This window comes from Sciurus carolinensis, chromosome 13 (genome assembly GCF_902686445.1).
Source record: "Sciurus carolinensis chromosome 13, mSciCar1.2, whole genome shotgun sequence".
NCBI lineage: Eukaryota > Metazoa > Chordata > Mammalia > Rodentia > Sciuridae > Sciurus > Sciurus carolinensis.
This window is the reverse complement of record NC_062225.1, coordinates 6,031,934-6,309,854: the sequence shown is the minus strand read 5'-3', so window position 1 is coordinate 6,309,854 and position 277,921 is coordinate 6,031,934. Positions and strand designations below refer to the sequence as shown.

Genomic DNA, 277,921 nt, shown 5'->3' with positions numbered 1-277,921 from the left:
AAGAAGGGGACGGCGCGCCCCTCAGAGCAGCCAGGGTCCAGAGAGGCTGAGGATGCAGGTACAACCTCTTGAGAGCTCACAGGAGGCTGGTACTTATGGTGTGCCTGCTGTATGCCCAACACCTGGCGACCTCTTCTCATTCCCAGCTCAGAACACCAGCACCCGCTTTCCATGCTGTCCCCAGCACCCAGCCTAGTAGAGCATCTGGCGCACAGCAGGTGCTCAATTAATGTCTGCTGCTGCTGAAACAGCACTGTAAAGGGGGTGGATTGCTTATACCCACAGAAAGGTCGGATGCTGGCAACCCAAAAGGAGTCGGACCAACAGCGGTTGAACGAAGCCTCATTGGGGTTGACTCTCAGGGAGGTTCACCAGTCCTCCAGGGTGAAGGCCAGGGAAGTCACGTCGCAGCCCGATGGGGTGGCTTTTGTAGTCAAGATAGTGGGGGAAGGCTGGAGGGTTTAGCATCCCCTGGGATTGGCTGGGGACTCCGTTGATTGGCGTGTGGTTGCAAGCCGCCATAGGGTTTATCTGTTGGCGTCTGATTGGTTGTTCTTTGGCGCTCCTGATGCCCCGCCCCCATCCAGCTGCCTCACACCTCCCTAACATTCCGGCATTTTTGATAATATAGGGCACCGGAGTCCCTCTGGCTACTTCCTGCTTATTAGGGGGCATTGTGGGGAGAAGGCTCGGATGTGGGTTCCGTAGGGAGGTGGCTGTAGGGGTGCAAGAGCATTTGGTTGCATGTCACTCTGGCGACCTCGCTCCTGCGGTTCCGGAGGAACCTGAGAAGATAGGGAGCAATCATTAGTAGGAATCCTATCACTACTATGGGAGTAAGGATAGGGGTCAACCAGGTGACAAGAGTGGAGGTCAGCCAGCCTGACCAAGGGTCATTTGGCTGTTGTTGCTTCAGCCTTTCACTCCTTTCACTCAGGTGTCTGAGAGTTTTGACATTTTTTCCATCAGACCCGTTTCATTGATGTGGTAACAACATCCTTCTTTTAGGAACAGACACGTTCTCCCTTTGTCCACTGTCAGGAGATCCAGTGCCCCGCAGTTCTGCAAGGAAACTCGGGCAGTAGATGTTATCTGTCTTTGTCGGGAGGCCAGGGCAGCAGCAGATGCCTCTACTGCCTTCTGGAGTTGCTGTTCTAGCTTTTGGGTGGCAGTGACTGCATCACCAAGTCCTCCCAGCCCGGAGGCTGTGAGAGAGGAGGCCAGGGAGAGTCCGACCACCATTGGTAGGAAAATGGCACCTTGTGAATCATCTGGGAGTGGGTGCTTCTGAGAGAGAAACAAAAAGACATGAGTACTGAAATGAGATTAACACAGAATAAATGTTGCAGCATCTGGAACATGTCAATGAATATCATGAGGATCACAGAAGTCAATCTCTCACCAGGAGGTGGAAGAACTGAGTTGTTCCCATAACAAGGCCCAACAAAGGCTGGAGAGGACAAGGCCTTTATTTGGGAACTTTGACATTGTCAGAGTTATCAGGAATGTAAACATAACATTTAATTTTTAATGTCATTGATGTTCCCAGAAAATATAGTTAAGCTACTTAATGTCATCTGAGTTCTGTAAAATATCCTTTTATTGGTATGACCTGTGTTTAGTAGAGATCTCTGTATTTCTGTGACAGGGCTAGATAATCACACTAGCAAACATACATTAAGCCTACCTGTGTAGCTTAGGAAGATCTATAGGCCTTAAACTGACTAAAAATTTCTGACCCTGGCAGTTCCTCTTGACAGTTATCAGGCACTCCTGCCAAAGAACCTCTCTTTTGTAGCCTCCAGTCTTTACTTATTCTAGGGGGTTAACACAAGAGTACATCTTAAGTTACATTGAACTATTGTTTCTTTTTTAAATGCCCAGGAATGGCTATGTTTTGGTTTTAACTGTTTTGCTAATTGTTTAAGATCAAGCTGATTAAATTGACCTGTTCCTGTCTGTTAAGCGTCAGCTGAGTTCCCACAGGGGTCACTCGTGGGGAACTTGAAAGCAGGTTCTTGGCTCTTTTAGTGCCATTCACTAGGTAGGGTCTCCTTGATGAGGTGGCTTCCCTTGGAAGCATCAGGGATGTCTCCCTTTTCCAATGACCCTACTTTGCAGCAGGTGCACTGATTGGATTTTCATCCTCTAGTGGTCTCATCAATCTCCCTGATTGGGAGGTCGTGTGGTCCAGAGTCGCAAAGCTCCTTAGAGAAGTTCTCTTGTTCCCTCGGTTCAGGCTGACTCTGAGGGCAAGAGCTAAATACTGGTTTTTCTTGGCCCCTTTGTTTTAATCTCAATCTCTAAGTTTGATCTTAAACATCCAGCAAGTCAGTCTCACCAGTCATAAGGTAAGAGTACTGGACTTTAACTTTTATGTTTATGACTTTACAATTATTTACCACCTTTTATTTAATTGGGGTCTATATTATCTGCCCTATAGGTGAGAGCTTACTATTTCAAATTTATTTATGTTGTTTGTTCTTGAACTAGTACTTATGCAAAACATTAATCAGGCAACAGTTATAGAGTTTACAAGGAAAATACAAAATGGAATCAAAAAAGTAAAACATTTAGTTTGTATAATAGCTATCTTGAATTTTGGCTGAGATATTCATTGTATCCCCTGTTTGAGATCACAGCAATTTTACAACAAAGACCAATCTTTTGAAAGTAACTTTAAATAAGCTGAAGTCTGGCTTATTTTGGAGTCATTCTGACATGCAGCAGGGTGGGAGGCAGAGCCTTATCTCAGGTAAGGCAGGGCTCTTTACAAATCTTAGGTAAATGTTCTAATTCTGAAGCTGATTTTTGCCTCTTTTGCCATCACCAGCATGACCAAACTCTCAGGTCCAGTGAGGGGCAAAGGAGGATTGGAAATAAAGATTTATAAACACACATTTTGAAGATTAAGCTGGGATCAGATGGAGCTCTGTTCTCTGATGGAGGTGCAGATCTAAAGAGTTGCACCAGCAATCTTTATTTATATGTGTCTTATTATCAGGTCAAAGACTATGTAAGCATTATTCTTTGTATTCAGGAAAGTTACAGAGACTAGGACATCTATGTAACTTTTTCGCAGCTGTAAAGTGCAATGTTAGGAACTCTGTGTAGCTCTCAAGAAAGTCCACTGTCCAAAGTTATTGTAAGGCAGCAGGAACCAGAGCAGAGAGCTGGTGAAACATTGTGGTTGTCTAGCAAAAGAATTCCTTCCAGCCCAGAAGCTGTGTGCCTGAGATCAATGTCAAAGCTGATAGGACTCCTGCACAGAGCCTCTGCAGACAGGGCACCGCCCAGCAGCCAGGCGTCTTGTGCCCCTGCACAGAAACACTCCCAGGCACCGGGCATGCCACAGCCATGAGGTCACCAGAGACCCCCAGTCTCAGTCACTGCTGTCCCATCCTCCACTACTGCACTTCAAACTCTTTCTTAAATATCATTTTACTAAGTTTGCATATTTTGCATTCAGAGTCTATATCAACATTAGTTAACATAACATTATATCTAAAATATAAATTAAAGGAAGACTGAGAGAACTTTCAACTTTCCTTTTGTGTGGAAAAGCAGCAAAATGTTTTTATGTTTTACAATATTTATATATTTATATATTATATATATAATATTTATATATTATATATTATATATATATATATTTTTTGGGGGGTGCTGGGGATTGAACCCAGGGCTTTGTGCTTACAAGGCAAGCACTCTACCGACTGAGCTATCTCCCCAGCCCCATATTATATATATTTAACCTTTAAATAGATCTCATCTTTCTTTAAAAATACATTTTAAAATTTTACCTCAGTGTAAAAAGACACTATATACCTTATTGATAACAGGTCCTATTATAGAACATTAAATGATATAAGTAAGTCCCCAATAAAATTTGCTATTCTTATAAGTTTAAAATTGCCATTACAGGGCTGGGGATTTAGCTCAGTTGGTAGAGTGCTTACCTTGCAAACAGGAGGCCCTGGGTTCAATCCTCAGTACCACAAAAAAAAAAAAAATTGCCATTACAGACAAATTTAGTTTGGAGAACAGCAACTTGATAAATTTGCTGCTTTAAAGATTTGTGTACCTGGAAATTATGAACATATTTAATATAACCCTGCAAATTAATCAGATGTCTCCAAGAAACACACTTGAGTAATCCCACATGTGTCAAATTCAATTTACATATTTTACTGTAAAAACCAAGATATCAGATAAGTATATTGAACAGTATCTGCCATCTCTTTTCTGTTGAAAAAAAAGTCCTAGAAACAATTGATTAATATCAAATAATATTTTATTAATTTGATCATCTGGAGACTTGTGAGGTAAGTAATTTTAAAGACATCTTTCATATGTTTACCTAATTTAAATTGAACCTTTTTGAATCACATGAATTAAAGGTATCTGGATCCATTTTTTAAATTTTAATTTCTTGAGCGCTCATTATTTATGTCAATTATGATATTGTGTACAGGAATTTTGAACACACAATAGACAGACAACAGGATATACACATAACACAAAAGCAAAGGCCTTGTAGCTTTTTATAGGTGAATCTCCATTGCAATGAAACAGATGTTCAAAAACTTGAGTTGAATAAAAATAGGACTGATCAACAAAAATTAATGTTATGAGCTCAAAAATTATAGAATTTAAGGAAAAAATGAGAGTCCTGGAAAAAATGTATGGCCACTAATTATTTTAGTAAAGCACCATACAATTTACTTTTGCTGGAGCTCAGGTAAAAGACTCTTTTACCTGTGAGGAGAGTTACGTCTGTTAAGTGGACCTGGCTGGCATGATCCTGTGGGGCCTGCTGGATGCGGGCTTGTTGGCTGGGGTGAGAGTGGAAGAGAGAACCACATGAACCTAATGCCAGGTGAGATCGGAAGCCTGAGAGAAATGTCTAAATTCCTTAATGTACGTAGAGGAGTCAGCAGAGAAGGACCCTGGGTGCTTTTCCATCTGGGGAAGATCCTGAAGTGAGCATGGGATGTGGACTCGCACGAGGCCCTCTGTACCTGCCACTTCCCAGAGAGGACAAAGGGGCTCCGAGTTGGGTGGGGGAGGGGCGATGAGCTCGGTGTGAGCCTGACAGGAGGGGAGTGAGGTGGGGGGAGGAGGGACCTGCTGGGGAAGGAGGAGGAGCTGGAGCTGTAGGAGGAAGAGGAAGACGGACCTGAGCAAGGACAGGGAGGACGGGAGGGTCCATCTGGTGGATCTGAAAACGAGGAAGAAGATATAGGAGAATGATGGGGGGAGGTTTGGGATCCTTTGGGTGTGACGAACGTGCCTGAGTGTGTAAATGTGTGTCTGGGCGTGTTTGGGGCGGGTTCACGAGCGTCTGCTGTGTGAGCATCAGTGGGAGGCAGAGGTCATGTCTCTGCATTGTGTGTCCATGTCGGGAAATGGAGGGGTGTGGCCTGAGTCTCCGAGTGACTGTAATCGCCTGGGGTGGAGTTCTGGTGTGTGGAGGCCCTGGCGGGAGGCTGCACTGCTGGGGCAGGGGCTGAGGGGACTGGGAACCGCCCACAGGCACCACCTAGGCAGTGGCCGAGGCAGGGAGGCCCTGAGCCCTCCTGGGCAGCAGCGCTGGGGGCTGGGGGGCCACAAGTTGTCAGGGACCAAGAAGTTCTCATTTGGAGAACATTCTGACCTTTACAATAAGCAGCAGCGCCCCTCCTCCCCCCCTCCTGGCTGATAATTCTGACAGTATGGCGCCTATGGCGCCCACGGCTTCTCTTCCGGGACTACACTTTCCTGCCGGCGCGAACTTCACCTTCCCGCCAGCGCGAATTTGCACCCTATCAGGAACCCAGCAGAAGAACACAACCAACCAGGCTGCACCTCGTCATACCCCTCATTCCCTCAGCATAAATACCCGTGAGAACAATAAAAATTTGCAGCTTGATCAGAATTCCTGTCTTGCTGTCTCTCCCTGCATCTCTTGTCCCTTCATTCCTTCTCTCTTAGGTTTGCCGTCCGCGTTGATGTCCCGCGGGTCGGGACAACAAGTGTCCTAAGCAGTTAGGGAACAAGACAGAGTCTGGACTAGTCCTCCAGGGCCCTGAGGAACTGGTGGGGTCACCCTCTGTCCAATACCTGAGGCCACATGTAGCCCCAGCAGGACCAAAATCCAAGCCACTAACTGGTCAGTTTTTAACTCAGCAACCAGATGTTGTGGGAAGTTTTTTTCTGGGGATGGACTGACTTTCCTGCTGGACAAAGAGCCGGGCAGAGCCTTCTGAGGCTGCCTCGTCTTCACCCCCTCGCGGCTGGTCCTCAGCCCTCCAGGATCCTGCTGGACCACCTGGAGCCTGCCTCTCTTCCCGAGGCATCCGCCAAGCTCCCAAAGTCCCATCCGTGCACAGAGAACTAGCCAGGGACCCTCATCAGCGGCCCCCAGGGAACTGCAGACCTGCTGACCACGACCTCCAGGGGCCATGGCCAGCCAGGGTCGCCCCATCTCTGCCCACCCATCTTGATTCCCTAAACATACCCCACTTCCTCTCAGTGGCCTGGACCCACCTAATCCTGAAGCCAGAATCGAGGACAGGCAATTAGTGTAGAAATAGGGAATCGGGTCAAATCGAGAAAATGGAGGCCATGAAAGCATCTGCCTCAGGGAGGCTGGAGACCGCCCCGGGGGAATGGGGTGTGGAAGAGCCCAGAGCCCCTTGATCCCCAAACCTGCCTGCTTACCATCCCTTTTCAGAAGACTGCAGGCAAGGAGTTGCTGATTCAGGCCCCTGGGCTCCATTGTCCCCTCCCCACCATCTGCTCCTCACCTTTTTGCCATCTCACCAGCATCTCCTGGGCCTGGTCACTAGGCAGGAAGGAGAGAGAAGGGGAGAGAGCAGGAGAACAAGGAGACCCTAAGCCATAAAAGACGCAGGCGCGCTCACTTCTTGGGACGCCAGAACACCAGCCATGGCCCCCTTCTCCCTCCCGGGAGAAGTCTGCGTTACTACCTTTAAGTAAAACCTGCTTCATCTGCTCCCCCTGAGGAAGCAGAACTCGTCTGATAAATGGCCCTATCAATCCTAGCGCCTCGAGGTGGGAGAGTCAGGAAAGGGCTTCCTGCCTTCGCGCCACCTCACCACCCCGTGCCAACTCGCCACCCCGCGCCGCCTCGCCACCCCGCGCCGCCTCGCCACCCCGCGCCGACTCACCACCCCGCAGCGCAAACCTGCCAGCTCTGGCCAGGCCCTTGGCCCACAGGTCCTGCCCAGTGTCCCTGCCGGCAGGCCACAATCCAGGTTGCCTCCTGGAAACTGCTCTAGCCACGCCCCTGTGGTGGGACCCTCAGGCCACGCCTCTCCTGTGGGTTTCGGGCCAGGCCAGGCGCCCCCTTGATTGTGCCTCTTTGCTAAGGCCACCTGCTTACATTACCACCACCTGCTCCTTGGACTCCAATCGTGTCCCATCCCTGCTCTTCCACCCCATCCCAGAGGGGCCGAGACCTCCAACTGGGCCTGGCGTGCACAGCAGTGAGCCCCAGTAGGTGGCTTCATCCCGTCCCCACTGATGCCATGAGAGGTTGCAGCCAGGCCTGGACGTGGCCCTGAGTGTGTGGACCCAGGAGCAACTGCGGCTGGACACCCTCCCCCAGCCTCTACTGTGAAGGCCCTGGCAGCGTCCTTAGGGCCTCCTGCCACCGAGGCAGGTGGCTGGGACTCTGCTTCTGGAGCTCACTCCAAGACGGAAGAGAGTTGCTTTCCCTTCCTTCAAACTCCGGAGCTCATGCCAGTGCCTCCTACTGGCAGAACCTGGGCAGAAGTCAGCTGGCAGGGAGTGTGGGAGTCTGGGAGGCCCTGCAGGGATTGGAGAGAGAGGTCAGTGGGTGAGCCCCAGCAGGACCGCAGAGGGGCAGGACATCACCATCCCTAATGCTCTCTGCAGAGGTGGGGGACTGAGGAGAATCTCCAGAGTTCATGGCTCGAATCCATCTCATGATGAACATCCATCTTCTGTGTTTTAACTCTAGGATGCACAGTGTGTGTGTGTGTGTGTGTGTGTGTGTGTGCGCGTGTGTGTGCGTGTGTGCACACATATGCTGGGGTCAAACCCAGGGCCTTGCTCATGCCAAGCACCTGCTCTACCGCTGAGCTACCCCGGCTCCTAGTGAGACATTCTTCGTAGGAAAGAGTGCAAAACCCTCCCGTTGATCTTCTGACCCATGGGCCAGATGGAAGTCCCTGGATCTGCCCCCCAGCCAAGAGTAAACCGAAGGCCATATGACACCTGGGAGGAGCCGCAGAGCTTAAGGCCACTTTAAGAGCCCAAGGTCGAGAGACACAGGGTGGCAATTCCTACCACTCCGTTTCACGTTCCTCTTTGGCTGGTGCGAAAGCTGGTCTCAGAAGATGGGGACCATCACGAGCTGGATCAGGTGACGTGCCACCCCAGCTGGAGCTGTAAACAAATCTGGACCCTGGCGTGGAGTCTCTGGCTCTGCTTTACCATCTCATGCCCTCCCCTACCAGCTGGGGCCACTGAGGGGGACAATTTGCTTTCTAGTGACAAGGACAAGAGTACGCCTTCCCTGCCTGCTTCCCGGTGAGGTCAACCCCCCTGCCATCCACAGAGAGCTCAAGAACCCCCTGCTTTACAGAGCACCCAGCTGGTTCATGGCATTGATGCCATCTTGCCAACCGGTCTCGAGAGAGGAACTAGCATCACACAACCCTGAGTCCAAGTGACTCCAGAGGGTGGAAGCTGCAGCCAGCGAAGGCAGAGGAGCCAGCCACGTGGTTGAAACTGCCAGGTGTCTGTCCTGGAGCTTACAGGACACCCACGAAGGGACATCACTGCGAGGTGGGCGTGGCAGCACACGCCTGTGATCCAAGTGCCACAGGAGGCTGAGGCAGGAGGATTGCAAGTTTGAGGCCAGTCCAGGCAACTGAGTGAGACTCTGTCTCAAAATAAATTTTAAGAAGGGATGGGAGTGTAGCTCAGGGGCACAAAGCCCCTGGGTTCTATCCCCAGTACCTCGAAAGGAATGAATGAATGAACAAATGAAGGAACAAACATCACTGGTAAAAAGCAGCCCAGGGCTTGGTGGGTAAGGCAGTATATTCCACATTGGAGTTGCTCTTCCAATTCTCTTCCCAATAAGAACCAAGAAGACCATCCATTCTGAAGAAACCCCACAGCAAGAACAGCCTAAGCAAACCAGATCCAGGCTGCAAGGATGCTTCCTTCCTCTTGAGTCATCTGACCCCGTGGACCCAAAATACTAGAAGAATCTGTGGGAGAGAGAAGCCATAGACCCTCGAGCCCCAGGAGGAGAATCACAATCCGGTCCTGTGGGTCGGAGGCGGCCAGGCCGTCTCCTGTAGACACCTCTTCTCCATTTGAAAAGCTCCTGGCTATGACTGAGGCCTGGCAGAGACTGGACACCAAGTGGCCGGCCACCCTCACAACCCTAACCTCCCACCTTGGGTGTTATCTGACCCTCTAAATCATGGGCACTCCATGTATAGTCACTGCACAGTGACGCTTCAGGCAAGGACTGCGGGCTGGGACGGCACTCCCGAGATGACACTGTCCCGTGAAGTCGGGTCCAGCCTAGCCTGTGGAGAGACAGGACAATGGCATCACCCGGCGCGGCACTTCTCAGACCGCAGCTGTCAATCGGCAGGTGACCGTGCATAAGCACAGGCTGAGGACCAACCCCGATGGGCGGCTCAGCCTCGCATCCCACACGCTCTCATGTCCCACCGCCCGGTCCTCGGACCACGTCACGACTTCATGCAGAAGTCCTCCTGGGCTTTCGCAGAGGAGGAACAGGGCTGGGTCTGGGTGACGAGAGGCTCCACCCAGAAGTGGACAGCAGTCACACTACTGGCTCACTCAGGAGAGCCTGGAGTGACGTGAGGGAGGACACCTCGGCAGGGCTGTGCAGGTCCAGATCCACACCAGGCTCTGCGCTCAGCTGCGGGGAGCCATCCACGACTAGCAGAATCGGGCTCGGCTGAGCCGCGGGACAGGGAGGTCTGACTCCCAGGAACCGGCTGGTGAGAGACTGCTGGACAGCAGGGTACATGGCTCTGTGCACGGCTCACCGCCTGGGAAATGCTGAGTCCGCTGCTCCCCTCCTCCACCCTCCCGTTCCCCACAGAAACAGTCCTTACTGTACCACTAAAATACAGGCAAAGTGGGCTCCTCCGTTGCTGTTACAGCCTGATCTCTGCATGGCTCAATCCATCGCACCCCCTTCAATTTAAAAAGATCACTGGCTCCTGTGTTTATTTAATTAAATAAGTTTCTTAGTGATCGATCTACAGCCAGCAGCTTCTCTGACAGAAACCCTTCCCTGACCCACGCTGGGCATGGCAGGAACCCCCCCACTCAGCATTACTGGCATTTTGAGCTGGAAGATTCCTTGCTGGGTGAGCTGCATCCTGGGCTCTCCCTGCTGGATGCCAGAGCACCCCTCCCCCGCAGCATGACAAATGTCTCCAGATGTCACCAGCTGCCCCGGATTGAGAAACACTGCTCCTCAGGAATTTATGGACAGTGGCTCTTGTCCAGCTAGCAGATGGGGACTTGGAAAGAACAGAATTGGAAGAATGGGGACAGATGGTCTGGGTACAAAAATGTGCAAAGCATGAGACTATTTGGGTCCCACCTAAGTGCTCACCCAAGGGCTTAGTATGTGTAAGGAAGCCAGAATCATAAAGAAGCAGCACCTCGAGCCCCTCCCAACCACCATCTCTGCTGAGGTTGCCACTCAAGCTTGAGCATCCCAAAGGTTCACATGTTGGAAGTGTGGTCCCCAGTGTGGCAGTGTTGGAGGAGGTGAGGCTTTGTTGAAGGTGATTAGGTCATGGGAGCTCCACAAAGTCTTGGTTCCATCAACAGATGAATGAATGAAGAAAATGAGGTACACAGACACAATGGAATATTACCCAGCCATGAAGAAGAATGAAATTATGGCATCTGACAGTAAATGGATAGAACTGGAGACTATCATGCTAAGTGAAATAAGCCAGAACCAAAAAAACCAAAGGCTGAATGTTTTCTCTGATATATGGATGCACAATAAAGTGGGTGGGGAATAGAAGTTCATTGAATTAGACAACTGGGAATGAAGTGAGGGGAGGGGAGATGGAAACAGGAAAGACAGTGGAATGAATGGGACAGAACTTTCCTGTGTTCATATATGAATACACGACCAGTGAAACTCCACACCATGTGCAACCACAAAGCAAAATAAGGCAAACCCCAAAAACCAAAGGCTGAACATCTTCTCTGCTATGTGAATGCTGATTCACCATAGTGGGGGCTAGGGAAGAATAGAGGTACTGTATATTGGGTAGAGGGGAGTGAAGGGAGGGGAAGGGGTACAGGTAGGAAGGACAGTAGGTGAGACAGACATTATTACCTCATGTGCAGGTTTGACTGCATGACCAATGGGATCCTGCGACATGTACAACCAGAAGAACCGGGGATTACACTCTGCTGATGTCTGAGCTACAAAATGATAAGTGCATCCTACTGACATGTGCGACTGATGAGAACAAATTTTAAAAAAAGAAGGGGGAGTTGTACTCTGCATAATATGTCAACACTCGTTACCGTCATGCGTATCTAAAAAGAACAAATTCTAAAAATTAAATAATAAATTGCTTAGGTACTAGATTTTAATGCTAAAATAAAGTGTTCCTTCTACTTTGCCACAGGGAAGAAAAGTCGTTTCCATTCAATGACAAGATGCAACTGTCCCTGTCACAGTGGAGCTCCTCGTCCCACTGCCATCAGGCCCAGCAGGAGCTGAGTGTCGGCCGGAGTGACTGACCCGCTCACCAGGAGAAAGCGGGTTGTTCTGTGGACAGAACCAGGAGGGCTACTCCATCCAGAACCACAGGTCACTTGGGAACAGTCAGGAGTTCCATGTCCAGTGCAAAACTGCCACCCGAGAAGACAGATCCACTGAGGATCTACAGACATGGATGGCTGGAACATTCCGCCAGGAAATGAGCCCCATGTGGCCAAGATGCAAGAGACGGAGTAAGTGGGGTGGGCAGAAGAAGGGGAGGCTGTGGTCGTGAACTTGACTTTCACGGCAGTTACCCTCTCTCTTCACTTACCCCTTTTTCTCCCTGTTCCTTGTATCAAGAACACTGTGATGGCTAATGTTTTAAATTTCAGTGGGACCGTGGCTGGACTGACACCATGCTTCAATGGCATACGACTCTTGAGACTTTGTGTCACCCACGTGGCGGGGCGGGGGTGTGCATGGAGTTTGGAATAGTCATTCATTAAAAAGGACAAAAATGGATGCTGAGCTGGGTGCGGTGCACACCTGTAATCCCAGCATCTCAGGAGGCTGAAGCAGGAGGATCGCAAGTTCAAAGCCAGCCTCAGCAACTTAGCTAGGCCCTAAGCAACTCAGCGAGAGCCTATCCCTAAATAAAATATAAAATAAGGGTTGGGAAAGTGACTCAGGGGTTAAGCGCCCCTGGGTTCAATCCCTGGTACCCAAAGTGGGGAAAAATGGATGCTGATGGACCAAAGCAATGGACAGTTCTGAATATTTGTGGTTCACCTTCCTTCCAACACTGCTGTGCCCTGTGAGGCTGCGGAATTGCACAGTGACCTCCCCAACGGCTTGCTTCATGGTGGGCGTGGCCAGTGAAAGACACCTGGAGGTGGTCGGGAGGAGCAGCGCCACTTTGTGCTGAGTCCCGAGTCTCCTCCTGTTAGGTGGTTACAGTTTGCCCTGCTCCTCCACCCAAGACGACAGCCTGACGGGGGCTCTCCGACGTCCCTGGGTGTTTCCTTACTGCTCCTGTCCTGATGCAGAGCTTCCCTCTCTCGCTTGCTCCAGGCTGCTTCCCAAGTCTCTGTCGCTTTTCCCTAACTCTGTTCGGACACTTACAAATAAATCCCCCTCATTCCACTTTCAATGTCCCCATGTCCTTTTCCTGACCACGCAAGCAGGAACTCTCACCCCCGGGGAGTTCCCACAATCTTACCCGGTTCTTGGCATCATGCTTTTATATTTCTATTTGAAAGTGTAAAAGAGATGTGGGGTGGTCGGGTTCTCACGGGCGACTGTGAAAGCCCCGACCTGGCTTCTCTGTGCGCACCGCATCATATTTGGATTTTGTCTACCTATCAGGCGTTCAATGAATACCTCTGCAATGAAGGACGGGACAAATCAATCGGCGCTTTATGAAAGGAAGAAATCTCTCGTCATTTGTCATTTCTGTCTCTGGGTAAACGTGCCAAGTCCGCGGCACGTGTCACTAGTGCTATATCACCACTGTGGGAAGCAGGCACGTTTTCTTGGTACGTCCAAGGTCGGGAAGACAAGGCGAGCGTTTTTGTAGCACACACCTCGCAGGCAGAAATGCAGCTGCCTCTCCGTGGTGTCTGGATCCAGAGTGGCCTCGCGGCACGGTTCCGAGTCCTGGTTTGGCTGGCCCTGGACCTGGCTTAGACACAGGAATCGCACTTCAACGGTTTCTGCTTTTCTGCGATTTTCCTGAGATTCGTGTCTTGAGACTTTTGCCACCAAGTCTTCCCATTCATTATGAAGATGTTGTACGTCATGTTTGCTGGAGGATATCTAAAACAAAAGAGCAAAGACACGCCTGCTGCTCGCAAGATAGGGAGGGACGCCCACCCTCTGTCATTTGGACGGTGACAGAAGCCAACGCTCCTGGGGGCCGTCAGGATTCTGCGTCCCCTCGTGCCTGGGATCCCCACCTCGCTCCTCATGTTGTCGACTGACACGGGCCATCCACAGCCCGGGCTCCTTTCTGCAGGCTGGGTCACCACCCTGACCGGCATCTCAAGGAACATGGAGGGAAAAGGGCGGGTCTGGTGGATGAGCCCTGCTCAGGACTGTGAAGTGGGGCAGGCTGTGTTCAGGAGCTCTCAAGTCCTCTACCTCTACCTCTGCCACATCTGAGGTTCCCGCTTGGCTTGAGGGGACCCGTTCGTTCCAGCCTCAGAGGGGGAAGTGGGATGTGAGGTGGTAGTGACCGTCCTGGATAGGTTACCATGTCCAGGGCCTTGGCACTTAGGGAAAGCAATGCCCCCTTGTGGGGAAATTTAAGTACAGTCGCCTCAGAGCGCGGGGGACATGTCCCTCATCACACATCCCCCTTCTCTCAGGAGGAAGCTGAACACCCCAGAGTGAGGGGCCTGTGAGCAGCTGCTTGTCCCCTGGTGCCCAGGAAAGCATCTCTCCCAAGATGCAGAAAGAGGCGATCATGCTCATCCACTTATGCGTATCCTGCAAGCGATCTGCTTCCGTGTCTGCGCAAGTCTCCATGCCTGAGCCGTCCCCTGGGACGATAATCGAGACACGTAACAACGGGGACGGTCAAAATGACCACTGCTGGAATCTTGCCTCCCGAGCCCTCTGCTCTGCTGGTCACTAAGCCTTCACTTAGAGGGTCACAGGAAGCCTGCGGGAGGTTCCGGGAAGGGACTGTTTAGCAATGTTCTAACCACCTGCGGCTGCTCCCGCCCTCCTCTCTCCTCCAAGGCTTCATCCCTCCCTGTCCCCCAAGCTGGGCTTTTTCTTGTCTGCATCCATATTCCTAGCTTCCCATCTTCCGGTCTGAGGCGACCGCCTCCTCTCTCAGTAGCCCTCCATATGCAGGAGAAGCCCTGCAAGCACAGCCCCAGAGCCTGGTGCACGTCGGAATGGCCAGGCGCAGCCCAAGCGGCCGGGGTCCCGCCTTCCTCCCCACCGAGTTCTGGGGCACTCACAGTGGCTGCTTCCTCCTCATGTACGTGGCCAACATGAGCAGCAGCAGCACGGTGACCGCAAGGATGGCCGCCGCGGCCAGGGTGGCCACCACGATGTTCCTCTGCAGGAAGTGCAGGAGCGACCCACAGGGCAGATTCTTGCTGCGCATGTCTGCGGAAGGAGACGGCAGAGGTGAGCCGGCGGGCAGTCCGAGGTCAGTCGGAGGGCAGCCCGAGGGCAGCCCGAGGGCAGCCCTGCGCAGGCAGCGACCCACAGCAGGGACCTGACCTGCAGCCAGGCCTTCGCCCCGGCAGAAGCAAGAACACCACAATCCTGCCGGGAGGGAACTGGCTTCGTTTAGGAAAGACACTCTAAGTGGTCTGGCGACCGACGAGATGCAGAGGGTACTAGTGGGCAAACAACAGAGCAGCCGGAAATACGGAGGTGAGAACAGAGGCAAGTGCCAAGGAGAGGGCAGGGGCCTGCGGGGGGCCAAGCGGCCCTACTGAAGGGCTTTTTGGGTTTTATCTGGGTACCAGGGATTGAACTCAGGGGCACTCGACCACTGAGCCAGGCTCCTAGCCCTATCTTTGTATTTTATTTAGAGACAAGTTCTCACTGAGTTACTTAGGGCCTCACTAAGTTGCTGAGGCTGGCTCTGAACTCGCGATCCTCCTGCCTCAGCCTCCTGAGCCGCTGGGATCACAGGCGTGCACCATCACGACCTGAAAGGCTTTTAAGAGCGACTGAGGTTAGGGCTGGCAGGTAGCAGGGGTAGAGTACTGGCCTAGCATGTGCCAGGGCTTGGGTTCCATCCCCATAATGAAATTTTAAAATAATTTTAAAATGGAGACAAATATTGGGTTTGAAGCTTTTCCCAGGGCAGTGCTGAAACCTGCTGTTGCCCTCTCCTCCCTGGGCTGCCGGCTTCTGGAAAGTGCTCTGTACACAGCCCGCCTCGCCAGTGCAGAACTGGGAGGTCTGCTCCGCATTGACCTGAGGCAGACAGAATGCCAGAGAGGGTGGTGGCCCAGCTCCCTGGACTCCTCGGGGCTGAGAGAATTCCCTCCGGGCGGGGCTCAGGGGTGACAAGGCCATCTTAGCCAGCTCTCCAGGGACTGAGGTCCAGCTGGCAGCTGGGACTTCTGGAGCCCTGGCACCCTGTTTGTAACATGGCTGGAAAAGAAGGCCGATTCAGGGAAATGGACCAGGACAGGAGCCTGCGTCGTATGGACAGTGCTGGGTACCAGGGGGTGTGGGCAGGTCGTGCTGGCCTGGGGCCTTCCTGGGTCACGTGGAGGAAACTGGACACACAAACCCTGCACCTCTGCTCTGTCAGGAGGCAGCCCATGGGCCACTCCATGGGCCCTCTGGGAATCACTCAGCTCTCCATTTCTGGGAGGAAGAGACACTGAGCACAGTTCTGATCGCCAATGGCTGTACAGAGGGACGTGCTGGCGAGTCTCTCCCCAGCCTGACCAGGTCCGAGCTCCATGCCCCAAGAGGGGGAAGGAGCCAGGCACCTGAGGGACGAGGCCCACCTGTGCCCCCCATCCCTCCTGCTCCTCGGCCTGGAGCTCAGCAGGGGCGGGACTCAGAAGACAATGTCCACGCTCTGAATGGCCCTCGCCTCATAGAAACAAAAGTGACCTCTTTATAAAAGGGTGGCCAAATCCTTAAGAGTTCATACGTTTAATTCATACTTGCATTGGGTTTTAATTTTCTTTCTTTCTCCTGCGGTGATGGGGATGGAACCCAGGGTCTCAGACGCCCCAGGCAAGCACTCTATCGGGGACCAACTGCCCCAGCCCTAATTTATAGTTTTAACTGCAAGACCCTCGGCTTTTGCAGGTGAATTAAACATGGCTGATACCTATTCAGGTAAAACACCATGCAGGGCAAAAGACACACCGCAGAGCCGTCTGCACTCGAGGTCGTACTCAGCTCGTGCTGCATGGATCACTACCTTGACTAACTGTTCCTTGAGGAGTCTCTTTATCTACAGTCTTCATCTTCTCAGTGACATCTCTGTTGAATAGAAAAGACTGCTTATCCCTCCTCTCTCCTGCAATGTGATCTACAAAAGACAAAGGATGACAAGTTGCTGGATCTGGCATGTCCCCCCAAAGGCCATGTGGTCCAGGCCTGGTTCCCAGGGTGGTGCTCTTGGGAGATGTTGGAACTAGAGGCAGGGCCTGCTGGGAGGGTTTTCGGTCACTGGGGTGTGTTCTTGAAGGGGACTGTGGGACCCCAGTCCCCTCCCATGCTCTCTCTTGCTTTCCAGACAGGAGGTGAGCAGCTGGGTCCACCAGGCACCCCTGCCATAATGTGCTACCTTGCTACGGGCCCCCCAAACAGGGCCAATCAATCATAGACTGGAATCTCCCTCTGAGCCAAAATGAACCTTTTTTTCTTTATAAGTTGATTAACTCAGGCATTTCATTATACTGACAGAAAGCTGAAAACACTTGTGTTCAGCTACAACCAACTATTGGCCAGGAATTCATTGTTTTGATGATGAAAGTAGCTTCTGCGAAGAGTCAAAGTGAGGAGTTAGGATTTTGGAGGAATCTAATTAGTTTTTTAATCTAACGAACTCCCAGATGACTTTCCCTCGACTGAGGCCATGGTTCTCATAGAGGATGGTGCATCAGAATCACTGGGAGGGCTTGACTTGAGTTTCCGACTCAGCAGGTCTGGAGGGGACCTGAGCCGTGCACATCTCACTTATCCTGAGAGGCGCCTCTGCTGGTGGGGGCAGCAGGACCCTCGTGACGACCTTCCAGCCAGTCCCTGAGCCTGTCTCCATCTCCATGCACATAGACTAGAAATAATAAGACCTGCCTCACAGAGAGCATAAGGTTTGTGAAAATAGTTAAACCACAAAGTACCGTACAAAATGTTTTTCAAATTGCAAGGAGAAAATAGGAAAGTGAAGCCCACTGAGATATTTTTGGTAGAGGGACCACAGAATGGTCGAGCAGCAAGAGAGGCTGAAAGTGAGAAATACGTGCACCCCAGCTCTGCCACCGGCCACCTCTGACTCAGCTGTGTGAGACCCAGGAGTGACATGAGCTTGGACAATTGGGAGGCCAGGAGAGCTGGCTTTGCCAGATGCAGGAGTGGCCAGGGCGAGGCTGAGAGGGCTCCTGAGAAGCTCCACAGAACACACCAGAACCCACGGGTAGGAGCTCTGGGGAAATCTGTTTGGACTACAGCATTTGAGAAGCAGACCTACCAAAAAAGGAATGGAAGAGGCTGAGAAGCAACGACTCAGATCCTACAGAGACTTCAGCCACCAGCCCAGGTGGGAGACTCTGAGAGAGAGGGAGCAGCAGTTGTGGGTAGGTTTAGTAAATCTTCCTCGGCCTGGGTCTCCCAGGAATGAAGAATTTTTACTGAGTGACTAAGACTACTATGTGTGTGTGTGACAACGGCCTCATGAAGTTCTGATTTGTCCTGGGAAAAGACAGGAATTTGTTCCTTATTCAACTTGGCTTAGAAAAGAGGAAACTCCCGATTTAACATGATTCATAATTACCTGGCATTGAAAAGGCCAACTTGTCAAATCAGAGTCAAGCAAAGAGCCACAGACAGAACACTCAGGGTATCATGGAGTCGGTCCACAAGAGGTTGTGCTTTCCTTGCTCCCTCACAGGGCGAAATAAAAAATAGATTTAGCTGGGTGTGGTGGTGCACCTTGTGACTTGGGAGGCTGAGGCAGGAGGATCACAAGTTCAAGGCCAGCCTGGTCAACTTAGAGACCTCTGTCTTAAAATTTTTAAAAATTAAAAGGGCTGGGGATGTAGCTCAGAGGTACAGCTTGACTAACATGTGTGAGGCCCTGGCTTTAATCTCCAACAGAGAAAAAAGAATTATCAAGGAGACCTGCCTGGCTTTTAGTCTCCCAAAATTTTATGCAGATACAACCAAATCACTTTTTAAATACTTTCAATTTTAACTTATTTATATCTAGTCCTTATTTATTATTTGGCTCTATTAGCTGGGAGCTCCTGGAGGACAAGAACACCTGATTTAGCTTTCTGGCTTCGGCATAGTACCTATGACCACATTGGAAAAACCAGGAGCTAGGCCTTGAGGGAGAGAGCGAATCTTTAGAATCTCTACTACAACTCATGAAAGACTCTGAGCCAGAACCACCCAGACAACCCTGTCTTGTGGGCTAAGACTGCAGTCATTTGAAGGCTGACCAGCAGGAAAATCTACTTCTAAGATGGCTTGATCATACAGCAGTTAGCACAGGCCTTGCCTCCTCACTGGCTGGAGGCAAGAGGACTTTGCTCCTCACAAGAGTCTCTCTCCTCAGACTGCTTGAGCGTCCTCCCAGCATGGCAGCTGACTTCCATCAGAGTCAGTCTCCTCAGATTGCTTGAGCGTCCTCCCAGCATGGCAGCTGACTTCCACCAGAGCAAGTGATCCAAGAGACCGCAAGGCGGGAACCACAATGTCTTTTATGACCTAATCTATGAAGTAGCATACCATCGCTTCTGCCATGTTCTACTCCTAAGAAGCAAGGCACAAAGTCTAGCCCACACTCATAGGCAGCTCCATTTTTAGAAGGGACAGGTAGCAAAGGCACTACGTATTTTCAAACCACACTAGAAATGGAATTCTGAGGAACGCAGCTGAGTAAAGGAAACAATCATATCTGTTCATATGAATGAACACAAGGCTTTGAACCTGCTAGCTCAGGCATTCTATAAGAATTGTTAATAAAAAGAAGTGTCTCCCTGTCTGAGGGATTTACACTCTACAGGAAGCCTGGACATGGAATGTGACCTGTACACAAATCAGGATGGTTTCCAAGATATTAGATTGTGCCACATGAAATTATAGATATTTGACTATTTTTGACCCACAAAAATAATAAGTTCAAATGATTCAACCTAACATTATAGTCCCAAGAGAAGCTTTCTAATTGACATATTTCTTTGACATTATTCACAAGAGCTGAAATATGGAAGCAAGCAAAGTGACCATCAACAATGACTAGATAAGCAATACATAGCATATACATAAAATGAAATATTATTCGACCTTAAAAAGGAAAAGATTTTTCTGACATATGCCCCGATATTAATAGACATCAAGGACATTATGGTAGGTAAAATAAGACAGTCATAAAAAGACTAATAGTGTATTATTCCACTTATAAGATACTTAAAGTAGTCAAGATCATGCAGGCATCAAATGAAGTGCTGGCTGTCAAAGGACAGAGGGAAGAGGGAAGGGGGAATTATTTTTTTAATCAATACAGAGTTTCAGTTTTATAAGATGAAAGAGGTCATGGAGATAGATTGTGGTGATGGTGGCATACACTTATGAATGCATTTAATAACACTAGAATGTACACTTATATATGGTTAAGATGATAAATTTTGTTCTAAGTATTTCAATCACAATAAAAAATTTTTTAAAATACAAATGGAGAAATACATCATATATATTGATACTTAAAAGTTATAAATCATGCCTTATTCCATATAGCCACACAGAGACCAGTAGCCTACTGTTTCCTGGGTGATTTGAGGAGACCCACCATCCAGGCCCCCACACCCTTGAGTGATGGCACAGATATGCTGAAGCAGGCAAAGCTGGAACTTGACCCACAACTCCTGATCAGTAACTGCTATCACCAAACATCACTATGACCAAGTGGGATTTATTCCAGGAATGCAAGGTTGGCTCAACATTAGGAAATCCATTAATATCACACACAATATTAATGGACTTAAGGGGAGAAAATCATGATTAGTTCCACAGACACTAAAAGAACCTTTGACAAAATTCAACATCCATTCCTGGTTTTAAAAATGTTGAGCAAATAGAAATTGAAAGATACATTCACAGTAGGAATTTATTTATCCGTGTGGATGGACGGATGGATGGACAGATAATCTTTCTCATATCAGTCTTGTAACCATTCTCCTGATCAAGAAACCTTTCCTGTAAGAGACAGACAGTATAGGATACGACTACTATCTCTACATTACTCAAGATTGTCCTGGAAATACTACCGATACAATTAAACATGACACAGAAATCAATTAGAAGCATAAAAATTTGGAAAGAAGTAAAATTATTTCTATTTTCAGATGACATGATAGCATATCTAGAATTGAGTATCAATCCTCAGATATTGTCCTAAGTCAATGGCTCCAAATGTCAGGGTCTGATATTTGGTCCCTACAGAAGAGTCACTGGGGGAATATGTAAAAATGTGCAGATTCCTGGATGTCACTTTTAGAGACTCTTAGCAGGTTCCAGGAATAAGGATTTGGATATACTCTTCCCTTCCTTGCCCTCCAACACAACGGCTGAGGCGTTCAGACGTCTGGGCCCAGGAAAGACCACACATTTGCCAGCTCTGATGATGATATACTTGGCTGTTCTTTTCTTTTCTTTTGTTTCCTTTGTAGATTTTTCAAAGGAGGAAGTGCTTCCTGGGATTCTAGCTGCTCATCCTGTCTTTGGAGCCAATCTGACTTTAATTAGAACAATCAAGTGAGCCTTTGGCCATTGGCTGGCAGGAGCAGGGGATGGAGAGAATTCCTCTGGGCGGCACATCAGGAATGTGCTCAGCCCTCAAGACCCCACCACCCAGAACAAAGGGACTTGCTGGAACATTTGGGAGAGGGAACCCAGAACTGTGGCCAGCTCTTTACCTCCCCTCCTTTAGGTCCATCTGGCAGAGACGAGGCACGAATCTCTGCTCTTCTCCACGGCACATTTTACAGAAGGAGGTTCCCACAGGTTCCCGTAGTAATTGGGTTTTTTGCTGTTGGGCCCACAATACCTGATCAGAACAACTTAGAGGAGGAAAGGTTTATTTTGGCTCACGATTTTAAAGGTGTATCTTATGGTCAGTCAACTTCCTGGTTCTGGGCCTGAAGTGAGGCAGAACATCATGGCGGAAGGATGTGTGGGAGAAAAACTGCTGTGATTCATGGTGGCCAGAAAACAGGAGGGTGCCAAGGAGTCTCAGAGTCTTCTAGTCGCACGCCCTGGCCTACAGTTCTACTCAGGACAGTAGTTCTTTCAAATTGTTAATCCAATCCACTGATTAGGTTACAGCTCTCATAATCTAATCATCTCGACTTTGAACCTTCCCACATCAACACAGAAGTTTTTGGGAGACACCTCATATCCAGACCATAACAAGTACCCACGGTATCCTCAACCTGACAGGGACTGCACACTCTTCCCAATTCAACATGAAACGCCCGTAGCATCCAGACAGCTTTTCTCTATAGGATAGTTTGCGACTCTTTGAACATTTATTTGATCACACATTTGGTTCTGAGCTTTGGCAAGAGGAAAAAAAAAAAACTATGACTTATCTCCCAACTCCAATTTCACCCATTTTCATTTACCAGTATCTGAAGTTTGGTACACAGTGCCAGGAAAATATTCTGGTTTGGGAGAATTCCAGACATCCCTGGCTCCTTTGATGGAACATTTGGAAAAGAGAGAGAAAAAAGATATTCTTCAGGACACATTTATGAGCATTTGGACCTATATATTGTTTTACATTTTTTTAAGTTAAAAGCTAACACAGAATCCAACTTGTGGGCAGGAGTGTGTGTTTGGGAGGTAATGTGTCAATGCACAGATACAACACCTGAGTTCTGCTGTGAAAAGACCATGCAGGGGCCATGGAAAGTCACCCTCAGAAATGACAATGTCCATCTGTGTGCACAACAGCAAGAGGGCTGTTTCCCATGCCAGCCAGGAAGCTTTTATTGCAGCTGGCAATTTCTGATAAACAATTCCATCCTGATTACCTTTGCATATCTTAATTCTCAAACTGCGACTTCTTTTCAATAGTATGAAGCTGCTTTGGATAAGGGTATGTTCTTCATGTCTGTCATTTCTATGGCTATGCCAGGGAACAGTCATTTTAGGGCTTATTATTCACTGAATGAGATGTTAATGAGCAAACTGGCTCAAACCAATTCATGGGCATTTCAGCCACAAAGTGTGTTGAGTGGGAAATAACCACTCAGGGGTCATGGGACCAGGAAGAGTGAACACACGTACAAACGGGGGTCCCGTCCTCTGAGCAGCATCCCTAGTGACAGAACCCGCCTGACACTGCACATCAGGGATCACCACCGCATATGGGACAGTCACGCTTCAGAACGTTGTAGGCGCCCACACTTGATGGACAGCATGAAAGGATGCCACAGGACTCTGTCCTACACATCTCCACTTGGCTTTGCCACCAGGACTGGGTTCCACATGCTACCATGAAACCAGGGTCCCACCACACACAGGCCGTGGCAATGCGACACTCACAGTCAACCACAGATACTTGCTTTCATTCAAGTGGCTCCCGGTGACTGCAGTTCCTCCTTCCACAAGAGATGCGTAGTGTGGATCCTTGGAAAGCACCTGCAGTAGAATCTCATCTCCAGTGAGAGACAAAGGCAAGTTAGCACAGGGTGCAGACGGAGGGTCTCGCTCCAGAGAGAGGTGTGCAGTGACCGAGGCGTCTGCAGACGCTGGACTCGCCACCAGACTCCAGGGACGTGGGACCCAAGTCATTCTGGAGCATCATGACTGTCTAGATCCAGGCAGTTGGCATTGCCCACTGGGGACACAGGCTTAGAAGCTCTGCCCCCACCTCACTTTGAGACATCCTGTCCTGCTCTTGCTCCTGTTGTATCTGACCCACCAAAGACTTTCCCCATGACGACCTGCAATGATGGGTGATGATATGCGGGTAGAAATAAAGCAAATCCTTTCCTAAAAGGCTAGAAAGGTCTTTGTTTTATAAAAGGGTTCCTAATATCTCAAGGTCACAGTTTTTGAAATGCATTATGGTCTCCCTCCCCCTTAAAGTTCCAGGACTCCACTTCCACCTGGGAAATGGCTCTTCTACCTGACCTTCCAGGCGTTCCTTGCTGGGTCAGAGAAGAAAGTCATTGCAATTCCCCTTCCCTCTGTATGAGGCCACCGAGGCCGTTGCTAGGAGCTGCTGGCACTTGGTGGTTTGAAGGATAGGAGCTCACCAGAGACTCACTAGGAAAATGGGGGTCCTCCCCCGCCCTCTCTCTTGCTGAACGTGCTGAGCTGCAAGTCCTGAGAAGCTTGCTCAGAGAGCAGCTGGCCAGGCGGTGGAGCCCTGCATTGCCAAGGCCAATCTGCCCGGCGCCGACCCCGACATCGGGCCCTTGGCAGGTGATGGCATCCTCCACACCACGAGGCCACCTCTCTCCAGCAGAGGCACGAGCTCCCTCCTGCACAGGTGGGGCTGGGTGCAGCACCCCGGGTCCTCCCAGGGAGAGGACAAGTCTTCTGCTGCCTAGGCAGCAACCCTGGAGCACAGCGAGCAGATGTGCAGGAGCCAGCTGCGTGTCCTCATTCAGTCCTGGTGCCCTGCCGCCCCGCCGGCCAGCCAGGGATGGACTCAGAGCAGTCTGGGCCTCTCTGACAGCCGACACGTCTGGCCCAGGGCTCCTTGCCCCAGGGAAGCCTCGGTGCTCCGCTCCCGGGAGCGCTGCTTCCCACAGAGGACACCTGGCTCTCCACTCCGGACCCACAGCACAGGCCCCAGGCCTGACTTCACTGCATCCGGACACCTCCTCCTGGGCGTGGCTCGGCTCAGGTCTCTGCTAGAGCACTTCCCAGCTTAGCGGGGCTTCTGAGTTTTGAGGGTTTCAGTAACCTTTTATTTGCATTTCTGGGGACTCAGGCTAGGATCCTGTGCTGCTGGGCCGGTGGCTCCACCACCAGTTACAGCCCTGGCCTCACTGGCCTCACGTTTGCTGTTGCTTTTGAAATTCCTTAATTCTTCTCTTTTTCCTGGTAAAACCCAGGTAAGGGAACATCTCCATGACCTATGTTCAGATGTGCCACTCAGAGGCGGCCAGAACATTCAGTCTGTGTGCACATCAGCAGCATGTGTGTCCCCAACTTCCTTATCAGCCCCACAGAAGCTGTGCATCCACTGCTTTCATTTAAATGTGTCCTCACATCTTGACCCCCAGCGTGGTGTTGGGGGCAGGGCCCCAAGGGCGGGGTTGGGTCATGGGGGCTCCATCCTCAGGAATGGGCTCGTGCTGTCCCCTCAGGGGGCCTTCTTTATGAAAAGACAATGTGCTTCCCAGCCTCAGCCGCTCATGTCCTCCCCCCCCCCCCCCCCCCCCCCCCCCCGCCCCGTCCCTTCCTCTCCTGCCCTTCAGCTTCTGCTGCAGGACCAACTCAGCAAGATGCCCTCTCCAGGGGCCAGACCCTCAACCTTGGACTTGCAGCTCCACAAAGGTGAGCCCAGGAACTCTGCTCACTGTCAGTCACCCAGCGTGTGGAGTCTGTGACAGCAGCACAAGGCAGACACCCACCCACAAGCCTCAGTGCCCTTCTCCCCTCCCCATCCCTGTCCCTCCATTCTACCTCATGTGCCTATGAATCTGCTGCTTTAGATGGAAGCAGCATCGTATGATACTTGTGCTTTTGTGTCTTGTTACCTTAGCACAACGCCTTTGAGGTTCCTCTATGTTGCAGCATGATCAGCAAGTCACCCCTTTTTATGAGCAAATAATATTCCACATTTTCTTCTGCCTTCATCTGCTGATGGACACCTGCATCGCTGCCACTCTTTCCTGTGTGAATAACACCGCTGCGGACACTGGTGTACAAGTGTTTGAGCTCCTGCCGTCACTTCCTGGGAGGCCTACCTACAAGTGGGGATGCTGGGTCATGTGATGGTCTTAGGTTTGAGGTTCTGAGCAGCTGTCAAAATATCTTCTCCAGCAAATGCTTGAGGGTTCCATTTCCTTCATCCTCGCCAGCACCTGGGAAGCAGTGGTGTCTAATGTTCCCCTCGTGATGCTGACATTTTCTCATGTGCTTCTTGGTGCTTTGTGCCTTGTCTTTGGATAGTGACTATTCAAGTTCTTTTTGAAATTATTGTTTGTTCTGTTTTCATGGTCAGTGTTCAGTCAGAGTTCACAGATACGCTGGATATCAGTTGCATATCAGATACGTGATTTGCAAATGTATTTTCTCATCTGTGGAAGGAATGCCTTTGATGTAAAGAAGTTTTAAATTTTGATGCCATCTGATGTATCTGTTTTCTCCTGTTTCTTTGGCTTTTGGTGTCAAATTTAAGACATCACTGTCTAATCCAAGGTCATGAAGTTCTCTGTGTGCACTGCTAGGAGTTTAATAGTTTTTTTTTTTTTTTTTTTTTTGGTTGGTTGGTTGGTTGGTTTGGTTGGTTTCCTTTAACCTTAATACTTTTAATTCATAATATTTAGACCTTCAAATATTTTGAGTATTACTTTTTTATTTTTTTAATTTGTTCTAATTAGCTATTCATGATAGTAGAATATAGTTGTACAATTTGATAAATCATACATAAATGGAATATAATTTCTTTTTTCTGACTATATATTGTAGCATTAGATCAATCATGCAGTCATATATGTACATGAGGTAATGTTTCATTCTACTATCCTTCCTACCCCCAGAGTTTTAATTTTTGATTATAAGTCCTTTATTCTTAAAGAGTCACTTTTTTAGACATACAATTCTGTGTTGATGGTGCTTTCATTCAGGATTTTAAATGAGTCATCCTATTGTGCTCAGGCTGCCACACTGTCTGAGGACAAATGAGCTGTAATTTTACTGAGGATCCCCTGTATGTGATGAGTCAATTCCCACTCTGTCTATTTCTCCAGATCATCTCTATGTCTCTGGGTTTTGACAATCTGACTACAACGTGCTTCAACAGGCATCTCTTTCAGGTGACCTGCTTGCAGTTTGTGGAGCTTCTTGGATATGTCTACTCAACTCTTTCATCATACTGGAGAGTTTGGGGCCATTATTACTTCAAACATACTCTCTCCTCCTTTCTCTGAGATTCCCGGCTTGTGTATCCTGGTGTGCTAATTTCAATGCCTGTATGTGTTTACTGATCCTTTCTCCTGCCTGCCCAAACCTGTAGTTGAACCCCTCTGGTGAGTTGCCTATTTCAGATATTGTTCTTTTCAGCTCCAGAAGTTCTCTATGGCTGCTTATTATAATTTCTATCCCTATGTTGATATTCTGGTCACATGTTGTTTTTCTGATTTCCTTAATGTTCTTCTGCATGGCTCCCTTAGTTCACTGAACACAGTGAAGACAGGTGATTTAACATCTTTGACTAATAGTTCCATTGCCCAGGCTTCCTCAGGGCTGGGTTCTGTCAAGTTCCTTTGACCTGTGAATGAGCCATGCCTCCTGTTCCTTTACCCTTTGGGATTTTTATGCTTCAAGTGGACATTCTGAGTACTATGTTTTGGTAACTGATGAAACATTCTAAAGAATTGCTAAGGAGTGGAAGCATCCATTTTTGATAATTTCAAACTATTGTTGCAAAGTGTGTATTGTTTATTGTGCAGGTGTTGTTCCTGTTTTGTTATCTCTGAGGTCCACTAATGGCCTATAAAGGTTTCCTCAAGTGTTATCTCCCAACAGAAGAAAAGTGAAAAAGTATTATCTTGATAAATCTCCTCAACAGAGTTGTATGGGTCCCTCTTCAGCCTGTGAAGCTCTAAGCAATGGCCAGTCTAGGTGCCAGCTCTTCTGTGGCCTGAAGCAGCAATCAGCAACCAAAACACACACCCTGAGCTTTAGAGGACAGTGTCCCTTTTGTCCCAGGCTCCAGGACTGGGGATGCTGTCCTCACAGCTGAAGGCCACAGGGCTTGAGGACGGAGAATGGTAGCTGCTACATGAAATGCTGAAATTCACCAACACCTATCAGCCTGAAGATAGTTTTTCCTAAGAGAGTTGTTGCTTTGGTGAATGGATAAAGTCCTGGGGTGTCCCACCCACCAGTTCCATCTGAACCATAGATGGGGTTTTTTTTCTCACGTATATTAAACAAGAGTCTTTGGCAGAACAAGGAGGCACAGCTGAGAATCACTGGGGGACTTTAAAACCACTGCCCACACAGAATTGGCTTGCTGAGGTCAGGGCAGGATCTCTCTCTTCTAAATTCCCCCAGAGAATCTGCGTGCTCCACGATGGTGGTCCTGCTGCCACCACCTGGATCCCTCTCAGGGGAGTAGGGGCCTTTCCAAGTGTTACTTTTTCATATTTTGCTTAATTGCTTGAGACTTTGACACTAAGAGGAACTAATTATAGCCACGAGACAGAGAGTTTGCCTTCCCCTCAAAGCAGCAGGAACAGGTTACCTGGGAGACAACCAAGGACAAGCACGTGACTTTGAAGTCAGCCGAAAGGTTTCACATGAGGAGGTCACTTACCAAATAATTTAGCCAAATGGTCGTCTCTCTTATTTGTACTTGATGAAAATTCAGGAGTTTTCAAGCTGTTGCGCTGGAGATCATCTGTGGGAAAAGAAACCTTAGCTAAGACTCACTCCTTCACTGAGTCTGCATGCCACCTTTAAAGTCAGACTCTTCTGCAAGTATTTTGAAAGAGCGTCATGCAGTTAGCCTGTGACGCCTACGCTGAGCCTCACAGAGCAGGCAGGAAGTGTCTAGCAGCATCTCAAGTTCCAACAAAAAAACAGCACAAAGCCCACCTTCACGTGGTTTCCCAACAGTGGACATGGATGGTAACTATGCAGCCTGTGCACAGGCAGCCTTCAACCCACAGGAAGCCGGCAGGAGGGCCTGGATGGTGCACGCCAGGGACATCAGGTGTGACCACTCGGGTCCAGGCAATGACAAATGCACAGGACCCTGTCCAGGAGACACAGGGGAATCACTGGGAGTAGACACACGTGATCCTCCGGCACTGGATGACACCGTGGGCCTCTTTCCTGTCACCCAGGAGCATGATAAAACATGGCGCCAGGCAACCCCCTCAAGAGGATGGAGTGAGACGCACACTCTCTCCCCACCAGGAGGCTTAGGAAAAGCATCGGCAGGACCAGCAGTCTCCAAAAGACTTAAAATTTCAATGTGGCACACGGGCAGGGCTTCTCCTCCTAAGTCGTTGCCCATTGTCAATTTCCTTCTTAGAGCAAAGGCCTTCCCTGTCACCTGTGTGATGTGGCCAATGTGCACGCTGCTCTGCATGGGTGGCCAGCTGACTCCTCTTAGCTTGGGCATTGGAGGGTTGGTGCTGAGGAGAAATAAGCTCTGCTGCTCCGGCCAGTATTTTACAAGAGCTGAGACAGGAGTGGGTCTGGGGAGAGCTGTGGGAGGCTCTGGTCACCCAGGCCAGGGACAGGAGCCCTAATGGGCAGCACCGGAAAGCATCAATGACAAGGAAGTTCTCAACCACGCACAGCCTATGTCACCAGGAGAGTGAACCCCACTTACAAACAGGGGTCCCGTCCTCTGAGCAGTATCCCTAGTGACAGAACCCGCCTGACACTGCACATCAGGGATCACCACCGCATATGAGACAGTCATGCTTCAGAACGTTGTAGGCGCCCACACTTGATGGACAGCGTGAAAGGATGCCACAGGACTCTGTCCTACACATCTCCACTTGGCTTTGCCACCAGGACTGGGTTCCACATGCTACCATGAAACCCGGGTCCCACCACACACAGGCCTGTGGCAATGCGACACTCACAGTCAACCACAGATACTTGCTTTTATTCAAGTGGCTCCCGGTGACTGCAGTTCCTCCTTCCACAAGAGATGCGTAGTGTGGATCCTTGGAAAGCACCTGCAGTAGAATCTCATCTCCAGTGAGAAACAAAGGCAAGTTAGCACAGGGTGCAGACGGAGGGTCTCGCTCCAGAGAGAGGTGTGCAGTGACCGAGGCGTCTGCAGACGCTGGACTCGCCACCAGACTCCAGGGACGTGGGACCCAAGTCATTCTGGAGCATCATGACTGTCTAGATCCAGGCAGTTGGCATTGCCCACTGGGGACACAGGCTTAGAAGCTCTGCCCCCACCTCACTTTGAGACATCCTGTCCTGCTCTTGCTCCTGTTGTATCTGACCCACCAAAGACTTTCCCCATGACGACCTGCAATGATGGGTGATGATATGCGGGTAGAAATAAAGCAAATCCTTTCCTAAAAGGCTAGAAAGGTCTTTGTTTTATAAAAGGGTTCCTAATATCTCAAGGTCACAGTTTTTGAAATGCATTATGGTCTCCCTCCCCCTTAAAGTTCCAGGACTCCACTTCCACCTGGGAAATGGCTCTTCTACCTGACCTTCCAGGCGTTCCTTGCTGGGTCAGAGAAGAAAGTCATTGCAATTCCCCTTCCCTCTGTATGAGGCCACCGAGGCCGTTGCTAGGAGCTGCTGGCACTTGGTGGTTTGGAGGATAGGAGCTCACCAGAGACTCACTAGGAAAATGGGGGTCCTCCCCCGCCCTCTCTCTTGCTGAACGTGCTGAGCTGCAAGTCCTGAGAAGCTTGCTCAGAGAGCAGCTGGCCAGGCGGTGGAGCCCTGCATTGCCAAGGCCAATCTGCCCGGCGCCGACCCCGACATCGGGCCCTTGGCAGGTGATGGCATCCTCCACACCACGAGGCCACCTCTCTCCAGCAGAGGCACGAGCTCCCTCCTGCACAGGTGGGGCTGGGTGCAGCACCCCGGGTCCTCCCAGGAAGAGGACAAGTCTTCTGCTGCCTAGGCAGCAACCCTGGAGCACAGCGAGCAGATGTGCAGGAGCCAGCTGCGTGTCCTCATTCAGTCCTGGTGCCCTGCCGCCCCGCCGGCCAGCCAGGGATGGACTCAGAGCAGTCTGGGCCTCTCTGACAGCCGACACGTCTGGCCCAGGGCTCCTTGCCCCAGGGAAGCCTCGGTGCTCCGCTCCCGGGAGCGCTGCTTCCCACAGAGGACACCTGGCTCTCCACTCCGGACCCACAGCACAGGCCCCAGGCCTGACTTCACTGCATCCGGACACCTCCTCCTGGGCGTGGCTCGGCTCAGGTCTCTGCTAGAGCACTTCCCAGCTTAGCGGGGCTTCTGAGTTTTGAGGGTTTCAGTAACCTTTTATTTGCATTTCTGGGGACTCAGGCTAGGATCCTGTGCTGCTGGGCCGGTGGCTCCACCACCAGTTACAGCCCTGGCCTCACTGGCCTCACGTTTGCTGTTGCTTTTGAAATTCCTTAATTCTTCTCTTTTTCCTGGTAAAACCCAGGTAAGGGAACATCTCCATGACCTATGTTCAGATGTGCCACTCAGAGGCGGCCAGAACATTCAGTCTGTGTGCACATCAGCAGCATGTGTGTCCCCAACTTCCTTATCAGCCCCACAGAAGCTGTGCATCCACTGCTTTCATTTAAATGTGTCCTCACATCTTGACCCCCAGCGTGGTGTTGGGGGCAGGGCCCCAAGGGCGGGGTTGGGTCATGGGGCTCCATCCTCAGGAATGGGCTCGTGCTGTCCCCTCAGGGGGGCTTCTTTATGAAAAGACAATGTGCTTCCCAGCCTCAGCCGCTCACGTCCTCCCCCCCCCCCACCCCCCCGTCCCTTCCTCTCCTGCCCTTCAGCTTCTGCTGCAGGACCAACTCAGCAAGATGCCCTCTCCAGGGGCCAGACCCTCAACCTTGGACTTGCAGCTCCACAAAGGTGAGCCCAGGAACTCTGCTCACTGTCAGTCACCCAGCGTGTGGAGTCTGTGACAGCAGCACAAGGCAGACACCCACCCACAAGCCTCAGTGCCCTTCTCCCCTCCCCATCCCTGTCCCTCCATTCTACCTCATGTGCCTATGAATCTGCTGCTTTAGATGGAAGCAGCATCGTATGATACTTGTGCTTTTGTGTCTTGTTACCTTAGCACAACGCCTTTGAGGTTCCTCTATGTTGCAGCATGATCAGCAAGTCACCCCTTTTTATGAGCAAATAATATTCCACATTTTCTTCTGCCTTCATCTGCTGATGGACACCTGCATCGCTGCCACTCTTTCCTGTGTGAATAACACCGCTGCGGACACTGGTGTACAAGTGTTTGAGCTCCTGCCGTCACTTCCTGGGAGGCCTACCTACAAGTGGGGATGCTGGGTCATGTGATGGTCTTAGGTTTGAGGTTCTGAGCAGCTGTCAAAATATCTTCTCCAGCAAATGCTTGAGGGTTCCATTTCCTTCATCCTCGCCAGCACCTGGGAAGCAGTGGTGTCTAATGTTCCCCTCGTGATGCTGACATTTTCTCATGTGCTTCTTGGTGCTTTGTGCCTTGTCTTTGGATAGTGACTATTCAAGTTCTTTTTGAAATTATTGTTTGTTCTGTTTTCATGGTCAGTGTTCAGTCAGAGTTCACAGATACGCTGGATATCAGTTGCATATCAGATACGTGATTTGCAAATGTATTTTCTCATCTGTGGAAGGAATGCCCTTGATGTAAAGAAGTTTTAAATTTTGATGCCATCAGACGTATCTGTTTTCTCCTGTTCCTGTGCTTTTTTGTCAAATTTAAGACATCACTGTCTAATCCAAGGTCATGAAGTTTTCTGCTAGGAGTTTAATAGTTTTTTTGTTTGTTTGGTTGGTTGGTTGGTTTCCTTTGAGTTTAATACTTTTAATTCATGTATTTAGATCTCCAAAATATTTTGAGTTTTACTTATTCATTTTAATTTTTTTAATTTGTTCTAATTAGTTATTCATGATAGTAGAATGCAGTTATACATTTTGATAAATCATATATAAATGGAGTATAATTTCTCATTTTTCTGACTATATATTATAGCATTTGATCAATCATGCAGTCATATATGTACATGAGGCAATAATATGTTTCATTCTACTATCCTTCCTACCCCTAGAGTTTTAATTTTTGTAAATAAGTTAAGAGTCCTTTATTCTTAAAGAGTCACTTTCCAAGACATTCAATTGTTTGTTGATGGTGGTTTCATTCAGTATTTTAAGTGAGCCATCCTATTATGCTCAGGTTGCCACACTGTCTGAGGACAAATGAGCTGTAATTTTACTGAGGATTCCCTGTATGTGATGAGTCAATTCCCACCTCATCTATTTCTCCAGATCATCTCTATGTCTCTGGGTTTTGACAACCTGACTACAATGTGCTTCAACAGGCATCTCTTTCAGGTGACCTGTTTGCAGTTTGCTGAGATTCTTGGATATGTCCATTCAACTCTTTCATCATATTGGAGAGTTTGGGGCCATTATTACTTCAAACATACTCTCTCCTCCTTTCTCTGAGATTCCCACACTGTGACTCCTGATATGTTCATGGGGTCCCATAAATCCCTCCTGTTCTCTTCCTTTTCATTGTTTTCTATCTACAACTCGAGCAGATAATTTCAGTGTCTTCAAGTGTGCTGATTCCTTCTCCTGCCTGCTCAAATCTGCTATTGAACCCACCTAGTGAGTTGTCTGTTTCAGATACAGTTCTTTTCAGCTCCAGAAGTTCTCTATGGCTGCTATTATAATTTCCATCCCTATGTCGATATTCTCATTTTGGTCACATGTTGTTTTTTTGATTTCCTTTACATCCTTTGCATGGCTCCCTTAGTTCACTGAACACAGTGAAGACAGGTGATTCAAAATCTTTCAATAATAGTTCCATTGCCCAGGCTTCCTCAGGGCTGGGTTCTGTCAAGTTTCTTTGTCCTGTAAATGAGCCATGCCTCCTGTTCCTTTACCCTTTGTGATTTTTATGCTTCAAGTAGATATTCTAAGTTCTATGTTTTGGTAACTGATTAAACAATCCTCCCACTTCTAAAGAATTGCTGACTCTGCTTGTTAAGGAACGGAAGCATCCATTTGTGATAGTTTCAAACTATTGTTGTAATGTATTATTTATTATGGAAGTGTTGTTCCTGTTTTGTTATCTCTGAGGTCCACTAATGGCCTATAAAGGTTTCCTCAAGTGTTATCTCCCAACAGAAGAAAAGTGAAAAAGTATTATCTTGATAAATCTCCTCAACAGAGTTGTATGGGACCCTCTTCAGCCTGTGAAGCTCTAAGCAATGGCCAGTCTAGGTGCCAGCTCTTCTGTGGCCTGAAGCAGCAATCAGCAACCAAAACACACACCCTGAGCTTTAGAGGACAGTGTCCCTTTTGTCCCAGGCTCCAGGACTGGGGATGCTGTCCTCACAGCTGAAGGCCACAGGGCTTGAGGACGGAGAATGGTAGCTGCTACATGAAATGCTGAAATTCACCAACACCTATCAGCCTGAAGATAGTTTTTCCTAAGAGAGTTGTTGCTTTGGTGAATGGATAAAGTCCTGGGGTGTCCCACCCACCAGTTCCATCTGAACCATAGATGGGGTTTTTTTTCTCACGTATATTAAACAAGAGTCTTTGGCAGAACAAGGAGGCACAGCTGAGAATCACTGGGGAACTTTAAAACCACTGCCCACACAGAATTGGCTTGCTGAGGACAGGGCAGGATCTCTCTCTTCTAAATTCCCCCAGAGAATCTGCGTGCTCCACGATGGTGGTCCTGCTGCCACCACCTGGATCCCTCTCAGGGGAGTAGGGGCCTTTCCAAGTGTTACTTTTTCATATTTTGCTTAATTGCTTGAGACTTTGACACTAAGAGGAACTAATTATAGCCACGAGACAGAGAGTTTGCCTTCCCCTCAAAGCAGCAGGAACAGGTTACCTGGGAGACAACCAAGGACAAGCACGTGACTTTGAAGTCAGCCGAAAGGTTTCACATGAGGAGGTCACTTACCAAATAATTTAGCCAAATGGTCGTCTCTCTTATTTGTACTTGATGAAAATTCAGGAGTTTTCAAGCTGTTGCGCTGGAGATCATCTGTGGGAAAAGAAACCTTAGCTAAGACTCACTCCTTCACTGAGTCTGCATGCCACCTTTAAAGTCAGACTCTTCTGCAAGTATTTTGAAAGAGCGTCATGCAGTTAGCCTGTGACGCCTACGCTGAGCCTCACAGAGCAGGCAGGAAGTGTCTAGCAGCATCTCAAGTTCCAACAAAAAAACAGCACAAAGCCCACCTTCACGTGGTTTCCCAACAGTGGACATGGATGGTAACTATGCAGCCTGTGCACAGGCAGCCTTCAACCCACAGGAAGCCGGCAGGAGGGCCTGGATGGTGCACGCCAGGGACATCAGGTGTGACCACTCGGGTCCAGGCAATGACAAATGCACAGGACCCTGTCCAGGAGACACAGGGGAATCACTGGGAGTAGACACACGTGATCCTCCGGCACTGGATGACACCGTGGGCCTCTTTTCTGTCACCCAGGAGCATGATAAAACATGGCGCCGGGCAACCCCTCAAGAGGATGGAGTGAGACGCACACTCTCTCCCCACCAGGGGGCTTAGGAAAAGCATCGGCAGGACCAGCAGTCTCCAAAAGACTTAAAATTTCAATGTGGCACACGGGCAGGGCTTCTCCTCCTAAGTCGTTGCCCATTGTCAATTTCCTTCTTAGAGCAAAGGCCTTCCCTGTCACCTGTGTGATGTGGCCAATGTGCACGCTGCTCTGCATGGGTGGCCAGCTGACTCCTCTTAGCTTGGGCATTGGAGGGTTGGTGCTGAGGAGCAATCAGCTCTGCTGCTCGGGCCAGTATTTTACAAGAGCTGAGACAGGAGCGGGTCTGGGGAGAGCTGTGGGAGGCTCTGGTCACCCGGGCCAGGGACAGGAGCCCTAATGGGCAGCACCGGAAAGCATCAATGGCAAGGAAGTTCTCAACCACGCACAGCCTGTGTCACCAGGAGAGTGAACCCCACTTACAAACAGGGGTCCCGTCCTCTGAGCAGCATCCCTAGTGACAGAACCCGCCTGACACTGCACATCAGGGATCACCCCCACATATGGGGACAGTCACACTTCAGAACGTTGTAGGCGCCCGACTTGACGGACAGCATGACAGGATGCCACACAGTTCTGCCCTCCACATCTCCACTTGGCTTTGCCACCAGGACTGGGCTCCACAATGCTACCATGAAACCAGGGTCCCACCACACACAGGCCTGTGGCAATGCGACACTCACAGTCAACCACAGATACTTGCTTTTATTCAAGTGGCTCCCAGTGACTGCAGTTCCTCCTTCCACAAGAGATGCGTAGTGTGGATCCTTGGAAAGCACCTGCAGTAGAATCTCATCTCCAGTGAGAGACAAAGGCAAGTTAGCACAGGGTGCAGACGGAGGGTCTCGCTCCAGAGAGAGGTGTGCAGTGACCGAGGCGTCTGCAGACGCTGGACTCGCCACCAGACTCCAGGGACGTGGGACCCAAGTCATTCTGGAGCATCATGACTGTCTAGATCCAGGCAGTTGGCATTGCCCACTGGGGACACAGGCTTAGAAACTCTGCCCCAAATCTTTTTTTGTTTCATACCAGGGACTGAATCTAGGGGTGCTTAACTACTGAGCCACATCCCCAGCCCTGGTTTGTATTTATTTAGAGACAAGGTCTCACTGAATTGCTTAGGGCCTTAGTTACTTAAGTTGCTGAGGCTGCTTCTGAATTGCGATCCTCCCACCTCAGCCTCCTGAGCTGCTGGGATTACAGGCCTGCACCTCCGTGCCTGGCCCAAATCTCTTGATACCTAGTGCCACCCTCTTCCTTCTTGCTCCCATAGTCATTCTGACCTCCTCTGCAGTCATCCGCAGTCTGGCACCTGCATAAAGAAACCTTTTCTTGTTTCCTCAAGAGCCCCATCATCTCTTCCTTTAACGGCCTGAATAGCTGTCCTAGGAAGGTTTCCACAATCAGAATCCCGACAGGGGTACATGCAGACCTAGGCCCAAATCCCAACTGGGCTGTTGGTGAAATGTGATCTCCAGAATGCAACTTCCCCTTCTGAATCTTTGGCTTCCTGCCCCATAGGATGGGGATGCTATTATTTAACTCGTAAGACTCTTGCAAAGAATTGACTATGACAATATCTGTAAAGCATTTAGCAGAGTGCCAAAGTGAGGACACACTGAAGGCAGAGCTCGTCAACATCTCTTTGGTGACAATTAACCCCAGATCAGAGCATGAATGCTGCTAATTTCCGGCTCACTGGAACCCTGAATAAGTGGAATACGTAGATAAGGGAGGAAAAAAAGATGGACAAGTCAAAGGAATCAAAGATGTCACTCTCATCTCACAGAAAAGGAGGTATCAGCCACAGCTCTGTGTGTTTCCACCGCAAGGCAACCTCACCTCCTTCCGTGCCTAAATGTGGTTGGAGCTTTGAGAGCCAGGCCCTCAGACAGCGCCTCCTCCTTTCCCGCCCTCCCTGGCAGCCAGGACAGGGCCCTGGGACACTCAAAGTCCTCAGAAGACTCCTGGGACTCAGGAAAAGTGCTGCTTCTCTGGATAGAAGAGAAGGAAGTGCATTCCCTTTCCCTCTTGCCTTGAAAGCAAGCTGTCTGGAGCTGCAGAAGACGTCCTGTGACCAGGAGACACAAGCACCAGGGAAGTCCCCGATGGCCTCAGAGAAACTGGCCCTAACCTCAGCTACTGCACAAAAGCCAGAGGTGCCTCCTCCTCCTGCCTGTGACAGAAGGAAAACAGATCCGTCCTTGTTCAAGCCACTCCAAGTAGGCTTCCGGGAACTACAGTCAAACTGCATTCTTACCTGGCACAGCACCATGGCTTCTTGTGGACAATCCTGAGACAACCCTGGCCACTTCACAGAGAACAAACTTATGTTCCTAAAGACCATAACACCCGAGGAGATTGGGAGAGAGAAGACTGTGCTGTCCCTATACCACACTTTTACTAAGCCCCAGCTCAGCACAGGAGCTGAACGAGCTGCTGGGAGTTCAGCAGAGGAGAACCGGCACCTGGTCTGAGTTACCCAGACATGAAACGAGACACACGTGGCCAGACACAGACATAGACACATTCAGCAGTGAAGCTACCTGCGGGCAGAGAGGAGAGCAAGAAAACCAGCCCGGCCCACAGCGGCAAGAGACAAACCCCTGGCTGAGCAGACTTGAGCAAAAGAAAATGAATCTGCTGGGGAAGACTGATGTTTTAGTCCTTTTCTCATTGCTGTGACCGAAAGGCCTGACAAGAACAACCGGGAGCAGGAAAAGTTTATTTTGGCTCACAGTTTCAGAGGTTCAGTCCGTGGTCAGCTGACTCCAGAGCTCTGGACCCTAGGTGTGGCAGAACATCACGGCGGAAGATCGTGGCAGAGGCAAGCAGCTCAGCATATGGCAACAGAACGTAGAGAGAGCTCTGCTCACCAGAGACAAAATACAAACCCCAAAGGTACACCCCACTCACCATCCAGTTTAACCCACAGCGGTGGATTAATCCACTGATCAGGTTATACCTCTCGTGATCACCTCTGAACACTCTTGCATTGCCTCATACTGAGTTTTTGGGGACCCCTCATCTAAACCATACCAGCTGAGATCCGGATCCTCTTGGCCATTGAATCGACTGAGACCTCAAGGTCTTCCTGTCCACAGATGCTACACCCCCTGAAAACTCCCTTCACCAGAAATCTGGTGTTCATGGTCCCACTGCTGCCCTGGTGGGCTTGTATTCGACACACAGGACCCTAGAGATGGCCTTCTGAGAACAGAATTCCTCAAGCTACAATCATGGCCTTGGAGAAGTCACTGAGGGCTGCTGCAGACTGACACCCAGCCCACGCCCACAGAGAAGGACCTGGAGCAAGAGTGGACCTGACCTTGACCGTTCCACAGAATCAGGACTGCACAGGACCTGACACACCCGAACAGAAAGGCTGTCCTCAGAGAGCTTCAGCAGATTCTACAAGTTCAGAAAGTGCTCTGCTTACTAAACTGTCTTTTTTCAATTATATTTATTGAAATATATTCACATGCCACTCAACAGTGGGGATGCATTCTGAGAAACACATCATTAGGCAATTTCTTCATGTGACCCCAATATCAAAGAGGGTGCTCACACAAACCGAGATGGTATATCTTTTACACACCTCGGCCACCACCTTCAAAGACACAGGCCACCATGGACCAGAGTATCATTATGCAGCCAGGACTGTACTTTAAGGTCTCCCTCCCTTTTCAAGCTTCCAGCTTCTACTCTGACCTGGGAAATGCCGTTTTACTTACCCTTCTGGGCTTTCTTTGCTAACAAAGCAATCACCACAGACCCCATTCACTTTGGTTTTTGTTTGTTTGGGGTATTGGGAATGACACTCAAGGGCTCTTTCCCACTGAGCTACATCCCCCATCCTTTTTATTTTTTGAAACAGGTTCTTGCTAAGTTGCTGAGGCTAGACTTGAACTTGCGATTCTCCTGCCTCCATCTCCCTAGTGGCTGGGATACATGCTTGCACCACTGTGCGGGGCATAAATCCCATTCACTTTGCATACATTCTGAGTCCTTCCAGGGGCTGCTGGCACTTAGGCAGGGGTCCACTTGCTTGTTGGACTAGAAACATACAGAGGACTCACCAGAAAACAAACCATAAACTCACCAGAAAAATGTGGGGGTCCCCACCACCACCCTCTCTTTGCTGAACATGCTGACCTACAAGTCCCCAAAAAGCTTGCTCAGAGAGAAGCTGGCAAGTCAGTGGTGCCCTGCATTGCTAAGACCAGCAATGGCACAGCGCTGGCCAGGTCCACAGGCTCTTGGCAGGTGACGACAACCTCCTAAACCCTGAAGCCCACTCTCCCCTGCAGAGGCACGAGCTCCCTCCTGCACAGGTGGGGCTCGATGCAGGACCCCGGGTCCTCCACAGTGAGAGGACAAGTCTTCCGGTTCCTGGAAAGCAATCCTGGAGCACAGTGAGCGGGTGTGCAAGAGCCAGCTGTGTGTCCTCATTTAGTCCTGGTCCCCTGCTGGCCAGGCAGCCAGCCAGCCAGGGATTGGCTCACTGCAGGTTCCCGGGGCCTCTCTGACAGCACATGCAGAAGAAGACAAATCCAGAGTTCCCGACCTAAGACAGACCTGGAGCAAAGGGTCCACCACGTGTTGGGATGGCCTCTGCTCTCTGGCTCCCTGAGTCCTTTCCAAGAGTTCACCTCCCTGTTTTGCTTAATTTCTCAGGACTTCAACACTTGGAGGAACTGATTCTAGCCACAAGGCAAAGTACCTCTCTTGCCCTCAAAATAGGAGGAGCAAGTGACACAGGAGACAGGGCAGACAAGATGCAACTCTGAACACGGCCTTAAGTGACACGTGAGGTGGTTACTTACCAAATATACTAGCAAAATCTTTGTCTAGATTTTTTGAACTTGAGGAGAACGTATTATTCAAACCTGTGGGGAAAATAAAATTAGAGGTGATTAACTTTCACTGGGTTGGGGGAGGGAGACATGGCTCACTGATAGAGCAGGTGTTCAGCATGTATGAGGCTGTTTCTGTGGTGACTGAACCCAGGGGCGCCTTACCACCCTGAGCTATATCCCCAGTCCTTTTTCTTTTTTATCTTTTTTTTTTTTTTTTTTGAGACAGGGTCTTGCCAAGTTGCTGGGGGGTTGGCCTCAAACTTGAGATCCTCCTGCCGCAGCCTTCCCAGTGGCTGGGATCACAGGCATGTACAACCCTGGCGAACCCTGGGTTTAATGCCCAGTCCCCCTGCTCCCAAAAACAATCTTTCACTGACTTATGTATACAGTCATCCCCCTTATCTGTGGGGGATATATTCCAGGACCGCCAGTGGATGCCTGAAACCATGGATCATACTGAATCAATGTGTGTTTTCTTCTATACACACATAAAAAGCATAAAATAATGCCTTTTCCATCCAGTGTTTACCTACACTGCTGTCATAACTTGAGATGCAAGAGCAAAAGCAGTGCTAATTTCTTTTTCCTTATTTATAATTTCACAGATAGAAGAGTTATTCTGGGGCTGGAGTTGTGGCTCAGTGGCACAGCGCTTGCCTGGCATGTGTGAGGCCCAGGGTCCAATCCTCAACACTACATATAAGATAAATAAAAGATTCATTGACAACTGAAAAAAAGAAGAAGATTCATTCTGGAGCTGAGGGGTAGGGTAGCTCAGTGGTAGTGTGTATGCTGAGCATTCACAAGGCCCTAGGCTCAATCCACAGCACCAAAGAAAAGAAGAATCATTTTTACTGCAGGACTGAGCAATCTCCACATACGATTCTGCTCTTATTAGGAACTTCACCTTTTCACTTAAAGGCAGCACTCATGTCTTCTCTTTGGCACATCTGAATTCCCAGTATCACTCCTCTTGTGCTTTGGGGCCATTATGAAGTAGAGTAAGGAGCATAGCACGGTGATACCATGGCAGCGGACCTGATTCCCCAGATGGCGGCTATGTGACTGTTAGTCAGCTGTTAGTCTATGGCTGCAACTTAAAGGAGAAAAGGTTTGTTTGGGCTGTTTCCCCTGGTGACCTGTCCACTAGGTGCCAAGGAGCTCCTGATGTTTTCACGGATGAATGAAAAGACAAAGAAGCCCGTGGAAGTGGTCCGCGACAGTATCCCCAGGACCTCATGGACGGTCAGATCTCAACACGCCCTGATACTCACGTGGCCACCTTGTGGACAACGACGACTGATGCTAACAGACTGAACTGACCTGTAGAGACTGTGAGCTGTAATTTCATGCTTGTGTATGTGTGTGGGTGCCAGGCATAGAGCCCAGGGCCTCACGTGCTCTACCACTGAGCCACGCCCCCAGACAGCAGGCCTTCCCCAAGGAGGCTGAGATGGCTCAGCTCTGGGACACAGTTTCTTGATTCGAGGTCAAGGCGAACTTTTTTTTTTTTTTTCCTGCAAGTATGCAAACCCACCAGGAAGGAAAAACCTATATCCCTTCAAAGGGGTTGGCAGGCTCAAAGTGCCCACCTATTCTGAGTGTCACAGAGCATTCACGAAGTGTCTCCAAGCATCTGCAGTTCCTAACCCAGTAACAAAGCTCATTTTTCACAGGGTTTTCTGAAAATCTGAATCTATGGACTGAGCAACTGAGTAATTTGTGCACCCAGACGCTTTCACCTCTGTAGGAAAACTGGTTGTCAGGCCTTTTTTTTTTTTTTTTTTTTTTCAGTACCAGGGATTAAACCCAGGGGTACTTAACCACCAAGCCACATCCCTAGTCCTTTTTATTTTTAATTTTGAGACAGGGTCTCACTAAGTTGCTTAGGGTCTTGCTAAGCAGCTGAGGTTGACTTTGAATAAGCAATCCTCCTGCCTCAGCCTCCCAAGCTATTGGGATTATGGGTGTGTGCACTGCACCCAGCTGGCCTTTCTTTTAAAGAGACAGGGTCTCACTATGTTGCCCAGGATGATCCCAAACTGCTGCCTCAAGCAGTCCTCCTGCCCCTCAGCACCTGAGTAGCTGGACTACAGGTGCATGCCACCAAGCCTGGCTGACCACCAGGTCTTTAATGGTACACATGGATATTGCTTCCAGGTGTAATGACTTTCTGGCAAATGAAAAAACAAGTTTTCTTTTTCTGAGATGTTTGTGAATCACTAAGAATCAACAATAAAGGAAGTGTAAGTGTAAACACATGAAATATTATGTCACAGAAACTCTGTAGGTCCTGACAAGAGAAGATCTTTTCTACCCTTTTCCTGCTGTCACCCTGACTATGTCACTTATGGAGACAGAATTCACATACTATAAAATTCACCTTTGGTGTGTTGGGTGTGGGTGAGGGGGTGCTGGTGATGGACCCCCGGGACCCTCTGCCACTGAGCTTCTTTCCCAGCCTTTTTTATTTAAAATGATGGAGCTCCTAAGCGGTAGGACGCCTACTGGCCACCTTTGATCGTTTGCATGATGGATCTACTGTGCTGCATGGCAGGATGAACAAAACAAGATCCACAGACTACAGTGTAACTTGGCCACAGGAAGGAATGAGGTGGTGACATGCTACCAGATGGATGAAACTGGAAAACATGTTCAGTGACAGAAGCCAGTCCAAAGACCATGTGTTGTATGGCTCCATTTACACGAACAATCTAGAACAATCAGGAGAACAGTGAAAATGTTCCAAAAAATTAGATGGGGGCTGAGGATGTAACTCAGTGACAGAGCACTTGCCCAGCCCATGTGAAGCCCCGGGTTCCATCCTCAGCACTGGAGGGAAAAAAAAAATAGATAAGTGATTCACAAATGTGAATTTACTAAACTCTGCAAAATTAAACAATCTTACTTACTTATATACTTGGGTACTGGGATTCAACCCAGGTGTTTTGCCACTGAGTGACATGCATATGTTGAGATGGGGTCTCACTAAGTTGCTAAGGCCTCCTGCCTCAGCTTCCCGAGTCACAGGATTACAGTTGTGCCCTACCACACACAGCAATTACACACTTTTAAAAGGGTGAATTTTTCTTTCTTTCTCTTTTTCTTTTTTTGAGACAGGTTCTCACCACATTGCCCAGGCTTGTCTAGAACTCATGGGATCAAGCGAATGTTAGCTTGATGCTGTGGCACCCACCGATCACCCCAGTGACTGAGGAGGCTAAGACAGGAGGATTGCAAACGTGAGGCCAGTGAGACCCTTCTCAAAATAAAAAATAAAAAGGACCGTGGGTGTAGCTCAGTGGCAGAGTTTCCCTGGGATCACTCCCCAATACCTGCCCACCTGAAAAGAGAAAGGTGAATTTTACAGTTATGTGAATTCTATCTCCATAAAGTCATTATTATTATTTTTTTTGGGGGTGCTGGGGATCGAACCCAGGGCCTTGTGCTTGCAAAGCAAGCACTCTTCCGACTGAGCTATCTTCCCAGCCCCTAAAGTCATTATTTTAAAAATCATTTCTGGGGCGTACAGGATGATTGGCAGGTGGCAGTTCTGAATGCCAACCTCTCTACTTTCGTATAATGAAAAGCCAGAGAGCACCTGTGTGCTCTCCTCCCGCAGAGCTCAGCATCTGGTAAGGCCTCAAAGCCGGGGAGACGGTGAAAGCTCCTCCTTTCTGCCCAGCTGTGTCCCTCTGTGTCTGAGAAGGGGAGGCAGGAGGGAGGAGACCTGCGTCCCGCAGCCTGCAGAGGGGGCCCCTACCTGCAGCGGGCTCCCGGTGAGTCTCAGCCTCACACCCCTCCAGCAGCCACAGCAGCACGGTACCTCCCAGCAGCGGGCAAGGATGGGGCTCCCCACCCGGCAGGCGGTCCAGGAGAACAGAAAAGAGAATCGCAACTGCGCTCATCTTTGCCATCTGCACACCATCAGGGAGAAACCAGTCTCCTAAGGATCCTTCAGACTCCAGGATACGGCGGAACCCACAGCCTGTGAGGTAACACTCCAGAAGTGAGGGGGAGGGGGCCCAAGTCTGTGATTGGGGGGTGCTGGCGACCTCAGTGGCCTCTCTGCTCACAGCTTGGTTCTCTGACGTCCTCCGATCCTGCGCGTCCTGCAGTCCGAAGGCAGCTGGATATCAACAGAACTCTCAAGGTGCAAGGGACAAAAATCCAACCCAAGCAGCCAGAGTGGCCACAAAAATCACAGGATTAATCAAGAAATCACACTAAGGGGCTGGGGATGTGGCTCAGTGGCTGAGCCGTTGCCAAGCACGCATGAGGTCCTGTGTTCCATCCCCGGCACTGTAAAAAAATAAAGATAAAAAGTCATCACTAACAAAGTGTCGTTACTTACGGTTGCTATAGTTTGGATCTGCAATGTCCCTCAGAGGTCCATGTGTTAAGGGATTGGTCACCAGTCTGTAGCAATATTGGAGGTAGAGAAATATCGGGGAGATAGGGATAAAGGAAGCAATATTCAGACCACAGCCCCTTCCTTCTTTCCTTCTATTTGCTTTCCAGTCACCACGGGCTGAGCAGCCTCCTCTGCCACCTACTCCTGACATGATGTACTGTGTCACCACAGTCCCAAAAGCAACAGGGCCAAGTGACCAAGGACTGAAAGCTTTGAAACAATGAACTGAAAAAAACCTTTCCTCCTATTAACATGATTATCTCTGGTATTTTGTCACAGTGAGGGAAAGCTGACTATTGCAATGCTATAAAATTATAACACTGAAACCTGCATTGACTCATTGATATATTTACTCATAAATACTATTTCCCCTATTACATTTTGTAAGTAGTAGACTATTTTTTGAAGGAAAAAACTTTGTATTTTGGAATCTTTAATTGCAATTTTTTCCTGTTTTTTTCTGCATTTTGTGGCAGGTCCCATAAATTATGTAGCCATGATTGGGATGGAGGAGATCTTATAGGAGCAAAAAGTTACACAAAAATTATGTAATAGAATGCCAGATAATTCAGGTATATTAATTTTCTAGGGCTGCCATAACAAAATGCCAGAAAATGGATAACTTAAAACAGAAATTTATCGTCTCACAGTCCTTGAGGTTGAAGGTCTGAGATCACTGTGTTGGCAGGGTTGGTTCCTTCTGAGTGCTGTGAAGGAAGGGTCCCTTCCAGGACCTTGACCTGCAGATGGCTGTCTCCTCCCTGTTTTCACTTCTCCTTCCCTCTACACACCTGTGTCTTAATTTCCTACTACAAGGACACCAGTCATGTTAAATTAGGGGCCCCCTTAGTGACCTCGGTATAACAAAATTACCTCTATAGAGACTCTATCTCCAAATATGCTCACATTCTGAGGTTCCAAGGATTAGAACTTCAACTTCTGAACTTGGGGGAACACAGTGTAATTTATAACTTGGCAGTAGTGTAAGTCTTATTTCTCTAAAATACCTTCGAAAAACAAAAACTAGAACAAAAAGGTATAAAAAGAACACATAAAACAACACAAAACCCACAGCCTCAGAATAATCATAAGTTAGAAAATGTCCAACCACAAATGACCAGTCAATAGAAAAATAACTACTCACCTAGGCTACAGCTCTTTCACTTCTGATTGCTGGTCTCTACAAAAAGAAAACACAGAAACCCGAGATGGCCTAAAATCAGCCAGGCACTGTGCACATGCCTCCCAGAGACTTAGGAGGCTGAGGCAAGAGGATGGAGAGTTTGAGGTCAACTTGGGTGACTTGGAGAGAGACTGTCTCAAAATAAAAAAATTTAAAGTTCAAGCTCATGTCAAATGGGAAAGGTATATATTGAGGCAAATAATTACGGATCCGCCTGGTAAATGAGTTTAGGACTCTACTATCTTGTAAGGTTGCAGCAGCTGACCCCAAAGCAGCTGCATAACCTTGGACAAATTATACAAGTGAAGCCAGAATTGAGGATGGGCAGTTAGTGTAGAATAGGAAATCTGGTCTAATTGAGGAATGGAGGCCATTGGAGTCTGGGAAGTTGGAGACCACCCCTGGGAGACTGGAATGTCAGTGTCTCCAGAGCTTTTCTTTGATCACCCAGATGACCTGCCTAACTGCCCCTCCCAAAAAACTACAGGCAGGGAATTGCTAATTAATGCCCCCTGGACCCCTACCTGCCTGAGTCCTCCCGCCGCCCTGACCCCTGCCATCTGCTTCTCACCTTTTTTGCCTTTTCACCTAGGTAGGAAGAAGAAAGATAAGGGGGAGAGAACAGAACAAAGAAGACCCTAATCTACAAAAGATGCAGGGTGTACTCACTTCTTGGGATTCTAGAACAGCCACGGCCCCTTTCTCCCTCTTCTCCGGAGAAGTCTGTGTTACTACTTTTAAATAAAACCTGTTTGCTACATGCTTGCCTCTGCGTGCTTCTCCAACACCTGAGGACGCAGGACTCCTCACCGGTAAACGGCGGTATCACAAGTAGAACCCTCCTCGGTTACCTCGCCTGTCGAATGGGAGTAACATTACAACTGCGTGATGGAATGGTTACAAGGATTTAATATATAACCTATATATAGTCGATAGAAGCGCGCTGCAGACGCACAGCAAGCGCTCAATACACGCCAGGGAAGTATATTTTTCCAAGGAATGGGATCCCTCTCCGTGTTTAATACATTCTTTGGATGAAACATCCAGAGCTGACCGCCTTGGGAAGGTGCGCACACGAAGAGGGTGGTCAAGGTGCTGGGGCACCGGAAAAGCGTCTTTTGGGACAGAGGAACCCGCCGACCGACTCCGGTAGCACCTGCAGACCCGCCCGGGTGCCCTTTAAGAACGGAGCCATGACGTCACCCCGACGCAGCGCAGCCTACCTTGGCAACGCCCCGCCGTTCTTCCGGACGGCCTCGATTGGCCGACCGGCTCCGGAGGCCCCGCCCCCGTCGCCCGCGACCGGCCCCGGCGCCCGACGTCAATCGGGTCAGGTGGGAGCTGTGATTGGCCACCGGCCACCCTGAAAGCCCCGCCGGGCTTGCGTAGGCTGCGCGTTCAGGGGGGAGGGGTGCAGCATCGCGTCGGGAGTCGCAGCCGTCAGTGTCCGCACGCTCGCCGGTCCCTCCTGCAGCCCGCCTGCTGGGCAGGGCCTGCCCTGCCCGGCCATGGAGTACTACGACATCATCGCCAACCAGCCCGTGGTCATCGACAACGTGAGGCTCGGCAGCGGGGGGAGGCTGGGTGTCCCGCCCCCGGGGGTGCACGCGGCGGCGCGGGAAGGGACCCCAGCCGATCCCGGTTCATCCCCAGGTCACTGCGCGTTCGCCGCCCTGCAGGGCCGCTCGGTTCCAAGGCCAGGGCGAAAAGGCCACCTGGCCCTTTTACCTTGTCCTTGGACCAGCATCCCGCCCGCGCAGTAGAGCCCCTGTCCCGAACCCGGGAAGTCAGACAGCTGGAGCGACCGCCAGGCGTCCGTCCGGTGCACCTGTGCATCAGACCCGTGGACGCAACCCGGACCCTGCTCGGTTGAGAATAGAATCATTGGGCAAGTTTCAGCCCCAGCCCCTTTTGCTCATCCTTCTTCCCTGGCTCTGGCCACCTGGGGGAGGTGGGCTGGCATTTGCCGTTTTGCACACCCCTGGCCTCATCTTTTGGAGCGGGTTGACCCGGTGATATTTAAAACACTTACCGAGGGGTCTGTGCCCCGTAGCAGAAAATGCAGGTTACTCTCCACCAGACACATAAACACCATCACCTGGTTGGCCTCTTGGCGATTTTGTCCCTCTCTCCTTAACTACTCTTCTGTAGAGCAGAAATTCCACAGCCTGTGGGACAGTGGAGAGTTCAGGGCCACACTTTCTAGCAACGAGATGCAAGTTGGGGTCATTGGAAGCCTCAGGAAAGATGGTGTCTGGCTTCCCATGGCCTTGTCCTTCAGCACTGGGGCTCAGGCTTGCTTTCAGCTGCTGTAGGAAGATTTCTGGCCTCAGAGCCCTGACATAGGGAGAAGGGAAGGGTTCAGGTCTGTGAATCTGCCCCTAGCTGATGCTTCTGGTGTGCAGGCCTTGGAGTTTTTAATAATGACTCACTTCTGCTCTTTCTGGGGTCTGGCTCCCATCCGCATGACCCAGATGGGGGTCCCTGAATGGCCGTCTTTTTTGGAGTACCCATGTGGGCTGCCTGAGTCAGCAGGCAATGAACACTGAGGCTAGAACTGGAATTGGGGACATGCTGTCAGACAAGCCACTTCCCTTCTTGGTGGGCAAATGATTCACATAGGCTAATCAATAAGCCCATGAGTTCAGAGGGTGACCACTTGGCCCCTCTTGTCATCTGGCCCCTCTGTTATAACTAGGAGATGTCTATTTCTGTCCTTCAGACCCAGAGGGCTGTGGTGGAGATGGGTGGGAAGAGGTGTCCAGAAGCTGGTTCCCTCATAGTTTCTAGATGTAGGTTCGGTTTGAGTCCTAAGTCCAGCTTCCAGCCTGGAGCAGTGGCCGGACCAAGTTCTCTTGGGAGTCTCTGGGGAAGCCACTTGAGAAGTGCCAGTCCCTTTGTGTACCCTGTCATCTTCCCTGGCAGGCCCTGTATGTGACCCATGTCTGCTGAGGAAGGAAAAGGGGGGCAATTGGGGGAAATTGCCCTGAGGGTTTGCTTCTAGCTCTCTTTGGGGGGAACCAGCCTTAGAGCTTGCAGAGGAGGATGCACTGCATAGTTTCCCATTCTTTGTTCAGTTGACCTTCTGGTCTGGGTCATTGCTATTCATGAAGGTGGACTGTGCACTGTAGGATGTTTAGCAGTACCCCTGGCCTGTATCCACTAGATGCCACCAGAACCCCTCTTTTGTGTACCTTCTTCAGAAACTATACACTGCCAAATGTTCCCACACAGGGACACAGAATCACACCCAGTTTTACAAGTACTTGTAAATACTGGTCCTCTGGGCAGGGTCTGTGGCCTCCTCCCTGGCCCACTGCCTGGAGGTGAATGTCAGGAGCTAAACATTGTTTTTCTTTGCAGGGTTCAGGGGTGATCAAGGCTGGCTTTGCGGGAGACCAGATTCCCAAATACTGTTTCCCCAACTAGTAAGTGTGACTGGGGCCGCAGCCCTTCCTCTTCTGTTTGCTTCCTGGGAGACCGCCAGCCCTGTGTCACGGCTCTCTTCTTTGAGGACAACTCTTGTCCCTCTCTGCAAGGGAAACACCAGATATGTGAGGTTAACCCCACCAAGAGGCTCTGAAGAGACCAGGGCCTTGGGTTCCCCTTCCTTTGGGGTCTCTCATCTTTGTCTCCCTGAGCCAGCGTGGAGGAGAAGCAGCCAGCATTGCCCTGGGGACAGGGTGTGGCGGCAGCAGCGAGAATAAAAGGGCGCTCTCTCCCAGGGGACAGCTGAACAACGTAGAAAGAGTTGGCAAGCCTTCTTCCCTGGAAGTGTTTTGTGGATTTTAATCTTGGTGTTGGCATTGAACCCAGGTCCTCGGCAAGGCTCAGCTCTTCCCTGATCACTACCTGTGTGTGTTCCCCTGGAAATGGTTTCTTCAGGGCTTGTTTGTTTTCAGATTCCAGGAAATGTTTGTTTTTGTTTTTGAGACAGGGTCTTGCTGAGTTGCTTAGGGCCTCGCTAAGTTGCTGAGGCTGGCCTTGAATTTGCGATCCCCCTGCCTCAGTCTCCTGAGCTGCTGGGATTACAGGCGCTACCATACCTAGCCTAGGAAATGTTCTGTTTAGTCAAGAAGGAGCTTTTCCTGTGTGCGTCCATTGGACACAGCGGTCTTTCCCTGTGTGGTGCTGGACCATCCCTAGAGCGATGCCATCCCAGAGGGCACCTGGAGTGCTCCACCCCTCCAGCCCATGAGGGCAGTTTCCCTCCTCAGCGCCTCTTCTCCAATCCTGGAGGCTCTGGAACTAGTGACCTAAGGCTGGGCAGAGCAGGATCCTAAAGCCCCCAGCGTAACTGGCTACACCGAGAACCCCAGCCCGGTGTGGGGATTGAGCCAGTGGGGCACCGGCACGGCTTCAGCTTGCCTCCGGCCCTCGTGGGTGTGATGAAGGGTTCCTGTTGATGTGGGGGAACCTGGGTCATGTTTTGGAGTGGTAGCTCATCTAGCAGTAGCTCTTAGTTTCCAAAAGCCGCATCTCTGTTCCAGAAGCCCTGGCAGTAGGACGAGGCCACACTGAGTGAGAGAGGGGTGCCCAAGGGAGCCACCGCCAACTTTGTGGGACCATCTCCCCTCAGTCTGTAGAAGGTGGCGACAGCCCCCTGAAGTCAACAGTGCAGGCTAAGTCATTGCCCTGCAGAAGGCTGACCCTCTGCCAGGCTGGGCCATACAGGGATCCTGGCGTTCAGGCTCTCTGGAAGGGAGACCCGTCCTCGGGTCCTGGGCACCCCTGCTGTCCAGGCCCACTCCAGTCCCGCAGCCCATAGACCCCATGTGAGTCTGTGCCCTGTGGCCACACCCGGGTCCTCTGGAGACCGCCGTCGCCCCCCACTCACTCATCTTGCGTCCTTGCAGCGTCGGGCGGCCCAAGCACATGCGGGTGATGGCTGGAGCCCTGGAGGGAGACCTCTTCATCGGACCAAAAGCAGAGGTGACCGTGGGGCCTGGCTTTCCCTGGGCCTGGGGTCCAGTCAGAGTGCTGGCCCTTTTGCCAGTGCACTTGTGGCCCCAGCTGAGAGGCGGGGTGGTGGTCTGTCTGGGGGCACGTCTTCAGACCTCTTCATGTCCTGTCTTTTAGAAGCTCTTTGGAGACTACAGAGGAAATAAGTGATTATTAAAAGTGACTTCAGAGTCAGCATGACCCCGACACGGGCGGGGAGCCACCGCTGGCACTCGCTCCTGGGAGAGCCCCCAAGTTACTGCACAGCCCCTCATCATGCCCAGACAGGCCCTCGGGGAGCCCGCTAGGGTGGGGGAACCGGCCCAGCTTGGGCAGGTGCCACGTAGGCACCAGGGGTGCCGGGTGGGACTTGGGGGAGTGTGGGCATGGATCTGGGCCCCAAGGGAGGAGGCCTGTGCTGGAGGAGCAGACCTGGGGCTGCAGGATGCGGGTCAGTAGGAGCCACAGTTGTGGGTGCGAGAAGCTGAGTGGCGCAGTGAGGGGGTGTCCCCGAGAGGATGTCACAGCAGGTGGAGGCGGCCTCTCTGGGGGAGAGCCAAGGGCTGGGGCAGGCAGGTCAGGATCCCGGAGCAGCAGTGGGCACTGGCCTCCACAGGAGGGCTCTGTGCTGACAGGAGCGGGGGCTGAAGCAGGTCAGGGAGTGGGGAGCGCGTGGCCAGCGGGCGGGAGGAAGGGGCGGCACGGCTGAGGGGCAGGTTGCGGTTTCCTCTGGTCCGCAGCCAGCTGAAGCTCACCGAACGCTGAGAGCCAAGACACTGTTGGGCACATGCGCCCGTTCCTCATCCAGCTCCTGCCAGGAGCAGGGGACAGCCAGTGGGCAGGGCAGCTCTACTGAAGGCAGAGGAAGGGGGCAGCTTCCAGGAAGGCCGGAAGCAGCTGCTGGGGAAGAGCCTGGTGCCACATCCTGCCTTTCCCGCTTCCTCCAGGAGCACCGGGGGCTGCTGGCCATCCGCTACCCCATGGAGCATGGCGTGGTGCGGGACTGGAACGACATGGAGCGCATCTGGCAGTATGTCTACTCCAAGGACCAGCTGCAGACCTTCTCTGAGGAGGTGTGACGGCCGGCCCCTCGCCCCAGGCCCCAGCGTTCCCGGCTGAGCCCTGTCCCTCTGCGTCCCCCCGGCCGGGCTTCCCCTGCCTGCCTGCCTTTGGTGGTGCTGCTGGCGCTTCCCTGTGTGTCTGTGTGCCCACACAGCCAGGGGCAGCCAGGCAGAACTTTCCAGAGCCAGATCTTTGGAAGAGTACCTGCCACAGATAACAGGATGGAGCCCTCAAAATGAGCAGGAGGCGGCAGCCGCCTGTGCAGGAAGCAGGGCTGCAGACTGCCTGGCGGGGCCCCTGCGGCCTGGCCCGTGGTCCTCCGCATGCCCCACTCCCGTCTCTCGCAGCACCCTGTTCTTCTGACGGAGGCCCCGCTCAACCCCAGTAAGAATCGCGAGAAGGCGGCCGAGGTGTTCTTTGAGACCTTCAATGTGCCGGCCCTGTTCATCTCCATGCAGGCCGTGCTCAGCCTGTGAGTGCCCCCGGGCCCCCGGTCCCCCTCCGTCCCTGCTGTCCTCCTGCTTGCAGTGGCCAGGGGTCTGACTTCCCCGGAGGAACAACCCCTTGCTGCCTCTACTGACTGCTCCTTTAGGAAGTCCTTCGTACCACTTTTCCAGCACAGATAATGCAGATGTCCCAAGGTCCCTCCCAGGGGTGAGGAGGTCCCCAGGCCTCAGTGGCTGAGGTGAGGGGATGCTGACCTGGTAACAGGTATGCAACAGGACGCACGACAGGAGTGGTTTTGGACTCTGGGGACGGGGTCACTCATGCTGTGCCCATCTATGAGGGCTTTGCCATGCCTCACTCCATCATGCGGGTGGACATTGCTGGCCGTGACGTCTCCCGCTACCTCCGGCTGCTTCTGCGCAAGGAAGGAACTGACTTTCATACCTCAGCTGAGTTTGAGGTCGTCCGGACTATCAAAGAGGTGAGGGGTCAGGGGACATGAGGACAGCCTGGGGAAGGGGCCTGGGACTGAGGTGCAAGGTCAAGCCCTGGCTGCAAGTGTCCCGTTCAGCCTTCCGAGGGTTGTGTCCCTGCCCCCCCAGCGCGCCTGCTACCTGTCCATCAACCCCCAGAAGGATGAGGCTCTGGAGACGGAGAAGGTGCAGTACACCTTGCCGGACGGCAGCACGCTGGATGTAAGTGACCAAGGGTGGCACTGGGTGGCCGCCAAGGCTGGCCTGGAGGAACGGGAAGGCCGGCTTCTCTGGGGCCTGTCTGCCCAACCCTCTGCTCCAAAGGTGGGGCCCGCACGCTTCCGGGCCCCCGAGCTGCTGTTCCAGCCGGACCTGGTGGGGGATGAGAGCGAGGGGCTCCACGAGGTGCTGGCCTTCGCCATCCACAAGTCGGACATGGACCTTCGCCGGACGCTGTTCGCCAACATCGTGCTCTCGGGAGGCTCGACGCTCTTCAAAGGTGCTGTGGCATGTGGCAGGGCACTGGTGGTGACAAGACCAGAGACCAAGGCAGCTGGGCCCTCTCACCCGGGAGCCAGGGATGTGGTGGTGCTCTGTGGGCCCATTTTTTTTTAGACACTAAGATTTCAAAGTAAATATTTACCTGGTGACTAGATGACACCTTTACGAGGTCTGAAATGTACTGGTGGGGCGTCAATGAGGAGGAGGCTCTCTTTTTACCCTGAATCCTGAAAAGAACTGCAGAAAGAGGCCCGGGGCGTGGAGGTTGGACTGGACCCCAGGCCCAGCATCCTTGTGTCCACAGGTTTCGGTGACCGATTACTGAGTGAAGTGAAGAAGCTTGCCCCGAAGGACGTAAAAATCAAGGTGAGGCTGTGGAGACCCCGTGGGGCACAGGGTGCACGACCAGCTGACCCGGGGAGGAGGGGTACAGGCGCAGCCTGCGTGCCTCCCTGCTCGACCCCCCATCCTCCACCTCAGGCCCTCGTGGCCCGGCCTGCGCTCTGGGAGGAAGGCTGGCTGCTGGTGGGGCTGGGCGGTGACACAGCTTCTGCTCCCACTAGATCTCGGCCCCTCAGGAACGGCTGTACTCCACGTGGATCGGGTGAGGCGGGGCTCGGGGAGGCTCTGGGAGGGGACCGCTTTGCTCTGGCCCAGGCAGGTGGAGGTGGGGGGTCGGAGCTCTGAGTGCCAGAGGGTGACTGGCCCAGGCTGCAGATCACAAGAACATTGTCTCTGCGTCCTCACAGGGGCTCCATCCTGGCCTCACTGGACACTTTCAAGAAGATGTGGGTGTCCAAAAAGGAGTATGAAGAGGACGGCTCCCGTGCTATTCATCGCAAAACCTTCTAGTGCCCACGGAGGCAGAGCACGCTGGGAGAGCGGGAGGAGAGGAGGAGAGGGGGGCCAGAGCCCTGAGCCCTTCTGGTCTGGACTCACACTCCAGACTTAGGGTCCCCTGCATGCCCTGAACCCCCGGGCATGGGGTTAGCAACACCCCCTGCAGCCCTTGCCTGCACACAGTAACGTTTAGCTGCATGGTGGGCGCCTCAGGCTGGAGCGGAGCCCCCGGGGAGCCCGCGCTGGTGGTTCTGGGCGTCCCCTTGCTAGGGCAAGCTGGGCCCAGGGTTTCTTGCTCTGACTTTTGGAGCTGCTTCCCCTAGCTGCAGGGCCAGACACCCAGATACCGCATGTCCTCTGACAGGCTCCCAGGCAGGGCCAGAATGCCTGGCTGCCTGGGAAGCAGGCCAAAGGAGGGACAGCCAGCAGCCCCTCGGTGCAGTGAGGCACCACAGTGTCTCTTGCCACCTCCTTTCCCCGACTCGACGGGGCAGTCCAGACCCTCGCACGCTTTGCCCTCTGGCCTCCTGGACAGTGTGCCCTGGCGTAGGGCTGAGAACCAGGTAGTCTTCCATCCCCAGCAGGCAGCTGTGGCCCAGGGTGGGAGTGGCAGAGCCACGGGCAGCCAGGGCTCGTGTGTGTCACTCTCCCCATCTAAGCACCTCACTGACTGCTGCTCCCTCTCCTTGGCCCCATACCCTGGACGGGAAAGGGTTAATGGCCTCACTTGTCAAGGGGAAGCCACTTAATCAGGAGTCGGACCCAGAGGTGGTGGGGGACATTTCCTCCTCCTACCTCCCTCTAGAAAGGTCTTTAGGTGGCCAGGGCCCCATCTCCCTCTCCCAGATCTGTACAATAACTTAACACAGTTGCCTGGAAAAAAAAAAAAAACTTTTGTAAATCATTATAGTAATAATTATGACTAAGGCCCAGAGTGTGGCTGTGTTCTTGTGGCTCTGAGTGCCGTTGTTTGCTCACCATCCTGGGGACTTGCAGAGAGACCAGCGGGACTGCACAGGCACTGCTGTGGCCCAGAAGCCTGAGGGTTTCGGTGGTTGGCAGGGCAGCGTGGCAGGGAGGCCCCAGCAGGCTGGGCTCATTGCCTCCTTGCTGTGGCCCACCAGGAAAGGCAGAGAAGGTGGCTCTGGGTCCTGGACAGGTCCTAGGCATCACATCCTCACCTACTCTGCGCACCTGTGCATGCCGCCTCAGTGGGGCCACACTGGCCAAGCAGCCAGCCAGCAGTCATCAGCTCAGGCAGTTTGGGACTGGCAGGGAGTGCCGCACTGGGCTGCGCAGGAGGTGCGGGAGGCAGCGGGGCCCGACAGGCGGAGGTTTGCGCCTCGGGTAAGTACGTGAACACCCACAGTAGCTCTGAGGGTGCTGAATGCTTGAGGCCACCGTAAACGACATCTGTCCTCACCCCAACGAACGTACAGGCTTTGGGGGCCACAAGACAGGTACGCAACCCAACAGGTGGGTCAGACTGATTTGTGAGGGCTCGGGGTGAGCCAGGTAACGGGAACGTTCTAGGCAGAGGTAAGAGCTGAGAGGTGGGGCAGTGGGGCCGGAGAGGACAACTCAGGAATGGGCAAGTGGTCTCTGGCTCTAGTGTGATTGAACTGAGGACTAGGTTGGACTGGCATGAGCAGGGCCTGGAGAGGGTCACTGGCCATGTCACGGGTGCTGGGCAGCCAGCCATGGCGAATGTTGACCAGAGCAGTTGGCGTTGTTCGGGGCTGAGGGCCACCGAACTGAGATCAGGTGGGAGGGGAGGACTGGGTGTCTGCTGCACATTTTGTGGGACCTTCAGGTCACAGCAGTGTCACAGTTTATACCACGAGCCCTTCCTGGTAGCCCTGCAGGCCAGCTCTTACCGTAGGGTCCTGTTCATGGGTCTGCTGATGAAACCACCCGGGTCTGAGCCTGATCGCTTGGCTCCTCGCCCCTCCAGCCTCCCCCACCCTGTCAGTTGGCAAGCGGTGGTCTTCTGCCATCCTTTTCCCACCTGTCCTTTCTTTTCCATTAGGGCCACTACCACCTAGCTTACGACCACCGCTCCATCCTGCCCTCAGACCGAATGCGGCGTAACTTCACACTCCACGTCAAGCAGTCCTCTACTGCCTGCTGAAATCAAGCCCAATTGGAGTGGGAGCACGGTGTTTGATTCCAGTCCCGTGGGACTATTCCTTCTCTGTCTTAGACCTACCCATCACTGTGCCCTGCTTTGCCTGCCAGCTTCCACTCATGCCAGTCTCCACCAGAATGACCTTGCCGCATATCTCAGCCCGATGCCATATCTTCCCTGCACCCTCTTCCAGCAGGGATGGGCTAGAGTTCAGGCTCTGCCAGGCTGCTCTGTGGCAAAGCTGCAGGTGTTGGGGCAGAATGGCTGAAATGAGCCTTGTGTTGGACCTGGTGATGGAACACACACGCTGAGGCAAATGCATGTGTGAGCACACCAGGGTTACAATGTGTACATGCAGTTCTTAACTGTTTGCTGGCAGGGCCTAGAAGCAGTGAGCATATCAAGTGTTGGGTCTTGGTCTCCAAATGCCATTCTAAAATTCCCTGGGACAGGGCAAAAATAACTGAATAAATACATCCATGGGGAAGAAGAGAACCCTCCCTGCTCCCCTCCAATAAATGTAAAAGGAATAATGGAGAAAGAAAATCACTGCTGGGCAAACAGTAATAATTGTTGCAGGCAAGAAAAGATGCAAAAATTAGTGGGCAAAAATAGGATATTTGCATTGTGTTGGTGTGTGCACATGAGGTTAATTACAAAAGGAAAAATGTTTATTTATGGTGGAGAAACCTAGTAGACATTACCTTTACCAAATGATCAAACTTTATAGCTCCAGTGACAAGTCATTGTCTCTTGATGAGGAACTGAGAGAGGCCCAGCTTCACCTGTGGTATTCTTGCAAAATGTCAGTTGAACCAGGCGCCAGCAACAGGCAAACCCAAACTGAAACCAACAGACCAATCCTCTTGTTCAAAAGTAACAGGTCATGAGGACAAAGGACCAAGTGAAACATGAGACCCTGGGTTGGAAAAAGGATTTTCCAAAAAGCCAGCAAAATCCCTATGAGAACTCTCAGCAGCTTGGGAGGCTTGAGGCAGGAGGATCCCAAGTTCACAGTCAGCCTCAGCAATTTAGCAAGGCCCTAAGCAACTCAATGAGACCCTGTCTCTAAATAAAATACAAAAAAGGGCTAGGATGTGGGATGTGGGGATGTGGCTCAGTGGTTAAGTACCCCTGGGTTCAATCCCTGGTACCAAAAAAGAAAAAAAAAAGGTCTATTGGTGAATGAACAGTAAGGACTCTATCAGTGATAATTTTCTAGGTTCAGTGACTATACTGTGCTTCACAAGGGAAAACCTGGGGGACAAAAGGAGTTGGGCTCTACAGCCAAGTGGCCTGGGTTCACAATCTTGACTCCATGGATTGCTAGCTGCATGATCCTGAGCATTCCCAGGCTTGCCATCTCTAATCTGGGAGTGATAATAATGGCACCTACCTCATGGGCTTATTAACAGCCTGGAAGATGAACCTAGAACATTTTGTACCAGAAAATAAAATAAGCTCTGAAAGAATGAGAGGGACATATCAAAAGGCCACAGGAGCCAGTTTGAAGAGGTTCCCACTGACCAAATTTGGAACAAGTGAAACATCAAAAAATAAATGAGGGCTGGGGGAGTAGCTCAGTGGTAGAGCACTTGCCTAGCACATGTGAGGCACTGGGGTTCGATCCACCACATAAAAACAAAGGCATTGTGTCCATATACAACTAAAAAAAATTTTTTTTAAATAAATGAGTTGCGGATGACAATCCACTGAATAAGAAAACACGAAACCATACTGGTAAAAATAAATTGAAAGTGTAATGGAGAACAAAGTGGTAACACCTCCAAGTACTGGCCTACAAGGTATTTATTAAAAAGCAACTTCACAGTGGAGAAGCCTGGCAGACATTAGAGCTTAACTAGGTGACCAAAGCAAACCTCATGAGCAATGGAGTAAGTCAGCACCATGTGCCTCCAGGCAGGACACCAACCTCAGTGGCACTCCTGCCCAAGATGAGTAACCCGAAGCCAACCGTGAGGAAACATCCAAACCCAAGTTGTCATTCACAGCCGTGCCAAGGTCAGGAGGCTCAAGAAAACTGTCCTAGACCCGATAACCAGAGACAACATTTGACTCTGACTCAGCCCTTTTGCTAAAAAAGATTGGAACTTTTAGCAAAACTTTAATAGGGCATAAGGATTACGTGATCAAAATATATGAACCATACTTTCCTGATTTTGACAGTTATGTTGTAAATATCAAGAGAATGTCTTTGTTGGTGTGGTGGCTTATGCCTGTAATCCTAGCAACTCAGGAGGCTGAGATGGGATTTCAAGTTTGAGGCTGTCAGCAACTTAAGGCCCTTTCTCAAGATTTCAAAAAAGGGCTGGGGATGTAACTCAGTAGTGGTATCTACCTTCCATATCTGAGGCTCTGGGTTCAATCCCCAGCACTAAAAAAAAAAAAGACAAAAGACAAAAGACACCCTGGAATGTGAAGAGGCATAAGATTAGCATCTTTCAAGTGGTCCAGGAAGAAAGTTCCTCATTCTGTATTTGCAGACAATTTATCGAATACCATTGAAGTGAAGCCTGTACTTATCCTTGGCAATGGAAGATGGGATTCAATTTTTACACAGCTAAAAAGCCATAGGTTCAGATGGAGCCCACCTCTACCTAGGAGCAGAGGTTTGATCCTCCTAGTGGGGGACTTTAGTTTCTTTCTCATGTGCTCCTAATACTGCCATATGTATCTCTAAAGCATAAGAAAAAAAAACTCTAAAAACACACCTAAAAGTTTAATAAATGCCTAAATATCAAATACCCAGAGTTTAAATTATTCCAGATCTTTTCTTTCACAATGTTGAGAAAGGGTCTCGCATGTTGCCAGGCTGGTCTAACTCCTGGACACAAGTGGTCCTCCCACCTGAGTCACTCAAGTGATGGTACTGTGGACTTTATTCAAAAAGAACACTGGAGATAAGTACAGGGACCACTACAGTGAGGTCCTGCAGCGGGGTAAGAGACCGAGCCCAACTCCCACAACTGTTTTTTCTCAAAATTAAGACCCAAGCAACGTTCCCACACTGTTGATTGGTTTCACTCCATAGGTTCTCCCTACTTTTTCCCCCTCTACACCTCACAACTTAACCTGGTCTTTGGTTTCTGAAATTATCCCACATTCTGAATTTTGCTACTGTCATCCCAATAAACTTGTTTTGAAGTCAATCCCTCAAGATTTAAAAGTCACCAAAGCTTTTCTGAAAAGGTCACCCTGCCAGTACTACCTGCCAGGCTCTGTACATATATTACTTCTAACACCTGGCAAGGTACCTTTTTGCAAATGTAACCATCTTGAGAACATGCTCATGGTGACACGGCCCAATGATAAAGCTAAGGTCATCAGCCTGCAGTCAGCCTGACTCCATAGGCCATCCTTTCCCCTGTATGAGGTGATCCCAATCACAATATGGGGACTGAACTATGGCACGCTAAGCACCACTCCACCACAGAGCTACACAACCAGCCCCAATCTATTTTTATTTCTATTTACTGAGCACTGATGGTATACTTTAAGTGGATGACAAGTAGTATTAACAGTTAGCTATTCCCAAAATACAAGCTATCCGCGCCTACCCAAAAGTACAGAAAAGAAAATAAGACTAGCCATCTGTGGGAGGAGCCACTGCAGTGGCTGGACTTTATTGGAAAGAAGAAAGTTTACAGCACATCCTGAGTAAGTGAGCGCAGAGGCTCAGTGGGCAAACTGGTGGGGAACCAGCTTGTAGTGGGTTCCACAGTTTGGGCATCGCTGAGTCTCGCCTTTGTGCACCCAGAACCAGATGACAGCACTGTTGTCCTCTTCACCTGAAAGGGAAAAGGATGCTGAAGATCACCTAGCCTAGAGAGACTTCTAACATCAATCTCTTTCCCTCAACCGCATCTAAGACAACTATGGTTGACATCTTAAGAAATCAGTTCAAGCTCTTCTCCTGCCTTTTAGATGAAGAAACTGAAGCCCCCAGTTTACCCATGAGTGAACTAACATCAAGTTCTAATAATTTCTTTGCCTACATGGAATCCCAAAGCAGGGTCTATACTGGAATATATACCTAGTCCCTAAAACAGTGCCTGGCCCAGAAATAGTATCATCTGGATGAATAAGTATCATCTGAATGAATACTACTCTGTGACGCACTTCCAGTGAGCCAGTCTTACTGCTGTTCTGTATCTTTCCAGTAAGTACAATTTATTCATGCATGAGGCTTGAGAGAGTCAGAGCTCCAGAACAACTAATCTGCACACCTATCCTCTTTACACACATACAGTCCCACAAAAAGGTCTGAAGCAGCTAACAGACATCCTGTACAGTAGAACATACTTTTTAAATGGACAAGAAAATATAGAGATGAGATACTTACAGATGCAACCCACAATTCGCTTGTTGGTGATAGATGGGACTAAGTTAGGGTCTTCCTTGGTGCCTGAAGCTGCCTTTGGGGGAAGTATATTATATGGGTCCTGAAAAAAGCAAGAGCGGAGCCATTATGTCAAACGAGTCCCATCCCTCCAGAAGCACAGGATTCCCCCAGTCACCCTTCTAGAACCAAATATCAGGAAAGGAGTCTGATCCCATCCAAGACCATGCGCCCCACAGAGGACGCAAAAAAGAGTTTCTTACCAGTCCCTTCCTTGCAGCCATCATGACCTCCCTCTCCAGTCCAGTGGCCTGCTCATCATCAGTAGGAATACCACCTAAACAAAGATGCAAGGTTTATGATTTTCACTGACATGAAATCAAGATTCAAAAAAAAAATACACACTAAATGATCAGGATGGAAAAGGCCACACATAAACTTATGCATAAGTTATAACGGGCTCACAAGTTCTTAGCTATCCATATCCATGGTTACCAAAGGACCACAGGGTTACCATCCCAATATGGCAGCACTAACGGAAGCATTTCTTCAGAGAGATCAATGGTGGAACACTTTTCTAATAGGATATCGATCAGTTCGTTCGGTTAGGGGAGGCAAAGCTTTGAAGGGCGGCCCAGGCCCTCCCCATCCCGGCTGCAGCCCCCGCCTCCACAAGGTCACCCGACACTCTAGTTAGGACCCTTTCCCACCAAGTCAGTTTAGTGCGCGGTGGCGGCGACCGCCCGAAATGACTGGGAGATGCCCGCGGAGCCTAGGACGCTCTGGGCCCTGAAGCGGTCAGTGGCGCCCCGAGGAGCTACGCCGCCAGCACCGCTTTGCTGCCCCAGCACCGACCACCCCGGGAGAATAACGACTAGGGTCCTTGGCGCGCCCGCCGTGCCGAGTACCTCCAGAAGCCATGGAGCGCACGGCAGCCACGCCATTGGGACCGCGGGCCCTCAGGGCCTGCGCAGCCAGCGCTCCTGCTCCGCGAAGTAACCTTGAAGCCATCACGCCAGCTTCAAGCAGCTGCACTTCCGGGAACAGAGGCGAAATGGGCGGGACTTCCGGGGGGCGGGATTTCTCCTCTCAGTTTTCCGCTTCCTCTGCCTGCCCCCGCAGTCACGTGGGAGAGGCGGTGCTGCGCTTGCGCAGTCCTGCCTGTCCCTTCGCTGCGTGGCCCCGGCGGTATGGAGGATTTCAGGGTCTCCACAGTGAGCCTCTCGAAGTCCGGGGAGATCATTTTGGGTCGCTGGGACTCAGTGTGCCTACCACATTGAAGTTCCTGATTGGCGCAGGAGCCGTGCTCCTGTAGCAGAGGCGGCTGATGCGGGTCTCAAGTCCGCGCCTGTCAAGACTTGCTGGAGCGCCCATGATATAAATTTGGGAGTGGCTCTGTGTGCTTTGTTATGCTCGTGAATCGCGATGCGTCTCGCCTGGCCCCCACTCCCAGAACTTGGACGGGCCCACCCGCAGGCGTAGCTTCAGTTTTCTGTTACATCTGTACCGTGGGAGGAGCGGAGCAGGGCAGATGTGGACTCCTCCCGGGAGTAAAGTCCTTCATGACGTGCAGTGAGCGGAGGCCACTCCGCTGTTAGCCCAGGCGGAGGTTAGGAGGAGGAGCAGCAAGGGAAGTTGACAGTGGGTACTGGAGTCAGAACGTGCTGTGGCCAGTTATTTATTTAAAACGGGTAACATCTTCCGTAGCTCCCCATTGCCCACAGGGAAAGTGCACAAGTCTCCTCTAGCATGATGAACCCTTGAGAACCTTAGCGAACGCCGTGCCCTCCATCCCACTGTCCTAACATCTCTGAAACAGTCTGGTTGCATGCCAAGTCTGTCTCCCGACTGGATTGAAAATCCCTTCGATTATGCTCTAACTTTGAAGTCTCATTGCCTTGCAGAGACACGGCATATAATAAGATCTGTTAATTCTTAGTATATTTTACTACTTAAAACAATGTACACAATCAATTTATAGGGCTCCTCTTGGCCCACTGAGGTCACTTTGAGGCAAACTGGACAGTACTGAAGTCCCAGGTGTTCCCATCTGTTCCATGCAGTTTACATTTCTTTGCAGGAATACATCTGGTATTCCAGGGTGTTCCCTCCACCAAGAAAATAAAATGATTTCTATTCTGAGACCAAAAATTTCTTGATCCTCTTTGAAAGTGGGTTTTGCTGTGCATGGTTCCACTGTTAACTTTCTTCCGTCACACTGCAGCCTCTCCAAATTAAGTCCTCCCCCACAAAAAAAATGAGGAATGTTCCTCAAGGATTTATAGTTGATTTATACCTGTGGTTAGGTGTTTGGTGAGGGAAAAAAGCATTGATGTAGAAAACACCTAGCTCCACCAGGTAGCTCAACCCGTCATATTTTCCTTGTTTGGGTAACCATCTTCTCATCAGTAAAACTAATATTAGACTAGGTTAGTGTTTCATAAAGTGGGTTCCATAGAATGCAAGTCTGAAGATACACTGTTTGGAAAAAGGACTTGATCAAAACGGGGAAGTCCTGCACCCAATGACCACCCTCTTAGATATACACACTATCATGTTAAAGGCTCTGATTAGGCCTGCACCAAAGACTCGTGTTTAATTAAGCTGTGGTTTAAACCAGACTTTTTTCTGTTTTAACTATCTACCACCTTCTGTTTTGAGTATCTACCACCTGCCCCTCAGTAGACTAGTGAGATAGGCAAACTGATATGTTAGGATTCCCTGCTGCCTCACCATAAGACCATATACTCCAGACTATAAACTGAAAATCAAGTTTAGGCTTGTTCCTTGCCTTCACAGTCAGCTTTCCTAATAATAGGAAATTTTTGCGGGCCCATGTCCAGCTCAGGAAAACCCCAGACTCACTCAGATTATTCAGATTGTGTGGGAGAGCACCAATATCAGGACCAGGCTGCAGGGGGTCCCCACTCATCCCCTGCTGCCTCCAGCTGCCACCACCCTCCACTCACACCCTTGCCCCTAAGGTCTCCTTGGGAAACGGTTTAGCTTGGGGAACAGTCTGCCATTCCTGTTCAGTCATTGTCTTTGCCAAAACAATAATAAACTTTTATTGAATTTTTTTTTACTTTATAGCATAATTCTTAGTTGTCAAAATAAATACACATGGCATTAAGTCAACACAGATGTGTAAGGAAAAAACAGTTTGATGTTTGTTCTTTTTTTCCTTTCTTCATGCCAGGGTTTCTCAACCTCAGCACAATTAACATTTGGGGGTTGGAAACTTTGCAGGGGGCAGGGGAGGGGCTGTCCTGTGTGGGTCTGTAGGATTTAGCCTCTGTGCCATTCATGAACACTCCCCAGTGTGACAACTAGAAATGTCTTCAGTCATAGTCATGTGTCCCTGAAGGACAAAAATCACTCCTGATTAAGGTTCCCTGCTCTTAAGAAATACATATATGGGAAGTTTCTTGAAAACTTGAAAGCGTTTCTTGAAAGCGTGGTGGCGCGCTCCTGTAGTCCCAGCGACTCCAGAGACTGAGGCAGGAGGATCCTGAGTTGAAGCCAGCCAGAGCAATTTAATAAGACCCTGAGAAACTTAGTCTCAAAATTTAAAAAAATTTCAAAAAAGAACGAACGAGGGGCTGGGGTTGTGGCTCAGTGGTAGAGTGCTCACCTAGCAGGTATGAGGCACTGGGTTCAATCCCCAGCCCCACATAAAAATAAGTGAATAAAATAGAGGCATTGTGTTCATCTACAACTAAAAATATTTTTTAAAAAAGACGAGGGATTTAGCTCAACACTTTAAGTGTGATATCCAGTACCAACACAAAAACAAAGCCCAAATATGTGCATATGTATATGTATACACATATGTATATGTGCACATATATATGTATATATGCGTGTATATATATATGCATATATAAGCAGATGTCAAAATGTATTTGTATGCAAAATAAAAATGCAACCTATTATTAGTAAATTACCTTTTTCATTTAACAAAACATTTTGTGAACATCCCTCCAGATCAGGACGCAGATCTAGCATTTTATATCGTCCATGTGCAGTATTCCGTACTATGAATATACTACGATGTACCCAACCTACCCCCTCGGTGAATGTTCAGGTTTCTAGTGTCTTGTCTTGCAAACAATGCTGCAGTGCACGTCTGTCTGTGTGCCTTGGCCTTATATTCTGGAGCCTTTGCTTCTGAGGATTTGGTGAAAGGCTGTTGCGTCCAACGTTTTCGTGCACTGCCGGATTGTTCTCCCTGAAGTCTGGAGCGATTCGTGCTCCCTCCAGGAGGGTGCACATCTGCTCCCGCCTTCAAGGAGAGTTACTGGGCCTTTGGCCAAGTTTACACTGGATGCGTGAAAAAAATGAGATGCTGTTTTGATGTGAGTGCTCAATTCCCTGACTCCTAAGGCAACCGCGCATCTTTCAAATATTTATGGATTATTTGCATTTCCTCTGGGCTGTGAACTGCTGGGCTCAGCCACTCAGGCAAACTTCTTAACCTCTTTTGCCTTAATTTCATTTTCTTTTTGTTATTATTATCATGTAACAAGTATACACACTAGTGGAGTTTGGTGTGATATTTCCACACATGCATCCAGCATGCACTGATCAAATCCAACTTCCTTCTATTCCCTCACCTCTCCACCACACCCTTCTCAAACTCTAGTAATCATTAGTCCTTCAGTTCCACCCAAGTGCCTATCAATTGTAAGTTCTCAGTAAATGTATTACCTTAAAAATCATCCGTTCAGCTGGGCGCAGTGGCGCATGCCTGTAATCCCAGCGGCTGGGGAGGCTGAGGCAGGAGGATTGCAAGTTCAAAGCCAGCCTCAGCAACTTGACAGGCCCTGAACAACTTAGCAAGACTCTCAAAATCAAATCAAATCAAAGAGGGCTGGGGATGTAGTTCAGTGGTTAAGTACTCCTGGGTATCAAAATAAATTCTCATTCATTGTATTTATAGTTGCTTATATTTATCTAAAGGAGATCTGGAAGGATTCACCAGGAACTAAAGCTGTTCTGTCCGTGAGAATGGAGAGGTGGGGGTGGGGGAAGGAAACTAGGCAGAAGGGAGACTTTTCACTTCCTACCTCTTAGGTTATTGTTATTAATATTAGTAGTTATTATTATTTTGTACCAGGAATTGAACCCAGGGGCATTTAACCACTAAGCCACGTCCCAATACCATTTTGTTTTTTATTTATAGATAAGGTCTCACAAATTGCTTAGGTCCTCACTAAGTTACTAAGGCTGGCTTTGAACTTGTGATCCTCCTGCCTCAGCCTCCACAGCCGCTGGGATTAGAGGTGCACAACACCGCACCTAGCACACTCTTCTAATTATTTGATAAATAATATGATCATTTTCAAAATTGGCTATTGATGCTCATCTTTAGGGGAGTTGTTTATCTTATTGATTCTTCTTGAACATTAGGGAAAGTATATTGAGTCCTTTTCACCAGCCAAGGTTGGTCACTTTTCAAGAGTAAAACCCAGTTTCTGCCATGAATCAATGGCAAGAAAGAGGCCCTGTGTGTGGCAGAGGGGTGGGGGAGTTGTTCCTGGTTTGAGCAAACTCCATAAAGTTGAAGTAATGGGGTCAAAAAAGGATCCGCCCCACACACCTATAATCCCAGCTGCTGGGGAGGCTGAGGCAGGAGGATCACAAGTTCAAAGCCATCCTCAGCAAGAGTGAGGCGCTAAGCAACTCAGTGAGACCCTGTCTCTAAATAAAATATAAAATAGGGCTGCGGATGTGGCTCAGTGGCTGAGTGCCCCTGAGTTCAATCCCTGGTACTCACCCAACCCCCGCACTCCCCCCCCCCCAAAAAAAAACGGTCTTCATCTTTGTTTCTGCTGCCTGAGGAGCAGCTCCAAGCCCTCGTGGGCCTGAGCACTGGGGAATGAGCGGGGCCCATTTGTCATCATGGCCAGGGAGAGGGGCCGCTGCCCACAGGCCTGCTGTGCTCCGCCATCAACCCAGGACAGCTTGGATGCCAAGGACCCCTCTGGAGGCCTGAGGAAGACAGGACAGAGCGCCCAGACCTCCTGTGAGCTTCAGGTCAGAGTGAAGAGCAGAGCGTTTCACATGCAGACAACACGAATCCAAAAATGGGTCACCTGGAATTGCTCTCAGCACGGGGCCTGGCTATAGCAGGGCTCAGAGGGCTCAGAGGAGGCTTTTTATGTAAATTTTTTTTTTTTTTTTTTTTAATTTTAAGAAACAAAAGAACCCGGTGGAAGAGCAGAGCATCTCAGGACACCTTCCAAGACCCAGGACTCTCCTCCTCCCTGCTGACTCCCAGCCCTATTCCCGGAGTGCCACTGATCCCCCCATGAGTCCCCCTGGGAAACCAGCAGCCCTCTCTCCCTCACCTGCTCTTTCTCCCCCTTCTTCTCCTTCCTCCCCGTGGAAGACCCCCTCCTTCAACCTTCCACAGCCTCCTGCTGTTTACGGAGGCCCAGGAAGGCCTGAGGGAGCTGCGGGGGATGGCCACTGGTGAGGCTGACCACCCTAGGCATGGTGGCATCTGCCACTGGTGAGGCTGGCCCAGGCAGCAAAGGGAGAGTGCAGACACCAGTCAAGGCCAGCCTCTCCCCTCCCACCTGCGAGCTGCAGCAGCCAGCCCAGTCGACGACCAGAGGGTGAGGGTTGCAGCTGTGGAGGACAGCTGTGGAGGACAGCTGTGGAGGACAGCCCCAGGCACAGCAGCAGCGAGAAGGGCAGAGAACGGCTGCAAAGGCACAAGCTGGGTTAACAGTGCTGTGCGCTCTCAGGACAGACCTGGGCATGTGATCCGGTCACACTGCCACTGGCAGGCTCAGTTCCTTGGCCCTTGCCCCACTGGTACCCAACACCGAATGTGCCCAACCATCTATTCTCTTGGGTTTTGCTTCCAAAGGACTTAGCACTGCTGGCAGCACTATAGGCTCACGATCAGATCGATCGTCACCCCTGGTGAGACCTGGAGGTTGGGAGCCCGGAGCTTCTTTCATCCACTGAGCCTAATCCCCAGCCCTGCCTACCTTGTAGGCACTGCAACAGCCTCCATCCCTCCTCTTCCTCTTCCTTCATCTCTCCCCTTGGGTCTTTGAAAAAAAAACCAAAAAACAAAAACCCCTTCAGGCCTCTCCTCACCAAGACTGCCCTTTACCTGCCAGCTATTTACTTTCTCCCTGCATCAGGCACCTTCCCTCTGCCTTCAAGGATGCTGAGTGTCTTAGTCCATTTCTGTTGCTACAGCAAAACACCTGAGGCTCAGTAATTTGTAAAGAAAAGAGGTTTATTTGGCTCGCAGTTCTAGAGATCCAAGTTGCTGAGGGTGGCTTTGAAATTGCCACCCTTTGAATTGTGTCATCCTCCCAAGTCACTAGGATTACAGGTGTGTGCCTCTGTGCCCAGCTCTGTGATTCCATTTAAACAAAATATCCAGAAAAAACTGAAGCAGTAGTGCATGCCTACAATCCCAGTTACTCAGGAGGCTGAGGCAGGAGGATCTCAAGTTTGAGAGCAGTCAGGGTGCAAGACGTTGTCACCAAGTAATATTAAAAGGACTAGGGAGGGCTGGAGTTGTGGCTCAGTGGTAGAGCACTTGCCTGGCATGTGTGGGGCTCCTGTTTCAAACCTTTCCAACTGGCGCAGCTTCAGTTCTTTGGACACTGAGCTTAAACTGGGTTCTGCCACCCCCGAGAGGTGCTCCGTGGAGTCCTGCACTCACCTGTTGGTGAGTGACGTCGCTGTCCTACTCGGGCCATCTGCATTCCTGTCTTTGCACACTCTGTTCCCTCTTCATTGGTGCGTTCCCTACTTTCACAGAGGACTTGCCGATCCCCACTCAGATGCCAAGACTCTGCATGATAGCCGACATGAGAAATTACTTTTGGAATTTAAATTCAGGAAAAGAAAAGTCTATTTGTTTCTCTGAATGCTCCTTGTGTTCCCACTCCTTTTCTTTTTTTGAGCCTTCATTAAAGTTCAGGGTCAGACTCACTGCTTGTTCACAACAATCACATCAGACTTCCTGAACAAAATCGGGCTCTTCCTTCTCTTTGCAGTTTCTGTTTTCTATCGTTTCTCTAATAACTGTTTTTGTTGTTGTTGTTGTTGTTGTTGTTGTTGTAGATGAACAAAATACCTTTATTTTTATGTGGTGCTGAGGATCAGGTGCCTCACGCTGGCTAGGCAAGCGTGCTACCCCTGAGCTACAACCCCAGCCTCTCTAATAGCCGTTTTGGAATCAGGCAGTAGAATATGGGGGAAAGGCCTGGGCTCCGGAGTAAAAGACACACAACTTCAAACAGCCCTGGCCTCACGCCTGCAGAACAACTGCTTAACCCCTGCGAATCTCCAATTTCCCTTTTTTGGTGTCAAAAGACAAAATTACAACAAATCTAGTTCAAAGATCTTAATTGGCTCTTATTTGTGATTCCCGAATGAGGGCAGCATCTGAGTCCATAAAAAGAATGTGTGTTCCAATATGCTGAGCAGAGAAGTTTGGTTTTATAGAAGAAAAGGGCTGAGGAAAGCAGAAACCGAACAAAAAGTGGATTGCTTGCTTCAGTTACTTTCCTTATAGATTTAAAACTGAGGGGACGCCCTCAGCATGCCAGCTCAGGTAAACTGTCCCCTTTTAATGAGTTGCTGTGAAGCTCCTATTGTTGTTGTCTTAAGGACTGGTTTCCAAGTTCAGAGTTCAGTTTGATTAGTGGTACCTCGCATGAGTGTCTCGATTCTGGTTTGTTCTGGTCTGCTGGGACCTCTGCACAGGAGGCTGTTCCGAAACAAAGGCCTCCTATGAACTGTATTTCGCAGTAGGAGTGTCCTAAAGGTTAAATCACAATGTATATGGTACACGTAGCACATAGTAGATGACCAATAAATGGTACTCACATGAAAAGGAGACTATAAGTGAATAAAATAATTCAAAGCATCACTCTACCAGTCGAGTTTTTTGGAAGGATAAGCCTTCACTCACATAGGGTGACTTGGAAGGAGCAGGGTCACCTTGCCTACTATCTTCCTCTGGGAAAGATGATTTTTTTTCCTTTGAGATGGGGGTCTCAAAGTGAGGACAAGCCAGGCATATTGGCACACACCTGTTATCCCAGTGGCTTGGGAGGCTGAGGCAGGAGGATCTCAAATTCAAAAGCAGCCTCAGCAACTCTGTGAGACTCAGCAAGGCCCTCAGCAACTTAGTGAAACTGTGTCTCTAAATAAAAAATAAAAAGGGCTGGAATGTGGCTCGAAGGTTAAGCACCCCTGGTTTCAAGTCCCACTACCAAAAAAAAAAAAAAAAATGAGGACCAAACCCTGAGACCAAACGTGGAAACACAGGCCAACACCAACAAGACCCTTGGGCTTGATTCCAGTTCTCATTATCCAGCTTATGGCTATATGCAGGGCAGGTGATTTCAAGCCTTAGCTCCTACATCTGAAAAATATTTCTAGTAATAGCGGTGTCCAGGCTGCTGTGAGGATCAAATGAGGTGATGTTTCTGGAAGCAATTTGTACAATGAAAAAGGATTATTCTTGTATAGGTTATTATTCTCAATTTTGCCTGGGGTCTACTGTCTCTTTATATTAAACTTTCAAAGGGTGCTCATTAAATGGATTCACCTAAACATTTAAAATGGTAGCAGTTCTCCAAAGAACAGGAAGGAGTTTTGAGGGGATGCTGTCAACCTCTTCAAGATTTCTTGTGACAGCTGTAAGTTAGATGAATTAACGGGCCCAAACTCCTGGAGGAATCCATCAAAAGAAGTAAAGGTCAAGTAGTAATTGGGAAGACGTGCAAACACACCAAGCAGCTGCCTTCTGGCGCATGCTAGCCTGGCCTCAGAAGTGGGGCTCCCTCTGGGGACAGACCTTGCCAGATTGCTAGCCACACTGTGGCAACTCAGCCCTAGGGTCCTGGAGGAGCATTCGTTAGTTATCCATGATGCTTACTTAAAAATCAGTTTCCCAGAGTTTAGGGTGGGAATTTTCACTGATGACAGAGTTGGTTGAGGCTAAGGCAAAAAACAAAACAAAACAAAAACAAAACAAAAAACACGTGTAAATGGCTTAGCTCAATGCCAGATACAGTGCCAGGGTTCAACCAATATTTGCAGTGTGACTCTGGGGGCCAACATGCCCCGAAGCTCATGCACACACTCGTACTCACACAGGTACACGCCCAAGAGATCAAAACGTGGCACAAGTGAACCCGTAGTTATGAGCCGAGTGCACTGCACACTCACGACTGTGGTATCTCAACTCTGGAAAGATCTGGACGGTCTAGTGGTCTATGGTCTGTTCCAGATTCAAGTCTTGATGCCACCTCTAGTGTCCTCCGCAAACGTGCCTCACTGTCCTCAACCGTAAGACGCAAGTCAGGGTCCCGAGGCTGCCTGACTTCACAGGCAGACCCCACCACAGTCTGGGATGACGTCACACATCGGCGCGTGGCCTGCAGGGGCGTGGCGCACGCGGGGCGTGGCGCACGTACGTCCTGCGCGGGCACGTGGCTGCCCACGTGGCTGCGCACGTGACTGCGTGGGTTCCCAACTGCACATGCGCTGCACGGCGCCTGTTGCCCGGCCAGGTGCAACGTCTCGGCGCACAGGCCTGGCGTCCTGTCCCCGCTGCCTGCCGTGCTCCCTGGTGTTGGCCTCCTGCCCGTGCACTTCACGCCCTGCCTTGAAGGCTCGGTGTCCATCGCAGCCCAGACGGAGGGATCTGAGGCTCCACTTGACAGGTGAGAAACCGAGGCCGAGGATCCGGGGCCTGTGGGGCCAGTGGTGGGCGCACGGCCCGTCCGTGACCCAACCGGCCATTTAACGCCTGTGTTTCCTCGGAGCCGGTCCCGTGCTGGGTGCAGGGGTGGCCCACACCACAATGGCCTGGCCTGACCCACTCCCTGAGCCCTGATGACAGGCCTCGTCCCCTGTGCCAAGGCCTGGCTTGTTGAGATGAACCCCCTTCAAACTCACTTGAAAAATGGCTTATGATTTGGTTGACTGGGCCTGTTGTATTTTCTTTTCTTTTAAAGTTTGAACTTAATTTTAATTTATTTCGGTGGTAGAGCTATATCTTCCTCCCTTTTTATTTTTTATTTTGAGACACAGTCTCGTTAAGTTGCCCAGGTGGCCTCAAACTCTCTGTTCCTCCTGCCTCAGCCTCCCCAGTTGCTGGAATTACAGGCATCTACCTCTACTTCAGTGTATTTTCTTTCTTAATTATCTCCAGGGCACAGACGGTATGCTCTTTCCATAAAGATTTTCCATTCCCAGTCGCTGCCCACTTTGATAGATGTGGAGTTTATGGCACTGAAGACTGTTTTATTTTCTCTGTGGATAAAACTCATCTCATTTCATCTTTCAGATTGTGAGCTGAGTGCTTGCTGACCAAACCACTGGCCTTACTAGCATCCCTAGGCTACTAAGTATTTGTTTTAAAAGGACAGATATAAAACATGGTGTTAGAAATAAGGCATCTTTAGAAAGCAATATCACAGAAATAGGGCAACTGTAATATTCTGAATTAATCTTGGCTCCTTTGACATCAAAGCTTACAGCACTTTGGATTTCATAATTGTTTGGCCTCATGGCTATACTTTGAGATAGATTATTTCATTTTACTTATAGAACAAAGAACTGAGGTGATGTGTTGAAACCACACTGTGAGACCACAGTGGAGACTGGGGGAGGTTGGGAGGGAGGTTGAACAGCACAGGCTCAGGGTTTGGGTTTGCAGGATTTGGAGAGGAAGCCACAGTCCCTGGGCTGTATTTGAGAGGGACATATATGGCTGAACCAGCCAGGGGCACTGAGCTTTAAGAGAGTTGCTGGGGTTGTAGCTCCATGGTATAGTGTTTGCCTAACATACCTGAGGCACTGGGTTCTATCCCCAGCATGTGCACGTGTGTGCACACACACTTATATATGTACACACGCATCATAATACACATATTTACATGCATGCATGTATATGCATATATGTGCACACATACATGCGTTTACATGTATACACATGTATGTGCAGATATTACACAGACGTTTATATGTATACACATACACATGTACACACATTTGCACATATACTCACATAATGTGTACACTTATTTGCATGTATGCATACATATGTACACATCACTCATGCAACATTTGTATGTATACACATGTACACACATCACACGTACACATTTGCGTATATACACATACAGGTACATACACATAACATCTCTGCATATATACACGTGTACACATTACATATACACACGTTTATATGTATATACACATTATACATACATGTACATATATGTGTATGTGTGCACATCACACACATTTGCATATGTGTGCACGTGTACACAACATGCACACATTTGCATGCACATTTATACACACATGTACACATTGCAATACACACCTTTACATATATGCACACATATACACATGTATGTACACACATCACACACATTTGCATATACGCACATGCACATATTACACACATACACGTGCATGTACGTGCATTCCACATGTACACATGCGCTTGTATACACATCACACATTTGCATGTATACACGTGCATATGTACACACATCACATGCACACATTTGCACATATACATACACGTACATGTACACACACATCACACATACACACAGTTTGTATATATACATGCACAAATAATTGCAGTCCTTTGGAAAGAATCCAAGTGAGACTGAGGAAGATCTGGTCCTGGGTGTCTGGTTGGGCCTTAGGGCCTTGAGGAGAAGGGAAGTAAATGTTCCTGTGTCCCCAGTTGATGGTGCAGCACCTCTGTCCACTGCTGTGTTTGAGTCCTGACACCTGGCGTGCAGGCCTCGAGAGTGGTGGGCTAACCCAAGGGATTGTCTCGCACTGACTCCAAGACGCATGGTGTTCACGCGACAGCTCTGAAGTTGGGTTGGGTCCCATTATCAGTGGTGTCTTTCCTTGTGTCACCTTTCACTTGGTGACCTTTTGTCTGTCTCAGTGGCTCAGTACGTCACAGAGCCCTGAAAATCACTGGCAGTTTCCTCCAGGGAAGGAGGTTGGTCAGCTGTCATGGCAGTTGATTGCAGATGTCAGAGATGGAGACTTAGGCCAGAAAGATGGCCTCTTATGCAATTGTGTTACTCTTTCTTCCTCTTTGAAAATGTTTGTTTTCAAGAAAGGTGAAAGAAGGGCTTGGTGAAGCCTGACAACAACAGGTACTTGTTGGAGAGGGAAGAAAGAGCTGGTGTGCATCTCCCTTCCAGGTGAAATAGGAAATCCATGTGACTACAGGCAGTTCAGAACCTTTGAGTGAAATGTGCTTCAAGGCAGCCAGGCTTATCTGTCCACCGAGCAGGAACCCTGGTCCTTGAGCCTTAGGACCAGCCAGCCTGAACACACTGAGTCTGTGAGCAGTGATCTTGGGACTGTCCATGACAGAGACTTCCCCTCTGCTGTTAGTTCCTCCAGGACAGAGACCTTGTCTTCCTCCTCCTCGGCTTCCCAGGGTCTGACACATAACAGATGCTGAACTGGGCCTTGCAGAGTGGAACTGTATTGAACAGGCTGGCATAAGCTGCCTTCCTGGCACCCAAGCGCAAGCCCTGCATCTCGGAGGACTCACGTTGTGAGCGGGCTGCCTACTGCTGCTTGGGGTTCCTGGCTTTGTGAGCCAGTCGGGAGACTGCCTTCCTCCCCAGACACTCTTTTCTAACACGTGGCTTGTCAAGTGAGATTTGGGATTTAGTCCATTCATGAATCAGAACCTGCCTGCATGTCACCTCACTAGGTGACTTTGTCCCCAGAGAGCTGCACTAATTAAGCTTCAGAGTATTCAAATCCCAGGTTGCACAGCAGGTTACCTGTGCCAGGTGTGGTGTTTAACAGGTGAGCAGTTTCCCAGCCTGGGAAAGGTTAGACAGCTGCGTGAAAATCTCCTGGAAACACAAGGCCAGTTCACCATCTGCCCTCTCTCCAGGGACCTGGGCTGGACCCACAGGACACTCAGGAGCAACTGGACTTGACCCCTGTGCCCTACCACCCCTCTCTGACTGACTTGTGATCCTTCTAGAAATAGACACATGGAGCATGCAAGACATAGCTCAGCCTGCTGCGGAGGTGGTGCGGGGCTGTCTGTGTGGAAAGGCAGCTTTGAGGAGGTACTACTCTCTTCTTTTGGACGTGGGCCCTGGGGGGGACACACTTCATTTGAGGATGCTGCCACAGCCACCTCCGGTCAGCTAGTTTTTATTTTTTTAATCTTGGAGGAGGTCTTTGGGGCTGTTTGTATGATAAGTGCCCCGTGGTCTTTCCGATCACAGTTGGATCTTTTGGAAGTACTGATGACCACCGCAGGGTTTGTGGGGAAACTGAAGCCGTGAAAAATAGACAGAAGATCATCAGTGGGTAGTAACCAGGGCTGAGAGTGACGTGAGAAACAGCATTTGACCTGAACACATCTCCTAGATCCTCATCAATTACAAGGGAAAGACAGCGAGATGACAGCAGAGAAACCTGCAGGTACACCTTCGCCACGTGACCCACAGATGTGTCGCCGCCTGCAGCAACAATCCCGCAGATATTTGTTACCACCTGCAGCAACAATTGTGCGGGTATTTATCGGAGGTGGACTGGAAATAAACTACTTCTATTTCTGTGCTGCTTCCTTGCTTGCTTGCTTTTTTAGAGGAAGAGAGGCTTTGCTTAGAGGAAGAGAGACTTTGCTTTTAGAGGAAGTTTTTAGAGAAAGACAGGCTTCTACGCTTATCAGAGATCTACTACTTCTTAAATGTGGGTCGTTTCTTGGAGGTGCGGTGTGTGGCCTACGTCCTACAACCTGCGACCCCATGTTCTGCAATCTATCAGAGGTGCTGCTTATCTGAGGTGCTTCCTATAGGTGCGTGTCTTATATACCTAAGGCAGCCAATCAGCTTAGGATTAGCACAATTGAAGCACGCCCCTCGGTACCAATCAAGAAAGAATGAGGAATATCTGTTGACCACTAGCGCAGAGGAGACATTAACTAATCAGGCAAAAGTAGATCACGCCATGTTAACACTAATTATGTGCCACCTCTTGGTTCAACGCCAGCCGCCATCCTAGGGCTACCCAAACATGTCTTCTGCACAGATGTCAATAGCCGTGTGTGCCTTCTGATATAGTGCACTGAGAAGGACACAGTGTCACATTCATGTATGCCGGCCCAAAACATGTGACCTTAATCTAGTCACAAGGAAGCAACAGAAAAGCTCCAACTGACGGACTATGGAATGACTGGTCAGTGCACAACAGTGGCAGAATCCTGTGTTGACATCATAAAGGCACACACACTGGAGAAGAGTGATGGTAAAACATACCTCACTTGTTTATCCTTAGAAAGTAGCCCCAGGCTAGTTATGAAAAACTGACTAATATGGAGGATAAATTCATTCTATCTCTTTGAAACTATCTGGCTTTATCTACATAAATGAAAATATCTATTTCCCATGATTCATCAGTTTGACAGGTACATTCCCAAAAGAAATGAGAGGAAGGGGAAGAGAGGGGGAGAGAGAGGTGTGTGTAACAGTGTTCATTATTCATTATAGTAAAATATGAAAAGAAACGTCTATCATTAGCAGAACAATTCAGTTGTTGTTTGTATGATGGAATACTATACAGCAATAAAGGTAAACACTGACATACGTAGCAGTGGACAAAAGAAGGCAGACACAAAGAATCCATACTGTCTGATTCCATATTTTAAAACAGGCAAAATGAGCCTACGGTGTTATGGTTCACCTTTGGGGCAGCAGATGGGAGTGCTGACTGGGAGGGAGACAGGGCGGACTCTGGATGCTGCTAACATGCTATTGTTTTTGCCTGGATAATGTCATCTAGGTGGGTCTATTTGTGCACATTTGCTGAGCTGCATTCTTGGTTTGGTCGGCATGCATGTGTCTCATACTGTTAGCTCCAGTCGGCCCATCTGGCCCAGCTGCAGGGTTTGGTGTATTGCATCTTGATGTACAGTGGCCCCAACCATCTTACTGTCTGAGAATCCGTTCTGAGCCAGGCCCGGGCTGCATGCTGGGGTGCAGAGACACACAGCTTCCTCACGAGGATGAAGTGGGCCTGAGAAATGTGTCATTCTTGCAGTCAGCAGTGACACATTTGCTCCTCTGATCCACTTTAAAGAATGCCCCCACCCTGCATGGACTGCTGAACTTGCAAAACCAGAGCCTTCTGGGCTTGGGGATCTTGAGGGGCAGCCAAAACGGGAACAGCAAACCGTCCACTCCAGAGTGGAACAAAGGCTGGTATTATGTGGCCTGAACTTGTGGGCTGTGCATTGTTGGGATGACAGAGAGCCCTTGTGCTCAGAAAAGAAACTGATCTAAGGAGGAGAAGCGTCCTCACCCGTGCCCTCCTCCGCCCGGGCAGCCCTCTGCGTGGAACTGTTTCCTGGGTGCACCGGCAGTTTCTTTTTATATTCCATTTTAGCATCTCTAGGGACTTGGGACACTGGAACGTTCGCCGGCTTCGTTGGTAGAAGTTTCTCGTCTGTGGCAGATGTTGCAGATTCGCTTGGTGCTTCTTTTAAGGTCCTCGGATGAAAGTGTTTTGAAGAGCAGTTGCTAATTCTTTGCCACCCGCAGATCCTCGGAAGGCATTACTGCTCACATGGAACTTGTCTAGAAGCTTGAGCATTGCTTTCTACTCCTTGCTTTGTTTTTCCTTCTTCTCTTGATCATCAGGTAGAAAGTGGCCCACCTTTTCCTGGTTTTGTTTGACTGTTCCTTTGTCCTTTTGGAAGCTTCAGCTTCATCCACGGTGGTCATCTTTGATTTTTCTTTACATATATTGACTTTTTTTTTTTTTTTTTGAGGCAGGGTCGTGCTATGTTGCCCAGCTGGCCTCAACTCATGGGCTCAAGCCGTCTTCCTGCCTCAGTCTCCCAAGAAACTGGGACTCCAGGTACATGCCATTGCACCTGGCTGTGTTATTTAACTTTTTTGGAGTGGGGAGAGGGATACCGGGAAATGAACTCAGGGGCACTCGACCACTGAGCCGCATCCCCAGCCCCATTTTGTATTTTATGTAGAGACACGGTCTCACTGAGTTGCTTAGTGCCTCGACTTCACTGAGGCTGGCTTTGAATTCACCATCCTCCTGCCTCAGCTTCCCGAGCCACTTGGATTACAGGCATGTGCCACCATGCCCGGCTGTTATTACTTTTTTATTTAATTTTTTAAAAATTTTTTAAATTTATTTTTATGTGGTGCTGAGGATCGAACCCAGTGCCTCCCACATGGGAGGCAAGTGCTCTACCACTGAGCCACAACCCCAGCCCCACTTTTTATTTTTTTAATTTTAATTTTTTTTTGTAGTTGTAGATGGACAGCATGCCTTTATCTTATTTATTTTTATATGGTACTAGTGTTGGAACCCAGTACCTCACACGTGCTAGGCAAGTGCTCAGCCACTGAACCCCAGCCCATTACTTACTTTTCAAAAACCAGTTTTATTGAGACATAATTCATGTATCATACAGTTCACTCACTTAAAGTATGTAATCCATAGGATCACTACCTTTGCCAGGGTTTTAGGACACTTCCTCACCCCTTGGAGGGACACCACGTCCCTGAGCCCCCATGTCCAACTTCTCTCCTCTTTCCCAGGCCTAGACAGCAGGGTGCGCCGTCTCCCCGGAGCTATCTCCTCACGCCCTGGGTGCAGGCATGCAGTCTATAGTTGGTGGCTGGGTTCCTTCCCGGCTTCACCAGGGCTACGGCGTGTGGGAACTGCACTCCTTCTGCGGCTGACCAGCATCTCGCTCTGTCATAAGGCCACGTCTTGTTTGGTGGGCATTTGGTCGTTAGCACTTTGGAGCTATTATGAATAATGCTGGTTAGATCTTTCCATCCGAGATCTTATGTGGACATCTCAAGTCCCTCCAATGTAAACCTAGGAGCTTCTACTGCAGGCAGAAGATACTCTGATGATTTCAGTCTTTTTAAACTTTCTGAGACTCCTTTGTGACCTAAGGTGATCTCTTCTGAAGAGTATTCCACGTGTACTTGAGAAGAACGTGCATTCTGCTGTTGTAGGGTGAAGTGTTCTGAGTATCTGTTAGGTCTAGTTGGTTTATATTGTTTTTCGAGTCCTGTTTTCTCTTGTTATGACTTTATTTATTTATTTATATTTTATGTGGTGCTGAGGATCAAACCCAGTGCCTCACGTGTGCTCGGCAAGAGCTGCACCACAGCCCAGACCCTCTGTTTTCTTTCGATCTTCTAATTGTTTCTTTCTTTCTTTTTAGCTGTCTTTTCCTTTCTTTGAGGTGCTGAAATTGAGCGCGTGCTAGGCAAGCCCTGGACCACCGGGCACACCCCAGCCCTGGTCATTTCATTGTTGAAGTATGCACTGGGCGCACCTAAATCCCAGTGGCTCAGGAGGCTGAGGCAGGAGGATTGCAACTTCAAGGCCAGCCTCAGCAACTTAGTGAGGCCCTGTTTCTAAATAAAAATTGAAAAGGGTTAGGGGTATGGCTCAATAGTAAAACAACCCTGGATTCAATCCCCAGTGCCAAAAACAAAACAAAAAAAGGTAGATATTAAAGCCTCCAACAGTTATTTTTCAACAGCCTTTTCCTTCCTTCAGTTCTCTTAACTAGCTTCATATATTTGGAGGCTATTTTTAGGTATGTATATATTTATAATTATTATAACTTCTTTTTTTTATTATTATAACTTCTTTAAGTTAATTAATTAAATTTGGGCTAGGGATGTAGCTCATTGGTATAATGGTTGCCAAGCATGTCCAAGGTCCTGGGTCCAAGCCCCAGTACTACAAAAAGTAAAAAAAAAAAAAATAATAATAATAATAATAATAATAATAATAATAAATTGATTTTAATTGACAAATAAAAATTATTTGTATTTATCATACAAAATATTGTATTTGAAATATGTCTACATCGTAGAATGGCTAAATCAAGCTAATTAACGTAGGCATTGTTTCTTATAATTTCAAATTTGTCCTGCTGAGAATATTTAAAATCTACTCAGCAGTTTTCAAGAATGCTATACATCATCATTAATTGTACTGTGTTGTAAACATATCTCTTGATATGTTTATCTCTTGAATTGATATCTCTTGAATTTATTCCTGCTTTCTACCTGAACGTTTGTAACATGCCCCACCCCATAACACACACACACACACACACACACACACACAGGTATTAGGTATTGAATCAGGCCTTGCCCGAGCTAGGTAAACACACGGTACCACTGAGCTACATCTCCAACCACCCCCCTTTTTTTGTTCTATACAGAATTATGAAAAATCTAAACACAAACGTTTCACAACAAGACAAACTTTGTTTTGTCTTTGAACAAAACATTTCATAGCATTCTCATTTTTTTCCTTTTTTTTATTAAAATATTTTTTATTTTTACAGACTGCATTTTGATTGATTGTACACAAATGGGGCATAACTCTTCATTTCTATGGTTGTGCACAATGTAGATTCACACCATTCATGTAATCATACATATACTTAGGGTAATACTGTTTCAATCTACTATCTTTCTGTCCCCCACTTCCTCCCACCCTATTTTCCTCTACACCATCCAAAGTTCCTTTATTCTTCTCTTACCCCTGCCACCCCTCCTTGTTATATGTTGTCATGCACGAGAAAATATTCGACCTTTGGTTTTTTGGGCTTGGCCTATTTCACTTAGCATGGTTTTTTCCAGCTTCATCCATTTATGACATTCCAGCAAATGTCATAATTTTATTCTTCTTTATGGCTGAGTAATATTCCATTGTGTATATATACCACAGTTTCTTTATCCATTTGTCAATTGAAGGGCATCTAGGTTGGTTCCACAATCTAGTTATTGTGAATTGAGTTGCTATAAACATTGATGTGGCTGCATCACTGTAGTATGCTGATTTTAAATCCTTTAGTTATAAATGGAGGAGTGGGATAGCTGGGTCAAATGGTGGGTCCATTCCAAGCTTTCTGAGGAATCTCCACACTGCTTTCCAGAGTGACTGCACCAATTTGCAACTCTACCAGTGATGTATGAGTGTGCCTTTTCCCCCACATCCACGCCAACACTTATTATTGCTTGTGTTCTTGATAACAGCCATTTTAATTGGAGTTAGATGAAATCTTAGGGTGGTTTTAACTTGCATTTCTCTAATTATTAGGGATGATGGGCACTTTTCTTATGTTTGTTGATAACCTGTATATCTTCTTCTGTGAAATGTCTGCCCAGTTCCTTAGCCCATTTATTGATTGGGTTCTCGTATATTGGGTGTAAAGTTTTTTAAGTTCTTTATAAACTTTGGAGATGAGTGCTTTGTCTGAAGTGTGTGTGGAAAAGATTTTCTCCCACTCTGTAGACTCTCTTTTCACATTATTGATTGTTTCCTGTGCTGAGAAAAAACTTTTTAGTTTGAATCTATTCCACTTATTGATTCTTGCTCTTATTTCTTGTTAAGGAAGTCTGGTCCTAAGCCAGCGTGATGGAGATTCGGGCCTACTCTTTCTTCTGTTTGGTGAAGGGTCTCAGGTCTAATTCCTAGATCCTTGATCCATTTCGAGTTGAGTTTTGTACAGGGTGAGAGATAGGGGTTTAGTTTCATTTTACTGCATATGGATTTCCAGATTTCCCAGCACCATTTGTTGAACAGGCTATCTTTTCTCCATTGTAAGTTTTTGGCACCTTTGTCTAGTATGAGATAACTGTACTTATTTGGGTTATGTCTCTGTGTCTTCTATTCTGTACCATTGGTCTACCTGTCTATTTTGGTGCCAATACCCTGCCGTTTTTGTTACTATTGTTCTATAGTTGAGTTTAAGTTCCGGTATTATGATACCTCCTGCATCTCTCTTCCTGCCCAGGATTGCTTTGGCTATTCTGGGACTTTGGTTCTGCCAGATGAATTTCATGATTGCTTTTTCTGTTTCTATGAGAAATGTCATAGGGATTTTAATTGGAATTGCATTAAATCTGTATAGCACCTTTGGAAGTATGGCCATTTTGATAATATTAATTCTGCTTATCGAAGAACATGGGAGATCTTTCCATCTTCTACGGTCTTCTTCAATTTCTTTCTTCAATGTTCTGTAGTTTTCATTGTAGAGATCTTTTACCTTTTTGGTTAGATCGATTCCCTTTTTTTTTTTTTTTTTTTTTTTTTTTTTTGATGCTGTTGTGAACGGAGTTGTTTTGTTTTCCTCATTTCCCTTTCGGACGTTTCATCGCTTATGTATAAAAATGCTTTAGATTTATGCATGTTGATTTTATATCCTGCTATTTTGCTGAATTCAGACAAAGACACATCAAGGAAAGAAAATTTTAGACCAATATCTTTGAAGAATATAGATGCAAAAATTCTTAACAAAATCCTGGCAAACTGCATCCAAAACATATTAAGAAGATAGTGCACCACAATTAAGTGGGGTTCGTCCTGGGAATGCAAGTTTGGTTCAACATCCAGAAATCAATATATGTAATTCATCGCATCAATAGACTTAAGGTTAAGAATCATATATGGTTATTTCAATTGATGCAGAGAAAGCATTTGACAAAATACAACACCCCTTCATGCTCAAAACACTAGAAAAATAGGGATAGTAGGAACATACCTCAACATTGTAAAGCCTATTTATGCTAAGCCCATGGCCAGCATCATTCTTAATGGAGAAAAACTGAAAGCATTCCCTTTAAAAACTGGAACAAGACCGGGATGCCCTATTTCACCACTTCTATTCAACATCGTCCTTGAAATACTAGCCAGAACAATTAGACAGACTAAAAAAATTAAAGGGATACGAATAGGAAAAGAGGAACTCAAGCTGTCACCATTTGCTGATGACTTGATTCTATATTTAGAGGATCCAAAAAACTCCACCAAAAAACTTCTAGACCTCACAAGTGAATTCATCTCCAACCCTTTCTATTTTATTTTATCTTATTTTATTTTGAGACATAGTCTTACTAAGTTACTAATGCTGACCTTGAACTTGTGATCCTCCTGTCTCAGCCTCCCAAATTGCTGGAATTACTCAGGTGAACCTCTACACCTGGCTGAAATTTTGGATCCTTTGACCAACATCTGTGTTATGGCTGCTGCTTTTTGTACTGGGGATTGAGCCCAGGAATGCTTTACACTTTACCACTGAGTTCAATTCCCAGTTTTTATTTTATTTTTTAATTTTGAGACAGGGTCTTGCTGAATTGTGATCCTTCTGTCTCAGCCTCCCAAGGTGCTGGGATTATAGGGATGCACCCCGCTACCGGCCTGTTCCACCTTCTTGATGAGTGACTCTTACTTACATTAGCATATACTGCCTTTCTTTGTCTCTGGTAGTAATTTGTGACTTCAAGTCTGTTTTGTCTGATGTTAGTAGAACTACTCCAGCTCTCTCTTGGTTGCTATTTGCATGCAATATTTTTTTCCAACCTCATATTTTCAGTCTGTTTTTCTCTTGCATATAAAGTCATCATAGAGTTGGATCATGTTTTTTTTATTCCATTCTGCCAATCTCTACCTCTTTATTGAAGAATTTATTCCATTTACTTTTTAAAAAATTTTTTTTTAGATGTTAATAGACCTTTATTTATAGCAATGCTGAGAATCGAACCCAGTGCCTCACACATGCTAGGCAAGCGCTCTACCACAAAGCCACAGCCCCAGTCCCAAGTTCATTTACTTTTAAGCTAATTACTGATAATGCAAAGCCTCAGCTATTGTGCTCTTTGTTTTCTGTGTGTCTTGGTTCTTTCTGTTCTTCTATGCCTTCTTTTGTGTTTTTTGATTGTTGTAGTGTGTTATTTTGATTGCTTCTTCATTTCCTTTGCTGTGAATGCTTAAGTTATTGTCATTACCCCAGAGAGTATAATTTAGATCTGAAATTTATAACAAGTTCATTTGAATCAATACCAACTTAACTTCAGTAATATTCGGGAACCCTGACTCCTTTACAACTAAGCACCTCATATACTCGTCATAGATCATGTTGCATAGTTCGTAGTTCATGTGTGTCTTTATTTATTTACTTGCATTACTGGGCATTGAATCCAGTGTTGCTCTACCACTGAGCTACATTCCCAGAGTCTCACTAAGTTGCCTGGACTGGCCTCAAATTTGCAACCCTCCTGCCTTAGCTTCCTGAGTAACCAGGATTATGTTTGTCTTTTAAGTCATGCAGGAAAAAAAAAGAGGAGTTACAAATCAAAATGCAGTGATACTTGTGGACTTGCTTATGTGTAACTGTCACAAGGTTCCCAGTCTGGTCAGAGGAACGCCCACAGAGGCACTTACGCCCGACCTCTGCCCCACTGTACATGCACTTGCTGTGGTGGTCCCTGTGCTCATTGTCCTGCCCCCAGCTTCTTGGCGGTGCTGAGGATGGAACCCAGAGCCTCGCGCACGCTGGACCAGCACTGTACCGCAGAGCCACGGCCCAGCCCGCACACGCCCACTAAGGCTGCCTTACCACCTTTCAGAAAAATTGTGAATTTCATTAGTATAAAAACTTAGCTCCTAGGCAGCTCTGCCTCCTCTTCCCTCCTTTGTGCTGTTTTTCTCATTTGGGATTTTTGGGAGAGGGGGCAGTGCTCCTGGGGATCGGACCCAGGGCTCTGCGCATGCACTTGCGGGGGAAGTGTCTGCCACCAGTTACCTCCCCGCCCTGGTGTTTAAGTTATGGCTTCATATGCTCTGTGACCATCAAGCAGATTCCTAAGTACTACTTTGCACGATCATCCTTTACGTCAGGCAGGAGAAAAGGAGTGACCTTTCAGAAGAAAACTGTGCGTGGCCTCGGGCTGTGCTGCAGGTCTCTTCTTAGGTACTCTGCCTTTTTCCCTGCTGGCCTTTCACTTCAGTCTCAAGGACTGACTTTATTATGTCTGGCAAGACGGGTTTGCTGGCAGCACTTTTTCTTGTCTTTGTTTGCATGAGAATGTCTCGATTTCCCCTCCTTTTGGGAAGCCACTCTTGTTGGGCCCAGGGGTCTCTGCGGACAGACTTATTTCTTAGCACTCTGGCTGTTTAGGAGGGCCTTCCCCCCTCCTGCGTCTCCGGGAGATGAGCAGTTAGCAGGCAGTTAATCTTGTCACCGGTCCCTCCTGTGGGATGAGTCACTTCTCCCTTCCTGCTCTGAAGATTCTTTGTCCGTCTTTGGCGGTTTGACATGACGTGTCTGGTTGTGGATCTCCTTGCGTTTGTCCTGCTTAGAGTTCATTGAGCTTCCTGGCAGTGTAAATTAGTTTTCATCAAATATGGGAACAGCGTGGCTATCCTTTCTCTCTCTCTCTTTTTACACAAGGCCTTTATTTTATTTATTTATTTTGTCGTGGCGCTGAGGACTGAACCTGAGCCTCACACGTGCTCGGCGCACACTCTGCCTCTGAGCCCAGCCCAGCCCAGCACGGCTCCTTCTGCCTCCTCGCTCTCCTCTCCGAGGACTCTCGTGCTTCTGGTAACACACTGGCCTCCCAGCACTGCACATTTTCTTCTTTCTTTTTTCATTTTATTGCTCTGACTGGATAATCTCAACTGACCTACCTAAAAGTTCACAGATTCTGGACATGGTGGCACATACCCATAGTCCCCACTGCTTAGGAGGCTGCGGCAGGGGCATCACAGGTCCAAGCACAGCCTGGGCAACTTAGTGAGACCCAGTCTCAAAACAAAACATTTTAAAAGAGGCCTGGGGATGTAGCTCAGTCGTCGAGCGTCTACGGGTTCAATTCCCAGTACTGCCAAAAAATAAAACTACAGGTTTCCCATTCTGTGCTCTGCCCACCAGATCTAGTATTGCAGCCTCTACCAAGTTTTTAATTTCAGTGGGACTTTTCTACTCCAGGATTTGGTTCTCTTCACAATTTAATATCCTCTACTTGGTAAAACATCATTCTCCTGGTTTCTTTGTCAGGGTTTCCATTAACTCTTTGAGCATATTTAAGACAGTTTATTTAAAGTCTGTATAATGGATCCAAAGTCTGAGTTTCCTCAGAATAGTTTCCGGCAACTATTCCTTCCCCTTTTTTCTTTCCTTTTTTTCCCCCCTGTGAGAATCACTCCTCTTGGTTCTTTGCATGCTTTGTGATTTTATCTTCAAAACCATGACATTTTGAATATTATTATGCAGTAACTGGAAATCAGATTCTTTTGCCACCCTAGACATTGTTGCTACTTATTGTTGAGGTTGTAGTTTGTTCAATGCCTTTTCGAAAAATTTTTTACAAAGACTATATTTTTATTATTATTATTTTATTATTATTATTTTATTTTGGTGCTGGGGATTGAACCCAGGAGGCACTTAGCCACTGAGCTACATCCCCAGCTCTTTTTTATATTTTATTTTGAGACAGGGTCTTGCTAAGTTGCTGAGGCTGGCTTTGAACTTGCAGTCCTCCTGCCTCAGCCTCCTGAGTCACCAGGATTACCTGCGTGCGCCATCACACCTGGCAAGACTATATTATTTTATTTTGTGTAGTTATCAGGTCGAGTGAAGTGATGATTTGATAGAGATTTCTTTTAGTCAAAAAGAAAAACCGAGAAGGGAATACCCGGGGCCTTGCAGAGGGGCTGTGCAGGGGCGCTCCTGCGACACTCAGCCAGGCCTTTGCCCCAGCTTTACTTGCTGATTATGGGGAGCCAAAAGATCAACCAGAAAGCGTAGGGTCTCTCAGGCTTCCCCAGCATGTGACTGGCCTGTGCATGCGTGTGGCTTCTTGATTCTCTGGTCTACGTGGGAGCTCTTCCTGGCCCTTTCCTCCCACATCTCCTTCCCTGGCCTCTTTCTCTTCAAGCTCTGCAGTGACTTGCTGCTTGCTGCATCTGTCACCCCTTGCCCTAGGTGGTGGTGGCTAGCATATTTGTCTTTAAGTGCTTTTGACAACAACTGACCATGAGGTCACTGTAGCCCTGAGGAAATTCTGAGTGGAGCAAAACAAAGTTAAGGCCTGAGCAAATGTCTCTGGAAGCCACCAAACCGGTCAAATGCATGACCAGGGCAGGGAATGTTGCTCAGTGGTAGATCACATGAGCATGAGGTCCTGGGTTCTGTCCTCAGCACAAACAAACAAACATCAGCAAAACGACCACAGTCCTTCCCCTCCCGGCCTCCAGCGCTGCCTCTGAGCTGGGAGCGGGCTGACAGCACCAAGTTAAAGCCCCGCATGGGACCTCACTGAAGTTGAGCAGCATTTTCTTCATTAAGCCTGCACCTGATTCCCAGTAGTTTTGCTGCTGTTTTGTTTTGTTTGTACTTGTGGCTTTTGTTTTTATTTTCGACCTGGGATCTTGCCGAGTTGCCTAGCCTGGCCCCAGACACCTGGGCTGGAGCAACCCTCCTGCCTCAGCCTCCGAGTTACTGGCACCACAAGCATGTGCCACTGTGTCCAGCTGTTGTTGGTTATTTATTAGACTCCAGAGCTCTCAAAGTGTTGGTTCTGATGGTTTTGCCAGCTTCATTCTTGCATCTGCAGAGGGACAGATTTGGGGGGTTCCTTGATACCACTGCTGGGTATGGGCATTTTTTGTAGTTATTTTCACATTGATGGGTTGTCCTCTAAAAGGAATTAATCACTCTGTGTGTGCTTATAATCCCAGTGTCTCAGGAGGCTAAGGCAGGAGGATTTTAGATTCAAAGCAAGTCTGAACCTGTCTCAAAAAATGAAAAGGGCTGGGAACGTGGCTGAGTGGTGGAGCACCCTGGGTCCAATCCCAGCACCGAAAATAAAGACAAATGAAAGGAATAGACCATTTCAAGCACTTGCAGCAGCGCGTTTCCTCATAACCGTATACCATTCATTGTAGTAAATTTTTAATTTGGGGGTTATTTAGTTATTATTGAGTAATACATTGTGGCCATGTTCATTTTAAATTCTTTCACTGTTGTTGCGTTTGGACCCTTGTTGTTTTTGTCAATTGTCACTTCCTTTGATCAAGAGACTAGCTCTCATCTGTGCCTCCACCTGTCTGAGCCTGGGCCTGATCTGGTGGCAAGGACTGTGTGTGTGGCTTGGTCCATCGTGGCTGGGCGTGGCTAGCCCCTCACCCTGACAGAGGCTTGCTGGGCCAGTCCCATTCATCAGAAACACACAGGTGTGACAGGTCTGTCCCGGTGCTTGGGAAACAGTGGGGACCAGCTAGCCGTGCCCCCTCCTTTGTCCACAGACATCTCTACAGGGAGGTGACACCAAACAAGCAAGATGTGTAGGGTACTGAAAGGAGCAGACTTGGATGTCTGACAAATAAATAGCAAGCCCCTAGTGGATGGCAAGCCAAAAAGACATAAGTGTCACTAGAACGCTGCACCAAGGAGATAAGACACCATCTGGACCGGAGTTGGAAACAAGCCAAGAAGAAGGGTATATAAACTCGCCCCTCAGACAGCTCCTCGGCTCACCCCAGATCTCCTGACGAATCCACATCAGCCAGGTTCGCGAGCCCCATCGATCCGATCATCCGTCAAGACTGCCGAGACTCCACTGGTCTGACGGCTTCACGACCGGTGGAGCCTGCCTGTCCTCGATTCCTGGACCATCGGCCGGAGGAAGTTCCGAGACCAGCCGTCGTCTTCTCTCTGACTAAGATACCCTCAGAACTGACAAAGCAGAGAGGACTTTGGACTATTTGATTGAGGTGTGTTTATTTGCCATACGATTTGATTGATGTATGATATTAGGAATATTAAGGCTTGTGTTATCCCGAGTGTATCAAATAAAGCCACCTTGTTTGGAACCAAATTGTAATCACTTGCCTCTTTGCCACTTGCAACAGGTACCATCCCAGAACCCAGCTTTCTGCTGTGTGGTGCTGGCTTTAGTTCTGTACAGGTTTTACGGATGTGAATGTCTTCCACTTGCCCTCACGTCCTCAGGTTACCCACCTCCCCAGTCACCTGGCCTTGGTGGTGTCCCAGTGCACGGTTTGTAGGGGGAGTTGGAGGACAGTCCCTGCTGGGCCCCCTCGGCCAGGCCTCCTCTGAGCAGTGCAGGGTGCAGAGCCTTAGCTCTCTCCTGGACGTTTGCCTCACCCGACAGTTCCTTCCAGGACGGAGAGTCCCACGGCTGGAAGATGGCCAGGCACCAGAAGACCATGCTAGCACTTCCTTGGAGAGAAGGTAGGTGTCCCTCTCCTGCATGGTGACACCCCCAGGGTGGCACCGTCGGGGTGGGAAGCCCTGGTTAGGGGATTTTCCTTGCCTTCTACCTGTGGCAATCCCAGGTTGCCCCTCCCCTTGCCCAGCATGGCTTGGCGTCTGGGCTGATGGCAGGCAGACTGGACATTGCAGTCTTCTGTCCCTTCCGCAGGGGTCCAGGCAGCCACCGTCATGCCCATCTTCTTGCCTAATCTGCACCAGGGGCTCCTCCGCCCCTCCCGACGGCTCTGCAGCCCCACCTTGGCTCCAGCTCCCAAGTCATCCAAGAAGCCCAAGATACAGACCAGTGGGGACACGTTCCCCACTGACTGGAGCCCACCACCAGTGGAGTTCCTAAACCCGCAGCTGTTGCAGACCCACAGGGACATCCCGGGCCCAAGGTGGGTGGGTGCATCGGACCCTCAGGCCCTGAGAAGACTGCCCAAGGAGTTGGCACAGGAACCCCTGGGCTTAGACCCAAAGGAGGGCCTGGACTCACTGGAGGAGCTGTTCTGGAACATGGCAGGCCCAAGCCAGCAGACTTCAGCAACTCCAGAGATGGACGTCCACGCTTCAGTAAGCTGCAGCTGCTCTTTGGCCCCTGTCCGTGCTGTCCCTCTTCAGCCCCCTGGTTCAGTTCCCTACTCCAGGCCGTCCTCTGCCTACCCCTTCCTTAACTGTACCCATCACCTTCTTCAGCCACCTCCCCTTGACATCCCTGCCCAGCCACACACCCCACCCTGGGCCCAAGGGCCAGGCTACACCTCTTTCCTTTGTTCTGCTTCTAGTTCCTACTAACAAATGTTGGGATTGGCACCAGATTCAGTGCCATTTCTGCACAGGCCCCTAAAGACTTTCATGGCTAAGGTTGAGATTATGGCCCTGGAGCAAGCAGGGGCCTCAGTGCAGGGGCCTGGGGTTGGCTGAGGCCAAAGAGTCAGGCCGACCCTGCAGTGAATGGGATTCCTAATGAAAACTTCAGCAATGAATTCCAGGAAGGGAATAAACTCCTGGTATAAAGTGTGTGGGGACATTTAAGAGCACGTGGATCCAGAGATTGTGTTCTAACAATAGGGCTGTTTGCCATAGCCCAAGATTGTCAGTAACCTCAATTTCCACCTCTAGGGAACTAATAAGATACATTCTAGTTATACATCAGAATACCCCAAAAGTATCACACACACACCCTGAATCTCCTTGGTATTGATATGGATGTATTTTGGGGGGGAGGGTTCTGGGGATTGAACCCAGGGCTGCTTAATCACTGAGCCACATCCCCAGCCTGTTATTGTTTTATTTTGTGACAGGGTCTCACTGAGTTGCTTAGCACCTCACTTTTGCTGAGACTGGCTTTGAACTCAAGATCCTCCTGCCTCAGCCTCCCAAGCTGCTGGGATTACAGGCGTGTGCCAGCTCAAGATCTGTTTTTAATTGAAAAGAACAAAGCGCAAGATGGGGTGTATAGCATGCACCATTGTGTCAGACCTGTTGCTGTGTAAAATATCTCTAAAAGCATTCAAGAAATCCCACCTGTGGGGAGGGGCCTGGAAGACTGGGGGAAGAGGTGACTGGGAGGCATTTTGTTAGAGGCCCTTATGCTTTTTGATTTTTTAACCATGTGAGTGTTCTATCTATAAGAAAAGTAAGCAACGTGAATTAAGAGCTTAACGTTTCCCCTGTATCTTTGTCGTTTCTTCTCCCCATCCCACTTCCTGTCTCTCCAGTTTGCCTCTGGGGGCTCAGAGCACTATGTCAACAGTCTAGACTACTTACTGCAGGAGAAGAGGTGAGTGGAGGGGCCCACTTCTGTGAGGACTCAGCACATTCCATCTGAATGAAGCAGCCTTCCCCGAACAGGCACAGCACGACGAGGGGCGGACCCCATCCCGAGGGTGGCGTCTCTGAGGCAGAGCGCCTCACCCCCCACCATGGACAGCACCCTGGTTCCAGGCGCTCCTTGGCTTCCTTGTGCCCAAGTCATGCCAATTTGGAGGTGCTGTTAGGAGGAGTGGAGAACGGACAGCTGTCGCTGAGGTCGCAGCCTGACTGTGGCCTCAGGAATCAGGCCTGCTGCGCTTCCCCTGCCCTGTCCTGTGGCAGCATGGCCACCTGCTTTCCCCTGGCAGGCTGGCCGCTCACACCTGCCCTCTTGGCAGAGCCACTTCTTGTCTCAGTGGGTTCTGAACCCACCTCTCGCTAGCTTTCCCACCCTGTCTTCCGCAGCTCCTGGAGGCCGAAGCCCAATCTAAGGAGAGTTGGAAATGCATCGGGGAGGTCAGGTGTTGGGACCAGCCCCTTGCTGTTGGGCTGAACACCTGCTGGGGCGGTAGGCTGGCATTGGTGGGCCCTTCCGGTGGAAAGGCTGGACCCTGCTGGCTCAGTAGGCCCCCCTGCTGGGAGAGGGCCCAGCAGCTGCTCCTCGCTGGGCTGCTCTTTGATGGCATCTAAGCAGGTTGTCCCCTCTCCTGCCTGCTGGGTCATGTGTCCTCAGTTGTGTGGGTTGCGTCTGCAGAAGCCAAGTGCAGGAGGGGCAGCTGGACTGTTGACGCTGGGCTCTTGCCTTGGCTCTGCCAGGAGCACTCAGACCTCAGGTCTCCTGAGCTCCTCGCTCCGCCTCCTTGTCCACAGGTGGGCGTTGAACACACATGCGAGACTGATTACTGCTCTCTGCCTTTGTCCTTTCCTGGCCCTCTGCGCCCACTCCCAGAGTCCCTCCCTCCTCCACCCAGCTCCCTGACTTTTGTTAACTTCTCGAACCTGAGTATTTTCTCCCACCCAGATTGCAGGTCAGGGAAGGAGCCATGTCGATGGGTTTCCATGGTGCCGAGCAGTGGGCCATGAAAATATTTGAAAACCTCGGCAGGAAAGAAATGCCTGGCCATCAGTATGCCTGGCGGCGTGCGATTCTTGCTCTTTCTTCACCTCTTCAGGCTGTAATGACAAAGTAGCTCACCTGGGGGCTTCCACAGCAGGCACTTACTTCAGGCTGGAAGGTGGAGGTCAAAGTTCTGGCCAGTTGGGTTACTGATACGGGTTGTCCCTGCCTTACAGCAACCTTCCTGCCATGTCCTCGTGTTGTAGAGGAAGGGAGCTCTCTGATATCTCTTCTAATGAGGACACTGATTCTATTGGGTCAGGGTCCCACCCTGTGACCTCATTTAACTTTAATGACTTTCTTACTCCAAATACGGCCACCCTGGGGGTTAGGCCTTTGACATGAATGGCGGGCCCAGGTGGCACAGATACTCAGTCAGAGGCACACTGGATGCTGGCCCTGGCCAGGCCCTGGATGCCCCGTTCACCTGGGAATTTAATAGAATGAATGTAGTGTTTTCCAGGCTGAGACACTGTTGTGGAGGGGCCTAGAGGAGGGCACCTTACCTAAACTGGAGGCAGAAAAGGCTTCCTAGAGGGGCTGGGGAGATAGCTCAGTTGGTAGAGTGCTTGCCTTGCAAGCACAAGGCCCTGGGTTCAATCCCCAGCACCACCAAAAAAAAAAAGCATGGACTTCCTAGAGGTGTCTTCGTCCTTGACCCTTGCAGGATAAGAAGTTTTCTTTGGAAGGAGAAGGGTGAGTGTTGTGTGAAGGCAGACAGAACAGGCGAGCTGCTCCTGAGCAGCTAGGACAGGAATCCCCGCAGTGAGGGGTGGGAGGGAGGTGGCACAAATGCAGCTGAGGTGGCACTGGCCGATGACCAGGGGCCTCAGAGCACAGGCTGAATGGCGGGGGAGTTTTAAGCAGGTAGGGATGTGTTTTAAGAAAGATCACGCTGGTGGCCTTTGGAGAATGGGTGGCACCTGCTCACACCCCAGCAGGGCGCCCGGCAAGATAGTGATGTGCCCGGGGGCGGTTGAAAGGGAACCACTCAGGCTGCTGAGAGTAACCGGGGGCTCCAGGGCAAAGGGGGGAGAGAAAGGAAATGAGTGAGGCTGGAGGCTCCTGCCATCTGTGGCGGAGAGTCAGACCGTGAATCAGGGACACCAAGAGCCAGGTCCAGGCTGTGCAGCTGGACCAGCAGGAGCAGAAGGACCTCCGGTGAGTGAACTCCAGAACAAGGTGCAGGAAGACGCACGTGAGGTCGAGAGGCCGCCTCTCCCTCCAGCCTGTCGACTCACCTCTGCTCACTGAAGGCAGCAGTCGGGGTGCTGTGTGGCCCTCACACTCCCCCAGAAACCCAGGCCCGAGCCTTCCTGCAGGAAGACCGGGCAACTCGGCCCTGCATCCTGGGCCTTGTGGGACTGTGGGGTCCTTCCAGCCCAGTGACCAGGCCCTGGCTTCTTCCTCACAGGGAACAGGCCCTGGAGCAGGAGCGGGAGAAGCTGCTGCTGCAGCGTAGTGCTGCCTTCAGCCCCGCAGACCTCGACGGAGAGGACGCTCCACTCTCGCCGGAACACAGGTGCGGGCTGGGCCTCCGGCAGGTGTGGTCAGACTCTGGGCTGGCAGTTTGTAGGCCCTGGGTGAGCTCTCAGCGCGCTCCTCTACAGACATTCTTTCATTGATTCAAGGAATATCCGGTCCCCTGCTGGGCATCAGGGTCCAGTCTGGCCTTGGAGGAAAGAGACCATAAAGCACTGCCCAATTAGCTGCCCAAGTTCATAGAACCAGATCTCTTTGGAAAATGGCAACACAAAACCACAGCCTCACTGAAAACTGCCTTTCAAGGGGGGATTACAGCCACGTGGCCTTTTTTATCTTCCTGTCTGGGGGAAGACGGTGGCTTTGTCAGTGCTGTCATCTGGGTCGAGGATGCGGTGGCCCTGATTTAACTGGGCCGTTGGCTGGAGGGAGATCTGCATTCATGTGTATAGCAGGGTTGCCTACAATTGAATCCTTTTTTTTTTTTTTTTTTTTTTTTTTGGTACCAGGGACTGAGCCCAAGGCCACTTAACCACTGAGCCACATCCCTATCACTTTTTATATTTTATTTAGTGACAGGGTCCCACCAAGCTGCTTAGGGCCTCGCTAAGTTGCTGAGGCTGGTTTTGAACTTGAGATCCTTCTGCCTCAGTCTCCCCAGCTGCTGGGGTCGCAGGTGTGTGCCACCGGGCCCAGCTTGAATCCATCCTCAGGGTCTACTGATTTCCATCTGCCTTGTTCTTTTGGGCTGTTGAAGCAGAGCACCGTGGACTAGGTGACTGGTGAACAACAGAAGTGCGTCTCTCACGGCTCCGGAGGCTAGGAGTGCAAGACCCGGAAGCTGTCTTCCAGGCTGCAGAGAGCCGATGTCTTGAGTTCTCACGTGGCAGAGAGGGCTAGAGAGCTCTCTGGGGTCTCTTTCATAATGACTGTAGTCCTGTCACAGTGGCCCCAAACTCATGACCTGCTCACCTCCCAAAGGTCTGTCTCCCAGTGCCGTTTTCTTGGGGATTGGATTCCAACATCTGAATTTTATGGAGACACGGTCTGTCACCCCATCCATCCATCCATTTGTCCATCTGTCCATTCGTATTCATCCAACAGATGTTTATGGAGTGCCAACCTTTGCTAGGCTGGTAGATGCCAAGGATGTAGCAGGAATGAAAGAGCCCACCTCTCCCTCTGATGCTCCATTCAGGTCGGGGACAAATGAACCCCGGGGCTCTGGGCGGGGGTGTGAGGAGGCAGCACGGGAGTCCTCCTGAGAAGGCGGCTCTCAGGCAGGTGCCTGAGGGAGGAAGAGCAGCTCGGGCCTGGCGTGCGTGCCCCTGGTGTTGGGAGTGGGGGCCAGGAGGTCGGGAGGCAGCTTCACGGCTCTTCTCCTGAGCAAGCTGCCACAGCTGATCTGAGCGCGTCCAGGGCCATCTTCTGGCTGCTCTGTTGGGGTATGCGGTGAGGAGGGGAGGGCGGCAGGGAGACGGCAGAGAGAGGCTGAGGAAGAAAACTCCTTTCCCCTCTGCCGTCACCACAACCAGCACGGGAGACTTCTGTGACCCCCGCAGCAGGGGTTGGGGATCTCCCCAGAGCAAGCACTTCCACGTAGACCCTGCAGGGCACCCTGAGGCCACCTCAGCTCTGACCCCACCAACCTGGAGACAGTGGCTGACCCCACAGGTGGAGGACTCAGCCCCAAGACTGCCCCCGCCTCCATGCCAGTCCAACCTGACGGCAGGCGTCAACCCGGGCTCCCCCAGCCCTCCTCAGGTTGGACTTTGTTTGCTGGTGGCTCACAGAACTCAGGAACATGCGCGTTGACCAGTTTATTGTGAGGGTATCACAGAGGATGCAGAGGAAGAGGTGCAGAGTGCGGTCTGGGGGAGGCGCAGTGTCCAGCCCGCTCTGGGCAGCCACCCCTGGGGACCTCCATACAATTAGCCCTCCGGAAGCTCTCGGACCCTGTCCTTCTGGGTGTTCTGGAAGCTTCCTGGCACAGGTCGGGTGGCTGATAGACCATGTGGGGAAACCCAGAAAGGTCTGTCTGGTCAGGTTCTGCTTGGCCCCTCCTGACTCCAGAGGGTCTTATGACCTAAGATCAGACAAGAGAGGTCACAATATCTCTGTGGCCACCTGGAGGCAGGGCAAGATCAGAGTGTCTTTGACCCTTGGGGAATACCTCGAGGAAGAGAAATTCTAGTTTCCATGCCCTGGCTCAGGGGAAGAGTTATGAACTAGGAAACATGGAGGAAAACCAAGATATATGTGTGTGTAGATATATTGATATCACAGGGGGCCTTGGCAGCAATCTAGGAAAGATCATGGTGCCTGGGACTGAGGGTGGGTGGGGAGGACCAGGAAAATTTTGGAAATATTTTCAAGGTAGAACTGAGTCTTCTGACAAGCTGGGTGGAGGACACGGGAAAAGAAGGGAACCCCTGGTACTTGGCCCATCAGCTCCACGGTTGGGAGTCTCTTTACATGCGGGGAGATGAAGTGGCCACAGGACAGGTTGGTGGTGGGAAGGTCAAGAATTCACTTGGGAATTCCAGGAGATCAGCAGGCCACTTGGAACGCGAGCCTGGAAGTGCTGTGTGGCATGGTGTTGCCCCCGGCAGCTGGGGACCACACGTCACGAGGGGCTGTGCACAAGAGCAGGAAGCCCAGCAAGCGTCTGGAGGAGAGCCAGATGCTGAGCCCTGGCAGCCAGTGGTCAGGACAGGACAGTGGAGAAATAACCATTGTGTTTAGCAATTGACGGTCACGGTGACCTCGACGAGAGCAGCCTGGTGGGCTGCGGGGACAGGCCTGACTGGAAAACAGGAGGAGAGCACAGGAGAGAGAGATGGGCAGTGGCTGGAGGATGTGGGGTCAGGACGGGTTGTCTGGGTAGCTGGTTGGCTTCTTTCTCCTGCAGGGACAGTGACAGCAAGCTCCTGTGCCAGCGGGAGTGCTGGGGCTGTTGATGTGGGGTGGAGGGGAGTCTTCAGGATCCCTGTGCCCTAGCAGGGCTCTGGGGGGAGGCGGTAACCCCAGCCACTGGCCTTGCTAGTGCTTTTCCTGAGCCTGAGTGAGATTCAGCCCTGGTCCAGGCCGTGGTGGGTGGAGCTTTGGTAAATGCTCAAGGTCAGCTGCATTCTGTGTCCATTTACCAAGGGGTTGTTGAGGGATCATATGCACATGTCCTCAGGATCCTGCTTTTAGGATCCCCGAAGAATTCACACCATTCTGGTTGCTCAAAGATGATCGTGAGGCTATGCGCACACCCATAATCCCAGCAGTTTAGGGAGGCTGAGGCAGGAGGATCACAAGTTCAAGGCCAGCCTCAGCAACTCAGTGAGACCCTGTCTCTAAATAAAAATAAAGTGGGCTGGGGATGTGGCTCAGTGGTTAAGCACCCCTGGGTTCAATCCCTGGTACAAAAAAAAAAAAAAAAGAGTTGCTGATGAGCAACACCACAGCTGGTCATTTTTGTCTTTCCTTTGATGTTTTCTGATAATTGCCTCTGCACAGGATCGAGGATCAGCCAACTTCTGTGGAGTTTATAGAGAGTAGACCTGACTCTAAGCCTGTCATCCTCTGTAGCAGTAGCTGGACTCTGCTGCTCATTGGGATTGGAACGGTCATCCCAGATAAGCAGCAGAGCTCCCTGCACAGTGTGGGAGACCCACAGCAGGGCTGCTGAGATGTCCCCCTTGGATCCCAGGAGGGTGGGTGCTGGTGCTGCCGATGTCAGCATGTACAGGGCCTCCCTCTCAAGAAGTCCTTGATGGCATCCCATGTGACAGATGCCATCTTCTCTCCAGGGTGTGGATTGGGCTCTAGTCCTCCACTCGCTGCATAGATGCCCTTGGAAAGAAGCCTTTGAAAACCTTTGTAAAATCTCTGCAGCAAGACTAACTTGCCACTCTTCCCTTCCTGCCAGCCACATCCCGGATGCTGTAGTCAGGGCTTGGAGCTTTTGCAGTCCTCCCTTGAGAAACTGAATCTGCACAGCGGGCTTAAAGCAGGAGATAGTCCTGGCTCTGAAATCACTTCTGATTTTCTGGGCTCGTGACGTTTTCCACTGGTGCTTTCAGAATGCCTCTTTGACAGCAGTCACTTTGAGGTGGTTGTTTTGATGTGGGATCATTCTGATGGGACTATTCAACCTTATGCTTAAAAAAGAAGGCGACTCAGTACAAAGCCAGTGGCCTATTCCATCTCTGAACAAGGCCAGGAAGTGGCAGGGCCAGGGAGCAGGCTGTGAGTCTGGAAGGGGTGCAGCTGAGGTGGAGCCAGGCCCCAGGCTAGACAGGATGACTAGGGTTGCCACAGCTGCCTGTCCTAGAAAGGACACCAAGATCCTGAGTGTGTCTGCTTGCAGCCCTAGGCATCGGCCTATGTCTTGAAGGGTGACATCCTAAATTATTTCTTCAAGTTAAAAGACTTTATGTGTATGTTGGGGTGGGAGTGGGGGTGAACATTTAAAACACAACGTCATCCTTTATTCCAGCTCTAGGCTGCACAGGAAATCCTCAATTAGATGTGTAATTGTCGTCTCAGAACGGCTAATAATGTGCATACATTATAGTTAACATCACAAAAGTCCCTTTGGTTTTGGGGACAGGGCTAGGCCCCCTTCACAGATGAGTCCAGTTCTTACAGGCTTTTAATAATTTGCGAATTTTTCCTGACGATAAAAGCAGTGTAAGCTCTAACATACCCAAACTCCAGTGGCAAAGGCACAAGCAAGAGATCATTTTACTACTTGCCTGGCAGTTTGCTGAGACGGTTTCCAAAAGCCTGCAGACCCAATCTTCTGGTTCCCATCATCGGTCCCATTCGCTGTGCCATGTCATTCTCAGTAGGACCCTGGAGTGTGGGTGGGGCCTTACCTGGGGTCACTTGGGTGGAGAGGGAGACAGGTGCGCATGGCTGGCCAGCAGGCCACAGGTGCCACCACCCCACTTCCAGCACCTGCGAGAGTCCCAGATCCTAAGGGCTCCTGAGCTCTTCCTCCCTTGGGTTTGCTGTCTCAGACAACAGGCCTGACTGGAAACATAGGCCTAGGAGAGGGGAAGCAATGTCTGTTGCTTATTTAGTTTTGTTGTTGTTAAATGTACATGGTGTTGCTACAACATTAAGCAGGACAGCCATGTGAAGGAAACAGAACATGTCCCCTCTTCTCTCTCCTCCCCTAACTCTGTCCCCTAGGGATGACTGTCATGCATGTGGACTGTCAATGTGTCAAGTAGGTTTGCGTGCATGCCTGCAAATGTGTAAAACATTCCCCCCTTACCTATGGTCTCACTTTCCACAGTGTAAGTTACCCATAGGCAGCTGCTCTCTGAAAATATTAAATGGAAAATTCCAAAACTAAACAATCCATAAGTTTTAAGTTGCTCGTTCTAAGCAGGGTGATGAAATCTCATGGTGTCTATTTCATCTTGCCCAGGAAAGGAAACATCCCCTTGTTCTGTGTATCCACATGGTATACACTACCTGCTACTTAGTCATTTAGAGGATTACCTGATCAGCTGTCACAGTATCATAGTGCTTGTGTTCAAGTAACCCCAGTTTTACTTAACAATGGCCCTAAACTTCAGAGTAGTGACACCAGCAATTCAGATATGCCAAGGAGACACCGTAAAGTGATTTCTTTAAGTGAAAGGATGAACATTCTCAATAAGGAAAGAAAAAATTATTTCCTGTGTTGCCAAGATCTAGAATGGAAGAATGAATCTATCTATGCAATTGCTAGTTTTGCCTTCACACCTCAAACTCATAAGTCATGGCGGTGTGTGATAAGTGCTTATTTATGGAGAAAACATATTATAGGGTTCAACGCTATCTAAGGTTCCAGACATCCACTGGGGGTCTTGGACCCTACCCCCAGGGGTGAGGGATGCTACGCACACATGCAGCCTGCTATTTTTGCCCACCAATGTACAGTAGTCAGATGTCCATGCCCATCATCCCGTGGAGATTGCGCTCACTCCTGGGATCATTTAAAAACCTTTCTTTCCCCGTCCCTGTTCCGGTGGGTGCCCTTCTCCCTTTTCCTTCCCTGTTCATGGGCCAAGCCCAGACCTGCTCAGTCAGACGCCTGGCAGGGATAGGAAGGCTCTGCATTTCAGCAGACCCCTGGGTGGCCCTCACGAGCCCTGGAGCATGAGGTCTGCTGGCTCTGGGGAGAACCCAGCCCCGGCAGCTGGCGTTGAGGCCCTCCTGCTGCCCTGTGCTTCTGCCCACGTCCCTGCTGTTCCTGGGCTGGTGCTTCCTTGGCCCTCCCAGGACACCCTCCCTGGCCCTGGCTGCACCCAGCCATTCTCGCTGCTCTCCCTCACACCGTGTGGGCTGCGCTGTTGGTGGGTCACCTCACTGGCCAGAGGATGTTACTTTTTTTTTTTTTTCGGGTGCTGGGGATCGAACCCAGGGCCTTGTGCTTACAAGGCAAGCACTCTACCAACTGAGCTATCTCCCCAGCCCCCAGAGGATGTTGAGGTGCATTTACACTTTTCGAAGTTGACCCGTGCTGACTCTTCCTTTAACTCCTGGCCTTGAAACCTACAGTGGAAGTTTGAGCTCCTGGGTGGGACTGGTGCTGGGTCCCTGTCCCCTGGCCCTGAAGTGGTATCCCGATTGAGAGTAGGCCAGTGAGGGCTCCACCGCTGTGGCTCCTGGGCCTTCCCCTGTCAGCAGGGGGCGCTGCAGGGCAGGGTACACCTGAGCCCCAGCCTACCCTCCGCGCTTCAAGCCCAGGTGTGCCCCTGACCCCTGCTCCCCTGCTCCTTGCCTCCCCAGGATGCTGGTGGAGAGGTTTTCCGTGTCCCTGCAAGTCATCCCACCTGTGCATCCAGGTGAGACTGTGTTTCTGCCCAGGCGTCACCCCCTGCCCTGCAACCTGGACTCCTCACGTCTAAAGCCACACAACCACCTGGAAGAGCTGTTTCTCAGGTAAGTGTGTTGGTGGGGGTGTGGCCAGACTTGGACCCCAAAGCATAGGGCCCACCCCAAAAGAGGTTACCTAGAGCAGTGTTTTGACCAATGACTGTTGCTCTTCTAGGGATACGGGTGACGTAGTCACCACTTATAACATTTACTAATTTAGCACAAACTAAAAAATCCTATGGGATAGCAAATGTCAGGGTGCTGTGTTTATTTACTCCTATTGGCTTTTCCTCCCCCACATCCCAGTTTCACAACGTCCGAGTGGGATGCGCCACACATGGCCTGGCCTGGGGTTTGTGTTCAGTCAGCACTAGGGCCAGTGTCCAGGCCACCAGGGGCCTGTCATGGTTGCTTCTGTCCCCAGCAGGCCCCTTGTGAACAGTTTCACTTTCTGCAGTTTCAGTTACTCTTGGTCAGCTGTGTTCTGAAAATATTACATGGAAAATTCGAGAAATAAAAAATTTATTTGTTTTTAAGTTATGCCCCATTGTGAGCAGCCTGACGAGTCTCAGGCTGTCCTGCTCCACCCCAGCTGCAGTGCAATCCCCCTTTGTTCTGTGAGTCCACACCACGTGCCCCCTGTCCATGAGTGTCCTCATAACCGTCCCCGCCATCAGAGCTGCTGTTGCAAAGTTCCAGTGTGTTCAGGTGACCGCTGCTTCACAAGAGCAGGGATGCTGGGAGTTCAGACATGCCCAGAAACAGTGAAGTGCTTCCTTTAAGTGAAAACATGGAAGTGCTTGACTTAACAAGGGAAGGAAAGTGATGTGCCATGGGAGCCGAGAGCAGAGGCCAAGGCCGACTCCCGCCCAAGAACTCTGCTCATTTGCCATCACAGCTCAGCCTGCAGAAGTGTGCACCGTGGTGTGTGCTAAGTGCTCTGTGAAGTCGGAAAAGGTGCTGAGTTGTAGGGTGCAGTACTAGCCACCATTTTGGGCTTCCACTGGGGGGCTAGAACATGCCCCCAGATGAGGAGGGATCACTGGATTTGTTGGCGACATGTAACTCTCTTCAGTCTGTGGGATGCCAAAGTGGAAGTTTCTCTACAAGCACACCTGATAACAGTAGGAAGCTGCCTTGTTTCTCACCTTTTGGGAAGAGAATTTATGACCATTACACATAATCACGGACTAGGTTGCTTTTTAAGAGGATTTTTAAAATGATTTACCACACTAACATCCAACACTTGGAGTTATGAGAAAGAAGTCCCCAAGATTCAGTGCATTTGCAGTCTTCTGGGTACCCTGCTGGGTTGGAGGCCAAGAGAATGTAGAAAGGGCCACCATTGACCACTAAGGAGTGCAGAATTTGGACCATTTCTGAGGTCTCTTAGGCCACAGTAAGACCTGAACACAGGAGGAGTCTTACTCTCTTTTCCAGCTATGCAGGGCTTTCTTATGAGCATTAGTCCATTTTTCATGACTGTAACTAAATACCTGAGGCTGTGTACTTACAAAGAAAAAAGCTCATAGTGGAGGCTGAACGTCCAAACAGCATAGCACTAGTTGTGGTGAGAGCCCATAGTTGTATCGCCTCACGGCAGATGGCAGTTCATGGTGGGAGCGTTTGCAAGAGGGGGGGATCACAGGGCCAGACCGGAAACCAAAGGGCAGTTCAGGGAAGGGGCCACTAATGACCTCCCTTGAGGTGCCACCTCTGAAAGGTCCCAGTACCTCCCAGCATCTCCACACTGGGGACCAAGCTTCTAACACATGATCCTCTAGGAAGCACACTAACTGTGCCAATCAAGCATTAGGTTTATTTTATTAATTCTAAGTTCATCATATTTCATAGTATAAAGGTTATTCTTAACATTTTGATGTTTCCTTTAAAAGTTGTGGCCTTGGAAAGTTGTAAGCTTATATAAAATTAGAGTGAAGCACACCTGTAATCCTGGCCACTTGGGGAGCTGAGCAGGAGCATCGCAGCGTGAGGCCAGCCCGGGCAACTTAGATCTGTCCAGAGATGTTTTAAAAGGGCGAGGATATAACTCCATGGTAGAGCACGTGCTGGTACACGAGGCCCTGGGTCCCTCCCTCATTCGGGGATGTCATAGAGCAGCGAAGAGCCCAGCCTGCCTCTGCGTATCGTCTCTCGGGTTAGCAGGGATCAGCTCGAAGCCAGTCCTGCTCCTTTCTGCGCCTATCCAGCAGCACCATCCCCCAGGATTACCTGTCAAGCAAGTCTCAGGCACATAATTTAATCTGTAAATACTTCAGGTTACATCTCTAAAATAGATCACTCTATTTTTAGATGTAATTTTAATACTACTATTGCACCTAAAAATAGTAATTTCTCATCATTCATATAAGTCAGTATTGAGACTTCAGTTGTCTTGCCAGGCACGGTGGTGCTAGTCTGCAATTCTAGCTGCTGGGAGGTGAGGCAGGCAGATCACAAGTTCAGAGCCAGCCTCAGCAAATCAGCAAGGCTCTAAACAACTCAGTGAGACCCTGTCTCAAAATAAAAAATAAGTAAGGACTGGGGATATGGCTCAGTGGTTAAGTGCCCTGGGTTCAATCCCTGGTACAAAAAATAAAATAATGTAAAACAAAATAAAATAAAATAAAAATTTGAGTCGCCTTATAAATCATTGCCACGATTGTTCCCTGTGGCGTCTGCACAGGCTCAGGCGCTGCCGTCAGGCGTGTAATGCTGTTGGTTAAACAACTCCAGGTCACCCTGTGGCCCCGAGAGCCTTAACTGTGTGCCTGGCTCGTGGACATACACATTATGAACAGTGTGGTGGGCAGGTTCTTCCGTGGAGGCACCAGAGCGTTCTGGAAGCAGTGTGAGATTACTGGGTGTGTATGAGCGTCAGTCAGGGCTCGCATTACCACGAGGGAAAGGACCTCACAGAGCCCATGAAGAAAAACCCAAGGAAGAGGAAGAGGGCAGTGGAGCTGGAGGAAGAGACACGCTGGGGCAGCCCAGGGAGGACGGCGCCCCGCCTGCCTCGGCCCGCCTGTGCCCACAGCAGGTCTCCTGTCGTGTTTGACAGATGAGACACCTGCAGAGTGGCAACCCGGGATCAGCCAGCACTGCCAAACAGGGCCAGGTGGCCGCCCGGCTTCCCTCCTCCCTCACATATGCTAATGAGCACAGCGAGCTGCTGTCGCCAGCCCTCAGCCCCCAACCCCGTGGCTTTGGAAATGTGCACGGGGCTTTCTGGAGGAATGCCCGCTGTGTGACACTGAGATGTGACACTGTCGGGGGCTCCTGCGGGGCAGTGGGCAATGGCCATTTCCTGGAGGTCACCATTTAGCCTTGGGTCATCTTTCATTTCCTGTTTATGCCAAAGACTTCAAGTTCAGACACAGGAGTGGGGAAAGTTCTTGTGACCCATCAGGACTCTGCCATGTCCAGCCAGAGGGTGCCGGTCTCTCCTGCAGAGTGCACACTTGGTGAGCTGGCAGCAGATTTTGTTTTCCTAGTTCTACATCTCTGCATTCCCACGCTTTGTACAATGGCCATGTACAGCTTTTATCATTGGAAGAAGAGAAAGTGAGTGCTATTTTTTTTAAAAAAATCACCTCTTGAAATAGATTGACTTCTCCTTACCCTCCTGCAAAGGGGGAAATAGCTTTCTTTCCTCTGAACAAACTGGAAGTGCCAGCACAGATTGAGCAAGCTGTTCATCCCAGGCCACAAAGTGAAAGAGGCCTCCCCGACCAGACCCGCCCAGGTCCATGTGCAAGACTGTCTGTCACTGGGCTGTGTGACCTCGTGTCGGTCCCTGGAACCAGTCACGTGTCCTATGACAGCAGTTGGTTCCAGCCAATTCCAGGAGCTGAAGTTTTGCTTCCTTCCTTGACAGCAGTTCAGAAGGAAATCAAATTCCCCGGAGTGCAGAGCGTCAGGGCGGAAGCCCACCTTCGCTCAGGGGCAGCAAGCTCCACGGGCGGGGGTGGTGGCCTGACTGGCAGGATTGCTGTCAGGCTCCTGTGGTAGGAGCACTGGAGTTGGCAGTGTCCTCTGGGCACATCTGCCACAGTTGGCGTGAGGGTGGGCTTGGGGCAGGGCTTCCTCTGGGGGGAGGAGGGTGAGCCCGAGTCTCTGCGCCTCGGTGGCGTGTGTGCCTGCGTCTTCCTGGGCCCAGCAGCCCGGCCTTGTTCTGATGTGAGCACTTCCTCTTTCTGGAGGAAGGTGCCAAGGTTGGAGCTGCATGTGAGGAAGCCCAGCCAAGGGCCGTGGCCGCAGCTGCAGTTGCCCCGCAGAACAAAGGTTGCTGGGAGCCCGGTCAGCTTATGACCAGAGGCTCCTTTAGCTTTAAACAGAAGGAGGAAAGAAGGAGGCAGAGAGGTGCCGCAGGGCCCGTCCGTGCTGTTCCTGCGGTCTGTTGAGGCATTCTGCTCAACTTTCATCTGAGAACCTGGTGAGGCCCAGAGACCAAGCCAAACAACCGCCCCTGGTGTTTCTCCTCCACCGTCACTCGGGATTCGCCAGGCCTTTGGAGACCACCCACTGGGACTGCTGCCCACAAAACAGACCAGAGGTAGGAGCCGGAAGTCTCCCCTGGATGCCATCAGGAACATAAATCCCCAGGAGGTGGAGCTCTGCTCCAGCGGCCTGGTGTGTGGAGCCAGGCTGGCCCTGTTTGGTCCCTGCTCCTCCTGTGGGCCTCCCCCTTTTGGCCAATTTCCTCCCTTCCTTCCTTTTGCCCCAGCAGGTGGCGAGGGCTGAAGAGACATCTGCCCTCCGTCCTTGCCATCATGGCTCAGGATTAGCAGTGCTCTGACTGTAGCTGGGCACACAGCTGAGGGCCTCGTGGGAACCTCCCTTCACTGGGACCCTCTAGGGTGACAGCTGGGGCTTCACACTCAGCTGGGCCTGCGTGCCATATGCTGTCCCTCCCCTTCTCTGCCAGGGCCCTCTGACATTCTCAGGATAACTTCTGACTTCAGGGTTGGCAGAGGCACCCGCTGGGACCCACATCGCCGTTCTCATTGTGGAGACGTGAGGCTGGCTTTCGTAAATCTGACAACTGCTGATTCTGTCACCCAAGATTTTTGAGCTTCCACTGCAGACATCCCACCTCTTCCCTTTTCCTCCCATCTCCCTGCCTGGGTGCTGACATGGGGCCCCTCCTTCCTGCCCCAGAGGCAGAGGCAGGGCAGTGTGCACACAGGGTCAAGCCCAAGGTAACCAGTGCCACGGAAGACCACCTGGCGGGGTGCAGGGCTGGCTGGGTGGGCAGCACTCCCTTTGCACTGAGCAGGTGCCCACACTCGATTGGGGTTCCAGCCTGCATCTCACCTCACTCCTTGCAGTCTCACTTACTTCTGGACCCAGAATTCCTTGAAAGCCGTTCGCTTCAAGACAGAGCCCAACTTGTGCCCTTTCTAGCTGTCTAGTTCCTCATCTCGGATGAAACCTAACTCAACAGCAGTAATCTCAAAGATGGGTCATTTCTCTGGCAGAAACTGCTCTGCAGGGCCTGCGTAGCGGAAGGAAGACTGCGACCCAAGAGATCGCTCCTTGGTGCAACAGCTGGCAACGCGTTGCTCTGAGCCAGCAGGGGCTTGTACTGTTGCTTCCGCATCTGAGAAACTGGCGGGGTACCCCCAGCCCACCAAATGCCAGGACCCAAGTCTCCTTAAAGTCCCTGAGAGCCTCGTCGCATGGCCTCCAGTGGGGTCCTGCCAACACGCAGGTCTCTACAGACACCCCTTAGTGTCATCTGCACTCAGGCTACAGGGTCTGTGCTTGTGCTCACCTTGGGGTCAGCTGGTCAAAGCATCCGTGTGACTGGGCACGTGGGGCAGCATAGAGCGTGCTCAGCAGCCCTGGTACACACGTGCTTGGGTGCACACAGGAAGGTCTGTTTTAGAGCCGTGAACTTCACGACCACAGGAACAAAGCCTCTTTCTCCTCTGAACTTAAATGACTTAGAAAAAAAACATACAATTTGTAATTGCCTGGACATACTCAGGGAGACAGCATCTTGGCTCCAAGGGGAATCTTGGCTTGGGAGCGTTCTGTTCCTGGCAGATTAAAGTGTGACGTCCTTTTCCAAAGAAGAGGAGGGTTGACTGAGCAAGGGTGGTTCTATCTAAGGTCATGACAGTAAATGCGATCCAAATGTGCTCTGCGTGGACCTGGCCACCAAAAAGAAGAGCAAACGTGAAATCACTCTTCTTGTTCCCTGGAATCACAGTTGTTGGAGACGTTATCTAGAGAGACAAAGCAGCGGAGCAGATGTACAGAGAGTGGGTGATCCTGCCCCAGCCTGGCCTCCCTGGGGGTGACCAGGAGTTTGGGACTGTGCCAGAGTGCAGGCAGCCCCCAAACTGACTTCCAAAGTACCTGCCACCAGAGGACCCCAGGCCCCGCACCCGCGCCCCCACCCGGCCACATCCGCCCATTCTGTGGAGACCAGACTCCTCTAGGTCAAGGTGATCTTCCAGGGCTCCTCCCGCACCAGCAGTCTAGTGGCGAGGGCCCTGGTTAAAGGGAGGGCCCTGGCAGGATGCACAGGCAGGTCGTGGTCACAGCTGCCCACCCAACATGAGGACAGGGAATTTCTAAAGAACCCTCTGGGGAACCCTCACTTGGTATTTCCTTCCCAGAATTTCCCCATCCTGGGCCCCTCTCTGTTATTTTCCCATCCTCTCAGGTGTCCCCCTTTGTGTCGGAAAAAATACTAGAGGAGGAGGAAACGCTCTGTGTAACCAGACCCTGAGACGGTGCGGCCCGGGGTAACCCTGCCTGCCCCTCGCAGCCCCGAGCCACAGGTGGAGAAGCCCGACTCCTCCCTTCTGGCCTCGCCTCACCAAGGTCCTTCCCCACCCCTGGTGCGCGCCTTGGTTTCCTCTGGCATGGAATGGAAAGGGACTGTACTACCCAGTCCCATGTTGAACAAGTGAGGTGTGTCCTGGAAAACAGGGGGAGCGAAGCCGACGGTTCTGACGATGGCCTGGGAAGCTTGTCTCTGGACAGCACCTCGCATCAAGGACTCTGAAAGCACGTGTCCCTATTGTTCCAGCGGCCTCACAATATTCTGGCAAAGCCGAGACAGTAGTCTCGTGCCTCGTCTCCAAGTCGGGTGCACCACGGGCCTCTGCTGCAGAAGTGTGCTGGGCCAGCACGGAGCCCCTGACCTCACCCCTCTGTCCCCACAGCTCCCCAGGGCCGCAGCAACTCTCCTTCCTGCACAGCGGCCTCCTGAGCAACCTGTACCTGCACGCCTCGGACTGCCCGGTGCCTCTGCTCCAGTGGCTGTTCCAGGTGAGGAACGCAGATGTGCCACCAGGTGGCAGGAGCGCGGCAGCCTGGTGACCCACAGGCCAGCAGGCAGGAGGGACTTAACCTCTCCTTGCCTGGAGCGCTGAGGCCAGTCCTGTCCTAGAAGAGGGAGGAAGTGGATTCTCACCTAACGTGAGAATGCCAGGTTTGGGACAGGCAGGGACCCGCCTGCGTCTCCCAGAGCTGGCAGCCTCTGGGGAGCTCTGCTCCATACCCCATGTGTGCCTCTCGGGTGTTGCCTTTGCCACCCACCCTGCAGCACCCAGGCCAAGGGTCCTGGGGGAGGGGGCGTTGAGTGTCTGCTTCCTGCTGTGCGGAGGTCGGTGGGCTGGGAAGGCCAGGAGCAGCCGCTGCCTCTGTTGGCTGCTGGAGTGCTGCTGGGACGTGTGGCCTTCGGGGAGCAGGCCTCTGCCAGGGGCTGGAACCTTCGCCCCCAGAGTCAGCGAGAAGCCTGCAGAGAGCCCTGGAGCCAGCCCGATCTGAATGCAGGGCACGAGGGTGCCACCTGGCCTCGGGCCCCACCCACGGCTGTCCGTCTGGGGAAGGGCAGGTCACAAGTTCCAGCTGGTCCCAGTGCTGCCAGTTGGAGCCTAGAGCCCAGCTGTAAATCAGCCGCCATGAGGGTAGATATTCAAGGAACTCCTTAGCCTGTTCAGGCTGGCCACCTTCCAGAAAGAGCTCTGGCTGCTTCCCTCGGGGGTCCTGCACGGTGCTCCTCCCTACCCCCACGGAGAAGGACGCCCAGCTCCTGGGGCCCTTGTGTATGGCTGTTACCCTCACCCCTCACCCAGGCCTGGGGGTCGGCAGGCGAGGAGCAGGGAACAGTGTGGTCATTATTCTCTGCCCCCATCTGCACAGCTTCCCTGCTCCTTGCACAGTATGTGACAAGTGCACAACTGGGCATTGGGAGACACAAAGAACCCCTCTAAGGCAGCGCCCACAGGGGTCCCTATGTGACCCCGACACCCTGTGGAGTGCCCTCCCACAAGGCTCGGTCTCCAATCTCCACAAGGTTGAGACCCCAGCCCTGGGTGGCATGGGAGAGCCCTCCCTGCCTCTCCTCTGCCAGGCCAGGAGGGTGGGGGAGGGCAGTCGAGGTCAGCCCTGTGACAGACAGCTGAGGTGCAGGCTCTGGTGCGGCCTTGCCACTGTGTCACTTTGGGTGAGTCACCTGGTGTCAGTTCTGTGGTACGCTGGGCCAGTAGCCCTGTGGGGTTAAATGAGGGAGTCCTGCAGACCACCCTGCCCCTTGATCCCCCAGAGGTCTGCGCAGGGCCTGGGCATCATCCGCAAGAGGAAGTGTCTCCCCTGGACCAAAGCCCATCCCGGAGGGGCCCACGGGATCTGGGGAGCCTTCTGGGGGGCACTCGGTGCCTCCACACTCATGCAGTCAGCAAGAGCTTCCGCAGCGAGGGGCAGAAACCCCTGGGGATGTCTTACAGAGAATACGGGGACAGCGGAACCCCAGGGAGGGGTGTGGCTGGACCTTAGGAGAGCTGGAGCCAGGGACAGGGAAGTCCAGCATCCTCGGTCACTTCCCTTTCTCCTCCAGGCCCCGTTCCCAAATTGGAATCCCCAGGCAGGAGAGTATGCCTGGCCTAAGAGAAGCCAAGTGGTCCCTGTCCAGTCAGGGGCAGCTGGATAAGCGGGTGGCAGCAGAGCTGGACACGTGTATTTGAGGTCCTTTCTGAGAACTCAGGGCCGGGACGGTCAGACACTTCCTCTGTGCGTTCAGCTGCTTCCTCAGAAAGGACATCCTGAGTTCTCACGAGGACCCAGGCCTGTGCCCACTCCTCCCCCTCCTGGGGCTTCAGTGGGTGTCCTGTGGGCCCTGGTCAGCCGCTCTGGCCTCAGTGCTCTGACTCACTAGGGCCTTGCCTGGGGAGGACAGAAGTAGGTCCATTTGCCCTCAGCACGTTTATATTTTTGGGAGACATTAAAGCATTCAGTTCTGAGACCGCGCCGAGAGGAGGGAGTGCAGAGGGCAGAGGCCGAGGCTCCCTGGGCAGCTCTCAGGAAGCACCCTGTGCGAGGAGACGGCGTGGGCCTGGCAGAGAGCAGAGCAGCAAGCCACGGGCTGCAGGAGGGACCCTGGGAGTCACAGTCCAGAGCCAGTGACTCTTCAGAGTTGCCCCCTCAAGGCCAGGGGCCCCACCTTGACCAGTCACCAGATCAGGCTAGGCTTGGAGAGGGGCATGACCTTGGGCTGGGCTCATCCTCCAGAGTCAGTGCCAGAGGACCTCAGCCCAGGGCCTTCTGGTCCCTGTGGGAACAAGTCTCAGTCCCCAGGGGCAGCACCCACAGTGTCCCCCATGGCACTGAGCAGCCCTGTGCAGGAGCCCCGCCAGCTGAGGCCCGGCCTTGTCCGCGTGTCCCCAGACTGGATGGCCCTTGTGGGCTGATGCTGTCTTTTGCTCATCTCTATGTCACACACTCTCCACGGTTTAAATCCCTAGCACCTGGCCCTCAGGCTCAAGGGACATTTAAATAAGGACCTCAGAGAGTTTGAGTGGGGTGAGCAACGCCCCCCCCCCCAGTTGTTTGAAGATCTGTGCCCAGTGCCCAGGACCAAGGCAGTGCCAAGCTGTGAAGGTGCGGACCTAGAAATGATCAAGGGTCACAGCAGGGTGAACCCTTACAAGCCCTACCCCTCCTCTCCACTGGCTCCTGCCTTAGAGGGGACAGGGCTGTGAGCACAAGAAATAAAGGGCCAGAGAACCAAGACTCCGCACAGGTCACACAGGAGATCTCAAGTCGCACACGCTCCTGGGCTTCGGTCCTGGCACTGCTGCTCGCTAGCTGTATAACCTTAGGGGAGTTGCTTGACCTCTCTGAGCATGATTTCCTCATCTGTAAGGACCTTGTAAGGATTAGTGGCATTTATTTAATGTGAAGTAATGGAGTTTTGCTTCAGGAACTCCATAGGAATGACCTTTTTTTCCTTCCCCAGCTGCTAACATGGCCTCCGGAAACTTCTTCAAGAGCCTTCACTCTCCTGTGGGATCTCAGCGTGGATGGGCTCTTCTGTCAGTCCGGTCAGTACTGGGTGCAGGGCGGAGGACCTAAGCTCTCGAGCTTGTGTAACACTTGCCTCTGGGTGTCCCTGGAGCCCAGTGGTGGGGACCTTGCGTCACCCAAGGTGGAGACATCAGGCCATCCGTTCTTGGCTCTGGCTCCAGCGCTAGTAAAAAGCTGAGCTGACGGGCTCCTTGGCTCCTTGATCTGGTTTCAGATCCAGGTCACCATGGAAGTCTAGGCTGACCTCACAGACCCGTGGGGTCCCAGTGCAGTTGGCCCCGGGTCTACGGGCACAGCGTGTCTCCAAGGTCTTGTGAGGGTCCCAGTTTGCTCAGGAGGGTTCCAGGAGCATCACCTCAGATCAGGGCGACCAAGGGGAGGCCCCAAAGGGCCCCCCACAGCGCCTCCTCCATTGGCAGGTGTTCCTGAACCCTGGATTTTTCTAGGCTGCAGTGACGTCCTCGAGTTTGTGCCTGGTGGTGGCATTTGGGGGTGTATTCAGTTCAGGGTCCACAGAAGCAGTGAATTTTCTCCCTTCCAGTCTGTCTGCAGTTGGAACCTGAACCTAGACACTTTGGCACCAAAAAATATCATGTAACCAGTTGAGAGCTGCTTAAAGCAGATGGTGACAGGGAGTCGTGGGTGCCCAGACCCTGCCTTTGCCCAGCCGTGGTCTGCCCACCCTCCTGCCAAAGCACGACTGTGCCCAGCGTCTCGGGCCAAGCGTGTAGCCTGGCCCACCACGAGCCCCCAGCCTGTGAGCGTCTGTATTGTGCTTCTCTGCTTCAGGAGTTGGCTGAGCTGGGGCCATCTGTCCATTGGAGCGCTTCAGACGCCACCGCCCCTCCCCCAGGGAGCGCCTGACCGAGGTCCCCTGAATAGCACCAGTCTCCATCCCTTCCCTTTTTGTAACCTCTGCCCCTGCAGCCTGGGCTGCCCTTTGCAGCCCCGGGGCCGCCTCTGCGGCATGCCTGCCCTTTCAGGGACAGAGGCCTCCCTTGTTTCACCCTTCTCCCTGCAGAGGCAGAGGGGACATCCCACTTGCCCTTGCCTCGATCGCCCCTGATTCTCCCCACCAGGAAGGGTCAGAAAGCAGCTCCTGAGCTCCACTCCCAGACTTCAGAGCATTTCCTGTGGACATCACCTGAGAGCCGGCCTGGCATTCTCTTCCCTTGCCCAGTGGAGAGAGATTGGCCCAGAGAATTCCGTGCCTGTGGTTGGGATCGCCAGCAATTCAGGGCAGGTGGAGGCAGGGTTCACAGAAGAACTGAAGTCGGGTCTGAGCAGAGATTTGCAGACAGATGCTCACTGCAGCGTTGTCCACGAGAGCCAGAGGTGGAAGCAGCCCACGGGGCCATGGGTGGGGGATGGGAGGATCAGTAGGGTATGTGCCAGTGCTGGAGTATTAGCCTTTAAACGGACTGAAGTGAACCAGTCACAAAGGCCAGGTGCCTGTGATTCCACTTCCGTAGGTCCCTGGAGCAAACTCATAGAAATGGCGGCTTCCCCGGGGCTAGAAGAGGGAGATGGGCATCGTTAAGTAGGTGCAGAGCTCTAGGGGAAGATGGTGGTGGCAGCTGCAGTGTCAGTGTCCCTGCCCCACCACACCACACGCTTAGATGGTTCTGGAGCCTGGAGTGCAGGCCAGTGGGGGTCGAGCCCAGGGTCGCCCGTGCTGAGCACATGCCCACCACTGAGCTGCACCCCAGCCCGGGAAGCGTTTCTGAGGTGGAATTAGATCCAAGATGGGCCCGAAGGGAAGTCATGCTACCCGGGACTTGCCACAGCCTGGGTGTCTCTGGGCCTGCAGAACTCGGGGCAGAACCGCGCCGCTGCCTCTTCCCATACTGCACTGTGCATGGGCCTGCGAGGGCGTGTACTTCAAGCCAGCCTAACCGTTCTCTGTCACCCGGAGGTCCAGGTCCCTAAGCTCTCCTTCCTGGGACCCATGGCGACGGCTCTTCCCAGGCTGTCCCGGGAGTCTCTTGTGCAATCGCTTGTGTCTTGACTACTTCCTGAGTCAGGGGAGCTCTGGCGGGCCCAGGACCAGCCTGGGACCCACCTTCAGAGCTACTGTTGCCTGTGTGTCCTGAGGTGCCATGGTGCATGGGGGTGGAGTGGGGAATCACCGCTTCACCAGTGCTGAGTTCTGCGCCAGCTCAGGGCAGGGAGCGTGCAGCCATGTATTCAGCAGAGGTGTCGCCGGATGCACAGGGAGATCCAGGAATGAAGGAGACACTGGCGTGACCTGTGGGTGGCATGAAGCAAGCAACTCAGGAGGCAGAGGCCAGGGGCATGGCTTCCAGCTGGGGGTTGGTGCTCTCCTGGGGCAGGGCAGGTATCAGGACGTTCTCTGTAGAAGAGGGGCGCTCGCAGGAGGCAGGGATGGCAGACCTGTTTGCCTACCGGGGCTCAGAGGTGAGGGAGCTCCTTCCCTGTTAAAAGGGGCTATTGTACCGGTTTTGGTACGGATGAATGTGGATCTGGCATCACCAGATCTTTCCATTTTCAAGAGAAGTCACGTTTAGTTGGGATCTGTTTTGACTCAGTAACAAACTCCCGATGAAGACTGGCTTCTTATCACGTGGTAGTAGCTAGGTGGTTCTGTGATGTGTTCAGCAGACCCGCAGCATCAGGCTCTGGCCTGTGTGTCCACTCATTCCACCTCTTCCCCTCTGGGCTGCAAAATAGCTGCCATGGCTCCAAACATCATTTCATTCCTGAGACAACAGTGTTCAAGGTAGAAAGGAGATGAACATTTTGCATACCTTTCTCTTTTTTATCAGGACATTCTTTCCATTTTGTTTCATTAGCTTGTGTCAGAACTGGGTCACAAGCTTTGAAAGATACTTGCCATATTTTCCAACTGTTGGTGCCGTTTGAACATCCTGGCTCTATCTGGAGAATTTCCATCCTCAGGAATCCTATCCCTCGAGGGCAGAACCCAGGGAACTCAATTTTCCAGCCTCCTTTCAGAGAGCTGAAGCTTTAGTTTTTTAATCAATACCTCAACAGACAGTATAACAGTTATGTACATGACATTGACATTGTGTTAGGTATTGTAAGTGATTTGGAGGTGATTTAAAGAATACTGAAGCATATACCTAGTCTATGTGTAAACACTGTGCCATTTTATATAAAGACTTGAGCATTCTTAGGCCTGCAGAGGGTCCTAGAATCAGTTCCCCCTAGACAGCAAGGGGCAGCTCTATTTTCTTGACCGTCTCAAGCATAGGTATATAGTTACTTTCCCACCCTTGTCCATGATTCTAATGTCTGGCAGTTATGGTGGTTTTGGGTACTGGAGAGTAAGCCCAGGGGCTCTCCTCCACCGAACCCCTTTTTATTTATTTTGAGTCAGGGCCTTTCTAAGTTGCTGAGGCTGGCGTCAAACTTGCAATCCTCCTACCTTAGCCTCCCAAGTAGCTGGGATTACAGTTGTGTGCTCTACCACACCAGCAACATCTGGGTCATTTAAATCATTACATGGAAAACTCAGAACAAAAGTAAACCTTTCTTTAGAGCGTTTAAAGAAGTCATACCAAACCCTGGGCTCTGAGAGCTTCCACTCCCGCTCTCCTTTCCAGAAATACTCATGGAGAAATGCTCTGTGATCGCAGCTTGGCTTCCCTACCCACCCTCGGGTGCTTGCTGGCCACGCAAGTGAGGGGCTTGAGCCGTGGCCCACGTGGCTTTGTGGTGCGCTGGCCCCTGGTCTGAGGTCAACCTGCTCGTCGGAAGTGGCCCGCGGCTCAGAGCTCTGCCTGCCGCCACAGACACTCACTCCAGTCTCCATGGAGCAGCGGGAATAGCGTGGCTCCTCATCTGGGCTGAACTGCCTTCCCCTGAGAAGATGCCGACACAAAACTGGGGTTCCCTGCAGGGAAGAAGCTGGGCACGGCTCTTGGACCGGCAACCAGCAGACCAGCAATGCCACAGCTAAATACAGATGTTGGTGTGACATCTCCTGCCAGAACCGACCCAGTTAAAATGACGGGAGAGGCGGGTGCTCCCAGTGCGCCCCTGCGGGTGTGAGCACGGTCCTGTCAAACCCCAGCGAACACACTTGCAGAGGGGCGGAGCAGGGGCGCCACGGGCCTTCATTACGACCTGACAAGACAGGGGTGGAATCCTGGGGTTTTTTCACATCCTACACAGTTAATCCTTTTATAGTGTGTAATTCTGAGGTTCTTAGTACACTCAGAATCATTCAGCCGTCGCTACTGTCTAGTTCCAGAACTTTCTCATGATTCCCTTCTTCCCTGGGTCCAGGCAACCTTAGTCTACCTTCTCTCTGTGAATTTGCCTCTTCTGAACATTTCACCTAGCGGGAGTCACGTAGCGGGCAGCCTTCTGTGTCTGGCCCCTTTCAGGTGTGGTCAAGGTCGTGGTTGACACCAGCACCTCATTTGTCTCAGGGCTGAGTACCATTCCGTTCACAGGTGGGCCTACTCTTCAGGGGACGGGCCTGGGGGCTGTTTCCACCTTTCCTTTGCTGTGAATTATTCTCATACAGGTGTTTCTTGGGGCATGTGGTTTCAGTTTTCTCCAGTATGTTCTCAGGAGAATTGCTAGATCACATGATAGCTCTCTGTTTGACTTTTGAGAAACTGCTGGACTGATTTCCCCAGTGGCTGCATCATCTGACATTCCCGCCGGCAGGGTGGGGTTCCAGGTTCCCCACACAACCTCTTGCTGTGTTGTCCATCTTTTTGATGGTGACCACCCTAGTGGGTGTGAAGTGCTCTCACATGGTTTGGAGTTGCATTCCCACCCTGACAGGGCATTGAGCATCTTTTCATGTGCTTATTTGGCCATTTTATTTTACTTTGAGACAGAGTCTGACTAAGTGGCTAAGGCTGGCCTCAAACTTGGGATCCTCTTGTCTCAGACTCTCGAGTAGCAGGATTTGATTCCAGGCATGAGCCACCATGCCCGTTTCCTGAGCTTTTTATTGACTTGTAGGGGTTCTGTGTGTGTTCTGGCCCTTTCCAAATGCATGACTTTCAAGTATTTTCCCTCATTCTGTGGTTGTGTTTTTACTATCTTGATAATGTCCTTTGATGCACATAAGTCTCTTAATTTTGATGAAGTCCAGTTTATCTAGTTTGTTTCTTTTGTGGCCTGTGTTTTTGGTGTCAAACTTAAAGACTCCATTGCCAAATCCCAGCTCGTCAAGACTTTTGTCTGTTTTCTTTCAAGTTTCCTAGTGTAGGTTGTAAAGTTGGGTCCGTGAGCCATCTTGAGTTCCTTTTTCCTCATGGAGTGAGATGGGCGTCCGGAGTCATTGTTTTGCATCTGGATATTTAGTTGTCCCAGCACCCCCTGGATGAAAGGTCTTGGCACCCTTGTTGAAAAACAATTACCCATAAATGTGAAGGTTTATTTCTAGACCCTCAGCTCCTCTCCTTTGACCTGTGTCAAAGCAGTACCAGAAATTCTTGATCACCATGGCTTGTTGGCAGTTTTGATATTGGGAAGTACACAGCTTCCAACTATGCTCTTAAAAATTGCTTTGGGGACTGGGCATATGGCTCAGTTGGTAGAGTGCTTGCCTTGCACGCACAAGGCCCTGGGTTCAATCCCCAGCACCACCAAAAAAAAAAAAAAAAAAAAAAGCTTTGGCTATGCTGGATTTCTTGCATTTCTGTGTGAATTTCAGAATCGGCTTGTTCGTTTCTGTAGCTGGAATTTTGACCTTGGTTGTCCTGCATGTGTAGGTGACCTTGGAGGTATTGCCGTCTGTCTCAGTGAGTTTCGTGCTGCCATAACAGAATTCCACAGACTAGGGAAGTTATCAACAAGAGAGGCTTATTTGGTTCAAGTTCTGGAGGCTGGAAAGTCCTGGGTCGAGGGGCTGCCTCTGGTGCGGGCCTCTGGCTGCAGCCTAACACGGCAGAGAGTGTGTGAGAGGGAAGGACACCAAATTCCTCCTTTCACCAGGAATCCTCCCCATGCCCACAATAACGGTGCTCCATTGGTGAGAAGTCTTCCCTCTGAAGCTCTGCCCCTCAAGGCTGGCATTGGGGTTAGGTCTCCAACACCTGGACTTTGGGGGACATTTTCAAACAGAGCCATCTTAATGACACTCAGCCTTCCAGTCACAGACATGGGCGTCTTTCTATTCGTGTAGGTCTTCTTTAATTTCTTTCAGCGGTTCTTTGTAGTTTTCAGCATGCATGTGTTACAGTTCTTTTCTTAAATCTATTCCTGATTATTGTATTGCCTTGGTGCTTTTATCAGTGGGATTATTTTCGTAATTTCCTTTGCAGGTTGTTCATTGCTAGTGTGTAGAAACACAATAGGTTTTTGCGTACTGACCTTGCATCCTGAAACCTCACTGAACTGGATTATTGATTAACTCCAATAGTTTTATTTGTGTGGGGGTAGAATTGGATTTTGAAAGCAAACATATTTTTGGGCAATTAACTGCTTGAAAGAAATGGCCTCATGTGTCTTTAACAAACACGCTTCGGCTGAGCCAGAGCAGAACCGGCCATGAATCCAGGACTGAGCACACTGACCAGGGCAGTGCCCTGGGAACCAACGCGCAGACCACGGGGAGACCAGCCCCTGCTGCCTGTGGCCTCTGGTGTCTGTGGGGGAGGAGAGGGATGCAGCCAGGCAGAGTGACTCTGGCCAGAACATTCTTTGGATATTCTTAAAGTGGGCGAGAAGTTCAGCTCTGAGAATGAATTTGCTTCTTTCTCCTTAGCAAGGTCTTGGGATGCTTTGGTCTTTGTCCCTTGATCCCCACGCTTTTCCCTTGGCCCCTGGAGCTCCAGTACTCTTGCCTGGGGCTTTGGGCTCACGTGCCAATCTTGCGGTGCGTGAACTCAGGGGCGTTTAACCACCGAGCCACATCCCCAGCCCTTTTTTATATTTTATTTAGAGACAGGGTCTCCCTGAGTTGCTTAGGGCCTCACTAATTTGCTGAGGCTGACTTTGAACTTGCGATCCTCCTGCCTCAGCCTCCCAAGCTGCTGGGATGACAGGCATGTGCCTCTGTTCCCTGCCTTTTTGGTGCTATTTTAAGTGGCACTGGATTAATTTCACTCTCAGGTTGTTCTTGGCCAGTGTACTAAAAAGCAGCTGATATTGCTCGCTTTGTGTCCTACTACCTTGATAAACTCCTACTTTGATGGGAATTTTCATCATAAATGGATATTGAATATTGAGATGACCAAATCATTTTCTTCTTTAGTTTCTTAATATAGTGAATTACGTTGATTGATTTTTGAATGTTTATTCATTTATTTTTATGTTCTGGAACAAACCCCACTTGTTCATGTCGTGCTAATTTTTTGTGTATTAAGTTGCTTAATTTTTGCTAGAATCTTCTGCATTTAAGTTCATGAAAGATGTTAATCTGTAGTTTCCTCTTTCTGGTTTTCATATCAAGGTAATGCTGGCTTAGTAGACTCTGATGAGAGCAGTTACCTCCTCTTCACTTTTCTGATAGAGTTTGTGTAGAACTAATATTATTTCTTCCTTAAATAATTGGTAAAATTAGTCAGTGATTTGAGTTTTAGTTAGGGATTTGAGTTTTCTTTGAGGGAAATTTCTTTTGGTACCAAGGATTGAACCCAGGGCACTTAACCACTGGACCACATCCCCAGCCCTCTTTATTTTTTATTTAGAGACAGGGTCTCGATAAGTTGCTTAGGGCCTTGCTAATAAGTAGCTAAGGCTGGCCTTGAACTTGCAATCCTCCTGCCTCAGCCCCCCGAGGCACTGGGATTACAGGCATGGGCCATCGTGCCTGACTTTTTAGTTCTTTTTAAGTATAAGTCATATAATATACATCCCTCACATTTGACTCTTAGTACATTTATGTAGTTTTATAATCAATCAAAAACGTTTCAGGGCAGCCAAGCATTCTTGGATTGGGGCTCTAGGGCGACTCCGCGGCAATGGGAGGATGTGTGATTGGTGGTGACAGGACGGGAAGGTGAGGAGCAGACAGGACGCGCGGCAGTCCCGCCTGGGAATCCCAGCAGCTCGGAGCGGCAGGGAGACTAGGAGCCAGCCAGCGCTGACCCCGGAGAGCATGTTCGGGGTTGGAGGAAACGGCGGGCGGGGGGCGCCTGGTCCACGGTGCAGAGGACGGCTGCCGTCAAGGCAGGTCTGTTGCTGTGAACCAGAAGCCTTCCCTCAGCCAAGGTGCCACCAAGGCCCACCTCCTCTCTCTGCTGCTTAGTTTCTGCCCTTCTGTTGCGGCCATTTCTACACCAGCCTATTCTTATATAGTTGGCTTTTGGTTCTTTTTGGTTTTGGAGGTTTTTTTAAAATTTTTATTCTTATTAATTTTTTTTTTACTGGGGATTGAACCCAGGGACACTTAACCACTGAGCTACATCCCCAGTTTTTTTACTTTTTTTATTTTGAGACAGGTCTTGCTAAGCTGCTCAGGGCCTCACTAAGTTGGTAAGGCTGGCCTCGAACCTGCCATCCTCCTGCCTCAGCCTCCCTCGCTTCTGGGATTACAAGGGTGCACCACTGCGCCCAGCTGGACGTTTTAAGCAGCTGGTGTCCTTCATTCCACACATCTGGTGGACACTGTGCTCGCCTCTGTCTTAGAGGAGACGTCCTGGTGTCACCGCCTGTGCCTGGCTCACGCAGGCAGGGCAGCCTCCACAGGCGTGGCAGGAAGTGCACATTCAGAGCCTCCTGGGTGGAGGCCCCTGGCTGCTGGACACCCTGGTCCATGGATGGCACCTCTGGTGGCGCAGCGATGATGGCCCACGTGTGGAGCACTTATGTGAACACTCGGTTTACACACAGGCCTCGCCCCTGAGGCCCACTGGGGCCCAGGTCTGCCCTCAGCTGCACTCAGTGGTGCTGGGAGACTGTCGTAGACCCGAGTGGGTGGGAACACACTGGGAGAGCCACCCGGAGACCCTCAGCCCAGTGTCTGCCGCTGTCATCCGCCTGTCTGGTCCTTCCAAAGCGTCCAGTTGGAATTTGGTGATCACAGTGACTCATTTCATCATCGACCTTTGTTTTTAAAACACTGTTGTCAGATATGATAATAAAAGTAATTTAATGGAAAACCATAGCTGATGTTTTGAGAGAGTTTAACTTGGTCTTCTTCATCTACCCACCACAGCCCAGTGAGTGATATGAGTATGTCCCCATTTTACAGATAACCAGGGGCCTGGCAAGCAGAAGTGCTCCTGGGAGCTCCACGCCCTTGGCTTCTGCGTGGCCTGCCCACTGTGCACCTGGCCAGGCCCCGAACCCACCTCCTTCCCCGACTCTGCTCAGCCTCACCGCCCTTCTTTTCCTCCCGTTGTTCCTCCTGCCTCAGGGCCTTGGCACGTGCAGACTGACGGTCTCCCCTACCTGCGAAGTCTCTCCGCTCCCCATGGGTCTTTTGCCTTCTTAACCCCACGCTCCTCCACCCTCAGGTTCCACCCTCTGCCTCCAGTGGCCGGAGTCACAGTGGGTGTGTGCATCCTGTGAGTGACGGGCTGTGGGCTGCAGTGCAGGGACCGGGTCTGTGGGGTTTGGAGTTCCGGCCTTCTGTGGGTTCCTGGCAACGACGTGAACAGGCGCACTCAGCACGAGACAGTCGCCATTTGAAAGAGCAAGTGGCGGAACCCACGTCATCTCCGGCAGCCGGCAGCGTCTTCCGATAGCTGCTTCTGTCCTGTGTGGATAGTCGGTGAGGAACTGTGCACACTGGCCAAGCTCGGGGGCGCCCTCTGGGCCTTCAGGGGCAGGCCGTACCCCAGCTCGGCGCCGGCGGAGTGTTCAAGCCCTGCACCGGCATTTTTTAAAACTTTCTGGGTGCTCCTGACGTGCCCCAGGCTGAGGACGCTCCCGGCCCTGCTGGGGATCTGAGGGGACAGGCAGTACTGGGCTTAGCCTGACTCTGAACCCAGAGAGGCTGGGCGCGGGGGCTCCTGCCTCTAATCCCAGCGACTTGGGAGACTGAGGCAGGGGTGGATCACAAGTTCAAAGCCAACCTCAGCAAATTTATGTGACTTGGACTTTCTATCTTATTTGAGTTTTTGGTACTAGGGGTTGAACCCAGGGCGCTCTGCCACTGAGCTACATCCTCAACCCTTCTTATTTTTTTTTATTTAGAGACAGTCTCCCTAATGTGCTGAAGGCCCCATTAAGTTGCTGAGGCTGGCCTTCAACCTGCAGTCCCCCTGCCTCAGCTGCACTGGTCACTGGATCCCAGGCCGCGGCGCCCTGCCCACCTGGAGAGCTTCGGGACGTGACTCAGACCCCGCTCAGCTCCAGCACTCCGCTTCCAGCCATGGCGGCGTCCAGCCATGGCTGCGCTTCACAAAGTGCTGCTGCCCGGTCCTGCCCTCTGCGATGGGCCCAGGGCACAGCCTGGTGGGTTTGAGAACCTCCCCGGTGACGTTGGCGAGGCGCGGGGATGAGGACCCTGGGCTCGCGGACCGTGGGCAGTTGGCCTCAGGTGCCAGGCCGCTGCTGTGGGGGTGAGAAGGTGCTGAGGCTGGCTCTGGGGATTGACGCCCTCACCGCCAGGGCCCACGCGGGTGTTCCACACGCTGTTCTGGAGTGAGGGCCGCAGCCTCCTTAGCTTGGTGGTGCCCGAGCTTGGCTGGGTGTCAGAATCACTTGGGAATTTTAAAAGTTCCAAACTCCAGACCACACCTAATTTGTGCTCTCTGTGGGAGCAGCGCGCAGGCAGCAGACATAGCTGAGGCTCCCCAGGTGACTCCGACACGTGCCGACAAGTCTTGAGACCCGTGTTGGTTCTCAGCTGGGTCCTTGATCCCTGAGCGGAAGAGGGCAGCGGCCACTGTTCCTTGCCCTGCAGGGGTCTGCTCTCCACCTGAGGTGCTGTGTGGAGCTGCCTCTTCTGTCCCTTTGTTGATGGCAGTGTGGGGGACAGAACCCAGGCCCTCTGTGACTGTAGGCAAGTGCTCTACCATGGAGCCGCATCCCCAGCCCTTTTTATATTTTATTTAGAGGCAGGGTCTCACTGAGTTTCTCAGGACCTCCCGAAATTGCTGAGTCTGGTCTTGAACACAAAATCCTCCTGCCTCAGCCTCCCTAGCTGGTGGGATTACAGATGTGCGCCACTGCACCTGGCAGTGACTTTTTTTTAAGCATTTTTCAGCTTACAGGAAATCGAAAAGAAAGAACGCGGAGTTCTCAGACACCGCCTCTGCTCCCACTCCGCGTCCTCTACTATCAACACCTTGTATTAGTGTGGACACTTGTTATCAATGAAACAGTGTTGACGATACTAGTAAGGAAAATCTGTGGCTTAAATTAAGGTTAGGGTGTGCTGTTTTGTGGGTTTTAACAAACACCTTGACATGTGTCCCTTGCTCCTGTACCATTCAGAAGTTTTATTACCCTAAAGGTGCCCTTGGGTTCTCCCCAGGCATCCTGTCTGTACCCCACCCAGTCTTGGCAGCCTCCGTGTTTTTTAGTTTCTCCATAGTCTTGCCTTTTCTGGAATGTCATACAGTTTTGTATTTATGTAGGCCTCACCAGCTTCTTTCACTCAGCAATAAGCATTTCAAGTTGCTCTGTCTTGATAGCTCATTTCCTTTCTTTCTTTTCTTTTTCTTTCTATTTTTTGGTCCTGGGCATTGAATCCAGGGGCCCTCTACACTGAGCTACATCCCCCACCCTTTGTAAAAATTAAATTCGAGACAGCCTCACTAAGTTGCTGGAGGCCAGCCTTGAACTTGCAGCACTGTGCCCAGCTGGCCTTTCCCTCTTAATGCTGGAGAACCTGATGCCGTAGTTCGACTATTCACGATTGAAGGCCATCCTGGCTACTTCCAATTTTTGATAATTACAAATAAAATTGCTATAAACATTCACGTGCAGCCAGGCAGGGTGGCACACACCTACAAGGCAGGAGGACTGCAAGTTCAAAGCCAGCCTCGGCAACTTAGCAAGGCCCCCTTAGTGAGCCCCTGTCTCAAAATAAAGAAAATGAAAAAAGGACTGGGGATGTGGCTCAGTGGTTAAGTGCCCCTGGGTTCCAACCCAGCCTCCCAACCCCTGCAGGAAAAAAAAAAGCTCACGTGCAGATTCTGCGTGGACCTAAGTTCCCCGGGGCGGTTGCCAGAGAGTGTGGTAAGAGCACATTAGCTTCCTAAGAAAGTGCCAGACTGTCTGCAAAGTGGATGGGCCAGCGGACAGTCCACCAGCAGTGAAGGACAGTCCACTGCTGCCCACCCTTGCCTGCACTTGGTGTTGCTGTTTGATTTTACTCAGAGACGAGCCGTAGTCCACAAACCTCAGGGTCAGACATGCAGTGCGAGTCCTGCTGGCAGGCTCTTTGGTTGTGTCTAACTCTGTCTCAGATTCTCGCTTTTTAAACTTGGGAAGGTGGTGTGGTACTAACGCCCAGGTCACACACACTCCAGGGCCCTGCAGCCACAGAAACAACCCAGGGATGCGTACTTAGGTGGCAGAGTGGAAAAGTGATAGTCTGGAGCCACCACCCTGGACGCTGGGACAGCCTGGAGCAAGAGAGGCACCTGCCGAGGTGGCAGAGCAGGACGGGGCACCAAGGTCCTCAGGTGCGGCCCTGCCCTGCTCCAGTGGCAGGCCTCTCTCGTCACTGAGTTTGGCTTTATTTGTTCTTTGGTTCTTTGCAGCCGCAGGTGGTTCTGGTCTGGTGCAGCGCGGCCCTGTCCTGCACCCCACGCTCGAAGGCTGGGTGGTGTTCGGTAACACAGGGGTGGTGTGAGTTACAGAGAGCAGGGGAACGGAGAGGTGGCCCGGGGACAGCATCACCTGCCCGGCACTTGGTCTCCAGGACAAACAGGTCAGGCCCTCCAGAGATGGGTGGGGTGTAGGGTGGGTAACTGCAAGCAGGGAGGGCTGGGCCTCTTGGAGCTTAGTGGTAGGACAGTGAAGAAACAGAAAGAACCTTCTGAAAGAGCTTAGGCTCAGGCCTGGAAAAGGAGCCAGGAAAGGGAGTGGGTCGCGTTCATCAGCGTCCCCAGAGGAGCTGGGACATGCACCCTGTGCTATGCTCACTCTGAAGTTCGGGTGGTAGAGGGTGCATGACTTTGAAACCCAGACTCGGAACCAGGCGTGGTGGTCCCAGCAGTTCAGAGGCTGAGGCAGGAGGATCACAAGTTCAGACCTAGCCTCCACAATTTAGTGAGGCCCTAAGTAACTTAGCAAGACCCCATCTCCAAATAAAATTTAAAAAGGACTGGGGATGTGGCTCAGTGATTAAGCACCCCTGGGTTCAGTTCCTGCTACCAAATCCAAAAACAAAAAACAAACAAACAAACAAACAAACCAGACTCAAGGGCTGGGTGAAGCTCAGTGGCAGAGCACCTGCTTTGCATGCATGAGGCCCTGGTTCCATCCCTCGTGACACATGCACACGATTAAACTCAGGACTTGATGCCAGGTTTCTCCTTTCCACTGAGGACACAGATCCCTGCGATAGTGACACACTGCCCTCCCAAGCCTGCCTGCTTCCCTTTGCCCTTCCCTTGCCCTGTCCCACCTTACCTCTGTCACCCCCACACCCGGACTGTGCACCCTGTCCCACAGCCTGGGCTCCTGCAGGCCCCCAGACCTCCGTCTCTGAGCCCTTCCTCCGCCTGCAGCCTCAGGAGGCCTGCTCCAGCTTCCCCTGCCCCGTCTCCCAGGCCGTCTTGGCCGCTGGCATCACTGTACAGAAGTCCCCACGTGTGTGCCGCGTGTCCCCTCCAGGAGCAGAAGCCTTCTCAGCCTTGCTCTCTGCTTGGTCCCCAGCCGATTCAAACAGCGCAGTGTTAGTTCCCATTTGCTGCGTGAATAGACATTTTAAATGACTAAAGCTAAAAGCTAATTGACCAAAGCTAGTGATTCTGAAACAAGTTTCAGTTGAAGTTCCAAAGTGCGCCAGAAAGTTGAGTAATTAGGGTTGGGATATGAAATAAGTTTTAGGTCTCCAGTGACTGCTGTGAGCCACCCGCTCCAGGGTGGTCGGAACTCAGTCTGGAGGCCAGCCTCGTTTCCTGCAGGAACCAGCCCCCCACCCCCCACCTAGACTGACAGGAGACTAGGGACGAAGCTCAGTGGTGGAGCACGTGCCTGACCTGGCAAAGCCCTGGGTTCAGTCCCCAGCACTGAACAGCAACAACAACAAAACGATGGAAACCTTCCCTCCTCCTGTGGCACTGTGGGGTGTCGGGTGGTGACAGAGAATCAGGACCCAGGCAGGTGGCACTACGTGGACCTCCAGTGCAGCCAGCCCAACCCTCATTCGCTACTCAGGAGGGACACGACCAGAGGCCCGGGGCCAAGGCCCGAGCCCAGCACAGGGAGGGAGCCCCAGGGCCAGCGCTCATTCTTGGGGCGAGTGTGAGTTTGCCATTCCTTGTCAGCTGTGCCAGGAGCTGTGGCCAGGCAGCGTCTTCCACGACACAGATGAGAAGGTCGCTTTTATCTCAGGCCTGGGGCTTTCTTTCCCCGGCAGAGCATCGGTCCCACCCCAGGAGTGGCACCTAAAGGCCACCTCCAGCCTCGGCCTCTGGACAGCCCAGCCACCAGGGGCTGCCCACGCTGACGTTTCCAAGGACCCAGTGCCTGGGCGCCGCCCCAGCATTACCCAGGGTAACCGCGTACTGTGCGGGGCCGGAGTGGGGGAGGCAAGCCTGGCAGCCTCACGTCTGCGTTCCTTCTGTGTCAGCTCTCCAGAAACTTCTCATCTGGACAAACAGTGCTGAGGAAGAGCTGAGCACACGGCCTGCTTACAGGCAGCGTTAATTATGGGCTCTGGGGTGGGATTTTCCTGTCATCATGTCACCAACTTCCAGGGCTGTTGACGGGGACTGATTTATCCCAAGGCATCCGGGCAGTCTCCTCTGAAACTGCCCCCACCTTGGCCAGGGTCATCCGCAGGGCAGAGCCATCGCTGGGTGGGCGAGAGGGGCGGGGGACAGCGCCAGGTTCCAAGCTTGGCCCTGGTGGGTGGGTGCTACTTCCCTTCAGGGGGCTTTGCAGTGCGTGTGCACCTGTGTGGGCGGAGGTGTGGGGTCTGAGGCTGCTGCCAGGCCTCACCCGAGGGTGATGTGTGCCCCCTCCCTGGGAAGTCCTTGCTCCCACCCGAGCACGCACACTCACGCCCGCGCCCCAGGGCCCTGGTAAGCACGGTCTCCCTGTGTCCTGCGCACTTCCTTCTTCCCAGCTCGTCTGTGAAGCCCCCAGAGGTGTTGACACCCCTGTCTTGTTGCCTAAGAGGGAAAAAACCGAGAAAGTTCTTCCTCCTCCCAGGGTCTAATTACTTGTTTGGTGAGTCCAACCCATATCCGTTTCCAAGGAGAGACACTGGATCCCGGTGAAAAAATGTCCTCGGACAGTTCTCGGAGACCCCTGCCACGTTCTGCTTCTGCCACGCGGGGCTCGCTAGAACCCTGAGTGGAGGGAGCTTTCTTTCGGGGTCCCTGCAGAGGCCCTGCCCCACTCAGCCTGCCCTTCTCTGCCCTGGCCTCTGGCCCCGACCCCTGCCACTCTTTCTTGCTGCCCTACCTCTGTCAGGTCTGTCCCACTGCTGGGCAGAGCTTCCTTCCCGTCTCCTGTGACAGGCGCCTTATCTGGCCCTGCTGTCCACCAAAACTCAGGCCCCGCTCCGAGCACGCTCCCTGACCACCTGCTGTGGTTTTGGCAGATGAGCTCACTCGTGCTCATTCACGTGTCTGCCTCCTCTCCCTCCCGGGTTGTGAACTCCCTGAGGTCAAGGTCTCCCCTGGGTCCCTCTTTACCTTGCACACCTGGCTAGTTTCTGCTCACAGTGGGCCCTCAAGGCAGAACTCTCCAGAACTCTCCCCCTCCAGAAACGGCAGTGGTTCAACCAAGCACTACGCTCATGCCTCTGAGCCCAGCCCTCCAAGGTCTTGACGATGGCCTGGCCCATTGTCAAGTTCAAGGCCTGACGGCATCTGTGTTCTCCGCGCTGCCAGCTCATCTTGGCTGCTTACAGCTCCCTCTTGTTGTGCGGGACTAGGTCGGGCTTTGGATGCCCATCTTTCATTCGCTCATTCATTTATTCAGCTTCCCTGTACACTGGCCCCTCCTCTGGCCTGGGCACGTGGTGATGGCCAACACAGACATGGCCTCTGCCTCATGGCATTTGCATTGCAGTGGTGAGAGACCAGCAAGAAGCAAGTGAACGGATAAATAAGAGAACCCGGAGGAGACGCGGCCTCTCCCTCCGGGTGAGGACGTGGGAGCCACCGAGATGGCCGCCTCCGGGTGGCCGTCTTTGGCCACGTTGTTTGTTGTTCTACTCTCGGCTGTGACAGTGCCCTTAAATGGCCTGATGGGAGGAAAGGCCCTGCATGCACACGCTTCTCCTCTGTTGGTGGGGCAGATTGTCGTCCTGTTCAGTTGCTCCAGAGCCCTGCACCCAGAGCTCACTGTGCCAAGAGGACGGGACAGCAGGGACTGCTGCTGGTGGGCAGAGGCCCAGCGAGGCCCAGATGTGGCAGTGCGGGCGATGGCGAGGCCACCATGGGCTTTGTCCCTGGTGTCAGAGCCTGGGGCTGCGGATGCTGGTGTCGCCTTCATCTCCTCCCTCGGGATTACAGGCAGGTGCCACTGTGCCTGACGAGAGGCTAGTGTCTTCTAGACCTTAGAGTCGGGGACCTTAGGTTCAGCGCTCTTGGTGTCACTTCACTGGGTGCAGCTGAGCACCCATGGCCACCCAGCATGGGTGCTGGGCACCGTCCCTGGGCCCTGGCACCTGATGAACACGCGCAGGCTTCCAGAGCGCCAGCAAGCATCCGAAATCCATTCCTTGCTTCCTGTCTGTTGATAACCCCTTCAATGCCCGAGAAAGCAGGAAGGAGCCACCTTGAGCCAGGCAAGGTCAGGGCCAGCCTTCTGGAGAGGGTAGTGTGCCCTGTCCTCTCCCTGACCTGACTCTGCCCTCCTTTGTCCTGACAGATGAAGACATGCGCTTGTGGCACCCCTCGTTGCAGGAGGTCATGGAGGCCTTCCACGGCCTGGGAGCCCACAACCCTGCCCTGTACCCGCTGGGGCCCTTCCAGCCCGGCAGCAGGTGGGTGCCTCCCCTTCCTTCCTTCCTCTCTGCTGCCTTTCCTCTTTTGTTCACCAGTTACTGGACTTGGCCTCTAACCCTCAGGGTGGGGAATTTCAGAGCCCACCTGGTTAGGCAGGACCAGTCCAGGGCCGGTGTGTGCACCCCATGCTCCCGGCCTCTGGCCCGGGGAGGATGGGGTAGGTGGCTGAGCCTCACGGCTTCATCTAGTGCTTGTTTCTGCCACTTGCTGAGTGAGACCTTTCTGCTTGCACCTCCCTGGTGGAGCCCAGGCTTCTGGCCTGGTTAGGTCCCCAATCTCATTAGCCTTGCAGCAGGCCTCTCGTTGGGCCCATTTCCTCACCAATCTTCTGTTCTGTGCCTGCCCCCTTGGTGCCTGGGCTGGGTGTGGTGGTGGTGGACAGCGATGCTAATTTGCATATGCACCATCCCTGCCCTCCAGGGACAGAGCCACATAATGCACACATAACCGTCATCAGCAGACAGTGGCCAGATCCAGGTTGTAAAAGTGTTATGATCTTGTTCTACAAATGACGGCACATCCTGGCTTCCCGGAGGATCCTTTGAGGAGCTCGCCCCTGCATCCGCTGACAGTCTCTCCAGCCCAGAGGGGCCTCGCCCTGCTCCTGCTGGCTGCCTGGCGGAGGGACGTTCCTCTGCAGGAGAGCTGGAGCTTCCTTAAGAACCTGCTCCACGACTGTGTAGTTGTCTGCCAAGTCAGCCGCACTCAGCTCTGCTCTGAACACCCTCGCCTGTGCCCGCCTGCGCTCTGCCCCTCTGCCTTCTAGAACTCAGCGTTCCATAGCTGGCCTAAGAAGCCACTGGCCGCCTCCCAGTGCAGAGCTTCAGTCACCCCGTCTCAGATGAGCGGAGGACAAAAAGCAGATGCACATGGAAGGGGACCAGTGGAGGGGTTAGAAGAGCCACTTCCGACGGCCTCAATGAACCTGGGCTCCGCCTGGGAAGTGGGAGGTGGCCCTGGAAACTGCCTGCCCACTTAGACTCCAGCCTCCAAGGCCTCTTCCCCCTTCTGCTCCCTTTCTGATTCTCCCAAGATGTGCCTGCTTCCTGCCCTTCACACTTAGAACAACTCTGCTGTCCCCAGAGGCAGCAGGGGGTAGGTGGGCATTAGAACAGTAGCCCTGGTTTTTGTTTTGTTTTGTTTTGTTTTGTTGGTGCCGGGGATTGAGCCCAGGGGCACTTAACCACTGAGCCATATCCCCAGCCCGTTTTTATATTTTATTTAGAAACAAGGTCTCTCTGAGTTGCTTAGGGCCTTACTAAATTGCTGAGTAACTTTTGAACTCGAGATCCTCCTGCCTCTGCCTCCTGAGCTGCTGGGATGACAGGCACGTGCCACCACACCCCGCTCTGAACTGGGGCCCTTTAAGCACATCATCTGGGCACTGTGGTCCAAACCCCAGCCCACAGGCCTCCAGCTTACCAGGCACAGGAAGCCGTGCTCTCCTGCCGCAGAGCTCAGAGCGGCCAGTGCTATGTGGTCTCATGCCCAGACAAGCTGTTTTGACCCCCTGCCTCCTTTCCTTGGACCCCAGACCTTAACCTGACTGTCCCAGGCTGTCCCAGAGAATCAGCGGATCGCCATGGGCAAGTTCCCTGCGTGGGCTCTGTAAGAGCAGGCTGAGGTCCCCCTGCCAAGCTCCTCGGAGGTCTTTCTGCCTAGAGCCCCTCCTGTGCGCTCCTGGGGAGGGGGCGGCGCCGTGCTCAGGTTGTTCCCTGGCTGGCTGCTGCTGCGCTTGGGAAGGCTCTGGATGGCGTCTGGGGCTGGAGGACAGCGCTCCAGAACATTCGGGAAACACCAGGAAGGCTGTAGCACCTCCCCACCAGGACACAACACCCTTCAGGGAGGGGCCCAGGAGAAATGGCCGAGTGGGCACCCTCTCCCCCGGCCCTGCTCCTCCTCGCTCCTGGCCACGCTGGGGGCTCACCTGTGCCGGCTGGTTCCATGCCAGGCATTCTTCCTCTCCTATGACTTCTAGGGATGTCCTCATCCAGGGCTTCCCAGCAGAACACGCCTCTGGGTCATCTTTGGGGGAGGGGGTGCCCACAGAGCCTCATCATGGCCAAGGCTGGAAATGAAGGGCTGTTTGTGCACACGACCCTGACCAGCTGTCTCTCTGCTATGAGGAAGACATGCCTTTCCCTATTTTTTTTTTGGTACTGAGGATTGAACCCGGGTGCTTTATTACTGAGCCACACCCCAACCCTTTTTATTTTTGATTTTGAGATAGGGTCATGCTCAGTTGTCAGGCTGGCCTCAAACTTAGGGCCTCCTGCCTCAGCAGTCCCCCAAGTCACTAGGATTACAGGTGTGACCACCGTGTCCAGCCTCACTATTGGGTTGGTTTTGGTTTTGTTTTTGGTACTGGGGATTGAACCCAGGGGCACTTAACCACTGAGCCACATCCCCAGTCCTTTCAGGTCTCCCTGAGTTGCTCAGGGCCTCACTAAGTTGCCGAGGCTGACTTTGAACTCACGATCCTCCTGCTTCAGCCTCCAGACCTCCTGGGATTACAGGCGTGTGCCACCAGTCCTGGCCTCGCTGTTGGGTTTTTTTTTTGGTGGGCGGATACTGAGGATTGAGCCCAGGGGCCCCTCGACCACTGAGCCACACCCCCAGCCCTATTTTGTATTTTATTTAGAGACAGGGCCTCACTGAGCTGCTTAGTGCCTCACTGTTGCTGAGGCTGGCTTGAACTCGCCGTCCTCCTGCCTCAGGTTCCTGAGCCTCTGGGATGACAGGTGCCATGGTACCCGGTTCTCACTACTGGTTGTGTTTATATATGTACTTGATTTTAGTTGTGGATGAATCTTTATTCGTATTATTTATTTATATGTGGTGCTGAGGATCGAACTCAGTGCCTCCCGCGTGGTAGGTGAGCGCTCTCCACTGCGCCACACCCCAGCCCCCTCACTACTGGTTTTTGCGGTGCTGGGGATCGAACCCAGGGCCTTGTGCTTATGAGGCGAGCTCTCTACCGACTGTGCCATCTCCCCAGCCCTCACTACTGGTTTTTAATCTCAGATTTCTTTCAAACCCATCACTCTCATCTAAACGTGCTTCAGGGTTTCCTTTCAGAAGGGTACAGTCCTGCAGCTGAACCGTGCAGATCATCTGATTTCCACCTGTTGAAAATACAGTGGCCCCTGCAGTCACAAGACTGGGGATGGAAAACAAGGGGATTTTGGGGGTGAAGAGGCGGGGGGGCAGAGCATCAGCACCCTTGGGAGGGGCTTGTGCCCACGTGGAACGGGCTCATCGGGTGCCCGTCTCACCTGGGAACACAGAGACGGTCCAGCTTTGGCTTGTCCCCAAGGCTGCTTCCTGACCACAAAGCCAGCAGACGAGCCCTGCTCAGATGCACCGCCTGGCTGTTAGGACAGCCCTGTGCAGGGGCCGGACGGATAAATAAGTGACAGCACACGGAAAGGACATCCTGTCTGGCACGGGGCAGTTGGTGACGGCCTCTTATGATGGTGTCATTGGATCAGGTAAAATCAGCCTCCCTGTCGGCTGCATGGGCTCGGCAGCCACCCCTCACCGAGGCCGGAGGGAGGCTGCAGCTTGGTGCAGACCTGCAGGAGGACAGGCAGCTCCTGGATGGCGGCCTGCTCTGCCATCTTCCCTCTGGCTGTCACAGCGCTGCAGACAGTCACTCTGTACTTTTTCAGCCCACGGGGAGGACAGCTGTAGAAACAGGTAGAGGTCAGAGAGGTGCCCCTTGTCAGCTCACTTAGTGTGGAACAGTCACCCAGATCTGAACTCGCACTGCGGGTAGCAGAGTGAGGCAGGACCAGGGCTGCGGCATGGTGTCCCGGGCTAGCTCCAGCCTGGCACCTGCAGTTCACGCGCCCTGCTGAGGCCGGGAGGGAGCGGGACTCGGCGGTCAGGAAGTCCCGTGCTCCTCGGCCTCTCGCTGGAGCAGGGTGGAGTCCTGGGGACCCGTGGAGGCTGCATCTCAGCCCAGTGGTCCCAGATGCCACTAGTGCTCAGAAAGGCAGGAGCAGAGGACCCGCTGTCCCAGGGACGAGGACTGAGGCCGCGGTGCTCTCACCGGGAGACCAGCCCTGGGCAAGACTGGCATGCCTGCCCAAGGAGGAGGGGCGCTGCCCCAGCCACTCCCTCCACCGCCCGGTGACGTGCCGCCTTGGCAGCAGCAGACCCCCTGCCCCACCCTGTGGGAATCGTGCCCCCCATTCTTGTGTACCTCGTGCCTGCTGGCATCGAGCAGGACACCCCCTGGCGCTCGGACACAAGCCCAGCTGGTGCCCAGATGCGCAAACGCCAGCCTCGCCCATCTCTGCCCTAACAAACGCGGACATCTGGAGGAAGGGCCGAGCCCAGCCTCCCCGCCACCAGCTTTGGTTCTTTGGCACCAGCTCTCCAGATACCTACAAGATGGATCTCTCCTCCTCTGAGTAGAAAAGCAGCAACGCCAAGAAGTGAAGGAGAGCAGACATTTTTCAGAGCCATGGGAGTGGTACTCTGCCCATCCCTGCGGCCAACTTTCAACGACACTGTTATCACCAGCATCTTGGTTACTGAGAACCCACCGTTATCAGGAGCCATGAGCTCGTTCCTAAGAGCAGAGAAGCAGATGAGACAGCACACTGGAGCCTTCTTGGAAACTAACTTATTCAAAATTGACATGACCAGGCGGGTGTGGTAGCCCACACCTATAATCCCAATGACTCAGGAGGCTGAGGTAGGAGGATCGGAAATTTGAGGCCAGACTCAGCAACTTAGCAAGGGCCCGTCTCAAAAATTAAAAGGGTGGGGACGTGGCTCAGTGGTTCAGCGTCCCTGGTTCAATCCCCAGTACAACAAAAGCCATCAGTGTGACCAGTGTACGTTTGGTCAGAAACAGAATGATTTAGCGAGGGTGAGTCTGCTATCTTTTGTCCAGTGAGAGAGTGCCTGGAAGCTCGTGGAAAGGGCGCCGTGACTGCTGTCCTCTGATGTCGCCTCTGCCATAAGACTCTCGCCCCCGATTGCAAACCTCATCTTTAAAGAGGGGATTTTGTCACACAACCCTGGCCCCTGGACCCAGCGGCCGCTCAGTGGATCGCTCCCACCACTAGGGAACTAGCCTTGCCGGGTTTGTCCCCACAGCCAGTCGGGTCAGACGGGAGGCGACACCCGGATGGGTTTCCAGGACTGTTTCTGTTCTGCACTTGGCCTCGCTTGCTGACTGTAGAAACTCGCCCCACCTCAGCCCCAGCTGGTGCCTTTCCAGTGGGTCCTTGAAGCCCAGAAGGAAGAGCTCCTGAGAGAGACCCTGGGGGCAGGCATTGGCCATGACGTCCCTGTTCCCAAGTCCCAGAACAGACAGGAGGCCTCACCTGAGTGGAAAGCACATGAGAGCTGGCCCCATAGGGTCCCTGCCACCAGTGTCCACACTGGAAGAGACCCTCCCCCACCAAGGAACTGCCCGTGACCAGAAGTCAGCAGGGGGAGGGGTCTCCTCCGATCAGTTCCGCCAGGCTGCGGCTCTGCCCTGCGCGTGCTGGTGCACCACTGGCCGGGGGAGCCAGCTCTGTGAGGACCCTGTGAAGTGGCCCATGTGGTCAGGCAAGTGGGCTCACAGGCCGCTGCCCCAGCTCAGATGGCTGCACCCCACCTGCCATCCGCAGACCCTGAGCCGGAACCACCAGCTGTGCTGCCCAGAAACCACCCGAGGGCCAAGTGCTTACCGCCTCCGTTCGGATGGGCAGCAGCCAGTAGTGGTGGCTTGGGCAGGACCCCGGGCCACCTGTCCCTGCTCTGCCCCGCCCTCCCTCGTCACCCTCCTCACCCGCAGGTCTCCTTCTGCCTTTCCCGCAGACTCCCTGAGAGCGAGGCCAGCCTGCACTGGCTGGAGCAGCAGGACCCTCCCCAGGAGGTGGCCCTGGACCTCAGCCTGAGCTACATCTACAAGGTGAGTCTGGACACGTGCCTGTCCGCCTGTTGGGCTGGATCAGGGACGCTGGGTGCACCTGCGGCTGCTGCCCCTGCCCCGTGCCACGGCGCTCCCTGCACCTCCGCTGCCCCCCGAGGGCCCCTCGGCCCGCCCTCTGGGTTCCCACCGGGCACAGCCGGAGGGTCTGCCTGTCAGGGAACCAGCCGGCGTCCTCCCTCACGCCCTGCCTCTCCCCAGTTCCTGACGCTGTGCGCCCTGGCCCAGCCCGCGGCCTACAGCGACGCACACCTCCTGGGTCTGATCGAGCTGCTCTGCCGCGCCAGCCTGGACGCGGGGCTCCGCCTGATGCCCAAGACCGACCTCCAGCAGCTCCTGCTGCTGCTGCTGGAGAACATCCGCGAATGGCCCGGGAAGGTACCGACGGCTGCATCCGACCCTGCGGGCGCCGTCACCCTGCACGCAGCTGTCCCTGAGCACCCTGCATGGGCACGGCCTGGCCTCCGCAGGCCCCTTGCCCCCTGGGTGGGCTGGGGGGAGGCCAGAGCGGAGAGTGGCCCGCCAGCCGTCCCCTGTCCCCACAGCTCCAGCCACTGTGCTGCGCCCTCAGCTGGGTGTCCGACCACCACCACAACCTGCTGGCCCTCGTGCAGCTCTTCCTGGACGTGACCTCCCGGGGCAGGTGGGTGCCTCTCCCTCACCTCCTTCCTCCAGCACTCACTGCTGGAGTCCTGCCGGAAGCCTCCCGCCGGCCCAGCAAGAGAACTAAAAATGCAGTTCACTAATGAGTACTTTACACGTGAGGGAAGAAAAGCCTGATTTTTGGTTTTGGTACAAGGGACTGAACCCACGATTGCTTAAACTGGACCATGTCCCCAGCCCTTTTTATTTTTTTCTTTTGAGACAGGGTCTTGCTTAGGGCCTTGCTAAATTGCTGAGTCTGGCCTCAAACTTTGGATCCTCCTGCCTCAGCCTCCCAAGGCTCAATGTGGTCGTACTAGCAAAACACCACCTTGTGGACTTAGCTTCTGCCTGCCATGCCCCCTTCTTTTCTTTGGGTCTTCCTCCCAAACTTTGGCTACAGGTTCCTTCTTGTTATTCAGACCTCATGCTGCCCCGTGACTCCCAGTTTTCTCTTCTGCAGAGCATTTGTCTCTGCCACCGGTTGTCTTAATACCTGTTCCCTGCCATGTCACTGCACATCTGGAATGGGAATGGTGCTGGCACATTCTTTTTCCCGTGGAGGCCCCAGGTGGAACCAGGTGCTCCACCACTGAGGTAGCTCCAGCTCCCCGCTTTTTTTTCCCCATCTTACAGCCTTGTGCTGCGGGCACCCGACTTTGTGAATTATTTTCAAACAATAAATGAGGTGAACAGAGAAACCCAGCCCAGGAGATAGTGCCCTCTGGCTGGACTCGGCCTCGTGTCGCCTCATCTCTCCGCCATCCTGTGCTTGGGCCACAGTGACAGGCAGTGCCCCGCCCTGCCCTGAGCAGACCGAGCACGCTCTCGTCCACCCCAGGCTTCTGCAGGCACCTCCGCGGTTGCAGCCCCCAGGGTGACTTCTGCAAGGAGGCTTGGCGTTTGCTGCCTCCGGCACCCCAGGGCCCAGCCAGGTAAGTCTGTGTCTGCATGCCAACCCCAGGTCAGGCGGTCCTGCTGGGCTCCACTGCAGACTCCTCGCTGTGAATCTGGTGGAAAGAGAGGCGGCCTCTCCTCTTGGAGACTTGAAAGGGAAGCTTTTGTCCTGTATTTGAAAGATCCAGGCTTCTGAAAGCTGCCAGAGGCCTCTAGGAGCCTCAGAGGGCCAGGTCTCCACTCAGCCGAGATCCTGGGGTTGCTTTTCATTTGATCTGAGGAGGCTTAGCCCTGCTTCCCAGCCTCCCTGCCTCCCTGCCTCCTAGCCTCTCTGCCTCCTCTCTGCCTTCTGAAGCCTAAATCCTGTGTCCATATTCATGGCTGCCTCTCCATGTCAACTCCATGACGGCTGGTACCTCGTCTGGGTCACTCTGTATCACTCACTTCCTTCCTGCCCCTTCCTTCTTTCACTTCCCTGTCTTCACCTGGCAGGCATTCCGTCCCTTCCTCCTCCCACAGTCTGTCTGCAAAGACCTGCAGAGACCTGTGATTATCAACTTCTGCCTCGCCTCACTCCCTCCAGCCTGCATGACCAAGTCCAAGTGCCTGAGGCTGGTCTCCAAGGCCCACGTGGTCCCACCCAGTTTCCCATTTGCTTTGACAGGACCATGTTGTTAATGGTTGGTTTTCTTGTGTGTGTGTGTGTGTTTTGAACTTCATTCTTTCTCGGAGCTGCATAGTATTCCCTGGTGTATATGAAACAGAGGTAAAATAGAAGAAATAAGAAATAGGGAGAAAGGAGACATACAGGAAGCACAAGGGGAAAAAATTGTTTTTCAGTACTGGAGATTGAACCCAGGGGTGCTGTACCACTGAACCACATCCCGGTCTTTTTTATTTTGAGACAGGATCTTGCTAAGTTGCCAAGGCTGGCCTCAAATTTGTGATTCTCCTACCTTAGCCTCCAGAGTGGCTGGGATTACAGGTGTGTGCCACTGCACCCAGCCAGGAAATAAATTTTTAATTTAAAGTTCTGCATACTTGCAGGGCATGATGGCATGTGCCTGTAATCCCAGCAGCTTGGGATGCTGAGGCAGGAGGATCACAAGTTCAAAGCCAGCCTCAGCAATTTAGCAAGACCCTAAGTAACTCAAAAGAAAAACAAAACAACAACAAAAAAAAGGGGCCAGAGAAGTAGTTCAGTGGTTGAGTGAGTTAAGTGCCCCTGGGTTCAGTTCCTCGTACTGAGGGGGGAATAAAAGTCATGCATACTGTTCAGGCCTACCCTTCCCCAAGCTAGCCTTTTCCAGGCCTGTTACTCCCATATTCCTGGGAAATCTGTAAATCTACCCGTGTATTGTGTGCCTCCATAATTAGGTTAAGTAAAAAGAAATAAGAGAGTTTGAAAAACCTATAATTTAGGAGACCTTCCAGCACTATCTGCCAGTCAGTTAATGAAGACCGTGAGGACTAACGACCTCAAGATGGAGCAGGCCACCATCTGCCTTGGTGTCCCCAGACGGATATCCCTCCTCACACCTTCCATTGCCCACACTGCCTTGAATCTGTGGACCTTGCTTCCCTGCAAAGGCGCTCTCTCTCTCTCTCTCTCTCTCTCTCTCTCTCTCTCTCTCTCTCACTCTCACTCTCACTCTCACTCTCTCTCCCCTCCCTCTGTCCCTCCCTCCCCCCACATGGCGCGCATTCCCTTTCTTTGCCCCCAGAGGCTTCTCGAGATGGCCGCATGCTCCCTTCCAAGTGTGTCTGCTTTCCTGTGCCCCCAGCCTGTGCTGCAGTCCCTTCTCTTTGTGAGCCAAACACAGGCCCTGCTCTGCAGGAACCCCTCAGGGACCCCGCTCCTCTAGCCCCTAGTTCTGAAGGTCCCTACCGTGACTGTCCACGTGGCCACGTGTCCAGCTTAGGGCAGACGTTTCTACAGGTCCTAACATGTGCCTAAGGTTGGTCCTCCAAGGAAAGCTGGACCAGCTCAGACTGCTGCCAGTGACTACCAAGCACCATGTCCTCACAAGGCCCTTCCTGCTGCCTATGCCTGTTTTGTGGACGTTCTAGTCCAGCCCAGGGATGAACAGAAAATGTCATCTGTGTTCCAGTTTTGCTCATGGTGGTGAAACAGATCATTTTTCCATATGCTTATAGGTCTTTCCTGTTTCTCTTACTGTCATTACCTTTTGATATTCCTTACCCATTTTTCTTTTTTTTTTTTTTTTTTTTTTTTCTTTTTTTTGTGGTGCTGGGGATCGAACCCTGGGTCTTGTGCTTGCAAGGCAAGCACTCTACCGACTGAGCTATCTCTCCAGCCCCCCTTACCCATTTTTCTATCAGGTAATTTATCTTCTTTTTAACTACATTGATTTACATATGGCCTATGACATATGTTGCGAACACTGTATCTTCTCCTAAGGTTGTAAGTTCTCCTTTCTAAATCCTTACGTGGGATCTTTCAGTGGACCAGGATTTTGTTTTTTTGTTTTTGTTTTTGTTTTTGTTTTACTTTTTCAATTTTTTTTTCCCTTTTGTTGCTGGGAGTTGAACCCAGGGCCTCACGCGTGCTAAAGCACACACTCTATTTCCAGGAAACAGCATGAGTGAGTTACAGAGGTGACTGGGTGCTTTGTGCAGTTGAGTGGTTGCCATGAACAGGAAGGCCTTCCCCTCCCTGCGACCACAGAAGAGCCTGCTGCGCCTTCTTTCGGTACCTACTAGCAGACATCGGCTCCTGTCCAGCTCTCCGGTGGAATCTCTTTTTCCTCATTTGAGACAAGGACCTGACTTGATTTTTTTTCCACTCCCGAAGTGGACACAATACCGTGTGTGTGTGTGTGTGTGTGTGTGTCTGTGTGTGTGTGTGTTAATAACCTGTAGCTTCCCGAGAGATTTGAAGCTTCCTTTGTCGTATCCCAGACTTATGAGTTTGCTAGCCACGACCACCCGTGATCTGGGGACCCAGTGTCTTGCAGGGACTCTTTGTCTCCAGGGCCCCTTAAATGCCACTGAGTGAGGAAGGCGTGTCCTTCACCTCTCAGACAGACACATCCGCAGGCCAAGGCCTCGGGCCAGGTCTTTACTAGGAAAGAGGGCTCCTCATCCGATGAAAGTGTTGTGGAGAAATGTGCCTTCTTTTCCCAGTAGATGGAGCATTCAGGTGATCCAGGCCTTCGAAGGTACCAGGGAGTAGACAGACGGAGAAAGCAAGCGCCCGCCGAGCCCCGTCTCCGGGCCGCGACCGCGCCCGCGTTACCTCTGTGAATGCGTTTCCCTGGGCAGTGTGCTTTGGCCGTCCTCCCAACTGGGTCGTAAAGAGCTTCTAATTCTGTTTTACAGCCTCGCTGCCTTCAGAATCGCCTGGGAGCGCAGCCCCCACGCTCCTGCGGGGGCAGTGTCAGAGGACCTGCTGGCTTTCTTGTTCTGCCCTGGTTGGTGGCTGCCCCACTGGGCTCGGTGCCCAGACTGACCCCAGGAAGAAGGGCGGCTTGTTGTATGCGGGGCTGTCACTCTCAGTCTGCTCGACTGGTTAAGCACAAAGCAGGGACTCCCACCGACATGAGTGTATTTGTGCGACACAGCCCCAGCCCCGTCCTGTGGATCCAGACTTCCTGCGGACTTAAGGAAGCATTGAACTTGACATGAAAAGGGAAGTAAATAGAAGAGCAAACCACCTGAAATGGGGCCAAGGAAGAGGGGGCTCCTGCAGGGGACTCTGCCCGGAGGTGGCCTCAGTGGGTGGTGGAGGAGCTGCTGGAAAGAGCACGTGCCATCCAGCGTCTGCCAGGAGCTCCAGCTTGTGTTCCTGCGTAGAGCAGACCCTGCAGACCCCTGTAGACCCCTGCAGACCCGCGGCCACACCAGCAGGAAGAGGGAAGCCAGCGTTGCTCCCCCGTGCTCGGCAGGAGCCCGCGTCCTGGGACACAGGCAGGACTCCCACCCTCACCATCTGTGACTGCTGATTAGCCTGCTGCTTCGCCATGGCCTTCAAAAAGAGGGCAAGACAGAACCAGCTTGCAGACTGCCCGGCCAGGCGGAGGAGCGGACGAGAGCTTCCTCAAGCAAGTCCCAGGTCTGGCATCACCACGTTGCCGAGGCTGGCCTCCAGCTTCTGATCTTCCTGTCTCCGCCTCCCGTGTCTCTGGAATGATGACAAGGAGCACCATGGCGCCCAGTAAGGAGAGAGAGTTCATCTAGAATCAGAGGGTGGCCCCAGCGTGCGCAAGCCTCAGGTCCTAAAGTTGCTGTACGAGGGCTGCTGGCTGTGGAATGAGGCCCCCCCCCCGTGGAAGGACCGCCCACCCCTGTGCTGGGAGATGTGCGGGTGGGGCCGCCTGGCCCAGGGGACCTCTGGAGGTGGGAGGGCTTCTGGGACCAGGGGCAGTGTGCTCCATGTGCCCTCAGCAGTCCGGGGATGGGGGAGAACACTCACTTAGAATCAACCCTCCTGGACGCCTCTGTTCCACAGCTAGCTGGACTCACGGCCTGGGGTAGACAGCAGAATGCACGTGTCTGCATTCTCCTCGGGTACTTGATGAGGCTGTCTCGTGTCCTAGGGACGGCATCAGACGGGAGCTGAAAGTTGGTAGAACCAGGTGGATTATCAGAGTCTACCCGCAGGGCAGGCCCTGTGGCCACCCTGAGGTCCACCTTCACTGGCGGGTCAGCCAGGGCAGAACCAGGGTCTTGGATGAGGCCATTAGTGGAACACTGGTCAGATTCACAGACGACATGCATACAACTGACAGGGAAGTGAAGATCCCAGGAGATCTCAACAGACCGTAATGACAGTGAGTCAGAAAGAGGCCCTGCTGCACAATCAAGGACAGGCTCTGGGAACTGGGGTTTGACAGCAAGAGGTGTGAAGAAAGGCTGGGCTCAGTCTGCTAACTGCCTCGCATCTCAGGGCTGCCAAGAACACGAGCGTCAGTCTCCAGCCTCTGCGTAGAGCAACGCTGTTGAAGCGGGACATGGGCAACCCCAGGACCTTTGGCAGACACGGGGAGAGGCCAAGAGGGGAGGAAGGGGCTCTCACCCCTGGAGAAAGGGGTAGCCTCAGGAGTACAGTAGTGCTTTCGTGGACATGGAGGCCCAAGTCTGGAAGTTTCCAGGGCACAGAAACCAGAAGCTCAGGGGAGAAGGCCCAGAAGGGCAGATCTTTGTGAAATGTGGGAACAGCTCTCTTGTGGAGTCCAGAACTGGACGGGGCTGCCTTGGCAGAAGGGAGCCATCCTGTGCTGAGATGAGCGCTCGGTGGGAGTGTGACAAAGGGAGTGAAGTGGACATCTCTGCCTGCAAGACCAGGGCCTCGGAGGCGAGGCGCTGCCTGAGCTGCCGTGGCTTTACCACGATACCCAGGAGGGCCAGTCCCTTTGTGTCTGCTTACAGTATGCACCCAGGAGAGTTCCCACAGCAGACGTTCAGTGCGCTGGACAGGCCGCCCTGTGCTGCCACTCGGCCCAGGACAAAACGTCCCCCGCTCCCCAGAAGCCCCTTGGCCCCTCCTAGGCACCTCCTGCACAGTCTCCATCAGGTCCACGGTGTCCGTCTTTGGACTCTTCTCTGAGTGGGACCATGCGGTGTCCAGTCTTGTGCTGGTGTCCTCAGCTAGGGTTTTGTTTGGGGCACAGCTCCAGTTCCTGTGAATGATTTTGTGGATGGACTCACTGCACCCGGGTTGGCGGTAGGCTGTATCCCTAGTGTCCTGCTGTCCATACTGTGTATGTCCCCACATGTGAGTGCCCAAACGCAGTTGTGGTGCCTGGACTCCGTAGTGGCCCTGGGCTTGCAGACATGCGGCAGGTGGGAGCACAGCCCCTGGGGAGGTCACACCAAGCCCTGGTTCTTCCTGTCAGTGCTGACATGCAAGACAGAAAATTCCAAGTGAGGGACAAGAAGTGGGTGGCACAGCAGTGTCTACGAGGGACGAGAGGCAGCATGGACAGCTGGAAGTGCGCATCACGCAGACAGCCCCAGGCCGGGTGTCAGGCAGCATTTCCCCAGCGGAACAGGCCACTGCTGTTGCTTCCTGAACTGCCCTGGAGACATGGAAAATAGGTAGCCCTCGCCTTTGGCCAGATGCCCGATGGCCTTTTAGGGCAGTTCAGTCTCACCAGGGCCTGGCTCCTGTTGGAGAGAGTGACATCAGGGCAGGGACACCAGGGGCAGCACCTACCCATCTTCACCCCAGCGTTCCAGAATCACACAGGTCAATGCCTTTGCCTTCCTGGGTGCCCTGCAGCGTGCCCAACCCAGTGTCCCTTGTGAGAAGTGCAGGGACGGCACTAGACTGGACAGAGTGCCTGCATTGTCTCTGCTCTGAGCTTAGGAAAGCCACTTCCAAGTCTCCCAGTGCCTTAGGCTCCTCCAAATGCTGATCCAGTGTCCTGGTCTTTCAGAAGTCTGTGGAGACGGAGGGTGGAGGCCTGGCCTGGCCTGGCCTGGCCTGAGCCTGTTGCCTTATATGACAGTGACTGGGAAGGCGCCAGTGACTGATGTGTCCTTTGCTGGCCTGGTTTGAGTTCTGGGGAGCCTTGCCAGATGGGGTTGGGCAGTTTCTGGGGAGGAAGACCCCAAGCCCTCTGTTGGCCCCTGCACAGCTGGGCTGCCGTGTGAGCCCCTTCTTTCTCTCCTCTGTGGAGTAAGCTCTTGGTCTAGGAAGAGCGGCCGTTTCCTGACGCCGCCCCATGTCTCTGTGGGAACTGAGGATGCAGGTCGGTGCAGAAGATCTGGGGAACTGTCAGGAGGACAGGCCGTGGGCAGGTGCTGGCGCGGGGGCAGCTGGCCGCTGGCTGGTGCAGTTCCCTGGCATCCCCTCGGTCCCTTGGTGCAGTTTCTGGCTCGCAGTCCTAGCCTGACCCACCCGCCCGCCTCTTCCCTTCTGGAGCCACCCCCAGCACTGCCGTGAGCCTGCCAGCGCCGCTCCTCTCCCCTGGAGGCCCCTCCCAGCCGCGGCGGTGACCGAGTTCCCGCGCAGGCCTGGGCTTGGGATTAATGAAGCCCAGATGCAGGATCCTGACTCTGGCAGCAAGTCCGCTGCAGAGCGGCAGCAGCACGGAGGGGCCATTTACCTCCCACCGTGCGCCCAGCCCAGCTGCTGCCTGGCTCCCGGGAACAGCTGGAAAGCAGGTTCTGGCTGACAGAGGAGGCCACTGGGGGCGGGGCGCAGGGGAGGAGACTGGGGCGGGGCCTGCAGGGGGCGTGGCGATGAAGGGCCCTGGGCTACACTGTGGCTTGGCCCGGGTCCGCGGCAGCCCTGGGCAGAAAGGGGTCAGGACTAAAGGGAGATGGAGTCAGGCCCCAGGCTGCTCATGTGGGGGCTTCACGTCACCAGCCGCAATGCAATACCACAGGAGACCAGCATGCTGTTAACGATTACCCCTTCGTGTATCTGCGACTCAAATGTAACAGGCATCGTTTATTTTGATTTGCTAACTCTAGCCTAGCTCCCCTCCCAGATGCATTTCTTTTCCACGTGGTAGTTTTATTGAACTGCAGTGTACACGCAGAACAGAGCACACGAATCACACACGTGACACCAGCACCCAGATCAAGAAATGCAGCAGAGCCTGAACCCGCTTTACATAAACAGATCTGTAGGTACTCTTAAGTTCCTCCGTGTCAGGCTGTGAAGGCAGTCGGTGTTGCTGGAGGTCAGCAGTTCCTTTGTAACCTTGACTCATAGCATTCACCCAGCACGCTTCTGCAGCGGGAACATTTTAGTACCTCTCCGCGTGGGTACCTGTGAACCTAGGAGTAGGATCGCTGGGTAATGGGAAGAGCATGTGTGTATCTCTAGGAGATTTTGCCAGATGCTGTTGGAAGCGGATTGCCCCTCGCCCTCCCCAGCCAGGGCCTTGTCTTCTCCAGGCAGCCAGCTGCCATGGGGCGGTACCTCCTGCTGCCTTCTCCTTTTCTAATCGAGCACCCTGCTCCGCCAGTTTTTCTGACTTTCCTCACTGTTTCCTAAAACAATTAACACAGCCCTTGAGTTCCAGACCCCACTGATCCCCACTGCCCAGCTTCAAGGGAGCGGTGAGGAAGCTGTTCCTACCTCTGGTCCCATCATGCGAGAGAGCAGCGGCCCGGGGAAGTGGCTCTGGAGTCTTCAGCACCAGTCAGAGTGCCCAGGTTCAGTGCTGGCTCCCAAAGTCCCTCCTCAGGGACACATCACTTCAGGGCACCTCCCACGTCTTGCTATCCACCATGTTTGGTGCTTCGATTCTTTGCAATGTCATTCCAGCAACGTGGCTAAGGATGCCTGTGGGATCCCTCTAACAATGTTGTTACCTGAGGGCGTTTCATGTTCGACACTCGGCCATGAATTCTTCCCTCACATTTCATCTTCTAGACCTTTCCTTTGCTTCTCCTGTTGGTGGTAGAGGCCTCGCCCAGCATGCATGAGGCCTTGGGTTTGATCCCCAGCATCAAAAGTAGGAAAAGGGAAAAATCCATTCCAGGGCCAACAGCTGCTGCCCCTGGGGACAAGTGTGTGGAGGGACTGGTGATGAGGCACAGAGCATCGCGGCCTTGGGAGTTCGGGTGGGAGAAGGGTTCACCTTGCTGCCCTATCTTGGAGCCCTCAGCCTTGTGTCACTTCACCCCGTCCAGCCCACGACCACTCTGGCCCATCCTCTGTCTCCACTTCCCTCCTCCTTCCTCGGGGGCCATGGAGGTCAGAGGCCCAGACATCAGCATGTGAAGGCTGAGGGGCAGGGGTGGGGATCATGGATGGCTCGGCACTGCTGATGGCTGACTGCAGCAGAGGGATTCTGCTGGCTCACAATGGGCTCACAGACCAAATGCTCCCAGGCTGGTGGCTCCAGGCACGGTGGGCTCTGGGCGTTCCAGGGCTCTGTCTCATGCTCCTGCCTCTACTGGCCTCTCTCTTGCTGCTTATTCAAGCTATCCCACTGGGACACACCACAGCCACTAGCAACTGTAGGGTCATCTCCTGCCACCTTAGTGAGCCTCTGGGAAGGAATGTGCTCTGCTGACAGTCCAGGATTGGGGCACTCCCAAGTCCACCCTGGGAACCAGGATGGGCCAAGAAGGACTCAGGGTTCCAAAGGAATGTTTCTTGGACACTGAAAAAATTCAGACTTTCACATGCCTGAAATCCCAGCAGCTCAGGAGGCTGAGGCAGGAGGATCGTGAGTTCAAAGCCAGCCTCAGCAACTTAGCAACTCAGAAACAGTCCCCTCTCCGTGGGTGTCCTGCCCCTTACATGGGCTCCCCAACTTCCAGCCTACCCCCTTTTATATTACCCCCCCTGCTCAGGTTCTCCAATTCTTCTCTCCCAGGCAGCTTCGAAGCCAGCTCAGCCTTGTGGTCATTGCCCGGATGCTGGGCCAAGAGGAGCTCCCGCTCTGGCAAGAGAAGATGCAGGTGAGTGTGCCGGTCCTCGTGCCATCGCTGCGACACAATACCTGTCGTGACTACTAGAGGAGGCCAGGTTTATTTTGGTACATGGTTTCAGGGGTTTGGGTTCGTGGTCACCAGTTCCATTATTTTGGCCCTGAGATGATACAGAACATCACAGTGGAAGGGCAGGTGGAGGAAAGCAGCTCAGCTCATGGCAGCTGAAAAGCAAAGAGGGAAGGGGACAGGGCCAGGGTCAAGATACACCTATCAGGGCACACCCCAGTGACCTCTTCCTCCAGTGAGGCCCCGCAGCATAGCTTCTGCCACCTCCCAGTAATACCCTCAAAAACGAGTCCATCAGTGGCCACTGATGAGGGCAGAGCCCTATGGTTCCATCACTCCCCAAATGTGCCCCCCACTCAGAACATTGCTGCCCTGGGGACCAGGCCTTCAACACATGAGATCTGGGGGAACATTCCAGGCCCAAACCATGCATAGGTCTGCCTCAGCCAGCTCAGGAAGGCCTGTGGGTGGCTGACCCTCCCTAGTCCTGGCCAGCGCCCCAGAGCCCCAGCCCTGAGAGCTGAGCTGGGCGAGACTTTCCTCAAGCTCTTCCCTGCAGTGGTTCCCCGGGCTGGGTGCGTGGCTCAGTGGTAAACACTTGCCGCTCTTGGACCAGTGAGGATGCTGTAACACACACCTAAGCCCCAGCTACTCAGGCTGAGGGGGACGGATCCCCTGAGCCCAGGAGTTTGAGACCAGCCTGTGCAGCATAGCGAGATTTTGCCATCTTTAGGGAAAAAATAAACTCTTGTTTGCTTGCCTACCTTATGCCAGGTGCCAAGGATTCAGCTACCCCCCCCCCAAATTATATTAATGTATTGATGTATTAATGTTTTATATTAATATCATATCAATATATTAAAATATATTGTAAAACATACATAATGTAAAATTTATTAACTCCAGTTTGTTTTTTGTTTGCTTTTTTGCCATGCTAGGGAACCAACCCAGGGCCTCCTGCATGCTAAGCAAGTGCTCTACCACTGAACCACTCCCCAGCCCTCTAGATTTCATTTTGAGACAAGGACTCGTTAAGTTGCTCAGGCTGGCCTCAAGCTTGGACCCTCCTGCCTCAGCCTTCCGGGTTGCTGGGATGGCAGGCCTGCATCACCACCTCCAGCAGCGTTTAACTTTTTTTTTTGTGCTAGGATTGAACCCAGGAGTACTTTGCTATTGAGCTGCATCCTCAGCCCTTACTTTTTCTTTTTTATTTTGAGTCATGGTCTTACTAAATTGCTAAGGGTCTTGGTAAATTGTCCAAGCCATCCTCAAATCTGTGATCCTCCTGCCTCAGCCTGCCAGGCTTCTGGGATTACAGTGTGTGCCACTGCACCCAGCTGCTTGGGTCCTGTTAAGTGTGGAGCTCTAACCATGTTTAAGTGCACAACTCAGGGGCACGAGGACACCCACCGTGTGCAGCCATCACCACCATGCAGCTCTAGAATATTTTTCTTCCTAACCTGAAACTCCGTACCCATGAAACACTAATGTCCCTTCTCCCCCTCCCCGCAGCCCCTGGTTATATGACTTTTTGTTAGTGGGGGAACCATAAAGATGAAAATGAATGCTGTTAAATTAAAGCCACTCTCGTCCCATCCCTCAGCCCAGTGTGGCCTGTTCCCTGGAAGTGCAGTGGTTCGCTGCCTTCTTCCCTACTCTTCTGAGAAGCTCTGCTGGCAGCCTGCTAGCATCTCAGAGGCCCTGGGGGCACCAGGGATGGGGGCAGAGAAGATGAGCGCATCTTACCTTCTCAGGACCCCGTGGAATTCTGAAACATTGTGGAGGTCCAACTGAACCACCCTCCCACCCCAGCCACACCAGTGGGGCGAGGCCCTCAGCAAAGGCTGGTAATCTGTAGACATACGGGGTCTGTGAGGAAGGAGGAACAGAGGGATTAAAGAGCGCTGTGAAGCTGCGTGCAGTGGCGCATGCCTGTAATCCCAGCGGCCCAGGAGGCTGAGGTGGGAGGATCACAAGTTCAAAGCCAGCCTCAGCAAAAGCAAGGTGCTAAGCAGCTTAGCAAGACTCTGTTTCTAAATAAAATATAAAAAGGGTTCAGTGGTTAAGTGCCACTGGGCTCAATCCCTGGTACAAAAAAAAAAAATGTTGTGAGGCACAGTGCCCAGCATCCAGGGGCAAGGGCAGCAGAGATACGGTAAAGGGACACAAGTCAGAAGGGTCCCCAGCAGCCTGAGGGAAGGCTGCAGCCAGAGGGGGTCACTGAACCCCGCAGAGAACAGTGCAGGAGGAAAGCAGGCAGGGTGGGGGCGGCTCACCCAGAAGCAGCTTTGGGATTGAACCTAGGGGCACTTAACCACTGAGCCACATCCCCAGCCCTTTTTTAAATTTTTATTTATTCTTATTTTTCTGAGACAGGATCTTACTAAATTGGTTAGGGCCTTGCTGAGATTGTCTTTGAACTTGTGATCTTCCTGCCTCAGCCTCCCAAACCACTGGGATTACAGGGGTGCACCACCCTGCCTGGCTTGATTTGTTTTTTGTTGGCCAGAGATTGCACAGGGAGATGAGGGGAGCTACAGGGAAGGGAGGCGAGTGACAAGGACCTAACCTGAGTGCCACCTGCCCCAGAGAGAGATGGCCCTGGAGAGCTCAGCAGCTGCCAAGGGCCCAGATCTCAAGGCTGTCGGGACTGAGCCAGGTCCAGCCTGTGCCTTCCAGCCCAGCTACAGGTGCCCACCTGTCTGTGCCCACCACGTGCTCTGTAGACACTAGCTGAGCAGCCCCCGTCCCAGGCTCTCCCCCAGGCGCCAGGTGCCGACAGGCTCTGGGGAGACAGCACCAGACGACCTCGGAGAGAGGGTGAGCAAGCCAGCTGTGGCTGCGGTGACTAACTCTGCCCGAGGACAGTGAGGCGGCGTCTGAGAAGGTGCCCTGAGCCAGGTCTTGGAGGATGAGTCTGTGCGTGTACCACAAAGAAGAGAGGGGGCAAGAGATTGAGGCAGCTCCGGGGAGAGGAAGGACCGCAGGGGCCTGCCCGAGGCCCACCCGCTGCACTGCCTGCCTCTCCAGGGCAAGCCCTGCCACTCCGTAGGTTGCTTCCAGGTCTCTGGGCTGCCCGGTGCTCCGCTTTCCAGTCTGGCCTGTCAGCTCCTCCTGAAACATGGCTTCAAAGCGCCACCTCGTCCCGATGACGTCAAGCCCACGTGGCCCCTGCACACCTTCTCCGCAGCCTGCCCCGCCTACTCTGCACAGCCTGGGCGATGCACTGGCCCCTTCTTCATTTCCACCTCTCACACCCCCGAAATAGTGGCCGCCAGCTGACCGGCAGCCTTCACTGTGTGCTGAGGGCTGTCCTCGGTGCCTGCCGCTGGTGGCAGCTCTGGACTGCGGGGACTGTTACTCTCAGCCATGTTTTCCAGATGGAGCAACCGAGGCAGGGAACCCCCCGAGTCATAGCAAGGAGGCGCTGGAGCTGGGATTCGAGTCCTACCTTGACCACGACAGCGTCTCCAGCCCCCGCCCCAGGTGTCGGCAGCCTGGACTATGTCTGGGACTTCATGCTGAAGATGTCCAGCTGGCCCTGAGCTTTTGTCCTGGGTCACAGAGAGGAATCAAGGGCCTGTTCCCGTCCCCTCTCAGTACACGCTTGGTAAAGCTTTCAGCTAACGTAGCGTGAAAGAGCAGCGCAGGGTTGAGAACAGACCCACTCCTGCAGAAGCAGGGCCTGTGCCTAGGGGTGGCCACGCCATGGCACAGCACCACCTGGAAGCAGGAGTCCGCCATGCCCAGGCCACCTGGTTCCTCAGACCCAACTGTCAGGCCCCAGAAGCACGACAGCTGCCAGGAACTGACCTTGAGGGACAGGCCTTCTGTAGGTGCTTGGGATGCACAAGTCTAAGGCTTGCATTTTCCAGGAGCATCCCAGGGTCTAACCAGTAATCCCTGTTCTTCTGTTGAATACTGGGAATGTTCTAGAAATAGCAGTGTTTCAGCCTCCTGCCCCAGTGTGCTCAGGCACTGATCTGCGCAGGGAAGACGGAGCAGGACTGAGTTCCATCCCTCCCGTAGGACACTCGCAGTCTGGGGCCGGGCAGACAGAGGCACCGAGAAGGCAGTGTAATGTGGAGTACCAGGTGGCAAGGTGCCCTGGGAGGAAGACACAGAGAGGCGGGGAGAGGAGGCTGGGCGGATGCCATGAAGAGTGAACAGAGAAGGGACCTTGCACGCAGACTGAGGAGGCAGGCGGGTCTGTGGGCAAGCACTGCAGGCAGAGCGAATAGCCGGTGCAAGGGCCCTGGGTCAGGTCGAGGTCTCTGAGGCTGGAGGAAACAGGCCAGTGCAGCTGGGGCAAGTGCTGCAGGTGGACTAGCAGGGGTGGAGGTCAGTCAGGGGTGAAAGCTCGTCTAGCCAGAGCCTTGGACCACCCTGAGGATTTGATTTGTGCCAAAGTGGAGGGTTTTGAATAGAGGAGAGATGTCCCATTTGCAAACCTTTACAACTTCCTCTGGCCGCCTTGCCCCTGGACTGTTCAGAGCAGGGCCCTGCCTCCTTGCAGTCATCCTGCGTGGCACTCAGCCGGGGCTGGGCGGGCAGCAGCATGGGCCATGGGTAGCCAGGCGCTAGGTGCACTTCCCAAGAATAGGATGCAGGATGTGAGAGAAGACGGGACCACTAGAGACTGGCAGGAGGCAGACACCTTTTACCCAGCCAGGCCAGACACCGGCAGCAGGCGTGGGAGGAAATCGGGAGTTTGTTTCTTATCCCGGGCCACCTCTCCCAACGCAGCCAACCTCTTGTCAAACCATGTCTTCCAGTTTGGAAAAATGGGCTTTCAGTGGCTGAAATCAAAGGGGATAAAAGTTTACGTCGAGTATGGAAAAGTTAGCTGCAGTCCTGACCTGCTATTTATTCATTCGTTTACCTAAGAAATACTTACTAAGCAAAGCTGCGCCAGACTCCGTGCTGGGCTCTGAGCCACTGCAGTGAATAAAACTGCCTCTGGGCTGGGTGTGGTGGCCAGGACTCTAATCCCAGAGGCGCAGGAGGCTGAGACAGGAGGAGTTCGAGTTCAAAGCCAGACTCAGCAATTTAGCAAGGCCCTAAGCAACTTAGTGAGACCTGTCTCTAAATAAAAAATAAAAAGGGCTGGGGAGGCAGCTCAGTGGTTAAGCACCCCTGGGTTCCATTCCGGTACCAAAAACACCCTTGGGGAGCTGTCATTCTAGTGGGGAGCGGATAATAATACCGGTAATAAACAGCTAATTTACTCGGGCCAGGAGGTGGTAATAAATGCTATGCAAAGAAGAGGTGCCAGTAAGGGGACTGGCAGGTGTGGCCAGCCTGAGGCTGCAGGCCAGGTGGGGGCTCAGGTGGGCAAGCCTCACTGAGAAGGTGGGCTGGAGCCAAGGCCAGAAGGAGGGGGCAGCTTTACTGGACCTGGTCAGAAGGTCCAGAAGCTCCCAGGCTCCAGGGAGCAGCAGCAAGACATGGGACCCCCTGGGGCCTTGCAGACACTTAAGGGTTGGGCTGCCTCCGTGTAGATAGGAGCCTCTGCCAGCAGACGTGCCTCCCTGGAACGAGCGTCCTCCTCTCGCCAAGCAACTGGCAAGGCCAGTGGAGGCCTGTCTTGGGCGATCACTTGCTCTCGCCCGGAGGTGTCTGCCCTAATGGGCTGAGTGTTTGCTGAGGTGGCTCCCAGCAGTGGGATGGGGGTGGGGAGGGCGCTTGCTGGGCCCCAGCCCCACTGGACCCACGGGGTCCCAGCAAGCCCTGGTCCTGCAGGTAGTTTTGCTAGGAGGAGAGATGCTGGCCAGAGCGGCCTGAGCTGAGAACAAAAGGAGATCAGCCGTCAGAGCTCCGGGCGGCAGCTCGCTGCGCCCGGCACTGCCGAGAACAGCAGTGAGCCAGCAGGACTGTCGTGTGCTGGCCCTGCCTGGCCCCAGCCCGGGCTCCAGAGCCCAGGGTCCCACCCAGCCGGGGTGAGGCCGGCCTGCCAGAAGGCCACGCTGAGGGCGTGGGCCGCTGGGCCCCACCCCACGCCTGCACAGCCAGGAGCTCAGGGCCGGCAGGGCTGCCCGGGTGGCTGTCCCAGGACTAGGGAGTCTGAGCAAGGCAGTGCAGCTCTGGTGTTGGCGCCGCCCCAGGTGGAGCCTCTCTCCACCCAGAACCTTCCTCCTCTTTCCTGCCACCTCCTCTCCCCTTCAAAAGAGATCAGACAACGAGGCAGAAAAGCCCTGGCCCGCTTCCAGGAGCCAAGGCCCTCCTGAGTGCTGACCCCGGCCAGCTGCTTCTGTGGGCTGTCTGCGCCCCAGCCTGCTGAGGTGCGGAGCAGGTGTCAGTGAGTAAGTCAGAAGAGGAAGCCAGGTGTGCTCTGGCCAGGCCCACGCAGGGAGCTGGGCCAGGGCTCGGCGCTAGCCCATGGCCACACCGCACCTGCTAGATCTAAGGGGACGGGCCTCTGCAGACTACCCTGGCGCCCTGCATCCTCCCCACCCCTGGGCCGCACGTGACCCCGGGAGGCCAGGCACTGGGAGCCTGCCTGTCTTTGCCCAACCACACCACAGGTTAGCTCCAGGGCAACTGGACAGTCCTCGCTGGGCCCCACGGAGGCTGCCCGAGCCCTGAGCTTGGGCTGGGCCCGAAGGAGGGGCTGGCTGCAGACATGTGGATTTAGGCAGGTCACATTCCGCCCGAGGGTTCAGAGCCTGTTTGTTCAGAGGGAATGGGCAGTTTCTTCAAAAACAAAGTAGGAGGAGCTGGGCTTGACGGTGCATGCCTGTAATCCCAGCTACTCCGAAGGCTACAGCAGGAGAATCACAAGTTCAAGACCAGCCTGGGCAATTTAGCAAGACCCTTTCTCAAAAATAAAAAGGATTGGTTATGTAGCTCAGAGGTACAACACTCCTGGGTTCAATCCCCAGTACCACACACACACAAAAGGACTGGGACCAGGTGTGGTGGCCCCCATCTGTGATCCCAGCAACTCAGGAGGCTGAGGCAGGAGGATCATGAGTTCAAAGCCAACCTCAGCAATTTAGTAGGACCTTGTCTGTAAATAAAACATAAGAGGGGTTGGGGATGTGGCTTAGTGATTAAGTACCTGGGCTCATTTCCCAGTGCAAAAAAAAAAAAAAAAAAAAAAACAGGGGCCAGGGGTGGTGGTACCAGCCTGTAATTCCAGCTACCCAAAGGCCAAAGTAGGAGGATGGTAAATTCAAGGCCACCTGGTGAACTACCCTGTCTCAAAATTAAAAATAAAGTAGACTGGGGATATAGTAGTTGCCTAGCATGCTCGAGGCCCTGGGTTTGATCCCCAGTACTGCAAAAAAAAAAAAGAAGTAAATTAAAATATAAAGGTAGCTCAGTGTTGAGCATGCCTGCATTTAATCCCCAGTATCACGATCAAAAAATAAACATGTATGTAAATGTGTCCATACATACACACATATAATATGTGTACAATACATATAACGTATATCCGAGGTTGTGCCGGGATAGAGGATGAACAGGTGGAGAGGACGACAGGATGTGGTCATCACTCACAGTGATGGACAGGCAGGGCTCATGGTCTCCTCCTCATGTGTGTGGGAAATGCCACAGTGACAAGTTCAGCAAAAAGAAAGGGACAACACCCTCAACGCCTAGGGGCTGGCAGAAGAGGGACAGCTGCCAGGCAGGGTCCTGCCAGTGGCAGAAGACCAAGTTCGGCTCTTGGTTCTCCGGGGACAAAGCCCGTCTACCCCGGAGGTAGACGGTTCCTCCGGTTAAGGATGCTCCCTGTGCCAGGCCCGGTGCGTGAGAGATGGAGACAGACTCCTCTGGTGGGAAGAGTCCCCGCGTGGTCCATGTGACGGGTGAAAACACTCAGGGTCTGAGAGGCCACTCAGCTTACATGTGGGAGGGGGATTCAGGTCCTGTGGCCTGAGGGTGCCAGCCGAGGGTGTCCCCAGAGCATCCGCGCAGCTGCTCAGCTGCTGCTACCCTCACGTGTGACAGCCTCCTTCTCCTCCCCAGCTGTCCTTGCTCAGTCAGCTCCTGAGCCTCATGAGGCCATCGTCCCTTGGGCAATTCCTGGGCTCTGAGCCCTTGCCACCCTGCCAGGAGCAACAGCCAAAAGCCAGTGCTGCGCTAGACCACAAGGTGAGCACCCAGCCCCTGTCTGCTTCCGCCAGGCTATCCTGGCTGCCACGCCAGTCCTAGAGCCCTGGGCCATGCCTGAACAGAGACCAGCGGGCTTCCTCCTGTGTTGAGGGAGGCGCTCCTCAGCTCTCCCAAGCCTGTGATTAGAGCCCTTGCCCACACGGCACATGTAGGTGCAGGGCCGTGGGCACGGGCGTGCAGGCCAGAGGGCCGCCGTGTGTCTGCTACACCCAGTAGCCTGGCTTCATTAGCCACGGGGCTGACCCGCGGTTAGCCCTCAGGGACAGCTTGGAAGGGACAGGGTGGCGGAAGTGCTGGGGTGGGGTGGTGTGGGTGATGGGAGCGCATTTAGCAGGAGGGCAGGGGCATCTGTATGTGGGGGGCATGGTTTTCCTCTTGCAGGGCAGAGCTGGGCCAGCCTCTGCTCGTTGCCAGTGATTGTTGCTGAGGCCACGTCCTTGGCCTGCCCCCAGTTCTTCCTAATTAACTTTCCAGACGTCACCCGGCGTTCCTAAAAGCCACAGTGTGGCTTTTATTTTGGGAAGCTAAGGGCAACAGGTATGCACCCCAGGGCCGGGAGGTCACAGGTCAAGGACACAGAGGTGAATGTCAGAGCAGAGACAGTGGTGAGCTGGCTTCAGAGTGGACACCACAGGCCCAGCTCCCTGGGGCACAAGAGCTCCCCTGTCCCCGGGTACGTGGGGATGAAGAATGGAGATAGGGATCTTCTAATTCTGGAAGGTAGTCATTCCAAAACTTCACTCAGATTTGGATGTCGACAATCCAGAAGTCCAACCTGTGGGCACCACTCTGCAAATCAGATAAACGAATTAATCACTTAATGAACACAAATGAACCATTAAGAAGATGTGATAGTCCCGAGTGCACACCCCTTCCAGGACACGCAGGAAGGTTACCTTTCAGTTGTGCCTAATATTAGTGCATTTACGAGGCTGCAGCCTCCCTGGAGAGCATGCGCTGCCTGCGCCCCTTCCCTGTGCCAAGTGCTTCCCAGGACATAGCAGCTGGGTGCAGAAGCTGGTTATGGGGCCAGGAGGTTATGGAAAGGAGGCAGGGCCAGCCTCTGGGGTGGTCTGAGCAGGACACAGGAGGACTAGGCTGGGAGGGAGTGATGAGAGAAAAGAAGAGGCCGCATCTGGTCTGGTGGAGTGAAGAGTGTGGCCTCCAGGCTCCTCAGGGGTCAGCCCCACGACCTCACCCAGGTCCAGGCTTCCATTTGTCACCTTTTTCTGAGTCTGCTTGGTGGCAGACGCTATCCAAGAGCCTGGGGGCGGAGCAGGATGAACCAACAGAGGGCATCCTTTATTTTAAGGGGTACTGTCAACACAGGTAGAGGAACCTGTGAAAAGAACCCCCTGGTTGACCGCCATATTGGGAAGGGCTGGTTTGGCCTACAAGCTGGGGGCCACATGTCTTGGCAGAATAGCTCAAAAGCAGAGTGTGCTGGTGAGGGGGCAGCGGAAGGGGCAGGCGAGGCCACTGCAGTGCTCAGAACCCCGGGGTGCAGACCAGGACCACCACAGAGCTTGCCAGCTCCCCTCCACCTTGGCTTTTGGGGTGAGGGAGGGTCAGGTGGAGCAGAGTATGAAGTGGGCTGAGCTGTCCCTGGCCTGGGCACTGTTCTGACTGGGAGGGGCACGGTGGGGCGGTCGGCTGGGCGGGCTCCCACCTCAGCCGGCGACTCCTCGTTAGGCCCCAACGTGTTTCATCTTCAAAGAGGAGATGGGGATACTCACCAGCCAAGAAGAGCCGCGGGCGTCATCCACCCTGTTTTACGGGAGTGGTGGTCTGGGCGGGGGCTCAGCCTTTTATCCCCAGAGCTCAAAGCCTTTGTCTTCTGGCCCCTCAAGTGTGCTGGGGAAACTGAGGCCAGAGTCAGGTCATCCTGAGGTGACCTCTGCCGTGGATGGCTGCTTTTCCAGGCCCTTGGGGCTGCCATGCTGAGCTGCCCGCCCATCCCCCGGCCTGCTCCTACTCCTGTCTGGGAGATTTCCTGCCCTGCTCTGCGGGTCACAGCCCTCCTCCAGCCCTGCAAATAAACACTTCTGCCCAGCAATTCCCCCTGGTCTCCCCACCTCCTCTCTCTCAGGCACTGGCCCAGCCTCCTCCCTCCCTCTGGGAGAGGCCCAGGGCGCCATGTGGCTTCACCCCGCATATCCCTCTGTGCATTGCATCGAGCTGTCTAGCTGGCCCGGGCACAGCCACATCTCTGTGCATTGCGTCCCTCTGTGCCACTGGATGGACAGAGGAAAGGATGGACAAGCAGAGGAATTGTCTTAGAATCCCCTCTCCCTTTCTGAACTTCCTTCCACTCTTTTCTACTCATCTGCTCTCTTGCCCCCATTCTGCCCCCCTGCACACCTTCTGACCAGTGGCGGGCACCGGTCTCTTCGTGTCTTCGGGTCACTAAGGCCTGATGGAGCCCTGGGCTTCAGAGGTGCCACCTCTGTAACAGGAGAACCCATTGCAGGGCATTGTTGGTGATTAGGAGGCTCCTGCCAGAGAAAGCGAGCCACCAAGCACTTGAACAAAAGAAGCAATGGCTCTTCCAGCTCCTCAACTCTGCGTGGGGGCCAGGGCGGGGGGTGGGACTGGGGGGGGCAGGCGGCCAGGGTTCCTGCACTGTTTGTCCTAACTGGGTCAGAGTCACTTAGCAAATGACAACAGAGTTCGTAAGTGGGGGAAAGAAAGCGTCCATGGAATACGCTGCTTAAGAAATCGATCAGCCGGGTGCGGCGGCCACGCCTGTGATGCCAGCAGCTCTGCGGACTGAGGCAGGAGGAGCCAAGGTTCAAAGCCAGCCTCCGCAGCTCGGCCAGGCCCTGAGCCACCCCGCAAGACCCTGCTGCTAAATAGAAAATGAAAAGGGCTGGGGTGCAGGGCAGGGGAGAGCACCCCTGGGTTCAGTTCCCAAGATCAGAAGAGGAAGGGAGAGAAGGACATAGAAAGGGCTCATTAGAATACTTTCTTTGGGCATTTTAAAGTGTGCTCTCCCTGACACCTGCCTGCCTGTAGTCCCCCCTACTCTGGAGGCTGAGGCAGGGGATCACTTGAGTTCAAGGCCAGCCTGGGCAACACTGAGACCCATCCCCAAAATAAATAAGCTGAAGTTCTGAGCCCCTTTGGCAGTTGTCCACCAGGGCCCTATGCTTTCCTGGTCTGAGCTGGGCTCACTCGGACAAGAACGAGCATCTGGTCAGAAGGTGCTTGGAGTCTGGCACAGCCTGGCGAGAGCCAAGCGCCGTGGCTGGCAGAAGCAGGAGGGAAAGGACCCCTGCAGAAGGAGACTAGCGCTCTGGGGCTGCTCCCCCAGTGTCCCTTTGGCCCACAGTTCACTTCTGCAGGAGACAGGTGTCTTCCCAGGCCTCTGTGACACCAGCCTTTTAGCCCCCAGCAGACAAACATTGCATAACCCGACTCCAGCACCACCATCTCCTCAGGGCACCCAGCTCAGCCTTCCAGGCCAGAACCAGGGTTTCCTGGTTGGCTTCCTTTTAACTGGCAGTGTGAGCTGAATGTGGCTAGATTTGGTCTAGTTGTGTTCTGTCCAATCCCAGGGTCATGGCCCATTCACTTTTTTTGTTGTTGTTGTTGTTGGCACTGCTGGGAATTGAACCCAGGGCCTTGTGCATACTAAGTAAGCACTCTACCAACTGAGCTGTATGCCCAGCTGCCCCCACCCCATTCACTTTTATTGAGATTGTTGATATTTTGGTCTTGGTAAGCTTGCCATCACATTATCATGTTCCAAGTTACCTTCTTTCCTTTTGGTTTTTGCTTTTTCCCCATGTCTAGTGTGTGTGTATGTGTGCACATGTTTGTGCACATGTATATGTATATGTAAACACACATGCACGTATATACACGTGCACATATATACATACACACATATAAATGTGCACACATTTTATGTTTTTTGTGTATATATACATTTGTTTTCTCTTTTGGTGGTGCTAGGGAGCAAACCCAGGGCCTTGTGCATGGTAAGAGTGCACTTTACCACTGAGCCACACTCCAGCCCAGATGTTATATCGATGGGAGTTTTTGGCTGTTTTTTTTTCCCCCCCACCTTACAGATTTGGGAGGTAAAAGGAACCAGGGTCTTTATGTTGGGTTGGAAGTTCTCTAGTTGGGTAACGTTGAGGCCTAGGAGGGAGTTGCTGTCTCCTGTTGTATGGGAAGAACTCGACGCCTCCAGAAAGGCAGGGTGGGAGGACTCCCCGCGCCACGGCAGGCTTGAGGCAGCAGGCTGCGTCTGGGAGGCTGAGGCAGGAAGATGGCAGGTCAAGTCCAGCTGGGCAACTTAGCGAGGCAGAACTTTTCTTAAAGTCCTGTAAAGATGCAGCTTGGTGGCAGAGTGCTTGCTCAGCACATGGGAAGTCCTGGTACCTGAAGAGAAAAGGAAAAAAAAAAAAAAAGGCAGGATCAGGAACGTGATCCAAGTGCCTCTTCCCTGGTGATGGTGTCCTCCGGCATGACCGCCCGGGGCTCCCTCAGCATCTGAAGAGGTGCGCTTCCTCCAGGTGCATGCCTGGAGGGTCCCCAGCCCTGTCTCCTGCGCCTGGAGAAGGCGTGTTCGCGGTGGAGACAGGTCAGGTGAGGAGGCCATGGGGGTGCTCCTGAGCGTGGGCAATGTCCCACCCACCTGCACAGGCTCCCCGCGCACACCCGTGACTGCCGGCTTCTGCCGAGGGCGTGGGCCGCCGTGTGCCGGTGCGTCCTGTGCTTCTCCCGTAGGTCCTTGGGTGTGCAGCGTGTGTTGAGGGTGCTGCAAACAAGTTTTGCTACTTTTGCTCAGGCTGCTGCAACGGCAGACTGCAGCTGCCTGTCCCTGTGCCCGGTGACCCTGCCAAGAGCCGCCTCATTGGGAGGTTGTGGTGGGAGAGGCTCAGCTCTGGCTGCAGGAGCAGGCAGGGCTATGGCGGCTCGGAGCTCACCTCTGTCCTCTTTCAGGGCCACTCTCAACCCCAGCAAGGGGACGTGTGTTCCCTCAGGCTTGACTTGAGCACAGGTTTCTGGTCCTGCTCACCCTCAAACGCCCTCTTGCGCCCCCACCCCCATCGGTGCTCCCCATTTTGTCACCTGGAAGCACCTGTCCTCCCTCCTGCCCCTCACCCACAGGGCTGGGGACCTGGGTCAGGTCAAGGTTAGGAGGTTTGGGAGGAAACTAGATCTGAGGAACAGAAAATAAAAATTCAGGACTCCTGAGTTCCTCCTCAGCAAGTGGTTGGTTGTCTTACTTCCTCCAGAATCAGGAGCATCAGACAACTTTTTTTTTTGGTTCTGGGATTGAACCCAGGGTCGCTTAACCACTGAACCACATCCCCAACCCTTTTAAATATTTTATTTAGAGACTCACTAAGTTGCTTAGGGCCTCATTTAGTTGCAGAGGCTCACTTTGAACTCCCAATCCTCCTGCCTCAGCCTCCCGAGGTGCTGGGGTTACAGTGAGCACCACCACGCCCAGCTTATCATAAACCTCAAAGAGGAGGCCTCTGGAAGCTGACCCTGCCGGGACAAGGAGGGGGCTGCAGGTCCGGCACTGGTGACCCAGGCCAGTTTTGCTCCCAGGAATTCTGACTGCTTTGCAAACACATGAGCAAGGCTTGAAGTGACAGGGCCAAGCCAGGAGGGTAGGCTGGGCTCTTCAGGCAGCTTTCTTTCAGCCTGGGCAGCTGCAGGCTGTGGTAGCATCTGGGTCCACTCTCTGCCTCACCCCAGCCAGGCCGGTCCTCCAGGCCACCCTTAGGGTCTCTCTCCCTGGACAGGTGGTTGATCAGCTTCAGACAGACCCAACACTTGACCTAGGTTTCTTGGTCCTTTCAGACCCCCCGGAAGGCTCTATGGATTGTCTTCCTCCTATTCTGACCTGTCACTTTATACCCCAAACCCTGAGTTCCAAAGCCGCCTCCTGCTGGCCCTATGTCATCCATGTGGGGATAGCCCTGCCAATCAGGTTGCGTGGCCGAGACTCAAGCAGTGGCCATCTTTCCCAAAAACCCTCCACTCCAGTGCCAGCAGCTCTGCTCCTGCTGGTCCTCTCCCTGAAGTGCCCAACCTCCTCTCCTGTCCTTGGGTCCCTGTGGCCATCGCAGCCTGTCCACACGGTCTGTGGCGTGTGCACGTGTTTCTTCACACACCTGAACTGAGGTGTCCGTGAGGCCGGGTCAGAGTCCATCTCCACCTCAGCCGTGACGTAAGGGACCCTGGCCGCCCCCCTGCACCCAGCTGCCCGCTGCCTCTTCTTCCTTCCAGGCTGGCCCCAGTCCGAGCAGGTGGAGGAGCAGGACTTTCTGAGCCAGCTCAGGCCTTGGGAAGACTGGTAGTGGGTGGGGCCTTCTCAGGTGCCCCTGCCTTGTCACCTCTTGTGTGTCTTCCTCTCTGTTACCAGCATCTTTAGTGACAGAAGCATAAATCCCAGTAGCTGCAGGTCAGTTTGTCAGGCTCAGCTGGATCCAGTGCCATGAAACCTTGGCATTGCTCTCTCCACCTCTGGGCCTAACCCTTGGAGCGTCCCCAGCAGGCTCTGCTCCTGTTGTACGAAACTCCAGACTGATCTCCTGTCCTCTACCGCCCTAGCCGGGGGAAAGAGAGAGTCTCTGACCTGGAGGCCCAACCAAAGCCCAGAGTCGAGTCTCATTGGCTTGGCTTGGGCCATTGCCCATCCCTCGGCCACTCATGTAGTCAGGCTGGCCCAGGTCACATGAGCTCCCCTGGAGTCAGTACTGAAGACACTACCACAGGACAGTCTGGCCTAAGTGCTGGATGCTCTTACAGAGGATGGGGGTGGACCCTAGATGCCCAGAAACCATGGGCTCCGCAGCACCCCTGCTCTTCCGTCATGTGTGGTAGCCCCGTACTCCAAGCCTCCCAGGAAGCACAGGAGGGTCCTGCTTCCCAGGCTTCAGCCTTGCCAACACGAAAGAGGGCCGACTGACTGGTATTAGGTTTGTTTTCCTTTTTCTTTCTTTCTTTCTTTTTTTTTTCCGGTGTCAGGGATTGAACTTGGGCACTCGACCTCCAAGCCGCATCCCCAGCCCTATTTTGTATTTTTCTTAGAGACAGGGTCTCACTGAGTCGCTTAGTGCCTCACCTTTACTGAGGCTGGCTTTGAACTCGCATTCCTCCTGCCTCAGCCTCCTGAGCCACTGAGATCACAGGCAGCTTGTGCCACCACGCCCAGCAGGTATTGGCTTTTGAGGAAGCCGCCGCTCTGTGAAGATGGCCCTGCGCATGCCTGGCCCAGTCTCCGTTGCTACACAGCCCCACATGCTGATGTGCTAGAGCACACGTTTAGACTCACATGCACACTAAGATTTCTCCTGCTCTCTGGGCCACAGGCAGAGCTGGGCTTTCCTGTCCAGAACTGCCTGAGGTCAGGGTCTGTAGTCCCAGCTGGACAAGCAGGAAGAGCCCCTGGCCAGTCCCTGCCTGTGGTCTCCCTCACCCTACTCCCAGCAGGAAGCCGGGGAGGAAGGGTGGGCTGGGTGGGAGCCATCTCTTGAGCATGTGCCTGCAGCCCCTTGGTTCTTCCTCCGCAGACATGGAATGGGCCACACTGTCTGAGATGACCTCCCTGAAGCACACACAGGGATAAAAGGCCCTCCACCTTCCTGCTTTTGTCCCAGCCCCTAGCTCTCCACCCGCGAACCCCCAGTCTGCTGTACCATGGCCTCCTGGTTCCCACCCTGCCCTCACTACCAAGAGCAGGAGCCAGGACTAGTCAGGGTCCAATCTCAATGTCGGGATAGAGTTTAAAAGGAAACTGTCCAAAGTAGTGTGTCTCACAATAAAAAATAAAAAGGGCTGGGGATGTGGCTCAGTGTTTGAGTGCTCCTGGGTTCAATCCCTACTACCAAAAAAAAGAGCGAGAAGATTGCGTAGGCCACCGTGATGGTACATACTCACAATCCCTGCTTCTTGGGAGGCTGAGGCAGGAGGATCGTAAGTTCAAGGCCAGCCTGAGCAATTTAGTGAGACCCTGTTTCAAACTAGAAAATAAAAATGACTGAAGATGTAGCTCTTGGTGGAGTGCTTTGGCCTAGCATGCATGAGGGTCTAAATTCGATTTCTAATACTAAAAAGAGAGAGAGAGAGCGCTAAGCATGGTGGAGCACACCATACTCCCAGCGACTCAGGAGACTGAGGCGGGAGGATCACAAGTTTGAGGTCAGCCTCAGCAACTTAGCAAGGCCCTAAGCAACTTAAGGAGACCCCGTCTCTAAATAAAATACAAAACAGGGCTGGGGATGTGGCTAGTGGTTTAGTGCCCTGGGCTCAATCCCTGGCACCAAAAAAAAGAGAGAGTGAGAGTGAGGCGCTTGCCCTGTTCTGTTCAGGGGAAATGGAGGGTGCATGCTTGCTGGTCTCCCAGGTCCTCTGCAGCCTGGGAAGAGACCTCTGCCCGTCCTCCCAGCTGGGGCCCTGCAGCAACTTTGGTCCCAGCAGTCGAGCAGGAAGTCCTGTTCCTGTGCAGATGCTCTCAGCCTGTCGCCCATCACCCTAAAGTGGCCTCATCCGTGGTCCGTGCTTAGGGCTCCACCCACCCCTGCACCTGGGCATTTCATTTGCAGAACGGGGTGTCCTTTCTGGCAAACCCTGTGGTGAGTTGGGCAGACCCCGCCTGTGACGTCTGCTCTTTGGCCTCTCGACCCTGTGTCTTCAGGGACCTTGGGCTAGGAAGAGCTATTATGTCACATGCCTCATTTCCTAGTAGTGGGTCATGTGTCCTTGTCATTTCCTTCTTGCTAGGACCTATGACTGATGACCTGTCCTGGGCAGAGTCACTTCCAAAGTCGGCCTTCCTTTGGGAACAGAACTGTGGGAGCAGCCCTCTACTCCTTTCAGTGCCTGCAGAGGCCAAGGTCAGAGAGTGTAACCTTGGACGGGAGCTTCCTAGGCAGGGCTCATACGGTGTGCTCATGGGGACAGGGAAGAAATAGCGTCCTGGCAATGGACATGGCAGGTGCCACACTCCATGACCCATTCAGTTGTGCTATGCCCAGAAAATGTGTCCTCGATCTTGTGTCCTGGTGGATGAGACCTGGCTCCCCCTTGGCCTGGGGCCTACGAGTAGCCCTGCCTCAGGGTTACTCACCACTAATGATGAAGGTTGCTGCTTGCCCAAGCAGCGGTGAGTGCCCGGACCATGCCCTTGGGGCTCGGCTGGAAGGACGTCCCCGTCCGCCCCAGGAGCAGCCTTGGCCTCTCTCTGTCCTGCCACTTTGAGGCACTTGGGTCCTTGCTGCAGAGTGCAGAAGTTTGCTTTCTCTTGAGGGGACTGTCCACAGAGTCAGTCCCCTTTAAAAATCTCTCTCTCTCCTCCTCCTCCTCTCTCTCTCTCTCTCTCTCTCTCTCTCACACACACACACACACACACACACACACACACACACACACACAGAGGGCAGAATTCTCCTTGTATTGGGTCAGGCTGGGATGGACCTCCAGGCCTTCAAGACTGGGCTGGATATGTATCCCCCTGGGGTGGCCACCACCCGGAGCCCATGGCAGGGAGCCAGGGGCAGCTGTCTGATCAAGAACAGGGACACCTGTGGGGCGGACCACAGGCCCCAGCAGCATGGCGGGGAGAGTCACGGCCTGTGCATCACCCGCATCCTCCCTGCAGGGTTCCAGGGCCAGCTTCAGGTCTCCCCCTGCCCTCAGCGGCTGTCCCAGTGCCTGGTAGGACCTGCTCCAGAGGCCTCTTGCCCATGGCAAGAACTGCCACCCGCCCCCTCGTCCTGGCAGCCCCCAGGGACCAGGCTGGGTTTGACCGAGCCAGGGTGAGGCTCGGTCGTGAACCGAGGTGGAGAACCGTGCTGCCCAGGCCAGGGCAGGCATCTTTCTGGGGCACCTCCCGTCCACGCCGCCCTTCTCTGGTGTAAGTAACGGGGCCACCGCCTGTTCCCTTGGCATGCGCTAGAGGGGACTTTCCTGCAGACCAAGTTCCTGGGAAACGTCCACCCTTTTTCCCTGTTGTATTAAGACAAAAGTGCAGCGGAAGGATCCCGCTCGACCTGGGAGACTTGGCCCCTGGTTTCTGGAGTCAGGACCAGCTGGAGCAGAGCACAGAGACGTGACCCTGCCCCTGCCGGGTGACAAGCCCTGTGGCTGTGTGCCATCACTCATTCGGGCTGTGCTTCCCCAGGGGGAGGGCAGGGCCTGGTGCACAGAACCTCTGAGAGGAACCAGCCCTCCAGGCTCCAGGGAGAGACCCACGAAGGAAGTCCTGGGCTCGCTGCGGGACGTCCCGCCTTGTCCTGCCGGTGTCGGGTCTAGGCACGTCCCCTGGTCCCATTCCTGGTTTCCCCACATGGTTGGCTGAGGTTTCCTGGGTTGCATTTCGTGTTGAGGCTTCCCAACCTCTGCTCAGGTCCGTGTGGGAGGAGCTGGGTTCCTGAGCCAGTCAGGGCCCAGCTCCAGACAAAGCCCTGAAGCCTGGCCGAGCTTGGCCCCCACCCGCAGGGAGGGCTGCCCCAAGCCACACTGACTCCTCCCACAGAGACCTGGGAGGGACCCCGTGTTTCCAGTGATAGAGAACCTGGCAGAGCAGGCGGGGGCTGCCACGGCCACCCCTCCTGGCTTCTCAAAGCGGAAGGCAAAGCCTGGTGTCTCTGTGGTGCCAGTCAGGACAGGAGCAGGCTTGCTAAGTTCAGGAATTGGTCACATTGTGACAAAGCAGGAAGCCTGGCTCTGAGCTCGCATCTGGCTGCCTACTCTGTCCTGCTGGGAGGGCCACCATGCCTGCCCTGTGCTGCTGGCCTGCCTCAGTCACCCAAGCAATGGCGTCTCAGAAGGAGCCTCAGATTCTGCCTGCTCTGAGCTCCTAGTTCCAGCTAAAGTTTGCTTCCCTAACCTTTGCACAGGAGTGCAGGGTTGTCTGGAGGGAATCAGACCTCTCTCTGACCCCTGAGAGGGAGCAGGGGGACAATGCTGGAGGTGGAGCCCAGGGCCTTGGGCTGCCGCACGAGCGCTTGGCATGGTCATCTCTCCAGCACCCACCCCCTTTTAATTTTGAGACAGGGTCTCCCTAAATTGCCCAGGCTGGTCTTGAACTTGAGATCTCCTGCCTCGGCCTCCAGAGTAGCTGGGTTTACAGGTGTTCAGCAGCCTCCTCCCTGCCCCACCGTTCTGTTTTGTTGTGGCAGTGCTGGGGATGGAACTGGGGCTAGGCAGTGTGTCTCCAGCCCCAGGCCTTTTTTCCCAAGCACTCCTGGGCTTTGGCCATGATTTCTGGCCTCAGGTGGAACTTTCCCCCTCCAAATAGGACCTGAGCCTGGCTTGAGCCTCCCCTAGCTTAGGCCTTCCAGGAGCACACCAGCCTGCAGGCTGTGGCCGGGTTCCCCTCTTGGGAAAGAACAGCTTATAAAATGTGGTTGCTTATGGCTTTTCTCTAGAACCTCCTCTCCAGTCCCCTTGCCCCCGCCTCCCCAGGGAGAAAAAAAAAAAAAAAAAAAAAAAAACCAGAATTGTTTTCCTGGGATTTTCCCCGCAGATTCAGTTATGGGAATCAGAAGGTTGTGAAACTGGAACTGGGTGCGTGCTGGCTTTTTCCTCCCAGCAAATTCCCTCTGCACGGGGTTAATACACTGACAGATTTCCCTCCTCCTCGGGCTTCCTCCAGGGCATTCTGCAGATCCTGAGGCCCCTCACCAAGCCTCCTCCCTGGTGGAGAAGTTCTTCACTGGCCTCTTTCATGCAAAACCTCCACCGTTGACCCAGGGGCAGACCTTCTGGTGCTGGGGATATTTACTAGAGAGAGGTGTTTACAAGTGAAAGGTCTGCAGGGTCTCCAGACCCCTTTCTCTCCCTCCCTGCCCTGAACCTGTTGGTGGCCTTCACACCCTTTACTACAGCAGTCCTGGGTGCCTTCCCCAGCCACCGTCCTACCTGACAGCCCCTTGGGCAATGGGTGTTTTCCTTGTCACTCCCTGCCACCCCTCACCATCAGCTTGCTCAATGCCAAGTGCTTTAATCTCTCAAAAGGGGGCCTTAACCAGGCATGGTGGTGCACACCTTGAATCCCAGCTACTCCCGAGGCTGAGGCGGGAGGATCACAAGTTCGAGGCCAGCCTCCACAATTTAGCAAGGTTTTAAGCAACTTAGCAGACCCTGTCTCAAAATAAAAAATAATAAGGGGCTTGGGAATGTGGCTCAATGGTGAAGCGCCCATGGGGTCAACTTCTTTTCAAGGTCATGTCCCTTTCCCTTGCCCCACACCCACCCCAAGACCAGTTAGGTTCAGTCAATTATCCTGGGCAATGTCTTGTAACTTTTTAAAAACGACCAGCTTGCATTGTATTTGGATTCCTTGAGTAAAGCACACATGTGATAGAGAAATACTCTTAAGGAAGAAAAGGGAAGACAGCAACTGGGGATGTGGCTCAGTGGCAGCGTCGCCTACACAGCACCACTGAAAAGAAAGAAAAGAATGGAGGAAAAAAGGCGGATGAAAGGCTCGTCCTGCAGTCCCTGCCCCAGAGAGGGCCCTGGGTCCATGCCGCTCTCCTCCATCCCACCTGCAGAGCCACCTCCAGCACCACGCCCCCAGGCCGCCAGCCGTGGGCTCCCTGGACCAGTCCCCAGGTGCCCTGTCTGTTGCTTGCACCAGCCCCCAGGCTCTGTCTGGTGTGTCATCTGCCCACCTCCACCCCCACCCCCACAGGGCCCTCTTTGCCTCACGTCCCGCTGCTACTTGAGCTTAGTCACGTCCCCCTGAAGCCTCTGAGTTGCATCCCCCACCATCTCCCACTTCCCCACAAAAAAACCACCCTCGAAGGACCCTTTCTCCTGGTTCCCTAGGAAGATGAGGTTTGGTGTTTCTTGATTACCTCTCTGAGCGGTTTCCTCCCAAGCCAGGGAAGCTGTGCCTTAGTCAAGGGACAGTTCAGATGCACAGGTCTGAGTCTGCTGTGCAAGAAGGGGCAGTGAGCCCATTTGCCAGAACTGCAGAGGCTGGATGGAGTCCCTTAGGGCTGGACCCTCCCTAGCAAGGCCATGCTGCAATTAGGGTACCCAGGGAGCCTCTGGGCCTGTGCATGGGAAAGTGGCAACTTGCCGGATAGCTGGACTGGGGCATCCAGCACACAGGCAGGTCCAGGACCGGCAGGTAGCAGCTGAGATGGAGAAGCTGGTACCTCCACCAGGGCAGCCCACCTGGAGGCCCACCTGCAGGCACCCTGACGTCCTCGCTGGTCCCTGGGCCTGCCAGGTAACGCGCTCCGGGCTAGTCAGCTTAGGTCAGATCTCCCGTGGGCCTTCGCCACAGTGCTGAGCGGGCTGGGTCTTGGGCAGGCATTGCTGTGGGAGCCCCGGTAGCCTCTGTCCTCAGGATTTTGTACCATGTATTCAGTTCCAAGAAGTCCGTTCATAGTGCCAAGTCGGTGCCCTCAGAAATGTTCCTGGCTTCTGTTCAGGGGACAATCCTTGGTCAGCGCAAGGAGACTGCTACCGTTTCTTGGGCACCACCTGGTGCTCCAGGAAGGGCAGGCTGATAAGGGTGGAGGAGCTGGTGAACAAGGCGGGCCCAGGCTGGTCCTGAGCTCCGCTTGTATTATCACCAAGACGGAGCCCTGCTGGCCACCCCCAGGATCCTCCTCTCCCATCCTAGCGTGTCCTCGGGCTGTTTATCTGCCACAGCCATGGTGGCAGGTCTCCAACCACCCTGCTTATCTCAGAGGTAAGGAGCCCGAAGGAGACAAGGCAGCAGGAACCTCTGGTGCGGGTGGCAGTGCCCACAGGAAGGAGCACAGAATGCCAGGAGCAGGCTGCCTCTCACCTGGAGCCTAATTTGTCCTTGGGATGATCCCTGGATGCCACTTACCCCGTGTGCAAAACTGGAAAACATAAATGAATGGTACCAGGGTGCCCAAGGGTGCCCTGGGGTCAGACTCTCCCCTGAGCAGTTTGAAGGGTCCAGCAGCAGGGAGGAGGGGAGCCGGCAGGGCCGACGGGGCTCCACTCCAGCCCCAGCCTCCTCCGCCTCCTGCTGCCCCCTCCTCCATCCTGTGGGCCGCGCCTGGGTTTGTGCTGCTCGTCCACCAAGGGGCAACAGAAACCAGGAACTGGGTGCCTGGGCGTTGCCCCCCAGAGGGGGCTCCCCTTTACTGCTTGCACAAAGATGCCCAGGGATTAGTGGCACTTTGGGCCACTGTCCACAGGCGCGTGTGCTTCAGCACACATGGAGGTGAACAGGCCCCTCTGGCTTCTCCGCTGGAGGCCCAGCACAAGGAGGGGGCGTGTGGGGTGGGTTTCTGGATGGCAGGAATTTCTTTTTTGTTTGTTTGTTTGTTTTGTTTTGTTTTTGCAGTCTGGGGGTGAACCCAGGGTCTCAAGCATGCTAGGCTCCCTATCGACTATATCCGCAGCCCTGGATTCCTTCTCTGTCTGAAGGAAGAGGGGACATTCATTTAGAGGGAATGCTGGTGGTCAGAGGACCAAGTGGGGGTGGCCCGTGCTGCTCACCCAGGCTCTCCTTGAAGATGCCCCCTGGAGCCCTGTGCCGGGGCGTCCCTGGGTCCACTGGGCCTGAGAGCCGGGCCCTGCAGAGCCTGGGCCGCGTTAGGAGAGCACCCCTCTCTGCACTCTCTCCAGGTCTGCTACATGTGCCACAGCCTCCTGACACTGGCCGGGGTGGTGGTCAGCAGCCAGGACATTACTCCAGACCAGTGGGTAAGTGTCCTAAGAGGACGGGACAGGGCCGGCTGGGGTGCAGCCCAGTCCTCTGCCAGGAACAGCAGAGAGAGGCCCCAAAGGGTGCCAGCCTCTCCCTCCCACCCCGTTCTGACCCATTCTCAAGTGATCTTGACCCTTGCCTTCTGCCTTTCCCGCCCACTTCCCTCCCTCCTCCTCTGGTCCTCCCTCCGGCCCGTCCCCCTCCCCCGCCTCCACAGGGTGAGCTGCAGCTGCTGTGCATGCAGTTGGACCGCCACATCAGCACCCACATCCGGGAGAGCCCCCAGGCCATGCACCGGACCAAACTCAAGGACCTGGCCACCCAGACCTACATCCGCTGGCAGGAGCTGCTGGCCCACTGCCAGCCCCAGGTGGCGCCCCCTGCAGCCCCCAGACCCGGGTGGGAGGGAAGTGGTCAGACCAGGCTGGCCAGAGCTAGCTAGCCACATGCCGGCCCACAGCAGCTGCTGAGCTCCGGGCCAGGACAAGGGCGGAAAGGGCAGTGTGGGGGAGGTGGAGATGCCCTGGGGACCCTCATCATTCTTATCAAGCATCCTGTGCCCAGGGGCAGGGCGGGGCTCAGTGGTAGAGCACTTGTCTAGCGTGCCCAAGGCCCTGGATTCAACCCCCAGGGGGCTAGCAAGTGGAGGCCAGCCTCAGCAATTCGGTGAGACTCTGTCTCAAAATAAAAAAAAATAAAAAATTTTAAAAAAGGCAAGGGAGGTGGCTGGGAATGTAGCTCAATGGTAGAGTACCCCTGGGTTCAGTCCCTAGCACCTCAAAAAAAAAAAAAGTGAAGAGTAACTCAGCCCAGGGGAGACAGCATCAGTTTGTCCTGAGCAGTACCCGAAGGGACACCAGAGGTACCAGCTATCCTGCCCTGTCCGGTTTCCCTGCAGACCTGAGGCTGGCCTCCCACTGTGGAAGACAGAGCCATCCTGGGCTACCCTGGCCCCCTCCGATTTCAATAGCAGCAACCTCCAATCCCTAGATTGTCACCGGCCCTCGAGGTCATAACGTTCATAGTTAAAACTTACTGAATGAAGACCTGTTTTTGAACGCACACGCCTTATGAGGGAGGCAGGTGGTGTTGGTAGCCCATTTCACAGATGAACAAACTGACCAAAGGCCCTGACAGGTGAGATGGCTCATCCTGTCACACAGGCAGCTCTGTGAATGTCAGAAGCCTGACACCAGAGCCTGTGCAACCTCTGCTGCACCCTCCCCTCTGACCTCCGTTTCTCCAACAAGCAGCACCCTGCTGGGCTGGCTTGAGGGCTCTTTTGTCCAGGAGCCTCTGGGCCTTGCTGGTGACGGCTGGGCTAAGGGGATCCCCGTCCACACCCTCCCTCCCAGGGCTCCCTGGCTCCCAGCTTGCCTCTCTCCCCTTGTCCTTCCCCATAACCTCTGACCTGGGGCTGACGCGCTAGCCACAGGCTGTAGCTTGGGTCTCAGATTTCGCAAGTCCCTGAGAAAGCCGGCGAGGAACCGGGTCACACTAGTCTCTGGTGGGAAGCGGTGCATTTGTCGAGAAAGGAAGGAAAAGTGGTGGCCTGGCAGAGCCGGGGCGCAGGCCGCCTGCCTTCTCACTCCTGGGCCTGCCGCCGAGCCTTCCCTGTGACACTGGGCAAGCGGCCCGTTGACCTGCTATGTCCTCGCCTGGACGGCGAGACTTGAGAGCACTGTGTGGCACGGAGGAGGCCTGGAGTGGACACTGAGTGGTCGCCATGCATCCAGAGGGTCTCAGAGAGGGCAGCACCTGCGCCACGTTATCGCAGCCTGGTTTTCTCCTCCCACAGGCCCAGTACTTTAGCCCCTGGAGAGACATCTAAAGGAGCACGGGAGGGCAGCCCAGGGCTCTTGACTCCAGCAGGAAGTGAGCAGGACTCCGGGAACCGCAGGAGGCAAAGAATGGAGGCCAAGGGCGGTCCCATGCCGAGTGGAGCCCTCTCCACCGCTGCCCACTGCCCGGCAGGGCTCGGCCACTCCCCGCCCAGCCCCTCCAACCAGCTCCTCTTCCCCAAGGCCTGCCTCCACTGCTCTGGGTCCTGGGGCCCCCTGGACAGCAGCGCTCCCCACTCTTCTTCCTGTCTCCCTGCCTCTAGTGTGAGGTGACATTAAAGTTTGTTTCACATCAGTGACTGAAGCTCCTTTCCCATCTGATCCCAAGGGCACGTGCCCAGCGTCCAGCCTCCTGGTGCCTGTGCTCCCCGCCAGATTCCCTTCCCACTTCCTAGCCCGTGTAAGGCAGGCCCTGCCCCTGCACCAGAGGCAGGGGGGCAGTTACCCCTGTGGCCTGAGAGCCCTGGAAACCCTGGAAACCGGAGGGAGCTCTCAGTGAGGAGCGTGTGTTTGATCCAGTCTGGGACCACTTCCCGCCCCCGCTGGGAGGCTGCATGGAGGGAGATGGTGTATCAGGGCTGTAATTACGCTTAATTCAATTTATTGTTTAGCTCTGAAATCAACTTCCCAGACTTAGGAGTGGGGGCGGGCCTAGAAGACAGTTCCAGATCCTGCTCTTGCTTCCCATGCCTTCTCCAGATAAGTTTCCTGGGTTCTGGCCCTTAGCGGGGTGCTGGATGGGTTTGACCTGAACCCCTTGAAGGTGAGTGGGCTCTCTGTGCCCCAGTGGTCCCTGGGTATCTATTTTCTCCTCTGCCCAACACTGGGAATCCACGTCTGGCCCCTCCTGATTCCTAGGTTGGGACGAGATTTTGTAGGGGATACAAGCGGTAGTCAGGATCACCTCTGCCAGGCGGCCCGTGCCACGCAGCCCCACTCTGGGTGTCCACCTGTGGAGCCTTCCCATGGCCCCAGTGCAGCTGTCGCCGCTGTGTCCCCTGCTATACCATCCACAGGCCCGGGACAGGGAAGGGAAGGCAGGCTAACTAGGGAACAGACCCCACCCCACGTAAATAAAGGAAGTTCAGGTCAAGTGGCTCCTTGCACAGACCCACAGTGGGGCCATCCCTTCCAGGGCCTGTTTCAAACATAGCTGCGTCCTTCTTGGGGTCCCCAGAATGCCAGGAGCCAGGGGATCTATTATTCAGAGGGCACAGGTACGGACACAGCTCTCTGCTAGGTACCTCGGAGGACATCTTTTCTGCCTTGAAGCATTTGCCAAATGAGGTGGAAGAAACCCTTCCAGGGCCAGGGACTTGGATGCCGGGGCTGGTTGAGAGTTCTGGTTTCTCTTCTGGCTGCGACCCATGATCCATGAGCCCCGGCAGCCCAGGGGCAGCCTGGCAGCAGCCTGCCCAGATCCTTGGGTTAGAGGGCAGGGCCTCTGGGGAGCCGCCCCCCCACCCCCTCCAGACTGCCCCTGCTTCTGACACTGCACATCCTGACAGGTAATCCTCAGTTGTTTAGCTTGCTCTGGAAACCTGGAAATCACCTTTGAAATTTCCCTTCTTTGTTCTCCCTGCCAATGGCAGGGACGGAGTAGCCAGGCCCAGAGTGGCTGAACTGGGAGTTTCCGGTTCTTGAAGCTACCCCTACCTGGCTCGGAGAAAGGGAGGGGGGCCGTCTGTCAACAGGCGGATGGAGCCCTTCTCCCCAGCCCTGGCTCCCTGCTCCCCAAACCTACTCACCCCCAAGAGGGAAATAGATATCAAGGGGAGAAGAGGTGTTGGTGACAACTCGGTCTCTCCAGATACCTGGCTGTAACCTGAGCAGAGGTGCGCAGAAGGTGCGCCCTGGAGGTCACCCAAGGGCAGATGCTATCCCTGGGGCCCTGTAATGGGCCCTTGCTGAGACTGGCTGGAAGCTGACTAGATGTCCCAGAGTGTGCTGGGATCGGCTAGAGATCGGCCTCCTGAAGGCCACGATTCTTGCAACCATGCTGGCCGTTTCGCCACTTGCCCTTCAGGTCTTTTAAGCCCCTGGGAAAAGGCGGGGGATATCCTGATAGAAGCCACTGGAAAAGCAGTATCCGGGGCTGTGATGACGGATGTTTTCCTGCTTCCTTTCGATGATGGTGGCGGGGAGGGGCTGGAAAGGGAAAGGCTTCCCAGGTGGATGGCTTTGATAACCCTCCTATTAGAGGAAGGAGAGGGAGGAAGTCCTTTTCCTATGTCTCCACTCCCCGGGTCCCCAGGCCCTCAGAAAGGTCCCTGAAGGGTGGCTGACCCAAACGTTTCAGTTCCCAGTTCCTGGCTGCCTTGGAAATGATCCAGGTGGCCTTGACTGGAGACCTCAGTGTGCCCTAGGCCTCCTTCCTCCTGGAGAGCTACCTCAGGGGAATAGCAGGTGAGTAGCTCAGAGCAAGGGCACCAGGGTTCCTGGTGGGGTACGGGGGAGGGAATCTGCTTCACAGGTGAGACCCCGGGTCATCTCTAGAAACTGGCCCGCCCTGCCAGGGATCCTTGGAGAGCCTTGGCTCACACTTAGCACATTGCTATTTCCCTTACTTGGCCATAGCATTTATTTGAGTAGATGGGGGCAAGCAGGAGGGTCTCTGAGGGCTTAAGACCTGAAGTACGCCATCCATAGCAGACGCCAGCTGGTCACAGGGAGACTAGACAGGCACGTGGCTGTATTAGTAATTTTTATTTTCATGGAGCACCTACCACTGAGCTACACCTCTATTTTTACAGCCTCTTTATTTTTTCTTTATTTCGAGCTGGGTTTTGCTGGAATTGCCCAGGAAGGCCTGGAACTTGCAATTCTCCTGCCTCAGCCTCCCAAATAGCTGGAATTACAGGCATGTACCACCACTCCTGGAAGTACTTTTTTCTTAATGAAAGACCCAGGTATCCTTATTTTTCTACCAGTTGTCCTTTTATAAAAGATATGAATCAGGCTGGGGTTGTGGCTTAGTGGCAGAGCGCTTGCCTAGCACCTGCAAGGCACTGGGTTCGATTCTCAGCACCGCATATAAATAAACAATACAATACAATAAAGGTCCATTGCCAACTAAAAATATATATTAAAAAAAGGCATGAATCATGAGCAAATAGTCATGCAAAGAAACTTTATCCTCTGCCCAGTCACCCACAGAAAAAGTCAGTGTTGGGAATGAACAGAATACAGCAAGAAATGCAGGCAGGTAGAAGGGGGGACTGGAGCCTAGTATTTCCATTTCTATTTCATTTCATTTTATTTATTTATTTATTTATACATACATACATACATACATTACATACTGGGGATCAAACTGAGGGCCTTGCACATGCTAGGCAAATGCTCTACCACTGAACTACATTTCCCAGCCCTTTGGATTTTATTTTGAGACAGGGTCTCTAAAGAGCCCAGGCCAGCCTTGAATTGGCCATCCTCCCTCCTCATTGGGGTCACAGACCTGTGCCACGGGCCCTTCGGGAGCCTTGTTTTTGAGGAGCCTTTGTGAAGGAGGGGCTCGTGGGGTCTGTTACTGGAGGCTTCTTTCTGCCCACATCCCTGGCATAGGGGACCCCGATGCCTGCCACTGAGGTACAGAAGGACACTGTCCCTGCCAGTGAAACCAAACCACCTTTTGAAACTTTCCACTGGGGCCACCTTGGAGGTAGAGCCAGGGAGCTCAGGTCTCTGACTGGTAACCCTTGCACCCAGAGGCTGGCGGTGAGACTTGACTTTGAGGAAAACCAGGAAGTGCACCTTGTCAGGATACATGATGACCTATTGGAGACAGAACTGGGAATCACAGGATGGAATTTAATTGACCCCACTCCCAACCCGGAATTGAACCTAGGAGTGCTCTAGTACTGAGCTACATCTGCAGTATTTTGAGACCAGGTCTTGCTAAATTGCTTAGGACCTCCCCAAGTTACTGAGACTGGCCTTGAACTTGGGATTCTCCTGCCTCAGCCTTCTGAGTTGCTGGGATTACAAGTGTGCACCCTCATGCCCAGTCATTACCAGTTTTTAGAGGGTGGCCATGAGGGTGGAGTGGGGACATGTTTGTGAAGGCAAGTTGGACACTCTAAAGCATGGAAAGAATGGGGGAGGGCATCTGCATATCAGTTAATCCCCACTTAAATGGAATCAGGATCCAATCCAGACAAGAGTGCTGAGGGTGTAGCTCATGGTAGAGCACTCGGGCTAGTGTGCTTGAGGCCCTGAGTTTGATTTCCAGTACTGCCAAAACATGAAAATAAAAATCCGTAATCAGAGGTAAGAGGTAGTGCATCTTGTCCCTCCCTGGCAGCTGCAGCAGGGAGCCTGCCCTGCCCAACCCAGGATAATTGTAATCTGGCTTGCCACCTACCTCCAGCATCTCCAAGGCCATAGCTTTTTTCCTAGTGGAAAGGAGCTGGGAAATGTGGTTTGGCCAGAGAGGGAGAAGGGGCCTTTATTCGTACCAGCAAAGACCCAATTGTTACTGAAACCAAACTGGGCGGCTTTTCTCAATTATCTCCACTGCTCTTCTGGTCTCCACTTTTCAGATGCCAAGTTTTAACCCAGAACAAAAGCTGCTGTCCCACCGATTTATATTCCAGATCGCTGACAGCCTGAAGTGTTCCTCCCCTCCAGGACCGCCCCTGGCTCAGTTGCCGCGGGAGCCTCTGGGCCTGCGGTTCCTTCACTCCTGCCCTTTGGCTCTAGTCAGGGGGCGGCCTCCCAGAGGTTCCTCTGTCCACCTGCCCAGCACCGAGGACCAGCTGGCAGGAAGGAGGACTTGCCAGGCAGCACCGCCCAGGAGGCCAGAGCTACAAGTTACTTGGAGGAGCGAGCGGCTGTGGGCGGAGGCTGGCGGTTCTGAAGGTGGTGGTGCTGCTCAGCGTGGCTCCCTCAGCCCCTTTCATCTGAACATCAGGGCTCGTGCCACTTGTTAATCTGCCTTCCAGTGGCACCAGAAGGAGTCATTTCCTGGGGGTAGGCTCCGCCGGGAGGCCAAGAAACAAGGAACGGACTGCCGGACTGCCGGACTGCTGGAGACTGGGGTCTGGGAGGATCATTCCAGTTCGAGGGCAGGGGCCAGTTGGGCGTTAGGACCAGAAAGGAGGCAGAATTTGGGGCCCCAAACCAGACCATTCTGGTCCACCCCCAAGGGAAGCCTCCGTTCCCTCCCCTGCGCGCGTTCCTGGGATACGCGCCCCGAAGTGGCTCTCCTGCGTTGGTTCCTGTAACCGGCGAGTGGGGAGTCCCGTCAGCCCCATTCCCGAGCCCAGCCCGCTGCAGATCTTCGGGGGACACTTCGGAAAGACCAGGTGAGTGCGACTCTCCGTTGGCAATGCCCGGAGTCCCTCCCCCACCCGCTCCAGGCGCCGTGGCGCAGATCGCGACTAGCCGGCGAGGGGCGGCTGGGCACCCGGAGGGGCGGGGGTCGGAGCCCTGGGGCGCAGGGCTGGCGGGCCGGCGGGTCGCAGCCCCCTCCCGCGCGGGCCTCGGCGTCCCGCCCCCGCCCGACCCCCCCGCCTGACGTCAGGGGGAGGGGGCGGAGAGCGGCGGCCGCGGCGGAGAAAGAGCCGGCCCCGGCGGCGGAGCGCCGAGCCCGAGCCCAGGGGCGCGGAGCGGAGCCGGGCGCGGGGCGGTGGCAGAGGGGCCGCGGAGGCGGGCTGGCGGGCGCGGCGCGGGGGTAGGGGCGGACCGCGGCCCGAGCCGAACGCGAGGGCGGCGCCCAGGGATTCGAGCTGCGCGCAAGAGGTGAGTGAGGCCGGGCTTGCGCGGAGCCGGAGCCCTGGGGCCCCGGAGCCGCCGCTTTGTCCCCCTGCGCGGACTCGGGCTGCCGCGCGCGCGAGGGACAGCGTCTGGGGGCGAGGGAGGGGCGGCGGACGAGACAGCTGTCCGCCCGGGAGCCTTCCTGCGGCCCCCCGCAGGCTGCTTCGCGGGCGCTCCGGAGCGGGGCGAGCGGTGCCCGCAGCCCCGGGGCAGGAGGGGCGGGCCGGGCAGGGGAGCCGGAGACCCTCGGGCTGTCCGCGCGCGGCCGGGATCCCCGCCAGGCTCCCCAGCTGCCCCGGCTCCTCCACCCCCGACGGAAAGTTTGGGGCGGGCTTGGACCGAGGCCGATGTTGTGGGATCGGATTTCCCTGCCGCGGCCCCCCGCCTGCCCGCCCGCCCCGCCGAGGAGGCGGGCTGGCCGGGAAAGCCAGGCCCCCGTCCCCAGCGCGAACGCTCGGCCCCCGGCTGGAGCGCCGCCGTCCCGGCCGGCCAGCCGCTCGGGTGGGCAAGGGTGTCGAGCGCACCGCCGGACCCCACGCCCCTCGCCCCCGGCTGTCCGCTCTTCCGCCCCGGGAGGCGTTGGGGGTGGGGGCTCCGCTGCGCGCTGGCGCTCGGGGCACGCCACGGGGTCCGGCCCGAGCCTGGGTAGGGGCCGAGGGACTGGGGTGTGCTGGGGGACTGTTGCGGGCGGACGCAGCCCCAGCCCCCCGCCCTTCCCGCGCTGGGGTTCTGGGCCGACAGAGGGCGTCCGTAGGCCCGGCTCCGCCACGCTCCCAGCGCCGCCGCTTTGTTTGCATTCAAATCCCCGGAGCTGGGGGAGGGGAGAACCGGGGGACCCGGGACGGGGTCTTGGCGGGGACCCTTTGTTTTGGGGTGAGTGAGTCCCCAGCTTCTGTCTCTGTGCCCGCACAGGGCAGCGGGGACAGAAGCAGTGGAAATCAGTACCGATGGTCTGCCTAGAGCAGGGTCCCCGGGGCGCGATCCCCGAGTTGGAAAGGTTCGTCACAGCCGGGGGAGCGCTGGGGCGCCGGCCGGACGCGGGCATCCCCTTGCTCCTGGAGGAACCCTATCGGACTCCCCACCCTCTTTTTGCTTCCCCCGCCCCCGCCTGCCAGCGCCGAGGGGAGATCCCGATTTGACCAGAACTGGCACTGTAGTCCCGCCGTCCCTCAGCCCCAGGGCTAGTGTCTCCTTCGAGGCCGTGCGAGGAACAGGATGAGGCCCTGGTCATTTCCACGCCCATCCCACCCACTTCCTGCCTCCCTCTTGGGCAACAAAGGGGCCTCGGGAAGCTGGGCCCCTGAGGCTCCCGGCCCCACTCCCACTCCGGCCCTGCCGATGTGGAACGGGGTTTTGGGCTCTGCCCGGCTATTGTCTGCGCTGGGGGAGGGGACAAACTGGGGCCAGGACCTCTGCACGCAGCCTGCTGCACCTAGTCCCGGGGTGGGAAGATTTGCCAACCCCCTGCCCCGCCACATGCCCCCTCACTCCGCCAAGGGGTTTGACTCCCAGAATTGGGTCTTGGGGCTGGCTGGAGCTCAGTGGATGCAGGTCCTGCTTCTGGAGGTTATTTTAAGAAACTCTCAAACCTCTTGGGTCTGAATGTAGGTGGGGGTCCCTCTTTTTTTAATTTTTCTAAACAACTTCCTGTTGAGAGGGCTAGGGAGGGCCTGGAAGCCTTAGAGGGCTTTTTGATATCTGTCCACGCCTCCAGCTGATTCAGCTCCTCCCTGTCTCTGGCAGGGAGACTCCTGGATCACTAGAGGCCAGGTGCAGGGACCTAGGTTCCCCTCAGGAGAGGGGCAGGGGCACTCCTGGGGGCTCCTGTCTCCTGGTGTGGCCCCCTTCGGGTGTTTTCCCTGGTGATGCTGACCGGTTCTTTTCCCTCGGCAGGACTGCTGGTCTGGAGCTTAGAGCTGGGGCGTGCATCATGGCCCCACACTGGGCTGGCTGGCTGCTGGCAGCAGGGCTGTGGGGCCTGGGCATCGGGGCTGAGGTGTGGTGGAATCTCGTGCCCAGGAAGACAGTATCTTCTGGGGGTGAGTGCTTGAAGTCGGACAGAAAGTCAGGGGGTGGGGGAAGGCAGGGGGACAGGCCGCCCCTGGTGTTTTTGTTCTGATATGTTTGGTGCCGCTTTTTAAGAAACATGACTGGACCTGGGGACCCAGAACTAGGTGCCTGTCAGGACCTAGGATGCACCCTAGGTGCCCCCTTCTGACACTTAGGATGGCTCTGGGGAAATTCTTACCACCCCCAATCCAGACTGGCTGGCCTGTGTGCAAGTGAGAGCAGCGTGCGCTCGGTGCTCGCCTCTTGGGTCACTCTGCTAGAGGCCTAGAGACAAGGCTGCCCGCCCCAGCCTTTGTGGTTCTCCATACCAGAAGCCCTATCTACCCGGGTAGACCCTCCTGCCGCCCATACTCATGCTGCTGGTGGCACCTTGGTGGGTATGCATAAGTGCATGTGTGCACCTTCAGGAGGACAGGGCAGACCTGGCAGCCTCCTTGTGCACACACAGCTGTGTGCAGAGGTGATGTCAGGTGTTTGTATCAGCCTGCACCCTGGGGACCTGGGATGAGCTCACCTCCCACAGGTTGCACTTTGCTGCTAAGGAAGCCCTCCTGTGCCTGCCTGTGACTGGGCCTATCACTGCCTCCAAAGACCGGACTGGTCTGGGGGACCCTGAGGGCAGGTGGCAGCCATTTAGGGGACTGATGTAGGGGCCATGAACTGGATAAATGCGATGTACCCTGTGCGTGCTGAGGCAGCAGAGGTTCCCAGGCCTCAAGCTTCAGTGCCATCTCTGGCCTCCTTCCCCTTCCCTCCTGCCAGCCCTGCCTGTCCCAGGCCAGCTGTGCCTGCATCTCTGGCAGCCTGGACTCAGGTCCTGCTGGAGTGAAGGGTTTCCTGCGACAGCTCAACTCTTCTATACCTCTTGCCCTGCTGAACCGGCCGCAGGGCCTGGCTGCACCCTGATGCAGGCATCAGAGCAGAGAAGGAAACAGAAGCTGAGGAAGCTGGGGGGCGGGTGCCCAGCTCTGCAGCCGGAGGTGCCGCTGACCCTGACGGTGCGAGCCATCAGTCTGATGGCTTCCTCTGGCCGGAAGCTGTGGCTGAGATATCCTTCCTTCCTCCTTACCAGCCCAGATTTGCCTCCTCCTGGGCTGAGGAAGGCCGAGGAGGCCTGGGTGGAGCCGTCAAAGCCAAAGGCTATTCAGAAAATGCCCTTTAGCTAGTCAGGGGCGTGGCTGCCGGCTGCATGTGTCTCTCATGTGGGGAACCAGAGTGGCCAGGCCTCGGCGACCATTGGACAAAGCAAGCCTGACTGGGGGGTGTCTGGAACCCCAGGGAGGCCTGCCTATCTGCAGCCTGCTCACTCCAGCCTTGACCTTGTCCCTGCAGATCTGGCCACCGTGGTACGGCGGTTCTCCCAGACGGGCATCCAGGACTTTCTGACACTGACCCTGACTGAGCGGTCCGGGCTTCTGTACGTGGGGGCCCGCGAGGCCCTGTTTGCCTTCAGCGTGGAGGCTCTGGAGCTGCAAGGAGTGGTGAGAGGTGGGACAGGGGAGGCATGTGGGCGGGGTGACAGGGCAGAACCCAGAGGGGCTTTCTTGCCCAGGCTGCCCCTCAACCCCCAGGCCTGCCCACCCTGCATCAGGATCAGCAAGCTCTCTGCCCCCTTCTGTGCCGCTACTGGATTCTGCTTGTTGCACTTGAGATTAAACCCAGGGACACTCTCTGAGCTACATCCCAGTCTCTTTTTAAAATTTATTCAGAGACGGGGTCTTACTGAGTTGCTAGGGCTGGCCTTGAACTTGCAATGCTCCTGCCTCAGCCTCCAGAGTGACTGGGATGGCAAGTTCTAGGGCCCCTGGCTGGTGGCTAGGGCCTTCTGTCCTCTACGGAAAGAAGCCCCCAGAGGATGGGGACTGTTTTCACACAGGGTGTCCTCTTGCTCAGTATGTACCCATGACACTGCCCCTCCCTGTCCCCTAGATCTCCTGGGAGGCACCAGTTGAGAAGAAGATCGAGTGTACCCAGAAAGGGAAGAGCAACCAGGTGGGTGCTCAGGCACTGCCCGCCTGCTGGCCTCGCAGGGCACTGTCCCCTGCACTGCCATCGTGCCAGGGCGGCCCTCTGGTGGCCCCACACCTCCGCCCTCGCTGACTGCTGCCTCTCTCCGCAGACGGAGTGCTTCAACTTCATCCGCTTCCTGCAGCCCTACAACGCCTCCCACCTGTACGTCTGTGGTACCTACGCCTTCCAGCCCAAGTGCGCCTACATCGTGAGTGCTGCCCCCACCCCCGTCCCGCCCCGAGCCCTCTGTGCCCCTCCTGCCCTGGCCTTCCGTGTGGGGCCCTGCCCTCACGCCTGTCCTCCTGACTGGCTCTCTCTGCCCCTAGGACATGCTCACCTTCACCTTGGAGCGTGGAGAGTTTGATGACGGGAAGGGGAAGTGTCCCTATGACCCAGCAAAGGGCCACACTGGCCTCCTTGTGGGTGAGTGGGCTGCTCCCGTGCTGGGTGAGCCCCCTGGGACTTGGCACACTCTGGAGTGTCTACACCTTGCTTCTTGGGTGACTGACCCTCCATCTCCTGCAGACGGTGAGCTGTACTCGGCCACCCTCAACAACTTCCTGGGCACTGAGCCTGTCATCCTGCGGAACATGGGGCCCCACCACCCCATGAAGACGGAGTACCTGGCCTTTTGGCTGAACGGTGAGCAGGGCGTGGGCAGGGGAGCCCCGGGCCGGGGAGCCCCGGGCGGGAGGCCTGGGAGGGCCAGCCCCGGGGCTGACCCTCCTGCCGTGCACAGAGCCCCACTTCGTCGCCTCGGCCTACGTCCCTGAGAGCGTGGGGAGCTTCACCGGGGACGACGACAAGGTCTACTTCTTCTTCAGCGAGCGGGCCGTGGAGTACGACTGCTATGCCGAGCAGGTGGTGGCCCGAGTTGCCCGTGTCTGCAAGGTACTGAGTCCCGCAGCCTGGGCCTGGGAGCCCTGCTGGCCCGGCGGGCGCTGACCTCCTGTGTCCCCTTGCCATCTGCCAGGGCGACATGGGGGGCGCACGCACACTGCAGAAGAAGTGGACCACGTTCCTGAAGGCGCGGCTGGCGTGCTCCGCGCCCGGCTGGCAGCTCTACTTCAACCAGCTGCGGGCAGTGCACACCCTGCAGGGCGCCTCCTGGCACAACACGACCTTCTTTGGGGTTTTTCGAGCGCGATGGTGAGTTGGAGGGGGAGCAGGTGTTCAGGTTGGGGTCAGAGTCCTCTGGGGGACAGCCAGGTGGTCAGTGTCTGGGAAAAAAGGGAATTGCCCCTTTTTAAAGTCCCCTGGGGGAGGTGGGCAGAGCCCTGCCCTAGTGGCACCTTAGAGCTGGCTGCTGGTACATTCTTGTGCCCACAAGCACTTTGTGCTGATCCTTGCCTTCCTGCTGTCCCCGGAGCCACGGGCGATGGTAAGGCGGGCACAGGACCTGACCCCTGAGGTCCCTCTCTCCCTGCAACAGGGGTGATGTGGACCTGTCTGCAGTCTGTGAGTACCAGTTGGAAGAGATCCAGCGGGTGTTTGAGGGTCCCTACAAGGAGTACCGCGAGCAAGCACAGAAGTGGGGTCGCTACACTGACCCAGTGCCCAGCCCCCGGCCTGGCTCGGTGAGTCCTGGGGGCAGGGTGCACACCCCCTGACAGTTCCAGTGGCCTCCCAGCCAGCTGACGGCTCCCCTGCCCGCACCCCCACCCCAGTGCATCAACAACTGGCACCGTCGCCATGGCTACACCAGTTCTCTAGAGCTGCCGGACAACACCCTCAACTTCATCAAGAAGCACCCGCTGATGGAGGAGCAGGTGGAGCCTCGCTGGGGCCGGCCCCTGCTCGTGAAGAAGAACACCAACTTCACCCACCTGGTGGCTGACCGCGTAACAGGGCTTGACGGAGCCACCTATACAGTGCTGTTCATTGGCACAGGTACGCGGGAGCCTGGGGGTGCCCGGGCAGGGAGATGCCCAAGAGCCGCGTTCCCTGTCACTGACACCTGCTTCTCCGAACATCTCCAGGAGATGGCTGGCTGCTCAAGGCGGTGAACCTGGGGCCCTGGGTCCACCTGATCGAGGAGCTGCAAGTGTTTGACCAGGAGCCGGTGGAAAGCCTGGTGCTGTCGCCCAGCAAGGTAGCAAGTCGGGCCTCGGGCACCGCCATCGCCCCTGCTCCGCCAGCCCTAGTCAGGCGGCATGGTTGGCCAGTGCAGCACCCCAGCCAGCTCAGGGCAAGCCCAGGAAGTCAGGGTGCACTAACGGGATCGGCGCCCCCCAGGAGCACCCGGAGGGAGAACCGGGTCCCTGCAGGGCCGCGCTCCCAGAACGGAGCCTGGCATCTGCGCTCAGGTTCTCTTCAGACGCCTCCGTGTTGGGACCATGGCTCTGCCCACAGCCTCTCCTCCAGTCCTCTCCCCGTGGCCTCCTCGGGTTGGTGTCTGCCCAGTCCCCTGTGGTGCTTGGGGCCTGACCCTCTGCCTCCCCACCCTGTCTCCTGAAGTGTTGGCCTGTTCTTTAACCCTCATGCAAAACTTACTGGCACATTTGCAGCACCCTCTGGATGTTGATTTGTCTGCCTCTTGCCAGCTTTTGTGACTTAAAATTGTTCCCCAGTACATGGAGTAATGGCAGAGGGAAAGTCTGGGGTTGAATAAACACCCGGATTGGCAGTTACCATTCAAACAGAGGAAAACACCTTATGCCGCACCAGTGCTATTGTGAGAGCTGGTGGGGCTGGAGGAAATGCTTCCTGCTCTGGGTGTGTGTGTGTGTGTGTGTGTGTGTGTGATCACACCTCTCGGGTCACGTTGGTTGTCCCTGCCTAACGAGGTCCTGACCCTGAGGTGCTCAGGATCGTGCCGCCTGCAGGAGGCCTCCATGGGCCCTGTAGGCCTGGCGCCCTGGACAGGGCCTTTCCTGCTTGTGCCCTGTGCTGTGCCTGGCCCCACCGACGCCCTCTCGCCTGCTCTCCCCGCAGAAGCTGCTTTTTGCCGGCTCCCGCTCTCAGCTGGTCCAGCTGCCCCTGGCAGACTGTGTGAAGTACCGGTTCTGTGCAGACTGTGTCCTCGCCCGGGACCCCTACTGTGCCTGGAGTGTCAACGCCAGCCGCTGTGTGTCTGTGGCCAGCCACGCTGGGTAAGTCGGGCTCTGCCAGGGCTGGAACTGGGAAGGGTGGGCATGGCGGTCGGAGCCAGGCTGCTGACACTCCCTGCTTCTACCAGATCTCTGCTGGTTCAGCACGTGATGATCTCCGACACCTCCGGCTTTTGTGATTTTCGGGGCAGTAAGAAAGGTAAGCGCTCTCTGGCCCCCACCTTGGGATGGGCCCTGGGCCTGGCTGGAGTCCCGTTTCTCACCCCCTGGCCCCGGGTTTCTTGCACTTACTCTGCCCCTTCCTCTCTGCCTTGCAGTCAGGCCCACGCCCAAGAACATCACAGTGGTAGCGGGCACGGACCTGGTGCTGCCCTGTCGCCTCTCCTCCAACCTGGCCCACGCCCACTGGACCTTTGGGGGCCGGGACCTACCTGCAGAGCAGCCCGGCTCCTTCCTCTATGATGCCCGTCTCCAGGCCCTGGTGGTGATGGCCGCGCAGCCCCGCCACGCGGGGGCCTACCACTGCTTTTCGGAGGAGCAAGGGGCACGGCTGGCTGCTGAAGGCTACCTTGTGGCTGTGGTGGCAGGCCCGTCAGTGACCCTGGAGGCCCGAGCCCCCTTGGAAAACCTGGGGCTGGTGTGGCTGGCTGTGGTGGCCCTGGGGGCCGTGTGCCTGGTGCTGTTGCTTCTGGTTTTGTCCCTCCGCCGGCGGCTGCGGGAAGAGCTGGAAAAGGGCGCCAAGGCAGCAGAGAGGACCCTGGTGTACCCCCTGGAGCTGCCCAAGGAACCCACCAGTCCCCCTTTCCGGCCCGGCCCCGAGACAGATGAGAAACTTTGGGATCCCGTTGGCTACTACTACTCAGATGGCTCCCTCAAGATTGTGCCTGGACACGCCCGGTGCCAGCCTGGAGGGGGGCCCCCGTCCCCTCCTCCAGGCATCCCAGGCCAGCCCCTGCCTTCACCAACGAGGCTCCACCTGGGGGGCGGGCGGAACTCAAACGCCAACGGTTACGTGCGCTTGCAGTTAGGAGGGGAGGACCGGGGAGGCCACCCGCTGCCCGAGCTGGCCGACGAACTGCGGCGCAAACTGCAGCAGCGCCAGCCGCTGCCCGACTCCAACCCCGAGGAGTCCTCGGTATGAGGGGAGCTGCCCGCCGCATCAGCGGGCGCGGGAGGCGCAACTCCTACTTTTGCACAGGCACCAGCTACCTCAGGGACATGGCATGGGCACCTGCTCTGCCTGGGACAGGCGCTGCCCAGCACCGCCTGGCCATGCGGACCTGCTCAGCATGGGCACTGCCACTTGGTGTGGCTCACCAGGGCACCAGCCGCACAGGAGGCTCCTCCTCCTCTGTGAATCTCGGACTCGTGGGACCCCGGCAGCCACAGCGTTTCGAGGCAAAGTTTCAAGTTGTGCGTGTGTTTGTGCATGTGTGTACCTGCGTGCCTGGTGTGTGTCTGTGTGTGTGCGCGCGTGCGTGTGTGTGTGGCGAGCCTTCCTGTTTCTGTCGTCTTCCCTCAGCCTGGGGTCCTCCTGGTGAGTCTTTGGAGCTATGAAGGGGAAGGGGTCGAATCACTTTGCCTCTCCTACCCCCACCTGCCCCGAGTGTGGGGCAGCGATGTACATATTGGGGTGGGGTGGGCAGGGTGCTGTACCCCTTGCGGGGGAGTGCAGGGCTCAGGGGTGGGCCTAGTCCTGCTCCTAGGGCTGTGAATGTTTTCTGGGTGGGGGGAGGGAGATGGAGCCTCCTGTGTGTTTGGGGGGAAGGGTGGGCGGGGCCTCCCACTTGGCCCCCCCGGGTTCCGTGGTATTTTATACTTGTCCTCTTACCAAACAGGGCTGGGAAAGGTATGAGGGAGGGAAGGGAGAGGGTGGGCATGCTGTGGATACTGGCACATCCTCTCCCAGCCCTAGGAAGAGGGCTCTCCTAACAGTGTAACTTATTGTGTCCCCGCGTATTTATTTGTTGTAAATATTTGAATATTTTTATATTGACCAATAAAATGGAGAAAATAAAACTGTGACAGGGCTAAGACATTTGTGCCCAAACCCATCTATCAGGGCACCCAGAGGGAAGGATGGAGGCTGGGCTGGGCTCCCCACCACGGTTCCAGGACAGCTGCCCCTTCTGTGGGCCCTGTCTGCCTGTGTCCCTCTGCAGGGGGGGCAGCCCAGGCTCCAGTGTTTTCCCACAGTGGTGCCTGTGGGGCTGGGAAGCAGACCAGGGCCACAGCCCCTGGGGAGCCAGTCTTGGCTTCTGGCCAGAGGAAGTCAGGGCACTGGGGAAGGGGGGCCGCCTTCCCAGAACTCTGGGGAGGGTGAGTGGGAGTGAGGGGACTGAAGGAGAAGGAGAAGCAGCCTAAGGGTGTTAGAATGGTTGCGTGAAGATGGGATCAGGGAGGAGAGATTAATCAGCCTTCTATGCTGCATGAGTGCCAAGTCTCCAGTGCCCCAACCATGTAGGGAAAGAACTTCCCCTACTGCCACCCAGCGCGTTCCAAGCCCTCCTCTTAGCGAGAGAGTGGTACAGGGTCCAGATGTTCCATGAGAAAAACAACAGGCCCTAGCCTGGATTCATTTCTGAGTGCTCCTGACGGGTTTAGACATAACGCGCTCACGCCCAGGGGTAGAGGCAGGGCGACCGAGGTCTCCCCACACACTCGACCGGCTTGAGCAGGCTGGCGCCCTGGATTTCCCTCAGCGTGGGTTGAGAAGGCCAGATCAGAAGCTTGCTACATTAGCGCGTGGTTTGCAGATGACAGCTCAGAGGATCTCTTGAGGGATACATGGGGATTGATTCCGGGATCACAGGCCCACAGCCCCAGCTGCTCAGGAGACTGAGGCAGGCGGTATTCTCGCAGGTTGTAGGCCAGCCTGGGTAATTTAGGGAGACCCGGTTTTAAAAATAAATGGAGATGCGGGGCTGGGGAGATAGTTCAGTCGGTAGAGTGCTTGCCTTGCAAGCATGAGACCCTGGGTTCAATCCCCAGCACCGCCTAAATAAATAAATAAATAAATGGAGGCTGGGGATATAGCTCAGTTGATGGGAGGAAATAGGACTGGGAGGTGTAGCTGGGGGTACGGCACCACTGGGTTCAATTCCCAGTGAGCGCCCACTACGGGTGTGGAGTGACAGAAACAAAAGGAGGCTGCACCTAGGACATGCGCAGGACATGTTGTCACCTGCTCCCTTCTGGATTTTTAAGGAAGGGGGTCAGAAACCGAGTCCGTTAGAGCGGTCACTGCGCGGCCCATGGTGACCCCGGGCCTGCACCGGGTGGTGCGGGGAAGAAGGCGTGAAGGGCCGCGGAGCGCGCCCGATGGCCGCCACCTTGGGGAGCTGGGTGGGTCGAGGGCAATAAAGAGAAGAGCCGGCGAGGCCTCTGAAGGGCTGGGTTCTGGCGAACGTGACCGAAGCTGCTGGCGGGGCCCAGCCTCCTGGTCCCCATACCCTACAAGGCGTGGCGGCGCAGCCCGCCCTGCCCGCGGCGTCCGGCCCTCCCGCGGCGTTCAGCCCCCCGACCCAGACCGCGGCTAGCCACGCGCGCCCTCTCGTGGCCGCGGCGGAGTGCGGCCCGGGGCAGCAAGTCCCGCCCCACCGCCGCGATTGGTTCTTGAGCAAAGACCTAGACACTGCATTGGTCCTATCGGGAGAGGGGCGGGACTCGGAAGAAATCGCGGACGCCGATTGGCCAAGTTGGGACGGCGAGGCGAGCACTGCGTCCGTCCTCCAGGCGCGCTGAAGTCTAGCTGGCGACCAGCGAAGCCGGGATGGCGGCACCACGGCCCTGCGCGGACCCGCACTGCTGCTCACGTCCGGTGGCGGTGTCCGGCGTGCAGCAAACGCTGGAGGAGATGGACTTCGAGAGGGGTGAGGCGGCCGCGCGGCCCCAGAGCCCGCCGGCACGGACGCGGGGCCAAAGACCGAGCCCGGCGCTCTGGGCCTGGTGCCTGAGGACAGCAGGGCGAAGGGCTCACAGCTGCTGCGCTGCTGGGAGCTGCAGAACCCAGCGCGGGCTTGGCACCGGACACCTCGTCTCGCGTGCAGGCGGGGAGTCCGAGGCTTTGGTTTCCGTAACTTTCCCAAGTGGCAAGGCTGGCCTGGCTCCTCAGTGAGGGTGCGAGGGGCCGGGAGCAGAATCTGCAGCTGGGGTATCGAGCCCACCTGGAGGGCTGGAGCTTCAGGCCTGGGGCCACGCGGCGAGGCGGCCAAACGTTGGCGAAGGCGAGTGTGAGCCCGGCGTGCCAGGAGCACGCTTCAGCTATGGCAGAGAGCTGGAGGCAGGGCTTTGTCCCCACTCAGCCCAGAGTATACAGAGATCATGATGCCAGTGAGGAAGGCTGGGAGCCAGGGTCCCCCTGGTGTGGAATCACTGTTCTGCCGTGCTCTATCATCTGGAAGAGGCAGGTTATGCAGTCATAACATTGTCGCCAGGGGATGGCCGGTCGCTACTGCCCTTCACGCATTCATTCTTTACCATGACCTCTCCACTCAGCAGCCAAAGAAACTTTTTGAAAATAGTAAACCAGATCATTGCAGTTCCTGTTGCTTTTATAATAAATCCAAATTCCCTAGCATGGCCCCCAAAGGTCTGGACCTAATGCTGTCCCTTCTCTAGGCTCATTTCAGTTCTCATCCTTGCTTTCCTCCATTCTTGTCTTGGTTTCTCAAAGATGCAAGCCCTTTCCCTCCCACATGTAGGCTAGCCGGCACTTTTCCTTCATATGGCAGCTCAGTGTCACCTCCTCAGAGAGACCCTCCCTGAACGCCCCATTCTAGAGTTCCCAGGGGAACAGTTCTCCCCCATCAGAGCCTTTGACATTGCTGAGAGACATTTTTGGTTGTTATCTGGAAGGGTCTGTGTGCACCCTCTCCTGCCAGGGCAGCTCCCACCACAAGGGATGTTCTGGCCCAGAAGGTCAGTTGTGCTGCTGTGGAGAAGGAAAACTTGCCCTGTCCCCTCCAGGTTGCTCTGACACACCTGTCACCTTGCTCTCCTCAGAGCAGTGTTGGCACCTGACACCATTTTGTTTGCTTATTAATTTATTTTCTACTTCCCACTATGATAAACATCTTTATCAATTTTGTGGTGTGAATTTATTTTTTCAAATCATATATTTTCTCTGGGTTCATTTTCCTTCTTCTAGTAGTACTTTTTTTTGTACCAGGGATTGAATCCAGGGCACTTAACCACTGAGCCACATCCCCAACTTTTTAAAATATTTTATTTAGAGACAGGGTCTCGCTAAGTTACTTAGGGCCTCACTAAGTTGCTGAGACTGACTTTGAACTTGAGATCCTCCTGCCTCAACCTCCTAAGCCACTGGAATTAGAGGTGTGCGCCACTACATCGTCAACTTAGATTATAACTTTAAAAAAAATTTTTTTCTGCAATTATAGATGGACAGAATGCCTTTATTTATTTTTTTATGGTGCTAAGGATCGAACCCAGTGCCTCACACATGCTAGGCAAGTGCTCTGCCATTCATCTCCAGCCCCAGCCCCTAGATTAAACTTTTTAAAATTGATACATTATAAATATAAGTACTAGTGGGATTCATTGCGCACATGATTTGATCAACCTCCGTATATAATATTCTTTTTTTTTTTTTTTTTTTTTTTGTGGTGCTGGGGATTGAACCCAGAGCCTTGTGCTTGACAGGCAGGCACTCTGTGAACTGAGCTATATCCCTGGCCCTATAATATTCTTAACTTGGGTTTTTTGCTACCCCAGGATAATGCAGATTTAGGTCCTGTACCTCCAAGTTACATAGGTCAGGGCATCTGATTTTGCAGGGCTGGGCGTCTCTTCTGCTTTTATTGTCTTTGTACATCTATTCAAATGGTACCTTTTCTCATTTTGTTCACATTTTACCTTATCAGAAAGGCCATCCCTGCCCACTGCATATAGTCCTTCCCTGTCTTTTCTTCAGAGCACTTAGCACCACCCGACATACTTACAAGACGTACAGAGTACAGATGAACAACAATCATAGGTATAGTTCATGCATACAGGTCTACAGCAGGTTATGCATATCTGTGTGTAAAATGTATAAACATAAATACACACACGTATTATTCTCATCTTTATCCTTTAATCAGAATGTAAGCCCCATGTACTCTCATGCATGCCTGTAATCTCAGTGACTCTGGAGGCTGAGACAGGAGGATTGCATATTCCAGGCCAGCCTGGGCAATTTAGTGAGGCCCATTTCAAAATAAAAAACAAAAAGGGCTGGGGGTATAGCTCAGTAGTAGAGCACCCTGTGTTTAATCTCTAGTAAGTACCACCAAATAAAAGAAAGGAAGAAAAAATCTTCATAAAACCAAAATTTGTGTGTGTGTGTGAGTGTGGGGGTTATATCACCAGCTGATTCCCTAGTACCTACAGTGCCAAATACATAGTCAGTTCAGGTTGAGCACACCTTATCCCAAATGCTTGGGACCAGAAGTGTTGCAGATTTTGGATTTTTTTCTGATTTTGGAATATTTGCATATACATACTAAGATATCTTGGGAATGGGATGCAAACCTAAACACAAAATCAATTTATGTTTCACATAAACGTTATACACATAGCCCTGAAGGTAATTTTTTAAAATTTTTATTCTTTTTAGTCTGAAGATAATTTTATATAATATTCTTATTGTGACTGTTTTCATTGTAAACCATCATATGAAATCAGGTGTGGAATTTTCCACTTGTGACATCCTGTTAGCACTGAAAGAGTTTCATCTTTCAACCAGGTGCAGTGGTGCACACCTGTAATCTCAAGAGACTCAGGAGGCTGAGAAAGGAGGATCTTAAGTTTGAGGCCAGCCATAGCACTTTAGCAAGGCCCTAAGAAACTTAGCAAAATAAAATATAAATATAAAAAATAAAAAGAGCTGGGGTTGTGGCTCAGTGGTTAAACACTTCTGGATTCAATCCCTACTACCAAAATAATAATAATAATAATAATAATAATAATAATAGAGGAAGGTCTAAGAAATCCTTATCGAGCTGTGCTGCTTAGTTCTGTGGTTGGCTTCCTGCAGGAATCTGGTCGGCAGCCCTGAATGGAGACCTGAACCGAGTGAAGCATTTCATCCAGAAGGCCACAGACCCTAGCCAGCCTGACTCTGCTGGCTACACTGCCCTGGTGAGCCATGAGGAGCACAGGGTCAGCAGAGAGGAAAACTGACCTGGGGCCCCCTGCTGTCTGAAAAGGGGATTGCGTTCTTGTATCTTTACTGCTATGGTTTGGATTAATGTCACCCAAAGGCCCAAATGTCAAAGGCCTTGTCTCAGCTTGCAGTGCACCTGGGAGGTGGTGGAACCTTTGGGAGGTGGGCCCTAAAGGAAGGAGGTTAGGTCATTGGGGGCGTGCCCTTGAAGGAGCCGCTTCCTGTCTGCTCCAGATGCCACAAGTAAGTATCTTCATCTACCATGCAACCTCCCATGGTGTACTGACTTGCCACCAGCCCAAAAGCAACAAGCCAACCAAACCGTGGACCAAAACCTCCTCAGCTGAGCCAAAATAAATCTTTTTCATCATCATCATTATCATGCTTCTTATTACTGTTTTTGTGTTGCTAGGGATCATACCCAGGGCCTTGCACGTGCTGGGCAAATGCTCTACCACTGATCTATGTCCCAGGCCAACCTTTCTATTATTAAATTGATTATCTTAGGCACTTTGTCTCAGTGTGGAAAGCTGACTAACATTTTATCTTCCCTTTATTTCAGAAGTTTCTCTTGTTGTTGTTGTTTTGTTTTCGTTTTGTTTGGTACTGGGAATTGAACCCAGGGATGCTTAACTACTGAGCCACTTCTCCAGTTTTCTCTCTCTTTTTTTTTAAATTTTGAGACAGGGTCTCATTAAGTTGCTTAGGGCTTTGCTAAGTTGCCAAGGCTGGCCTCAAACTTGCAACCTTCCTGCCTCAGCCTCCTGAGCTGCTGGGATTACAGGCGTGCACCACCATGTCCCACCTTTTTGGTGCTATTTTAAGTAGCATTGGATTAATTTCATTCTCAGGTTGTTCTTTGCCAGTGTACTAAAATGCAGTTGATATCGCTCACTTCGTGTCCTACTCCCTTAATAAATACCTACAGGTGTGCACCACCACACCTAGCTGCAAAGTTTCTTTTTTAAGCACCATATGAACCTGGATATTTTAATTAGTATAAGAGCTTTACATCAGTCATTTTGTTTTATTTTCATGACCATCCTGTGAGGTGGGATGTTTATTACCCACCTTTTCCAGTCAAGGGAGCTGATGCTATGTGTGGTCTGCCTGGGCCACACAGCTGCAGGGTGGCCCCAAGCCGGGTCCCGATCTTGCTGTATGCTGCAGAGCCCGTGTCCCCCCCCCCCCCCCCCCCGTCGCCTGCCTGGGACCCGCCATCTGACCATGGTCTCTGCCCCTGCAGCACTATGCCAGCCGCAATGGCCACTACGCCGTCTGCCAGTTCCTGCTGGAGAGTGGAGCCAACTGTGACGCCCAGACCCACGGGGGCGCCACTGCCCTGCACCGGGCCAGCTACTGTGGGCACACGGAGATCGCACGGCTGCTACTCTCCCACGGGTCCAACCCCCGGCTGGCGGACGACGATGGCATGACCAGCCTCCACAAGGTGTGTCCCTCTGCCTCTTCTAGAGCGTCCTTTCTCTTTATAAAAGTTAGGGACGTTTGTCACAGAAAACGTGGGAAACAAACGTGTAGAGAAGAAAATGAAAGTCACCGGAAGCCCCAGAACTCGCCCACCTCACTGTAGGATCAGGGCGTGACTTCCCTTCTGTGCACACGAATGGCAACGAGTGGCAATGAGCTGCAGCCCTGGGCTTCTCTCTCCTGGTGGCTCCTGAGGGTTGCCCCTCTCCCCCCCAGCCCACTTCTAAGTGACAGCCAGAGGGCCAGAGTGATGGGTCCATTAGGGGTAAACAGCTTGAGGACAAAGCCTTTGCCATGAAAGTGAGTGTCCCTCCACCCCCGGGGTCCCCCCAGGCGTCCCCGCAGTTCTCATGCATGGGGCAGAGGGTTTCCACGTGCCTGTGAGCTTACTCACCTCTCGCCTCCATCCTGGTTTTTCCACCAGAGCAGTCGCTCAAGAGTTCTCATCAAGCCCTACCCTCCTGTGGAATCTTCCAGAAGCTCTCTTTTCCCAAACCCAGGGCCATCTTGCAAGGCCAGCCAGGGTTAGCTTACACCTGCCTCTTGTCCTGAGCTCTGCTCACGTGGTCCCCTGTAATGGGCCCTGCCAGTCCTTGGCATTTTCTTTGAACCTGCTTCTCTGTGACCCAAGGGCACATCACAAGCTGTCCCCATGGCCTGGTGTCTCTCCCTCCCTCTGCTGCTCTCTACGCAGCACACCCCAGAGAGCCCTCCCGAGCCCCAGACCTGCCCTGTGTGTGCCCTGCACTCCCTTGTTCTGACTGCTGTCCCCCTGGTGCCTCCTTTTTGAGGTGTGTCTCTCTGGAGGCAGCCAGACTTCCTCCTGTTCCACCTGCAGCCTTAGCATGTAGCCCAGGTGCTCGGCGACTGTGCCAGTAAACTGCCGGGCGTGTGCTTGGCTAAACCCTTGCTGGTTGGGGAGTCTTCATGGTCTACACCGGTCTGGCTCAGATGCTTTGCCGCTGCAGTTCACAGGATCCACTGGGGGCGTGCCTGGCTCTGTACCCACAGCTTGCTGCACATCAGATACAGTTCTGTCCCTTCACTCACTCACGAGGAAAACGTGGGAATGGATATAGATAGATAGGCATTCATGGACATGTATTTTGTTCTGTATGTGTTTTTTTAAAATAGACTTTGCAAACATTGGCACTCAATTTTTTGTAAAAAAAATTATGTGGCTCACATCTCAGCTGCCACAGCACACCACTGGGGCAGCAGAACCCGGAGCCTTCAATCTGCTCTCCAGGGATCTGCAAACAAAGATTTGAATTCAAATTTGGAATGGTGGTTGATACTAGTATTGATTTTGATACCCCTCAAAAGCCCCTGAAATCGCCAGGTACAGTGGCGCACGCCTGTCATCCCAGCAGCTTGGGAGGCAGAGGCAGGAGGATCGCCAGTTCAAAGCCAGCCTCAGCAACTTGACAAGGCCCTAAACAATTCAGCGAGACCCTCTTTATAAATAAAATACAAAAAAGGACTGGAGATGTGGCTCAGTGGTTGAGTGCCCCTGAGTTCAATCCTGGTACAAAAAAGATTAAAAAGCCCCTGTCATCTGTTGGTTCCTGTGTTGGGAGGAACAGAGAATGCAGTGGTGTAACAAGTTGTTAAGAGTCCAGACTTTACGCACGCCAGTAATCCCAGCTTCTTAGGAGGTGCAGAGAGGAGGCTAGCAGGTTTGAGGCTGGGGCTGCAACTCAGTGGGACAGCGCCTGCCTAGCACGTGCCAGGCCCCAGTTCCATCCCCAGCACTGGGGGTAGAGTGGCGAAGAGTTCAGACTCTAGAGCCAGACACACCTGGTTTAGAGTCCCCAGGCTACCCTGTGATCTTGGGCTTACATTAGCCCCAGTCCCTTCCTTTGTCAAACGGGGTCGACGCGAGGGTTGGTGTGGAAGCTAGGAGGTCATCGGCGGAGATCACTTACCTGTTGCCTTTTGGAGGGCGTAGGTTAGATATCCGTGTCTAAGAGGATTACGAGGGGGCTGGGCCCCTGGTTTTCTCTGCTCATCTCAGTTCCCACAGGGTGGGGCTGTGTCCAGTGGTCCCACGCCCAGGCTCCTGGCACCTGGTGGAAGAGGCCTGGAGCTTCTTGTTTTTTTGTGGAGGCGGTTACCAGGGATTGAACTCGGGCCCTCGACCACTGAGCACACCCCCAGCCCTACTTTGTATTTATTTAGAGACAGGGTCTCGCTGAGCTGCGTAGGGCCTCACTGTTGCTCAGGCTGGCTTCGAACTTGGATCCTCCCGAGCCGCTGGGATGACAGGTGTGCGCCACCGTGCCCGGCTGTTCTTGTTTTAGATGTGCAGGTCTCTCCAGAACGAGGATGGCCTTAGACAAAGGCAGGAAGACAGCCGGGCTGAGCGCCCCGGTGGCGTGGCCACACATGCCCTTCCGGTTGGTGGAATTAGAGGCCCTCGCAGCCAGCCAGGGCCTCCATTCCCAGGCCTCCCTGTGGGAGCCAGAGGTTCCTGGAGGGGAGCCAGGCCCCAGGGGCCCTCCTGATCCACCTCTCTCCACAGGCAGCCGAGAAGGGGCACGTGGACATTTGCTGCCTGCTGCTGCAGCACAGCCCCGCCCTGAAGGCTGTGCGCGATCGGAAGGCGCGGCTGGCCTGCGACCTGCTGCCCTGTGACAGTGACCTGCGGGGCCTGCTGACCAGCTGAGGGGCCCGTGGCCTCAGGCTGCCCTTGGAGGGACACAGATGGCTCTCCAGGCCCCTGCCTCGCTCAGCACCCACGCTGAAGTGCAGGGCGCTGGGACCAGAGCCCCGGGAAGAGCCGGCGTGGCAGCCGGGAGGTTTGGCCAGCTGGAAGCCGGACAGGATTTGCCGGCTGTGTTTTCGTCACGTGAAGACGTCCATCCATTTGGAAAAAAGTAAACCTACATCCTTACCTTAGTCCCCACACAGTGCATTTCAAGAATTAAAGACCTTCGCATAGAGGCTCAAAGCGAGCTAGGGTGGTGCCCACCTGTGACCTGGGCAGCGCGGGAGGCAGGGGCGGGGAGACGGAAACGCGAGGCCGGCCTCGGCAACTGAGCAAGGCCCTGTGTCAAACAAAACACCCCAAAGGTGGCGAGCCGCTGAGGGATCTTGGCAGGAGCACTTTATCTGTGTGGCCCCGGCTTCCAGGGCTGTGAGGTGAGGGTGTCACAGGAGGACGTCCTCAAGGTCGCTCTGGGACTGAGCCAGTGAAGCTGGGGGCCTGGCACGCTGCCTGCGGCTCACCGGAGGGCCCGGTTCTGGAGCTTTGCCAACACTGGCTTTCTTTTTTCTTTTTTTTAATTATTATTTTTTTATTTTTACAGACTGCATTTTGATTCATTGGACACAAATGGGGTACATCTTTTTGTTTCTATGGTTGTGCACGATGTAGATTCACACCATTCGTGTACTCGTACATGTACAGAGGGTGACAATGTGTCTCATTCCACCATCTTTCATCCCCCATTTCCCTCTACGTGATCTAAAGCTCCTCCATTCTTCTCACCCCACCCCCTCCCCCGTCACGTACCATCATCCACGGGTCAGGGAAAACATGGCGTGGCAGCAGGGTTCCACCCTGGCACCCGGGAGGTAGACAGCGCATTTGCTTGGTTTTGTTTTGCATTGCTGAATACTAGTGAGGCTCGCTCGCCTATCTCTGAACTATCTGCCTATGCCCATTTAAAATTTCTTTTTTCTTTCTTTTCTTTTCTTTTCTTTTTTTTTTTTTTTTTTTTGGTACTGGGGATCGAACCCAGGACGCTTTACCGCCGAGCTACATCCCAGTCCTTTCTTTACTTTGAGACAGGGTCTCACCAAGTAGCGTAGAGCCTCACTAATTTGCTGGAGTCTGGCCTTGAACTTGGGACCCTCCTGCTTCAGACTTCTGGGTCTTTGGAATCACAGGCATACATCACCACAAGCAGCTGAAATGTTTTTCTTCATATTCAAAGGAGTTGTTTAGTATATGGACATTGACCCTGTTTTGCATATGTACTTATATACACGTGTTTTTAGATATTCTTTCGTACTGTCACTTGTCTTCGTTGGTATCTGTTCATGGGAATTGGTGGAGTCACTGTGGATGCATTCTGACAATCTCTGAATAAAATGAGCAGGGCCAACAATCTGATTTCTCTGTAGCTCCCTCGAGCAAGGTTCATCCGAGGCTAAACGATGTCTGTCTGCAGGGGCCTTGACCCAGAGGTGCCTGGCGCTGGCCTAGCTGTGCAAGGCCCTGGGTTCAGTCCCCAGCACTGTAACTCGGGGTGTACTCAAGAAGAGAGGCGCCAACCAGCCTGCTCCCCTGGGGTGGGGTCAGCTTTGGCAGAGGCGACCCGGCGTGCGCGTGTGCCCACCAGAAAGAGTGTCAACGCGTGTCCGCAGCGTGGTGCCTCTTGGAACAACAGGCCAGGAGACACACAGAGGAGGGCAGAGGCGTGCGTCAGAGGGTGCCACGGTCCGCTGGGCCACCGTGGTGAGGGCGGCTCATCAAGGAAGACTGAGCTTTCCGTTTGGGTTTCTGTGAGGAAGAGTTGTTTTAAAGTCAATACCAGTTCGTTTCCCGGGGGTGACTGGGCCCCCTGCCCTGGCCGTCAGGAGACTGAAGCCCATGGACAGCGGAGGGCAGAGCAGCATCTGACTTCCTGTCTGCCCTGGCTCATTGGGAAGTCCTTCCCTCAGCCTGGAGAGTTGGTCTGGAAGAAGACACCCCGGGCCTCAGAACGGGGTCCCACAGAAAGTGCTGGGTTTTCCCAGAACCCCCAGGCTTCTGCAGCCACCCTTGGGCCCCAGGGCCGCCTCCTCCCAGCTCCCCTTCCCGTTTGGTCACCTCTGATCATGTTGCCCTGATTCTAGAGCCTTATTTACCAGCTATCTGGTTTCCTTTCAAAGGTCAGGGCAGCGTTTAGGGCAAAGCTGGGTGAAGGGCACACGTGGCTTCTGAAGGAGATTCAGGGCATTTGATGTAGCAGCTGGGTCTCGGGGTCACTGTGGCTTACGGGACTTGGAGCCTCAGTCCCTTGTGCCTGAGGAAGGGGCACTCCGTGTCCGGAGAGCATCTTGTGGGGTCGGCATGGCCATATGGAGGACTTCTCTAGGTCACGAGGACCGTGACGGCCTCCCGTGACGGGCTGTCAGCTGAGGAGAGGGAAGAGAAGGCCTTGGAGCCGCCGAGCGGCAGTCACGAAGCCTGGGCCCCTCCTGGAGATGCCAGGAGGATTCCTGAGGCGGTAGGTCAGCCTCTCCTCCTGTCCCCGCTGAGGGCTCTGGAGGACTCCAGCCTGAGCTGGGTCCAGCTGGTGTCGCAGGCAGCCAGACACAATAGGGAGGCTGGGGCTGAACTCCTCACAAGCGGACTCTAAACCCAGGACAGTGGGGAGGGTGCCCTGGATCTGGGCTGGGGACCAGGCTCCCGGGACGGGTGTTGGTCCAACAGCCTCCAGAACAGTGGGCGAGGCGGGCGCAGGGTGGCGGGTGTCTGAGGCCGCCAACTCAGCTCCCAGCGCGCTTTTCTGGCCCTCAGTGGGCCACATTCCCAGACTGGTATTTTGGTCAGTGTGACAGCGCCCCAGAGTCATCTGGCCCTGGCACAAGCCCCTGTCCTTCCCCGCCCCCAGGACTCGGCTCTCTCATAAAAGGGCCGAGCAGCCGCGCTCCCCTGGCCGGGGGTGCGGAGAGCAGGGGGGACCATGGACTTCATCAGCATTCAGCAGTTGGTGAGACACGGGGAGGCAGATGGTCCCAGCAGAGAGGCACCTGCTGGCTGGAGGGTCAGGGCAGAGGAGCAAGGAGGCCCCGGGTTCGCTCCCGGTCTCTGCCTGGTTCTCAGGTGGTGAGGGGGTTCGGGCAGGAGAGGGAAGACGAGGGGGTAGGAAGGCGGGCGAGGTGGACGTGAAACCCCTCGGGCGTGCTGGGAGGTGTTCCTCTCATTTTGGGCCTGGGGATTGAGCCCAGGGCGATTTACCACCGAGCTGCACCCTCCGCCCTTTCTCTTGTTTGAGACAGGGTCTTGCCAAGTTGCCCGAGCTGGCCTCAAACTTTGTGATCCTCCTGCCTCAGCCTCCGGAGTTGTTTTGTGTTTTGTAGCTGAATCCCAGGCCCTCGCTACACCCCCAGTCTGAGTTGAGCGAGTTTGCGCTGAACTCGGTGGAAAAACAGGGAATTCAGGCCACCGTGGAGGGCATGGGGTAGCTGAGCATGTCTTTCATGCAAGCGCCATGATGGCCCTTGCTCTGGAAGTGTCCAGAGGGCGCAGCGTGTGCTCCGGGCAGAGAGGGTGGTGGCACCAGCGACACTTCAGGAGGTTGGTTTTGGAGGGTGAGAAGCCCGTGGTCAACCAGAGCCCCGGCCTGGCACAGCCCATGCTGGGAGGGGGCAGAGGGCCTGGGGAGCGTTAGGTGGGCAGGTGGCGCAGAAGGGCCTGTCGCCCTGCCCTCCCCACGCGCGCTCCTTGGTGGTCCCCAGCTCCCAGACATCCCCTGAGCCCCTTCTGCTGAGGTGGAATAGCTCCACCAAGAGCAGAGAGCTAAGCCCAGGCGTTGAGGACGGGGGTCAGGTGGCAGTGCAGCGTGAGCTGGTAGGAATCTAGGGACCACGGCCCAAGAGGGAAGCTCCTGTGTCCTCTGCCCCAGGCTCCTGGGCACAGCCCAGCACTATAAATAGATGTGACTACATGCCCTGAACCCCTGCAGGGCTGCAGGGGAGGCAGTGGCCAGTTGGACCCGGCCCCCGCTGTCAGGGTCGCCACAGTTGGTGAGGACAGCCACAGGTGTCACAGAGCTCGCCAACACTCCAGAGCACCAGGAAGCTTTGGGAAGGGTCAGGCTGACTCCCAGCCCAGCCGGCCAGCATCTCCCTGGTCCTGCAGGGCAGCTGCCCAAGGGCTCCTCCCTCCAGCTTCCTGGCTGTTCACCCGCATCGTCCTACAGGTGAGCAGAGAGAGAGGTGAAAGGAAAGCGTCGAGGTTTGGACCTGAAGTTCCGGATCCTGGTGGCTGGCCTATGGACTGGAGGCTGGGCCCCCAAGAGGCCGTGGCCCGGGAGAAGCTGAAATTGGAAGAAGAGAAGAAGAAGAAAGTGAGTGATGTTGGGTTGGGGTGGCTAGGTGGCCCGGGCAACTGGGCGATGAGGGCCCTGGAGCCCACGTCCCAGGCTCACCGCTGAGCCGAGTCTCCTGTGGGCAGAGCAGCCCAGGAGCAGACCAACCAAGCGCCTGCCCCGGCCCGACTGTGGCTGATGGCCGGCCTGTCTCGTCTCCCGCCCACTTTCTGCCACAGCTGGAAAGATTTACCAGCTCCAGGCTGACTCTGGAGAATCTGACTGACTTGGAAAATTTAGTTCAGAGACGGAAAGAAAAGCGACTGAGACTGAGACGCAGAGTCCCCCCCAGGGAACCTGAGCCCGAGGTGACGGTGAGCAGTGGGCACTGGAAGGATGCGCAGACCAGGAGCCCACGTCCAGAGGCGGAGCCCCGTCCTGGGTGGTGGGGTGCTTGGGGAAGGGTAGCCCTGGGGCCACACGAGCACAGCTAGTGCCCAAGGAGCCATGTGGACCCCACACTGGAGGCCGTGTTGGCTTGCTAGGGCGACGGGCTCGAGGTCCCATTGCCCTTGGCCCTGGGCCTGGAGGTCCAGCCAGTTTGAGGTCCAGCCAGTTGCCACAGGGCTGCCTCCTCTGGAGGCCTGGGGGAGGCTGCGCTGGCCTTGCCCTGCCTTCTGACTGCAGGCTCTCTTTGCTATTCCCTGGCTTGCAGATGCACCACCCCTTCCTCATGTGATGTTCTCCCAGTGCCCAAATGTCCCTTGTTAAAGGGACACCAGTAGCTGGGCATGGTGGCCTGCCCTTATAATCCCAGTGACTTGGGAGGCTGAGGCAAAATTGTAAGTTAGAGGCCAGCCTCAGCAGCTTAGTGAGACCCTGCCTCAAAATAAATTTTAAAAAATGGCAGAGGATGTGGCTCAGTGAGGATTGGAGCCCCCTGGCGCAAATAAAGAAAGATGGGCCCCAGTCAGGCTGGATTGGGGCCACCCTTCCCACCATCAGACAGGGACCTCATCCTAACCCGTCATCTCCGCAAGGACCCCGTTTCCACATAGTCCACTCCAAGGCACAGGGTTAGGACTTTAATTTTTTTTTTCTCAGAGCTGGGACTGGAACCAGGCTCAGCAAGCGCTCTGCCACTGAGCTGAATCACCAGCCCTTTTTATCCTTTGAGACAGGCTCTTGCTAAGACGCCCAACTGGCCTCAAACTTGCAACCTTCCTGCCTCAGCCTAGTGGCTGGGGTTACAGGCACGTGCCACCATGCCCAGCAACATGATTTTTAGGGGGTGAGACTGGATAAAACTACTGGCACAGGCCAACTGTGCTGGTTCTCAGCTGTCTGGGAACCACTGATGGCACGGTGGTCAAGGGTGCCTCAGGCCTGGGGAGTGACTTGGTCTTGTCCTTCCTCTCACCCAGCTGCAGCCCCAGGCCCAGCTGGAGCCTGTGGACCTGGAGACATTCCTGAAGGCGGCTGCTGAGAACCAGGAGGCCCTGATTGACAAGTACTTGACCGACGGAGGGGACCCCAATGCCCATGACAAGGTAAGCACTGGGCGAGGGCTTGTGGCTCCCAAAAGAGCAAGAGTGTCACGCTGTGTCCCAGCCTGGCCTGGGAAGCTCGGCACTTCTGCCCCAGAGGCACCCAGTGGTGTCCTGAGCTGGGAGGGAGGAGCCCCAGCTGATGGCAGAGTGAGCAAGTGTCCGGGACCCGCTCTGGGAAACAGGTGGGTCCTGTGGGCAGCCGCCCACCCTTCCCTAACCCATGTCCGCCCCAGCTGCACCGCACAGCCTTGCACTGGGCCTGTCTGAAGGGTCACATCCAGTTGGTGAACAAGCTGCTGGCGGCCGGCGCCACTGTGGACGCTCGGGACCTGGTGAGCCCCGGGGAGGCCGCTCCTCACGCCAGTGCTGCCCAGCGTCCCGCAGGTCTGAGGGCCTCGGTGCTTGTGTTACAGCTGGACAGGACTCCTGTGTTCTGGGCCTGCCGCAGAGGACACCTGGACATCCTCAAGCTGCTGCTTAACCAGGGCGCCCAGGTCAATGCACGGGACAAGGTGAGGGACGAGGGGCCTGCTCTGGGGGCCGTGCCAGCAGGCCAGCTGTGTGGCGCCGCCACTCTAGACGTGGCTGAGCCCCGCCTCCCCCTAGATCTGGAGCACCCCCCTCCATGTGGCCGTGCGCACGGGCCACTCCAACTGCCTGGAGCACCTCATCGAGTGTGGAGCCCATGTTGACGCACAGGACAAGGTGGGCGCCGTCCGCCGGCCACAGCCCCACCGCCCTGCCTGGAGGGCCACGGTGAGGGCGGGAGCGTGACCTCCCATCTCCCCACAGGAAGGGGACACGGCTCTGCACGAGGCCGTGCGGCACGGCCACTACAAGGCCATGAAGCTGCTGCTGCTGTACGGAGCCAAGCTGGGCGTGCAGAACGTGGTGAGCAAGCGGGAGGCACAGGCCTGCGCCCAGCCGGGAGCCCTGGAGGAAAGGAAGGACTGACCCGTGTCCCCGTTCCTAGGCCTCCATGACCCCAGTGCAGCTGGCACGAGACTGGCAGCGGGGCATCCAGGAAGCGCTGCAGGCACACGTCGGGCACCCCCGCACCCGGTGCTAGCGCCCGGACCTGTGGGTCACTCTCAGTCACCATTCCACACCCGCTCCCGGCATCTGCACTGTGGCCTCGGCCCTCAGCCGGACTCCCCCGGGGCTCTGCCTCCTGCCGGAGCTTGAGGTGCAGACAGAGCCCTGCAGGTGGAGCAAGCCTCCCAGTGTGCCAGGGTAGCCTGCTCCCTGCAAGGCCTGCAGCCAGGAAGAGGGAGGCAGGGGTCCATGGGCAGCAGAGTGCATCCAGGGTGGGCAGGAGTGCCCCAGGAGCCAAGGGTGGGCAGGAGCAAGCGGGCCCAGGCCCAGCTACCAGGCTGGGCATCAGGCCTCCTCAGTGTCCACTGTCCCCGAGCAGGAGCCTGACCCTCCCCCTCCATGGGGCCAGTCTCCTGCAAGTGGTGGTTCAGGTGTGGCCGGCAGCTGCATCTAGGACAGAGGAGGGGCCACCAAGCCAGCCCAGGTGTCAGGATCTGTGCCCTGTGCCTTGAGGCGGGGTCCCCCAGGGCCTGGGCCCCTACCAGCAGCAACCCTGGCAGGGTCTGCAGTGGCTCCAGACACCTCTGGTCTTCAGCTCTGGAGGTGGGTTCTGGTGGTTTGCAGGGGCCCTTCAGCAGGGGTGATGCCCCTCGAAGCAGACGCCAGCACCCGCCGGGTTGCTCCAGAGCTGAAGGCTGAGGCGCTGGAGCCACAGTTCTGGGGGACCCGTGCCCCTCTGCCTCAGGGGCCATCGGCCTGCCCGCGCACTGTTGGCAGTTGGCTGGCGGCTCTCCGTGTGGGGCTGGGGAGCCCGGGCGCCGGGGCTTGTTTGTGGCCCACTCAACTCTTGGGGCGGTGGCCCGCAACCTCGGGTGCCTGAGGCTCCCCCGCCCCCAGGCCTGGAGACGCCCGCCAGGCCCCCAGCTGCGTCCACTCTGCTCGGCCACCTGCAGGGTGCACGCTGAGGAGGCCTGCGCTCCTCCACAGGGACACAGGGAAGGCAAGGCTCACGCCCCAGAGTCCCTGCCTGCCGGCTGCTGGTGCCACAGGACCCCCCTCGCCAGCTCCCAAGACCCCTCCCCTCCAACTGTGCTTTCTTTCTGACTCCACTGGTAGAGACCGGAGCTACTGGCAGGGCTGGCTCCTTCATGCCAGAGCGTGGACCCTCAGAGCTGTGCCCTCGACCAGCGCCCCGGGGAGGGGGGCCGGGCTCCCCTCGGCCCCCTCATGGCCCTAGTTGCGACATCCATTCTGCAGCAGTTACTTTTACTTTTACTTTACCTTTGGTGGCCTTCCCAGGCCAGGACAAGACCATTGTTACCACGTGAAGAGGCTGACTAGAGCGCCCCCCAGGGGCCACACACCTCTCCATGGGCCTGCGCACGCCCAGATGCTGGTGCTTGGGCACATCAGGCACGGGAGACCATGGCAACGACAACTCCTCATCTACAAAATGAGGACACTAAGTGACAGACGAAAACACCTTTTTATACAGATCAGTAATTTTTGCTCATTAAATTGACTGATTATTCATCACAGCCTCGCCATCTTTTTTGGGCTGGGAGGAGCCAGTGCTTCAGGCACCAGGGATGACCTAGCCGGGACTCAAGGCCTTGTCAACCTTGGCAGCAAACTTGAGCCTCGTAACAGTGCAACCTGACATCCAGAGTGGGCTTTGTGTGGGGCCCTCACACATGGGTCTTGCGCTCAGAGTCTCTGCTCATTGAGGGACAGGATCAAGGGGCAGGGATTCCCCGCCTCCGCTGCTTATTAGAAATCACCAGGGCAAGTCTCAAAAGATCATCAGGTCAGAAGCCCTGAGGGTGGGCTTGAATATCAGTAGACGACACGCCTATCTACACATACTAGAAATCCCTAGGAATCTACCAAAATCCACAACACCCACCTAGAACAGCAAGGGAGCCCATCAAGATCTGAGCATACAACAGAAACATACAGAATCCTATTTCTAGGTAACAGCAATGAACATGTGAACACACATTAAAAACATAGTACCATTGTTTAGAAAAGTTAAAGACTTGGGTTTAAATCTAACAAAAGATATAGGGAAAGAAGTTGAAATCTCCAAAACAGTATTTCAATAAATGGAGAAACATACCATGTTCATGAACCAAAATATACAACAGTCAAGATGTCAGTTCTCCCCAAGTTGACATACAGGTTTATCTTGGCAAGATTTTTAGATATAAACAAGGCTATTCTCAAATTCCTAGGAAAAAATTATGACCAAAACAATTGAAAAAGAACAAAGTGGAATATCAATCAACCTTTTTTTTTTGAGTGCTGGGGATTGAACTCAGGGGCACTTGACCACTGAGCCACCTCCCCAGCCCTTTTCTGTATTTTATTTAGAGGCAGGGTCTCACCAAGACCTTAGCACCTTGCTGTTACTGAGGCTGGTTTTGAACTGGTGATCCTCCTGCCTCAGCCTCCTGAGTCTCTGGGATTATAGCCATGTGCCACCGCACCCAGCTCTATCTACTGATTTTAAGACTTATTATATAGGTAAACAAGGGACAGATATGTAGGGGCTAGGTAGGTGCCTTTTCAAGAAATGGTACCAGAACAACTGGACACCTGTGGGCTTAAAAAAAATGAGACTTGACCTAAGATGAATTCAAAATGGACCACAACTTGGGACTGGGGCTGTGGCTCAGTGGCAGAGCGCTTGGCTAGCACGTGTGAGGCACTGGGCTTGATTCTTAGCACTGCATAAAGATAAACAAAATACAGGCATTCTGTCCATCTCCAACTACCAAAAAACAATTTTTTTTTTTTAAATGGACCACAACTTAAATGTAAAACATAAAAGTTTTAGGGGAAAAAAAAAAGACAACTTCTGGGGTCTTGGACTAGGTAAGTAATTTTTTAGATATGACACTAAAAGCACAATTCATAAAAAGAAAAATCAGTAAAGTGACTTCATCAAAATCAAAGCCATTGCTCTAAGTCAGTCCCTGTTGAGAGGATGAAAACGTAATAAGCTACGTGTGTTACGCCGTTACCGTGACGGCCTGAAGCCATCAGCCGAAAATGAAGAAAGGGTTATTTTAGCTCATGGTTTCAGAGGTCCCTGCCCACGGTCACTTGGCCCTATTGCCAAGTTCCTTCCTGTTGGGTCTACACATCGTGGCAAGAACGCACAGTGGAGAAGACCTTGGCCTGAAGGGAGAGGAAGAGGCCAGGTCCCTGTCCCCTTCAAGGCTTGCCCCCAGGGCCTCCCTCCCTCCCACTAGCTCCTGCCTCCTGCGCTGCCCCACCTCCCAGGAGCCCTGCAAGCTGAAGACCCAGTCTCACACGTGGGCCAGGCACTTCGGATCCAATTACAGCAACAGTCCAGGAAAAAGTATTTGCAAACCAATCACCCGACAAGACTTAGCATTTAGAACACAGGAGGAACTTCAAGACTGCCATCCAACTAGAAAGTGGCAAAGGACGTGGACAGAGATGTCCCCTGCTAGCCATTTAGGAAATGAAATGAAAGCCACTGCGAGGTACTGCTGCACACCTGAGAACAGCCAGAGGGAACAGCGCCGCCACCTGGCGGCAGAGGCTGCTTCTGTCCTGCTGGGAAGACACGCCACGACCAACCCTGGCAATGGCTCTCCTGGCACTTATCGGAGAAGAGGGAGCCAATCTTCGCAGATCCACGTGCACATGGCGTGGTGTTCATAGCAGCTTTATTTGGAATAGCCGAAAACTGGAAGCCACCCAGATGTCCTCCAACAGGATGCCAAGTACACGGGGAACACCACTTAGCAATGAAAAGGAACGAACCACCGGCAGGCGGTGACCCGGCCTCGTCTCCAGACAATCACGCAGAGCGCCACAAGCCAGTCCCCCATGGTCACTGTGACTCATTTGCACATTCTTGAAACTGCAACACGAGAGTGGCGAGGGCCAGGTTGGTGGCTGCCAGGGGCCGGGGATGGCGTGGGGGGCTCTCCAGGGCAGCTCAGGGGGACCCTTGCAGTGACGCAGGGGCAGTCATACAATCAGCACACGCTGCACGCCTGTGTCAAAGCCCTGGTTTTGATACTGCACTGTGACTGGGTAGCGACCACTGAGGGAACCCAGGTAAGGGGAGCGTGGGACCTCTACTTTTGCAACTTCCTACGAGTAAATTATGTAAGAATAAAAATTAGGAAAAGAAAGCATGAGCTCTGTGCGGAACTTGGTATCCTGGATCGGATCCCGCAATGGAGCAAGGATGTTATGGGAAAAAACAGCCAGACCCAAATAAAGCCTGTGGTTTAGTGAGGATTCTGCACCCATGTTCATTTTTCAGTGTATAAATGTACCCAGGTTATGTAAGATGTTAACGGGGGAAGCTGGGTGGGTGAAGGGCATGTGGAACTCGTCTGTGGATAGAAAACCATTTCAAAAAATTAAACCCTGGTGTCCAGAAGGACAGAGGTGGATATCTCAGCAGTGGGCTCAGGCATAAAAAAAATTTTTTTTTCAGCACTAGGGCTTGAATCCAGGGGCACTCAAGCACTGAGCCACACCCCAGCCCTATTTTATATATTATTGAGTGACAAGAAGTGAGCTGCTTAGTGCCTCGCTGTTACACTAAGCTTTGCACTAGGCTGGCTTTGAACTCGCCATCCTCCTGCCTCAGCCTCCCGAGCCGTTGGGATGACAGGCCGTGCTGCGGCGCCACTGTGCCTGGCCAGCTCAGAGTTTCAGTCTGTTAGGTGACTCTGAGGCACAGCCAAGATTCAAGCCCTGCTGAGGAGAGAGGTGACGCAGGGTTTGCTCCCACTGGAGTGATTTCTAGGCAAGCACGCATTCTACTTTTGGCCTTCAGTCCCACTCACAAGGACCCGGATGTCCTTGAGGGGCTCCACAGCCCACCCCCACAGTCTGAGACCCCGTATCTGTGATGCCCCGGTTTCCACATAGCTCAACAGGAAGAAATACGGGTAAACTGGAAGAAAAAAGCAAATGTCTCTGGATCCCACTTTTCTAAAACTGTCACTAGGGGGAAAAAAAAGGCAAAGAACTTGAATGTGTTACAGATGTGAGAGAAACCGTAATTTCTTTTTTAAGAAGAAAGGTGACCTGGGTGCAGCTGGTCCCGAGCAGCCCTCCTGTCCCTTGCTTGCTGTGCAGCACCAGGCAGGTGGGAGGGGACCCCACTCTCCCCGGGGTGGAGACAGGCTGACGCACAGGGTGACCCCTTCCTCCCCGCCTGACCTCTTCTCAAAACAGAAACTGCCGATACTGTTGGTGGCACCCAAGCCCAGGCTGGAGGGCTGGCCACAGGCGGTGCTGGCCTCACCAGGTGCTCAGGACTCCACAAGGGTTCAGAAGAGCTACCTCCATGGGAGGGCGCAGGGCGAGGAACGGACCTGCAGGAGACCTGCTTCTCGGTTTGGCACGTGGAAGGGCCGGGCACGGGAACCAATCGTGCCACGCTAAGGGGAGCCGCCCAGGATGCCGTGGACCAGGCCGCGATTTGAGCCCCAGCTAAAACTCCGTTCACTCAGAAAGTGCTGCCAGCAGCAGAGGGTTAGCCAATTAGAAGCAAAGCAGGCACAGGCCACGCCACGTGGAGGGCACTGTGCTCACGCGGCGCCCGGCTTGAGGAGGTACACACACGCTGCTCTGTCGCAGCGTCAGGGAGGAGAGGCTGGGCCTGGGGACCAGAGATGATTCTGTTCCTTTTGCTTCGTCCAGAGCAGGCCTGCCCGGCTGAGCCCATCTCCTGAAAGAGAGCAGGGCCTGCTGCAGACCCCTGGCACTGAGGCCCAGCACCTGCCCCTGTAAGGGCCATCTAAAACGTGGCCTGGAGCAGTGGGGACAGGCTGGCCTGAAGCTACCACAAGGCTCCCTCCAGCTCCCCACGGGCACGTCCATGCTTCAGCTTGGGCCGCTGGCCAGCAGTTAGACTCCTGGGTTCCGCCCAGGGCTCTCCTCCACTGGGACGCAAGGCCGGCTGTGGCTGGACCCTGGGGGAGAGAGGAAAAGAAGAGTGAGTATCCACGCCGACGAGGCAGCGGCCCTCCCACACCAAGCACTGAGTCTGGAGGACAGGGCAGCAGGAAAAGCACAGGGGCCTGGGCACCTCCGAACACCTGAGGAGGCCTGGAGGCAGAGCTGGAGGGACTGGTTGGGAACATGATCAGCCTAATGTGGCCTCACAGAGGAAAAGCCACGGGAGGACAGAGGCCACTGCACAAGACAAGGAGTCTAGGCCGTGGACTTCCGACCCAGAGGGCCTACGCCACCACCCCGGGCAAGAGGAACCTGCCCTGGACTATCACACGCCTGGTGCTGGAAGGAAGCTTCATCTCCCAAGGACGAGCGGGGCTTCCCACCCCTCCGGCTTCCAGGAGGAACCGTGCGCCCACCCCCAGCCCGGGAGAAGCGCCCTCCCGCCCGGGAGCCTGTGCGGCGCGCAGCCAGCCAGCTGGAAAGCTAAGCCAAGAGAAGGGGAAGGGAGACATTTACCTTAGTGTTCTCTTAAAACAAAAAAGGCTCACTAGTCCACAGTCATTTATCAACTGCAGTTTCCAAATGTGCCAAAGAGGGAAAGGTCTACTGGGAAGGCTAAAGAGAGCAGAGAGAGAAGACGACAGGCTGTTGGGCGGCCACGGAGCCCGGGCTCCAGCAGCACAGGCGGAGGCCGGGGCAGTGGGGCGCCAGCTGGGCCAAACGCCACACCTGCCCTCGGGCAGGGCCTGTGAGCCCTGTGGAGGACAGACTCAGAGTTCGAATGGGAGGTCAGAGTGCTCTCAGTGACGGGTGGACTCATAGGTTTTGCAGGCCACTCAGGCTCTGTCACAGCTCCGTCTCGCAGAGGCAGCCAGACACGAGCCATCAGCACACGGGAAGCTTCCAGTAAGATCTATTTACACACAGGCAGCTGGCCAGATCTGGCCCCTGCACCGCGTGCTGGCCCCTGTGGGAGACTACCTGCAACGGCTGTTTCCCACGGTTCAACAACGGCCCTTCTCTGGGGGGATCTAGTGCCAGCCTCCAGGGCACGGTTCACACCTGCACCGTTTAATAAGCAGCGCCCCGCTGAGACCACCCTGCACAGTGACACTGAGCTCTCCAGAAAGTGAAGTGCCAGGCTAGCAGGGACACTCACAGGAAGAGCCCCGAGAGTTCAGGCAGGGAGCTCAGACAGCAGGCAAGCTCACTGAGGCAAACGTCGGGTTGCACCACGCGGAACAAACCAACGTATGTCAACGGAGCCTTGCGTAATCTGTTACAAAGAGGAAATGACCCGCGAGCCACTAAGAAGACTCTAGGCTGGCCCAGCGCGCAGCTGGAACCAACGGGCTTCCAGTCTCACGGGGCGGGGGTGGAGCTCAGTGGCGGGCGCTCGCCTGGCGTGTGAAGGCCTGGGTCCGTCCCCAGCACTCTGGGTTTGTGGTAAGAGGCCGAGGCGGCGGCAGCGCTCCTGGCTGAGGTCTGTGCCCTGCACACAGCACGGCAGGAGCTGCCTGAGCTGCAGATGGAGCCAGAAAATGCTGAGGCGGCGAAACCAAAACCAAATGGCTCACTTTTTAAAGAAAAGTCTTGGGTTTTGAGACCCAGGTCTAATGGGACGGTGTGAACCACTGTGCGCGTGGCCCATACCCAGAGCCTGGTCTCACCAGCACCCGAGTGGGAGCCACACAGGCTGAGCCACCATCGTGGCCACGGCTTGGGGGCTCTGTCTCCTGCACCCACATGCCACTCGCAATTCAGAAAGGACCTATTGAAGAACCACGTTTGTCCTCAAGGGCAGGTCTGAGTGACCAGAGCTGGCGCTGCCCGGGAGGCCCTGCAGGCCTGGCCCTCCACTCCCCTTCTGCTTCTGTAAGACGGGCAGAGCGGCTCCCGCCTCAGGACCCTGCAGAGGCTGCCCAAGTGAAGCCGCAGCTCAGCGCTGCGCCAGGGCGAGTCCCAGCAAGGGCTGGCTCCCAGGGCTGGCGGGGCGAGGAGACGGGGCAGCCTGTACGCCGGCCCCGCTGCCGCATCTCAGACCCCATGCGGGGACTCCACGGGCCTAGGAGCCACCACAGGAAGCCTCTGACTTCAATCCTGCCCCTGCCCAACTCAGTCCCCACTGCCACCCGGTTCCTGCCCACGGTGCCACGTCTGTGGGCACGCTCCTCCTGCTTGCCCTGGGGCCTGAGAGAGGCTCTCACTCCCAGCCTCCCCGAGCTCCTTCGCCACACCCCTTCCCAGCTGGGCCCACGGCACCCCAACTCTTCATCCTCCAAGTGACGGAACCCTAATTCTAAGAGGCCAGAAGCTCTGAGCGGGGTGGACTCCCACCTCCAGCCTCCTAAGAAAGCTGACCCATTCTGGGTGTCCCTCCGGGCCTCACACCAGCTGAGCTATGGCTGTCACTGAGCCACTCAGACAGCAAGAAGGGACAGGGACAGCAAGAAGAGCAGAGCCAGGAGGGCACAGGGCAGGCAGCGTGAGGCCAGCAGGTCTGCAGGGAAGCGGGACGGACCTGTCACCGGGGCTTACCGGCAGCTGCCGCGGTCTTGCTACTGAGCAGCCTGGTCTGGCTGCCTGGGAGGACCTGGAGGTCAGAGTTCTCGGGGGACGGTGGCAGGCTCTGGGCTCGGGTGGCCAGGAGTGCATTGAGGTACTGCAGCCGTGTGACCTGGAGGACAGAAGCGTCACCCAGCAGGGGCAGGCTGTGAAGGGGGACACAGCACAGTGCGAGCCCACACCTCTGACTGAACTGGGCCGCGTGAGGACCCAGGGAGAGAGAGGAGCAGGGAAGGGCGGGGCAACGAGAAGGGAGGCCAGCGTCGAGGCCCGAGACCGCCAAGCCACACGGTTGGGGAGTCCAGGCCCCACATTCAGGCAGCGCAGGGTCTGACTCTCGGGCCTGTGTCGCTCAGACTTCATTCTCCACACACACTGCGACCAGCTGGCCTAGCCGCTTAGCGACACAAAGTCAGTCGGCGCCAGCACAACACCCAGCCCTGGCGGTCACCTTTATGAGCTGCAGGTCAGAGAGGGCCCTGACGGTGTAGTCGGGACAGTACGTAGAGGAGCGGGTGCCGTCGGCTGGCTCGGGCTGCAGGTCATGGCGGGAGGGCTGGTGCGAGGACACTGGGGACTGGTGGACTACCAAGAGGAAGGGTCAGTGATGGCGGAGCCACTGGGACAACCGCAGGCTCTGGGGCCCACCCCAGACGCCCTGAGAGGGGACAGGGTGGGGACTCGGGAGAGGGTGGGACACAGGACTGGGAGGCTCCGCAGGGATGGCGCGCACAGGGTGCGCGAGAAGGCCCGCGCTTCTGCCGCGCCGTGGCTCACCCGAGGACGGCGTGGTCAGGGCGGACACTCCGTAGTAGGTGAAGGCCCCGTTCTCAAACCTCAGGCCCTCCTTCCCAATCTCCACCTCCACCCTGCCCTGGGAGGAGAGGGCGGGCAGACAGACAAGCGGGCGGTCAGCTTCCCGTCAGGAGGCAGCACAAGGGGAACCCCGACAGCCGCCATGGGCCTGGGACGTCCCCGCCCACGCGCTGCGGGCCGTCACCTGCAGGATGAGGATGAAGTAATCCACCGGCCGGCTGCGCTGGTACAGGTAGTGGTGAGCAGCCAGGCGGTTGCTCTCGTCAAACGTCACCTCCTGGTTGACGCTGGGGTGCCTCAGCAGGTGCAGGAGGACCTTCTCGGAGACGCGCAGTGGGCTGAACACGTCCACCTCTGCCCCAAAGCCGAGAGGGAGCGGTGCCTACTGGGCCGAGCAGCCGGCTCCTGTGCCCACCCAGCTCCCGTGACCCGAGCCGCCACCCTCCACAGGGCAGGGCACGTGCCAGGCCCAGCCGAGGCTCCCTGGCCACCCTGGCCAGGGGCAAAGCCTGACTCTGCTCCTGGCCACCTGGGCCAGCCGCCGGGTCCAGAGGAAGCAGAGGTGTCCCCCTGGAGACCCTCCTGCTCACAGGGATCGGGAGCGGTCCCCTGACCCGCCGGTGGGTGAGCGGAACAGGGACACGGAGCGCCCCCCTCACCTCGGGAAAGGAAGCGCTGGGTGGCCAGGAGCAGCTGAGGCGAGATCTTGGCCCTGTGCGTGTCGTCAGGAACCTTGAACAGGGAAAATTCCTCCTTGCGCTTGAGAGGGGCACTCAGGGAGGCGGCCGTCCTCCGCACCACAGCGTCTCCTGAGGAGGTGAGAAGACGGCAGCTCAGGCACAAGCCGTGGTCCACCTGGGGCCCACTCCTCCTTCCCAGGGACACACCCTGACGCTGCACCCCCTGGAGCCTGGTTGCCATCCCCACAGTGACCCTGGTGCCCAGGACAGGGGCAGTGGCCCTCATTCCAAATGTGTCCCACGGAAGTGAGAAAGGACTGCCCCCTTGCTTGGAGTTGGGCAGAAAGAACGCTGAAGAGAAAAGCAGCATCTGCCACCAGCAGGCCCCTGGGAAGCCCTCGCTGGGCACGCACACCCCTGGTGGCAGATGGTGGTGGTGGCTAACCTCGGGACCTCAGGTCCCGGTCAGTCTCAGGACTGGACCAAAGACACTGTGCTGGGGACAGATGTGCGGGCTAGCAATGTGCTGGGCAGCTCAGGGCCCCAAGTGCTCGCAGGAGGCCCAGATCTCTGAAGCACAGGCCGAGTCTGCCCTGCAAAGAGCAGCCATCATTCCACGGCTTGGAATGACAGCCTCGGGGGCCCAGGGCTGTCGGTGGGGCAGGAGGCTCTTAAGAGTAAAGGATGGGAGCCTTTTCCCTTCTTGTGGTGCTGGGGACAGAACCCGGGGCCTCATCCAGGCTAGCAGGCAAGTGCCTTCCAAATGAGCTACACCACCAGCCAAAAGAATGGCAACAGAGAACCTGTGGCAGAAAGGCGCGAAGAACTGGAAGAGCCCGATGGAGAAGCACCACACAGCCCCAGCACGCACAGAGGCTGCAAGCCCACAGACGGGACGGGTCTCCCGGCCCGCAGCGAGGGGCAGGAGTGAGCCCTGCCACGGGTGGCATTACCAACCCACGCGGGGCAGGGAGAAGGGGGCCTGGCTGGGGGGAGCCGGTTTCTAGCAGCACAGAGACTCACCAGCCTCTGGTACGCAAGTGTGTCTCGGGTCACTGGAAGGACCAGCTGGGTCAAAACGGCTGAAGTCAAAACTCACGGTAGTCCTCAGACTCGTCCAGGATCTCGGACTTGATGATCTCCTCGATGACGTCCTCCAGGGTGACCAGGCCCAGCACCTCATAGAAGGGGTCGCCCTCGCCCTCGTTGTTCACCTTCTGCACGATGGCCAGGTGGGACTTCCCTGTGGGGAGGGGACACTCATTTAGAGCTTGCAGGAGGCCCCCCATTAGTCCCAGCTTCCCCTGGTATGAGCCCACCACAATGTTTGTGCTGGACTCTGGGCTGACGCCCTAAGTTTTTTTTCTTTGGTATTGAGGATTGAACCCAGGGGTGCTCCACCACTGAGTGACATCCCCAGTCCTTTTTTTATTTTTTACTTTGAGTCAGGGCCTAAGTTGCCCAGGCTGGCCTTGAACCTGCGATCCTGCCTCAGCCTCCTGAGTAGCTGGGAACAGGCCCACGTGCAGGCTTCTCCAAGTTCTCAACGTGCTCAGCAAAATCTCAGGTGTGTTCATCGGCTTGAGGCCCCAGACAGCAGCAGAGCTGGGATCAGCCCCAGGTCTGGGACTCCGAGCCATGGGGAGGTCTAGCCAAGGGCATCCTGTCTGGAACACAGAGGTCTTCCACAGCAACTGCGAGTGTCCACTGCGAGGACCCCGATTCCAGACACGCTGGATGCCTTGGGACAGCACCAAGGGGGAGCCCAGGGGCCCACCCCGCCCGACTCTGCGGGAGGTCCTCCTAATTAAGGCTGCCCTCTGGAGGTCAGTCAGTAATGGAGATAGTGGGAGGTGGCCGTTCAGAATCCAAGCTGTGCAGGCAGGTCAGCAGGAGCCGGGACTGGGCCACCTTGCTCCTGGTCCTTCCCGTGCCATCTTCCTACTTGGGTTAGTGAGAGCAGGCAGATTGAGAACAACCCATGTACCAGGGTGTCAGGGAACACTGGGGAACTTCCAGAATAGACTCTGCAGGAGGTAAGTGCTTTTCAGCCACAAAACTTTATATCTATCTGAAGGAAACAGAAGGCAAAAGTCACAAGTGGAAAATAAGATCTTTTGCGTGGGCACATTAGAAAAGTCCAAACTCAAGATAAAAAACAAAAAAGGCTGGAAATGTAGCTCAGTGGGAAGCATCCTTGGGTTCAAACCCTAATGCCACAAAGAAGCAGAAGAAATAGGCAGAATTAAATTTAATACTGTTTTAAATAATTCAATATAGCTAAAATATTTTAATACATAATACACAAAAAACAGTAACAGAGAGCTTAGCCCTTTTGCACAGAGTCTCTGAATCTGGTGTGTGCCTGACGCTTACAGTGCACCCTAAGTAAGGCTAGTGCGCTCCCCAGTGCTCCTCAGCACCCCGCAGGGCCGCAGCACTGAGCGCGCCCTCTTCTGGTACAAGTGGAAAAGCCAAGGTTGGTGCTGGTATAGACCTGCACAGGGCGGGGTGGGGGGGTCTGCTCCAGGAATCCTTCCAGCAAGCAAAAAATCTTTGTGTGACTCACACTCCACATGCCAAGGGCTTAATTAAATAAAGCATCCTTCTTCAGGATACTCTAGTATTCCTGAACAAAAAGTCAAGATGGAAATGACCACATTAAGTCATCGCCCCCTTTCCAGGAGGAAAAGGCCCAGAGTCCCTGGAGATCTCCACCCAGTCCTGCTGAGTCACAGGCCCTGAATCAGGGCACCCGTGTTTCTAGATTCTTCCCACCCCCTGACTGTGCTGGGAGGGTCTCAGGCCGGGGTGCAGGCACCATTTCTGCAAGGGCCACAGCTGCTCTGCCCCAGAAGGCAGACCCGCAGGCCAGCTGGGGAAGCCGAGCGACGTCTCGGGATCCCTGAAACCAAAGCTCAGGGTCTAAAGGCCACCTCAGAGCAGAGAGGCCTGACCTCAGCTCCCTCCCTTCAGGAAGCTGTCCCTGTGGAGGCCACCTACAGGAAGGGACTCACTTCTCCCTGCCTGTCAAACACGGGCGAAGTACACACACACACACGCACGCGCACACACACACACACACACACGCTTTCCCATGACCACCGACAGGATGATTTAATAACGACCGGAAGTAAGCTGGGGTTCCTCCATGTGACTTACCCTCAAGACCTGATGCCTGAGGGCCAGAAAGCAACCTTGGGAAGGCAGCAGGGGGCTCAGACAAGGCAGCTGGCAGGTTAAAGCTTACCGCCACCTGACAGGACCAAACCGCTCATAGGGACATCTGCAGGAGCTCACAGGGCCAGCCCGTGGATCCAGGAGGGTGGCAAGGCATGACCTACCGCCATAAGAAAACTCTGGAAAAGCTCAAGTTTTGAGGTCATAGGCTCAGGAGTACTCCAGCTATTTGGATGCTGGAAGACATTTGCATGATGCCCAACTTCTAGAATACCTTTGAAAATGCACCTCGACTTTCATTTTCTCCATCTTTCCTCTGTCCCTGCCCCCTTCTAGTTTGCAGAGCTGGGGTGTGGGGGGGTCTGCACAGGCTAGGCAAGGGCTCAATCACTGAGTTATGCTTCTAGCCCTTTTTATTTTGAGACAGGGTTTCGCTCAGTTGCCCAGGTTGGCCTCCAATGTTCAATCCTCCTGCCTCGGCCTCCCCAGAGTCTGTGATTACAGGCATTCTGGCTCCCTTTGTTGTTCTGTAAAAAAAAATTAAGTGCACAAGTGCTGTGAGAAAAGTCACATGCTAACATTCCTCCCAGACGCCTGAGAGGTCCGACTCTTCTCAGCATGGTGGCAATTACTTGGCTTCTAACAAGACGGTAAACCAGAACCGGCTGTCTCTGAAAAGCTCGTCTGCCCTAATCTTTTTCTCACTTACTTCCTGAGCCTCCACACAGGCCCAGCGAAGGCAGTCAGGGTTAGTGGCTGTAGAGGAGATCCAAGCACTCAGACTGCCTGGTGATGTGTGCACAAAATAATCGCTGTGTCACCTCAGGTCTGCACGGGGGCGCCTCTCCCCCAGCTTACCAAGTTTCCAAGCAGACGATGCTCGGAAGGAGGGACAGGAACAAGGCCCTGACTGCACTGGCCAAGACGCCAGGCGACTCCTGGCTCCAGGAAGATTGGTGGGCAGAGATGGGGAAGGATCGATTGATTTCTAAAACCGCCAATGCCAGGAAGACAGCAACAGGTTCATCAGCAGAGGATGCGGGAAAGAAGAGGACAAAGTGACTTTAACAAGGAGAAACGCGGGCCCGCCACAGGACTGCAGAGAGAAGGCAAGATGGCTCCAGGGTGGCACTGGGAAGACAGGGCCGCTGGGCCCCAAGAATGGCCTCACTCACTCCTCTGGGGCCTCACTGGACCTGCAGGGCCCTCCCTGTCCTTCCTCCCCACCACCGGCTTCTAGGAAGAGGCTTTCCACACGTTGTTAGCTGGCTCTGGGACGGTCTGATTCAACCAGGAAGGGACTCGCCCGCCCTCCAGCACCAGGCAGTGTGAACCTGCTCCCGCTGCCCACCCCAGGACAACAGGTCCACCCACCCGACGGAAAAACCAACAAGGCTCCTCCCCACCAGCCACTGCCCCTGGCTCCCCTCCGCGCCAGCTCAGGAGGCCTGTCTACGGTGTAAGACATGCACCATGTCTTCCCGGCCGCTACCTGTACCTCCCCATCTCAGCTGGCCCTCCTCTCCTGACCGCTCTCCTTCCCTTGAACTGGTCCTTTCCCTGCGCTTCCAGGACATTCCACACCCCTCTTGAGCCCAGGTACCACCAACAAGGCGGCTCCACCCCCGACGGCCTCTATGAACATTGGAATTCCTCCCAGCTAGGATGCCTATTAACCCCAGGTCAAGCTTGCCTGTCACATTTGAAAGGCAAGACCATGGCGATGGGAAACGAGGTTCTCACCAACCTCATCCTAAACAGCATGAAATTCTTCCCTTCAGTTCCAGAGAGGGGCGACTGCCTTCCCCGCCACCCCGTCTCCCACAGCGACAGCTCAGAAGCAGAGGAAGCAGGAATCCGCTGCGACCAGACCCCAGAGCAAATGTGTTTTGAAGGAACCAAACATGACAGCTTAGAATACCAAAGGGACACCTATGGTCTCTACCCCGGACCACTCTGGAAGGGGAACCTGCACTTCCAGGTTCACCCCTTCTGCTAAATCCTCTGAGTGACAAGCACCACCTACCAGCAGAGTCCGCCCAGGAGTGACCACCGCTCTGCCACCAAGCACAGGAGCGGCATGCAGGACGAGTCGTCTCCAGACCCTTTACCTGCTCATGGCCGACAGCTGAGGACCGTGAGCGAGGGTGCAGGTGCAGGGGCTCAGAGCTGGGAGGAGATGGAGCCCACCCCGCCGTCACTGCGCCAGAGCTGTCTGGCCGGACAGCATGATCACCACCAGGAGACTCAGCTGGGTCCACCCCAGGGTCATTCCCAGGGGGCGGGCCGCATGGCTTTCTAGGGAAATGGCCAGGAAAACCCAAGATGTTCTCCAACAGATCAGGCAGAACGCCTGTCCAGGCCTCTCACCCAAACCTGAGCTGCATCCAGGCCTGGTGCAAGGACAAAATGAGACGAGGGCTGGGCGCAGGGGCACACGCCTGTGATCCCAGTGGCCCGAGAGGCCAAGGCAGGAGGATCGAGAGTTCAAAGTCAGCCTCAGCAACTAAGTGAGGCGCTAAGCAACGCAGTGAGACCCTGTCTCTAGATGAAATACAAGCCAGGGCTGGGGATGTGGCTCAGTGGTCGAGTGCCCCTGGGTTCAATTCCTGGTACCAAAAGAAAAACGAAGGGATGTAAGTTGTAGAGAGCCCATACCAGAGCCTGGCTCAACAAGGGAGTCATTACAAGAAAGCCCCTTCCTGCCCTGACTGTCCAGCTCACCAGCAGCTCCCAGGCAGAACTGGGGCAAGGAGACTTCCCAGCTGCCAGAAATGCCAGGGGTTTTGCATACTTCCCCTCCCATCATGCAGCCTCTAGGGTCAAGTCCATCCAGAGCCATGGCAGCCCCTCCCCTCATCCTGCAGGAGTTCAGAGGTGAGAAGCATGGCTGGCAGCCAAGCAGTTGTCGGACTCTGGGATGAACGCTGGAGGGAGGAGGAGGGGACACCAGGGAGCCCTGGCCTTCGAACCTGGAGAGCCCCACGGTTTTCCCTCCACCCAGGGAGCTGCACAGACAATTCAGATGAAAGGACGGGGTGAAGGGAGAACTTGAGAATGGTTCCTAGGGTGAGAAAAGGGGAGGTTGAAAAGGGAAAACAGAGGAAGACAAGGGAAAAGGAGATTAAACCAGCACCCATAAAGCTGTTTGGGTGAAATCAAAGTGAAAGTTTCTTCTCCTGCAAGAAAGTATTTATGAGTCATTCCCTGTCTGCAGCAACAGGGACCCTGGCAAGGTCCAAGAAATATCACCGGCCAGCTAATGTGGTATTAAACGTGCAGATAACAGCACCTAGACATCTAACTTTCACACGTCCTTTTGGTTTGTATCCATGAGTTTGGGGCATACAAAGCCCAGTGTACAGAATGGTCTCGGGGAATTACAGCCAAATGGCAAGTTTCACCAGAGGGGGATGTTAAGGTATTTGCTTCTATGGCACGGCATCCGCTTCTAAATATTTCAAAAGGTCACAGCTAGATGCAAGGCCATCACATTCCGGAAAAGGGGAGGTCTCATTCTAGGACTTCATATCCTCCACCCCTTTTCCAGGACAGGGCACTGGCATGTGCGTCCCCTCCTGGGTCCCCAGGTCGTTACCTCGCTTGAACTCCTCCAGGACGGCATCGAGCTTGGTGTCATTGAAGACGAAGTGGAGTGGGTGGTTGTAGAAGCGGGTGATGGTACTGAGCGGCGTGCAGTCTTCGGGGTCCACGAAGGCCAAGTCCTTGAGGTAGAGCATGTCCACGATGTTGGAGCGCTCCTCCTCGTACACCGGGATGCGCGTGTGGCCGCTCTGCATGATGCTGGCCAAGACGCTGAAGTCCAGCACGGCGCTGGCGTCCAGCATGAAGCAGTCTTCGAGCGGCGTGAGCACGTCCTCCACGGTCCGGTAGCGCAGCACACCCTTGCTGAGGTCGCTATAGGGGTCGCCGCCTCCGCGCGCTAGCTCCAGCACGCGCTCCCGCAGCCGCCCGGGCCGCGCCGCCAGCTCCAGCAGCTGCCCCACGGGCAGCGCCACGGGCAGGGTGAGCAGCACCGCCAGGCGGCTGAGGCCCAGCGCGCGCGGTGCCAGCGCCAGCGCCCAGCGCCCGCTCACGGCGGCCGGCACCACTTCGCCTACCAGAAACACCAGCCCCGCGCAGCCCAGCACCGCGGGCACCGCGCGCTGGCCGGCCGCTCGGTACAGCAGTACCGCCAGCGCCGCCTGCGCCAGGCTAGCCAGCAGCAGCAGCGCGCCCAGGGCGCAGCCGGCCCAGCGCCGCGCGGGCTCCAGGCGCCGCGCCGCCGCACGCTCCTCCTCCGAACCGCTCTCGCGCAGCACCTGCACCTCGGCCGGCGCCAGCGCCAGCGCGCTCAGCTGCAGGCCCCGCGCCAAGGCCGCCAGCGCCAGCAGCCCGGCCGCCCCCAGGCCCAGCGCCCAGGGCGGCGCCGCCTCCTCAGCTGCCCCGCCGCCTGGCTCCACGCGCACCGCAAGCAGCGCCGAGTTTGGGGGCACGGCCTGGGCGCGCAGACACAGCAGCGCGCGCCACTGGCCTGCGGGGTCCGCCGTCTCCTCGGGCGCCGAGGCCGGCCCGCCCTCCGGGCAGCCTGCGCCCTCGGGGGCCACCCAGGTCCAGGAGCTGTTGGCGAAGCCCGAGCCCAGGAGGCGCAGGCGGAAGGTGGCCTCCGGCGCCGCCCGCACAGCCCCTCCGAGCGCCCACCCCGCGCCCGCCGCTCCGTCCTCCTCCAGGCAGAAGCCCAGCACTCGCGGGCCCGGCGCCGTCTCCCCAGCGGCGTTGCCCAGACAGAGCGCGGCGAGCAGCCAGCCTAGCCGACCCGCAGCCGCCGCCATCGCCTGCAGCCCCTCTCGGCCTCTCGCGCAGCCTACCCCGCTCGCCCCGCGCCCCGCCTCCCCGGCCAATCGTCGCCGGTCTTCGCGCCGTCTCGGCCAATGGGCGGCGGGCGAGGGCGGGCCCCGGGGTCGGACTAGGCTGCGCCGGGGAGTAAACAAGCCGCGCGGGGCGGGTCGGGGGCGTGGGGCGCTCTACCCTGCTGCTGGCCACTGCATAGAGGGCGAGCGGTGGCCAGCGCCCGAGGACGCGGGGTGGCAGTCAGGGCCCGGGACTCCGGCGCCCGGAGGCCCGCCAGCGCTTTGGGAAGCCCCAGGGCCTCGCACCAATCACGGACCTCGGCGCTCCTGAAGTTGCACACGGAGATTCAAGTGCATGGGAAATGGGCCGTTTTCTTAGTAAAGGGCCCAGAAACCTCGCGGGACCAAGGAGGCCATTTAAAATTTTAAATGATCTGCTAACAAGGCTTCTCTATAAGCATCTGGATTAAGTGATTTTTTTTTTTGGGGGGGGGATACTGGGGATTGAACTCAGAGGCTCTGCACCACTGAGCCACACCCCCAGCTCTATTTTGTTTTTGTTTCTTTGCGGTACTGGGGATTGAACCCAGGGCCTTGTGCTTCGCAAGCACTCTACCAACTGAGCTATATCCCCAGCCCCCAACTCCATTTTGTATTTTATTTAGAGACAGGGTCTCATTGAGTTATGATTAGTGCCTTGCTTTTGCTGAGGCTGGCTTTGAACTTGTGATCCTCCTGCCTCAGCCTCCATAGCTGCTGGAATTACAGGCATGCGCCACCACGCGCGGTGATTTTTGTATTTTTGTCTAATTTTTATGTTCTTCAGACTTCCTAGTACAAGTAGACTGTTGATAAATTGTAAACATATCTTTTTTGTTTGTTTGTTTGTTTCCCGTTTGAGCGGCCGGGGATTTGAACCGCGGTCCTTGCGCCCGCAGGCAAGCGCTGTCCAAAAGGAGCTATTTCTTCAGCTCCAACATATCTTTTAAAATGGCCTTTAAAGGACTCTATAGAAACAATTTGTTATCTCCTGAAAACATCAATCTAAAAAGTACGTGCACTGTGGCCATAAGTAAACCACGATGTGTGCAAAACCAGGTAAGCCCATGGTGAATAACTGAAGGGAAAAATATCTAGTAAAAATCTCTTTAAAATGTGGTAATATTGAGATGTAAACCCAGAAGAGCGACTGGGCCAGCTGCTTCTCCATGTTCTCGGGTTTTTATTATCCAGATGGTGCTGTGTGACCTTCCACTGGCTTGCTTCACTCGTGAAGATTCTGGAGAAAACCAGCAGCAGCAGCAATAAAGACCTTAGTGCACCTTTTCACTGGACTGTCATGTCTCCTTTGAAGAAGTAGCATAAGCTTTGTGCCGGATTCGGATTCATTCCATTCAGTTTTCACTTCTGTCTTCAAGTCAAGATAAAATGCTGATGAGATAGAACAGAAGATGTGCTGGAAATGCCTGGAAAGTCATTAACTAGCAAAAACCAGTTCAAAGGACAGGAAGAAAAAACTCCCTGTGGAGCGAAAGACAGGACTCTCACCTTCGAAGGGTGACTTTCTTCCCTGGCCTCAGGCCCTCTTGAAAACAACCTGTAACTCATTCTTGCTAGGGAGGAGGGGGGCCTTTGGGTGGAAGAGCAATTCCCTCAAACTTGGGCGACACAATCGGTCAGTTACGCTGTCTGTATCCAAAGAGGCAGTGAACCCAGGATGGAGCAAGCAGTGCTGCTCAGAGTGGCTTCTTTCTTTCTCCGTGCCACTTGCCTGCACTCTGGTCAGTTGCAGTTCTGTTGGAGACCCTGGACCCTCCTTGGGCCTTTCTGGGCCATTTTCCTGACTGGTCATTTGGATCAAGACATCTCTACTTTTTAATAAACTCCTAGCTCCTGGGTGTCACCGCTGGCTAACTCCTGCTCATCTCTCAAGTCCTGGCTCCAGTGCCCCTTCCTCGGGTCACGGTCAGGGGTGCTATGTGCTCCCTCACAGCATCCAGTTGTTGGCTTAACTGTAAAATCTTCATTTATTCACCCGACAAGTGTTTCCTGCACTGAATGTCCACAGTGGTTCCAGTGCTGGGGTATGGTGGGGGTGACATCAAGTCCCTGCCCTCATAGGCTTGGTCTAGTGCTATGACAACAGAAAATAAATATCTATATTTTATTATCAATAAATAATCGTGCTATGGAGAAAAGGCAAAATAAGGAGACAGAGGGGTTGGGTTGATGCTATTTGAGATGGAGCAATCAGGGAAGGCTTCTCTAGGGAGGAAATGGTTGGACTGAGGTGTAAATGACGTGAGTGCGCCTCATGAAGACTTGGGAGAGGTGTTGGAGGAGAAGCTCAGTGCTATAGTGCATGCTCAGCATGTTGTAACGACTTGGAGACATGTCCTAGGAGAAGGAGATAGCACATGCAAAGGCCCTGTGTGCCTCTCCCAGGGGGGTCTTCCTCAGTAACCTCACTCGGGTTGGTAGCAGCTGGAATGCAGCAGAAGCCACACACATTAGGACAGGCGGACCAATGTCGTTTCCTCCTGCCCAGCTGCACACACAGTGTTTGTTACCCCTTTTGTCTGAAGTACCCACTTTCCTTCGCTGCTACCCAAGTGCCCCCCTTTCCTCAGATGCCTCCCCAGTTTGTCTAATGTTAAGGTGTGCTTGCTCACCCCTGGCCCTGGCACTCTGGAAGGCACTGAGTGTGTGCCACAAGATTCCACAGCTAACAGGTATGGTGGCACACGCCTGCAATCCCAGCAGCTTGGAAGGTTGAGGCAGGAGACTCGCAAGTTCAAAGCCAGCCTCAGCAACTTAGCAAGGCCCTCTCTCAAAATATAAAAAAAGATCTGGGTCCCAATGGCTCGGGAGGCTGAGGCAGGAGGATCCCAAGTTCAAAGCCAGCTTTAGCAACTTAGTGAGGCCTTAAGCAACTCAGTGAGACCCTGACTCAGAATAAAATATAAAAAGGGCTGGGCATGTGGCTCAGTAGTTAAGCACCCCTGGGTTCAATCCCAGTATCAAAAAAAAAAAAAAAAGATTCCACAGCTGCCACTCTGTGTGGTTCTTCAGGGGACCAGCACTCCAACTGTAGACCACGTGAGCCCACCAGTGTGGACAGAGAGGCAACTGCATGTTAGGAAATCATATGATCACATCAGTGGATCAGGCTGGAGAAGCTGATCATCTCCCAGCCCCCGGAGAAGGAGGGACCGTGTACTCATTCCAACACCCTTCAGGACCTGCGGCAGGAGCCTCGGGGCTTCCAGCTTACAGGACTGTGCTGGCGGCTGGGCACATGTGCCCTGAATGTCTGCCAGCAGCTGCCACTCTCCAACGCCTGTGACAGCAGCCTCGATGATGTGTGTTTTGTAAATTACAGTTCTGCTTGCATCTCACTCTTAAACAGCCCCAAAGTGCTTTATATCCCATGTCTGTCACAGTGCAGTCAGCCAGTCACCTCCCTCCTCATCACAGAGGCTGAATACAGACTGAACTCAAATGCCAGCTACAGACTCACCAAGACTTTTATGTATTTCATTTTTTTATTACCAATCAAAAATAAATTCCGTATATTGTTTAGCAAATATTATCATTGTTTTGTGACAAAAGACACAAGAGTCATAACAACAAAACTCCCCGAGAGTCACACTCATAACAACGCCAAAATAAATCACAAAAATATACAAATTAAAATCTTATGCAAAATAAATAGGAGTTATCTGCTATGGTGGCTGTGACTCGCCTACCCATTTGGATGCCACATGCCAAGGTCTCCCTGACCCAGGAAGACAAGCAGAGCAGGCCGGGTCCAGGGTATGGCTCAGCCCAGGAACCAGAGGTTGGAATAGGAAGTGAGAAATTGCACTGGGAGGAGGACATCAGTGGACTGGTGACATCTGGGAACGATCATGACCCTCTTCAGGGAGTGATTAGAAAGGGGCGGGGGCCACCTGTTGGGAGCAACTGTGTGCAAAGAGGTAGCTGTGGAAGTGTGCGTGCCTGCTCCGCCAGGTTGGGCCGGCGCTCTGCTCTACCTGGACTCCGGGCTCAGGAACGAGCCTGCCAGCTCCTGCAGGGCTCGGAGCCAAGCTGCTTCTGTAGAACACGAAGGGCTCCCCAAGGGATCAGAGCGCCGCTGCCCCCTTCCCTTCTGCTTGAGAGCCTGCAGGCATCTGCACCCTCCCCGGACTTCAGGAGTAAACCCTGCGCCCGGGAGGCCTCGGATGGGCTGGGGCAGGCGTTCCTGGTGCAGGGACTCCCTGGTCCCGGGAGCTAGGGTTCTCTAGGTGCCTGGAGAGCAGAGCACTTTTGGTGACAGGCCTGCCCTGGCTGAGGAAAGGAGGGAATAAACGCCACTCAGGCAAAAGGCCGGCAGCTTTCCACCTGGATCTGGTGCCCCGGCTCCTGTGCCTCCTGACAGAAGGGCTGACGAGGCCCTTGGTCCCAGTTTCCCCACGGTGGCAGCCAGGAGCTCTGGAGCAGGCGCGACAGCCTGACGAATGGGCTCTGGGTGGGACTTCCCGTGGCGTGTGAGGCTCCCACCCAGTACCAGCTTCAGCGCAAGCGCCCGAGCCCACACAGCACGAGGAGATGGGGATACACCCCTGCTCTCCCCAGAGCCCCTCCCCAGTGACCCCACTTATGGGGTCCCACAGGGAGCCAACACGGTCAGGTGAGCCTCAGTCAGCCACAGGGAAGGGCGTGAAGAGCCGTCCTGCTGGCTTCAACATGTTCTCTTGTGCCCAGCCCCCAAGAGGGACGGGCTTGGAGAGGAGCAGGGAGCCTGGGAGGATGGCCTCCCGGGTCAGCTGTGCCGCGGCTCCTCTGGAGGGCGGGAGGAGTGGTCACACTGCTACAACACGGAAGCCTGCGGCCGCATTCGCCCCCAGATCCAAGAGGAGCACCCCGACAGGCAATCCCTGGCACAGATGCCCTGCCCCCCAAGGGGGAACCTTTGGTAAAGGTGGGGACAGGCCTGGGGAGCAGGGCGCCTCGGCCCCATTACAAGGTGGGGGTTCTTGGAAAGGAGAGACGGGAGGTGGGAGGAGAGTCCTCAGCTAGCCCTGACTCACCGGGAGAGCCCGTCCACAGAATTTCTGAGAGGTTCCTGGGTCCAGCAGTGACAGGAGACGGGTTCCTCTCCATGGCCAGGGCCATCATGTCCCCTGGTCAAGTTCCCAGACACGGTCAGCCCCAGGTGTGCACTGTTCAGGCAGCTGACCTCAGGCCTTGGTTCCTTGCTTCTGAAGAGCTGTCCTTGCACCAGCCACCTCCTCCTGCAGGCGCTGGCCCCCACCCTGCAGGAGAGGGTGGGCTCCCTGAGGCAGGGGCTTATGCTGGAAGGTCGCGGCTGGGAGAAGATTATGGCTATTGCTTCCAGGGTGGGGACCCTTCCCCTTCTAAAGTTTCTTTTTTTTTTTTTTTTTTTGAAAAAACATTTTTTTTTTAAACATAAAGTTCCTTAACCCTGTCTTCCCTTCCCAAAATGATATTTTAAAAAAAGGAGCAATGAGCCTAGTTTAGAAATCCTCAGTAAAAAACAGCCTTTGCTCAGGTGGCTGGCCCACTGCCCACCAGTCCAGGGCTGGGCAGCCGCCACCTCAGAGCTGTTCAGAGGTCCCAGTCAGCAGTCGGATCCCTACGGGCGGGACGCCTGGCTGCTCGGTCAACAGGCAATCCGCACCCCTGGCCTAAAGGCTCCCTCTCTCGTGTGGCCCACTGGGGAGGCCCCGCGGGGCGGGCGGGGCCCCGGGCCCTGCTGTCAGACGGCGTTGTCGGGGGAGGCTCTGTGCAGCAAGGAGTTGCGCTCGTTGAGCAGAGTCGTGGTCTCGTCCACCACGGGCAGCTCGGGCTTCTCGGGCTTCTCGGCCGAGTTCTCGGTGCAGGTGGTGCACCCGTCCATGGGAAACTGAGGCCCGTTCTCCATGCGGGACGCCAGCAGCCCGTTCTGGTACTGCTGCCTCGTGATCTGCAGGAGGGAAGCGTGTGCGGTGGGCAGGGGCAGGGCCGGGCCCAGGCAGAGGAGAGGGAGCCCCCGGGCAGGAGCGGGGCGAGGGCGCGGACAGGGGCCGCGGGCCGCAGCAGAGAGCACTCACCTTAATGTACTGCAGGTCCATGAGCGCCCGGACACTGAAGTCCGAGATGTACTGGCCCAGGATGGAGCTGCCAAACTGGTTGCTGCCAGTTCCCAGGGTGGACGTGGTGGACGCATCTGTGCTGCGTTCAGGGTAACTGAGGGAGGCTGAGCGGCTGAGGGGCATGGCGTGCGATGGGGAGCGGTCTGTGGGGACAGTGGAGGCCGGCAGGTCAGGCTGTGTCTGGTTCCCACCTGCAGCCCTTGTCTGAGCTCAGCCCAGAAGAGGCAGGGACATGGTCCCTCTCCCAGGAACAGGACCAGTCTGTTTTTTTTCCTAGTTGATGTTATTTTTCTTTTATATGTATTTATGTGGTGCTGAGGCTCGAACCCAGTGCCTCACAATGCTAGGCAGGCGCTCTGCCAGAGCCCAGCTCCAGCCCAGCAGAACCGTTTTCAGGGACAAACGAAAGCACACAGAAGCGCCAGCTGCACCGGGCTGACCTCCTCACGGCCAGCGAGTGTCAGGCAGTAAGTATCAAAAAGTCCATCCAAGCAAACTGGCCAACAAACATGAAAACCACAGACAGGAAATGCGTGGCTACAGAGCCTCAGCCAACTCCCCAAATTCATCACTCCCAGGCCACACAGTGATGCCCCTCGAGTGACAGACAAGCCACCTTTGTCTTAATACCAGCTTATATGTCAAGTGACATAAACTATATACTTTTAAACAAGTGACATTTATGGAGAGGAGGAACACACCTGTCACTGCTACGGTGCTCACTGGTTGGAGGTGTGTCCTGTGCGCGACCCGCTCAGTGTGGAGCCAGTCCTACCCACTGTCTACCCGATCCCCGCCAGCTGGCAGAAGGAGGGGGCGGCAGGTCCTCAGGAACCCCGAGGGCCCTGTTAACTAGGATGGGGGTGCAGCCTTTCCTGGCCACCAGGCAGCACGGACCTCTTGCCCAGGAAAGGGGGCGACTCCAGCCCAGCCGGGGAAGGGGAAAGGAGCTGTTTCTGCCTGACACTGCTCAACACTGGCTCAGTTTTGAAAACACAGAGAACAAGGAAAGGCACAGAGAAGTTACCAGTGAAGGCAGGCGACTTGTTTTATTTTTTATTTGATTTTATTTTTTTGGTACCACGGATCAAACCCAGGGGTGCTTAATCACTGAGCCACATCCCCACATCTCCAGTTCTTTTTAAATTTTTTTTATTTTGAGACAGGGTCTCATTAAGTTGCTAAGGGTCTTGCAAAATTGCTGAGGCTGGCCTCAAACCTGTAATCCTCCTGCATTAGCCTCCAGTCACTGGGATTACAGGCACCCAGTGCATGCGACTTGTTTTACACAAACAGGAAGTAGATCAAGGGATTTGCTTTAGTTAACTACTAAGTTAGCTAACTACTAAGTTAGCTATGCCAAGAAATAGCCCAGCAGAGAGAACGAACACACAGAGCCCAGTGACTCAGTGACCACCACAGCTCTTAACCAAGTGAGACCAAATCAAGTATTCCTCTGGTAAAGCTTAGATTTTCATTGATAATCTAGGAAAATACAGTCTGGCCATTCTGGGACTGGGTATGCCCACCTGGGAACAGGAAACAGGCTGGTTAGAGGGTCACATGCAAGTAGCTAAGTAATACCTCTGATTCACCTCCAGGAAAAATTCAGAAATACCAGGAGTATTACTTAAAAACTCACATTAATCATTTGAATGATGGAATGCTTTCTGAAACAGGAACAGAATTTACTTTCTTAGGCTGGGGATGGAACCCAAGGTCCAGGGCATGCTAAGTGAAGACTACCACTGAATACAGAACCCAGGCCAATATCTCTTACAAACAGGTCCTATCGAGAAATGCCAGTGTTGTCTCTGGGAAATGAAATTATGGTACTTTTTAATTTTCTCACAACTTCTTTCTGATTTCCCAGTAAACTGTTACTTTAAGGATTAAAAAAAAAAAACAATAAAAATGGCAAAAGTTAGGTTTCTTTGACCTGGTAATCCTATTTCTGAGAAAATACCCTAAGAATATAATTTTAAAACTCAGAAAAGTCTTTGCATGGTTTTAAAGATCATGGTATTTTCCATAATAAAGACTGCTCCAGCAAGTGCCCCTGAGGCAGGAATGGCTGAGGGGCACTAGGCCTGCTCCAGGCTGCGCCAACAGAGCACTGTCCAGAAGCACCCCGTTCCCAGATGCAGAAGCACGCTGGCCAAACCACGCAGGCGCGCACGGGTGGAGCAGCAAGGGGAGGAAGGGCCGAGGTCCCGGGGGCTCCGGGAAGGGCGGCAGGGGCTTCTTCCCAGCAACCGTTGTATTTGCTATTTTTAACAAGCGAAGGGTCAGAAGAGCGCGGTGCTGCTAAAGCACAGAGAAACCCACTGCAAGGTTGGCTGACTGAGGGGCAGGCTCCAAGGGGCTCAAAGCCCCCCACAAAGATGTTCCCGCCCGGCTAGGACCCTCGGCCCCGGCCACCCGGTGCACACCACACGGGGCGGGCAAACTGGTCTCGCGGTGTCAGAACCCCTGTTCTCACATCTCCTGGGGGCATGTCCGAGCGGGCAGAGCCAAGGCCAGGAACAGCACCCAGCACCTGGCCTCTCCCAAGATGCTTCTGACTCGAATGTCACATTTTACAGCAGAGAAAAAACAAGCAGCTGAGCTGGTCCCCTGCAGGCGGAGCACAGTGGTTTGGCCAGAAGCCCTCCATTGTCATTCATCACGGGTTCTGTCTGTCTACCTGTGGGGGGTCCCTTCCCAGGGATTTAAGGACTGGGGCAAAGCCACCCAGAAACTGGACCCTAAGCCAAGCAGAGCCGGTGCCCAGGCGGAGTGCCCAGGTGCCTGGGGCAGGGTTAATGTAGGCGCAGTGAGCGGCTCGGACGACAGGTGGCAGTGTGAGCTCCTCTCGCATGCCACGTTACCTGAGAGCCAGGACAGCAGCGAGTTCCGCTTGCCAGGCGGACACCCGGCCTGGGTGGAAGGAACTGGAGCAAGAGAGGAGAGGTCAGCGACCTGGCCGGGGTCAGGAGGCAGGGCCCAGAGCCACAGGAAAGGGGCAGAGAGGCAGACTTGACAGGGGCCAGTCTGCTCTGGGCAGGGCTGGGAGCGTGGTGGGTGGAAAAGGGACAGGGTTCTGACAGGAGGGTGCTGGGCGGAGCAAGGAGCCCTGTGCAGAGGAGGGCAGAGCTGCCCCGGTGCCCAGGCCGTCTCCCACCCTCCTGCCACTCCCAGTGGATCCACGTGGCCTCTGGCAGCACCGCGGAGGGCCCATCATGCGCCCGCTTTCTGTCGGAGCCGCAAGCCGGCGCAGCTCTCCCACTGCAGGCGTCTCCCACTCAGGACGCTCCAGACCCTCTCACCTCCTCCCTCGCCTCCGAAGGCCAGGCCGCTCGACTCCTCTGGGCCAGCTCCTCTAGGCCCTGTGCTGCTGCCTCAGCCTCCCTCTCCCAAGCCACCTGCACTGCCCTCAGTGCCCGCGCCCAGGACAACCCAGCCCCAGCCCGATGACTCACCAGAGGGAACCCAGGACAGGGCCATGGTCCCATAGAAAGAGAAGGCGCCCGTCTCGAACTTCATGTTCTCCTTGCCTGCCTCCACCTCCACCTTCCCCTGCAAGGACACGGGTCAGGGTCAGACCAGAGGGGACGTGAGGGCTGCGGGGGCAGAGGACCACGAGGGACACGTGGAGGCTCGCGGGCAGGCCGGCACCCCCGTGTCTGAGCGGAGCGGTGTGGCGAGAAGCCAGCAGGCCGCCGGCCCGGGCCCAGGACGGCACCTGCAGGATGAGGATGAAGTAGTCGGCCGGCTTGTTCCGGGTGTACAGGTAATGGCGCGCCGAGTGCTTGTTGTGCTCGTCAAACTTGAGTTCCTGAATGACGTCTGGATACTTGAGCAACCGCAGCAGAATCTTCTCTGATATCAGAGAGGGGCTGAACTGCGGCACCTCTGCAGGAGAAGAGAGGAGACTTCGCCAGGCTGGGGGCTGGGCCACTGCTACACCTCGGGGCCACTCTGCTTCCTCCTTGCTCGGCCATCCTCAGGTCACACCTCCCCAGGAAGGGCGTGCACCTGACTTCCCTGCAGGGACCCCAGCCTGCCTGCCTGCCCCGCCTCCAAGTGTGGCTCCTGTACTAAGAGCCTGTGACCTTGGGCAAACGACTTCACCTGTGTCCAAGTTTCCTCATCTGTAAAATGGGGTTGCACCTTCACGGGGTGGCTGTAAGGTGCATGCGCTAACATGCACAGGGCACTCAGACGCGATCCTGGCCAGTGAGAGTTCCTACAGCCAGGCACAGGGGCGCATGCCTGTAATCCCAGCAGCTCTGCAGACTGAGGCAGGAAGATCGCAAGTTCAAAGCCAGTCTCAGCAAAAGCGAGGCCCTAAGCAACTCAGTGAGACCTGTCTCCAAATAAAATACAAAATGGGGCTGGGAGTGTGGCTCAGTGGTCGAGGGTCCCTGAGTTCAATCCCTGGTACCTGCCTCCCCACCAAAAACCAAGAGTTCCTATAAAAATAAAGGAAAAGGAATCATGGCACCTTTACCAAGTAAGGGCTGGGAAGGAAGTTGGACTGGGGGAGAGGGGATGCAGTAGGCAGGAATCTTTTCTAAACTGTCACCTGGGTCCTCAAGGGAGCTTTGACTCAGGGGTCAGAAGTGAGAAATGGCACTGACTAGAGACAATCCCGTGGGAACCAGTGTACACATACACACACACACACACACACACACACACACACACACAGAGGCGAGGGCAGGAAGGATGGGGACAGAGCTAGCCCGGGCTTTTCAGGGCAGGTAAGCAGGCAGAGTCTCTTCTCCCTCCCTCTCCACAGCCCTCGTGGGCTGGGGAACCCAAGCGAGCTCCCAAGGAGTCCCGTTCCCACTGTATTTCCAAAGCTACCCCAGGCATCCAAAAAGTCTGCAGGGGCAGCTCAGGGACAGCAAGCAGACTGCAGGGGCGCCCAGGGATGGGCCCTCCGGGAGCAGCTGTGCCGTCCCTGCAGCTGCCGCAGCCCCGGGCTGGGCTGACTCCACCAGCCATGGAGGCCTCCTGCCCTCACCTGTGGCCAGGAAGCGATGGGCAGCCAGAAGCAGCTGGGGTGAGATCTTCACTTTGAGTTCGTTATCAGCGTCCTTGAAGGCCGAGAAGTCGCGCTTGTTCTTCGCAGACACCCGTTTCCGGCTTCGGTTGTCAGCTATCAGGGAAAGATCTAGAGCTGAGACTGCCATCCCCAGGACTTGGAGAAGACGGAGCCCAAGCAGCTCCCACTCCCGCTGGGCAGGAGGAGCCAGGTGGCCTCCTCTGTGTGCTCAGTGGGTGCTCCCCGCTCACCCGCCAGCAGGGCGCCTGGTGACCGGACCTCCCTGCACTGGCACCCTGGCGTCTCCCCCAGGGGCCGGATTTCGGGCTTGAGCAGGAATGGAGAGGGCTGGACTCACTGTACGTGTCCGATTCGTCCAGGATCTCGGACTTGATGATCTCCTCGATGACGTCCTCCAGGGTGACCAGGCCCAGCACCTCGTAGAAGGGGTCGCCCTCGCCCTCGTTGTTCACCTTCTGCACGATGGCCAGGTGGGACTTCCCTGTGGGGACAGTGCACTGAGTCAGACAAGCACAGGGACCAGGCATGAGACTCCCTCTGCAAAAATGTCAACACACTTGGGGTCGTGAGTCACTGGGGAGGCATCACGGTGGCTTTTCCCCTTTTCCTATTTGCTGATGTTTCTATTGCAAACGTGTTGCTTTCATGAAAAGGAAGACCCAAAGTATTTTTAAAGGCATTTCACGAAGGATCACGTTTACAGAGGCTGAAAATGACAAGGCCTCCTGGTGCCGTTTCCCCAGAGCTCCTGGGTCTCTCTGGGAGGGGACAGACCCACACTGCGAGGGCACAGGGAGCCACAGGAGGCAGGTGTGCCAGCCGGACAGATGGTCTGGCTGGCCAGACCCAGGGCCTTGGAGGCCACCATGCTGTTCACCCGGCATGACACAGGGTGTCATACTGCCCCAAGCAAAGGCACTCCGCTCCCCAGGCCACTAGCGAATAAGTCTGCTGCAGGAAGAGGGGCCGTCCCGTCCACCCGAGCAAGAGCTGGGAGGCGGGCAGGGTGGGCGCTCCTCAGAGGCCCTGGAGGTGTTGGGGCTTCCTAGGCTCTTTTGGAGCATCCACCCTGCTCTCGTATCCCCAGCCCCAGCAAGTGCCTACATGTGGAAACGTTCAGAGCAGCCTCTGGGGAAAGCCCTGGGGACCTGTGGCCTCAGGTCCCAGCGTGCTGCAGGAACAGGGCTCCTGGGAGTTTTCTGCACATGGGCCGGTCACTAAGATACACATGGAGGCTTCAGTACCACATTGGACAGAACCATCGGGACTGGACGCTCCATGAAATCCCTGTACCCTTCCAGAGATGAGCCAACAAGCCCAGAGCTCTATCTGCAGGCCACACCCCGGCACCTGGCACCTGCTGGAGGTGGCCTCTAGAGAGGGCGCCCAGGCAGCCAGATAAACGGTGTCACCAGATGGAAACAAGAATTAAAGAAGATGGCTTTTAGCACCTGCTAGGCTGGCAGCCCCTAAAAAGCCTATTGGTCATGCCCAGCGTTGGGGGACAACAGGCCCTTACACACTCCTACTGGTGGACAAGGGTGCATCTAAGGGCTCACAGGGCAGCACACCTCAAAAGCCAGGGTCCCTAACTTAATCTGGACTTGGAGATTCCACTTCTAGGAACTCATCCTACAGAGACAGGACCGTCACAAAGCACAAGGACACAAAAGGGGCTCATGGCAACCTTCCCACAACCAGAACCTCCTGGAGCCACAGCCAGGTGGCCTGTCCGGGATGGGCCTGCTGCTTTAGGGAGGATGGCAAGCTGGATGGACCAATGAGGACTGAAGCCCAGAAGTGCTCTCAGGACAAGGCACGGGCACAGCGCCATCCAGCCACGCGGGAACAGGGAGTGTGGGGGCTTCGATGGGACCAGAAGCCCTGGAGGCAGTGACAGGGTCCCCTCTGCCACCCGCTCCTGTGCCTTCCACGTCACTCTGTTTCATAGACCCATGCTCTACTCTTTTTTTGTATCAGGGATGGAACCCAGAGGGGCTTAACCACTGAGCCACACCCCCAGCCCTCTTTATTTTTTATTTACAGAGTCTCACTGAGTTGCTCAGGGCCTCGCTAAATTGCTCCATCCTCTTGCCTCAGCCTCCCCAGCTGCTGGGATTACTGGTGGGCACCACCACCCACGGCAACATGCTTCACATTTATCATTGAAAAAATCAAACCGGGGCCGGGGTGCGGCTCAGCCTAGAACACGTGCCTGGCGTTCATGAGGCCCTGGGCTAGTCCCCATTATGGCACATGCGCACACATGCACACACAAAGAAAAAATTAAGAGACAGAGAAAGTGGGGCTCTCTGGCCTCCAGCTGCCACAGGTCAGCCCAGGAAATGGGGTGTGTCTTCTGACTCCTCCTCCCTGAAACGCACAGCTGCCCTACAGGCACCAAGTGTCCCCCACACGTTGCACCGGCCCCCCAGGGAAAGGCTGGCAGCTTCTCTAAAGGACACAGACGGCCACTGGGGTGAAAGGGGCTCCAGGCAAGGGCTCTGCCGCACCAGCCCTCCTGCCTCCTTCTCCCAGGCCCTTCCTGGTTCTTTGGATCCACTGCTGTGCGAGGGCACCCTCTGGTGGCAGCCACATGTGTGACAGGTACCTTGTAGGTGTGCAGCCGGGGGCACCAGGCACAGGTTGGCCCTGCTCTGTGCTCAGCACTTCCAGCACTGGTGCTGCTGTGGCTGGTCAGCTGGGGCCCCTCACGAGGGTTCCTGGCCGAGGGCCTGTCTGTCACTCTCTCCTGGGGCAGCCCCGGGGGCGGGGGTGGGGGGCATCTTTTTGTCCTGGCAGAACCTTCCCCCTCCTTGGCCAGAGAACCTCTCCTGTCAAGGTCACCAGTGACCTCCATGGCTGTCTCAGTCTCAGATGACCTCCCGCCTCCTGTAAACCTTCCTCCCTTGGCAACCAGGCCACACGGCTCTCCAGCACTCCTGACTCAGGGGCGGCTCCCTGTCCCTGATTCCTCAAGCTGGAGGGTCCTGGGCCTAGTCCGCGCGCCTGGCCTCTTGCCTCAGGACTTAAATACAGGCTTATGTCCAGACACCTGCGGTCGGTCTCGGGTGTCCCCCAGACTCCTCATTCCCGCTGCGGACTGAGAGGCCTGCCGCCCAGAGTGAGCTCATGGACTCCCAGCTCCCCCGCACCGTCCTTCAAGCTGACCAGGGTAAGCCTGGCCTCCTGGCTTCCTCTTTCTCCGCCTTCTACATCCTTCAGCCAGTGAAGGGCAGAGAAGGGGATGCAGATGGAGAAAGAAATACTTTGGATTTCAGTAAGTCAGATGTTTCTACGCTTCAGAAAGTACTGCTGCTGCTTTACCACTTAGAATACTAGACCAGGGCTGGCGATGTGGCTGGCGGCGGAGCCCTTACCTAGCGTGCTCCATCCCTGGCACCTGCCCCTCCCACACGCAGGGTTTGTTTTTGTTTTTGTTTTTGTTTTTGTTTTTTTTTTTTTAAGTAAATCAACTTAGGCCTTGAGTTTATGATTGTCATTTATAGACTAACATAAAAATTTATTTCATTGAGCTACCTCATTTTATTACTGCTGACCATTCCACTGGATAACTGGCTTTGGGGGTGGCTGGGGTCACCAATGGAGTATGGACATTTACATAACACTTCTACGTTTTTCAAAGTAGTCCTATTCAAGGAAAACAACTGAGGAAATATAGCCAAATGCTAGTCTCTGGTTGAACCATATGGAATCATTGACATTTTGATTCTTTTTTTTTTTTTTCAACTAAATAACAGTGATCTCACATGGCACAGCCTAACCAAATGAAGAACCAAGGATGGAGATCTTCTTTTTATATTTTATATAGAACTTCTGAATTTTCCATCATTAACTACATTAATTTCATAATCAGAAAGAATCAATGCATGACAAGAACTCTCAACATCACTCTAATGCTGCTCCCCTGGGCCTCAGGCTTCCCGAGTCCTCCTAAGGCAAACACTGCCCCAGGGGGGCCTGGTGAGCGGGAGTCCGGAGAGGAGGCATCTGGAGCCCTGGCGGCCCTGCCTGGCATGCTTGCCCGCTCCACCCTCTGCCGACCTTTGTCCAGGAGTAGCCAGGCAGGACTGTCCCCTCCCCAGTCGAAGAACTACAGGTGAAGCCTCCAGAAACCTGCCGGCCAACAGCCCCTTCCCACCTGGGTCAGGTCATGAATCGGGGCAAGGCGTGAGTGGACCAGGCTGGCCTGAGTCCCCAAGTCCCCTCCTGTCCTGCCCCCAGCCTTCCCATGTCACCTCTCCATCCTCCTGTGCCCCTGCCAGGTCCCACCGCCCCAGCCGACCCCATGGCTTCCTTGCACAGCACTCGTGCCTCCGGCTAACCAGGGTCCGGGCGCTCCGAACCCTTGGCTGGAGACAGAACGAGGTCTCCAGGGGCCCCAGCAAACCCAGTCCCCACCCTGCATGATGCTTATTTTAGCAAACTTCACATCCTCCTCCCTCCCATAAAATTTTTTTTATAATCCCTCAAAGACCATAAGGAAACACATCACCATGTGCTGAGTTTCAAAGTCCACGAGGGCCCCAGAGGGGGCTCCACTCTCCAGCTGCGGCTGCCTTTCCCCTGGGGAAGATCAGGGGCCCAGATCAGACGCAGGATCCCAGCACCTGAGAGGGCGTCCTCGGCGGCTCCCTTGCTGTGTCTCCCGCAAGTTCCAGGACAAACCCTGGGCTTCCCGGCTCCCGCGGGGAGGGCCTGCTCTGCACCCACAGATGGCTGGCACTCTGGCTTCCTGGCCTTCACCCAGGCCTGGGCAGGATTAAGATGGCTATTAATAGTGCTGACCTCAACCTGCAGGATGGCAGCAGCCCCGCGAGACCAGCCCCGTGCCCTCCAGCCTCGGAGAGGTTCAGCTGCATTCACCCAACTCCTGGGCACAGCTCATTCACCTGGCTCCCTTTCTCCCAAGGAGGCAGCTGCTGGGCAGGCCAGTCAGACAGGGCAAGGCCTGGAGACGGGAGGCTGCCCAGCAGGCAAGCAGTGCCCACACCTGGTACTCATTTAATTTTGATATGGGGTCTATGTCGCCCAGGTTGGCCTCGAACTCTTGGGCTCAAGTGATCCTCCTGCAACAGCCTCCTGAATAGCTGGCACCTCAGGTGAATGTCACCACACTGGGTCCCTTGATTTTAATACAAAGTAAAACATATTATGAGACCACAGTGATTAAAACAGTGCAATACCAGAGAAAACAATGAAAGAGTTCAGAAATAAACTCCAGCACGCTAGGAAATTTGGCCTTTTGAGTTTAGAGGGGAAAAAAGAGATCATGCAATGGAAGGCAAGGGACTGAGTGGCCTGGCAGCACTGTTTTAAACGAGCCTTTAGAACTGAATCTGGGAAGTTACCAGCTTAGTTTTAAAAACAAATAGTTATAAATCAAAACCAAGGAAATACAAATTTTTTAAATGAACTGTTGTTTCTTAACCTAGTGTATCAGCCAAGATTGACCAGTTGGTGGTCTGCATTGGCAGAAGAACCAGCCTCTGCTGCTAGGAGCTTAAGTTTCTCTTCAGACACATGCCAGTGTGTGTCAGAAGTAGAAGGCACGTGACCTTGGACTCAGCTCTTTCTTCCACTCCTAAGGAGTGACCTTGATACTAAGGAAATACCTCAGCCAGCTGGCAAGGAGTGCCCAGGAGGGTCCGTCCAATGCTGTTTATAACACAGTCACTAGAAAGCTGACTCAGGTGGGCATCTAGGAGAGAGACAGTGAGTCATGGTATGTGTGAAGCATGTTACCAGACAGTTCAGATGGACTGAGCAGTGTTCTTCTTCACTTTTGTTTACTGCCATTTTACCCCCAACATGTATTCTTTTTTAATTTTTACTTTTATAATCAGAGATAATAAAAATGTTACTTTTTGCCAGGCGTGATGGATGGTGCATACCTATAATCCTGCTACTGGAAGGTAATGGCAGGAGGATCCCGAATTCAAGGTCAGCCTGGACAACTTAGCAAGACCCTGTCTCCAAATAAAAAGGGTTAGGGATGTAGCTCAGTGGCAGAGTGCCCCTGGGTTCAGTGTCCCTACAGGGGATGGGGAACAAATGCTACTTCTAGCAGGTGAGAAGCAATAGCATTTACTGCTGACTTACTAAAAGAAAACACAACAAAATATTCATGTTTTGGGAAGTAAGGTAAGAGTGACTTTTATTTTTTAATCATATCTACCTTTCTAAACATTTCTGTGATAAATATATTATTGTTGGTCAAACCTTGTGGCTCAAATCTGTAGTACCAGATACTCAGGAGGAAAACTTGAACCCAGCAGTTCAAGACCAGCTTGGGCAACACAGCAAGACCCCCAACTCGAAATAATAATAAGCCAGATGTGGTAGTGCACACTTATAATTCCAGCAGATCAGGAGGCTGTGGAAGGAAGATCTCAAGTTCAAGACCAGCCTCAGTAATTAGTGAGGCCCTAAGCAACTTAGCAAGAACCTGTCTCAAAATAAAAATTAACCAAGGGCTAGGGATTTAGCTCTGTGGTTAAGGACACCTGGGTTAAATCCCTGGTACCACTACTACTATTACAATAACAATAAATTAAATATGTATATATAACTCTGATTTTTACTTTTAAATTAAGAAATGCAATATGCACCTCCCCGCCCTTGTCTTTTCACTGGGCCATGTCCCTGGAGCACAGAGCCCCGCCTGTTTGGCCTGCATGGCCTCTGGTCAGACATGCCTCCTGCCGGGGGACACACGGATTATTGCCAGTCTGTTTTCTACTGCAAACAATGCTGCATAAAAACGCCTGTATGTCTGCCCACCCGTCTGACTCATGTGAGATTACGATACATTTATAAAAGTGGAGTCACTGGGCCAGAGTTCCTTCAAGGGCAAATCCCATAAGAAACCTCCAAGTTCCCTTCCCAGCACACATTATGTCCTGTGGCTCCCATTCATTCTTTCATGTCTTGCATGAAGACAGCCCAGAGAAAACAGAAATGGAAATGCAGGATGCTAGGGTCCATTTGCTAAAACTGCAGATGGGAAGTGGTGCGGTGGCACATGCCTCTAATCCCAGTGATGGCAGGCTGAGACAAGAGGGTCGCAAGTTCAAGGCCAGCCTCAGCAGAGGCTCTCAGCAACTTACAAAGGCCCTATCTCAAAATAAAAAAGTAAGGACTGGGGTTGTGGCTCAGTGGTAGAGCACTTGCCTAGCATGTGTGAGGCCCTGGGTTCAATCCTCAGCACCACATAAAGAAATAAATAAATAGTATAAAGTTATTGTGTTCATCGACAACAAAAAAATCCTAAATGAAATAAAATAAATAAATAAATAATTAAAAGACTGGGGATATGGCTCAGTGGTTAAGTGCCCTGGGTTAAATCCCCAGTACATAAAATAATAATAATAATAATAATAATAATACAGATAGGAGTTGGGTACAGTGGCATACACCTGTAATCCTAGCAATTCAGGAAGCTGAGGCAGGAGGATCACAAGTTCAAGTCCAACCTTGGCAACTTAGCAAAACCCTGTCTAAAAATAAAAAAATAAAATGGACTTGGGCTGTAGCTCATAGGTAAACACCCCCAAGTTAAACCCCAGTACCCAAAAAATAAAAATAAATAATAAGACCAACACAGAATGAAAAGAACTCCTGGAGAGTTTCCCCCCATTCTGACCAAGACGAAACAGCAGACAGGACACCATGCGGACACGCGAGGACCACCTGTCAGAGCAGTCTCCCGGGGCTCTTGTCCCAGGCTCTGTTTACACTTATTTCCCAATCCAAAATAAACAAGTTTCACTTTTTTTGCACACAGACAATGGGCCCTGTCCAGGGGCCTGTGCTCGCTCCCTCCCAGCACAGGGGGAGGAAGTCCACAGAGGTGCGCTCTGCACTGCTGGCCAAGTGATAGACATGACCCCTGCACGGAAATGGCAGACGGAGGGGGCGTGCACCTAGCAACCCCAAGCCTGCTGAGAGGCCGGCCTTTGTCAACCACAGCAGGGGAAACACAATAACCATCCTGTCCGGGCTGGCAGGCCAAAAATCCACAATTGTTAAGAAAATTGTCTGAAACAAGCCGACAGCCACTGTCATCAATAATGAATCCATTGTGAGTGCCTTTTGTGCTTTGAGAGAGTTCAGACTTTGGGCTGGAGATATGAAGGGATAACTATTAGGATATTTAAACATGGGTATTTCATCATTAACTTTAAAGAATGTGTGTTTGTTTCATAACACGTAGTAGTATAATAGTACCGATATAATATATTGAATGAATGGAGTCGTATACACTAAAAATCTTTTTTTTCCTAATGGGGTGCACAATAAAAAGTTTGGAGAGCACCCTTCAGAAGAGCCCCATAGTCTCAGCTACTTGGGAGGCTGAGGCAGGAGGATGGCTTGAGTTCAGGAGTTTGGGGCCAACCGGGGCAACGTAGAGAGACCTGTCTGAAAAAAGAAAAGCCCCGTCAAGATGGTCCTGTCTCAGTTGCCCCTTTACTTAGTAAACACCCTCCTGGGTGCCAAGTCACAGTCCACCTCTCCCTGCCTATCAATCTGTCCTGGTGAACGTGTTCCTGGGAGGGGCTCAGGAGCTGCCCCTACCATGGACCTCACTCCTCACAGGCTCAGAGAAGCCAGTCCAGAGCCACAGCGGGTGATCGAGCTGGGGTACCAAACTGGGGCTTCTAGGTCAACTAGCCTTCCAACCCCAGCACCCCAGGGATCGCGAAGCTGTAGAAAACAGGACAGCCCGTAAGACTGGTCCCTCACCCTGGGGCCAGGTCTTCAGGCCTTTCATTTACTCAACAGGCTAGTTAACCTCTTATGGAAAATATCAAGCACATATAAAAGTACAAGTAATAACATAATTACATCCTCACCTAATTTAAATAATTAACAGCTCCTCCCGGCTGATCTTGTTTCCCACTTACCCCCACTCCCTCACTCCGCTGGCTCATTTTGAAGAAAAGCCCTGTTTTTATCTGTAAGAATCTGCTAATTATACCTGCAAATAGTTCATTTTTTCAGTAGGTATCTCCAAGGAGTCTTTTTAAAAAGCAAAATAGTATTATTGTACCTTGTAAAAATATTTAAGATTATCAACCATCCAGTGTGCTAATTTCCAGTCTTCTTACAATTTTATTTTCACGCCTCACTAATTTTTTCCCCTGATATTGGTAACAAAAGTGGAAAGAAGGATAATATATAATCCTATCTCACTGCAGGTGCAACTCAGTAGAGTGGTACATGTGAGAGGCCCTAGGTTCAACCCCTAGCACCAAAAAATACATACAGACATACATAAAATTGTTTTTCTCTATGTACATATCTATGTCCACACAGCTGTATCTATATCTAAAATCCTGACTTACAAATGTAACTACTGTTGACCATATTTTTTTTCTTTCTTCTATTGAGGGGATATTCATTCATTTCTTTTTTTTTCTTTTTCTTTCTTCCTTTTTTTGTATTAGGGATTGGACCCAAAGATGCTTTACCACTGAGCTACATCCCCAGTTGTCGATGGACCTTTATTTTATTTATCTATATGAGGGGCTGAGAATGGAACCCAGAGCCTCATACGTGCTCAGCAAGCGCTCTACCACTGGGCCACAGCCCAGCCCCTCCCCAGCTCTTTTCAGATTTTATTTTGAGACAGTTTTGCTAAATTGCTGAGGCTGGCCTCAGCGTCCCACCTCAGCCTCCTGAGGAGCTGGGATTACAGAGGCACACCACTACACCTGGCTATACCCTGCTTTTTAAATATTTTACATTCTTTCTATTTTCCCATGTCATTAAAAAGTGCTTGTTTCTTTTCCTTTTGCAGTGCTCGGACTGAACCAGGACCCCAGGCATGTTAGGCAAACACTACCATTGAGCCTAAATAGTATTTGAAAATACTGAATGACCTCAGAACTACTCATATCCCAATCTGACTGTGCCTGCCCCCCCTTTTTTTTGCCATATGGAAATTTTTATGTATACACGTATTTGACTCTTCCTGTCCTGGAGATAGGGGTCAAAAGGCAGGCTCCTTAAAAACTTTTCTGAAAGCACCTAATGTCCTGGTTCAGACCCAGCACACCCTGCAGGACACAGCCAGGACTGCGGACCCAGGATCAAGGGCAGGGAGAGAAATAGAGAACTGGAGGCGCTGAAGTGGACAGCAGAGTGTCAACCCTGTATCCCACCCCGAGGCTGACCTGGCTAAGGGACTGGCATCTGGGTCCAGGCAGGGGGTGTGGGGCCAGAAGGGGATCCAGCCCTGCGGCTGCACCACCAGCTTCTTCGGGGCTGGGAAGCGCCCAGCGCACTGCTCCACCCTTTCCAGCTAGTTCTCTCCCGGGACCACGGAGCTGGAGGCGGGGCTCCCGGCCTCTCGCCTCCCAGGCTGTGGCTCGACGCCTACAGGCTCACTCGCTGCCCTGTGGGACACCCATCTTTGGACCTGTTTGGGCCACCTGCTAACAGTCTACAGACAAGTCAATCAAAAGGTTGGACCTCCCTTAAGGAGCCTACATGAGCCATGCTAGTCGTAAAGGTTTAATAGGAAATCGCTAACGACTTTACTGAAATCCAGATATATCTAGCCTGGGATTAGCCTCCTGTGAACTAATCTGGGAACAACCCCCACCAACATACGTGAACGAAGTGAAAACCCGCATGGTTTCCCTTAGGGAACCCCGGTGCTTCCTGGTGATCGTGCACTGTTCCCAAATGCTCACAGACTCCTCCAGTCATTCCAGATCTTGATGTCAAAACCTAAAGAGGGAGAAAACGGCGGCGGCAGCAGAGGTGATGTAAGAGGCGTGTGCTGGTCCTTAGAAGCAAAGGCGGACGAGAATATTATGTGATATGTTCAAACCTGCTCATCTGGAGATTTAACTGCATGGGGGAAAAGACTTAATTATTAAATAATTATTTTTCCTGCCATTAAAAAAAAAAAACAAAACTGATGACATCTTATAATAGCAGGAAAAACAATTATAGACCCATCTTGCTCATGAATGTAGGTGCCAAAGTTTTAAATAAAGATATTAGCAAATTAAACCCAGTGATGTGTAAAAAGGATAATAAATCATAAGTAAGACAGATTTACTCCAGTCATGCAATAAATGTGTAGATTACCATGCAAAAATCAGGAGCTGGGGGTGTGGCTCAGTGGTAGAGCACTTGCCTAGCATGTGTGAGGCACTGGGTTCAATTCTCAGCATTGCATATAAATAAATAAATAAAATAAAGGTCCATCAACAACTAAAAGTATATATGAAAAACTTTTTTAAAAAATTAAAAAATCAGTGTACCTCCAGCTTTGCACAGTGGCAGTATCATAACCAAAGACGTTTACCTGAGGTGAGAGAATTATTAATAGAAAACTCTTCCCCCAAATCAGTGCATTTCCCAGAAGAAAGGAGATTAAATATTCAATCATCTCAATAGTAACAAAAAACAAAAACAAAATCGTGGTGAAATTCAACGCCTGTATTCATTATAAAAGCCCACAGCACAGCCAGGCACCACTGGGCGCACCTGTAATCCCAGTGGTTCGGGAGGATGAGGCAGGAGCACTGCAGTTCACAGTCAGCCTCAGCAACTGAGAGTCTCTAAGTACAAAAATATAAAAAGAGCTGGGATTAGCAAACTCAGGAGAGAAGGGAATTTCCTTCACCTGATAAAAGGAAATCTATTAAAAAACAAAAATAAAATCATACATAATGACCAGAGTTTTTTAAATTTTGTTTTATTTTGTTTCATTTTTTTGTGGTTCTGGGGGTTGCAACCCGGCCTCATGCATGCCAGGCCTGGGTGAGGTGAGGACGCCCCTGAGCACCAGCTTGGCACCATCCTAGGTGTCCTAACAGGAGGGCTTCAGTGTGAGGGCTGGTCACCAGGAAAAACAAGCACCAGACCACAGGTGAGGGCTCCCTGGAGGGAGGATGAGAGGTCAAGGTCAGGCCTGAATCGGTGGCTCAATCAATCATGCCTAGGTAAAGAAGACCTGGTTAAAAACTCTGGACGGAGGAGGAGGGTGCGCCTCCACAGCTGAGGACAGGCCTCTCCTCCAGGCCTCCCACGTGCATCCTTCCAGATGACACCACATCCCAAGGGCAGCACCTTCCTAAATTCTGTGAGTTGCTGCAGTGCATTATTGGGGCTGGGGTATAGCTCCATGTTTGAGCACATGCTGTATACACACACACGAAATTGAATCTGAGGGAGTCATAGGAACCCCCATATTGATAACTGGTTGGTCAAAAGTGCAAAGTGAAGGGGACCCCACCTGTAGGTGGCATCTGGAATAAGGGCACTCTTGTAGAAGACAAAGCCCTTAAAGCTGCACAGTCTCACGTTACCCAAGCGGCTGGCGTCAGAAATGAACTCAGTACATTTCTCAGTTAAGGTGCTAATGGAACACCCTGCAACAAATATCTAGAAAAATAAATGTTAAATACCCCATTTAAAAACTTTTTTTTGGGGGGGGGGGTACTGGGGAATAAATACACCATTTAAAATAACGAAATACTAAGGAATAAATCTAAGAAAATATACATAAGACTTCTACCCAGAAAACCATAAAACATTATTGAGCTGGGTGTGGGGGTACACACCTATAATTCTAGAGACTCAGGAGGCTGGAAAGCTGAGGCAGGAGGATTGAAAGTTCAAGGTCAGTCTGGGCAACTTAGCAGGACCCACAGCAACTTAATGAGAGCCTGTCTCAAAATAAAAAACAAAAAAGGGCCGACCACGGCGGTGCACACCTGCAATCCAAGGGGCTCAGGAGGATGAGGCAAGAGGCTCATAAGTTCAAAGCCAGTCAGTTTCAGCAACTTAGCGAGACCCTGTCTCAAAAAAATAAAAAATATAAAAAATTAAAAATAAAAAAGGGCTGGGGATGTGGTTCAGTGGCAGAGCGCCCCTGGGTTCAATCCCAGATACCAAAAAAAAAAAAAAAAAAAAAAAAGAAAGAAAGAAAAGAAAAAAATTAAGAAATTTAGAAGACATAATGAGGAGGCAACATGTTTGCCAACTGCAAGATTATTTTTATAAAATGTCAGGTCGTGGGGTTAGAAGTAAAGCTCAGAGAAGACTGTGTGCTTTGCATGCATAAGGTCCTAGGTTCAATCCCCAGCACTAAAAAGAAGAAAAAAAGTTGAATCTTCCAGCTGATTTCTAGGTTCAGTACAATTCCATAAAATTTCCAGGTGAAAAACCTAAGAACAACAAAGACAATCTTGAAGCAGAACAAAGGGCTTAATATTTTCAGAGATCAACTTATTTTAAATACTACAATTATGTCAATGTGGAGCACAGAAAGATAAATAGACCAGTGGAACACAGAAGCCAGAGACAGACCCCCTACACATACCACAGCTCAGTGAGAAGGGATTCTTTTCATTAACTAGTCCCTGAGTAGCTGGATGTCCATGTGGATTATTTAAAAAAAAAAAAAAAAGAAAGAAAAGAAAGAAAGAACATTTAACCTTAAACTCACATCACAAACAAGAGGAGGGGGGCTGGGGATGAGGCTCAGTGTAACAGCGCTTGCCTAGCTTGCACAAGGTTCTGGGTTTGATCCCTGGCACTCCAAAAGTCAAAACTGAAACAAAACAAGAAAAATCCCCACAAAGATAGATTTCAGAAGGCTCACAGATCAAAATGAGAAAGATAAACAAGTTTCTGGAAGATAATATAGGAGTCTAGCTTCCGGCCTTGTGTATTAATAAAGAATTTTAAACAGGATATCCAAAGCACTAAGAAACCATAAAGGAAAAAGCTGATAAATTGAACTACACCAGAATTAAGAGCTTCAAGTCACCAAGAGCCACGAGAAGGGCTGGGGTGTTGCCAAGTGGGCAGCGCTGGTCTAGTACAGGGGAGGTCCAGGTTCAATCCCCAGTAAAAAAAAAAAACAACAACCAAAAACCTTAAGTCAAGAGTCAGGAGAGGGTCAAAGAGGGGCGGGATTGGGAAGATGTTCAAAGGATACAAAATTTCAAATAAGAGGAATAAATTCTATTGTACAACATGGTGACTATAGTTAGTAACAATGTATTATGTATAAAATTCTTCAGAGCTGGGGTTGTGGCCCAGTGCAAAAGTGCTTGCCTAGTGTGTGTGAGGCACTGGGTTCCATCCTAGAACCACATATAAATAAATGAAATAAAGGTCCATTGACAACTAAAAAAAATATATTTTTTAATTTTTCAGAATAGACTGTGTTCTCGCCACAAAAAAATAGTATGGCCCAGCCTGGAGGCCCATGCCTGTAATCCCAGCAACTTCTGAGACAGAGGATCACAGGTTCAAGGCCAGCTAAGACAGTCCATATGCTAATTAGATTGATGTAGTCATTTTACAATGCTTGTGCATATCAAAACATGTTATGTACCATAAATACATGTAATGTTTTGTCAATTAAAAAATATTCTAAAAAATGAAATTTAAAAAGCTGTTTAATTCCAGGTGTGGTGGTACATTCTTGTAATACCTACAACTAGGAGGCTGAGGCAGGAGGATTGAAAATGTAAGGCTAGCCTCAGCAACTAGCCAGGCGAGACCCTGCCTCAAAATAAAAAGTGCTGGGGGGTTGTGGCTCAGAGATTAAGCACACCTGGGTTCAATTGCTCATACTTTAAAAAAAAAAAAACTATTTAATGCCCAAAATACTTTTTAAAAAAAGTGAAAAGGAAATCCACAGAATATAATTCACATGCACATATTTGACAATGGGTATTCATAAGTACATATGTGAAGAACACCTAGAAATCATTAAGAAAAACACAGATGATCCCTTAGAAAAGAGACAAACCCTCAGTAAGGCCCCAAGCAACTTACCTAGGTGACCTTTCAAAATAAAAGAGCTCGGGATGGGACTCAGTGGGGACACGGCTCAGCAGTTATGTGCCTGGGGTCCCATCTCAGTACCAAAAGAGAAAAGGGACAATGCACATGATCGGCACTGCACAGAAGAAAATGGATAGAGGCACATGGAACATGCTAGAGTTGGGGATGTCCTCAGAGGTAGGATGAGCGCTTTTTAAATTTAACCTTGTACGTATGAGGCCCTGGGTCCCATCCCAAGCACCATAAAACAGACAAAAAAACCCCCAAAAAAACAGTGCTCAGCCTTATTAGTCACTAAGACAATCTAAATTAAAAACACGAGACACCACCACACACTGACTCAAAAAGCAAAAATAAAACAAATAGCTGATAATACCAGCATTGGTGGCCATTGGAATATAAATGGATAAAGCGCTGCGTGCGGAGAATGTCCTAGCCCTAGCACTTCCACTCCCAGCCACATTCCCAGAGAAATGCAGGCACAGATTCCTCAGGGGACATGCCAAGATTGTTTGCAGCAGCATCCGTAACAGTACCAAGCTGGAAATAATCCAAACACGACAGTACCACCATGGTGACTTTACATAATGGAATACTACACAGCAACAAAAAGAACAAACTACAGCGATGCCCAACAGGGAGAAAGTTCCTAATCTTCACATTAAGAAATCAGGGGGCTGGGGAGGTAGCTCAGTGGTAGAGTGCTAGCCTCACATGCACAAGGCCTGGAGTTCAATCCCTGCACCACAAAAAAAGAAGAAACCAGATACATTGCTATGATTCACTTTTTTTCCCCAGATCATTTTTATTTTTTGAGATGGGGTCTTGCTAAGTTGCTCAGGACCTCACTAAATTACTGAGGCTGGCTTTGAATTTGCAATTCTCCTGCCTTAGCCTCCTGAACTACTGGGACTTAGTCTCTCTCTCTCTCAGCCCCCTCCCCGCCACCTTTTGCAACTGGAGGCTGAGTTCACAGGTGCTCTACCACTGAGGTACACCCAGCCCCTTCTAAGACAGGGTCTCAAAATGCCCAGGCAGTGGTGCACACCGCTAATCCCAATGACCTGGGAGGCTGAGACTTAAGATCACCAGTTCAAGGCCAGCCTCAGCAACTCAGTGAGGCCCCAAGCAACTTATTGAGACCCTGCCTCGAAATAAAAAAGCAAAAGGGCTGGAGATGCAGCACAGTGGTAAAGTGCCCCTAGGTTCCATCTCCTGTACAAAAAAAAAAAAAAAAAAAAAAATTACCCAGGCTGGATTTGAACTTGTGGTCCTCCTGCCTCAGCCTCCTGAATATTTAGGATCACAGGCATGCTCCACTGCACCTGGCTGATCTCTTTCTTAAGAGCTACAGTCATCTCGCTTAGAGGGGACACAGCATAGTGGTTCAGAGCATGGCTTCTGAAGCCAAAGAACCTGGGGTTGTCATGCCACTGCGAAAGATTTTCAGCCTCTCTGAGCCTCAGTCCCATCCGCAATGCTGGAGGGTAAATAGGCACGCCATAATGCTAACCAGACTGTGAACGCGTCCTTCTTTGAGCTTTGTTCTCCACGTCTCCAATGCAGTGGCTCTCCTCAAAGGAGCAGACTGTCATCTGTTCACACCGTACGCCCTCCCGCTTTGCTCCTCCTCGGCCTTCTTGCCTTGGACACCTGCGGAAGGCATCCTCGAGGGCAGCTGAGTGGTAGCGCCTGCCTGGCACCCAAGAGGCCCGAGTTGAAAAAGCATTTCTGGCCAAGTGCAGTGGCACAGGCCTTTGATCCCAGTGACCTGAGAGGCTGAGGCAGGAGGACGGCAAGTTCAAGGCCAGCCTTGACAGCTTATCAAGACCCTGTGTCAAGATAAAAAATAAGGAGGACTGGGGATTTCACTCAGGGGTCAAGTGCCCCGGTTCAGTCCCTAGTACTGTGAAACAGAAACACAACATTTTTGAGTCTGGGGTCTGAGGGGGACTGGGCCTCCAGGGGAGTGTGCGTTGCCCTGGGTTCCCTCTTCTCCCCTGCTGGGCTACCGGAAGGAAATGGGGCTGGCGAATCCTGAACCGAGAATGTGAGCAAGGTGTGACTGGTTCTGAGGCCCATGAGCGCCCCCTGGTCTCCCCCAGCCGCCACCAGCAGAGGACACTCCTGCAGCTGGGACAGAAGGGTGCCGGCAGGCAGGTGGCAGGCAATGTTCTCCAATTTGCAGGAATAAATACTAAACGAGGAGCATTTCCTCAAGTTAAAGTTTCTCTTCCACACGCTGTTTTCCTTAAGCTCCTCGTTGTTTCCCTGACAAACAGCCACGGTCCAACCAAGAGTCCGAATGAGCATGTAATTACCCAGCAGGCTCTTCTGGGCTCCACGCGTCCACAACTTCAAATGGAGGCACCGCCCTGGACGGTGGGCATCCTGCCACCCGAGCCAGTGCGTAAGAACCACCGCACAGGGGCTGGTGTCAGCGCCAGCTGGGGCAGCCTCTGGACAGTTGTTAAGAGAGTTAATATTTGTTGCATGATTACATGGTGCTGGGCACAAGTCAGACGCCTGGCATGCCTGACCGCCTTCAGTCCTTCCCGTGGCCCTGGGAAGCAGACGCAGTCGTCAACGTAGATGACCAAATCACCAGCTACTGTGGAAAATTTTTCCTGAGCCCAAGAGACAGTCATTATTTGGGGCATTTCATGAAATAGAGTGAATGTAGAAGCATTTCTATTTTGTTTTTTAAATGCTTATTTATTTTCTAAAGCATTTTCTTAAACTTTATTTTATTTATTTTTTATGTGGTGCTGAGGATCGAACCCAGTGCCGTGCATGTGCTAGGCAAGAACTCTACCGCTGAGCCCCAACCCCAACTCCCCAGTACTTTAACTTTAACCACGGAGCCACATCCCCGACCCTTTTTATTTTCTATTTTGAGACAGTCTTGCTAAGTTGTTAGGGCCTCAAACTTGAGATCCTCCTGCCTCAGCCTCCGAAGTCCTTGGGTTGGGTGTGATAAGGCTAGTCCAGCCTCCACACTTTATAAGGTTCTTTTAGATAACCATGTCAGTAGCAGAGCTGTCCGTAGGCTTAAGAACCACCCGACCTGTGCAGGGGATGGAACCCAGAGCCTCATGTATACAAGGCAGGTGCTCTATCGTTGAGCTACACTCCTGCCATTTTCCTACTAAGTTGCCTGAGCTGGCCTCGATTTACAAGCCTCCTTCCTCAGCCTCCCAAGTAACTGGGATTACAGGTGTCCCACTTTCTCATTTTTAAACATACTTTTAACTCTTAGCAAAGTCTCATGGGAGGTAGACTTGAGCTTAAAGCAGTGCTGCCTGTTAGAGTGAGGTGTGCAGGCAGGTGAGGGTGCGCCTGTGTGTGTGAGGGCTGTGTGCGGCAGCCCTGCCTGTGCACTGGGGGAGTGTGTGAGAGAGTGTGTGAGTCTGCCTGTGCATGGTGGGAGGGAGCATGTGTGTTCCTGTGTGTCTGCCTCCTGCACACGTGGTGGTGTGGGGGGGGGTGCACACCTGCTTGCTTGGGTGAGTGTGTGGGTGTGGAGGAGTGTGGGAGTGAGCTTGCCTGAACCAGGGGATGAATTCTTCTTCCAAGGAGGCTCCTGGCTGTAGACCAGGCGTTCCAAAGAGCCCGGGGAACCAGTCTTTCGAGAACCTTGGCCAGGTCACAGTAAATCAGCCCTGCAGCATGGAAGCCACTCTGACTGTAACCTCTGGGGACACTCCAGGGCCACCAGGCTTAACCCCCAGCAAAACAGGTTGATGCTGCACACTGGCCTCTGGGCTCACCTTCCTGCTGAGCCCCACAGTCCCGATCAAGAGGCTCTGCTGGAGGACGGGGGCAGGGGCACAGGAAAAGATTTCATTTCTTATCCGAGGAGCAATTGAACAACTAATGTAGACTACATTCCAAGAAGCAGGACACAAAACTGTACGCAGCGACATCAACGTGAGCACGCTTAGCATGGCTCCCGGAGCGAGCTGGAACGGGAGAACGCAACACCTTCTTGGGTGGCTCTGGGGTTTACCGCAGACGCTCCACTTCGAGGCTACACCCCCGGCCTGTCTTTTATTTATATTAACACAGGGTCTCACTAAGTAGCTGAGGCCGGCCTTGAACTTGCGATCTTCCTGCCTCAGCCGCCCGCCCCAATCACTGGGATCACAGGCCTGCACCCCCACATCCAGCTGAAAATGGTTTCCATCCTGCTGTTGGTTGCCAGTTTTTTTGCTTTGGTTTTGCGGATGCAAGGAACAGAACCCAGGACCCTGAGCGTGCTAGGCAAGTGCTCCACCACTGAGCTACGTCTCCAGCCCTACTGCAAGATTTTTTAAACTAAAAAGTAAATTTCTAAAGCAGTTATGATGGCACCTCAAAATATTTGAAGTGGTTCCTTCTTGGTTGTAGGCTCATGGTTTAGTTTAGTTGTTTGTGTTTTCTAAAGTTCTGGCAATGAGATGTACCTCTCTTAAAGCTAGGAAAAGGCATAAAAATTGCATAAAAAGTAAAATTATCTAATAAATAAAACAGGAATAGAAGCAAGGAATTCAGACTCTCTTAAAGACTCTCACAACAGGAGGTCTTGGCCAGTCAAGGGTAAGGATAGGCACAACCGAGTCACAGAACAGGTTGGGTGGACTGGCCCAAATAGGCAGCACCTGAGACAGCTGTGTCCCAAGACAGATGAGGAGAAGAGAGCTGGATGAAGCACTACCCCAGCCAATCTCCAGGCCCCAGGCCATCATGGGCACCGAGAGACTGAAAGACCCTAATGCACTCGGGGCAAGTTTGAGAGAGGTTCAAATGATCCCTAAGGCCACAGGACACTAGTGGAGAGCCCCTGCAAGGACAGCAAGGGAGCCCACACCACCCGGTGGGTTGGGGTGAAGCAGTCTCAGGACAGGGACAGCAGGGCCTGGCCCCTCTTCCCTTCTATATCCCCAGGCTGTGTGACCCTTCAGGAACCAGCACTCAGTGAGGAACGAACAGACTGCTGGCCTGGTCCTCGGGAGACCAAGGCTGGTAGGTTGATATAACTCAAGTCACCAAGGGCTTCCTTCCACTTAAAGATGCACTTGCTGCTGGGCACAGTGGCGCATGCCTAGAACCCCAGTGGAGGAGGCAGGAGATTCCCAAGTTCAAAGCCAGCCTCAGCAACTTAGCAAGGCCCTAAGCAACTCAGCGAGACCTGGTCAGTGCTAGGGTGGGGGAGAGGTACAAAGAGAAGGCACTGTGATCTGTTCCTCAAAGGCAGCCCAGAAAGGGCTGCGAAGCAGCCGCAACAGGCAGACGCACTTTTACCCCAAGCTGGCACGAAGAACTGATGAGCTCATTCTTCCTCCGACAATTCTTGTCCAAATTCTCTCAGAACAGGAGGTACCAAAGTGGAAAATGCCATGGCTATCCACTCTCGAAAGCCCAACTGAGATGTCCCTTCCTTTCAGGGTCCTCCCAGACTTCTACCGATCAGACAAGCCTCCTTCCCAAAGTCCCCAGCCGTTAACCACTGTTCCCATGGATCCCAGTTCTGTGGTTCTGTGCTCCCAAGCCTGCATCTCTTTTCAAGGTTAAACCTTGGTTTAGTATCCCATTCTGAGCTGAAGTGTCCCAACTCAACACAGCTGAGTTTCCCAAGTACAACAAATGTAGGACTTTTTGAAAGTGAGCACTGGTATGCTAAAAAGCTCCTATCAGGGCCTGGGCTCCTTGCAGCACCTCATCAAGATGAGCTCTAAGAGAGATCTGTCACGTCTGGTGAGACCACTCTGCATCCATCCGGATCCCGTCCCCGTGCACGTAGGTGGCAAAAGACACACCAGCCACTCCACAGGGCCTGGCTGCTGCCCACAGCACCACACCAAAGAGAAAATGAGCAGCAGCCTGGCCAGCACTTTGTCAATTGCCCCAGCTGGGACCTCTGCCCTGTGCCAGAGTGTCATCCATGAGCAGGCGGCAACTGTCACTCTCTCAGATACACCTGCCCTGGGCGGCTTCTCAAGATCAAATCACCAACTGGAGACTGCTTCCAAGAGAAGCTGATGGCACCAGATGTACGCTGCCTTCTCTCTCCACTCGTCACTGAGACCTTGGGGCTTAACTGTCCCATCCCGTCCGGGCTTGCCAGCTTTCCCACGCTGGCAGCCCCAGCACCATCCTTGACACCTTCTCCCGTTCTGCACGCTCTCGCTGACTCATGACTCGGACACCAGCCTGCTCCTGGCCTCCCTCCCGAGCCCACACGGGCATCTTCACCTGCACACCTGCAAGATGATCTGCGCTCTGGTGTGGTCCAGACCACGGCCAGCTGAGAGCTTGTCAGCAGTGCAGACTCCCAAGCCACACCCTTGAACAAAATGCCCAGGTGGTCCCAGAGCAGGGTTGTGTGAGGAGCTCCAGTGAAGACAACACTGGACACAGCGAAGGTAGCATCCCCTCCCTTCCGCCCTCACCCAACAGCCTTCTTCCTCCTCTCCCTACTGCAGTTAAATGACGACACCCCTGACCCAACGTGCAAGCCAGAAACCTCCAACAGCCACAGCGCTTCCTGGGCTGGCCACGTCTCTGTGTGGGTCCTGCTGTCCTGACTTCAGGAGGGCCTCACTGGCTCGGCTCCCTGCACCCTCTCTGTGCGCTCTGCACAGCCAAACCTTAGTTACATCTGTCTCTGGGAAGCCGAGTTCCGTGAATAGGTCTTTTATTCACCTGACTCCCAACAGCCGTCTGACACATAGGCTGCAAAAAGTTCAATGCTTGTTGAATAAATGAATGAACAAGCAGACGGGTAGAAGGTAATGACGTTGTGTCAGGTGACAGGAACCCAGGGGGAATGCGAAATTCATGCAGTGTGTTTTTTTCGACTTTATTGTTCCAGGAATAAAGTTAGGTAGGTGGGAAATCTGGCAAGGCACACATGGAAATATGGGAGGGGTTCTCAATGAAATTATTTCTAGCTTTCTTTCTCCTCCAAATTACACCCCACTAACTTGCTGAAAGGAGCAGTAACAGGTCCAAGGTCACCTCATAGGTCAGTGACCCAGCAGGGTGGAATTTAAACCCAGCTCTGGCTGGGTGGAGTTCGCATTCAGCTTGGTACAGTGGTCTAGAGGGCTACGAGGTGGGTGGGGAAAGATAAGATGGCTGAAGATGAGCCAAGAGCCTGGGAGGGGCAGGAATGTTCAGAGTGTGGGTACAGGAAAAGTCGGAAGGTGTGTTCAGCGTGGGGCATGAGCCCCAGCCCCCATAGCTCCACATGGGTAGTCCGCTCTTGACTTGGCTTCATGGTCTGCAAAAGCATCTGAGGTGGAGGCAAAATGTACACTGGGCCAGAAGGAAACCAGCGCCACTATTCTAGAATATTCCATGCAGTGGACAAACCCACTCCTAACAGCCAGGACTGCAAACAGTCTGAGGTGTGGTTTCAGTGGAGGGTCAAGGTTCACATGCAGGAGCCTCAGCAGCTTGACTGACTGTCTCCCTGCGACCAGAAGGTCTTGCAGCAGCTGGCACCGTGCCTTGCATGGGCATGGGGATCAAAAGCATCGAATCCTAACTGCCTGAAGTAGGGACAGAAGCAGCTGGAGGCCATCATTCTGGCCTTAGTTCTAGGGAAAGCTCAGCTCCCCTTAGAGCCTGAGGTGGGCTGTGTCATCTTACAGTAACCAAAGACTGAAATCGGGAAGGGAGCCGGGCATCACACTCTTGGCCCCTGCCCTGGATCATTAACACGTGTCACTAAGGGAGCTCCTCCCGTCTCTCCTGTGCAGCTGGAAGCGCTGAGCCCCTGGTGACGCACGGTGTTCATTTAGCTTTAGCCTCATCAGCTCCTCCAAATTCTAACACTTCGGGAATGGGAATACCTCTCTCCCAAACCTGGCAGGTCATTCCTTCGTTCATTGCGTCCCTCAGCGACACTGTATGGAGGCCTTACTACGACTACAAGCCAAGGGGCATTCTGGGAACAACAGATTCAGAGGAACAGAGCAAAAAGCCCTGCCCTGTGGAACTTCCATTCTCGTGGAGGAGACAGACAAACAGAAAGTCAGTAAACTACACAGATCTTAGAGTGAGATGTGCTAGGAGAAGAAGAGCAAGCAGCACAGGGAGGGAAGGTTGGGAGGGTCCAGTGGATGGAGGATGCAGCTTAAGGCAGGGAGGCAGGAAGGCCTCACCCAGGCAATGCCGAAGCCAGCCTAAGGGAGGGAAGAGAAGGAGCCACCCGACTGCTGGGGCAGAGCACTCCCATCTGAGAGAATAGCTAGGGCGAGGCCCTGGGTGGGAGTGTCCTGGTGAGTTCAAGCCACAGCGAAGCCAGCAGGGCTTGCCAGACAGTCACCAGCTCACTGGTTCATTCGTTCATTTCTTTAATAGACATTTATGGAAGATCCATCTCTCCACCAGACACTGAGTGGTGTCTAATCCAGCAGTGCCCCTACCCTCGAGGAGCTGATCATGCTGAGTTGCGGGGAAAAGGACCCTAAAGGAGAAGATGGAGGTGAAGGCTCCAGGAAAGACCCACAGTCTCCCTAGTTTCTTTTAGTGCTACTGACAAGCAGGCCTTGCTGACCTTGCTCACTTGTTTTTCTTGGCCAAAAAAGAAATCTTCCTAACACTAACCTCATAACAAAAATCTTCCCAGTCACAGATGTACCCTAGGTGATTGCTGCTTCTTGGGTGGCCTCAGGATAAAGAAGTAAATGCCAGATGCAAAGATCTGGGGGAGGCTACTCTGGGAGGAACCTGTCTTCCAAAGCCTCTGGGAACCAGGAAGGGAGAGCCCGAGGCCCAGGACCACAGCTCACACTCACAGCTCCTGGTGGCCTGCTGCACACACAGATCGAGCCTGCTTTTCAGGGCAGCGCTGGCATGCCTCCAAAGCTCAGCTCAGGCCACAGGCCTGTGTTAAGAGTCCAGTGGATCAAACTATGCATCTGGAAACCAGCTCAGGAGAGCGCTGGCCTCAGAGATGCCAGCTTGGTTTTCCCAGCTTCATGAAAGGGCACTCCTTCAGGAAGCTCCCACTCAGAGAGCCGAGGGAAGCCTGGCCAGGCCAATCCATACTGGTTGGATCCAGATCTGGATGATCTGATGGGGAGGTCCTGGTGGGTGTGTCACCAGCAACTGCCTCAAAAACTATAGTGGTGGGTGAGGAGGAAGCTGAGGGCTGGTGAGTCCTCATCAGGTTTCTGACCAAGCAACAGGGTAGTAGTCTTCAGGGCCCCAGGCTGTGGGCCCTGCAGGGAGGATGGGACACACACCTCATTGCTCTTTCCTGGGAGAAACTGGTTCCTGGGTCTGCACCCCCAAAGCTCCTCCCTGGCTCTGTCTTCACCGCCAGGCATCTGTGTCCCTCCAGTCACTGCAGAGAAGCCTCCTCCCTCCCAAGCTGTCTCCCAGTCTGGCTCACATTACTCAAGTTTTCCTCAGCTCTGACGCTGAGACTCAGTCTAGCGAACTTAAAAAGGGAGGGTGCCCATCTGGCCCACTGGCCTGTACCCTGACCCTGACCCTGACCCTGACCAGGACCTAGCATCTTTTCAGGTGCAACCTGGCAAGGCCAGCTCCTCCCTCCCTTATCCACTCCAAGGCTGTCTACTCTCTGGTCCAGAAACAACCGCAGGCGTGCCTGCAGCTAGGGTTCAGAAGTGGTTCCTAGCCCAGTTCTGCCTGAGCCCAAGCCAGGCGCAGCTCTTCCTAGGTTTAGGATGATATCCCCCCCACCTGCCCAGTGCTTTCTGCCCCCCCATCTGCTCTGGCCTAGGGTTTTATTTCATAATTGGTTTGTTTACTGCCACTCTAAGTGTTTCTGGGTGGCAGAGGTGGGAGGAAAGTTCTGTGGGAAGTAAGGAAAGGGGTGTGTGCCCTGAGTTCTGAGGCTGGGGAGGAAGCCCTCCCAGCGCCTCTCTAACTACCTGAGCCCTGGCCAAGAATGCCTGCCCGTGGGAGAGTGAGAGCCCAGGGCAGCAGGGCCAGCTGGGGATTCCCAGCAGACCGCAGGAGGCAAGCTAATGCTTGGCGCCTGGGAAAGATGGGACAATGACCCAGACTTAATCTGCCTGCTTCTGCTGAATGGTGGAAAGTGTTTATTTGGCATTGTTCTGAGCAGGGAGCCAACTAGAGACCTCCCAACACTGCTTCTGTGGGTGCAGAGCTCCAGTGACGTCACTGCTCTGCTCAAAAGCCTTCCCAAGCCCCAGGCTCAGAACACACTTACCATCCAGCGGGGACCCCAACTCCTCCAGCCTCTCCCCCACTCACCCAGTATGCCACCACCTTCCGGGCCATAAGCACATCCTTGGCTTGCCCCCCCAGAGCTCTGCTTGTGGCATTCCCTCTACCTCAAATACCAAGCCACCCCATCTTTTAAGGGTCACCTCAAATGCTCCATCCCCTGTGAAGGTCTCCCCAGTTCCCCAGCTCCTTCCATCACCTTCTAACCCTCCAGGAGCCTGGTGCTGGCCTCTCTACGAGTCCTGGTCTTGCCTGGTGAGGGCCTGCTCTATCCCTGAACTGATCAAACTGATCAAGTCTTTCCCTCTGATTCATCCAAAGCACCAAAGCACAGTACCTGGCAGACACAGACCCACCATCCCTAATACCATTGGCCTCAAAGGCATAGAAAGTGATGAGCAAAGGGACCCAGGGTCACACAAAGGGAACCCTAAAATCAGCACACATGAAACACACAGAAGAGGAAGCACAGCAGGCCGCTGCACCGGTCCTTACCCTTCTTGAACTCCTCCAGCATGGCGTCCAGCTTGGTGTCATGGAAGACAAAATGTACCGGGTGGTTGTAGAAGCGGGTGATGGTCTTGAGGGGGGTGCAGTCATCGGGGTCCACGAAGGCCAAGTCTTTGACGTAGAGGATATCTACAATGTTGGACTGCTCATCTTCAAACACAGGGATGCGAGTGTAGCCGCTTTCCATGATCTCCGACATCGTGTTGAAGTCCAGGATGGCATCACTGCGGATCATAAAGCAGTCTTGGAGCTGGGTCATGATATCCTCCACCGTTTTGGTCCGCAGTTCCAGGGCACCCTGGATCATATTTAGCTCCTCTTTCACGAGGTCATTATAGGGCTCTGTCACCTTCAACATCTCCATCAGTTTCTCCCGATTGTAAACAGTGCGAATCTCCTGGCCCAGGAAAAAGTCCAGGAGTTTGCTGATGGGGAAACTGAGGGGGAAGGTGAGCAGCATAAAGAATTTGGTGAGAACGATGGTATTGGCACCCACTGCCAGCCCATGTCGGGAGCACAGGGCCTGAGGTAAGATCTCCCCAAAAATGACAATACCAATGGTAGAGGAGGCCACAGCCATGATGCCTGACCCGATGAGGTTGTCCAGGAGGATGGTGAGGGAGGTGTTGACCAGCACGTTCCCCAGGAGCAGGGAGCACAGCAAGTAGTTGCCCTTGCGCCGAATGGGCTCTATCTTGCGGGCATACCTCTTCTCCTTCTCCGAGCCACAGTTCTGCACGATGCGCAGCTCCATGGGGTCCAGGGCCATAAGCCCCAGGTTCAGGCCAGAAAATATGCCCGACAGCACCAGCAGCACCAAAACGAGGAGGATGTGCAGCCAGAGCGGCAGGAACCTCCCAGCCTCCTCCACCATGAAGAGCAGCGAGTCCTTGTCTGTCCACTTGAGCCAAGGCCCGTCGACCCGGGTCCGGGTGCACAGCGCATAAAGCTTCATGTTCTCGCTCCTCCGGAGGAACTTGGTGAACACCACCAGCATCCCGGACGTGTTCCCGCGGCTCACGTTGACCAGCTGCTGGACGACCAGGTCCTTGGTGAGCTCGAGGCAGTTGGAGGAGTTGTGGACGGTGCTGGCGTCGTCCACTTCGGTGAAGGAGATCAGGTTGCTGGAGATATCGCCCAGACGCTGGCCGTACAGCCTCAGGTTCACCGTGCTGCCCTCGGACACGAAGATGATGCCATCCGGGTTCATCCCACACGACTTGTTGCAGCTCGCCAGCCTCATGCCCAGGACCGTGCCCGGCTGGGGGCTGCCCTGACCCCGGGCCCCCCGCGCCCACAGCAGCGCCGGCAGCACCAGCGCCGCCAGGAGGAGGCGCCCTCGGGCCGGCCCGCCGCCCGGGCGCCCGCCCCCGCCCACCGGCGCCATGTTGCTCCGGCTCCGCTGCCGCCGCTCCCCGCGCCCCGCCGCGCGGCCCGCTCGGCGCCGCCGCTCCTGCCGCTCCGCCGCCGCCGAGCCAACTGCCCGGGCCGCGGGCCTGACGTCAGGTCAGCGCCCCGCCCGCCCCGCCCGCGACCACGCCCCTCGTTTGCATGCGAGGCCCCGCCCCCGGGCGCGCCGCGCGAGCGCCCGCCTTTAGGGGGTCGGAGTGCTTAAGGTGGAGCCTCCCGGGAGCGCGGGAGCCGCGGGCGGGCGTGAGCCCCGCCCCGCCGTCCGCCACCGCTCCCTGCAGGCTCTGCCCGCGAGTGCCCGCGCTCGGTCCCCGGGACAGGTCTCCTCTACCCGCCGCGCCGTTCCGCTTCCGCCGCTCCCCGGGCTTGGCGTGCTCGGCTCGGTCCCAGTCCCCAGCTCTGTACAGCTGAGCCGGGGCAGTTGGCCCTTCGCAGGCACGGCGAAACGTGCATTTCCTAATTTGGAAAAAAGAAAAAGGGGACTTGAGGGCTTAAACTGCCCGCCTCTTGGAGACTTTTCTAGCCTCCTCACTCATGGGGTTTTGCTGACTTTGTGCCAAGGCCAGAAGTAAGTTCCCCCGCTTCCAGCATGACACTTCTGTAAGTCGGGTCTCCCCGGCGTGTTAGGAAACCGAGGTTATAGAAAGACTAGACTCCGGCCTAGACCTATTTTCTGTCACTTGCATTTGATCACAAGTATTTATTGAACACCTGTACTATGCACCGGGCACTGTTTCAGGCTCTGACAATATGATGGTGAACAAGCCAAAGTCCCTGCCCCCAATAAACAAGTAAATACATAGGTAATGTTTATTTGATTCTCCCAACAAACCCAGGGGCAGGTAGTATTTCCATTTTAGGGATGCAGAAATTGAACCCAGGCACAAATTCTCGTTCTTCCAGATTGCCATCTAGCCCTAGTTTCTCCGTCTGTAAATGGCAGTAAGAATGATAATACAGGGGCTGGAAATGTAGCTCAGTGGTAGAGAGCTTACCTAGCCTGCCCTAGGCCCTGGGTTCCATCCCCAGCACCACAAAAAAAAAAAAAAAAAAAAAAAAAAAAAAAAAAAAAGAAGATAATACAGCTCCACTTGGCTAAGCTTGTGGGAACAGTTGGCCTAGACATTGAACATGACAGGACAACTCTGCGAATATTCTTTGGCTATGTAGTAATAGTAGTTGTTGATGCTGCTGCTTGCCTTTCTGGAACCAAACCCCTAACCCCAAATTGTGGTGACTGGCCAGCATGTGGATATGAGCAGAGGGGTGCGGCTGCTGGCCTAGCCCTGAAATGACTGCTTCCTGGACAGTCCTACCTCAATGTCAATCGGCAGCAGTGAATCGAGAGCCAAGCACCCAGGGTGTGTGTGGGGAAGACCACAGCTGCCCGCCCTATGAGACGAGAGAGACAGACAGACAAACATCCTAACAATAATTGCAGAGGTATACTGAGAGCATCAGTGACCAGGATGACCACAATGTCTCTGAGCAAGTCTTTTCTCAGCCTTGGAGACACAGAAAGCACTTATTTTTTTTGTTGCACCTATACTTGCATTTATTTTTATTTTGGTATACTGTTTGCCAATAAAAGCAACAATCAATACCAGCCACAAAAAGCCTATGCAAAGGAACAGTCAGTACAGTGTTGTGGAGAAGATGTGGTCACCAAGATCTGATTTCAGCAAGCTCTGTTCACAGGGGTTGAGGGCCCTGCAAATGGCCAGCCTGAAGCAGCTCCTTGCAAGCAAGTGCCTCACTGTATATCCACAGTGCATCCAGCAGGCCAGCTTCTTAAAGAACAGGGGCCTCAGAATGGGCACTGGCCACGACAGGGCAAAAGCTGAATCTTTGGCTACTCCCTCCCTGTCTCCCCCAACCAGGAAGAGTCACCTGCATTGTCTCAAAGCAAGCCCAGCTCTCAGGAAGGCTTCCGCCCGGCCTCCTCATCTCTAGCTGGTCTTCGCCAGTGCCCGCTCATCCCCTCTGCACTTAGAAGCTTTCCTGTTCTGTTATCGACCAGTTGGTATTTTTATTTTGCCCTTTTCATGCTGTCTGCACTCAGGAGCTGTGTAGATGTGCACTGAGTCTCATGATAGCAGCCAACAAAGGGACAGAAAATAACCGTTTGAGCCCCTTCTGTTAAAAGTGGAACAAATAAATAGAAAAAAGAGAAAAAGAAGAAAATTGAGAGCAATGATGAGAGTCTGCTAAGAAAAAAAAAAAAAAAAAGTCACTGTTGAAGTCCAGTTCTTCCATCCATGCAATCATATTCAGGATTAGAACAAGAGCGGATTCAACGAGGTAAAGAAATTCCTCTTCCCACTCTTGAGGCCTGCAGTCTGGCCCAGGAGACAGGAGTTGCTTTGTAAAAAAAAAAAAAAGACAAAGTAATGGCAGAAGTGTCAGAGGAGGCTCTTGGAGCCCAGGTTGGACTTGAGATTCAGTTGCCATTACTGTCAGCTGGCACCCCTGCTTGGGGTGAGGTGGGATGGAAGGGAAGGGAAAAGAAACTGTAACCTTCAACCTGAGAAGCTCGGGCCTGGGGTCGTGGCTGAGTGGTAGAGTGCTTGGCTAGCACGTGTAAGGCACTGGGTTGAATCCTCAATACCACATAAAAAAATAAATACAAGGTATTGTGTCCATCTACAACTAAAAAAAAAAAAAAATATATATATATATATATGTGTGTATATATATATATATATGTGTGTGTATATATATATATATATATATATATATATATATATATATATATATAAATCTAAGAAGCTTGATAAACACCCTCACCTTTACTCCCCAAGCCTGTTTTCCCCCAGCCTGGCCTTGAACTTGTAATCCTCCTGCCTCAAGCTCCCAAGTCACTGACATTACAGGCACGCACCCCTGTACCCACTGTGTATTTTCTTTAGACTGTCTACAAAGCCAGTTACAGACTTATGATGTGGGCATATTCCAAACATTATCTGTTGACTGGCTGCTATCAACCTGGAGATCCTGAAAGAACCAGACCACCAAAACCCGCCTTGCACTCCATGATCAAGAGACTTGAGCTCACCTGGCTGATGTAACCTGCACACACTCCTCGTGTTCATCATTTACAAATTGTAAATCATCATTTCCTGTAAAAGAGTTCAGGATCCCAAATGCACACCTGGCTCTTGAGCCCCTGCAGTCCTTCCCTCTTTGTGTATTCTGCTTTCCTAAATAAATCTTTAGGCCTCTTTGATGCATCCTGAAATTCCTTAATGTGGTGTAAGTCAAGAATTCTCCAGGCACTCTACTGTCACGAATAGCTAGAAAAATAAAAGAATCTGCCAGGACTGACCTGAGATCCCCTTCACCCTTCCGGGGAACTTCCTCAGATCCCTATCCAGTGACAAGGGCATCTAACCTTTTGCATCTGCAACGTTGAAATACCTCTCCTTCAAAGTTGCGGACCACGTGGGGAAAAGGATACCATAAAATGCAGAGTCAGGAAGTTCGGACCATGTGTGGATCCCAGGAACCAGAAGTCCCTCTCCCCTGGGAGATAGAGGAAGGCTTGGGGGGCCATAGTCAGACTTGTTTCTCCCAGTCCTACTCACCTGAGCTGCCTCCCTTAGCAAGTAAGGAGTTTGGGAAAGGTCTTCCCCAGACCCTAAGCTTGACAGAGAAGCGCATACACGAGGTCTTTGGTTCTTTCCAGGCCTGTGGCAGTATGTCTGTACTTCCAGTAGTTGAAACACTCCCTCCTTGTCCTGGGCAGAGGATCAGGCTCGAAGATTTATTGCCCCTTTTTTGTACCTGCATCATGCTAATGCTGGGGACTGAAGGATGAACAAGCATTCGGAATCAGCAACCGAGGATGGAATCTTTCCAGGCTGAATTCTTAGCCCTCTTAACCCTCTGGGTCCCCAAGATGGGGGAGCTGTGGGTGAAGAAGCTGCCCATCTTCTGGTGGTACCCAGAGCCTGAGGTCTGCCCCGGCTCCACACTGGAAGTCCCTTGGGGTGTGCCATGGGCCCTGGGGTGGAGAGGCGGGTTGCAGGTGGTGCAGGCCATTGTCAGTACATGCAGTGGCCTGCTCACCAGTTCTCTATAAGCCTGTGCAAACCCAGAGCATGTGCAGGATATTGGCATTCCATTAAATTGTCTCAGGAGAGGAGGGGCAGTTATTCCTCTACAGGGACAGAGAGAGCCTGGAACTAGCAGGAGTACTGACTTGGCTCAAATCCCAACTCAGGTCATCCCAGCAAGTGGGGACTTGAGGACCTGGGTGGGAGATCGTCGTGATTTCTACCTGACACATGCTTCCTTGAGCCAGAGGTGGGAATGGAAACATCCAGTCAGGGGTTCAGGCCACGGAAAGAATCTACCCCTGGCAGGAAGTCACAGGCCACAGCCTCCGAGTTGAGGGAGAGTTTGTATGAACTCTGTAAGGAGGCTTCAGGGGTCCCCCAGCCATGAGACCAAGTGTTCTCCTTTGGGGCAGTACCACAGCAGGCAGGAGGTCAGAGCACAGTTCTGGGGGCACGCTGGAAGCTGGCTTGGTGGCTGATTGCTTCTGAGACCCGGGACCCTGGAATGTTCTTTTTTTTTTTTTTTTTGGTACTGGGGAATTGAACCCAGGGCCACCTAACCACTGAGCTACATCCCCAGTCCTTTTTTTTTTTTTTTATTAATTTTTAAATTTTGAGACAGCATCTCACTAAATTGCTTAGGGCCTCACTAAGTCGCTAAGGCTGGCCTTGAACTTGCCATCCTCCTGCCTCAACCTCCTGAGTCACTGGGATTACAGGCGTGCACCACCTGCGCCTGCCTCTGCAATATTCTCGAGTCCCGCATCATGATGTACAGTAAGCACTCCGCCAGTACCTGGCCTGTGGCAAGAGCTCAGTAAATGCACTTAGCAACCATGACGATGGAATGAGGTAGCCAGGGTTTTTAGGGAGGACTCGCACATATATTTTTAGCTCCAGAACATCTCTCTAGTCACAACCCTTGGACCTCCGTGGAAGGTAAAAATGGAGCATCAGGATAAGGAGACTCAACAACCCCTCAAGGCAAGAACTTCTCTTGCCAAGGAAGCCCCTGCCTATACCAGAGCCCCTGCAGGGGCCCGGGCCACACTGACTTGAGGGGCTGAGCAGCCCCCTGGGACTCACCCTGCTCTTCTGCATGATGCCCTCTCCCCCTGCACACCAGGATACCCAGCGTTCCCCACACTGGTACCCCAGGAAGATGTTCCTTCCACCTCTGAACACTCAGACCTTTAGCCTTTTTTTTTTTTTTTTTAAGCTGGTGCCGGGGATTGAACCCAGGGCTTTGCATGTGCTAAGCATGTCCTCTACCACTGAGCCACATTACCAGCCCAGAGTTCTTCACGTATTATGGAAACAAGTCCCTGATAAAGAGCTGATGATTTGCATATACTCTCTCCCATTCTTCGGATTGTCCTTCACTTTGTTTTTGTTATTTTACAGTGCTGGAGAACCAGCCAGCGCCTCTTGTGCACTAAGCATGCACTGTACTTCTGAGCTACATCCCCAGCCCCCTCTAGATCTGGTTTTTTTTTTTTTTTTTTGAAGATCCTAAAAGAACTTTAATGATTATATTTGTGATAAAATAATTCTGTTGATTTTTAATTAGTGCATTATGCATAATAGTAGGGTTCGTTTTGACCTATTCACAAATGTGTATAACAGAGTTGGCTCCATTTCAATCCCCAGCACATCCTCTTTCCCTCCCCTCTACTACGCCCTTTTTTATTTTAAAAGATTAACTATTAAGCACTAGAGAAAGCTGAGGAAGAGCAAGATTATAAACACTGAGCTTTTACAAAGGTTTAGGAAGAAAGTGCTTGTGGTCCTTGTCCCTGTTGTCTGGCGGTATCCTGAGTATGAATGGGTTAACTGGTGCTGGCTAGTAAACCTGTTTTCCACTCTTTCAGTTCTGCTTCCCTTCTCTATTCCTCACTCCCCGAATAATTAACCCATTAGTCAACCTTGCTGGGAAAGAAGAATCAGGGAAAACATCAAAGAACAACCCAGTCCCGGGCCCTTCTTCTTTTTTTTTTTCCGGTACTGGGGAGTGAACTCAGGGGCACTGAACCGCTGAACCACATCCCCAGCCCTATTTTGTATTTTATTTAGAAACAGGGTCTCACGGAGTTAGGCCCTCACTTTTGCCGAGGCTGGCTTTGAACTCCAGATCCTCTTGCCTTGGCCTCCATCCGCTGAGATGACAGGTGTGTGCCACTGCGCCTGGCAGTCCTGTGCCCTTCTAATCAGTAATCTTTCTTTAGGTTCACAGGACACATGGACAACATCAAGATCATGTCAAGAGGGGCTGGGGTTGTGGCTCAGTGGTGGAGCCCTTGCCTAACGTGCACCGCATAAAAACAAAGAAATAAAATATTCTTGTGTAGTATTGTGTCCATCTACAACTAAAAGTATTAAAAAAAAAAAAAAAAAAAGATCATTCAAGAGGCCTGGGGATGTAGCTCAGTGGTTGCCTAGTGTAAGCGAGGCCCTAAGCTCGATCCCCAGCACCACAAAAAAAAAAAAAAGAAAAAGAAAAAGAAAAGAAGAAGAAGAAAAGTAAAATTGATTACTGTAGGAATTAGTGACCTAGTGACCATTCTGCTGGCCACCTGGCTATGCCTAAAATGAGACTTCTCAGAATCAGCTAAGTTTTTTGCCCCTGTTACCCTGGCAAGATGGAAATGAACGAAACCCTCTGCTTCCAGCTTGCTGCTTGGGGCCTGTGAAGCTCTTCCTTCCCCTGCTACTCTTTTTTATTTTATTTTTTCAGTACCAGGGATTGAACCCAGGGGAACTCGACCACTGAGCCACATCCCCAGCCCTTTTTTATATTTTATTTGGAGACAGGGTCTCACAGCGTTGCTTAGGGCCTCGATAAGTTGCTGACGTTGGCTTTGAACTCTCCAGCCTCTCCCTCAACCTCCCAGCTGCTGGGATTACAGGTGTGCGCCACCAGGCCAGCTCATTCTGTCTCGTTCTGTCTCTTGAGTCAGAACGGCTTCGTCAGGCGGGCGGTGGAACTGGACCCCTCACCATTACAAGTTGGCAAAGAATAAAAGCCACAGCCGAAGCATCAAGGCTTCTACCGTTTGCTTGGGGCGCCCTGGGGCAAAGCGCCTCTCCTAGGGCCTTGGTTTCCCCATTTCTAAGACGGGGCTCAAGAGTCCCTTCTGAGTATATCAAAGGGACTAAATGAGCCAGTGTTTGACATCACTGCTTCATAAATGTGAAGGTTTCCTTTTTCCTTTTCCCAGATCACAACTTTCACATTACATTTTACTAATCTATTCATTCATGCATTTTTCTGTGTTTTGGTTGGGCTTCTAAAATAACAAGTCATGTGTTTCCTACCCAAGTTCAAATTGCAGAGTGTGGAAGTAGAATATCTAAGTGCCCCCATTCCAACACATTGCAGGGCCTGTTTCCTCCTTCATCACCCCCTCTTCTGCGCCCTGGGTTGGAGGCCGTTTTCCCCTGGGTTGAGGCCCCTCAAGGGCAAAACATGTCATAGAAGTCATCTCTGTACCCAGAGTGTTCACTGTTCCCCATGCATTTTTTAAGTTTGTTTGTTTTTTTTTTTTTTTTTTGGGGGGGGTGCTAGGGATTGAACCCAGGGCCTTGTGCTTGCAAGGCAAGCACTCTACCGACTGAGCTATCTCCCCAGCCCCATTTTTAAGTTTTTATTTGTTCTTTTTGGTTAAACATGACAGTATCCATATGCATTTGTAGAACAAACTGTACTTTTTTTTTTTGTGGAAGGTTTTTTAATTTAGTTTTTTTTTTTTTCTTCAAACTGTACTTTTTAAGAACAGGATCAGAATAACGCTGCTGAAGATCAGAGATAGGAAGACAGGAGGAAGCGCTTGGAACTCGACTTTAGATATAAAATCACAACTGTTTCCTGAGACCACATACATTTACCCCTTGGCATTATTTCTGTTCTTTACTATTTCCTACTTTTATTTTTATTAGTGCATGATAATCATACATAATAGTGGAATTCATTGTTACATATTCATACATGCACACAATGCCTCTTCTTTTTTGTTGTTGTTGTTTTCTTTCTGGTGCTAAGGATCAAACCCAGGGCCTTGTTTGTGCTAGGAAAATGCTCTACCACTGAGCTACACCCCAGCCCTCATTTTTTTTTCTTTTTCAATGTACCAGGGATTGAGCCCAGGGGCACTTAACCACTGAGCCACATCCCCAGCCCTTTTTACTTTTTTATTTTGAGTCATTTTACTTTTTTTATTTAGGGTCCTGCTAAGTTGCTGAGGCTGGCTTTGAACTTTCAATCCTCCTCCCTCAATCTCCCCAGCTGCTGGGATGACAGGCACGTGCTACTGCACCTGGCACCAACCCTCAATTTCTTAAAAGGAAAGCATAATCTGAACATCTCTAGCAATTAGAGAAATGCAAATTAAAACTACATTGAGATTTCATCTCACTCCAGTCAGAATGGCAATTATCAAGAATACAAGTAACAATAAATGCTGGCGAGGATGTGGGGAAGAAGGTACGCTCATACATTGTTGGTGGGACTGCAAATTGGTTCAACCTCTATGGAAAGCGGTATGGAGATCCTCAGAAAATTTGGAATGGAACCACCATTTGACCCAGTTATCCCACTCCTCAGCATATACCCAAGGACTTAAAATCAGCATACTACAGTGACACGGCCACATCAATGTTTATAGCAACTCATTTCACAAGCGCTGAGTCATGGAACCAACCTAGGTGCCCTTCAACAGATGAATGGATAAAGAAAATGTGCTATAGATATACAATGGACTATTACTCAGCCATAAAGAAGAATGAAATTATGGCATTTGCCAGTAAATGGATGGAACTGGAGAATATCATGGTAAGTGAAATTAGCCAATCCCCCCAAACCAAAGGCCAAATGTTCTTTCTGATATGTGGATGCTAACATATAATGGGTGGAGGTAGAGAATAGAAGTCCATTGGATTAGACAAAGGGGAACGAAGGGATGGGAATAGGAAAGATAGTAGAATGAATTGGACATCACTTTCCTATGTTCATATATGAATACGAGTAGTGTAACTCCACATCATGAAGAATGGGATCTTTTTTTTTTTTTAATATTTTTTACTTGTGGATGGACACAATACTTTTATTTATTTTTATGTGGTACTGAGAATCAAACCCAGTGCCTGACATGTGCTTGGCAAGCACTCTACCACTGAGCCCCAGCCCCAAGAATGGGATCTTAATAAGTTACACTCCATGTATGTATAATATGTCAAAATACAGTCTACTGTCTTGTATAACTAAAAAGAACACATAAAAATTTTTTAAAATTTAAGAAAGAAATCTCCAGTATTGACCCCGATTATTGATCTACTATCATGCATTAGCTGCTCCTGTCCTGGGTTGCTTTGTCATTCTCCCTAGATTCCATTTACCATTACTCCAATTGATCCTTTGGAAAATGCCTCTAAATTATCCAGCTTTAATTTCATAGTCAGCTCCACAACTTTCTCTGCATCTTTGTGGAAGATATCAAAGCAATTTCTGCATTTTAAATTTTTGAATTTTAACTTGCCTGGCCTCCAAGGGACTATAGATTCAAGTTAAGTACTTTGTAACCAAATATACTGAATTTTGTTGACATGTTTATTTTTCTATGATTTCATATTAAAATAGAAGATGTGAGCAAAAAAAAAAAAAAACAATCACAATCTGGTCTTGACCCAACCCAATCGATTTCCTGGCTGACCCCCACAGTTCAAAGCACACGGGGCCTCCCACTGGAATTCCCCTTGGAGGACCTACGGGGAGAGGTGGAGTCTGAACGCTTTCTATGCCAAGGGCACCCACACCCCACACAACCCCACGCCCGGCAATAAATCATCCAGACGTATCAATGAGACAAATTCCTGATTCCACAGTCTGATCGCGGCCTGCCCCACCCAGAAATTGAGAACATCCTTTGAAACCTGTGTCCCCTCGTGTCCAGATCTCCTCTGGTTCTTCCCAAATGGCTGCGGACACACCAAATCCTTGGAGTGCCTTTAGTGGCTAGCTCATTTTTGCTGAACCACAGGGCCTTCAACGCAGGAGGACCCCATCAGATACACAGGTTTCATCCTCAGTGAATTTTCCAATGTATAATTCTCCCTAGGAGCTAAGGTTTGGGTGTGTCCCCTGGAATTTTAATCCCTAAAGTCATATATGTTGATGGTGTTTGAAAGTGGGGTTTGGAGGAAGTAATTGGGATTAGATAAAGTCATCAGAATGACGACATTAGTAATTTTATAAGGAGAGGGAGACTGCTGGGGGTAGTGATGCCAGCAACTCGGGAGACCGAGGCAGGAGGATCACAAGTTTGAGGTCTGCCTCAGCAAGGCCCTAAGCAACTTGGTAAGACCCTGACTCAAAAAACAAAAAGGACTGAGATGTGGCTCAGTGGTGAAGTGCTTCTGGGTTCAATCCCCAATACAAAAAAAAAGGAGAGACCGGAGCTGGCGTGCTCACTTCATCTCATCAGGTGACGCCCTCCACCATGTTGTGATGTAGCATGGAGACCCTCACCAGATGCAGAGCAGATGTCAGCACCATATTCTTGGACTTCCCAGCCTCCAGGGTCAACACACCAAATGAACTTCTATTCTTTATACATTACCTGGTCTTGGGTATCTTGTTACAGCAACAAAAACAGAACTAAGATATGGGTCAACCAAAGAAAGAATCACAACGGACTCCTGTGCGGTACAGGCAAAGCCAGATGGAGTGGGTGTCTGTTGTTTTGATCCACCCAGCCTCCTTTTTTGCCTCTCCTTCCTCTGGGAACATGTCCCTCCTCCATTTTCCATGGACTCTAGTAGGACCTGACTCACTGTATAACAATTGAACCTAAGGTGAACAGAGGACCAAGAAGGGTTCATCTGGGCTTTTATGTAAGGAGGAAGATCCCTAAATGTCTGCGGCTGAGTCTCCCCTCCCTTCTGAATGCAATACATCTGTTTGGGTTCACTTTAGCCCTGTAAGGTTGTGGGAGAGATACTGCTGTGGTTCAGGCAATGAAACCCTCCAAGGGTTCATGTGTGGGGAACTTGGTCCTCAGTGTAGCAATATTAAGAGGTGCTGAGACCTTTAAGAAGTGGGGACCAAGGGCTGTGTTTGTGGCTCAGTGGTAGAGTGCTTGCCTAGCATGTGTGAAGCACTGGGTTCAATCCTCAGCACCACATAAAATGAATAAACAAAATAAAGGTATTGTGTCCATCTACAACTAAAAATAAAAATTAAAAAAAAAAGAATTGGGGCCTAGTAGGAGGTCATACTGGACCCTCCCTCTCTCTGGTTTCCTGTCTTGCAATATAATTCACAGGTTCCCATCTACCATAAGAGCCTCACTAGAGGTGAACAAATGGGGCCAGTCTGACTTAGGCTCTGAGCCTTGAGCTAAATAAACCTCTTTCCTTTATATATCACCCAACCTCAGGTGTGTTGTTATGGCAATAGGAACTGACTAAAACAGCTACCTTTATTAGTTTCATTTTCAAATGCAGGTTTGGAAAGCATAAAAATCTGCTCAGGATCCACCCAGAAATGAAGTTCAATTCTATTCAAACCTGTCTTGATTCCAACCCTCATAACCCCTGCACAGGACTCAGTAGAAATGGACAGAATGGTAACCACTTTTCTGAAGAATCTCAACTCAGCAGGGCCTTAACATGACCTGGTAAGGCTTTTCAGCAGTTTCTGTCAAATTTCCCTTTCTCTTCCCTTCTTGAGGTCTTGGGAGCATCCCATAACTTTTATATGACTTTTAGTATTAAAAGTCCAGTCAAGTCCATTAAAGCTGCTGTCTCGGGCTGGGGTTGTGGCTCAGTGGCAGAGCACTCACCTGGCATGTGGGAGGCCCTGGGTTGGATTCTCAGCACCACATAACAAGAACGAATAAATAAAATAAAGGTATTGTGTCCCATCTATGACTAAAAAATTTTTAAAAAGTAAAAAATTGCTATCTCTGAAAAGAAAAATAAATAAATAAATGATAGCTCGAAGAAAAAAAAAAGAAAAACTGCCATCTCTTTTCTAATTTAGGTCACCTGTGCCCCCTCCCTGTCACCGTTCTCTAGCGACCAGTTCCTTCCCTCCATTCCTCTCTTCCTTTCTCCCTCTCATCTTTTGGAGCTAGGGATCGAACCCAGAGTCTAGTACATGATGCAGTACTGATAGGCACCCCCACCTCCGGGGACCCCGTTTTTTGCTGCAGGGACTGGGAGGTGGGAATGCCTGGCCTCTCCTCCCTCCCTGCAGAGCTGGAGGCGTGTGCGCACGTTTGCCTGCATCCAGTGTTGCAAGGGCTCCTGTGCCGTTCTCTGATATGCCCTCTCTTCTCTTCAGGATCTAAATAACTTCTCCAGCATGGGGGGACTGATAGGGGTGAGAGGGAAGGGAAGTTTCTCTTCATCTCCACTTTTTTTTTGGTGTGGGGGGTTCTAGGGTTTAACTCAGGGGTCCATCCCCAACCCTATTTGGTATTTTTTTAGAGACAGGGTCTTACTGAGTTACTTAGCGCCTCGCCTTTGCTGAGGCTGACTTTGAATTTGGGATATTCCTGCCTCAGCCTCCCTAGCTGCTGGGATTTGCCCTGACTTCTTGCTGTTGGGGTCCCCTTTGCCAGGAAGGACCCACTCTTGACTGAATTGCACCCAGGGGTTACATACAGAGGCATTCCACTGCCGCAGGCCTCTCCGATTCTATTTCCGCTCTAGGAGAGCAAGTCTGCTCCCTGAGCAGAGGTCTATGGTGGCTTGAGGTGCCGTCTCTCTTCTTGCAGGAGTCTCCAGATTTTCCTGGATCACCTGCTCCACTTGACTTTGAAAGGCAGGTTACATACTTACTGCAAGCATAACAAGTAATCCCAAAACTTGGTAGCTCAAGATAGTAAGCCTGTATTATGTCATAGTTTCTGTGGGCCAGGAATTCGGAAGCAGATATCTGGGTGGTTCTCGCTGAGTGTGTCCTGAGTAAAGTCACTGTCAGCTGGGCTGCAAATGTCGGAAGACTTGCCTGGGTTTGAAAGGTCCACTTCCAAGGGCACACCCATGGCTGTTGACAGGAAGCCTGTTTTTCACCATGAGGATCTGTATATTGGGCTGCTCACAGCATGATGACTGACTTTCCTGGGGTACGTGATCTGAGAAAGGAAAAACAAACAAACAAACAAACCTAAGATGGAAGCCACAGTGCCTTTTGTCACTTAGCCTCTGAAGTGACATACCACTTCTTTTTCGGGAGCGGGGATAACCAGTGATTGAACCCAAGGGAAGTACCATTTAACCACTGAACAACATCCCCAGCATCCCTCCTTTTTGGTTGAGACAGGGTCTCCCAGACTTCTAGAAATAAGTGTATTATTCTTTTTCTTTTTTCTCTTCTTTTTTTTTTTTTTTTTTTTTTTTTTTTTTTTTTTTTTTTAAGCAGGTTTCTGGTCTCACTAAGTTGTTTAGGGCCTTGCAAAATTGCTGAGGCTGGCCTCAACTTAATGATCCTCCTGCCTCAGCCTCCAGAGCCACTGGGATTACAGGATGCACCACCATGCCTGGCACATACCACTTCTCCATGTTCTGTTGGTCATGTGGACTAAGTCAGGAACACAGAGAAGAACCCCACAAGGACATGAAGAGCAGCGGTCCTGAATCATGATGCCAGAGGTGAACATCCTCTTCACTGAACACTGATCAACCGATAAATTTCCCCCGACCCTGGCTCCTGACACCTCTTAAAGATTGGAAATTTGATCTTATTAGAGTAATAGTTGGGACCAAGGACCCTGTTCTCTGCTTCGATGTCCCAGTAGATATGTAAACCAGAGTCACCAAAAAGAAACTGCTTGTCTTTTCTCCAAAACATGAATCTCCCGTAATTTCTCTTCCATCTGCATATGGTGATTTTTTCCAGTTGCTGCGGCCAAAGATCTTGGAGTCATCCTTCACTCTTCTCTTTCTGCTCTACTTCTTGGCCGAGCTAGAGTTGAGGCTCAGTGGCAGAGCACTTGCCTGCCATGTATAAGGCCCTGGGTTTGATCCTTGGCACCGCAAATACATACATACATACATAAATTAATTAATTAAAAGATTCATTGACAACTAAAAAATATTTTTAAATTCCTGTTGGCTACACACTGAAAACACAGTCATCCCTAGGTATCCTCAGCGGATAGGTTCCAGGACCACCCAAGAATACCAAAATCTGTGGATTATCAAGTCCCTTATGTAAGATGGCATAGTATGTGTATGTAACCAGTACGCATTTTCCCACATACTTTTTTTCCTTTTTATTTTTGCGGTGCCAGGGATAAAACACAGGGCCTCATGCATGTTAGGCCAGCACTCTACTGCTGAGCTAAATTCCCAACCCCCATTCATATACTTTTTTTTTTTTTTTTTTTTTTTTGCAGTGCTGGGGATTGAACCCAGGGCCTTATGCTTACAAGGCAAGCACTCTACCAACTGAGCTATTCCCCAGCACATATACTTTTTTTTCTTTGGTACTGAGGGTTGGACCCAGGGGCACTTAACCACTGAGCCACACACCCCCAGTCCTTTTTATTTTTTATTTAGAGACAGAATCTCTCTGAGTTGCTTAGGGCCTCTCTAAGTTGCTGAGGCAGGCTTTGAACTTGTGATCCTCTTGTCTCAGCCACCCAAGCCACTCGGATCACAGGCCTGTGCCACCAAGCCTGGTTAAGATATCTTTTCTTTTTTAAAAAAAAAAAAACAAAAAAAAAGCCCCAGGCTGGGGCATAGCTCAGTGGTGTAGTGGGTTCCCCCATCTGTTAGCCTCCACAGGAAGAAGGCAAAAGAGGAAAATTATATCCACCAAAACCATTTCTTAGTTGTTTGACCTTCAAAGTTCCAGCTTCTGATATTTCCAAGCAATAGGAATGTACATTACTCACTTCCACCGGGACCCAGAGCTCTGAGCAATATCCTCAAATGGACCAGTGACTTCTCCTCCATTCATAAGCCGCCTTCTGACACATGTTCTTCTTTTAAAATGGCCAAAACCACTTTCCCAGAACCATTTCAGAACATGAGTAGGCAACCATCACAATACCTTATATAAACAACAGCCACATATGTTCTTATGGAACTCTTCAGGGTCACAGAGGGTATACACAATCCTTCATCCTTCTGGTTCGTATTTTTAGCAAATCTAGGATGATAGATTTTATCACTCTTGTTCTACAGATAGAGAATTGATATTCAGAGAGATTAAGTAATTTGCCCCTGAGGTCAGACAGTACAGCTGGGTATCAAAAAGGCAGAAGTTGGGGCTGAGGTTGTGGCTCAGTGGTAGAGCGCTTGCCTAGCACATGTGAGGCCCTGGATTCGATCCTCAGCACCACGTAAAATAAATAAATAAATAAATAAATAAATAAATAAATAAATAAATAAAGGTTTAAAAAAAGGGCAGAAGTTTTATTTCAAATCAAATGTACTAGAGTTCTCCTCTCTCCCTGTCCCATTTTGCAATTCTTAGTGAGTCTTTTGCCCTGACTCTGGCAAGCAGAAATCTCGATTTCCTGGAGACAGATCTTCACTCTTGGGACCTCTGTCTCTTTGTGGAACCACCACAGATCTGGGATCCGGTCCTCAGGATATTGATTTTTATCCTCGCCAATAGATAAATAGATTGGAGAGGATAAGTCACCTTGACTACAACACATAACTAAGTCATAAAGCTAAATACTAATTTCTTAATTTATAATGGGAAATTAAACTGTTCATATAACTAGTACATTAGAAGTCCTTATGAATACATTGGAAGAACAGGCTTGATTTGAATCAACTTTTAAGGACCTAACACAAGATACTTAGAAAGGCTCTCTCCCCTGGAGATGGAACTCTGACATATTGTCCTTGCTCAACTGTTCTTTTTCCAAATGGCAGACTCCTCTCTGTTTAGTTCCAACAACATTGTATTGGATGGATCACAGTGAATTTTCCTAGATCATAGTAAATTACTGTTTTCATTCCTTGGAGGAAATTTAGAAAACACTGCAAATGCATACCTAGCACACTTCTTAATCATCACCAAAGAAGAATTTAAAAAGTTCTTATAGCAAGGCACGGTAATGCAGGCCTGTAATTCCAGCAACTCAGGAGGCTGAGGCAGGGAGGATAGCAAGTTTGAGGCCAGCCTCAGCAACTTAGTGAGGCCCTAAGGACCTTAATGAGATGCAGTCTTAAGATAAAAAATAAAAAGGAGGATTTAAGCACCACTGGGTTCAATCTCCAGTACCAAAACAAAACAAAACAAATCTCTTTATAATGCTGACTTTTATACATACCTAAAGCTAGAAGGGAATCCTCCTGCGCTCACAAACTCAGCTTCACAGTTATCAAAATCCTGCTGTTTTTTTTTTTTTTTTTCCATCTATCAAACCCCCCGCCAACCACAGTTTTCTCCCAGAGAATTTTCAGTGGAAGTTTTTGATCTTATCCCTAAATCTTATGTCTAAATTCAGGCGTCATTTCCTGTTTGGAATGTACTCTACAAACCAAGCATAAATGTCACATGATTGTTGTGTTATTATTTTGTACTGGGGAACTGAACACAGGGCACTTTACCCTTTGGCTATACCCGCAGCTCTTTTCATTTTTTATTTTGAGGCAGAGTTGGGTCAAGGTGCTGAGGCCGGTCTCGCACTTATAACCCTCTTGTCTTGGCCCCTAAATTGCTGGGATCACAGGTGTGCACCACCACACCCAGCTACAAATGGCATTCAAAGCCCACACGCCAAGCAACTTGTGGGGGGTTGAATGAGACACTGGATGTGAATGGCCTGTAGTCTGAAAATTGAACTTTGCATTAAATGAATTTTCCAAAACCAGATTCTTGATACCTATCCCAGACCTACTGACTCAAATGACAGGCATCTGTGTATTTCAAATTACTCCAGCATACTTGATGGTGGCTTGACCAGAGGCCAGTATTGAAAGTCACTGAGGGGAAGTGTCTGGCTAGGAAGTGTTAGAGGCATTTACTCCTGTGTCTCAGGGTCTGCTTGGCGTTCTGGAAGTGCGAGGGCATGGGACCTGATCCATTGTGACTATGGGGCTGCAGACGGACCTGCCCTGAAGGTCCCAGCAGACCCCAGAGGAGGGGGCGTGGCTGCACCTCATTTGAGAGACTCTGTTGTTAGCCCCTGCTTTGAGTGCTGGGTTTAGGGTGGAGGTGGATCTGAATTTAGAAGTGAAGGGTGGGAGGGAAAGAAAGGATGAACCAGGAGGCTGCCTTGGAGCCTCTGTGATGGGACGGGGTGGGGGGCATCAAGTTTCAAGGTGCACCTGAGTGGAGGTGCCTGTTCTGCTTGAAGATGACACATTCAGGAGTCACCCAGAACTACTGGAATGCACAGCTGGCGTTGTGTATGAATGCTCCTTGCTGTGAGTTGTGCAGTCCTAGATCATGGGTGGTACGACCATGGAGAAAAGGTGGACCTACGAGGCAGCTGGAAGGATGGTGGTCAAGACCAGACCCAGCCTCTCTGTGTGTGAGGGCGGGCATGACTCCCCTTCCTCTTCCATCTAGGACCCTCCACACCCTTGACAGTGTTGAACTTGTTTGAATCCTGTGCTTCTGGAAAGTAACTGCAGTAAAAAGTTCACCCATCCTTCTGTGCTCCCTCCTCACTTTACATTCTGAGAAATGGCTAATCTTAAAGGACCACCCTGTTCTAGAATATTCCAGGATGAGACCCACTTCTATCCTTCCTTAGGAATTCAGACAAGACCTTCTTCCTCCATCCTTCCTCTTGATGATGCCCTTGGCTCCTGCTTCTCTAAAGTCCCAGACTCCATTCCTTTTTATTGATACCTTCCTCATTGATAAAGGTTCTATTCTTCCTATTGCAACAGGTGGGACATAATCATCTGGTTTATTGTCTGGTGCATTCACCTTGTACTCCCTTCTTTTTTTGTTATTTTAATTTTTTCCACTTTCTTCTTCTTTATTCCCCTTTTCTTCATCATAAAGAATTGTATGGGGGCTGGGGAGGTAGCTCAGTTGGTAGAGTGTTTGCCTTGCAAGCACAAGGACCTGGGTTCGATCCCCAGCACTGTAAAAAAAAACAAAAAACAAAAAACAAACAAACAAACAAAAAAACCCAAGCCAGGAGTTGTGGCTATTACCTATAGTCCCAGAAACTCTGGAGCCTGAGGAAAGAGGATCACCAGTTGGAGGCCAGCCTGGACAGATTATGAGACCCTCCTTCCCTGCAAAAAGAAATCCAACTGGTGATGTAACTCAGTGGTAAAGCACTTGCTTAGCAAGAAAAAGACCCTGGGTTCAATCCCCAACACTGGAGAAAAAAGAAAAAGGAAAATCCAGCTGATAGAGAACACAATGGAACTAATTTTTCAGACAATTAGAACCCTTACTGGTGATGGGTTAGCGGGTGGAGAAGTGGGTGGGACCTGGCATAGGACTTGAGTAAGACCTGCTTCCTGTGGTCCAGGAGCTCCCCGCCTTGCTGGGGAGACAAATGCATACTCTGCTAATTGAGTTACATAATTCCAGTGACACACATTTTAATAGACATGTGTACAGTCTTATTTGAGTCAGGTTGTGAAGGGCCTTGAATGCTATGCTCAGTAGATTGGATTTCATCCTATGGTAATTGATTACCATGAATGCAGGGCAGGACATAAATAGATTCATTGCAATTCCTGTTTGTCACTACACATCAACTATGTATGGAGTGTATAAGAGATCAATGGTTTTGACAGCTTTAAAAAGTCGAAGTCCTATAATTCAGTCTCATACCAAATTTCTCTTTAAAATATATGTATGCTCAGGAAGGAAAGAGTTAACTGTGACGAAGACTCTGGGAAGACACAGACACAGAGCTGGCCAGTACTTTGTAGAAGATGTGCATGGAGCACATTCAGAGCTCAGGGAGTAGAACAAGCCCTGGCTTGTACTTCCTCCAGGAGGAAGTGGGCAGGAGGAAGTGGGCTGCTAAAAAGAGGGGGAAAGTGAGTGAGGAAGCTGGAAAATGTAGGTGGAGGCAGGCAGTAAGGTCAGGCCACCACCAGGGCCATAGGACAGACAGCTTTGTGTGCCAGGTTGAATCTCCTCGCTGAAGATGATGGCAAGCCCTCAGGGCTCCATTAATAACAATGATGATGATGAGATAGTACTTACTGCATAGCGGGACAATTCCACGAACGCTATCAATATTGACTCTTTTAACACTGTCAATAACCATATTAGATGGTTTTAGATGTGTTGGTGGCCACCTGAGGAATGGTGGCCTAGAGGACCAGTCTGGATACAGGCTATGGCTCAGGAAAAAGAAGAAAGGAGGGATGTAAAGGAAGCGATAGTGTAGAGAATGATTATTTGTGTGCTTTCAATTATTTCACATTCGTGGTTGGTTTATTTGCACCAGAAGAGAATGCGTCTTCCCCTGTTGTTGGGCGGAGTTTCTATGAATGTCATCAGGTTAAGTTGGTTTGCAGTGCTGTTCTTCAGTAAATTTGATAATTTTCCAGTTACTTCATTGTGGATTTTCTATTTCTTCTTTCGGTTTTACATCCTCCTGACAGCGCCATACAGTCAGGAAAACATTGTGACACAGACGATCAAACGTTAGCTTGGGGTCGGAAAAAAACGTTTTCTCTCTTTAAATTTACTATAGAATGCCGAAACAAAACCGAAATCACAGTGTAACCCAACAGGCTCAGTGAAGTTCAGGACAAATGCAAATAAGGGAGTTGGGACCACTCGGCTACGCCCCTTTCCTGGGTTGGCAAGGCAACTGATACGCAAGCCAGCCAATCGGTGAGATGTTCACCTGTAGGGGCGGGGACTCGACAAGAGCCAATGGGGCGCGGGCCAGATGGTTCTATGGACCAATGGGTTGGGCGACGGGGCGGGCTTTTGATGAAGGGACGGCGGTGGGAAAGATGGCGGCGGCTCTGAGACCCTCTGGGTGGTGGCAGCGGTGGCGGCGGCGTCTGTCGGCTTGGGATGGGTCCAGGATGTTGCTTCTTCTCCTCTTGTTGGGGTCTGGGCAGGGGCCCACGGCGAGGTCTGGGCGGGTCAGACGTTCGAGTACTTGAAAACGGGAGCACTCGCTGTCGAAGCCCTACCAGGGTGAGGCGCCCGGGGCGAGGTGGTCGCGCAGCGGGAGGGCTTCGGGACCTCAGCGCACCGGTAGTGAGGGGGCCGAAGCGGGCTTCGCGGTCCGCAGGAAGCTGCCGGCGCGCCTGGGAGCCCCCGGGGACTCCCGCCACGTTTGAGAGCCACAGGTCCGAAGGGCAGGGGTCCGCCCCCCTCCTTCCCGAGCGCTGGAAGTTTCTAGTAGGTCTAGGTAGGGCTCTCAGATGCCACCAGCCTAGGCCCGGAGGAAGGGGAGCTCGGAGTTGGACCAGAGGAGTGCAGGAAGGAAAGAGGACCGGGAATAGTGAGGGATGATCGAGGGCCACTAGCAAGAGCCCTATCAGGATGGAGCTGTGGATGTGTTAGAAATAAAGCATGAGGAGGAACTGGGGCAGAACTTGGCCAGAGCGAGAAAGAAGGTTACTTTTGGTTGCTGGTTAAAACATCTACTTTTTTCCAGAGCAAGAGCTTTTTTCCAGAGGCTGGTTAGCTTTGCTCAGTTTAGGGTTCATAGTCCCCTAAAGCATAGCTCATCCTCCTGAAGATTGGTGCAGTTAACAACGAAGAGGACAGATCAGTGGCAAGTGCCTGTAGACACAGCTACTCCAAACAGGCAGGAGGATCCCTTGAACCATGAATTCGCAACCAGCTTGGGCAACATAGTGAGACCCCCAACTCAAAAAAAAAAAAAAGAAAAGAAAAGAAAAGAAAATGAAGAAAAATAGGATCAGCAAAAATTCATTAGTGACAGAGGTGGAAGATGAAATCAGATGAAATAGAAAAAAAATATAAAACAGGCTTCAGTTTTTGTGTGACTTTTTGTGGTGCTGAGAAGTATGAGCTGATCTACTTCCTTTCCATAGGTGTGGGCACAGGCAGTTCTTCACTGTGGAATCTGATGGGCAATGCCATGGTAATGACCCAGTATATCCGCCTTACTCCTGACATGCAAAGTAAACAGGGTGCCTTGTGGAACCGGGTGGTAAGAATCTTTCTCCCTCTTGTTTTGGTGACCCAGAATGTCCTGAAAAGTTCAGCAGTGGCATATTGACTTAATTTTACTGTCTGTTCCCAGTATTCTGTCTTCTGTAGATGTCAAGTGTTATTATTTCAGAGATTGTTGTGACTTTCATAATAAATTAGCTATTTAAGGACATGCTCTCTTTTGCCCTTATTATAACAAATAAGTCATTTTGAATCTGTTTTCAGGAATGTCTTTAATTCCTGACAGACTAAATAGTACCCCTTTTGGGGGTTTAATAAGTCCTATATCCTATTAAATTAACTTTGTAAAGTAGTAGTGCTTTCCCTCCCTCCCCCCACCCCCCTCTTGTACCAGGAATTGAAACTAGGGGCACTTGGCACTTAATTACTGAGCCACGTCCCTAGCCCTTTTGATTTTACATTTATTTATTTATTTATTATTTTGGGACAGGGTCTCACTAAGATGTTGAGGCTGGCTTTGAATTTGTGATTCCTTTGCTTCAACCTCCTGAGCTGCTGGGATTACAGGCATGTGTCTCTGGATCCCAGTGAAAGAGTGCTTTTTAAAATTTATCCCAGAGCTGGGCTTGGTGGAGCTCACTTGTAGTCCTGGCTACTTAGAAGGACAAGGCAGGAGGAACCCAGGAGTTCGAAGCCTGCTGGGTCAAGATAGTGAGATCTTAAAAAAAAGAGAGATGGTGAGATCTTATCTCAAAAAGTAATATGGACTGGGGATATAGCTGTGGTGGAGTGCTTGCTTAGCATGTGCAAGGTCCTGAGTTCCCCCTCTAGCATGCATTCATGCATAAACAAACAAACAAACAAATAATTTATACCTCACTTTACCCCAGTAGCCTTCCCTTGTTATTTCAGTTTGAAGAGTCTAATTTAAACTTTTATTTTCATATGAAAGTCACCGAGAGATGTTGGTCATTTTATCTGTCCCTCTCTGGACTTTTTCTAGCAACATTGTCTTCCTTGAGGTATGGTGACAAGAAGTGAATGCAGTATTCCTGGTGTGGCTGCACT

General features: G+C 52.9%; 10 protein-coding genes across 27 annotated transcripts in view; 6 read left to right on the top strand and 4 right to left on the bottom strand.

The window, feature by feature from the left end:
* Positions 1-11,479: 11,479 nt before the first annotated feature.
* Positions 11,480-46,525, bottom strand: C13H2orf92 (chromosome 13 C2orf92 homolog). 5 transcript variants are annotated; one of them, XM_047522934.1, is made up of 14 exons: positions 46,023-46,525; positions 45,878-45,941; positions 45,315-45,350; positions 43,520-44,058; positions 39,724-39,786; positions 35,601-35,693; positions 34,296-34,379; positions 29,295-29,387; positions 27,990-28,073; positions 23,053-23,145; positions 22,108-22,179; positions 16,680-16,790; positions 14,734-14,884; positions 11,480-13,579 (listed from the first exon to the last, which is right to left on the bottom strand). In XM_047522934.1, exons 4-14 carry the CDS (start codon positions 43,671-43,673, stop codon positions 13,447-13,449), a joined length of 1,131 nt encoding a protein of 376 aa, XP_047378890.1. In that variant the 5' UTR covers positions 43,674-44,058; positions 45,315-45,350; positions 45,878-45,941; positions 46,023-46,525; the 3' UTR covers positions 11,480-13,446. The 5 variants fall into 5 exon arrangements, with proteins under 5 accessions (XP_047378890.1, XP_047378889.1, XP_047378891.1 ...); XM_047522933.1 differs by lacking the exon at positions 45,878-45,941; XM_047522935.1 differs by lacking the exons at positions 16,680-16,790; positions 45,878-45,941.
* A 151-nt stretch (positions 46,526-46,676) lies between these two features.
* On the top strand, positions 46,677-54,555 carry Actr1b (actin related protein 1B). Of its 2 annotated transcripts, XM_047523450.1 has the most exons (12): positions 46,678-46,909; positions 47,098-47,241; positions 48,717-48,781; positions 50,210-50,285; positions 51,242-51,367; positions 51,704-51,828; positions 52,068-52,284; positions 52,406-52,498; positions 52,601-52,775; positions 53,082-53,143; positions 53,341-53,381; positions 53,527-54,555. In XM_047523450.1, the coding sequence occupies exons 4-12, from the start codon at positions 50,229-50,231 to the stop codon at positions 53,627-53,629; spliced, it is 999 nt and encodes a 332-aa protein (XP_047379406.1). In that variant the 5' UTR covers positions 46,678-46,909; positions 47,098-47,241; positions 48,717-48,781; positions 50,210-50,228; the 3' UTR covers positions 53,630-54,555. The 2 variants fall into 2 exon arrangements, with proteins under 2 accessions (XP_047379404.1, XP_047379406.1); XM_047523448.1 differs by lacking the exon at positions 47,098-47,241 and having other exon boundaries at positions 46,677-46,909.
* A 4,801-nt stretch (positions 54,556-59,356) lies between these two features.
* Positions 59,357-61,170, bottom strand: LOC124963339 (cytochrome c oxidase subunit 5B, mitochondrial). The gene is made up of 4 exons (XM_047523000.1): positions 61,014-61,170; positions 60,369-60,442; positions 60,109-60,208; positions 59,357-59,554 (listed from the first exon to the last, which is right to left on the bottom strand). The coding sequence occupies exons 1-4, from the start codon at positions 61,114-61,116 to the stop codon at positions 59,442-59,444; spliced, it is 390 nt and encodes a 129-aa protein (XP_047378956.1). The 5' UTR covers positions 61,117-61,170; the 3' UTR covers positions 59,357-59,441.
* A 42,171-nt stretch (positions 61,171-103,341) lies between these two features.
* On the top strand, positions 103,342-173,300 carry Fam178b (family with sequence similarity 178 member B). Of its 7 annotated transcripts, XM_047522574.1 has the most exons (13): positions 103,342-103,468; positions 103,789-104,016; positions 106,643-106,748; positions 109,717-109,801; positions 126,690-126,804; positions 132,650-132,743; positions 132,963-133,139; positions 133,307-133,404; positions 143,606-143,690; positions 151,704-151,829; positions 166,446-166,523; positions 166,745-166,897; positions 172,910-173,300. In XM_047522574.1, exons 5-13 carry the CDS (start codon positions 126,698-126,700, stop codon positions 173,297-173,299), a joined length of 1,308 nt encoding a protein of 435 aa, XP_047378530.1. In that variant the 5' UTR covers positions 103,342-103,468; positions 103,789-104,016; positions 106,643-106,748; positions 109,717-109,801; positions 126,690-126,697; the 3' UTR covers position 173,300. The 7 variants fall into 7 exon arrangements, with proteins under 7 accessions (XP_047378530.1, XP_047378531.1, XP_047378535.1 ...); XM_047522579.1 differs by lacking the exons at positions 103,342-103,468; positions 172,910-173,300 and adding an exon at positions 168,326-168,667 and having other exon boundaries at positions 103,512-104,016; XM_047522578.1 differs by lacking the exons at positions 103,342-103,468; positions 106,643-106,748 and having other exon boundaries at positions 103,810-103,828; positions 103,866-104,016.
* Positions 173,301-173,410: 110 nt separating this feature from the next.
* Positions 173,411-182,955, top strand: Sema4c (semaphorin 4C). 3 transcript variants are annotated; one of them, XM_047522572.1, is made up of 15 exons: positions 173,411-173,674; positions 176,019-176,164; positions 177,528-177,676; positions 178,125-178,187; positions 178,315-178,413; positions 178,532-178,628; positions 178,731-178,847; positions 178,945-179,096; positions 179,179-179,354; positions 179,638-179,782; positions 179,873-180,095; positions 180,185-180,297; positions 181,140-181,297; positions 181,384-181,454; positions 181,573-182,955. In XM_047522572.1, the coding sequence occupies exons 2-15, from the start codon at positions 176,056-176,058 to the stop codon at positions 182,394-182,396; spliced, it is 2,496 nt and encodes an 831-aa protein (XP_047378528.1). In that variant the 5' UTR covers positions 173,411-173,674; positions 176,019-176,055; the 3' UTR covers positions 182,397-182,955. The 3 variants fall into 3 exon arrangements, with proteins under 3 accessions (XP_047378528.1, XP_047378527.1, XP_047378529.1); XM_047522571.1 differs by lacking the exon at positions 173,411-173,674 and adding an exon at positions 173,964-174,110; XM_047522573.1 differs by lacking the exons at positions 173,411-173,674; positions 176,019-176,164 and having other exon boundaries at positions 177,556-177,683; positions 181,573-182,953.
* Positions 182,956-184,992: 2,037 nt separating this feature from the next.
* On the top strand, positions 184,993-193,296 carry Ankrd39 (ankyrin repeat domain 39). 3 transcript variants are annotated; one of them, XR_007104685.1, is made up of 5 exons: positions 184,993-185,127; positions 188,295-188,398; positions 189,670-189,873; positions 192,436-192,790; positions 193,223-193,250. XR_007104685.1 is itself a non-coding variant. In XM_047522856.1 (4 exons), the coding sequence occupies exons 1-4, from the start codon at positions 185,028-185,030 to the stop codon at positions 192,577-192,579; spliced, it is 552 nt and encodes a 183-aa protein (XP_047378812.1). In that variant the 5' UTR covers positions 184,993-185,027; the 3' UTR covers positions 192,580-193,296. The 3 variants fall into 3 exon arrangements, 2 of the variants coding, with proteins under 2 accessions (XP_047378812.1, XP_047378813.1); XM_047522856.1 differs by having other exon boundaries at positions 192,436-193,296; XM_047522857.1 differs by lacking the exons at positions 192,436-192,790; positions 193,223-193,250 and adding an exon at positions 190,336-190,806.
* A 2,201-nt stretch (positions 193,297-195,497) lies between these two features.
* On the top strand, positions 195,498-201,059 carry Ankrd23 (ankyrin repeat domain 23). 2 transcript variants are annotated; one of them, XM_047523270.1, is made up of 9 exons: positions 195,498-195,616; positions 196,829-196,975; positions 197,176-197,310; positions 198,361-198,486; positions 198,720-198,818; positions 198,900-198,998; positions 199,093-199,191; positions 199,279-199,377; positions 199,460-201,059. In XM_047523270.1, exons 1-9 carry the CDS (start codon positions 195,590-195,592, stop codon positions 199,553-199,555), a joined length of 927 nt encoding a protein of 308 aa, XP_047379226.1. In that variant the 5' UTR covers positions 195,498-195,589; the 3' UTR covers positions 199,556-201,059. The 2 variants fall into 2 exon arrangements, with proteins under 2 accessions (XP_047379226.1, XP_047379228.1); XM_047523272.1 differs by lacking the exon at positions 198,720-198,818.
* Positions 201,060-201,895: 836 nt separating this feature from the next.
* Cnnm3 (cyclin and CBS domain divalent metal cation transport mediator 3) lies at positions 201,896-217,580 on the bottom strand. The gene is made up of 9 exons (XM_047522869.1): positions 216,322-217,580; positions 210,643-210,786; positions 209,523-209,672; positions 209,048-209,217; positions 208,825-208,921; positions 208,499-208,632; positions 208,021-208,159; positions 205,999-206,097; positions 201,896-205,496 (listed from the first exon to the last, which is right to left on the bottom strand). The coding sequence occupies exons 1-8, from the start codon at positions 217,553-217,555 to the stop codon at positions 206,048-206,050; spliced, it is 2,118 nt and encodes a 705-aa protein (XP_047378825.1). The 5' UTR covers positions 217,556-217,580; the 3' UTR covers positions 201,896-205,496; positions 205,999-206,047.
* Positions 217,581-221,104: 3,524 nt separating this feature from the next.
* On the bottom strand, positions 221,105-255,773 carry Cnnm4 (cyclin and CBS domain divalent metal cation transport mediator 4). 2 transcript variants are annotated; one of them, XM_047523142.1, is made up of 8 exons: positions 254,315-255,773; positions 229,104-229,247; positions 228,725-228,859; positions 227,438-227,607; positions 227,175-227,271; positions 226,584-226,646; positions 223,672-223,856; positions 221,105-223,544 (listed from the first exon to the last, which is right to left on the bottom strand). In XM_047523142.1, the coding sequence occupies exons 1-8, from the start codon at positions 255,714-255,716 to the stop codon at positions 223,338-223,340; spliced, it is 2,403 nt and encodes an 800-aa protein (XP_047379098.1). In that variant the 5' UTR covers positions 255,717-255,773; the 3' UTR covers positions 221,105-223,337. The 2 variants fall into 2 exon arrangements, with proteins under 2 accessions (XP_047379098.1, XP_047379099.1); XM_047523143.1 differs by lacking the exon at positions 226,584-226,646.
* A 19,939-nt stretch (positions 255,774-275,712) lies between these two features.
* Lman2l (lectin, mannose binding 2 like) overlaps positions 275,713-277,921 on the top strand; it is a 24,043-nt gene continuing 21,834 nt past the window's right edge. The window contains 4 exon segments of the mRNA XM_047523451.1: positions 275,713-275,832; positions 275,835-275,867; positions 275,869-275,902; positions 276,772-276,890. Coding sequence (XP_047379407.1) covers positions 275,713-275,832; positions 275,835-275,867; positions 275,869-275,902; positions 276,772-276,890 — 306 coding nt within the window.

Excerpts from the sequence above, each read along its gene's own strand:
- C13H2orf92 (XM_047522934.1), bottom strand. The coding sequence starts at position 43,673 with ATGGCAAAGATGAGCGCAGTTGCGATTCTCTTTTCTGTTCTCCTGGAC. Across the intron at positions 34,380-35,600 it reads TGGGAGCCACTTGAATAAAA|ATGATCTCCAGCGCAACAGC; the intron begins GCAAGTATCTGT and ends CTTTTCCCACAG. Across the intron at positions 14,885-16,679 it reads TCAAGGAACAGTTAGTCAAG|ACATGCGCAGCAAGAATCTG; the intron begins GTAGTGATCCAT and ends CTCCTTCCGCAG.
- Actr1b (XM_047523448.1), top strand. The coding sequence starts at position 46,862 with ATGGAGTACTACGACATCATCGCCAACCAGCCCGTGGTCATCGACAAC. Across the intron at positions 53,144-53,340 it reads CGAAGGACGTAAAAATCAAG|ATCTCGGCCCCTCAGGAACG; the intron begins GTGAGGCTGTGG and ends TGCTCCCACTAG. Across the intron at positions 53,382-53,526 it reads CTGTACTCCACGTGGATCGG|GGGCTCCATCCTGGCCTCAC; the intron begins GTGAGGCGGGGC and ends GCGTCCTCACAG.
- LOC124963339 (XM_047523000.1), bottom strand. The coding sequence starts at position 61,116 with ATGGCTTCAAGGTTACTTCGCGGAGCAGGAGCGCTGGCTGCGCAGGCC. Across the intron at positions 60,443-61,013 it reads GCGCTCCATGGCTTCTGGAG|GTGGTATTCCTACTGATGAT; the intron begins GTACTCGGCACG and ends ATCTTTGTTTAG. Across the intron at positions 60,209-60,368 it reads TGGCTGCAAGGAAGGGACTG|GACCCATATAATATACTTCC; the intron begins GTAAGAAACTCT and ends TGCTTTTTTCAG.
- Fam178b (XM_047522574.1), top strand. The coding sequence starts at position 126,698 with ATGCGCTTGTGGCACCCCTCGTTGCAGGAGGTCATGGAGGCCTTCCAC. Across the intron at positions 133,140-133,306 it reads TCCGCGAATGGCCCGGGAAG|CTCCAGCCACTGTGCTGCGC; the intron begins GTACCGACGGCT and ends CTGTCCCCACAG. Across the intron at positions 143,691-151,703 it reads TCTGGCAAGAGAAGATGCAG|CTGTCCTTGCTCAGTCAGCT; the intron begins GTGAGTGTGCCG and ends TCTCCTCCCCAG.
- Sema4c (XM_047522572.1), top strand. The coding sequence starts at position 176,056 with ATGGCCCCACACTGGGCTGGCTGGCTGCTGGCAGCAGGGCTGTGGGGC. Across the intron at positions 178,188-178,314 it reads AGAAAGGGAAGAGCAACCAG|ACGGAGTGCTTCAACTTCAT; the intron begins GTGGGTGCTCAG and ends CTCTCTCCGCAG. Across the intron at positions 181,298-181,383 it reads TCTGTGGCCAGCCACGCTGG|ATCTCTGCTGGTTCAGCACG; the intron begins GTAAGTCGGGCT and ends TGCTTCTACCAG.
- Ankrd39 (XM_047522856.1), top strand. The coding sequence starts at position 185,028 with ATGGCGGCACCACGGCCCTGCGCGGACCCGCACTGCTGCTCACGTCCG. Across the intron at positions 185,128-188,294 it reads GGAGATGGACTTCGAGAGGG|GAATCTGGTCGGCAGCCCTG; the intron begins GTGAGGCGGCCG and ends GGCTTCCTGCAG. Across the intron at positions 189,874-192,435 it reads GCATGACCAGCCTCCACAAG|GCAGCCGAGAAGGGGCACGT; the intron begins GTGTGTCCCTCT and ends CTCTCTCCACAG.
- Ankrd23 (XM_047523270.1), top strand. The coding sequence starts at position 195,590 with ATGGACTTCATCAGCATTCAGCAGTTG. Across the intron at positions 197,311-198,360 it reads AACCTGAGCCCGAGGTGACG|CTGCAGCCCCAGGCCCAGCT; the intron begins GTGAGCAGTGGG and ends CCTCTCACCCAG. Across the intron at positions 198,819-198,899 it reads CTGTGGACGCTCGGGACCTG|CTGGACAGGACTCCTGTGTT; the intron begins GTGAGCCCCGGG and ends CTTGTGTTACAG.
- Cnnm3 (XM_047522869.1), bottom strand. The coding sequence starts at position 217,555 with ATGGCGGCGGCTGCGGGTCGGCTAGGCTGGCTGCTCGCCGCGCTCTGT. Across the intron at positions 208,633-208,824 it reads CCTGACCACGCCGTCCTCGG|TCCACCAGTCCCCAGTGTCC; the intron begins GTGAGCCACGGC and ends TCCTCTTGGTAG. Across the intron at positions 208,160-208,498 it reads CTGACCTGCAGCTCATAAAG|GTCACACGGCTGCAGTACCT; the intron begins GTGACCGCCAGG and ends TCTGTCCTCCAG.
- Cnnm4 (XM_047523142.1), bottom strand. The coding sequence starts at position 255,716 with ATGGCGCCGGTGGGCGGGGGCGGGCGCCCGGGCGGCGGGCCGGCCCGA. Across the intron at positions 227,608-228,724 it reads CCATCGCTTCCTGGCCACAG|AGGTGCCGCAGTTCAGCCCC; the intron begins GTGAGGGCAGGA and ends CTTCTCCTGCAG. Across the intron at positions 223,545-223,671 it reads TGGACCTGCAGTACATTAAG|ATCACGAGGCAGCAGTACCA; the intron begins GTGAGTGCTCTC and ends TCCCTCCTGCAG.